At 39.5% G+C, this 288,358-nt stretch overlaps 9 protein-coding genes and 1 long non-coding RNA gene across 26 annotated transcripts in view; 4 read left to right on the top strand and 6 right to left on the bottom strand.

Annotated features, from left to right (window-relative positions):
- Positions 1 to 9,172, bottom strand: part of LOC109997666 (rho GDP-dissociation inhibitor 1) — a 10,846-nt gene extending 1,674 nt beyond the window's left edge. The window contains exons 1-4 of the mRNA XM_020652227.3: positions 9,035 to 9,172; positions 4,635 to 4,823; positions 3,286 to 3,369; positions 148 to 224 (exon numbers count right to left, since the gene is read on the bottom strand). Of these exons, the coding sequence (XP_020507883.1) occupies positions 148 to 224; positions 3,286 to 3,369; positions 4,635 to 4,821 (348 nt within the window). The 5' untranslated portion in view covers positions 4,822 to 4,823; positions 9,035 to 9,172. The remainder of the gene's footprint in view (positions 1 to 147; positions 225 to 3,285; positions 3,370 to 4,634; positions 4,824 to 9,034) is intronic.
- A 1,489-nt stretch (positions 9,173 to 10,661) lies between these two features.
- LOC110005683 (aly/REF export factor 2) lies at positions 10,662 to 14,534 on the bottom strand. 2 transcript variants are annotated; one of them, XM_020660965.2, is made up of 6 exons: positions 14,211 to 14,534; positions 13,013 to 13,168; positions 12,778 to 12,925; positions 12,608 to 12,677; positions 11,205 to 11,430; positions 10,662 to 11,104 (listed from the first exon to the last, which is right to left on the bottom strand). In XM_020660965.2, the coding sequence occupies exons 1-6, from the start codon at positions 14,397 to 14,399 to the stop codon at positions 11,090 to 11,092; spliced, it is 804 nt and encodes a 267-aa protein (XP_020516621.1). In that variant the 5' UTR covers positions 14,400 to 14,534; the 3' UTR covers positions 10,662 to 11,089. The 2 variants fall into 2 exon arrangements, with proteins under 2 accessions (XP_020516621.1, XP_020516620.1); XM_020660964.3 differs by having other exon boundaries at positions 11,205 to 11,433; positions 14,211 to 14,533.
- A 2,389-nt stretch (positions 14,535 to 16,923) lies between these two features.
- On the top strand, positions 16,924 to 19,403 carry LOC109997659 (uncharacterized). The gene is made up of 3 exons (XR_010665107.1): positions 16,924 to 17,175; positions 17,335 to 17,490; positions 19,266 to 19,403. It is a non-coding gene; the product is annotated as an uncharacterized lncRNA (long non-coding RNA).
- Positions 19,404 to 21,017: 1,614 nt separating this feature from the next.
- LOC110005682 (excitatory amino acid transporter 3-like) lies at positions 21,018 to 26,629 on the top strand. The gene is made up of 10 exons (XM_065950398.1): positions 21,018 to 21,215; positions 21,372 to 21,414; positions 21,500 to 21,562; positions 22,349 to 22,456; positions 23,366 to 23,488; positions 23,627 to 23,821; positions 23,998 to 24,132; positions 25,078 to 25,200; positions 25,410 to 25,534; positions 25,746 to 26,629. The coding sequence occupies exons 4-9, from the start codon at positions 22,374 to 22,376 to the stop codon at positions 25,531 to 25,533; spliced, it is 783 nt and encodes a 260-aa protein (XP_065806470.1). The 5' UTR covers positions 21,018 to 21,215; positions 21,372 to 21,414; positions 21,500 to 21,562; positions 22,349 to 22,373; the 3' UTR covers position 25,534; positions 25,746 to 26,629.
- Positions 26,630 to 27,040: 411 nt separating this feature from the next.
- On the top strand, positions 27,041 to 29,850 carry anapc11 (APC11 anaphase promoting complex subunit 11 homolog (yeast)). 2 transcript variants are annotated; one of them, XM_020652225.3, is made up of 3 exons: positions 27,041 to 27,200; positions 27,325 to 27,442; positions 29,498 to 29,850. In XM_020652225.3, the coding sequence occupies exons 2-3, from the start codon at positions 27,334 to 27,336 to the stop codon at positions 29,641 to 29,643; spliced, it is 255 nt and encodes an 84-aa protein (XP_020507881.1). In that variant the 5' UTR covers positions 27,041 to 27,200; positions 27,325 to 27,333; the 3' UTR covers positions 29,644 to 29,850. The 2 variants fall into 2 exon arrangements, with proteins under 2 accessions (XP_020507881.1, XP_020507880.1); XM_020652224.3 differs by having other exon boundaries at positions 27,053 to 27,211.
- Positions 29,851 to 31,646: 1,796 nt separating this feature from the next.
- Positions 31,647 to 33,990, bottom strand: ppp1r27b (protein phosphatase 1, regulatory subunit 27b). Its single transcript, XM_065963354.1, has 4 exons — positions 33,462 to 33,990; positions 33,212 to 33,362; positions 32,276 to 32,543; positions 31,647 to 32,240 (listed from the first exon to the last, which is right to left on the bottom strand). Exons 1-3 carry the CDS (start codon positions 33,688 to 33,690, stop codon positions 32,420 to 32,422), a joined length of 504 nt encoding a protein of 167 aa, XP_065819426.1. The 5' UTR covers positions 33,691 to 33,990; the 3' UTR covers positions 31,647 to 32,240; positions 32,276 to 32,419.
- Positions 33,991 to 35,306: 1,316 nt separating this feature from the next.
- Positions 35,307 to 51,612, bottom strand: p4hb (prolyl 4-hydroxylase, beta polypeptide). The gene is made up of 11 exons (XM_020652221.2): positions 51,293 to 51,612; positions 48,262 to 48,468; positions 46,266 to 46,399; positions 45,919 to 46,056; positions 42,086 to 42,190; positions 41,830 to 41,955; positions 41,135 to 41,335; positions 40,787 to 40,907; positions 39,350 to 39,531; positions 38,321 to 38,431; positions 35,307 to 36,899 (listed from the first exon to the last, which is right to left on the bottom strand). The coding sequence occupies exons 1-11, from the start codon at positions 51,429 to 51,431 to the stop codon at positions 36,825 to 36,827; spliced, it is 1,539 nt and encodes a 512-aa protein (XP_020507877.1). The 5' UTR covers positions 51,432 to 51,612; the 3' UTR covers positions 35,307 to 36,824.
- A 6,964-nt stretch (positions 51,613 to 58,576) lies between these two features.
- pecam1b (platelet and endothelial cell adhesion molecule 1b) lies at positions 58,577 to 83,121 on the bottom strand. 12 transcript variants are annotated; one of them, XM_065963130.1, is made up of 16 exons: positions 82,944 to 83,121; positions 82,786 to 82,827; positions 76,376 to 76,672; positions 74,945 to 75,226; positions 74,583 to 74,852; positions 74,098 to 74,370; positions 73,071 to 73,139; positions 70,261 to 70,539; positions 69,259 to 69,360; positions 69,109 to 69,139; positions 68,653 to 68,741; positions 65,931 to 65,984; positions 63,339 to 63,428; positions 62,796 to 62,852; positions 60,798 to 60,820; positions 58,577 to 58,862 (listed from the first exon to the last, which is right to left on the bottom strand). In XM_065963130.1, the coding sequence occupies exons 1-16, from the start codon at positions 82,984 to 82,986 to the stop codon at positions 58,758 to 58,760; spliced, it is 2,106 nt and encodes a 701-aa protein (XP_065819202.1). In that variant the 5' UTR covers positions 82,987 to 83,121; the 3' UTR covers positions 58,577 to 58,757. The 12 variants fall into 12 exon arrangements, 10 of the variants coding, with proteins under 10 accessions (XP_065819202.1, XP_065819025.1, XP_020507875.2 ...); XM_065962953.1 differs by having other exon boundaries at positions 72,861 to 73,139; positions 82,944 to 83,119; XM_020652219.3 differs by having other exon boundaries at positions 58,577 to 58,859; positions 72,861 to 73,139; positions 82,944 to 83,118.
- Positions 83,122 to 85,358: 2,237 nt separating this feature from the next.
- On the bottom strand, positions 85,359 to 260,007 carry rptor (regulatory associated protein of MTOR, complex 1). Of its 4 annotated transcripts, none has more exons than XM_065962827.1 (36): positions 259,456 to 260,006; positions 256,779 to 256,953; positions 241,473 to 241,575; positions 237,779 to 237,861; positions 200,535 to 200,693; positions 197,817 to 197,963; positions 188,156 to 188,331; positions 174,803 to 174,862; positions 163,013 to 163,113; positions 159,953 to 160,097; positions 152,870 to 152,945; positions 150,599 to 150,700; positions 146,412 to 146,495; positions 144,722 to 144,832; positions 143,724 to 143,798; positions 142,699 to 142,764; positions 139,984 to 140,175; positions 137,223 to 137,363; positions 136,094 to 136,214; positions 134,497 to 134,634; positions 131,959 to 132,114; positions 124,900 to 125,018; positions 117,599 to 117,702; positions 117,057 to 117,234; positions 116,860 to 116,970; positions 110,774 to 110,879; positions 106,632 to 106,746; positions 106,373 to 106,497; positions 105,200 to 105,301; positions 102,253 to 102,300; positions 94,434 to 94,540; positions 93,581 to 93,708; positions 89,926 to 90,012; positions 89,721 to 89,837; positions 89,089 to 89,218; positions 85,359 to 87,893 (listed from the first exon to the last, which is right to left on the bottom strand). In XM_065962827.1, the coding sequence occupies exons 2-36, from the start codon at positions 256,944 to 256,946 to the stop codon at positions 87,825 to 87,827; spliced, it is 4,050 nt and encodes a 1,349-aa protein (XP_065818899.1). In that variant the 5' UTR covers positions 256,947 to 256,953; positions 259,456 to 260,006; the 3' UTR covers positions 85,359 to 87,824. The 4 variants fall into 4 exon arrangements, with proteins under 4 accessions (XP_065818899.1, XP_020507878.2, XP_065818966.1 ...); XM_020652222.3 differs by having other exon boundaries at positions 105,176 to 105,301; positions 259,456 to 260,001; XM_065962894.1 differs by lacking the exon at positions 102,253 to 102,300 and having other exon boundaries at positions 259,456 to 260,007.
- A 21,121-nt stretch (positions 260,008 to 281,128) lies between these two features.
- On the top strand, positions 281,129 to 285,947 carry LOC109997657 (neuronal pentraxin-1). Its single transcript, XM_020652218.3, has 5 exons — positions 281,129 to 281,628; positions 281,997 to 282,204; positions 282,910 to 283,151; positions 283,530 to 283,709; positions 284,649 to 285,947. The coding sequence occupies exons 1-5, from the start codon at positions 281,212 to 281,214 to the stop codon at positions 284,868 to 284,870; spliced, it is 1,269 nt and encodes a 422-aa protein (XP_020507874.3). The 5' UTR covers positions 281,129 to 281,211; the 3' UTR covers positions 284,871 to 285,947.
- Positions 285,948 to 288,358: the final 2,411 nt, after the last annotated feature.

Below are 288,358 nucleotides of genomic sequence, written 5' to 3'. Positions count from 1 at the left end.
TTTACTACTACTGCCCTTATGTCCCATAGCTGGAAAAAAAGCACTATCATGACGTATGACTTTATGTATCCTGGTATTTGTACATGAAGGGTGAGTCGACTATGGCCTGTGTTTCCTGTACACAGCTGGAGCTACAGACGCTCTCACCTTAAAGCTGATCTTTATTTTGTATTCAACTCCCTCCTTCAGGATGAAGGCCTGCTTCTTAAAGGCTTCCAGGTCTCCTGTAGCAAACCAAAAGAGAGAAGCACAGACACTGATATTTAGTTGATCATAAGGTGAAATCAGGATCAAACAATAAGCAAACAACACAGAGTCAATATGTCATATTTGTGGAGAAAACCCTAGGAACCATCTAGAAGCTACATTGGCCCAAAACCTCCTGTGGAAGCCCAACAACTGAACTTGGACAGAGCGGATTTGTGGATGGCCCTATGCCCTTTATAAGGAAAGAAAGAGTTTTAGCCAAGAGCGGCAGATAAAATCTATGACTCAATTATGTATGGGACTGCTTTGCCCATTTCCACCAAGCGGTCCGCTTTGGTTCAGTACAGTTTGGTACAATGAAGCAGAGTTTGTATCACACAGGGCTAGATGTTCTTCTAGCATGAGTCTACTTTTTGTTTGACAAGCCGCTGCCACAGCAACCTTTAGATTTAATTGTTCTGTGGTCTAAATAGTAGTACCCTTTTCACTTCATAAGGATTGCATTTTGTTCAACGTCTGTTTAATAGACAAAATCAGAAACCTCATATCCTCATTTATTTTAAACTAACCATGAATAAGGATTGCACCTTGCTAACAATGCTAGTGGTAACTTTTTAGCTTTTTCAAACCCACTGCTCCCAGTAGCCTTTAATCTAGAAATTGTCCCTTGCCTTTACCTCAATCTGTACTGATTTGTGTTTTAGCTTCCAGGTAGTGATCCTTCTGTTACTACAGCCTGAGCTTGAAGGCTGGAGAACTGCAGCATCAGAAGCTGCTTCACTGGTAGTGATCTAACTCACTCACTGAGGCTGCATGACTCATCTTTAGCAGGATTTTACTATAACTCCACAAAATCATTCTCACAATTACAAAGTATTATCATTATTATTATTTTTTGTTAAGATTTATTTTTGGGCTTTATTGGAGAGATAGGACAGTGGATAGAGTTAGAAATCAGGGAGAGAGAGAGAGTGGGGAATGACATGCAGGAAAGGAGCCACAGGCTGGATTTGAGCCTGGGCCGCCCGCTTAGAGGATTACAGCCTCCATACATGGGGTGCGTGCACTAACCGCTGCACCACCAGCGCCCCCAAGTATTTTAAAGAAATTTAAATATACATGTATGTTTTCTTCTATTGTGTTGTATAGGGAGGGTTGCCAAAAGTGTTTCTCCAAAAAGGACATGCTATATACTGTCAATTCAACCTAACCTACAGTATATAATATACAACTACATCTGAGAACTATCAAGCATATCCTGAACAGAAAAACCAAAAGTAACTGCAAGGCAAGATTCTTTTCCATATATGCTAATAGCTGTTCTTTCCTTATAAGTGGAACTCAACCTTTAAACCTTTTAATGTTTATGATGTTTAAATGCCAGTTTTGTCCTGCAGCTAGCTTCCTAACTTCCCCAGAACATAAGGGAGAGTGGGTGTACAAAGGCAGAAAGAGAACCAGCAGGTCACTGATACTTTGAAGAGAGGCCTTTAACCTTTCTGGGGCATTTCCACCTCTGCAGCTCTCTTTTTTTCCAACATCAGTTTAAACATCAGTGAAAAAAATCGAGCACTTTTAATGACTGTTTCTAACTTGTCATATAATTTTGGATTTCAACTACGTGGCTTTAAAGAGACAAAATCTTTAAGAATTGTAAATCATCTTTTGTTCCTGGTGCTAGTAATGGGACATAGGTGACATTTTCATAAGAGGTATATCAGCTACCATCAAGAGAAAGCAGGGGAGTGGTGCAAAGGCCTTAGTTCAAAAGTATATTTTCAGCATCCCAATAAATAGTTTCTTTCAGGGTAATTTCTCCTTTAAAAAAAAAATCAATTTCAATAAAGAATTCATCTTAGAAAATGAATTTAATGCTTTAAAAGGCATCTACAGTTTGTGCTATCTGGGACTTTACTCTTAAATTAATATTAATATGAACCCACAATCAGACAAACTCTAAACTGATCTATTTCTATTGACAGTCTTTATTTAAGTCTTTACATTTACTGGAGAAGGTAGGAGACTCGAGGGGGGCAGGGAGAGGGAAGACACGGGACAGAATGTTCTGGATGGATTCAAATCTAGGCCATCTGGAGCGTGAGCAGCTTCAGAGGCAGAGGTCTAAACCACCAGACGGTCCAGAGTTCATTTTTAAAGTCATCAGCCAAACAGAAAAAAATTATCTTCCATCTCTTCCCCTGTGGAGAGAATCTGTGAGACCAATGTTCACGCTCAGTCAAAATGAAACCTGCACAGACTGATCACCTGCTTCTGTTAATCAGGGATACAAAAGCAGGAAAAAAGACCCCATGCCCCCAAACACAACAGTCATACAAAGTATTAGAACCCCTCAATAAATGTTTAACTGACACAAATACTGTGCATACAAGTTCATTTGATTTAAATCACAATCATGCCATGAGGTAGTTTAATATTTGTATAATATATATATTTACATAATATTGCATATGTGGCACCATCAGGTAAGGGAAGTCCTTTAAAGTTTTTATAACCAGACATTTCTTTTTCCTGCATTCTACATGTAGTTTTGTATGATAGTATTAAGTTTACCACTTGTAAGAAAGGCAAAAATATGCTAATTTAAGCATAATCCAGAACATGATCATGACCGAGAAGCCGATTTCTGGAATTATTCCGGAAGAACCACAACCCTTTTATATAACTTTTGATTTCAACTATTAAAGTTGGGGTAAAACAAAAGAGCTAGGGGAAGCAGGGACCTAGCAGTTAGTGAGTGCGCCCCATGTACGGAGGCTGTAGTCCTCTAAACAGGCAGTCTGGGATTGTATCTGACCTGTGGCTCCTTTCCCACGGGTCATTGTCCACTCTCTCTCTCTCTCCAAGATTTCTGACTATCTACTGTCCTATCTCTAAATGGAGGCATAAAAAGGCCCAAAATAAACCTAAGAAAACCTATTTTTATATGACCTGCCAACTCTGTCAAAATTATGTATTGAAATCCATATCACTTAAACAATATATCCTTTTAAGCAAATATGTTACATATACAGTACTAATGTAGTTTTAGCTTTTAAAGCCAGCCTGACAGAGACTCACCTTTCAAGTCCAGGATCAGGGGGTCCGGGGCCATTTCACAGACCAGACACATTTGGGTCACTTGGACATTCGGAATAGTGGGATCTGAAAAAGGATTTAAAAAAAAAAAAAAAAGGTTGGTACTCACTATTAACCAGTCCTTGAATCATTTATCTCCTCCCTGAATATTAATTATACAGCCATTTGTTGGATTTCTAATAACCAGAGAGATTGACAACAAATCAGAGTTTCAATTGGTTTTTTGTATATATTGACAACATGTGCACAGGTGCTTTTAATCTGCACATGATATGTGTCCCTTAACAAGCACCTATCTAAAGCTGTATTCAAACTGCCCGTTCAAGGTGCCATATTTACATCCCTGTGACATTTCGCCTTCAATATAAATGTCACATAGGCGTAATAATGGCAGAGCTTCATAAAGAAAAATGTCTCGGAATCGAACTCTGACAAAGGGTTTAAGTGAGTGGCTTTAGGGGGCTGAAATCAGGACAGCTCTGCCATAGTTGGAACAACCTCTGCATTAATTAAATTTCACCATCTTTAAAAGCAGCCTTTCTTCCCCACTTAGACAAGACACAAGCATCATCATCAGCAATCAACTTGATAGAAAATATATTTGGTCACTGGTTGCAATGAATAAATGCATATTAAATACCGGATAAAGGCACTAGTATTCCACATTTGCCCATTATACCACCTTCAGAGTCTAAAGGTGGTATAAATTAGATGCACCCCACTTAGCATTATTTGTTTACATTTGCAAGTATGTTTTTATGAAAGTAAATGTCATCATATTATATGTGTGTTTTTTTTTGTAGGGCTCCACTAGTCTAAGCATTCTATATATTTTTCAAACTAAGAAGTAGGTGGTGGCTTTTGGCTATTCACGAAATACAAACTGAATAGCAAGTCTGTCAATAACAACAATCCAGGTGATCACAGCAAGTCAGGTTTGTAGTCCTTGAATGTGCACATGACAGACCGCTCCTGACAGAGTTGCTGGAATCTCCAAGTTAAACTTGTTCTCAGCCAATTACATTAATGTTCAATGCTCTGAGTGTAGAAATTCAATATTTGTTAAGAAGGTGTGAAGCAGGATCACAGGTTCCATCTTTCCATACATAAGTTGTTGTAAACACAGATACAGAATGGAGAAGAATAATCAATCCAGCAGATCCACACAGGCTGGGTGAGTGCCAGCATTTTATTTGGAAAACTGTGCCTCTCCTGCATCGCACACACACACACGCACACGCGCACGCGCACGCGCACACGCACACGCACACGCACACGCACACGCACACGCACACGCACACGCACACGCACACGCACACACGCAGCATTACCAGCCTCAGTGGGTCCAGAGCCAAGTAGAGCTTCTTTATATTTGCGTAGACTCTCGTCATCTTTATCCAGATCCTGGATCTCTTTCACAGACTTCACGGCTGGTGCCTTGTAGTTCACCTGCTCTTGCTCCTCGTTTTCTGCGGCGATGGCTGCTAGCTGCTCCTCAGTCACCTCATCCTCAGCCATGTCTTGAGAGACAGCAGGGAGGAAGAATAGTGAAGGCAGAAGGGAAAGAAAAGATAAAGATTTGAACATCAAGCAGATAATTCTTCCTTTATTTCTAATGGACTCTTGTCTCTTTTGAAATAAGTTGTTATTTGTGGCACAAACAGATGTGTTAAAAATGAATCCAGCCTGCTGGATGTCGTGTCTGAGAGGTTGTGCTGTTAAGGCTGCAAGCTTTCTCTTAATACTGTTGATGACCTAACTGTGGCTGCTGTGTGATATCATCTTCACACATTTCTCTGAAGTAACATCTCCTCAAGGAGAGACAGGAGTGAGGCATTATGTATCACATGATACAGAATATCTTGCTGGAGGGACCCCTCACATGCTCAGACATTAGGTAGGCCATAGGAAAAGGACTTTGTTCCTTTGGCAAAACAACTATCTATCCCACTGTCTTTTCACCTCTATGTCTCTCACTGCTTTGTTGCATGTTGTATCCAACTCTTCTCCCCTTTGCTATTTGCATCTACCCTCCTATCAAATATAAGGGGAAAAAAACACAAAATGTCTTTAATTAAAACTTTTTTTTTATAAATATGGACACGCAGTGTGCTTCAGTTTGTTTTGTTGAAGGACCAAGCTGATTTTGTCTGCATCAAAAGCAGATAGATAACTTTATTGATAACTGTATTTTTATTTTTGACTTTTTGTGATAACAATCGATTCATTTTACAAGGATCTTGGTTTCAAGTTCCACTACAGTACATATCAGTGGGTGCAATCACTTTTGTTTTACCTTGTCATAATAGACGGCTATCTATCTAACAAACATTTATTGGACTAGTAATCTTAACATCTGTGCTCTTTGCTAGGGAGCTTAGTATTGGAGAAATTCTCTGTACTAAAACATAATGAGTAACAAAAGCAGGATGGGCTTTGTTTATACCAGAAGGGTTCATGTTCATGTTGAGGTCATCCCACCAGAAACACTATACATGCACAACAGGCCTCAAATCGCTTGTTACAGACTCCAGCAAGGCAGCAGAGACATTTTTACTGTTAGGATTTGTGTCCACTCATTACTGTCGGATTCTTTTACAAATCCTGAGTGAAACAATGTTTAATATTGTCAATAATTATGACAACAGTCGGCGGTTTGCTACACTGGGAGAAAGCTTACAGACGGTTCTGTGCACAAAACTCATTTGCAGTAATGTGGAAATCCCACTAAGTGAGTTAAAGATGTAAATTAAGATGTTTACTCTCTGTTTCCCTCCTGTGCAGCTTTTGAGCTGGCCTGAGCATAAAGGGTACTGAAGAGCTGTGTCAACCTGCAGAGAGCTGATACGCCATAATACAGCCAGCTGCAACTGAACTCATCTGCAGATCAATAGATAAGCAGATACGTCAGGAAAATGAAATAGGCTGCAACAGCAGTGATGATTGTTACATAATTAAAATGTTCTTTGGAACAAAAATCTGCGCTTTTATCTATGCTGTATAATCATACTCATAATATTTAGATTGTAGCCAACGCTGTTCAGAAAAAAGTGGACACCGTAAAACTAAAGTCACTCAGTAGTATGTTTATGTGCAAATAGCAAAAGCTGATTCATTCGGTTAATCTGACTAAAGCTGGACTTTTAAAGTGCGTATAAACATGTAAGTCAGGCTTAAATAGTACTAAATTGAATTTAGTAAAGTCGGACTAACACTAGATAATACGTGTGGAGATCAATTAACTCGTTAGTCTCAATCAGACCCAAAGTGGACTTAGAGTTTTGTGCATGCTCCACAGTTCCCCGATCACAAATGTGTTATAAGGATGATACTTAAGTCCTGATTATATTGAGTCACCATAACTATAACTCAGCGTTATCCTGTAAACATGTAAGGCAGTTGTGATAACACTATATAGATTCGACCTGAAGCAAAACAAATGTGAGCATTTTCCTGGTTCTGTCATCTGGCATGCCCAAACTAGCAGCCGCCAGAGGAATGTATGCAAGCACTAAAGGAGCAAACTCTTATATACTGTAGTCATAAATGTGCCTGAGCAGAGTCTACAATTTTTTTTTTTTTTTTTTTTAAATGTTCATTGATCTTCTTTACAATTTCACCAATATTCACACACACTCTCATTTTTAAAAGGAATCTGCAACAAATGTAAATGTTCACTTTCAATCTGGTTGCACTGGGATCAAACACCCCTCTTTAAGTCAACAAAAGAATAATATTCTTACATTGTTTCATTAAGGAAAAATTTCTCTTAATTGTACCTATTAAAATATTTAGTTTACATATCGTCCAACGTTTGAGGAAAAGACAGAGTAGACCCAGTTAGAAGATGGCTCATAAAACAAAAACACTGCAGTAAAGGAGGGCTGACTCAGTTTTTATTAAACATTCCTTTGAACACAAATACACTCTCCTGTACTGTATATCATTTATTTCTACGGGACACCACATTTGGAACAAGGGTGTTATTTTTTAAACAGGAGATGGCCTCCTATGGCGGAGGAGGGGGCTTCATTGTTAATGCATTACGTAACTGCTTCTTGTTCATAGCTTCAGAAGTTGTTCTTAAGGATGTACATGAGATGTACATGATTTGATTAATTTGGCATTTGCTGCTAAACTTGCTACTGCAAGTTCTCTTCTTCTATATATATCAAATGGGTTCAAAGTCAAAATTCTTAAACTGGAGCTTACGACAGGTAAAATATTAGGCTTTGTTCATTAAGTGTCGAGACATCTGGGGATTGCCCTATGTGAGACAAATGTGACAGACCCACCTCACCTGGTTGGAGGAGGAAGAATCAGAGTTTTGTTAGCACACTGCTCTGTGAACCAGAGAGAAGGAAAGAGAGCTCATTTTCCCATATACAGAGGAAATGCACAGAGGTCTGGTTGAATCCTGCCTCACAATGGTTTACCTCTTCTGCTGGCCTACGTTTCCTCTAAGTAAATCAATTTCTGTACAAACAATAAGAATTATTTATCCAGTTTGTTACAGTCTATGCTGGCCTGAAACAAATATTTAATGTCTAGGGAAACAAAATTGTAGGGAAATGATGTAGACGACCAACACGTTCACCCATTGTATTAAATGTGTAAATTAATTTTTTCATGATGGCACTGTCACGTTAAAATTCTCAGCTGTGTTGGCAGTGCTGTCTCTTTATGTAAATACTTTGCAGATAATATGTAATATTCACAGTGGAACACCTGTCTATGAGGGACAAAAAATGACTAAAGTATAAATAAATAAATGTTGGGAGAAATGCATACAATAACGTATAAATAAATAAATAATTAAATAAATGCATCAATACATATATAAATAAATATATTCATATTTTTATTTATGTATTTCTGTGTCCATGTTGTACAAGGAAAAGTAAATATGTAAATTAAGTGGCCCGTCCTAACATTACTGAAGTAGGATTGGTCAATTTTGAAAAACAGACAGAAGCAAATTTACAAATATACTTTTCCTCTTAGGACCTGGACACAGAAATAAATAGATGTGTAAATGTAAAAATACGGAAATAAATTAATAACTCAATTAATGTGGAAATGTATGCATTGATACATATATAACTGTAGAAATACGCTAATAAATGAATAAATACATGTAAAAATATATAAATAGCCTTTTCATTAACAAAGTGTATTTATTACTTATTTATTGATGTACTGTTTTCAGCATTTATATATTTATTGATGCATTTATTTAATCATTTATACATTATTGTATACATTTCTCCAAACATTTATTTATTTATACTTTAGTCATTTTTTGTCCCTCATACCTGTCAAGATGATAACCGCAGCTACAGTAACGTACAGGTGAGGACCGCTGGTTCCACTGGAGGCTGGCATCTATTCAAAGAGCCGGCTACATACCGCTTTTGACAGGACGCCTCGTTAGCGGAAGCACATATATCCAAAAACGTTTTGCCTGATTGATAATATTGATTTACAGTCAAAGCAAAGGGTCCAATTGTCCTGGCGCCGACCCTCTTATTAAGGGTGGGTCTAAGGAGACACAAGTGGCTAGCAGCTGTTAGCTCGTTGTGAACAATTCAACAGAGCTAACCAGAGCTAACATTAGCTTGACAGGTATCATCGGTTAACGGAGAACATGAGTGAAATACAAGTGTTAGTATCCGGTTAGCATCATCCTGGAACTCCCGTCATAGATACCTTTGACACTGAGAAAACTTACCGTTCTTTTGTATGCAGCTGTGATTTCAGGTGCCTTTACAGTAAGTGCGTTCGTCGCACCGCGCTCCAGTGGAAGTATGGCGAACAAGGGAACGGCGCCGCCCCGTGTGCGTCATCCGCGTCAACAAGGAAAAACGTGATGACGTGTTACGTGCTGCGTGACATCCAACAAAGAGGTTTTAATTGTTGAACTCAAGGTACTGCATCCATGTTCAAATTCCTCCTTTGACTGGTTTATAAAGGATTTCAAATATTTTTTCTTAGCTCTGAAAAAAATGAAATCTAGCAGGATTGCTAGAAAGATTAGTGCTGATTTATCGAAATTCTTGTTATTTTGATTTCTGGCCCTTGTTGAATTGTTTTGTCCTTGCTGCAGTTTGTTGTCTGCTTACGTTTGCCTGATATTTACTTTTGGAAAAGTTTGATTTTTATTTATTTATTTTAATATATAATCCCCCCTAGTCTTGATTTATGTTTGAATTAACTTGTTCCTGTGTATTTTGCTGTTTTATGTTCATCCTTTATAAGACTTTGTATAAACTTTTTTTTGTATATTTTAAATTTGTCAATAAAGACGGTTTAAAAAAAAAAAAATCATGTTCAAATATGTTCAAAGCAACAAAGACGTCTCGCATTTTTAAATAAATTAAACTTGAATGAACCAAATATTAGACATAGGATATATGGCCTGTTAAAATGTTTTGCTGTATCACTTAACATTTTATATTAAATGAATGAATTTCCCTCGGAATCAATAAAGTATCTAACTTCATGACTGTTTTTCATAACACTTTGGTGTAAATAAAACAGATTGTTGTACATGCATACGCATAGTTAACAGACAAATATTATATTGTAAACCCTTTTACAACTGGATTCAAAGAAAGATGTCCAGTAACTGGTTTCTTTCTCATCCTCAGTCACTTGCTCTCACCAACTCTTGACCTAATTAACAAGGACAAAGCATGTTCAGAGGATGAAAAGAAACCTTAGTCAGGAAATTAGAAAGACACTCAACCTTTACAAGCTACTTGGTTTTGAAGGACGAGTAAGAAGGACGGTAGCCGTTGTTGAACTTTCAATGGACTGTTTCATAACCAATATTACGCTACAGTATTTCTTACCTTAGACATTTGCTCAAACATGGGCAATGTCTGACACATTCCTGACTTTGAAGTGTTCAGCACTCTGATTTTTACACCTAAAGACAACCAAAAAATAAATGTACTGCATCTATATATTTCTTTAGTAGTTTTTGCCTGTAAAAGTATTGCTGTTTACTTTCATCCAATTACTCTATTGGTCATACACCAAAATACCAAAGAAACTACCAGCATGTGATTATCTACTTGGCCCGAAACCCTGCTCTTAATCCCATCACTATTCTCCGTTTGTGCCATTTTTTATTATCCCGTAACTGTCAATTGCAGCCACATTAATTTTACTCACACTTCAGAAGCTTATTCAGTTTACTACTTCAGATGCCTGAACAGCAAATGTTGGTTTAGCTGAATTAAAATGTGACATTACATGCTATTTAGTAACATAAGGATTCAAATACTTCTATTAAAACACAGATACTGTAACAGTGTAGAACAGTGTCACTTTTTAAATAAACAACAAAAAGATGACTCAATATAATCATTTATGTACAAAACTCTTTGAAATGTCCATATGCCAAGTTTACAGTTCCAAACAGCAGAACTATATACAACATTTAACATCTTCAACATTACATGTAATTGTCTGTCAAACCATTAAATCATGTTCCCATGGTTTTGAAAAAAAAAAGAAAAAGAAAAATCATATTGAATGTTCAAAGTGTCCATTTGGAGGACGCTGGAGCTGGTGACCAAAAAGAATAATCCTCAAATCATAAAACCAAGAGAACACAGCTACAAAAATATTTAATAAAAAAGTCTAAATCGACCATAATGGTCTGCACAGTAAAAATGGCTTCCAAACACAAGTATAACAAGATGTGATCCATCATAATCATTCATTCAGAAGTAAGAAAACAACGGTCTGAAATGAGCAGCATCCTCTCTGAGCACTTCTAACTGGTGTCCATCTGAAATGAAATATGAGACAAGAGATTATTAAATTATCACTAAGAGCTCAAAGTTTTGTCACTGTGTAATACTACATTTCAGTACTAGTTAAATACAAACCTTGGCATTGTAAGCATCCAACTGGGCATCAAGCTCCTCAGCAGTAAATTGGGGTCTGTTTCCTCTTCCCCTTCCTCCGCCGCCTCCTCCGCCGCCTCCTCCTCCTCCTCTGCCTCTACCTCTTCCTCTGAAACCTCCACTGCTGCCACCTTGCCTCCTTTCACCTCTGTCCCTCCTTTCACTCCTTTCAAACTTGGGCTGTCCAAGCCGGCTGCGATCAAACCCTCTGCTTTAACAGAGAAAGACAAAACCATATCATGCATTTGTAGAGACCACATTTTTATAGTAAAACAACCGCTTAACCAGTCACTGATTTGACTGCAAGATAAGCAAGCTTATTAGAAGTAAGTCAAGTTTTAAAAAAAATTCTGAATCAAAGAATTAGCAGAGCTGTCAAGTTCAATCATCAAAATCAAGAGGGTGGAAAACTCTCAGTATTTTCTGTCATTCCCTTCCTCCTTTTTAGAACAAATTGGAAGGTATAAAAAAATAGCATAGAAATCCCTTAGCCTGCAGCAACACAGCACAGAAAGACTTTAAAAGAACTGGAAATCTGCCTTCTGCCCGTAAGTCAGAGTTTTGGAGGCAGGTTCCTTCACTTTTAGTCTCAACAGTAACTGTATAACTATATTTATCTGAGCACAAATGTTCACGTTTTTATGTTGTAATTTCTGAAAACGAAAGAAAAAAGGCCATTAAGACTTCATTAAGTTACACTAATATTAAGCTGTGTAAACTGTGATGACCTCAGTGTTGCAAACTGTTTGCAGCCCGGTTCTGATAAACTTCACGAGACCACCCTCACTTGAGACACATATTTAAAACGGACTGTGAACAATTGTTCTTACATTTCTCCTAATGTTGTCTCTATTTTTAAAGCCTGTTTTTGAAATCAGTATCTTTACAGCTCACTTCTGTTCTGCTAACCTTCGTTGACTTTATCATGACGTTTGCTTTTAAATGTGTTTCTTGGTTGTGGATGGACTTTAGGCCTTCTGTCTAACGTAGGCACACTGACAGTAATGTCTTTACTTTGCACTGCAATTACAAAGAGTGAAGAAATTGAGTGCGTCAATGAATTCACTGTCAGTCTCTATTTTAAGATTTTCTGTAGGTTATCGGACCAGAATATGGTATCCAAGGTGTTGTGGTTTTTGTTTGTCGTCTGATCCCTATCTTAGCTCATGTAGTAAGTAGAACTTACAAGAAATATATTACAGTCTCTGAAAAGATCAGAAGTGGAAGTCAATCATAAATCTTAAAATCAATTGGGGAAATTGAATTGTGGACTTGGAGAATCAAGTCATTATTACTGTCTCTAAATAAATCTCTATTATCCACCATCACAAACTCAATGGCTCACATCTGCATTCAAAGTGCATGGCCACCATGTTGCAACTTACCTTTGTACAGTTTGTCTACTCGGTGTGTCGTCATCGTCTGAAGTCACTTGCTGGACTTTCATGGGGCGGCCTTAAGAATAAAAGGTTATAAAAAGAGTCAGAATCCTTTCCCTCCTCGAGACGCAACCCTAGGCAGAAATTTCATTTAGCACGGAAAAACAGATCTGTACCGTCAAGAGGGACGCCGTTATAGTGCTTCATGGCTTTGACGGCATCCGCCTTATTTTCAAAGTGAATGTCTGCAGTTCCTTTACTGCGACCTGAGCGGTCGTAGTGTACGGATGCTTTACTTAATTCGCCAAACTCTTCAAACAATTCCTGGAGATAAGAGAAGAAACATCAGTTTTATCCCCCCTACATGGTGACAGTACTGTGATTATGGCTGGATAAGGATTGGTAACATACCTTGATATCTGAGTCAGAAACGCCAAAGTCCAGATTGGAAACCAGGAGCTTGCCGCTACTTTCTACACTTCTTTCTGCCACTGCACTCGGTCCCCTGCGTCCGCCAACATGCTCCTCAAACATGTCGTGCTGCCATTTGTCTGGCAACTCTCTGGGCTGTGAAGAGAAGAGACGACAACACAATCTTCAGGTTCTGTGTGGTCTAATCAAGTTTACATTCTCAGTAGATCAAGTTTGATGTTGTTTGTTGTTCCATTATTCACCATGCACCTTAATAACTTATCATTTAGTATTTGCCTACTTGCACATAGCTCTGTGTGTGTGTATATATATATATATATATATTTATTTCTTGTTTACTGCACATAGTTTTGTTTACATCTGTTAGTCCGATCACTGTCCACTTATATCTACTCTTTTATATTTTGTATTTTGAAGTTAAGTTTAAGCTTTAAGTTGTATTTAAATTGACACTTTATATTTAGGTTAAAATGTTTCGTTTACTTGTACTGTTGTTAATTTACTGCTCTGTGAGACTTTGAATTGCACCCCGGTGACAAATAAAGTTTTTTTGAATTGAATTGATGAAGCAGGAAACTTTGTGCAAAGCACATGGCATGCGATTGTTGAGGTGTTCAGAACACGTCAAAATGCCTTACATTAAAAAAATAAAAGACAATCAGGTCAGTGATCTCGTCACATTTGGCTGTTTTGTAACCGCATTTTCACTCTGACCATTTTTTTGGGGGGATTCGAGTACGTTAACAGCTGCGACTCTAGTAAACACATTAATATAATATTTATATTAATATAATAATATAATATTTATATTAATGATGGGAAAACGATTCAGCTAATCCCCCTCACCTTACAAATAAAAGGACATCGTCTGACTCACAGCAGCCATCTTGGATCTCACATGGGGACCAGTATCCGACGCGCGGCTTTTATTAACATTTTTTTGTAAATGCTGTTAATTTCAGTGGGAAACGCGGCACATGATGTTAGAACATGTGCAGTCAGTCAGTCAGTCAGGCGGACATTTTCATTCAGGTGAACGGGGACTCTTTAGCTTCCCTGTTGTTGCTTAGCATATTATATGTTTATCAGGTGACGTCCATTATTACTGAACACCTACCACCAGGATTACATGTTATACCAGTCAACTATGTTCATTTCAGTAGCTTCTCGTTCATACCCTGGTGTACGGTGTGGCTCTGTTGTTTCTTTCACGGTTGAAGTTGTTCTGTCGACTCCGCGTTGGCCTCGATGATCCGCCGGTCCGTCCAGAATTTGCCGTCGACCTGAACGATCCTCCTCCACCGCCGCTTCCTTTCTTGTTCATCTTAATGATGTCGTCCAGGGACATACTCATCTTTTCGGACATGGTGGTGGTAGTGAAGCGTGTGGCTGAAGCTCAGATGGAACAAAGAACTTATGGTGTCGAGGTGTGATTGTTTATCTGCTGCTCTGGCGCGGTCCTAAAACTGGCGGAAAGCGGAAATGCGTAGTTGGCACATTGGCAAAAATGGCGATTACGTGCTCTTCTTCTTCTTCTGGTGATTTGATTGGCAGTTGGCAAACCAGCGTTAAGGATCTTTACCGCCACCTACTGGAATGAATTTTGTAGCACAATATATTGTCATTCTTTTTCTTGAAAATGACATTATCTTATGAGGGACAAAAAATGTATACAAAAAAGTATAAATAAATAAATGTTGGGAGAAATGCATACAATAATGTATAAATAAATAAATAATTAAATAAATGCATCAATAAATAAATAAATTCATATTTTTATTTATGTATTTCTGTGTCCATGTTCTATAAGGAAAAGTAAATATGTAAATTAAGTGGGCCGTCCTAACATTACTGAAGTAGGATTGGTTTTGATTCAATTTTGAAAAACAGACAGAAGCAAATTTACAAATATACTTTTCCTCTTAGGACCTGGACACAGAAATAAATAGATGTGTAAATGTAAAAATACGGAAATAAATCAATAACTCAATTAATGTGGAAATGTATGCATTGATACATATATAACTGTAGAAATACGCTAATAAATGAATAAATACATGTAAGAATATATAAATAGCCTTTTCATTAACAAAGTGTATTTATTATTTGTTCATTGATGTACTGTTTTCAGCATTTATACATGTATTTATATATTTATTGATGCATTTATTAAATTATTTATTTATTTATACATTATTGTATGCATTTCTCCCAACATTTATTTATGTCCCTCATACCATTTTTCCACAGAGAATTTAAATCCCCACTTTGATCCCCATGTCTCTGTCTCCCTTGAACACTCATTTCAGATTATGCCAATTATTTTTGATAGCCTCTCCCACAGTAAATGGGACACTCATCTCATTCTCAATATGATCCTCCATAATTTCAGATGTTTTTTTGTCCCTGTACCGTCTTGCCTCATCACTGAAATTAAAACTGTGCACAATAACAATGGTTTATAACTCTGCTTTTAATTTATTTATTAGTAACTGCATCATCCTTTCAATCATTTAAAACTAAGTTATTTCAGTCTCTTCTATCCCCTCTCATTGTTCGAATCATACCCCAATTTCTCATATTGGGGTCTAGTTCCTTAATCATAAAATTTCCTTTAGTAAGTTCTTCTTACGGTCCTCTAACCGCCGCCTAAGCTTTTTATACTATAACTAGTCTATATATATATGTTGGAAATTTAGAATATCTTTATTATTTTTAAATGCCCTGTTTCTGTTTTCACTCATCTCATTTCACCATTGAACCACTTTCTCCTTAGGATCTGATACTGTAGTGCAGTATTATCATTTTTTCTTTAATTATATTACATCTTCTATAATCTATATCCATATTGCTATCTATTTGTAGTAGCTTAAGTCCTCCTCTGCACTACACTCAATTAAAGCACCACAATATTTTTACTGGAGTAGCTCACAGTTGTTACTTTCTATCACTCAGATATAGAGAGAAATGTTGGATGGGCAGACAAACAGAAAAATAGACAGACAGATAGACAAGTGAGTCTGTTCTGTTGAATGAGCTAAGCTTATTTCATTTGGCTAGCTATGCTATTGAGAAACAGGCTTCCATTACACATTGCTAGACTAAAGTAAAGAGAGAAAAAAAAAGACCATTCTGTGACAGACTGAGGGGAAACAGGTTCACTCTCCAGTTCAAAATCACATTCAGTCTCTGGTGGGTCATTTATTTAGGGCTGGGTAGGTCTGATAGAGGAGCTGAGGCCTCCATAGTCAGGTCATTTACATTTTTGACAGTTGGGAAGGGAACGTCTCTCCGCGAGTGGGCGTGGCTTCGGCGCATTCTATGGACACGCCCACATCATCCCAGAGGAGAGAGAACAGCTACATTTCTCATGATTTTAAAGCCTAATTTTATAAATTTATAAGTTTTTTTCATTGCTGAAATTTGGCCTGCTGGTTAATAATACATTCTTCTTTTGTATGAAAAAAATAAAAAACATATATATTTTTTTGATTTACAGGACAGGTAGCAGAACCGAACTATTTTATGTTTGTGAAAAGAATAATAACACACAGAAACGTTTATTTAGTAGTTTTGAGAACTTTTGCATGTAATATAAGTTTTTTTCGTTGCTGAAATTTTTTTCGTTGCTGAATTTGGCCTGGTGGTTAATAATACATTCTTCTTTTGTATAAAAAACTAAAACAAAACATGGAAACAGACAGATGGTTTCCACGACAACAAGTGATGGAGGATGTTTAGATACAGGTTGGCATGGGAAAATGTCGTGATATCTTAATTTAATAAAAATATATAATGAAAAGGGGACGTATGTAAACATTATTTTGGTTGCAAAAACTGAAAGTAAATCACGGTTATGTCATTGGTGATGTGTGTGTCACTTTTTTGCTTTGGTCTGTCTTTTGGGTTTGTGTGTGTGGATTTTTTATTTTTATTTTATTTTTTATGTGGGTTTATGTGTTTTTTTGTTGTTATATTTCTCAAATAAATAAAAATTAATTAATGCAACAAAAAAAAAACTAAAAAAAAAACTAAAAAACATTTTTCTGTTTACAGGGACGCTCATATTCTCATAACGTTCAAACGTCCTTCAAAATCCCAACAGAAAATAACTGATACTCGGAGCTGTCTGTCTCGACTTGGTGAGTCATTTATTATTAAAAAACAAAGTGTGGATTTATTTATCATGTCCCCGAAAGATGTCCACTCAAAATAGCCAAGAAATAGTGAAGTGCGTTGTAACCTTACAGTCTATGGTTGTAACATTATTAGCCGGCTAATGTCAGTTTGATTCCTTTTAGCTCAGTATCTGTACATTGAAATGGAGCACAGTGAAAGCCTGGATGAAGAGACTACATTCCCTGCACCAAGCGCCTGTTGTGGTCGGATGGAAAAACTGTGTAATATCGCTAAACGGAATAAAGTTCTGATTGCTAATCTGTTAGCTGTTTTCCTGGGTAAGTAATGTCTAGTTTATAGCTACAAAACAACAGTGTGTCAAGCTAACGATGCTACTCGGAGACCAAAGTTAAGATAGCTAACTCTGCTCAGCCTTGGTTGTAAAATATCAAACTTTATTAGGGCAACTGTATTGGCAAATGATACGTAATATATTATTTATTTATAATTTTTATTAATTAGCGAAAGTAGCGGCATTAATTAATTAATTTTTAATTTAATTTAATTTAATTTAATTTAATTTAATTTAATTTAATTTAATTTAATTTAATTTATCTATTTTTAAATTTAGTGTATTATTAAATTATTAATTAATTAGTTATTTTAATTTAATTTACAGAAATACAAATAAAGAGATATTGAAATATATGTGAATGACAAAGCCACTGAGAAAACTGAAAACATTTTTTACTTTTTAAGATTGATTTTGAACAAATATGTGTATTGTGTATACAAGGATGTTTTGTCAGTCACGGTCACTTTCGTTGCTTTGATTCAGTTCACTTTTTCATACTTCTGTTGCCCTAGCAACAAGATCAGTTTTCTCAATCTGCAAAGGATTTGAAGAAGCCGGACATTGGTGGTGTGGCGCCAAATTCTGGGACTGACTGATCACATATCGTGCCCTAACCTTTTAAACAGACACTATTTAGTTTCTCAGTACCCCTAAAGCTAATAGTGTCATTTTATATTTGGCACAATTGACATTTTGCATACAGTGAGAGTCCTGAAGTATTTGTTTTAAGCGTACAATTCAAAAACAGGTTAAACAGCGTCATCTTGTGCACATTTAAAATCATTAGGCTTCAAGACCACGTAATATTAGCTACTATTTAGTGTCTGGTAAGAACCTCACCTAAAGAAAAATGTGGATTGTATGTATCTAAAGACACAATTTTCTACACGTGTGATGCAGGCTTGTCACGTTAGCTTAATTACGAATTCATGTTTTATTTTGAATTTGTAAACAACTGTTAAGGAATCATTTGCTGATTTTTCCTCCTCTTGCTTTACTAACCCTGTAGTCAGCAGCAAAAGTTTTCACTCGTTCCTCATTGCTTCTATTGACTTCTACAATTAAAGACAAAACTAAGGCCTGTAGTTCTAGCTCTTGTTTCTTCTAAGTGAGAAAAACACTGATACAGAATGGACCTACTAGCTGCTGTCATTGCTGCAATTTCAAAAGCTTCATCTGATTCATGAAAGGGTAATCAGAGGAACACTTAAGTATCTTTTTTGAATTCCAATGCTAGCTCTTTTGGCATACATGCAAGAAGGGGGAAGGGTACATTGCACTTTATATGTTATTAACAGAAACCATGAATACAATTATAATATTATGCAGGATTGAAAATGATCTTCCTGGCTGTAGAGTGACCAAAATTGTGTGTGGAGAGAGAGCAAGTGTGGGGAGGACGTGCACCAACAGTGTCAGGATTGTAGCCTCTGTACATTTGGTGCCTGCTCTACCAACTGAGCTAAACCAACTCAATCCATGCAGATTGGATCTTTGAAATTCAGATAACAAGAGTTGAATCCTCAAATGATACTATGTGCCCTCAGTTAAACATAACATGTTGTCATTGTAGTGCAACTTTTTTTGCCTTAATGTGACATTAAGCTGCGTTAGATATCGGTTAAGCTTTGCTCAAGAATGACATTTCTGATTTTGTGTTACCTCTATAACATTTATACATTCTCAGCTACTTCAGCTATTTTTTAACTGTTTTCAACATTTGCTTAATTTACTAACTTTCTTTGTTATTGTCCTCAGGTATTTCTGTTGGCTTAGTTCTCAAGTTCTATGCCAATTTGACTGAACTTGACCAAATTTACATCAGCTTTCCAGGAGAGATACTCATGCAGATGCTGCAGAGTATGACCGTTCCTCTCATTGTTACTAGTGTGATAACAGGTAAGCCACAGGGGTATTTTCTCATAATGTTAACTGTAACATTATGTTCATACAGATATTCACAACATCTTAAAGTTACATGCTTGTGACTTAATCAAGTTCCAAGTTTAAGGTAAATTATGTCGATCGTATTTTTCTTGTGCTAATTGCCACCTTGTCATATAATGTCCAAACTTCCACTTGAAAGTTTTCTTAAGAATATTTAAGAGTTTGTTAATTACTGGAAAACACAAAATGATGCTGACTCTTTCTTTACTCTGGGACTGAACTAGCATTTCTAGTCCCGAAGAATTGCTTTCTGGTTGAAAGACGAGCTTCCCTTCACTGAGCCACAGCTACACAGTAGCTTATGTTCATAAAGTTTGAACAGAGATACTTTTCATGGGAATTTAAATTAGATGGCATTTATTTTCCCAAAGTTTTACATTTCATTCAGTTAGGATCTCAGTAATGCTGCATCTTACATCCTACTACTGTGTAGAAGTACCGTCACACAGATTCTTCCTGAGATCATTGTTAGACTTACTTCCTAAATCTCATTCCCCTGATGTAACCCCATGCATTGTTCCAGTTATGTCTTTGCTTTTTAGGCTAAAGGTTATTATTTATTTTTCCCACAGGTGTTTCTGATCTAAGCATAGAAACTTCCAGAAGAATCACTTTGCGTACTATAGCATATTTTGTCTCAACAACTTCTGTGGCAGTTATCACAGGTAAGAACAGCATTGGACAACAACTTTATTAGTGTGGGCTCCATTTTCATTAATGAACATATCTGACCTTAAGCACTGCATTGTTTCTTTGTTACTTTTTGAGCATGTCAAGTTTTTTTCTTCCTGAAACTCACATAGTATCATTTGTCTCATTTCCAGCATAGTCAGCTCAAGTAGGTGGTAATCTTCATATATTTCCCCCTCTCTTCATGTTCACGTATATTTGACCCTTATTTTAGCATTGCATTTTGACTTGTCATGGGATTAAAAAGTTCAGATGTCATTAAAAAGGTGACTAGTATTATTACTGGGGGGGGATAATAGATAAAAATGTTTTGAAGTTCCCACTGCTGTAGGCAGGCTGTGATGGCTGCAGTGTAATCGTTCATCAGCGGCAACCTCCAGTGTTGAAAAAAGAAGTCGAAAAAGGAAGTGCAAAATCCTGCAGTTTGTCAAGTTTCCAATTGAGGCTGGCTCCAGGGGCCCCGGAAGTCACATACACACAACAGGCAAAAAAGACAATTTTACAGCAGAACATGCCTTTTTAAAACAGCTCCGTTATGATTTTATGAACGGTACGTGTTATCCATATTTATGCGCGTAGCTGACCTGATTGACAAGTGGGCGCGATGTAACGGTTTGTCAAGAGGCTTAAAGCCCACCTCAGCCTGTCGTGAGGTTGAGTGTAAGTTAGGCTGAGATTTCCAGCATGGCGACTGCTGCCAATGAGCCTCCTGTAGTAACAGGTGACTGACGTCACTCAGGTTTCTTACATTAATATTACAGTCTATGATTATTCCTGGCAAGTAATCCCATGTAAAGTATGTCCAACACTTAAAGTGCTTATTTTTTCAAATCCTTTTTCTTTTTCTGCCAAATGAAATGTAAAGACTTAAGACTGGATTGATCATGTTTAGTTTTATTGAAGACATTTAAAAAAAAAATGTTTTGCTGTTAATGTTAAACTTTGAATTTGTGTTGCAGGGTTAATGTTGGTGCTGCTGATCGAGCCAGGAGTCACTAATATTGTTAAAGAAGCTGACGAACTTGATGAGGAGTCCTTCTCCACTGTCGGCGCACTGTATGATCTACTACTGTGAGAGGAAAGCTTATACTTTGGCATCATTCTATCACTAACACTACATGATATCAGTTCTTAAAAAGTTAAACAAACATCACATCATAGCTGCACGTCTTGTTTAATAACTTCTAAAAGCTCACTGATGGTGTGACTTCTCTTTATCCTTTATAGAAACATATTCCCTGAAAACCTGTTTCGGACCACCTTCCATCAGGTATTAAGGCTTACTGGAGACTCAGACTTATTCATGTCATGTACTTTTTATAATTCACATATGAATGATTACTGTTTTTTTATAGTTCAAGACTGAATTGGTGGAGTTTGAGCTTGAAGAAGATGAGATGAACTCTAGCCTGGGAACAGTAAGTAATATGTCACTGTGATGATTTGTTTTCACATTCAAGTTGAATATCTTTGAAACATGAAGTTGGTCCCAGGCTGTGATAATTCACGAGTTACCCTGGCCTTGTTATAGAACGGGACACAAGAGCGAATAGTGGGTCTATATGTTGAGGGAACCAACACTTTGGGCCTGATCGCTTGGTCTCTTTTTGTGGGCTACACCCTGTCCAAGATGGGAGCATCAGGGAGCAAACTTGTAGAAGTCTTCACTGCCCTGAATGAGGCCAGCAAATATATATTCGGCCTGATACTGTGGTAAGCTTCAACAGCATACCGTAACATTTATGAGAGGAATACTATGATAGACATGTTTGAAGTTAAGGTAGGAGATTGATTTTGGATGCATTTATAGATATTTTTTAAATTTGAAAATAAAAATGTTTGAAGAATTCAAAAGGCAACACTTGTAGTATGCAGATCAACTTTATTAAGAAATTAGACCGAGACCGAGTAGCTGTTGTCTCCCCTACCCATCCAGTATTCTGTGTTATTCCTGCTCATCAGCATAGTCGTCCACAGGCTAGTACAGCTAGAGAGCTGGTTGCACAAAAGAGAGGTACTTTGATAAAGTTAGACTGGACAATGTTCTTCTTCTACCTCACATTTCAATTTGGAGTCTTCCTACATAGACATAGAGGCACAGCATGTTCTTGCTGATTCCTTTAAGCTGCATTCCCCAGCTGAAGTTTGCTCAGTTACTCTGTTTGTTCTTTTCCTAATTTGTCATTTCATGCTTTGTCTTCTAGCTACTTGCCATTTGGAGTCACGTTCATGATTATAGACCATGTTGTTGACGTTCACGATTGGGAAACCATCTTCAAACTCGCAAAGTTCATGGCAGTGGTTCTTCTCGGGTATGTGTTCCCTTTATTGTTGTAGCACTCACTTAGTAATGTAGTAGTCTAGTCTAAGTGCAGGTGCTTGTATTGATCTCTGAGCCTCCATAGCAGCAGTGCAGAAGGCGTATTATAAACAAAAAATGAACAAAGAATTCAGCTGATCACAAAGAGTAGGAGCTTTTTGCATTATAAGGTTATTAAACTTTGGTAAGTTATTTCTTTGTATTTTTACTGAAATGTCAGATAAACTCAGACATGTTAATTAAATAGTAATAGCTAGCCCTTTCCAACATTAAATATCATGATTAATTGCACCAAAAAATAATACTAACTGCTCAACCCTCCCAGTTCAATCTCACAATAAAAGTATATTTAGCTAATTAATCAACCCTCTTTTAATTATACCTTTGGTATTAATCATTTTTTAAATGATCTTATATCAGTGTTTCGCACAAATCTACAACATTGTTATATTATGTTAGGCAGCTGTGGCTCAGTTGGTAGAGTCTGTTGTCTCTCAACTGGAAGATCCCCACCTCCTGAAGCAACATGTCCGATGAGTCCTTGGTAAAGACACTTAACCCCAAATTGCTCCCGCTGCTTCGGCGGCAGCGTAGGCGTGTGTATGAATGGGATTAATTATTCTGAAGATCACTTTACATAACAGCCTCCGCCCTGTGTGAATGGGTAGGTGTGACATGCACTGTAGAAGTGCTTTGAGTAGTCAGGAGACTAGAAAACTGCTTATACAAGCTCAAGTCCGTTTACCATTTGCCATAATATTATCAATGTTAAAAAATAATAAAATGTCATCCAGGGTCCCACCCATCAGCTGAATTTTTAACCCGGGTTCAAACTCTTGCTTTTGTCAGTGATTGTATTTGATTTCATTCGTAATCACTTTGCAATCTCTTTGTGTTTCAGGCTTATAATCCACGGAGGAATACTTCTCCCTCTGATTTATGTTGTGTGTACCAGACGTAACCCCATGACTGTCGTCCGCGGGGTCACTCCTGCCTTACTGACCGCATTCCTCATCTCATCCAGGTAAGATGACATAACAGTGCAGCATCAGCTTATAACGCTCTTTATATTGGTACATGTGCAAGTCGGGTTGTTGTTTTTTGACAACCTTGTCGTGTTATAAATGGTCAGGTAAACTAACACACATCATGTCTTTCCAAGCTCTGCCACACTGCCTCACACCTTCCAATGCTGTGAAGAACGACTCAACTTAGACAAAAGAATCACTCGCCTGATACTGCCCATTGGCACAAACCTCAACAAGGATGGGACTGCCATTTATGAAGTGGTCGCAGCTGTTTTCATCGCCCAACTCACCAACATCAATCTCACCATAGGCCAATTAATCACCCTTATGTAAGCCACTCTTGTTCCTATTTGTTAGGATATTATTACAGCAAATATGAACCTTGACAAGGAACCTCTAAAAGGAAGTGATTACAAAAATGTTAAATGCAATTTCATATTACTGTCCTCCAAATCAGAAACCTGTTACTCAAACAAACTTAAGAGTGTCTGTGCTGGATGTACAGGTTGACATCAGCAGTGTCTAGCGTAGGTGCAGCAGGAATCCCAGCGACAGGAGCAGTGACCACTCTCTTTGTGCTGACAGCAATCGGTTTACCTTCAAAGGAAGCTGCCATTCTGGTGGTCATAGAATGGATCCTGTAAGTTGCATTTTCAAGTCAAACAAAATGTCGAATCATTATAGCTTCATTTGGATTGGTTTGCACCTAATAACAGCTGGAAGACATCCACATGTAAACTGAACAAACTTTAACATAACCTTTAGAGGGAACCGTTTTTAGGAGGCCATGCTGCTAACCCAGCATCATCTATTTGCATAGGGTTTTGTAATTTGAGTTATTTATGCTGTTATAAATCAGTTTGAATTATCAGATAGACCACGGAAAATGGATGGGGTGGACGGGAAAACAATTATTTAACTATTTAGAGCACCAAGACCACACACATATTTGTGTAACACAATAATGAAAGGAAAAAAATTGACGTATGAATGCAACATTAAACAGAAAACTACCGTGCTCTTTTTTTGTAAGGTTGATTTTGGGGCTTTTTATGCCTTATTTAAAGATAGAACAGTGGATAGAGTCGGAAATTGGGGACAGACATGCAGGAAAGGAGCCAAAGGTCGTATTCAAACCCGGGCCGTCTGCTTGGAGGACTTCAGCCTCTGTACATGGGGCGCACTCACTAACTACTAGGCTACCGACAACCCCCCTGTCCCCTTTTGTATAGGTGGCTTTTAGGTTTTTAAATAAAACATCTTACTCCCTAAAATAATCTTGCTCTGTCGGGATCTTTTCTTGGAATGTTGTTCTACCCTCACAAAAAATTCAACCTGTCAATGGAAAAAAAAAAAACTTTCAGTGGATTTCCCTTAATCAGGTAGATTTGACCCAACATGAAGTTGCAGCTAATACAGCCTTTTTTTTCCCAACTTCCAAAAGTCATTTTCGTCTCCAACATGTGTCAAATAGAGTCTAGGTTTAAAAAACAGTCATTTTTAAATCTAGATTTCTACTTTATTCTAACTGTACTCTCCACAAAAATATTGAAATCTGTATATTTTCCTTTGTTGTTCCTCCCAGAGACCGCTGCAACACCGTCCTAAATGTCTTTGGAGACTGCATTGGAGTGGCACTTGTGTACCAAGTTTCTAGATTAGAAATTGATGAAATGGACAGTGCGGCTCATGGAGAGGAAATGCCAAGGTAGGCCATAAACATTGTCTCAGTATTTGATCTTTTTATCCATAAACTCACTGTTATTAAATATGTTTGTTTATGGGTTCTTTTTTTCCCCAAAGTCTAATATTATTATCTCAGTAACATCTAGGTGGCAATCAGTGAAGGACACACAGTGGCCTTTTTCTTGTTTGTCTGATTCCATTGGTAAAGTTGTTTTACCTTTGCCTGGTTAGCACAAGTTACAGTGAAGCTGAAGGCCTCGAACTTGATGAGATCCAGGTTCAATTGGACTCTGATGACGTCTGCTGCACCATGCCAGAAGAACTTCATCAGATTGATGATGAGGAGAACAGCTAGGGTGAGCTCCAAATCGACCTCAAAGAATGTATGAATGCAGTGAGGGAGTTTAAAAGAACTGTTAAGAAGTTCACTACATTGATCCAGTTGTTTTTGTTTCGTTGGTGATTAAGTCTATTTTCATTTCATTCACCACAAAAAAAAAATCTTAAAAACAAAAGTGAGTATGAGGACTGTCAATCTGAAACGGGCCATTTTCTTTGCATCCGTAGGTTTCCAGTGTGCAGCAGCTGCAGGCTTCAGGAGGCTTACTCCGAGCTGCTGTGGAGTTCACCATTCAACTCTGCAATGTTGAATGTTTGCAATTTATGTTTAATAATTGTATTTTTAAGTTATTTTGTTCTCCAAAATGTTCAATTCTTTGGCATTGCATTTGTTTTGTGTGGTTTAAACCAACACATATTGAATCACTTAATAGTTTTTTTTAAGTGGATGGGTTTTGCCAATCTCAAAGTGTTCTCATTTGCCCTGTCCTCTTCTTTTAACATCTCTTCTTTTAACATGATTTCAATGCAGTATTTACCAAATACAGACATATCTTTATTATATACTAAATGTTCATTCTTATTGCTTGATGTTCAAAATGCCGAGTTTACCAATGATTTAATCTTCAACAGTGTGACATATTTAACAACTGATTGTTTTCAATAAAATGTGTATCTAAAAATGAACAATGTGTTTCGCTTGGAGTAGGAGTTAACAGAACCATCAAATGGAAAAGTACAAGTAAAGGTGAAATGTCCCCACAAGAATGACAAAATGTCTCTGACTTAAAAATAAAAAATCAATTTCATCTTTATTGTACTACTGTAAAGACAATGTTAGAAGATGCAGATTTAAATATAAAAGAAGGAAATATAACCAAATATCACAAATCACAAACAACACAGGGAATGAATGGTAGAAGAATTGGGACAGATGCACCAGTCAAAAGTGGTTACATTGAAGGAAACTAAAAGGAGCACATTATAACAAGGCTGATATACATATATATATATGTGTATATATATATGTATATATACATATATATATATTATTTTCCTATCTGAATTATTTCATAAAATATTGTATATAAATGTATTATTATGTGTGCAATAACTTTGTAATTCACTGCTTTATAATTGTCTATTTATTTACTCAGTCACTGCACTTTAACTTTAACTGTCTATTTATTTATTTACTCATCCAGTCACTGCAAAATAATAACTGTATATATTATTTCAGTCACCACAACTGTCTATTTATTTATTATTATTATCATTCATTCACTGAACAGCAATTGCTGTGGCCACTTTTTACATAGTTCTCTCTCATATCACCACAAATATATTTTTGTTGTTGTTTTTGTAAACGCTGCTGTTTAGGATTGCTGCTAACGAAGTTTCGTTGTGTCGTCGTATACAATGATAATAAAGATTCTATTCTATCTATCTTCTATCTATTCTTCTATCTATCTTCTATCCTTCTCATTGGTCCTTACTCCAACACATTAGGTGGCGGTAATGAGACTAAAAGCTGATCCGCCATTAAGCGGGAGAAAGAAGAAGAAGAAGAAGAAGTAGGACCAACATTAATGTGGCCATAACATGTTAATTTGTTTTCACCTCTGTTTCGCAAAAAAAGTATCTTAACTCCTGTATGGCATCGGAAGGAGACTCGGCCTAGAAGTAAGCTTAATGTACGCTAAAATGCATGTAGTCTAATAACATGTAGCCTATCTGTGAACATTAGCTCACATGCTAAGATTAGCTTGTTTGCTTGATGTGTCTCCTCTTGCTCTCTCCTCTGCAGACCGGGAGGATGAAGGTGAAGATCCGACAGTGGAACGGAGTCGCCTCTTGGCTTTGGGTTGCAAACGATGAAAACTGTGGGATCTGCAGGATGCCCTTTAATGGCTGCTGTCCAGACTGTGAGTAACCACACCAAATGTGTATTTAATGCAAACTTTAACCTGACTAATCACCTCATTTACTTAAATAGCACCTTTAATTTAATGTTTGCACTGCCTGTTATTTAATGTCTGTTTTTGATAACTCTGCACTATCTGCTTTTTTTAAACATTGCTGTACATATATAAACAACACAACTTCAGAAGGTCAACACTTTTTTTTATATTCAGGTCTAATTACAGAGCTTTTTCCTCAACTGTTTATAGTTTCTTGTTTAAATTTCACATATATTTTTATCCCTGCACGGGTTATGTACATTTCTTGTATAAGTCTATTTTTAATTGCATCTAGGGGTATTCTTTACATCTTTTGGGGAGGTTAAGATATATGTATGGGAGGGGGAGGTGTCGGTTTTGTGGTTTAACTTGTAACAAATGTTTCATGTCATGTACGTCTTTGTAACCTGCTACTGGATGCTTTGAATTTCCCTCGGGATCAATAAAGTATCGATCTATCTATCTATCTATCTAATACAAAACTATAAGAAGATTTTGTTTTTAAGCACTAACACAGCCCTCTTCTATCGTTCTGACCATAAAGCCCTGTGCAACAGCATGAACTCTCTCATCGAGGGTATAAATCTATATGGACACTTAAATTGTCTCTATTTGCATATGATGAATTATTATTATACATTTCCGATCGTACTGTTTCTCAAAGTGAGCTGACGCCACTCAATGAGATTGTATAACGTTTTCCTTTACTTGCTGTAGCTTGTCATTCAAAATGATCTGCAATATTTATTGCCATATTAAAAACAGAGAAAATCAGAACAGATAAATGAACTTTGTATTGTGTACAGATTAGGCCTGTATTTTGTGAACATTGTACTAATTAATATGGTAAATGGACTTGAGCTTATTAGCGCTTTTCTAGTCTTCAGACTGCTCAAAGCGCTTTTACACCACATGTCACACCTACACATTCACACACTGATGGTAGTGATCGCTATGTAGTATCATCCATCAGAAGTAACTAATGCCATTCATACACCACCACCAAAGCAGTGGGAGCAAGTCATATTGCCCAGCTGGGGATTGAACCCTTGACCTTCTGGTTAAGAGGCGACGACTCTACCAACTGAGCCACAGCCGTAATATTACTTTGTTCAATAACACAATAACAAAGGGAAGTAAATTATTTGTAAATAAACAAATAATTTACAGTGCATATTATCTACAACTCCATTTTTTTATATCTATCTTCTGTTCTTCTTGTTTAACACAAAACTTGCCTCCCAAAGTTAAAAAAACATAATTTTTTTAACCACTAAATGTGCACCAATTAATGTGATTGTAGCTGATAGTTCACTGGAGCTTTTATCTAACTGCATCAACATGTTGAAAGCATGGCCTTTATACCTGAGCCTCCATAAAACAGGTCAAATGTGCACATAATGGCGGTCAGTACAATGTCTGCCACCTGGGGAGAACTGGCATGTCAGTGTTGTTCATGGCATGGTGGTGTTGTTTGTGGCCCATGCCGCATGTCACTCGGGTCACTTCATAAAAATGTTTTTCACTTCTAATGTTACAGTATGTATCTGTAAGCTTTTAACATCCAACTGAATTTAACATGAAGTGAATAGAGCCTCAGCCACTTTGGCAGTATTTATAAAGAACAACGGAGTGATGCAGGGTGATACTTGGATGATATTCTGAGATCTTGACTGTAATTGAGTATTACCTCAATTTTTATTTGAGAAACAAAAAGTTATTTTTGGACTTAGCATTTAGAGTTTTTGTGAACATTGATGTTGAAACTGATTCACATCAGTTGTTTAGTTTAGCAGGTACTGCCTTTAGTTTCCCAGACAGTTCAGACAGATCTGAATTATAATGTGTTAAAGGTGCACACATTTTCTTTCCTGAAACAAAATGCATCAAAACTAAGTGTAGGTAGATACAGTCGGTGTAAATGATGCAGTTTGAAGAAGTTCAACTAAAGACTGAACATACATGTCATTTCCTTAACAGGCATGTAATCAATTATTATTAACCTTTTTTTTTTTCCAGGTAAAGTGCCTGGAGACGACTGCCCACTGGTCTGGGGTCAATGCTCCCATTGTTTCCACATGCACTGCATCTTGAAATGGCTGAACTCGCAGCAGGTCCAGCAGCAGTGCCCCATGTGCAGACAGGAGTGGAAGTTCAAAGAATGACGCTGTACAGGAGTGGCTGCTGGTCTTCCTGCAGAGACTCGGAGGGAAAGACCCCCCCCCCAGAGAGAGACCTGTTCATGCAGGTGATTTTTATACCAGCTGTAAATAAACATGTTTTTGTATCCTGGTTCTGATGTCACACCAAGGACATTTGGAGTGGTATTGTGTTGACAGATTTAGTATGTAGTAATAAATAAGTAAACATCACATGCACTGTATGCCTCTCTTGCTTTGGAAGTCCCATGTGACGGACGTGTTGTTTCATCAGTATGCTTGATTGCTCCTGAGGCCTCCAGCTGAGGCTTGGAAGAACATGACCTGAATTTCTGAGTCCTGCTGACTGTTTCTGATTCTAATCCTTTTTAATTAATTTTTAATATCCTTTAGTTGAACCACATGGTTGTGTGTTTCCAGTGATGAGCTTCAAGACACCATTTATAAGTAGTTTTTAAGAGAACTAGAAATATGGCTATATGGCTGATATTTCATATATGTTTCAAAGCTGCTCTAATGGTGCTTGGCACACAAGGGGAAAAACTGCTTTTTGTAAAGTGTCATGAGATAACACTTGTTATGAGTTGACGCTATACAAAATAAATTGAATTGAATAGTGGATGGACAGCCCTCTATGTATTTCCATAACCAGCAACTAGACCGCTTCATTGATTTGGAGTTTTAGCTACATAATAAATAGACATCGAAAATGTATTCTTAGTCATGCTCTTTTGTTGCATCCACTGAAATCTTGAAGCCGTATTTTTGTTTTTTCACTCAAATTTCTTTCCACTGCTGAAAACACATTTTCTAAGACTGAAGATGAAGGCAGGGAAAACAACAATAACAAAGTATCTTAAATAGTTAACGTGATCTTCAGAATTGTTGGACATTTTTGACACCAAGACCCATTCCACAATTACAGTGGAGGATTAGGGCCATGTAAAAAAAAAAAAAATCTTTTAATTTTGAGATTAAACTCATAGATTAACGAGATTAAATTTGTAGATTAACGAGTTTAATCTCATAAATGAATGAGTTTAATCTCATAAATGAATGAGTTTAATCTCGTAAATTTTGGAGTTTATTCTCGTAAATTTACGACTTTAATCTCGAAATGTATTATTATTATTTTTTTTACGTGGCTCTAATCCTCCGTTGTTCACAATAAACATTCTTTTTAGCTCAATTTTTTTTTTTTAAATAATCAATTTGATTTGGCCACCTTTAATATCCTCATTTTTGCTGGTTCAGTTCAGGAACAGTTTTTTTTTTTTTTAAACCAACATGCAAAAAATCAATAAACCCTAACTATGATTGTATCCTAAACCTGAACAGGTCGTTTTGGTGCCTAACAAAGTGTAACCTTGCAAATTGTTTAGTTTGGTTAGGTTGAGGAAAAGAACGCGCTTTGGGATGAAACTATGAGTCAAAATTGACTTTCATGTGAGAGACATTCTCTTGGGTTAAAATCATAGACTGTAAATATAAGCCTTTGGAAGTCCATTGAAGGCTGGCTCCATGTTGAAAATGCTGTCTCACCCTAGTCAGCCTAACGACAGGCTAAGAGCTGGAGCTCAGGCGGGGTTTAAACCTCTTGACAAGCTACACACCTTATTGTAAAAAAAAATGCTTATCCTGGATAAAAACAAAACAGATGAGTTATGAACAAATGTAGCCCCCATACAGTGTGTGCTGACATGAGCTAATCAGACCTATTTGGGGCCTTTATGAATCGGGTGTGTATATGACTTCTGGTGCTTCTGCTCGACAAACTGCAGTATTTTGCATTTCCACATTGGCTCACTTTTCAACAACACGAGGTTGCCACTTGGTTAAAATGATTCCTGTCAGCAATCCCTGAGGAGTAAACTTTTAGGCAATGAGTCACAGCCAATCCCAGCAGAGTAGTGCTACCAACCAACAGCACAGAATGGCTGCATTAGGCAAAACTCTAATGGAAAATAAACAACATGGTGGAATTTTTATTTGCATGGTCTGCAACTAAACATCTTTCATAGGAGGAGGCAAGGCCCGCCACTGTTAGATGCTGTGTACTCATTTCTAATCATACATTGCAGTTGAATTCATGTCAAGTCTAACAGTTCTGAGAAATGATTTGACAGAAAGAAACTGGCAGACAAATAAAAACAATGTTTGATAAAGTTTATTTAAAAAAGTATTTAAAAAAAAAAAACTCATCTCAACTTACACAGTTAACTAAGCTTACAAGGGATCAGAAAAAACCGTTGGGGGTTTAACTTCTAACTGACCACAAGCACATTCGCTTTAAAGGCAGTAAACACAAAGGTGTCTGGTTTTGCTAATTTTATCTTCAAGCGAGGCGCTAATGAGCTGAGCATCAACAACAGTTTCTGGTTTCAAAACATTCAGAAGCCCTCCTTATCCCAGCAACATGCCAAGAACAACCGACTTCTGATAATATTACTCATTCATTACACTACGGGATAAAAGATCTGAAACTCTGACAGGACAATGTAAATCTGTGCTGAAGGAGATCAGAGATCAGCCTCTACCAGAGTCCACTCTGTTCGGGAGGCAGCCTATGGGCCCTGAGAGCCCCTCCGCCTTCCGCCTTCCGCCTTCCGCCTTCCGCCTTCCGCCTTCCGCCTTCCACCTCACATCCACAGTCCTTGACCTCCGGAGAGCTGAAGCAGCTCACAAAATCAGGATGCTGGATTGACTTTCCTCTGTCCATCCCTGCAGAACTGACTGGGCAGTAGGATAAAGACAAGTGCTTGGTTCTCAAAATGACAGGTCCTCAGTCATTGACAGCCAGCCCGAAGAGCTCCAGCAGCTCCGTGTTGTCTGGCTCGATGAGGTCAGCCGGCTTCTCCCCGCACTCGTTCTCCAGCTCAGGGTCGGCACCCAGCGAGAGGAGGTAGCTGAAAGAAGCACAAAACAACTCTGCTTACTAAGAAGGATCGAATCTGGCTGGTTCGCTTACTTTGACAAACTCAATGCGAGTTTCAGTCATTCTTCAGTGTCAGCAAGGTCAGAGCAGTGCAGGAATGCAGCAGACCCTCCAGCTTCTCTTACCTCTGTGACGCAGGCAAGCTGTGGAGCAACTCTGCGCGTGTATATGTGCACAGGCTTTAAAGAAAATGTTCTCTCCAAAAATATAAAACACCAACTTAGACCTAGATTTGTTTTGGTAGCAACTTGTCCATCAGTTAGCCACGCCCCCAAAAAATACCTCAACGCATCATCTATTTTACTCTTATGGCATCATCACTCACTATACCATTAGGAGTTAGACTTGAAAGGAGCAATATGCTTACTTAGGCAATAAATGGATTAAAAAAAACAGGGTCATTTAGCCGACTCACTTGTTACCAGTGGAGATTCTGGACATTAGAAATACCTCCCCTGGTTTAAGGCAACTCCACGAGTTACTTTCTAGGTCTTGGATCTCCATAATCTTCTCATGTAGAGTCCATGACTGATCCTTTTACCTTAACTATCTTTTCTTTTGGTGTAATATATTTATGCATTCACCATTATCACAAAACTGTTACTCTGTAGCACAGCACTAAAAAGTGTTGATACTAACCGTGCGATGTCTGGGAAGCCATCGCTGCAGGCCATGTGCAGTGGGGTCCACTGCTCCTCGTCTCTCTGATGGATATCTGCTCCATTTTCGACCAACAGCTTCACGCACTCCAGGTTCCCTGACAGGACAGCTTCATGGATGGCGGCCATGCCTAGGTCAAAAAAAGGCAGAGAGATTTAGCCATTAATGTTGATTAATGAGCAAGATTTTTATCTGTAGAAGAATTTCCTAGATCAGGTGGTTGATGTACCAGATTGGTAGATGGTCTCCAGGTTGACTCTTCTGGCTCTGATGAAACGTCCAATCCTCTCGAGCTCACCGTGTCGCACATAGTCCTGGAACACGATGTCATTGGGGAAGTGCACAGTGCGCATCGGCTTCAGAGAAGCTGAGCTCTTGCAGCCGACAGGCAGTCCACAGTCTTCGTTGTAAGCATTGATTCTAATGTCCTGGGACACGGGGCACTGATAATACTTCATCTTGGTTTGAGTTGGATTTTCTTTAGCTCTTTAGCTCCAGCAAATCAAAGATTAGATTTCTTTAGGTCTTAAAAAATGTGTGTAGATTTCCTTTCTTCTGTTGTCCTGCTGCAGAAAGATAAGAACTTCTTGTGCAGTGTTCCTGTGTAGATATCAACTGTGGAGCTGTTCCTCTGAAGGCCCGTGCTCCCTGTGGGGATCTTTATACTCTCTGTCGGGCTATTTTTAGGAAGCTACACCTCACAGATCCAGGATCGAGATTTGGAAGATGAGTAGCTCTTGGGTCACAGCCTGTCACACGCATTTCATACAGCTCACATCTCCAGACATGACAGCCAGTAACCTTGGGCTATGTTGTCACTCCATTCCCAGATGCTGCACACTTCAAGATACTGGGGGGGGGGGGGGGGGGGTTAGGGTTAGGGTTTGTGTTTGGAGGCTTCTAGAAAGCAGCAGGCAGGATAAAAGTTGTTTGCTGTTGCCATGTGTTGGGGGCATGGAGTGGGTGAGGTGTCATATGTAGGCTGTTGACCATCAACTACACTGACATAAACAGTCAAAAAAGGCTCATAGTCATACTCTATCTTCATCTTGTGATGTGAGACATTGGGTGGATGATGATCATTTCCCAAAAAAGACAAGATAAGATCGTTTAAAATTTGTTCAGAAGATTTACTGGTAAGAGAATCTCAAATTAAATTGTCTGCCTACTTATTTTTATTTCATTTTAATAAAAGGAAAGAGAAATGGAGTTTATTTGGGTCAAGCATAAGGAAATATAACACTTATTTTGTAACAGTGGGAAATTTCAAAATATATAGTAAGTTTTGACTGAAAACATCAGCTGACTTACTCCTGAATTGCTCACCTCATCCCTGATTCTTCTTGTCAACTCAAGACATCTTTATCATCGAATTCAAGCAAAGACAATAACAGACCGTTTTTACGCTCTAACTGAGCTCAGTAAGGTTTTCTACTTGGTGTTTTCTGTTACGAGTGGAAAAAAAACTACAAGAATCTAGGCTTAGCTTTAAGCTAACTACTAATTTCATTAATTCATAAACTGTAAATAGTACACCTGGATGTAAAGGCTAGATCATCAAATACTCTTCCTCTGAACACTTTCAAGGCGTCTCAGTCAGTTGAAAGTCAGAACCACAGCTAGCTGTTGTGAACATTACTGCCTTTCTTTTCATGAAATGTTAGCTAACAAGACATCAGTGATGAACTGTAGATTGTCTTAATGGGGTCTGAGACGTTGTAATGTCTTTTCTTTATAGGCTACCTAGACGTGTTTAAAGCTCACAGGTGAGAGCATGTGTTTTAGCCACGTAGCTATGTAGGTCTTCAGATCTTTGTTTCCGATAGTCCACTTGATCTGTTTCAACATTGCAGTAAACATGATTTCTTGGCATCCTGTCTAAGAAATGGACATGGCCTCCTGGTTTCAAATCTCAAGCCAATGTGGAAGTACCTTGAAACTGTTGCTGGCAAGCAGCAGGCCCTTCACTGGGGGTTAGAAGATATCAATTGAGTGTTAAGGCCTTTTCACTTCCACGGTTCACATGTGTTCAATTTAAAATTGCACTTGAACATAAACCAAAAACAGGAGACAATTCATTTTTGTAATTTTTTTATTTTATTGGCCACCATTTCATGTTTTTTTTTCCACATCGATTTGGATATGATGGAATGCTTTTAGTCCCCCCCCACTGCTGTACAGCTGTCAAACCCATCCCCTTGCTCTACTCAAGCCTCCTCTTCCTGCCAAACACACAGCGCAATCAATCCCTTGTTCATGGACAACCTGAACATATTAACAAGTCATCCTTTTTCTTAATCAAACTGCTTTTACACCATTCACACAGCAAACACACACACACACATCGTACACACACAAACGCACACACTGCTGTGGCATCAAGTTTGCTAGGTAGAGCCTCATGGGATGAAGGAGGTACAGTATTGGTGAGGGGTGGGGCTGTGCAACGGTTCCCTCCCCGCTTTAGATATAATGGACACTTCTCTCAGACCAACCTGACCAGTAAACTCGACCAATCTCTGCCCGCTTTAGTAACCACAAGAAATCTCTGATTAGGCATGAATGCAGTGCGACCTATCAGAGCTGGCTCCAGAAAACAATCCCAGGTCTGAGAGTATGTCAAAGGGCCAACTCTGCCCCAGCAGGGCCAACTGGTTACAGCTGGGCACAATGGTACATTTGTTAAAAATGACAAATCCTACGATAAAAAAACAAAACAAGAAAACCTCATACTTAAAGCAATTAAATAAAATAGAATTTCCCCCTAAAAAAAAGTTAACTTTTGTTCCTTTTAGAAAATAGTCAGTAGCCGTGCCAAAATGAGGAGACTTAAATGAGAAATTATTTGGGAATGAAGAAACGATTACGACGTCGACTTTCCCCGGCCAAAAGAGAAAAAATAATTGGTCTCAGCTACAGATGGGGAAACCTTTGTGCTACACTGGAAAAGCTCTGTGGGGTTATTTTAGTGAAGCCAAATAAACACATCTATAAGATGGCACCCTTGACCCCTGAGAGATCAGTCCTTACAAAACCGCCACACTAAACTCTGGTCCTCTGGATTTCTATTAGAGGGAACGAACATTGGAAGCCCCCCCTTACCTACAAATACAGATTACAGCACTCAATTAACTTATACCCACACTGAACATTTGCAAGTCTTTTTCAAAAGGAACAAGCATTTTGAAAACTGGATATCAATGCCATCTTTACATTTGGTTTAAAATATACAAGGCAAACAGCTGATGTGGAGCTTTGTAGAAGGCATTGAGGTCTCCTAAAGAGGTGCTGCGCCGTTCCACAGAGTCCCCCCAGGTGGGACAGGACCTAGTCTGACCCGATGAGAAGTTGTGAAGTTGGGAGATGTGGCTGGTAAAATGGCCCCGTCTCTGATAGAAAGACTGACTAACTGGTGGGCTGGCTAGCAAGGCCGGCTGACTGACTGACTGAAAGGCAGTTAAAGGGGAAATGTTAATGTTCACAGGACAGGGAAGGTCCACAAGGAAGTGAAGATGGTGATGGTGACTTGTTGGAAGGGTTGGGGCGGGACTCGTCTCCTTTCTCTCTCTCTCTCTCTCTTCACGGCCAGCTCTTACAACTCGTCATGTTCATCGTAACCCTCGCCATCAGAGTCCTCGTCCTGTCCTTCATCCACATCGTCCAAATCCTGGAGACCATAAGAGGGAAGGGTTTTTCATTAAAACAGCTCCTGCATGCTCGAACCCTCCGATAAGCTTACAAAGAAGCCAAGCTGTTGCGACCGATTTCTATTCTGAAACTGCTTAATTCTGTTTAAAAACAAACCCAATCCGTACCAAAAAGAACAGTCTTGAAAATGTGATCCGAAGTGCATTTATACTAAGTACAGTCTAAGATTTAACTAATATGGATTCTGGTTTATTCAAGATTCCTTGAATTCCTATCATTATCAGATTCTGCTCAAACTGGCAGCAATATCACCTTTTATACAATAATATATTGTGTTAAGTATACCATACTTTTTGCCATTTTACTCAACCTTGTGAAGCAGTATCAAGTATGGCCACCGGGAGGCTGATGATGTATAGATGACATCTTTCTGCACAGCCATTTCTCACGTCTAGTCTAAGGACTGGCGGGGTTGAGAGGCCGTGCAAGACATTGGATGGCCCTAATGTCGACTGCAGAGCTGCACGTGCAGATTTGATCAGAGGCTCAGGTCTCCAGGCAAATGCCGGAAAATAGCTTCAACAGCTGCAGACGGCATTAGTGCACACCATTCAACTGGGCTGTAATTAGACTTTTGAGAAGGGGGTGTGGTGACAATGGTGGAGTGGGAAAGTGAAGTAAACAGGACCCCATCACCTCCCATACGAGCATGGATGTAGTTGTTGCACACATGAATGCATGAGAGAGCTAATCAATGCATCTTCTGTATCTTTGACTATGATACGGTCGAACGTTAATACATACCAATTTCACCAACTAACAACTTAACATAATGTTTACTAGACCATTTTGCAACAGTAGTTGGTTTAGGAAAAAGGTGTAATGTTACATCCATACATACTTTGTAAATAATATTATGGAAATGGTCTTGAGCTGCCAACCTAATCCCTTAAATCGTATTCCTCGCTGTGTATCAGTTGGCAACATCCACCTAGAAAGAAGTGGGTCAGTTCTAAGGTTGCAGTCTTAGATCCTAATGAGTTGGTCCCTTCAGTCTATTTTGGGAAGCTTCCGACATGATGCCACAATATGCCTTCAAAAGGAGGTTTCGTATACCAAAGAGTGCAATCTAGACTGGCTGTTTGTAAAAGTGTCTTCAGATAATATTTGTGAAATAACGAACGACTGATTCATGGATTTCACTGTGGGACACACAAGTCTGAGATCTTGACTTTATACAACACTGTGATTAAGGTAAAGACTCAACAATCAACCCTGAAATACACACAGGGCAGCTAATCTTTAAAAATAGTAGCTGCTACAATTGTTTTGGTTTCTGTCACATAATACATGGTCATGTATGTTCCTAGTCTCTTTACATCCTGAGTGTGATCTTGAATGTTTTTCTCTAAATGGAGTGTGACAATGCATCATCTTTACCTCTGCATCCAGATCATCATCATCTCCTGCAGGGGCACCGCCGTCCTTTCCACCACTCTCCAGGAACTTGGTGAAGCCTTCCAATGTTCTCTCGCCATTGTAATCAATAACCTGCCAATCAGACATTATTTCAGATTAACATACGGGATTGTGTTTCTTATTCTCACCACCCAAAACAAGCTTGTAAAGTGCAAAGCATGAACGCAAAACAAACATATCACAGAGCCCTCTACACCTGACGATGCCATTTATAAGCAGCCAATCAACTTTGTGCACTTGGTTTTCAAATGGTGCCAAGAAGTCGTCCAGAGGTGATGGGAGCATAAACAAGGCCACAAGCCAAAGGGATAATTGCTAAAATAAGGTGGTGCATGAAAAGGACAAAGGACTTCTGCTAAGCAACCAAAATAAAATATTTAATCCTGCTATAACAGCACCTCATAACTGCCACTTCACCCTTTCTTAACCTCCTCTTGGTTATTCTGCATGCTTCATCTAAGTGAGGTTTTAGGCTAATCCCTGGATTTACTACGGGGTAGCCCCAGAATATACCACTTATTTAAGATTACTAGACTGAAGGCTGGCACGTGAAGGTCTTTTCATTAAAAGAGCACTATGGAGAGAGGCAGGTGCAGGCTGAGCAGTGTTAGTGGGAGTGAAGTCATCCGGCAGAAATCTGTGAGAACCACACACAGCAACATTATTGTGCAGGAACCAACGAGGGCAGCAAGCTCGGGTTTCTTCTGCACGTGTTAACGTTGGTAAATCAAGAGTCACTAATGACACTTGGAAAGCCAAATTGGCAGTGGTTTTAGGTCCAAAAAGCTGCTGGATCACCATAACTCACAGCTGCAAAGGCAGGAAATGAATAAGAGGGTTGACCCAAGACAAGGGGCAATCTTACAGGTCACAAATGGAGAGGTTTGCAGATGATCCTGAGTATAAGAGGTGAACTCTGTCTATTCTGTGATTGCTTATGGAACAGATGTATCAGACAAAGAAAATATTCAGATAGTTCTGAGCACTCACCTTGCGCTCATCTCCTGCAGGGAAGAACTTAAGAGTGGGGAAGCTGTGGACTTTGACTGCCTCGATCTCATTGGCTGTGGAGTCCATCTTAGCCACAATGGTGTCAGCGCTGTCCTTGAACTTCTCTCCAAGCTTCTCCCAGATGGGAGTCAGCTGTTTGCAGTGTCCGCACCAAGGTGCATCTGGAATAAAAAGAATCAAAAAATAAAGTCAGTCAAGTGTTTTACCATGACAAAAACATAGACAGTATACTAAGATTGATCATTTAAAGTCTTTATATGTATCTTCACACTGCATGTAAATTGACCTGAAATGAGCGTGATCTAGAAACACAGTTAAGCAGTGAGTACAGTATGTTATTCTTCTTTTCTCTAGTCCCTCAATTAAACAACTTTTATACGTGAGGGGAGGGGCGATGTAAACAAACTGAAGATAGGATTCTGAAAACATCACAGACAGTGGGACTCGGGTGTTACACCCATTGTAGACAGTCATGACTCACAGAGTTATTTTCAGAGGATATACTTGATTTATATTACATTCAAGTGTGAAAAATTGCATAAAGCCTTTAAGGTTATAGCCTCTACATTTAAAAAGTAAAAGGCAATGCAGAGAGCTTCAAACCAGCATTCTATCTAATTTCCCACAGGGGGGACCCTCAATGGTTTAAAAAAAAAGTCTGATTGTTGAAATGTATAAGAAAAGTCTTTCATAACCTAGTAATTTTTTTTTTTTTTTAATAGGTTATAGTCTTCATTGTAATTTGCAACTCTCTTTCAATACAAAATATTGTTGATTTTGTTAATTATGGTTCCATGCAGAGTGAAATAGATTTTAGTGTATGGTATCCTTTTAGTTGACAAGTTGCCATCATGGTAACCTGTCATCCAGGGTAGAGGCATTGCAGTGTTTTCCACCCTCTCGTCCACTTATGGTTAACCAAAGGCCTAGAAAAAACCAACGGCCAAAATGCAACACTGAGGCTTCAGAAGCGATTGACAAATCCAGCAAGCAATGTCCCGGTGGCTTCCCCTCCCCCTTGTACGTATTTATACACAGTCTATGGCTAGCTGGAATCAGGCGAACACACAATGAGCATTGCACATGGCTTCATGGCCTCGCTCCCTTGTGACTGCCAAGGACTCTCCTCCTCCTATGACTGGCACAGTGTATTTAAACGTCAATAGTATTCAATAATACATGTCTATATTTAACAGGATATTTTCAACAACAGTATCTGGTGGCAAATTAATTTGCGGGGAGTGTGACCTTAGCACGGGCAAACAAAGGGAGGGCGAGATTCGAGTTTCAGACACCAAAGCTAGAAGCTTTGCCAAACCTCTCACCTACAACAGACTGCAAGAAAACTCCTCTATAAAAACTGTTGATCCTGTTTGTTTGTAAGGTGTGGAATTGAAATAAAGAGGAGGCTCTTACAGAATTCAATAAAGACATTCTTTGATGGATCGAAGGCGACCTCCTCAAAGTTCTTGCCGACCAAAACCCTGACTGGGGTTTTGTCCCAGTCTTCGGGGATGTCTTGACTCATGAGGTGGGGCTGTGGGGGAAAAAAGGAAAAATGTTAAATTGGACTTTAACAGAAAAAAATAAATTGCATTACATCAATAATGCTAATCTTTTTTTAACTAATGGTTATGTGTGTTAACAGCACATTCTTATGAGTAGCTCAAAATACAAGTTGTGACATTAAGAGGATTAAGGAATGACTTTCTTAAAAACAAATATTTTATTTTTTGCTGCTTTAACTAACGTCCTCTCTCTCACCTTGAGTTTACCCTCAGTAAAGAGTGTGCAGAACTTGATGATGCTCTCTGCTGTGATGGAGTCCATCTCTGGCTTATACTTGGTCATTTCGTCCTCCAGGGTGATGAGGCGGATGGCCGGGCACTCCTCTTTCTTCAGGCCAAAGAACTCCAGAATGCGCTGGTTGTCGTCCACGTCGCTGTCGATGAAAATAAACAGGATCTGGACAAAGAGAAAGGAAGAGGTCAGATTTTGGTAGTAACAGTTTATCGAAAAATCTGCGGGCTTCCCAACTCTTTGATTTAACGCTCAGGAGTTTTATGTTGCCCCTAATTTGAGCAAAAAGTTATGATAGTCATACTCCAGCTATTATGTTTTTTTTTTTTTATTGATTTGAAAAGGAGCAGTCGAACTATCTCCTGCATGAAAACAACTTTTGCTTTATGAATTCTGTCTGCAAATTGCATGCAAAAAGGAACATAATAACGCCATCACCAAATGCACAACCAGAAGACTCAAAAGATGAAGGACTTGACTTTCAGTTGCCAAAGGAATAAATGCTTAAGCTTGAAGTGTTTTGTTTTAAGATCAATTTAAAAAAGGGTTATGTGGAAAATCTCTTGTTATTGGTTTAATTGGGTTAAAGATAAGCGGGTAATGCGTTATACAAATGAAAACAGTTCTAAAGGATTTTAGAAAAGAGGTAGTTCACTCACCTGTCCCTTGAATCCCTCTGAAGCTTTCTTAAACTCAGCCATCTTGTCCTGGAAGTCGGAGGATGTTTTGGGCAGGAACATGAGGATGTGGGACTTGATTTCTCCACCAAAGATTTTCGGGGCGGTCTGCAGAAAGCAAAAACAATGAAATGTGGACATTACACCCGGGCTTTTAAGGTTTATTGATATGGACATTACTGTGCAAGAGGGACAAGAATACGTAACGGTGACACGAGTCAATATGCCCAGTCGTTACCTGCTCAGTGAACTCGATGACCAGAGGCAGCTGGTTGGACTTGACAAATGCCAGGAGGTTCTCTTTGGTCAGCTCTCCATCAAAGGTGTTGCGGCCTTCATCAAACTGTAAAGGAAACATGGAAACTTTTAGCAACAATTATTCCCCAACAATCTAATCTGCCTATAAAATCCAAACATATAATTACCAGAAAAAACCCTTTTAAATCCCCTGGAAACCCCAGCAGAGGAAAGAGCTGGAAGCCCAAGTGGACTTTAAGAATAGCTGTGGTACTGCTGTGCCAAGCAGCTCTTACTGGCACACAATAGGAGAGGGGTCTTTGGCTAGTGGCTAGCTGCCACACTCACCAAGGCTCTGAAATCTAAACCTCTGACTCTCATGTTGCAATAAACAAGTGCAAGATCCCCCTGGTGTTTATAAAAACAACACCTGCCATCAATGTTTGTATCGGGGGGGGGGGGGGGGGTTGTTTATAGACATGGATCTAAGAGCAGACAATGAGAGTGAGAGGACAGCCCTGCTCTGTGTGCCAAAATGAAAGAAGATTATCCATAGCTCAAGACCTGAGATATTTTAAGTTTGTTGTCTCGTGTTGAAAACACTGAGGCTGTTACTACAGATCAAAGGATTGTGTGAAATAATGGTAATGCCTACCATGAATTGTCATGAAAAAAACTCATCTTGGATATGACCGTTAGAAATACAATGAATACAGTGTTGAATTTAAATAAAAATAAAAAGTGAGTTTGGTTCAGTGTCTTGCCAGAGTCCTCATCACTGAGCCCATCATTTCTAGTTCTACATTACATTTTCATATTAATACAGTAACATTGGAAAAGTGTGGCCTTTTTCTTCCTTTTTTGCAAATGTATGATATTGTGATTGATTAGATGTTTATACGTTTCACAGCTGGAAATAGAATCATCTGTTAAGAGTGAAATGGAGAACTTGCTCATGTTCGTCTGTATCCCTGACCCGAACTGTTGAAGTCATTTTGGTGGTTACAAACCAATGTAAAGCTTGTGTTATTGGTCGTCATCAGTCCTCGATCAGTTCTTTAAATCTGAATATAAAAAGAGGTGCGACTATGGCTCATCTCCCTTTTTACATCATCTTCAGACCTTTTCTCTTTTATATGTCCCTAACAGTCCCGACTTTCCCTGAGAAAACAAGGCAAACCTTTTGGCTTCTTCTATGAACAAATCAAATGATATTGTCATAATGAAGTGAGCAGAGAATGGAAAAGGATTTCCTTTGTGATCACAGTCTTACAGGTTCTGGTAAAGGGAAGGGTTGCTGTTTTGAGTCACAGATTCAAAGGTGTAATGATATCACTGAATGAATCCCCACATGACCCGTTTGCTTAATATTTTTATTGACCAACATACTGGACCTCGACCCCATTAGCCAAATCCACAGGCTGGCTTGTGATACAGGTTTTCCTGATAAGACCGCTGAATGACCTATTCTAAGAGTAATGGTTGCAGTCAATAAACTGGATTGAAGACGAGCTTGAGCTTGCTTAAAAGAGATCCCACCTTTGCAGATTTCATTCGATTAGGAAACAGGGGACGCAGGAGAGATTTCCTGTTTATGGTAGTCTATGACAAAAGGAGCTATTGAAGACGTGTGAAGCCATACCTCACATACAGCTCATTAGCATTTATCAGCTTTAAGTCAACATGCTGAGGTCATTCACTGGGTAGATCAGAAAACACCCAAAGGCTGTCACACGTCAAGACTTGCTGAGTTTAGCATTTTTATTATTATAATTTTTTTAACTGGCATACTGAAAAGGCATCTGCAGAGCAGCCAACACTGGATTTGAACTCAAGTCTCCCTATTATTAACTCTTCTCCTGCTGGCTCTTCATTTCCTCTCACTGAGCTCGATTCAGTCTTTCTCTCTACCACTCTCTCTCTCTCTCTCTCTCTCTCGCTTTATCAATCACTCCATGACAGCAGGAGGAGAAGAGAGATGTCAGGGCATTCAGAGCCTTGCAGATAAAAACAACTCAGTCTCTGTTGATTGTTCCAGAACAGTAGTGAGGGTAAGAAGTTAGACCCCAATGTACAAAGAATGTTGTTTTGTAATGTTATTTCACAACAACAAAATTGTGGCTGGTGAAAATGCTATGTGTGGCAAGTTACTTTGAAAAACCACTAGCCACAGTGGCTGGTGAGCAAAAAAAAAAAAAAAGTATGTCAAGCACTAAATAAAAGTGTGTTTGAAGCCCCATGAAATGGAGGAACTTTGGAAACAGTGCTGACCCCATTTGAGTCTCACCACTCCAGGGTTGTGTTTCAGTTTGTGCAGGCAGAAACAGACCTGTGGAAAAACAGTGATGCAGACCCCGACCTTCTCTGCTCATAGGGTCATATTAGTTAGAATATGTCCGTCTCTGATTTATCTTTCCCTTTGGCTTAACGTTTTTGGAAGAAGGCATCGAGTAGCTGTAATAAACTATACAATGAATAACTTGTTTACAGTTGCAGCTGACCTTGTTGTCAAACTAACGGCAGTTGGGCAGTTACAATGCCCCGCAGAATTATGTTAACTATACTCAAGGGCGTAACTTTGAGTTGAACATTGGGGGGGGTTGAGATTTCCGCCTGTGAAGCAGGTCTGAGGACATGTCCCGCATGACAAAATCTTGGAAAGATTTATATATATATATATATATATATATATATATATAAATAAATATATAATATTTTGACATAAACTTCATATATTTGCTCAAGTAAATAAACATAAACACACACAGGCTGCATGAGCCGCTCAGGTAGAGAGACAGATCACAAGCATAGTGAAAATATAACGTAAATCACATTTACAACAATCAAAAGTTTAACCATAAAATTCAAAGCAACATATAAGACAACTTTCCAACACAACACACCTTACAATCAAACAGGACTGTATACTTGACTGAACTTTACATTGCAGCAAAACGTTGTCATTTTCTGAGGTTTCAGATGAGCAGGTAGGAATGGTATGCTCTTACAAGGCACAATTTAAATACAAAAAGTAAAAAAAGCAACATCGACATGATATCCTTATCATTATTTCACGGAACATTCATGTTCATGTATATAGACGATCTTTGGCTGATCAAGTGACCGCACAGAGCTCTCCTGGGCTCAATGATGACAAAGTCGAATAGCGAATCTGGCTAACTGGCTAAGACACAGCACAGCAGAAAGTAGGACCAACTTTTGTTCAGTTAACATTATTTGACTCGTGAGTGGTGGCACTGGAGCCCTAGCAGTAGCGTACCTCCTGTTGGGGGAGATATTTTTATTATTTTGCCCAACCAACAACTTAAAACTGTTGGTTGGGCTTTCTTTTTCTCTCGTACATACACGGGGAGAGACTTATAAAGAGAGAGGAGGGAGGGAAGCACAGGTCTGAGGTGGGCAAAACCAAATCTCAGAGTGGGAGGGGGGCATACAAACGTCACCATTTACTTCTAAATTGAGAAAATCTACCACATGGTCGTGTTTATAATACTTAACATTCATTATCAATAATTATGATATCATATTGGGTGGGTTGTGGTGGCTGGTTTGGATTATTGGGTGGGTTGCAACCCACCCATCCCCCCCCATAAATTACGCCTATACTACTGTTTGGGGTCAGACAAGTCCCAGTGTACCTGAATGGTTTTGGGCTACGTGTTTCAACGCATGTTAATAAAAGGCAGATTATTCATGAAACAGAAACTCTAAAAAATGGAATTCTAAACTTTTTTCTCTTCATTAAAACCTATTTTAAAATGAAAGTGTAGCATTGTGATGATTTTAGAAATGAACCTAAAAGTGCGAGCTCACCTTCTTGAAGAGGACAATGCTGTCCTTTGTCACCTCAAACTTTGAGTAAACAGCGTCATCAGAGGCCATGGCGAAGGGAATGTCGTCTACAGCTTCAGCTGCTTTTTCAAAGACCTTGGCATCGTCGGAGTTGGCATCCTGCGGACACATGAGACCTTTGATTTAGACGTGGCACTTGCGTGCGTGTGATCATCAAGGAATAAATATTCACTTTTAAACTTTAAAGCACAAAATTAGTTCTTAATTGTTTGGAAAACAACACAGTGTTTGATTAAAAGAAGCATAATAAATAGGAAGATGACTTGTAATTTAACCCAGTTTTGGACTTTGAAAGATGATAATCATACCTTGAAGAATCCAATGACTGCCACCTCATTGTCGGCAATCAGAGACTCTGCCTCAGTGACTCCAGCCAGGGTAGCCACAGCGGGGCCTGTGCGCTTCTTAAGCCAGTTGACGATGTCATCGGCCTGCCTACCAGCTGCAAGACAACAAAAAACATGAACTCAAGTACGTCTGTGTGGTCGGACATCAAAATGTATGCCTCAAACTTTTTAAGAACTTTCCCAGTTTCAATATCATTTAGAAAACGTACAGCTCTCATGCTTTATAGACAAGTGAGATACACCTTTCTCTGTGATCAGAGCCCAAGAGACATCATCTTGACCCAGAAACATAGGCCTAACCTCAGTTTAAATACTACAGTGCCTCAGGGGGGGCAGAAGTGTAACTGACTTTCTCTTTTTCTACTCCAGCAAACTAAAGCTGTGAATGAACAGAGAAACCGTTCATGCATTTTTTTTCTACCACTTCTGTTTTTCCTGAAACCTCTGGCTGACGAACCTTACAGTTTCACATGACAATAAAACAGAAGTGGCTCTTTAATTTTCAAATCTAAAAAAAAGGGACATGTCAAACAATAATTCAATTAAAAACCCAAAATATAAATCTTTATTCCCACTCTCTAATGCTGCAAAAATAACTGTTTTAACTCTTTTCTGAATATTAAGACGTGGCTGTTAGACTGGCCCAGCAATGCAAGATAGGAGAAATTTCACAGAGACACAAGTTGATGAAGCGATGCAGTATGTAATTTTGTGCTTTAACGTCTCAGTTAGTACGTGAGAGACGTTTCTAGAAGCTGGACGGAAGTCTGGATAGTCACTCACAGGCATAAAAAACACTTCCAAACCCACGCTCCTCGTCCCTGCCAAGACTAGCTTGGCCAGTGAAGAAGAAGCGACGTGAGGAACTGCACATGCCTCTGGCTTTCTCAGTCAGCATGGGAGAAGCGTGCAAGAAAGGCCCAGCCCACATTTTACTTTTCAGTCATGTTGCCAAAAGCTGATTGGCTGACTTACTGTCTTAGGCTGCTGTGCAGATCATATTCACAGTATAGTGAAAGTCAAACGCAGCTTGGCCAAGATGATCAGATCTAATATCTTAAACAACATATGAAGCAACTCATGACCTAATATGATCAAATACTATGCACCTTATTATTATTATGAGGTTTTTAATGGGGATATGACTAAATATAAAAACAGAAAGTGACATGATGGGATTTATTTTATTAAATTAAAGTTTTCACCCAAATCAGATATTTGCCGGTGAATCCATTTCAGCTTTTCATTAGGCAGCTTTGACTATTTGTTCAAAAATGTCAGTTCACTGAATGTCTTCCATATCTCCTGAAATTAATCATGTGTCCCCTTTTTTAAATGCAGGGTGGTTGTAGGCTTTATAACCACAACACAATTACACTCTTTTTGTCCCAATTTAGATCAGTGTTCACTCCTTTTGAGCTCAAGTCAATCAAGTGCTTTAATGAAGACCCATTGAATAAAGTCAGAGAGACACAAAACGGTTTTAATGACCTGGGTTGCTTGTTTTGGAGAGGAGACCCCCGCAAATCTACTGGCCACTAGTAAAAAGATAGTTAACAATAATCACTGAAGGAATCCTAACCATAAAACAAGCTGAGCACCTACACACATGCCCATGACAGCACGGCTCTCAGGCACAGCTGACTTCAGATGTCTGGCCATGAGGGTCAGAGTAAAACTACTTCTTCCCTTTGTTTAAAAAAAAACAAACAAAAAAAACATGATTCCATCTCTTTATGCTCCCACATTCAGTTGCTTCTGGGTCGCTCTCGGTACAATGCAGCTACAAAAAGAGGTGATTTTATTTGACCAAATACGAGCCGATTTAGGGTTTCTACAAGATTTGTGTCCTAGGATCTACGAGGACAGTCTTAATGAACAGGAAGGCACCACTGTTTGCACCTTCAGCATCTCATTTGGGTTTAACTGTACAAATGAAAATTATAGCAACACTCACCAGAGTACTCTTTGGGTGACTCTTTCTCTCCACCCTTAAAGAACTTGATGGTGGGGTATCCTCGGACACCGTACTCTTGGGCCAGTTCAGTCTCCTCTGTGGCGTCCACCTTTCCCAGGCGCACCTTTGAGTCCTCAGCCTTCAGCGTGCCAGCAGCCTTCGCAAACTCTGGGCCCAGGGCCTTGCAGTGACCACACCATGGGGCATCTGCAGGATTTTGAAGAACAGGTTAAGCAGGGCACAGCCAAATACAAAGATTTGCCTTGTCGTTGATAGTAACCCAAATCAAAAAGGGGCTAGAACAAATAAATCCTCGCCGATTAATTAAGAATTTCTGATTAGCTCATATTTAATTTACCCTGAGAGAATAGATAATCCCCGTCCCATTCTAGCAGATTCCCATCTGGTCTGATTCAGATAAATACGAATGACATGGATTCAGTAAAACAATTATAAAAATAATCCAGAGGGCATTCAAGAACAGTTTTCCGAACAGCAGAAAACCTCAGAAACTATTTGTTTGTTAAAGAGCCCATATTATGACCTTTTTGGGGTTCATATATTTAATCTATGTAACTACTTTTGTACATTCACAATAGCTAAAGTCTGAAAAAAGTGTCTGTTTTCATGTACTGCTCCTCCTTGCTCCCTCTCCGCTCTGAGTCCGTCAGCTACACTCTGCTGAGCCCACACTGTTAGACCCCACGTGGGCCAAGTCTGCTCTGATTGGTCTGCCAATCCGCTCTGTCGTTATTGGTCAGTTGCTCAGCACGCGTCACGGAAATTTCAACATGAGCTGCAGGGCTTGCCACAACGAGCCAATGGGCTTAGATCAGTGATCTCACACTGACAATGACGCCGCACTGACAATTTTTTTTATCGAGGAGGGCTAGAACCGAGCGTTACATGCAGCTAATGCTACAGCTAACAGGAGGACGTAGGAGAAGCTGTGTTTCTTGGAATTTTTTCACACAGATGTGCCTAAACATGCACAGGACACTTGGAAAACACACTAAAGAGCATATAAAACCAGAAAAAGCATAATATGGGACCTTTAACAAGATTTGTTTATTCTAGCAAATAAATGATCCTGGTTTTTATTTACAACATCATTGAAATGAATGTATTTCATGATCACCTGTACAAAAAACACCTGATCACAAGCATCAGAGTTGATTAAGAACCATTCAGTTAAAGGATTCATTGCTCTCCCATCACTACATTTTCTTGGGGTCATTTCTGCTTCATTACATTTTATCTTATATAAATGAAAACTCATTGAGTTTCCAAACAGAAAAAAAAAGATATTTTACAAACTGAACAAGATATTGCAATCACACAATTTTAAAAACCGATAATTGATGAGGTGAATTAGATAAGAGTTGCAGATCTATGTTAATATTTTCCATTTGAACTTTTAGATGATTCAATTCGGATTTGTTTAAGGATATTAGTTTAAAGTCTAATAAAGCACATATCCTGATTGGCCCCTCAGGCTGCTATAAAGCTACTGTTTACATAACCTGCTGCTATGAATCATACCAAGGGACTTTTAATTATCACCTGTCACTTTAATTTGCCAATCTTAATTATCCTGTAAAGTTCACTTCACTACTTTATATTCCAGTTGTATATACCTCCTAGGGCTGGGAAATATATATACCCTGCTCCTCCTCTCTCTCTCTCTCTCTCTCTCTCTTTGCATTGTATTTAAAGAACATTTTTATTTTATTACTATTTAAATTCACAAATAGGTAGTTTATTTTCCATGTGTTTTCACTGTTAATAAAATACATATTGATATGGCGATACTCAATATATATTGGGTTAAGAGGAACAGACAGTCAGTCATCATCAGTGAGATGAGAAAAAGGTGACCGTTATTTTAATGCAACATAAACTATATCCATATTAACGATGTTGTCTTACCCTATACCTTGTTTGAAAATATATCAATATATCTTAAAAACTCGATATATTTCCAGCCCTAGTGTCGCATGTTGATTCAGAAGCCATAGTGTCCAATTGTACATGTAAATGTTTGTTCACTAATGTCAAGCTGATAAATCCCTAATCAAAAGTGACACGTCGAATTATATGACCTGCATTGCATCAGTTTGAATTATTGACAAAGAACAAAACTTCCCTGTGCACACAGATGAACTTTTGTACACGTCAACCTAGCTCCACATCCCAGCTCAGATCCCGCCCTGCTAAGACATACGTGGGCATAGCCTAACACCCCTCCCATCCTGAGCTCATTGGAGAGTCTTCCCCACTCGGCTATCCCTGACTGGTCCACGGATTAGTCAAACAAATATGTGAGCAGGTCAACAATATGATAAAAGTGAAGCGGGATGGGCCTGCAGGCAAATCCCATTAAAGTCTGTGGTGAGCTATTACAGCAAGTAAACTGCTACAAAAAATTCAGTGGATTTGATCCTGGATTGCACGAAACCTGAGATTTAGCAGACTGAGACCACAAAAAGCAATCGAAACTAATAAACCCGAACTTATATGTTTCACTAACACGGCCTTAATAATGCTTTATTACACCATTAATAACATGAAGATGGAGGCACTTTGCATTCACTTAAACACACAATATCATGCGCTGTGCAAGCTTTTCATTGCTGGAGGAATAGTTAAGTAAACATATTGCATTGCACTTGTACACATGTTGACAATAAAACAAGTTACTACATTGTGCTAAGTTTCGTATTTTTACACACTCAAGGGCTAGCTTGTACAATTTTGTGGTGGGAAACTGACCGAGAAAAACGCTGTTTAATAAACAATTAGCCCATTTGTAACATAGTTTGCACTGCGATTAAATAGCTAGTTAGCAACAGGGTGGTGTAAAATTGCGGGGGTGCAGAATTCAACATAACACTAGTTAGTTAGTTAGTTAGCCACCAACAGCTGCAACTTGTGTCAAAGTTTAATGATAACATATCTACAAGCTTCATTTAGCTAGCTTAGCCGTTAGCTACATGTCAGCCGGTGAGATTGTGAAGCTTTAATTACTCACAGAATTCAACCAGGATGTCTGGGTGAGCTTTGAGAGCCTCCTCAAAGTTACTTTTCTTCAGCACCAGGACGTCTTCTTCCTCGGTGAGCTCAGCCCGGCTCGCCACAGCCAGCGTACAAACGAGTAAAAACTTCAACATAGTTGGTCGAGTTTTCTGTCTTCTTCCTGACAGAGAGAGACGAGTGGTGCAGACACGGTTTTCTACGACTTCTTAGCTTAGCTTTTGCCTGTTTTTCTTGTTTAAGGTTGGGAGAGTAGCTGTGTTTTTTGTGTCTACCGCTACTAACGTGGCACCGCACGCAGAAACCGGAGGGGTCAGCCGTACTGCGCATGCGTATTTATGAGGCTGAAAGCAGTTCGTGTTGAAATGTGACTGGACCGCAGCAGCCTGCACCTGGAAGTGAATGAGTGACGCTGAGCTTACACATCATCATGACTAATAAATAACACACAGAGAGCGAGGGAAACCACATTAAAAACTCAATTATGTAGCACGAATATCGTTTAAAAGCACATTTTTTTTAAATGAACAAAAATAGTGTCCGTCACATTGCCGCTAGATCGAGCAGAATCCTATTGTTGTTCATTTAAAAAACCTGTCAACAACTGGAACCAGGGTATATTCAGTATAAGGATTATGTTGTACTGTTTTTTTTGTTAATGATGCAAATACGGAGTGGTGCTTGGAAATATATATATTTTTTAATTTATTTCGAAAGGAATGGGGTAAAATATAGTTCTTATAATGGTCGGGTTATATATGTCTGTTGGGTATCGTGCACTATGGGTTAGGGTTAGGGTTCTATTATTTTTAGTATTTTGCATTTGTTATGTCCTTGCTGTTGTTTATGTTCTTCTGTGTTTGCTTTAGTTTCTTCTTGTTTTTGCTGTTTGTCAAAGTACTTTGTAAACCTGTGTTTTTAAAAGGTGCTATATAAATAAAGTTATTATTATTATTATTATTATTATTAAAGTCTGAATGAATTGCAGCAAAGGCTACACTATGCCTGTTTCACATATTTCTGAAGGTATAACGCTAAAGATGTGCACCGCAGATAATTTATAGATAGTTGTAAAGATAATTTTCAAAACTGTTATTGCACAGTGAATCATAGCATATTAATTTTGTTCTCGAAGAAAGTATCCAAATGTAAACAAAGAACTAAACAAATACTAATGTCACCCAAACAAATGTACACTATAGCCTACGTGTAATCTTTACAACACCCAACAGTTTGCCTAAGGTTTACCAAATATACTGAGGGACACCAGTGTCTCAATGGTTGCTAAACTGGCCTTGATGTAGGCCTATATCTAGACAAATTGATTTTGAATCTCACTGGTGTCATTTAAATTAGAGCAATGTTCATGTCCAGTAAAAACTCTCTAACACAAAACAAAAAAACTAACAATAAAGTTGTGAAATGTTACCTTATTATAGAGGTTTCAGTGGAAGTGTTTTGGAGAGGTGTTGGTGAATCTACAATGTGCTTACCTGGGTTTATACTTTTGTCAAACAGATTTTTTGGATCAACAAGGGTTGTCTAAATAACAAAAAATACTCTGAATACAATTCAGCGGCATCTCAAACTGAATCCTCCATGTGATTGATATCAGAAATTTAAGTGATTATAGATACCATATGGAATACATTAAATCTTTTTTGGACTAAATCTTCTTATAAGAAACCTTTTTGTGTACAGCAAAAAGAGGATAGATAGTGCCCAAAATGAGTTAGATAGTAAGATATTTGTTAAAATTGTAACACTGAGTTGTCAGTTTTCACTGCTGTGTTTCATTGACATGTAACATCAGCCTTAATATACAATACAGATAAGAAGTACGATTGTTTGGATTGTAAAAGTCAAACAGGACTGGGCGTATACAGTAATAATGCTTGTTTAGCAAAAAATTAAACATGCTGAAACCTGTGCAGTTTTCCGTTTGACAAAACAGCAAACCTTGCAAGTTTATTGGCTAAAGGAATTAGACAGTTAGACACTTGGTTTTGCACATCCTCCAAACTTCACAGAAGAGAAGTCAAAATGTGTTCCTGCTAAAATTCATCTTTTATCATTCATCCTTTTGAATAGTCATTGTGTATATTAAGTGACTAAAAGTGTAAAGTTTAAAGGAGAAAAGTACATGTTGGTTCACTTTGAATACAAAGTCTTACTGTCTCTCAATGTCCCTGTTCCTCGAGCGTCTTTTCACTGTGTTTGATCTTGGCACACCCTTTATACAGCTGCATCTTTTATGTTAGCTCTCATGGGCTGTGCCAGACATAGAACAATTAAAAATCACACGCATATGGATATTCAACTCTTGATTAAATCAACTGAAATTGACTTTGCAGAGTTGTGGTTCTCCGTGGCTAACTTTGGTGTAGAAGACTTATCATTAACATGTACAAACTGATTTAAACAGCGTTCCTTGTGGAAAGAATGTGATAATGTGCCTTATTGGGTGCCCTTTAATGTAGAAAAAAATTAAGAAGTGGTCCCTTGAGTTCCTTTTTATTGCATTAAATGAAATATTGGAACCCATCTGCTAATGTCTTGCAATGCTATAAAACCCAGGGAGTGATGGCCACATTTTCTAGGCTTCTGGTGTAGCCATAAGTCAGCAATAAATACAATACATCCTTTTCTGTGCTGTGCCACTGTGTCTGACTCGCAATTTGAGAAGCGAGAATAGAGTATGTGTAAACGACATTTGAGACATGTGCATGCTTATATTTGTTTAAAAAACATTAGTAAAAGTTAAATGGCTGTTGGATGACTGCTGATGGATGGATGGATGGATTCTGGCGTTGTATAAGAGAGGATTGCTTTCTGCCCCTTTTTCGCTCTACACTGACTGCTTTTCTGTGTCCAATGCCCACTGAAATGCAAGCTGATGTTACTACTCGTAAGAACCGAATATTTGTGATACCAAAATCTGGTCTGAGCACCTCCAGATTCCTTTTTTCTGAGCTGTAAATAGAGGATAGAGAAAGTGCTATTAAGTGCATTCTTGTCTGCCTTCAGGCGGAGAAAGTATGAAGTCTATACTTCTGGGCTCTTATAGTTTAGCAGTATCATCAGCAAATTGTACTTAAAGAGTACCAAAATAAGGAGCGCTGGTGGTGCAGTGGTTAGAGCATGCGCCCCATGTATCGAGGCTGTAGTCCTCCAGGCGGGAGGCCCAGGTTCAAATTCAACCTGTGGCTCATTTCCCAAATGTCATTCCCTGATCTCTTTCTCCCTGATTTCCAACTCTATCCACCATAAAGGCAAAAATGCCCAAAAATAAATCTTTAAAAAAAGGAGTACAGATATAAAAGTGACGTTGGGTAACTTAATTTGCAGCATAACAAGACCAAGAGGCTGAATTAAGCGCTCCAAACAGAATATAGAGCTACATTCTAACAGCAGCATACTTAAATTTTCAATGTATCAGGTCTTACGATTTAAGGTTATATATTTCTAGCATCTAGTTCAGGATGTTAATATGATAAAAATGGCTGATGAGTGCTGAGCAAAAAGTACTGATGAGATCAAACAATATGGCGTGCTCTAAAGCTGAAAATGTAACATGTTTAAAAACATGACCTTCCCTTTTTGCAATCAATCTTGATCTGAAAAGTAACAACAATTTGTAAAGTTACTAAAATGCAAAAACTAAGAATAGGCCTACCTCAAAAGTACAGTTCTGATGGTCAAAAGTACAGTTCTGATGGTCAAAAGTACAGTTCTGATGTAAACATTGTGCATTGTGTTACACACTAATGCTAAATTGTCCGGTGAGTAAGTGTGTCAAGGGATGCTAGTTTTGCTTGGTTGGTCGAGCAGGTGCCCAGTGTACAGAGCTAAAGTACTCCTCTTTGCACCAATTACACATTTTAGTGCCAATTCTGACGCTATTTAAATCATGTCCTAACTCTCTCTCACCATGTTTCCCGTCACTCAATAGCTTTTCCTCTTTAATAAAGGAAAACGACAAAAAATAAAAAATAATAGTTAAAGTGTCCATAAAAAAAAATAAATACATGAAACAATAGCAAATTTCTTTGGTTTCATCAGATTTGGCACGAAAAAGGGAGAAGAGGAAAACTAATCATATGGATGAGTGCAGGAAGTTCAGTAATAAGCAGGATAAATGAATAGCAGGAGGACAGAATGAGAGATGAGGACACACTGATTGGTGTACTCAGCATTAAAGCTATAACTTTGTGACCATTTAGATGAATTCAGGTCATTAAAGTGAAATGAGATTTTAATATGGATGCTGGCATAGACAGAAGGAAAGCATCGAGAGAGAGAGAGAGAGAGAGAGAGAGATAGTGGCCAAAATCCATTTTTAAGTGTATTTTAAAAAGGTCTAAGTGCAGTTGCCATAACAACACCACCAGTGTATGTCCCTGGAGTCCTTGAGGTGGGTAAAGGCAGGACATTCAATTACAACAAGCTCTGACTATGACGTGAGTCTATATTCAATGCCGGTGTGTTCTGTTCTTAATGAACACTGTATTAATGGATGCCATAACATTCAAGTGGCAAACAATGTGTCATATTTTACTGGGTGAGCTGTTTTCAGTGCACCAGTACATAACAGGTGTTTATCTGTGTCCCTCTTTGACTTTTCACTCTGCATTTGCTCAATGACTTGCATAAATAACTATGACAGGTCAACATTTCCTCTATTAGTGCCACATCGTCCTTCAGCTACGTTATCACCACACTTTCTTAGTTTGGTGAAAACAAAAACCAGCCTGAAAAATCTATACAAAAGACACACAAAAAGTCCATATGATAATAATAAATGATGGATTATCTAGTTCAAACATTAAACACATCAAATACAAACATGTATCTTAATGAATTTGGTTTCTTCTTTGAATAGTGTAACTCTAATGCTTTTTAAATTATGGAATTTGATCATATCACATTTCAAATGTTTTAAAAATGTTGTATTCATCTCGTCTAATTGTTATCTTGTCTCATGTTTGCAATATGATATCGTAAGAGTTGATACTCTGTGGCAAACTGTAACAAACGTTTCTGCCACATGGTGGATCCATGAGCCACAACTAAACGCTTTAAACAAATGTGAAGTGAGAGAAAATCTTTCAGCTGTATATTACTGGTTTAATGGCTCCCTCTAGTGGTGATACTTATAATACTAACATTATTCACAATACAGTGACTAATAATCATCAAACCTATAAAAATACCACCATAGGTTTGCAGAAAATGAACTTTGGTCAGCAGCTAGATTCAGTGACATATTCTCTCCAACACGTGACTTACTTAGACAGACAGACCATCACATCGCTGAGCAGTAAGTTCAGTGATATTTTAATCCACAGGTGAGTATTATCATGTGTGAGTCAACATTAGGATGTAAATTATGTGGGGTCTGACACGGTTACATACCAATCAAACTGCAGGCAGAACTGTGTCTGTGTTGGTTAAAAGAAAATGCAGCCATGAGTCACAGGTTAGCATCTGGATGTCATGTTATATATATATTCATGTTTATTTAATTTTATTTATATACTTTATTAATCCCTGAGGGAAATTCTGGTTTTACACTCTGTTATTAACATGCTTCCCACACACATAGGCATGAATCACACACATGCACAAACAGGACCTGTGGACATGCATTAGTGGAAAGATGTCAGAGTGGGAGTGCACCAGAGCAGTTGGGGGTTTGGTGTCTTGCTCAAGGACACCTGCTTGGGAAGTACCCTGGCACCTCTCCAGCTAGCAGACCAATTTCCATATTACAGTCTGCATCGAAACTTGAGCCGGCGACCCTCTGGTTCCCAACCCAAATCCCTGTGGACCGAGCTACTGCCGCCTCAAAGCTACACCCATGGTTAAGCATTTTCAATCTAATTTGACATTTTTAGATGTAGTTCGTTTTTTTCCATAGTCCCCAAAATGTCATTCAACACCCACAAATGATTCATCCAAAAAAAACATTTCCTTTGGTCTTCAGCCTATGTTATATAAGTTCTCAGCACACCAGCATGACATGCTGTGATAATGACTTACTAACCATGTGTAGTGTTAATCTACATGAACACATTACGTCTCTCAGCACTTGAATCAAGTTTCTTTCTCTAACACTAAAATATTACTATATGTATATGAATTGTATAGTGACTACAATTGTGCATAAAGTAAACTGTTTTTAAAGTACAAGCAAACATTTCTATTTTATTATTAAAACTCAGAAAACAGTGAAATTCATGTTGGGTCCAGTAGACCTGTGTACATATTCACTAAAGTAAACATAAAGTAAACATAAACACAAAAAGCATACCATATGTACCATACACAATGGTGTATTCATTTATATTTTCACAGTTTAATTGCCAAAATATAAATTAATTTAATTTGGCAGTTTAACCTTAATATAAAAAAAAACACTAACAATTCTGCTCATCTTTTTTTAACATGAGTGAATGGAGCATGGAATAAATCCATCATGTATGCACAGCAGTTTTTAGCTGGTTATGAAACAGACTGAAATGAATACTGATGACCTTAAACAGCAATGAGACCATCAGGGACAAGATCAGATCCTCAGATCCTCAGATCCTCTAACATGGGCCTCGCTTGTGGAACAGCCTTCCTCCCTCAGTTAGGTCTGCCCCCTCTGTGGAATCTTTTAAGTCCCGCCTCAAAACACACTTTTACACGTTGGCCTTTGAGTCCTAGTTAGGTTGCTTATACTTCTTTCCAATGTACTTCTATCAAATGTCTTATAATATTATTGTCTAATTATATTGTTAGTATTCTGTGTGCATGTGTGTAGGCAAACATGTATGTGTGAGTTTTGCCTTGTTATTTTTATTTTTTGTTTTGTTTTTTAATCTGTATTGCTCTCTTGTTTACAGCATTGTTGTACAGCATTTTGGTCAGCTGTTGCTGTTTTTAAATGTGCTTTATAAATAAATGTGATTGAGTGAAGATCAATTATTTCTGTAGTTTCTTGTAATGACTATTACTGCTGCCATTGTATGGTGTTATGAAGGGAGTTAACAGCAAAGATTAACAGTGATTAAAACACTGGACTGTTAAAAGACAGTTGGATGACATTGTTTCTGTTAACACACATAAAGGACAAGATCAGTAAAGCGATAAAGCTTCAAGTTAGGAAAGAAGCGCTTGTGGTTGACTTGAGGAAGTTGCTCTGAAAAGCTGTTAGCTGAATTATTTTCTGCTTATCGAAGTTACAACTACAACATCTTTGCACATTGTTACCCAAGAAAAAAAACACCACCTGGGATACTTGACATGCCTTTTATTAAGATACAAAAATATGTACAGGGTACTTAGCAGTCAATTCTTTAAAGCCTTTTTAAAATGAAAGTATGTAATTGTTAGAAGTGATAACAAAGTTTGGATTACTAAGAAAAGGAAACAAAGCATTGTGTGATTAAAAAAGAAGGTGGTAATCACTTAAATCCCTAATCCACCGGCTCAGGCAGGTCCTGATAGGTGTTGACTTCTGGATGGTGGTGATTAATCTCGGGTTGTTCACCGTTGAGCTCTGCGTACTCCACTGATCCCTGCTGACACACAGAGCAGATAATGAATCATTCATTATCCTGATCAATTAACACTGGCATAAAACATCAAGCAGTTCAAACTAAAGCACACTGTGAGCACAAAGACTGTGATACTGAAAAGTCTCAGATCATAGACTTATAAACAAAGTGAACGTTAGAGAACATACTAACTAGACTGTTTATACTGTAAGTTCACGTGTTGAAATTTCAGGATCTAGTTCACTTGAAAACATTATTAGTCATGTTTAAAGCTAGAAATAGATCATTACCCGAAAATGTACAGAAGTTGTTTGTGTTTACATCTAATGAGGAGGATCATAGACAGAGATTTAATTTTAAAAGTCCATTTGCACACACTACATTAAAACAAATGTGTATCTTAGTAAATGGAGTTAAATTATGGAATTCTCTCGATAATCATTTGAAATGCTGCTCAACTGTCATTCAATTTAAAAGAAAGTATAAAGAAAAGGTTCTGGGAAATTATGATCTAACTGATTGTATTTGATTGTTTCTATATTGTTGATGTATTTTTTGTTTTGTGAAAGAAAGAGAAAACAACAGGTTAGCCATCTTATTCAGTTAAACAGTATCTTATGTTATTAGGAAAGGGGGCATGTATTATAAGTTTTCTTCTTCCTGCTCCTGTTTGCTCATGAACAGTGTTTCAGTATTATGAGAAAATATTTTTTGTTGTGTATTATTGTGTTGAAACCATACACTGAAATGAGCAAATAAATCAAATATGAAATGAAATGAAAATATCATGCATTTGTGGCTGGTATATCGGTTCAAAAGAATTTTCCTTTATGAGTTCAATTAGGACGTTTAACTACTACTACTAACCAATTTACTAATTCTTATTTTAGAGCAAGGCTCAGTAACACTCTTCCAGAGGAGACTCATATATGCTGTAGTTTCCAAAGTATAATCTTACAATAGTCTACCAAATATGAGTTTCCTGAGGAGCAGACAAACTGTCAGAGTTATCAGTCCTTCAGAAGAAACACAGATGAAAGAAGCAGCTGTTTTTGGATGATGATGATGATGTGACTTCCTGAGTTTCTTCTTCTTATTATTTCTCCTCCGCTGCCTCGAAAACCATGTAGGGACAAACAGTGCGGTCATTAAGGCATGCCGGGGGACAGTATGCTGGCTGAGATGGGCTTGGAGGTAATTTGACTGAGCCACAGCGCTGATCTGAGCAGCGATAAGGAAGGAAGCCACAGCCCAAATGCTTTTGTCCTCGTCTGGAAACTCTGACGGCATTTTCCTCCCTCGCTCTGGATTATCTGCCTGCAGAGGGTCAGTATGACGATGGGTAGCCAGAGACACCAGGATGGCTTAAACAACTAACCGTTAAAGTTTGTTTTGCAAAAGCAGTTCAGTATAATTAATTAATTTGGCTTCCTCCAACAGTCCACATTTGTCTTGTTCTAAATGCCCTTAGATGCTTGTGTGGTGTGTTTTTTTTTATAGTAGTAATCATTTATTTCGGTCAGAAGAAAAAACAAAAACATTTTGACTGAAAAGGTGTAAAGACACTACTAGTTTGGTTACAAAAAATAAAACATATCAGAACAAAAATATTTTTAAACAAAAATGTAAATCTGGAAAGTGAACTACACATTCTTAATTCCATGGCATATGTATTCCACAAGTTAACCCCTTTTACCCAAATACACCTGTTCTTTATGTTTGTCCTTACCTTTGGTTTTTTATACACACCTATTCCCCTTAGTTCTGTGTGTGTGTGTGTGTGTGTGTGTGTGTGTGTGTGTGTGTGTGTGTGTGTCTGTCTGTCTAAGCAGAATACATAATTGATGGATATACAGCATTTGAATAATCTTTCAAGTGAATAGCAAGAGCAAGAAAAAGGAACAGAAGTATGAGGGTGAGAGCAGGAACACGACTTTGATTGTGCAGATAATTACTTACATAGTCATGATGGTCAGCAGCCCCTAAAGGAAGAAAAAAGCATCACAGGTTAAATGTGCTCCAAGTGAGTGCTGACTCATTGTGACAGAGTTATCGATTAGTCATTACACAGTTATCACAGCATGGCTGACCTTGCTTACTCACTTGTCCACCCCCCCCCCCCCCCCCCAGAGGCCTTTGTGTCTGTCATCTGATTTCATGGTAAAAATATTCCCTCTCGACCTTACAGATGCCTCTTCAACAACTTGGGAATCTTTTGTCTTGTTAAACAGGAAACATTAGGAATCTGATGGACTGCTTGATAGACAAATCCAGAGTCTGGCTGCTGTTTTAATAACAGGAAGTTCCTGCCAGTAGAAACAGGATAGTCACGGTTGTGAGGACTGGTCTGGGTAAACTGATTCCACAGTGATGTCATCTTCTTGCTTTTATGCACAAAGTCATGCCATCAGATTGTAGTTAAAGTATTTAAATACACATTTAGTGGTTCTACCCCCACTTGGGGCTAGTTCAACCTGCCCAACACACACCGATCTAAAATCATCTTAAAGGGTTGTTGAGGCAAACATTAGTGACCAATCAGCAACCTCCACTGCAGTGTCCATTTGAGGCCCCATTAGGGAACATGTGTACAGCCAGTAAATGGTTTTGGTGTCAATATCTTATTTATTTATTCCCAAAAACAGTGCAAGGATGGATCTATTTATCTATCTATTGGATGGTGGTATCTATCTATTTTTTTGCACATTTTTATTTAAATTGTACTGTGTTCACTTTTTGTTTGCAATCTTTGCTCTTTGCTGCTGTAACAATGTACATTTCCCCTTTGTGGGATAAATAAAGGATTATCTTATCTTATCTTTTTTTTTACTCATCTGTTTTGATTAAATTTAGGCTGAGAGTTATTCATAATGGTCAATGGTGAATGGACTTGAGCTTGTACAGCGCTTTTCTAGTCTTCTAAGTTCTGACTACTCAAAAAGCTTTTACATTGCAGGTCAGACCCACACATTCACACACTGCCGGCAGAGTCTGCCACATGTAAAGTCACCATTTGGATCACCATGAGGAGATAAGGCGAGCAGAGTCAGTGGCATCTTTTAAATCACTTCTTAAAACTCACTTTTATAGACTTGCTTTTATGTGATTTCTCCTTTAAATATCTATCCCTTCCTGTATTAATTTTATTAATTTTAACCTTTTTATCTTTCTCTTCTTTAAATGTTTTAGCCTTTAAATGTATCCCTTCCTGTATTAATTTTACTGCTCTTATTCTTTTTAAATTCCGTCTCCATTTATGGTTTTACTCTTCAGCTCTCTGTTGCTTTATTAATTTAACCAATGTCCCGTTTATCTCTTCTTTTTATCTTCATTCTGTGTTTACAGCCTGTGATGTGATGTCGTCCCACTCTCCCTCAATTTTTATTTTGTTCTCTCCTGGTTGATTTTAAACTAATTTTCCTTCACTGTGCTGAACTGCCTCTCCATACCTGCCTGTTAAATCTATATTATTCCTGTTATTTGCATTTTTACAATTTCTGTTGATCTCTGTTCTGTTGTCGTGTTGCTGTATTTGCTTTGTCTGTCACAGCACTTTGTAAACATTTGTTTTAAAGGTGCTATATAAATAAAGCTATTAACCATTAGCATAAACTAATCACATTCACACACCGCAGACGAAGCAGCGGGAGAAACTTGGGGTTTAGTATCTTGCCCAAGGACACATCAGACCAACCTCCCCCGTTGAGAAATGACCAACTCTACCACCGAGCCTTAGCCGCCCATCATTAAATATAATCAGAGGTGTGGCTGTTTGTTTGATAGGTGGGAGCTGTGTAGCTGTTTACAAGGCTAGTCTTCACTTAAGATAAATCTCTCGTGTTGTTTTGAGTCAGTCTGTAAGGTAAAGTATATCCCCTTTAAAATAAAATGAAAAACATGCAAACCTTTCCACTGCACAATGTGTTCATTCTGCAGCTTTGAGGTCGTTAAACTCACCATGTGGAGAGTTTTGGAGCTCGCTGTACACGGTGTCCGTGCCTTTTTTCAGTGGGGCTAGTAATGTAAAAAGCAACACATTAGCCTGCTTGAACATCAAAAGACAAAGTTTTAGAAGATACTGTCTATTTGATCTTTCAGGAACAGAGATCTATAAATAGGGCAACTGTGTCAGTCTTCTAACTGCCATCTCTGGTCCATTGGGAGCTTGAGCACAGCACCAGAACAAAGAAGGGGCCGGTATCAGAAAGAAGCTCTGCAATTAGCTCAACCCTTCCTGTTTATGAGGTCTGAAAGGTTCTGGAAATCCCTGCAGTCATCCCTAAGCTTACAGCAACTCTGAGATGTGTTAATTATGTGTAATTAGGCCACTCCCAGGAAGTGTTGTTGTATATTATCGCCTATGAAGGAATGTGGGCAAAGCAGAGAAACATTTATTTTGGCGAGGGGACACACCAGGAAGATGAGCAACCGACTCAAAATAATATTTGTGTATGTGTGTATGTGTGTGTGTGTGTGTGTAAGTGTGTTTAGAGTGTATACCTCTCTCAGGATCTGCTGGCTGTGGATGCACCACCTCAGTGTACTCCACATCGGGCTCGTTGGACTCGAGGCTGCTCTCCTCGTCATCGGCTGAATCCAAATACACCGATAGAAATCTTTGTTAAACAAACTGAGCTGTCTGAAAGCCACATGTCATTCAAATGAATTATTTTCAATGGCTTAAGAATATTAGTACTCTATATGCATTCATGATATCAAAGTTGAGAGCTTAGTTGATCATTAACAAAAATTAAATGTTGGACCTCTCAGAAGACCTATTTCAAAACATCTCATTTGGCCGTTTGAGAGCATTTCTCAAGACTAGGTCACGTGTCTGATTTTTTATATTAAGCCTTGCATAAAGCACTAAGTCATATTTGGCAGTCAGCATTGTAAAACTCTTTTTGTTTGAAAGCTCTGAGTGAGAGCAATAAGCCAAAGCTTTTCCATCTCCATAGATTTGTGAATCACTGAACGTTGAGTTACAAAGAGCTCTGCTATCCATACAATAGTGTGCAAACATGCAATGTTAACTAAGATGGCCTTATTTGTTCTTAAAGCTGTCAATGCAAATGTAAATGATGTTTGCTAAAGTGCTTTATTATCACAGAGCTTGATTACACCCACTGTCCCTCGCCCCATTTAAAAAAAACAAAAGATCACCAGCCTGCACTAAACTTCCTCGATCAATAGACAACTTGGACCATTAATGATAATTACCATATCAACAGGTGTGTGACAATTTATCAGATTTTCTTTCCTAATTTTCCTAATTAATATTACAGCATAACTGCTCCATTCAAACTCAATATCAGAAAAATTCACAAGCCTTACTTAGATTTTTAGATGATTACAAGGATGTATATTATATGCGAAATTACAGAGTAAATGAGCTTTTGCTTATTTTGGCATACAATTAAATGAATGACTTTAAAAACAGATGTTTCATGAACTTGAGGGTTTGTGCTTTGTGCCACAGTTAGACCTTTTTAAAACTTTTGAAAGAAGAAAAAATACATTCTTGGTCTAACAAATTGAGGGATGAATCCATTAGCTCTAATATCCCTCAACCTTGGTTGCTTTACAACTGAGATCACTGAATCAACTTGATAAAGCAGAAACATACTCTAATGCATTGGTTCTCAACCTGGGGTCCTACAAGGCTTTGTCTGCTCTGAGGTTGGTTCAAATGTATTTTGGTAAGAATACGTGTGTGCAGACCTATTCTGTTGGGAATTCATAATTGAAAACTATTATAATTGATGATCATTTTGTCAGCCATGTATCATATTTTCCTGATTGGGTCCTTGGGGGGTCCCAGCTTTTCTTAAATACAAGTAGGCAGAGGTGTGAAAAGTATTGACATTCATTACTCAGGTAGAAGTATAGATACTAGGGTTTAAAAAGACTTCTTTAGAAGTTGAAGTATCAACTCAAGTTTTTTACTCAAGTAAAAGTGTTAAAGTTCTGGTTTCAAAACTACTTAAAGTATAAAAGTAAAAGTAATGTAAGGGGAAAAAATGCCATTAAGGACACAAGCTTAGGCCGCGCTACAGCGTGTAGGAATGATATCTGTTTATACTTCTCATCCAACCACAATCAAATTCACTCTATCTGGATGGCGTAATTTATCTGGATAGGTTTTTGATTTTTTTTGTGTTTTTTTAAACGATGACAAGATGGAATGAAAACAAGCCGAAATGAAATAGGAGTAATGAGGCTATTTTTAAAATGTAAGGAGTAGAAAGTACAGATAATTGTGTGAAAATGTAAGAAGTAGAAGTAAAAAGTCGGCAGAAAAATAATTACTCCAGTAAAGTATAGATACCCAAAATTTCTACTTAAGTAAGGTAACAAAGTATTTGTACTTAGTTACTTGACACCTCTGCAAGTCGGGGGGGCTCCAAGGACAAAAGGCTGGCTAGGCTAGACCATTTCTTCACAACTAGCATGACACTATATAGCAAGCACACCACTGATACTACAAATCCCAGAATACATCGCAACAGCCGGCATGGCAGCCAAGACCTGAAAGCACCAGCTCTTCATCCTCTCTGCTGTGCCTGTGCAGCGTTATGGATTGTCTCAGTGCGCTCCACCTTCAGGGACGCTACCATCTGATCTCAGACTTGAATGATGCTCCAGCACCTGGGGGATTCAGCTAGGAACATTTGGTCACTTGTTTGTGTTGCCACAGTGACCAACAAGTCTCCATCACTGTGTTCCTAACTGCATCCTGTGGTGACAAACTGAGCACAATTGGCACTGAGTTTACACTAGGATATTCAGAATTGTTGCTCAGAATTGTATTTCTGCACTGCTCAATAATCCATTAGCCGTTTACATGGATTTGGTGCTACAAACATCCAAAGTAAACTGATGGAACTCTATGTAATGGCACCTTCAAGAGTTGCACCATTATTCCGTAACAATGCCAACTCCGCCTGCAAGATTCTTGAAGGCTCTGCATGTTTGGAAGTTGATATCTGTAAGCAACTTTTCTGAGTGATGAAGGTGAGGAGTCATCTCACTGATGCAAACCTTCACTCTAATGTAAGACATTTCCAGTGAATAATAAAGGGGTACTTTTACCTGATTCAGCTGGGCGCTTGCTCCACACACTAACTGCTGCTTTGTCGACCCTCACTGTGAAAGACAGAGAAACAGATGGAAGGTCATAACGGCTGCCAAAGACTGACTTTAATCAAGTTGTAAATATACACAGATTAGATTAAAAAAAAAACATACCTTAAAAATTATTAAACATATAAAAAACATCAACTGATTTAAAGTTCATCTTCAATAAATTATTCCCAAAAGATATTATCACTGTTCTCAACTATGTTTTTGTTCTTTTTTGCTTAAAATGTACAAGAATGATATTCTCTTAAGTCTGTAGTCCAAATATCGAGCTACATTCAGCAACAAGTTGACTAAGCTAGCATAAATACTTTAAACAGTGGGTAAAAGAAAGCTTATATTGTCATGTAACAATTTTCATAAAATAAACTTTACACATTCAATTACTTTGTCTGGTTGAATTACTATAAAAATCAAAAACATTTTCACACTTTTATTCGATTTTTTTAGATTGTGGATGGAGCCAGTTTTTCAAATGCCAGTCTTTGTGCTAAGCTAACTATCTCCAGCCTATAGCTGTATCTGTGTAGCTGTGTCTACTTTACTTTAAAAGTGAAAAATGTTAATTTCAACAAAGACTGACTAAAGTAAAAATAGAGGAATGGGAAACCCTGTTCCTGACAATTTGGCCTTCGTTGGAATATTTATGACTTTGTAAATAATTCCAGTAACAAAAGAGCAGATTTCAAGTCTTCAGCTGGTCCATACAAAAATCTTCCGCTGTATTGTGCACAATAGGCTGATCACTCAGAAGCAGCTGCACAGTAAGTTCTGGCAAAAACAACTTCCCATGTCAGCTTCCTTTTTGGTAATGTAATCTCACACACAGCACAACCAGACCTTGTGTGATTAATTTCCTCCAACTGCTTCATGCATTCAAACGTGCCCTCTTCTGAAACAAAATAAGACCCACCCTCCCCAAGCCACCAGTTTTATCAACACTGAGCCCCCGACCTGCTCCATGCCAACATAGGAAGTTTCTGGCAGACTCTATTGTTTTAACATTTCAAGGAAGTCTCTGTTAAGTGTTCCTTTTTTAGGAAATACATCAACTTTGAGTTATGTTGGGATATTCATGGACTTGTGCTGAGGAAGGTTGCACAAACGTAAAGGAAGACCCATGCAGGCATGACATTAAACATGTCTTAATCAAAGTATTTGTGGACTATAAACATGCTGAACATATGGATTTAGTCTGACCTTAAGCAAAATGAATGGTAAGGAGACAATTCTAAATAAATCAAATGTCTTTATTCTACAAGTGTCTCTTTAGAAGCCACGGATCAACCAAAAATATATACAGACATTTCCTGTCATAATGATCAAATGTATATACAAATCAGTTACCATGCCAATTTAAACATGCATCATAGAGCAGTCGCAACAATAATGAAGGACATAAAATCACAAAGAAATGAAAACATGAAGGAACAAAGGATAAAAAAACAAAGACAGTTATGGTTGAGCATCAAATTAAAAGCCATCTACTTGGCAAGAGGAAGGGAGAGGGAGCAGTGGGTGCTGGTGTATATATTTTTATAACACCCCTCCTTTTCACTGACTAAATTTACAAGTGAAAAAGTATCCAAATCCTTCAAAAAGTTCAGAAATCCTTCGAAAACTTTGCATTAGTTGCTCTCAAAGTCTCTTTTTATTGCATCATGTAAAAATTAAATTTAAGTCTCGACCATTGTTTGGCATCTCTATACTGTTGCTGGGATACTGTAGCTGCTCCTGTTGCTGATGTCAACGGGAAGCGACGCCGCACTATCTCGTGCCCCATTGGCCACTCTCCCCTCCGTGCCATTAAAGAGCGGCGCTGCGTCTGGAAGAAGACGGTAAAGGGCTCTCTAAGCAATATGGTTTTCTTTTTGTTTTTTTTACAATTGACAATCAATGCTAAGTACTATGATTAAACTACATAGCAGCATCCTCCTGTGAAAACCAAAGACTATGTATAGGAGAAGGACATCCTTTGGTTTATAATCTTGGAGTTGACTATTTAGGTGGTTGCCATCTTTTTTTTTGTGGCCAGAAATGACCATACTTGGATGAGAGGTTAGATGCCCATTTTTACGACTCTATTCTGATATGCATGTTGCGGTTCTGTGGTACCCATGTCCTTAAGCTTACCCTGCTTCATCATCTACTATACATGGATTGGGACCATAATTTACAAAATAAACAACATGTGAAAATCAAAGAGGACAAACTAGTGATGCAGACCAAAAAACTAGACCAGAGGCAACCAATAGGCTACATCCTCCTCTTATATACAGTCTATGACGTAAACATTACTTATACTTGGAGAGTTTATTTCCCACATTAATTGTATCATAAAAGTACCCAACTTTCCTGCCTCCATTACACATTCTTAGACAGAAACACATGCAAAAGAAAAAGACGATACGCTCAGACATATGCATGATGTGTGTGCACATAAAGTTAAAAACAACATCTACAAATGGAGAGCAACAAAGACATGAACAAAAGTAGCTGGGCCACCACAACATGAGCCCTGCATGCACATGAGACAATGGATGATGGGTTGAAAATGGTTTGCTGTGGCTGCAACATGACACATGCTATGACATTAATGGCATCACGATTAAGAAATGGCTGTTGTGACTTATGAGGACAGTTGGTGGAGCATAGAATAGCAAAACCAAGCTACCTGTGTCTGCATTAAAAACCTCTGTGTCGTGGGTTAGATTCACTGTTATGGGTGGATTAGAGTCATCTGATTTAGGGCTCGAAGGCTTTCTGAGAAATGGTGAAAATAAAGTCAACTAGGGAAGCAGCAAAATCAGATTCAAACTACTAAATTTAAATAGGACGCGATGCATAAAAACAACATGACAGCAATTTGAATAGGAGATAGGATGCTTGATGTTTTGCATGTAATTGCCTATGAAAATGGCGCCTTTCTCGTGTCTATCTGTTTGTCAGAGCAGTTTTGTTACAGGTACCAATAGAAAAAACTATTCTCATAAACAGTTCATTTAAGGATATAAGATAAGCATTACCCTCACAGACCCTCAGCAATATAAGTAGGCTAATTATATACACTGTCACTAACTTCTACATGGTCTCTTACATGTATAAAAAGCAAAAAGTCAAGCCAACTCACACTGACAATTCAGAGGCTGCTTCTCTTTTACCTACAATAAGAAAGGAGAGGTGAGAGGAGGAAAGGAGGAAGTGAGCTTAGGAAGGTTGGTTTTCATATGTAGTTAGACAAAAGAGGTCTGAGCTGTTGGAGGTCTGTAGGTCTCTCTACCTCTCTTGGATTTGAAGCACAGCACCAACACCACCACCAACACCGCCCCCGTCAGCAGACAGAATCCTCCGATCAGCACTTTCTTCCACAATGCCATGCGCACTGTGGAAGGAAAAGAGACAAAAAGAGGAGGAAAAGTCAGTAACAAACAAAACACAAGTAGGAGAGCGATAAGAATAGGACATCATTGTTGTTCAGGATGTTGAACAAAGGGAAAGCAAAATGAAGCATCTAAGTTAAGTGTATATGTGCAAAATGTAGCCGAGATATAAATCAAGTCACAGGTATGAAAGATATGTTATAAACTAATGTTGTCCTGAATAGGTCCTCTAGCTTTCAATAAAGAGAGGTGGACACTGTACACTGTTGAAATCTGGATTGTTATTCTTACTCGTGACATGGCTGTAGTTTATTTACTGAACTTGTAACATAATCTGGAGTAATATCAGATTTCTATTTCTATGACTGCATACATCCAGAAATAATGACATTAATCAACCACAGCTTGACTTTGTCTTTCATGCTAACTAGCAAACATTGGCATGCTAACAAGCTAAACTTAGATGTTGAACAGAATGTAAATAATAGTGAACAAAACTTGAGTGGTGTCAGCCATTGGTTACTGAAAGGGGCTTTTGAAGCCTGTCAATAGTGGTCACCATGCTAGAAATTCTTTCAGTTCATCTAATGACAGACAGAGAGAACAGGCTGAGGTGGGTCTTTATCTCCTGACAAAAGACCGCTCCTGCTGTCAGTCAGCTAAAACTCTGAAAACATCACAGACAGTGGGACTCGGGTGTTACACCCACTGTAGACAGTCATGACTCACAGAGTTATTTTCAGAGGAGATACTTGATTTATATTATATTTAAGTGTGAAAAATCACATATAGCCTTAAAGTAAAATTTCAGTCCGAGAAGGAACTGTATTTTTTTTGTTGCATTCCCCAGAAGTAAAACAGTGGTGTTTCAATTCAGTGACAGTCATTTTTATCAGTCTCACCCTCTATGATGACCGGGTCACTGCGGACAACATTGTTGGCATGGTTCACGGCCTCGCAGTAGTAGTTGTCAGCGTGCTCTTTAGACAACAAGGGAACCTGATAGTTTGAGTGGTTTGTGTTGGAGGTTGTGTTGTGCACGGGTTGTTGATTGCCAACTCGGTACCACGTAAATATGACTGGGGGTGTTCCGTCGACCCCACATATGAGGAAGAGATGATCTCCCTCAGAGATTTCTGCTATGTCAGGGATGACGGTCAAAGTTGGGTGTGTCAGAGGCACTGGGAAAGGAAAAGATGGAGAGAAAGGTTGGGGATAAGTTAACAGTCTCAATTATAAACTGATGTTCTTTTGTGTGACATGAAAAACATAAACTTAACCAGAAACCCCCCTTTTAGGGTTAGGGTTAGGGTTGCAAAAAGTCTATCTTAAAGGTATTTATAACTTTAGCCAGTGTTAGAAAGGAACACTCTTTAGTGTCTGTGATAAATATGAAGCTACTACTAACAATTAGTGGGATACTTTACAATAAAAACTGAAACAGCTGGGCTAATTCTGTCAAAATGAAAGAAAAACAAAAACAATGACCAGCCAACCAATAAAAACAGCAGTATAGAAATGACAGGTCGTTCTTTAAGGAGAGGTTTTGTTTTAGATTACTCTGCGGGAACTGTCTAACACTGAATAGTAGACATTTTGCTCTTCAGTTTTTTCTCTTTTTATTGGATTAGAACAGCATGTTACTCAGTGCATTTAGATAAGTTGATGGTAGTTTTTTTTTATGTTACCAGCAGAGAAAGAGGTGGGCAGGCTCCCCTTGTTTTTGCAGATTTAAGCTAACTACTTGCTTGCAATAGACAAGCCAAATACCTGCTTGAAAAAGCTCACATTTCAGAGTAGGAGAGCTGCAGCAGTAGTGATGAACTTGTGGGGAAAAAAAGTTCTTTACCAAATACTCAAGCAAGTTTTTTTATTAACTAACTGATAAAAATAGCACAATGAAATTATCAACTGAGGTTTTGTTTTCAATGCTAAATGACATTAGCATGCAATGATCATTGCAATGAGACTGTTTTATGTGATCTTGTGTCAAAGGCTTTGCATATTCATCTAAAAAAAAAAAACATTTTTTAAGTGCCCTGAAATTAGAGGTGAGCGATATGGGAAAAATATCATTTTTTTGGCAAAATCACGATCACGATTTTAAGTAACTTAACTCTTAAGTTACTTAACTCTTAAGTTACTGGTCAGTAACTTACAAATTTGTAAGTTACTGACCAGTTCAACCAAACTTATTTCCCTGCATAATGTTTTTAAATGCACAAAAACTGTGCTGACAAGTTTAATCTATTTGAAAAACATCTTTGTAGGAGGTCTGGAGGTCTCTCACCCAGAACATCTTTAGCAACAGAAATGTCTTTCCCTCAATTTGATCAATATTTATGCACAATTTGAAAGTTTTCCTCACCACTTTGAAATTATGATTTAGTTATGTGTCCTCTTTTTATGTTCACCAGAAACATTTTCACGCAGTGATGTATTCATTTAAAAACATGTAGACTTCAGGTTCTTGTGTTTCTGTTCTATTTTAGCCCTTCAGAGTTCCTACAGCTGGAGCTTCATACAGGCTCTGCAGCCTTTGTTGTTTTTTATGACATCATTTAGTTTGGTTTATATATAATCAAACAATACAGAATGTGTTCATTCTCTGACACATGATCAAAGTAAGTTTTACTGACAGAAGAGTTTAATTCTTAGAGGGGGCGGGACATCGTTGATTGACAGACAGATAGTCACCATGGTTACTCACTCTCACCTGCCTGCTGCACACAACGTGTAGCGTCGTTTAGTGTAATCCCTATACATTCGGTTATCACAGCAGGTGAGCTTCGGGTGGAGAGGCTTGATAAGTAACTTTTAAAAACTGAGAGAGAGCAGAAAACACTGACATCAACATTTTAAACACCGGGGTTATATCTCTCATCACTGTCTGTCTGAGCTCCTCTCTGTCTGTCTCTCTGCAGACTGTGAACGTCTCTCCAGCTCGTTAAACGGTTTCTTGTGTCGCTATCCGAGATGTAAACTTAACTGTGCAAACTATGCAGATAAGTTAACTGTTGCTCACAGCGTGTCGTTTTGGAAAAATATCAGAACAGTTGCATATAACCGGGATGGAGTTGTTTTTGCGGGCTTTACTTTTAAGTTTCGTTTTCGTTTTCACAGCTGCGGAGCAAAAAAGGAGGAGACGTGTCTGTGTCGGAGAATAAACTGCAGCATGATAAAATAAACACATTAGCCTGGTTCTACGATCTCTCTGCTTTGGCAGATCGTCAGCACGTTAAAATCCTTCACGATCTAAGATCGTTATATCGCCCACCACTACCTGAAATGGACAATTTGAGCTTTAACAATTACAAAGACTGGACAAGGTACATCTCATGATAATTGGGTTATATTATGGAAAATCTCTAGAACACAAGAGTGGTTTGCTTCTTGTCAAAAGTTAAGTTTATATGCTCTTTTATAAAGCCAATATGTCTCAGCAGATATTCATCTTTTTATTAAAAGGTGTTGATCAGGCAAATTAAAAAGGAATATATACCTATGACTGTAGCGTTGAGTCTTTTACTGAGTGGGGCTTTCTTGTGACTATTTTTCGCCTCACATATGAACTTGCTTATTTCAGCAGGGTGGGTAATGGTGACTGTGAAGAGAGCTTGTTGAAAGGGCAGCTTGATGCTGATCGTGCTCACTTCGGCAGAATCCTTCAGCAGGGTGTAGTTTATCGGCAGGCTGCCAATATCCGACTTACAGAGGATTTTGACAGACTGATGTAGGACAGCCTGGCCAACCACCGAGATGTTTGGAATGGAGACAGAAACTAAAAGAGGAGAAAGAGAAAACTAAATGAACTATCTATAGACAAAGAACTGCAGCTCCACACCACAGAGTATCTCATCAAACATATCAGTGTCATCATTCAAAGCATTTTGTACAGATATTTTTGTGCCTTTTTTGGAGAGGACGGCTGAAGAGAGACAGGAAATGCAGGGAGGAGACAGTGAGGGAAGACATGCAGCCAGAGGATGAGGTTGGACCCGAAACCCATGGCCTCTGCGACAAGGACCACTGCCTCTGCACATGGGACGTGTGAGATTAGAGCTCGGGTGATAACAGATTTTTCTTAGGCTACTTGGGTGCAGGGAGTTTGTTTTTGTTGTGGATGGACAACATTGTGAAGAAACAGAGGGGGGACAGTACAGTAGGATGGGTTGATGATGTAAAGTAAGAGCAGGAGGTGGAGCAGCTTTTGTTTTTACCACTATCCATATCCAACGACATCTCTCTGCCATTCTTGTGCAACTAACACCAGTAGCTTTAGCTTAGCATGTGCACAGGCAGACGCAGGTAGGCAGTTAAGAACGTAAACTGACATAAAATCACTGTTTGAAATGAAATGAATAGTCTTAAGCAACAGAAACGTGATATTATTTTTTTTCAGGAGCATTTACATTATAGATGAAGAGAATTCAAACAAATAATACAAAATGCTTCAAATATATGCCTCCCCACGCCTTAACTTGTTAAAGTCTCAAACTTTTAATGTAAGAGGTGCTGAGCAGGAGATGTACAACCTTTTCTTCTAAAAACAGCCGTATGCTAAAAACAAAACACGAATAGAGGTGTAATAGTGATCCAAAAGAGTAAAGTGCTTAAACAGCCCCAGAGAGATTAGGGGAGCTGCAGACTTGAGGCCAACATAAAATTTCAGATATCTTTGACTAATCTTGTGCAGTCCAACTCAAGCTATAATCTATTCTTCATCTGTGTAAGCTTACCTTTGGGACGTACAGTCAGGGTTCTGCTGTGTTTCACGATGCCCTTTGCTTGAGCCACACAGGTATAGTTGAAGTCAGACTTCAGGACCCTGCCATAAAACACTCCAGGGCCTTTGAGCATCAGGTGGCTTTGAGGTGGATCAAGGGCAAAAGTCAGCTCTTCTTTGCTGAGTCTTTCAGAGGCATAGCTCTCACTCCTGCATGTCAGTGTCATATTCTCCTTTTGAAAGACTTCAGCAGGAGACAATGTGAGAGTGGGCACTGAAAACAGCTCTGTGGAAAGAGTTGGAAAACACAGCATCTTACCATGTGCTTTGATGTCACCATGCAGTGACGATCATATCAGGCAAAAAGAAATAATACGATTTGGACATGCTTAAAGTAGAGGTTCAGTGTGTTCTGCGGCTCCGTATAAACAGAATTAAATGAATTGAATCATCATTGTAAAGACGACATACACAAGTACCTTTCTTCTGTCCACTCACCAGTCACTGAAACAGTCTTTGTTGCTGCTTTCGCAAACTTTCCCATTTCTAATCTGCACTCAAACTCCCCAGGGTCCTTTGCCAGAGCGACCATGCTGTGGTTGACTTTGGATTCCCCGAGGCTGAGGATATTGGTGCCCTGGCTCAGGAAGAGTTGAATATTTTCAGGCTTGTCCTGGAAGTTTGTGATTGAGCATGAGATTGTGAGTTGATCTCCTTCATAGATTTTGTACTGAGGAAAAATCTCCAAAACTGGTGTGATGGAGAGCTCTACAGAGACAAAGAAAATCAATGAATAAAACCCCCTGAGCTTTGTTCAATGCCTTGAAATATGCAGAAATTCTCATCCGAACACTTCCTACCTTTAACTGAAACTGTGGTGGGGTCGCTTCCATTGGACTTGAAGGAGTCCGGGAGTGCGAAGACAATGTAGTCACAGTGAATTTTGTGGCTGCCCACGTTGCTGAGGTGAAGTTTGGCCTCTGCCTGGTTGGAGCTGACCTGCCTCTCCAGGATCTCTTTGGAGTCCTTGTAGAAGTAAAAGAAAATGGATCCTGTCTCACCGGGGGCCGTACACCTGGCTGCTATCTCCTCCCCTTCTCTGACCACATCGTTGTTAAGGTGGAGAACAGGTTTTGACAAGCCTGGAGAACCCAAAATGACAATTACATCAGCTCTAATCCAAAATCATTCAAAAACAGACTCAATGCACCATGAAACAGCAACATCTCCTGCTGATGAAATTCTTGTTGATGTTGTTGTTGCATACAACAACACATTATGGAAGCGATTAGTGATCAGAATTCAAATGATGAAGCTAATTTGAAAATTCAAATGCATTAACAGAAATGCTTTTTAATTTTCAGAATATGGGTGTATTATTTGACTCAAAAATAAAATGATGATTAATTTATCTTATTAGAATTTTAGTTTTCAACTTCAAAAATGCACATTCTTTGACTGAATTAAAATGAAAAAAATTACATTTGCTTTTTCATTTTCAAAAAATGCCCCATAAAATTTGTGTCATAATTCAAATGAAAAAGCTAATTTTAAAATGAAAATACAGAAACAGAAACATGTTTTAACTTTCAGAATATAGGTGCATTATTTGACCTATATTTAAAATGAATATTCAGTCATCCAGTTTGCATTATACTTTTGCTCTGTATGCATACTGTATGACATAATTCAAATGAAAACTAAAAGGTCTTTGGCTTTTTGTTTTCAAACCTGCCGTGCTAAAAAGTGATCATAATTCAAACCAACTCGAAAATGAAATGGCAAAGTGGACGGCGCAGGAAAGTGACGAATAACTAGTCACTTCCATAACACATCAGCTCCATCACTTGATTTTGTGTTTTGTTGTCTTTAGTCTTTTTCTTCTATTACGTCTTTCTAATCTCAAAAACTTTTTGTGCATCCAAGACTGTAGGACATAAAGGAGGGATGCAAATTCCATCCACTGCTGAGACTCATAGTATGACATGCACTACGCTCAAAGTTACAATATAAATAACTGAGGTTATTGACTTTCAATTCATCAAAATAAGCTCAGGCCAGAGTTCATTTCAATCTCTCACTCATTGTCGTCAGCTGTTGTCTTCTTTGAAATCTTTATTTGAACCGCTGGTAAGTTAGTGATAAAACATCAAATACTTGCAATCAATCTGGATGTCAATAATTACTACTTGCAGCTTTTCCGTTTTAAATAAAATAAAAAAAATCACAATTCTTACAAACAAACTTTTTGTGAAGACAGTATAGTTAACTTCACAGACCACATCACCCACCTGTAACTGTGAGCTTCTGCACGCTGCTGGTCTCCTCTTTGCCCCCGATGTTGATTTTGCACTTATATTTGCCGCTGTTGGAGACTCTGGCTTGTGGCAGTGGATACAGAAGATCCTCAGAGCTGCTGGAGGTTTTGCTGTAGACTCTGTTTCCATCCTTGAATATGGTGTACTCTCTACTCAGAGCCTCCTCCCCCAAGCTGCTGACCACGGCCTGACACCTCAGAGTCACATTAGTGTCCCGGGTCACATCGTTGCTGGGCTCGATGGACAGGGTGATGCCTCTTATTGTAAATGCTGGGGAGTAAAAATAAGGACAAGCAGTTAAAACCATGAAAACTACCTGTCAACATGGGTTCCCACTGAATAAATACCAAAATGGTGAAAGTAAATACATGAAGTCTGATGTATCATTTTGTGTGTTTAAGGTATGCATTTATTCTTTATTATTGGGCATAGGTATGTGGGGAATGAATTTAACCTGAAGTGATTTAAGGGAGGCACAACAATGAATACAAAATAAACACAAATTTTCTTTCTTATAAGATAGGTATCCTCTTAGATTTTGCGTATGACCTTGTTGTAGTTGAAAGCTGATATGGTCCATAAATGGCCATTTAAAAGGTTGTTTTGCGGGTTGCTGGATTACGGTGGCAGGTAGGTGCATATAGGCTTGGCAACAGCTGAAAAGATGTCGGCCTACATTTAGAAAAACGGGCAGCATACTCAGAAACCCTACACTTTCAAAAGCAAATGCAACATTTTGTGTTGCAAAATGACACAAAGGAGCTGCAAAAAGGTCAAACAGCTGCATTATAATCAAGACGTGCAGCAAATACATTAACGAAACAACAGCGCTCAACTCAAACCCTCTGCACTTTGCCACATGTCATTCCTCTCTCTCATCCTGGTTTCCCATCTAATCACCTGTCCCTTCCTCTACAATAAAGGCAGAAAAGCCCAAAAAAATTTCTCTGGTTTTGCAACCAGAACAGCTCACATTATATATATATTTGTACACAATAATACGCATAGCTGCATTAAAGCAAATTACACAAAGCTGGCTGGATGATAAACCCCCATCTATTAATGCATGGAAGTTAACAGTGGAAGATATTATAGAAATGGAAAGAATTAAGTATAGGGTAAGAAACAGAAAAGATGAATTCATTTGTTACTGGAGTAAATGGATAAAGGAAACAGATAAAGTGGAATAATAACAGGTATGTAAATTAAATTATATTAAATTAAGAGAGTAGCGAAGGAACAAGAACAGCTCACATTGTTTCCTCTCGTGATACAAAGACTGCAGTACTCAAATGAAAAGCAGATGAAGAAAGTTACACTCTTACTCTTCTTAGTATACATTTATTGAAAATTCAACACACACATTGATATATAAAAAAAGAGGAAAAATTATCTATTATTAAAATGGTTTGAACATTTGGTAAAATGTCTAATGATTTCTTTTGGCTTGATGGTTTTAAGAAATCATATTGTAGAACCTCAGATCATTTACACGTTCACATGTTGTTAGAGATTTGTCATTTTCTCTTAATCACTTCCTCATATCAGCCACCCCTAACAGTCTTTACTCAAATATTTGAAATGACCAGAGCTGAAGTTTAAATTGTGTCTGTTATAATTCATGACGAGCTCTCAGGAAGCTGATGTGTTAAGAAGGAATTTCACTAAACTGGTGACAGCATCCTTTCTGGGTGTTTGACTCATGCAAGAAACAATAAGTGAACGCATGACTGTAGCATTCTTCAGTTGTGATCAAATGTGAAGAGGAAACAACAACAAACCAGAAAGGGGGAGGTTGCCCTTGCTTTAACTTGACCAAACCCTTTACTAAACATTTTCATTTTATTGCTTCAATAGCTTGTTTCAAGTCTTCTTCTACACGGGATGATAACCATTTAGTTAACTTTGGTACAGAACATAAAGCAGGGTATGCTTGAGAGCTTCGTAACCAATAGATGCATTTACGAAGCTCCTTTCCAGTCTTCTACTCATTCATCAAAGCACTTGAGACCACATGCCAACATTGACCCATTCACACACACATCCAAACACTTACTGCAGAGGCTGTTACGCAATGTGCTTTTTGCTTATTCCTCACGGGTTTAGGCACCGCCCTCTGGAGTTAAGACACATTTTTATTTGAAGGTTGGAGGAGCAGGAGTTTGATTTGTTGATCCTTTGATTGTTGGACGGCCGGCTCCTCCTCCTGAGCCACTACTGCCATTTATATCATGTTTAAAGTCTTTATATGCGATTTTTCACTCTTAAATGTAATAGAAATCAAGTATCTCCTCTGAAAAAAACTCTGTGAGTCATGACTGTCTACAATGGGTGTAACACCCGAGTCCCACTGTCTGTGATGTTTTCAGAGTTTTCAGAGTCCTATCTTCAGTTTGTTTACATCGTCGGGACGGCCGGCTGACTCCTCCTCTCGAGTATAAAAGTTGTTTAATTGAGGGACTAGAGAAAAGAAGAATAACATACTGTACTCACTGCTTAACTGTGTTTCTAGATCACGCTCATTTCAGGTAAATTTACATGCAGTGTGAAGATACAAGCATAATAAAGATCGCTAGCATTAGCATGCTAACACAACAATGCAGCGTGAGTTGTTTTGGTTTCATGCTGGTGCTCCAGGGCGACATCTGCTGGATCATAAAATCACATAAAGCCTTTAATATGTCTATCCCACAGTGACCTATAAATCAGTATAGTGGCCCAGCTAATAAAATAGCATTTGCTTTCCTCACACTCCAACCTTCTGACCAAATACTGTATGAAGCCATTTGGCGACCAAAAACCATGATGCCAATGGCCAAAGTGCCCGTCTCAAGGCTTCACAACGACTAACACAACCAATGAAATTATTGTGTACGATATGAATCTGGACCTGATAGATCCAGCTCTGGTGTTTTTATGGAGGAGAAGACTTAGTAAGTCACTGCTGCAAGTGTAAGTCAGACTTTGGCTTCAACCTCACTCGGTGTTTTCGGACCAAACAGTTCTGGGAACTTTTATGAAGAGGAACTATCCACTAGGGAGTTCCCTGAGAACTACACCCCACGGGGACTTTATTTGTCTGCATACACACCCCCATGTTACCTACTTTGAAGCAGGAGCTAAAAAGGTTCCTGTAAACGGGATTCTAGGAACTAAAATGGTTCATAGTTCCTGCGGGGGCGGAGTCAATAAAAAAGGGGGAGGGTCCCAACAGTTCCTAGAAGTATGAAAAAAGTTCCTGCGGCCTGTGAACACTTAGTAATACTACATGGCCTGTTGTCTTTTTACAAAACAAAAGCAGACATTCTGTTTTGTTCACACAATGTAAAGTTGTCCTTTTAAAAACGTGTGCTGAATAATGAGGGAAGCGTTTTCCTTTTTCTGACAAAACAGTCTCCACCCATTTATAGTCACACATTCTTTGATTTGTCAGCCTCATTGTTTTCTAGATTGGTGCAGCAGCAAACCTGCGTCATTCTCCTGTGAATGCTTTTATAATCACCTGAATGGATCCCAAAGCCATGAATCCGTTCACAGACAGGAACAGGTGGGAAACTAATGAAAGATTCATAGAGATGTTTGTTGTCATAAGGAAGTGATTGAAAGAGTCTTCAAGGAAACATGTTTTCTTTGCTGTACCCGCAGAGAGGGAGACTCTGCACATGAACATCAAACCTGCCCACAGCATCGCTCATATGGTGGAGTGTAAGAGACAACAGGCAGCTGCTGTGACTCAGGGTGTCCTGTTGTTGTGGGGCAGTAAACAAACCCCAGAAACAGGAAATGCAATTTGTGAGACTAACATGCCACTTGGGGGGTTATTCAGCGTATCAAAGACTGCTGAATCTGGCCAACACCCAGCATCACTCTGCAAGACCTGGCAGCCCTGATGATGGGAAGAATCAGGCGTAGAGGGCGGAGACTACTTGCTGTAAAACAGGGGTTATGATGTGTGAGTGATCGCCCAGGTACAGGCTAAGCCACGGCTGGAAAGTAACTAAATACTTTTGAACTTTGAACTTTTAAAGTACGGTAGCTTCATGTTTACTGTAGTGTTGTCCTTTCGTTTTTTTTTTTTTTTTCCTTTAAAGTATAATACATAAAGAAGGCATAATCAAAATCAGAAACCCCAAAAACAAACAACAACAAAGACACAGAATAAATACAATAAATTAAATAGAATATAAAAGGAAGGTACTACAGTTGAACTAAATCTGTCCGAGTTGTTAACCCTTTGACCAAATTGGGCATTAAATAGAACTAGGTCTATATCTTCAGGTGTGTCCATCATATATGTCAGATCTAATGTTTGAAAGGACCCCAGATGTTTTGGAAAAGTGTCTGTTTACCTCTGATAGTTTACGCAATTTTTTCCAAGGGCAGAGTTGTAGATGGTTCAGAAATCCATTTGCCTTTCCTCTGCCTCTGAGCAGCTTTCCATGAGAGAGAAGTTGCTCTTTTGGCCAACAGAAACTTATTGAAACGTATAGACTAGAAACATTTAGTGACTCTTTTTAATTAGACTGCCCGTTTGATATAATCCTAGAATCAAAAGCTTTGGGTCTAGCGGAATTTGTACAGATAATATGTCCAGGATACAAACCCTCACTATTATCCAAATCTGTTTATTTGATTGCACTGCTCTTTTTGCGTTGTGCATTTGGGCGCGTGTTGATTGTCTGTGATTGCGCTGCAGCACATGTATTCACCCTCTCATCAGCAGTCTTCATACAAGTCTTCCTTCCATGCTTCAAGTCTCTTTACGGATTACTCTGAGGACTCTGGGAAATGATCCCTCTGTCCCAACAGTCTATCACCATCATCTTTTCTATTGTTGACAAGCGGGGGACAGATAATGATTGATTTTGTTGTGTTTGAATAACATTTCTCAACTGTAACGTTTTTCTGCACTGGATTTCTGATAGAACGTGTAGTACATGATACTCCTCTACATTTTTTTTTTTTTTTTTACATTTTTTACGACAGGTCCTGTTCATTTTTTACTCAAAGACTTTAAATTCAAAATTATTTCAAAATGCAACAAAGTAAAAAAAAAAGAAAAAATGCTTTGCCCAACCTTTTGGTTTGAGGCTCCTTAATGTCAGCTATAATGACTTATCTTTATTTAATTTCTAAATGTCTTAGATTGTTTCTTTGAAGGCCAAATGAATTCAGATTATAACATATTTATTAAATAAAAAAGGAAAGATTAGATTAAGGAGTGAAAAAATAACAAATATTTGTTCATCAGAACTTTTCTTTTCTTCTACTACTCCTTTATTCTCTTCAGATTTAAAATGTGACCTTGAATTAAAACTAGCACATGACCAGAGACTACCATGAAATGCTTCCTATTCATTGATGCCCCATAATTAAAAACATAATAACACTGTGTTTCATGTTCTGTCAGCCACGAGAGTTTAAAGAATAATTGTGTCTTTATTGTGGCTAGTACATGATACTGCCTCTAATGGTAAACACTTGATATTTGAACCTTGAATTTAAGGATTGGTAAAAATCTCAAACTACTACAATAAGCCCTGACTACATCATTATGCCATGGCTTTTTCTTTTTAACAACTTGATCATGAAAATCCTGTGATGGGACTCTTGATTAAAACACAATTGTTGTTTTTATAGAATAAATATGATTAAATATGAATTTAATTACCATACGCCAATCAAGTTATTTGTCTTCAAATTGAAAGTCAATAAATCCTTAGTTTGAGTCCCTGCTTTTTGAAGGTTTAAGTTTATGTTACTCAAGTATGGACAATGCACATCAATTAACATGAGCAGTCAGGAACATGGTGTGAATATGGGATGTAGCTATACAGTCTAATTTTATTTTACAAGTGTTCAGCATATTAGGAGTCTTAGAAGAAATCATACTGATGCACATTAGTACAATCTAAAACGCAAGCGCACAGACAACTAATTGTAATATATTCAATTATTTACATTCAAGTGGAGCAATCTGACATGTACATATTTATCAAACCAGATCATCTAAGAAAGGAGACAGAAACATGGACATGTTCTTGGACAGTGCTTCATCACTTCTACAATGGACCTGGACTGAATCATGATTTTCCATCAGGGGGCAAACTTCAGAGCACAGGGAGGCGTGTGACACGGCTCACAACCGGGTTCTCAACGATTCCTGCCAAAGCTTTTCCATAATACCAGACACCAACCATCAGAAAGTTCTGATAACAAACCCTTTCCACTCACCGTGTGTTTTCTGCTGTTAAAGTTTTCCACACAGTAACTTTGTAAAATATGGGAAGTAGCAGTGATTCTACAAATGCCCTAAGTTATGACAAGTCTGTGCCAAGTCAAACCAAAACTCTAAATCCAAATATATCTCACATCATACTTACATCTCTGCAGCTGTGCGGTTACCACTCCCCCAGCTTGGAGGTCTTGAAAGAAGACAAGACAATATAAGCACCAGATTAGAGACACATTCATTAAACAGCTGGTCAACAGTAAATCCAAAGAGCTCCAACAGAGGAGGCTAAAAGCTCAGCAGGCTTACAGCAGGACAGGAGCGAGTAGGTGAGCAGGAGCAGGAGGCCCATCCTGTCAAGAGGGACTCGGAGGATCCTGGAGGGTAACAGGATTGTGACTAGCCTGGCTGACGGGTGGTGCTTTAGGGGGGCAGATGTGATTCTGGTGGGCGGGAGCGGACACTAAGGTGGTGCTCTACCTCAGCCGCTCAGTGGTTATCAACCCTAGCAGCCGTCGGCTTGGCTTAATTTGACAGGAAGTGAGTGTTGTTTCCTCAGGATGTTCGTGCCGCCAGGCTCTTTGCTGTTGTGGAATGTTCTCTTCAGGGTCTCCTTCATGTACGGGTGTATGTTTGTGTACATGTGTGTGAACTGGTAGTCACAATCATTCTGAGCATTTAGGGAACAGTAGCCAGGCCTTTGACCTCTGACCTTGACAGTGCTGGTGCAGGTAGAGAGAAGAAGATGACAGTAACACATTCTTTGTGTTACAGAGCCCACTTCCTGATCTGGGGGAAAACGTTTATCCTGGCTACTGAAACAGTTTTCACTGACATAAATCTCAGCCTGGACACAAGGAGGAGGAACTATTTTCACACTTTTGACTTACTGAGGCGCACCCCTACTGAATGTCTGAGGTCATTCATATTGTTTTTCAATCAATCAATCAAACTTTATTTATATAGCACCTTTCAGACAAATTAAATTGCAGTTCAAAGTGCTTTACAAGAGTGCAGAAAAGTTGTTGACGAAAAAGTAGTTTATAAAATCATTTATAAAATCATTGCAGAGACTAATGCACACCAATAAGAATTAAAAAATATATGTATAAAAATGAAAAAATAAAATGCGACACATTTAATAATTAATACATAGGAGAAGAATATTTAAAATTGTAGTAGGATAAAAAAAGACAATACAATAATGTTAAGATTTTAATTTATATGAATCACTATATAAAAGCCAGACTGAATAAATGAGTTTTAACTGCGTTTAAAGATCTCAATATTCTCTTCTCAGACCCTCAGGAAGGTTGTTCCACAGTCTCTGGGCGTAACAGCTGAAGGCAGCGTCACCAAATGTTTTTGTCCTGCTCAGTGAAACAACTAAGAGAGAGGAACTGGAGGATCTGAGGGGCCGTACTGGTTCATAAACTAAAATCATATCTGAGGTGCAAGGCCATGCAATGCTTTATAAACTAATAAAAGAAAACTAACAGGCAGCCAGTGTAAAGATTTTAAAACAGGTGTGATGTGTGCTCTCCTTCTGGTCTTAAGTCAGTACTCGTGCGGCAGAGTTTTGTAGTAGCTGAAGCCGATTTGTTGTGTTTTTAGGAAGACCAGAAAGGAGAGCGTTACAATAGTCCAGCCTGCTAGTAATAAAAGCGTGCATTAGTCTCTCTGTTTGGCTCATAGAGAGAAATGGCCTCACTTTAGCAATGTTTTTCAGGTGGTAAAATGCTGTTTTTGTGACACCCTTCACGTGGGCCTTAAAATTAAAATCTGAGTCAAAGATCACCCCAAGACTTGGGTTGAGTCCTATTTTTTGTAATTTGGGGGCCAGTTTCTCTCTCTGAGCCTTTGAACCTATGATTAAAACCTCTGTTTTGTTTTGTCCTGGTTGGTTTTGTTGGTCAATGACTTGATCCAATTCAATGTACAAATGGTAAAAATGATCCCTACCAGAAATGCAGACAAAACCTGAAAATATCAAAAATGATAGTATTTAAAAATAACTTATAATGGTGTTTTCCCTTGATTTGAGGGAAAAAAAATAGTGAAAAAGCAAAAAATTTATCTTGTGAAAGTCTTCTTCTACTGATTCTTTGTTATAGCTTGCTTTAATACTTGGGGTTCAACTTTATTCTCAACATGCTCAATGCTGATACCTCTACCATACTGTAGTTAAAAAACTGAACTGAACTTTTTTTTTTAATGTATAATGACAAGTAATGAGGAGTTAACTTCTAGAATTATGTGAACTAATTTAGAACTGACAGCAGAATCATTGCATTATTCATTCTCTTATTATTAAATACTAAAAGTCTTTCATGTAGGTTATAACACATAAAAGAAAATGTATTGTGGACATTTTCAGAATTACAGGTTCTAATATTGGCTGGTAAATTGAACTCAAACCTCAGGATGAAATGGTTTGTGTTGGAGCAGAGTACAGGTTTGACACTGGCAGGAATGTTCAAATACATTCACACTGTTGAGTTTAGTCTGTTCAGTAAAGGGCAGTAGATTTCATTGAACACTTGAAATGATTGAGTGCATGTCTGTACCAGATGACAATAAAGAATATGTGACCTAATTCAAAGAAAACATGACGTGCTACAGTGACAAGTTTAACTAAGCTTCAGTTATACAGACAAAGACAGAAGTCTGAGGCAGAATACGACTTTGAAGAATAAGTGGCAGAAAGATCAATCAAGTCAAGTCCGGTGTTGTATTTGGTTTATTTCATTGATTTCATCTCCTGTCTTATAAACCATAGTCAGCAGAGCAGTCTACAGTCACAGGGACAAACCTGATTGTTTTCAGTTTTCTTGTCTTACTACTTTGATAAAGTCTCTTCTTTTTCTTCTGTTCTAAAATCTTAAAACTCAAAGCAGGATTCTTAGAGATGAACGTGATTCTGGGAAAATGGCTCCAACACCAAACTCTTAGGAAGCAGTTGAATCCTGCTAAACCAAAGACCGCCCAAGAGCTCAGTGACGGGGTGATGGTGTGGAGTAATGTGGGGACTGCAACGGCAGCCACTTCTACAGACTGTATGGTGTTTTCCAGTTTCACTGTGAGCCAGTTGTTCCTTCTGCTGGGGGAGGGGGGGGGGGGGGGAAGCAAAGCACAGGATGACTGATGCAGATGGGTGAGGCAGCAGGGAAAAGAGGGCAGCGATGAAGGGATATGTTGGCAATGATAGGGGATCCAAAAGACCTAAGTGCAGTGAGTGTGTGTGAGAGTGTGTGAAGGTAAGGCTGTCCACACTTGTTCCCCCCCACTTCACTGAGGCTAAGGCAAAGGAAATGCCAGCACAATTAAAAACATAAAATTACAAAAAAGGAGAAAAAAGATTTAAAAAGCTAAATAAGCAAAGCTGCAGCCCCAGAGAAGAGGCACGGTGACGCACATTGACGGTGATAATACTTTGAAGAAAAAAAAAGAAGAAAAAAAAAAGAAGGCATTTTACCAAACAGCACCACAAATACACACACGTCAACATTTTCCATGATCTCTGCAGTGACATAACATTAGCTCATGTGGCTTACTGTCACCGGCACCGATACCAGGGAGGCTGGAAGTTGTTCCAAACTGTGCTCATGAGGTACCTGAGCGAGACTCACTGGACTGGGCACAGTGAGCACAAACAGCTGGAGAGTGAAAGAGAGCGCCACAGATTTGATCCTTTCATTAACATGAAACTTCTTGTAAAGCCTCCAACTTTGTTCAACAGAATCAAACCAAACAAATCTGAAAATAAAATCAAATTAAAAACTGAAAGACAAAAAAAAAGGGGAAACCTACAGAAAATGTGTCAAAATGAAAAAAAAAAATGGTAGAGAGAGTGGCATCTGATTATCTCTAAAACGTCTTTACACCTTCAGTGCCGTGTGCTCTAAGGGTGTCTTGAGAAGTTGATTGAGGAAAAAAAGGACACAAACATCAGAGGACAAATCAATTAGATTGATACTTTCCTGTCTCTGGTGTGAAAAAAACACACCCACCCAAACTCAAAAATCACACCACTATGGATGGAGAAGCGTGTGTTTGTATTGCTATAGTGTGGCACTTGGTACTGCAGGTCAAGCTCTGGGCAAATGTTACGGTGTTCAGCTGTCAACAGCACGATGTACTGCTACCTCAGTCAAACTGAGGAGGAGCTGTGTTCTACCTGAAGCGTCCACGAGGAGGCTTTAGACTAAAACAACAGAGGTTTTTATTGCTTTGCAGAGCAGGGAGGCAGGTACTTCAGATGCCCTGCAGAATACCCTGCTTAGCGTTAATGGGCCTACCCCTCCTCTCTCTAGTGATATTTTGGTGTATATCATTCCAGGGTTAAGGTTTTCCCTTTTTACAGGCTCTTAGTTAAAACAAAAAAGATAAGTTTGAATGATGATTATGTTTGGCACACTTCGGGCCGGGAAGCAAGGAGGAAATAGTGCTATCATGGGAGCAGGCATCTTTTTTTTGGGCATAAAGTCAAAGGCGGTGAGGTCCCACTGTGGGCACCTCTGTGCTATGATCCATTTGAACAAACACACACTCATACACACACACGCATGCATGAACGTACGCACAAACAAAACACCCTTCATGTCTGCCTGGTCAGCGTGTCAGGCAAGAACGAGCACAGTCCATCTTTCAGTCTGTCCTCAGGAACGTCTTTCCAACAATGCTGCAAAGCAACAAACTCAGAGTCCGTTATTAAAATAAATCCACAAACACACCCGGGTCCAGCAGAGGGCTAATCCATGTTTCTTGCACCAGTCAAAGTCTTTTAACAGTGTGTGTGTTGTCCACTTTTAGGCTCCCTGGGGTCACAGTTCATTCAGGTAGTGGATGCTCGCTGTGCGGCGAGGAGGAGGAGCCCCAGTGATTGGTGGGTACCACAACTTTAAAATAGAAACCTCTATTCTTCTGTATATGCTATTTAAATATACACACTCCTCAGCACAGCCAAGTCTACAATCATTAGCTTCATAATAAGAATATGAATAAAGAATGAGAATAACAATAATAATATATATCGTAGTTCCTAGTATGAGTTTGTCAGCAGCCATCACTAGAACATTCAGGTTGGTAATTGCATATGTACAATAAAAACGTCATTTACATCCCAGAGCTCGAGGCTCAGGGTCAGAAGTCATAGTGGAGGAGGGAGGGTGGGTGATGAATGCTGGTGTGTTATCTGAGCCTCTTCTCGGCTGAATAGATGGACATGTAGTAGTCGTTGCTGCCCACCGCCAAGTGGGGCTGCAGGGAGACAAAGAGGAAACAGAAGTTAGACAGTCCTGGTTTCATAGAAGTGCAATGATATGTGTGTGAATAGTGTTTAAATAAAGCTTGCTAATTTGCAACATAGAGACAGCTAGCACATATTACACTTTAACAGATATGTACAGGTTAAGTCATTGAACTACTTATAGAACCAAGGCCCCAAGCTATCATCAAACCAGCTCGGCCTGCTCCATCAATTTGAAGATTTTAAAAGTTTGGCTTCTATATTTACCACAATGAGTAAATTGAGCAGATACAGTATCTACGTACTTTTCTTTCAGGGTGTGCATTTAAGTGATGCCAATGTGTGCTCACAGCTCACTAAAGCCAGACGACTGTATGCTTGTGAATTTCATGTTAAGTATTTACAGATAACATGCTTTAAGTCAGATTCAAATTATTCTTATCACAAATGCACGTTTGAACTCGCCGATTTGGGCTTGACAGAAAATAGCAAAAATATTTGTCTTTGCAGCTTTGACGAGTAGAATCATGCATGGCCATCAGGATGAGTTTGTTCTGAGATTCACTCTTTACCTTCCCAAAGTCTTCAAACCGAATTTAAGCTTTCTTCCTTTTTTTCTCCTCTCTGACTGTTTCTCTGTTTTTTGTGTCTGAGCTCTGATTATTGTCTGATTATGTGTTACTGTCTTTACTGTCTCCCACACTATGTTTTCTATCCTTTGTATTTTTAGTCTATATATATAAAAAGATCAAAAACACTCTTTAATTATTAACTCCCTTACTTCTGATTGCACATGTTTTAATTGATTTAGTTTTTAATACTTTTTATTATCTGTTTGTTGGTTTTTAACAGATTTTGTTTATCTATGATGTGTATATATATATATATATATATATATATATATACATACACATATGCTTATGTGTGTATGGGTACATATATACGTATATGTATGTTTGTTATTTTTCATTGTTTATCCTGCTCGACGTCATTGTAAATGAGGGCTGTGCTCTCAATGATTTTCGAGTGTAAATAAAGACATAATAATAAAATTGCTTTAAAGGACCTTAAAACAGATTTAGCTGTTAAACGCTATCATTTTGTTTGGTGCTGGGCCAGTAGGGCACAGTAGTTTTTCTTTTTAGCTTATTAGATAACAGCTGGTCTGGAAACTGTTGTCATCAGTGGATGTAAATGTTCTCTTACCCAGAAAGGATGGAAGGCTAAACAGCTGATGGCCCCGATCCTTTGTCCCATGAAGCCGTCATAATACTTTATATTGCTGATCACATCGCCGTTAGAGTTGTAGACCGCTATGAATTGGTTCATTGATCCACTGGAGGGACGCAGACAAAGCAGAGACAGAGAGAGAAAACGTCAAATTTAAAATACCTTCTTTTTTTTGGAAGTGAGGAAGACAGAAATTAAAGCACATCTGTGTAGGGATCTGTCAACAATCTGTAAATAAGGGGTTGAATGAACATCTGGCTGATTAGCAGAGCCAACACACAAGTACCTGAAACCTGCAGTCTTAGTTCAGTCTGACCAGCAGGGGGCGACTCTGCTGACTGAAAAAGGCACCTGATTGTATCTAAACTTATGAGAAAAGAATCCTACTGTCCAGCTAATTTTAATCAGGCCAAAGCAAAAAGATGGTGACAGCCAAAAAAACAAACCCCAATGTGTCACACCAGTAGTCCACAAGGATGACATCATAGTTGAATGTTGTCCATTTCTTACATACCATACAGTCCATAAAGTCAAAGGTATTTGAAGTTAACGTTTCACTTTTTTGAAACTTAATGAATTTTTCTTTGAGCTGAAGTCATCAAGCTCACCAGGCGAACAGGTTGGCCTCTGGGTGGATGTCCAGCGCTGTTAGCCCCTTCACTGTCTGCAGCACGTTGATGGAGTCCGGCGTCCGTGGTTCAAAGAATCGAACGTCTCCATTAACACTGTTTGGGGAGCGTCAAAGTCAGGACAGGTAAACAAAAGTAAAAATGTTTGTTTGCATGAATCTTTAAGGACAAAGAAGCAGCGTACCTGACACTGATAATATGTCCGTCTGTCTCCTTCTGTAGATGAGCTTTGACCACCCAGGCTCCATGTTCTCTGTAGGTCATCACCCGACTACACAAACACAAGACACAGAAACATGTCAGCACATGTGCAGTGTCCAGTAATGATTCCCCTCTATTTACAAGCTGCACGGGACTTATCATGACATGTCAACTCAAAGAGCTTTGTTAGCATGTAGAATATAACCAAGGCCCTGCATGAACTCCTGCAGTTAATCCAAAGAGCATTCACATTAGTGTTATGAAAGAAAATAAAGAAATCCATCTGCAGCAGCAAAAAGTTGTGTTATTTGCTTCAGTCATTTCTCTTATAAGTCATATGATCAGTAATCAGCAGCACACCATGCTTACCTAATTCTTAATGCTGCAGCATGTAATACATGTGAAAAGCCACCAGGTGGCAGCGTGGAATCAGAGATGAAATGAGTAAAAAGTGATGTGTGATGGCATTGCAGCTAAAAAAGAAAACCCCACAACCACCTCCTCCTCTGCAATACTCTCAGATTGTTTAGTGCTGTTTGATCCTCGTTGATGGTTTAATTGTGATATTTAGCTTCAAGCTAACTCTGATAACAACACATCACATGGTAGCATTTAGCCTTACCATTGAGCATGATTCTTTTACAAATGACACATAAATAATGGTTTATTTACTGTTTAATACTGAATCAAATACATCTCCACAATACATTTAGACAGTCACAGAACATTTAATCCTCTTGTAGTGTTCGATTAAATCATGATGTATGATGTTATTTTCTCCTTGTGCTGTAAACAAGAAACAGAGGAGTTTTTTTCTCCAATTGACCACCATGTTTTAGAGCTCAAAATTACACATTTAAATTTTCTAAACATAAAAAGCTTTCAGAAATAATATAATAAATAATAAAATCCCTAGCCTGACCTGCACGCTGGGTTTACTGGTCCTGTATGAACCTCAGGGGGGGAGCAACATAGTGGCAGAGAGATGTAACTCCATGCCTGAGGGGAGCTATTAAATTAGCTTTACTTAAAGATTTATGGGCCACTTCATGGTTTAACTGCAATGTTTTTCCCCTTTGGGTCTGAAATTAAAATAATGTTTAACCAACTGAGGGGATTCAATACCACCAGGGTCCGTTAAAAGAGGTGGCAACCCCAGAGGGAGATTTACAGCACCATATATATAATAAATATAGATTATAGAGGTGAATAATGTAGGACTCTGTAGGAGTTAATGTCCACAGAAACTGCTGTGTATGTTCTTCAATGTATTTAAATAATGGTTCAACAGTCAAAGAAAATTAAACTGTAAATTAATAATCAATTCAACTAGAGCAGCCCTATAAAAGCCAATTTTTTAAATGTTCACTCTCCAAGTCAGCTTCTTTTGCTTAAGATTGTTAACAGAGCAATGAACTAAATAGCAGGCTTTAAAATGAACTAAACAAGTCAAAAAATACAGTGTCCTTAATTCCCCAACAAAGATTATTTTGGGGCCTTTAACACTTTTACTGATGGGACAGGCACAAGAGACAGGAGACGCAGGAAGGTAGACATGCATCAAAAGCCGAGTCAAACCTTTGGCTGATGCAGTGAGGACTGTAATCCTTTTTGATAAAAGGCACCTGCTCTATCAGCTGAGGTGAACCAGGGTCCAATCAGGTTTTTTATTAAATCAAAGAATTATCTGAGTCTCTTCCTCTCTCAAACAAAAAAAACACATGTACTATGAGAGGTACCATGTACTATCTCTCCTCTGGAATCATCTACCAGTAAAGGTCCGGGAGACAGACACCCTCTGTACTTTTACGAGCGGGGTAAAACTTTCCTGTTTGATAAAGCTTATAGTCAGGGCTGGCTCAGGTATGGACCAGCTCCTAGTTATGATGCTATAGTCTTAGACTGCTGCTATAGTCTTAGACTGCTGCTATAGTCTTAGACTGCTGCTATAGTCTTAGACTGCTGCTATAGTCTTAGACTGCTGCTATAGTCTTAGACTGCTGCTATAGTCTTAGACTGCCGCTATAGTCTTAGACTGCCGCTATAGTCTTAGACTGCTGCTATAGGCTTAGACTGCTGCTATAGGCTTAGACTGCTGCTATAGGCTTAGACTGCTGCTATAGTCTTAGACTGCTGCTATAGGCTTAGAATGCCGCTATAGGCTTAGACTGCTGCTATAGGCTTAGACTGCTGCTATAGGCTACTGCCGCTATAGTCTTAGACTGCTGCTATAGGCTACTGCCGCTATAGGCTTAGACTGCTGCTATAGTCTTAGACTGCTGCTATAGGCTACTGCCGCTATAGGCTTAGACTGCTGCTATAGGCTTAGACTGCTGCGGGACCTGGCACACTGAGCGCTCTCTCTCTCTGTACGCACACAAATCATATTACTGCATGTCACCATCTGTACATCTTGATGTACCATTTAAGTTACTAACTATACATCTTCCTGGGATATATATTATGTATATAATATCATTAACATAATCAGTCCTCCCTGTTTCATCATCAGTACAGTTGCTAATGTACACACACTTTTACATTTATTACTGACACTGCAGATATAAATCTATGTTATTCCTTGTTGCTCCGTCCCCAACACAGTTTCAGCAGATGCCTGTTCATCATGAGTCCTTTTCGCTCGAGGTTTCACCACCACCCTCATTCACCTCCACTGGCTCCTGATCAAGTCCTGCATCCAATACAAACTCCTCCTACTCACCTATAAATCTCTCCATGCTCTAGTACCTCCACTGTACCTCACCGACCTCCTCCTTCCCTACACCCCATCCCGACAGCTGCCCTAAGCCACAGGCCTGCTCTCCAACCCCCACCAACAAACTGCGATCCTTCGGTGACAGAGCCTTCAGTGCCCTAATACAGCTAATACCCCCCCCATTGAGTGTGTCTGTGTTTTTTGCTGTCTCCTTTTTACCACTGTAAAGCGTCCTTGGGTTCCTTGAAAGGCACTATATAAATCCAAGTTATTATTATTATTATTTAAAGAAAGTTTTTTCTTGCCACTAACTTTACTAAATGTTTGTTTAGTACTGTGCTCATAGTGGATTATAAATAATAAAACAAAGAGTAATGTCTAGACCTGCTCTTTTTGTAAAGTGTCTTGACATTAAATGTGTCTGATGCTCTTTGGTAGACACAGGATGTCAGGAGGGCCTGAACGCAGAACACTTTGTTTTTAGGAGTTTAACTTTTTTTTCTTCTGAGGATGAATTCTTTTAGTTGGAATTGTTAAAAGGTTTTTGAAAGAAAGCCAAATTACTGGAATAGGCATCTTTGTCTACAAAACAAACAGATCGGGTAATTAAAAATGAAAAAAGATTTTTTGAGACGGCACTAACTTAAGCTCATTAGAACCAAAACTCTTGTCTTAAATTAGATTTTTAAATATTTACTTGAACCACTTAGAACTAGTTGGCTTGAAAAGCTCAGTGTTTGTTTACAAAGCCAACAAAATAAGAGTTCAGTGTGGTGCTGAACTAAAGAAAGACACACTCGTAGTTAAAGCAAAATTAGAATAACAAAAACATGAGTCATGTGAAACCCGACATTCAACCCTCTGTGACCTCACAGTGTTGGGCTCTAACATGCAAGGTCAGAAAGAGGAAGTGTGTTTTTACCAATCATTCGGTCCCATCCTCCTGTCAAACACCCGTACAGATCCATCACCCAGACCCGCAACGATGAGCGAGCGCTGGGAATCACAGGACAGGCTGGTCACACAGCTGTCTGCACCAGTTGGGATATCCTGCAGAACACACACAAACACACACAAATACTGTACATTCATATCCTTGTCAAGAAGAATCGCCGAGCTATCACTTTCATTGCATCCCCTGTTTTTACACAAAAACCTTCATCAAACTCATGGATCATGTGCTCTCTTTGACTGTTGGCTCGGTGGAAGTTGGACCCAGCATCAATATGCAGCCAGAGGCGAGCCAGGGCCATATGTATTTGAATTAAGCTCATTAATCAAGATGGTGAATAGCACGCTGAGGAGCATAACGCTGAGAAACAAAGAAAAAAAATGAGCAAAGCGCACTAATGTAACTGGCTCTGTTTGCAGCTCTCATTAGATTACTCTAACCAGAAACAGCTGGAGTTTACTCTAAACTGTGCACATAACACAAACAGCTTCAAACAAGTCAAAGAGGATTTCTTCATGTTCTACCATCATAAAGGCTTTCAGCAGGAAACAAGGGGAAGAAAGCTAAAGAGAAAGAAGAAACCTAGACAAGCCTCTTTACGATTTGCTGATCGATTTCTTTTATTGGCTTGATTTAATAGCAGAAGGATGTTAACACAATGATCTTTAGTAACAAACCCAGAGACCTTAAAGCAAGTTTATCACCGGCTCGTAAATAGCTGCTGAATGTAATTCTTGAGCCAAGGGCTATCTGTGCGGAAAGTTTCATTTGTAATCATTTAGTAGTGAAACAGACACACAAACAGGTGCACTGGGTGTTATACCTGGACCTTCATCTCCCTGTCTGTGTCCCAGATCCTGATGACTCGGACATCTCCAGACGTCATGAGGAGGCCGGTCTCCTGCTCCCAGTCCACGACCATGCCTGCACCTACAGCACAGGACGACACAAAGACAAACAGAAGTGCTCTCATTAGAACATACAGAAGAGGGGCGCAACGCAAACTGACTGATGGGTTAGCAACATGTGTTACTATTAAGCCAGTGATTTGTAATGGTAGCTTAGACCAGGGATGCTCAAACTTTCTTAGCTTGTGTACCCCCTTTCAGATTTTTTTAGACAAGTCCCACCTTTTAGACAAGTCCCAAGAACATTTTTATTCTTCCACCTAATTTTTCCCAACTGATTCGTTACTTCGTTTCAACAACCTGTTCATTTTTAACTTCCTGGCTGCCCTCTTGTTAGCATGCAAATGTACATGCTTGGCTCACTGAACAATTCTCTGGGCTCTGCAAATAATGTAAGCTATATTATAAATGAATAACCTCAAGTTGGAAATAGTGCCCTTTAAGATGTTGCTTGGATAACATATGCTGTTAATTAAATTAGTGTATGGATTTTCCAATAAATCATTAATTTGGCTTGTTGTGATGCTACTTTTTTAAAATGACATTTGTCATGCACCCCTTGCAGTACTCCCACGTACCTCTAGGAGTACACGTACCCCGATTTGAGAAACACTGGCTTTGACTGAACACCTGGACTGCTCTGGAGGAGATTTTGTTCAGAGGTTGGGATCTAAAGGAGCGATGTGTAACTCTGACACCTAGCGTTTAAAATGGGTACTGCAGTGCAAATTCAAAACATTGGAGAGTGCCATTTCCCCCAGCCGCCTCCTCCCGAGAGCCGATGTGCACTTGTCATGATTGGACAATGAAGCTTCACTTTATCTCCTTTGTGTCTCTTAATCTTTTCTGGTCCTGATGCTTATTGGAAAATGCAGAGGCGCTTTAGGTTAGGTAGAATCAGTTAAATCTGAACCAGTTTGCTTGTCTGCCTCCATCGCTGCAACTCCTTTTGATTTATTGTTAGCCTGGCAAACAAAGAGGCAAAACGGCCGTGCGGGGGTACCTTCTTTGGTCAAAATAAATAAAGACCATTCCGCACCAGAATCGAAACTTAGGAGGACATACGGATTGCTGCATTGTTGTTATAGAAACCAGCACTTCAACATAGCACATTTCCTTAATGACTGATGATATAGTAAGGACATTTTATGATTTAATTACATATTGGACATTTAAAAAGGCTGTAAAAAGCACTGCCCTTCAATTTATTATTTCCCACACAACCATTTCTATGAATCATGAAGACATATAGTGGTGGTAACAGGTTACATATGAACTATAGCACATAGCACAGTACACGGATGTACACATACCCTGAAGAACTAAAACCAGAGTTTACAAAAGAAATATGATGACCAGCTTCTTTATACCCATCATATCTAACTGCGGCTTTGCATTGTTTAGGTCTGCTAGTTCATGCAAATACATTCTAATTTGATCAAACATACTGTGAAGTGCTGTAAGATGTTATTACACTTCTAACTGAATTTGACCCTCCAACACAATTATTACTACAAGAAAGCTTCAAAAAGCACAACTGTGTGAAATATTAAATGACTATGAAAAGTTTATGCACAATATCTGAACTTCTGTTTTTAATTCAAGGTTCTTAAACAGGGTGAGTTTAATTTGGTAGCTCAAATGAAGCCTCACACACAGCTGCAAATGTTGATCCCAAAACACCCAACACACAGTCTGCTTGAGGTTTCAGAAGGCTCCTGGAGCTGCATGTAGCAAGTTAAGTTACAGATTAGTTCAAAGGTTCACTGCACACACTACCAACAACTCTGACCAAGCAGAACTTTCTGCATAAGAAAATCAAAGAGTTATAGATATCAGGCATTGTAACGGAGTCTGTGTTTTTGATGAAAGTGTATTAACTTGCCTTTCATGCAGACAGAAGCATGGTTTAGCATTTTGCAACCTTCAAAACAAGACGACCACAGGGAGATACAAACAGTGACCCTGGAACTGAGCCTGTCAGCAGATTCTGGTTTAGATGAGTCAAACGGTACTCGAGTGAGAAAGTGAAGCGGGAGGAAGCTGATCTCAGAAAGACTCTTCATATGTTGGCAGTCACAGCATGAATCAAGTGAGCAGTGCCATGTCAGCCACACTTGTCTGGCTGGCTCAGGGATGCCTGGCAGAGGCTTGTGGCTTCAGCCTCAAGGCGTATGCTTCAAAAGAAGTGCTTGTAGGATCCCAGAACTGTCATCCAACTTCTCCAACCAGACCTTAACAAGTGACGGCTTTCTGTGTGTGTGTGTGTGTGTGTGTGTGTGTGTGTGTGTGTGTGTGTGTGTGTGTGTGTGTGTGTGTGTGTGTGTGTGTGTGTGTGTGTGTGGGGGGGGGGGGGTTCTTACCTTCGAAAGTGAATAATCGTAAAAGTAAGGGACACACCACGCTGCACTTGTCTTTGACATTAATAGGCCAGGTTATAAGCAATGTTTGAAATAGTCAATCATCATGCGATGATTCCTTCTGCACTCTATGCTTATTGTTGAAGGGTCTGTTTACACTCACAAGTTGGCAGGGAGTTGAGTTGTTTGCAAAAATAATGCATATAAGCCACACTGTCTGCTCTTTGCCAACTATCTCTATAACTTTTTTCTTTGCATCCATACATTGCAGAAAGGGATCTCAAACACTACATTAAAAATCCCTGTTGCATTAATGGAGTCACTTCATAGGAAATCTGAAAATATCCAACACTCGTTTTTGAACAAGTACCCAAGGTCGTCATCGGCGTATAAGCGTGTAAGTGCAGTCCATTTACTGTTGAAAAGGGTGAAGGGATAAAGGGGCCAGGAGGGTCCACAAAAAGCCAAGATGCACATGTAAACACTTGTGGAACTGTTTTTCTCTTACAGGATTGCTTTTACCAGAGATGCTTCAAAAACAGCATCCTTTTCTCTCCTCTTAAAACTCATCAGAACATGCTTCATTTCCTTTTGTCTCCTTCTCCCGTTTCTCTCTTAGTCACTTCCTCCTCCTGGTTTCTCACAATCAATAACTAGATAGTGTCTAGATATATGTCTCACCCACATATGTTATCACCTTGCCTTACACAATCCCTTCATTCTTTAATATGGCATGTTTCAACCTAATTGACTCCTCTTATTAGATATTGAGAGGAAGAAGAAGGATAAGAACTCATTTAATTTGCAGACCAATAAAGAACATGCGCATGGTTTGTGATCCGTCCCCCGCTTGAATCTCTTCTTTGTGCCTTTTGATGAGTCGTGACTCATATCATCCTTCTATCAAACCGTCTGCTTTCTACTCTTGTAGTGTAAAGAATACCCAGACCCCACGTGGCTTATCTTCATATGCGGCTCTATGACATCACCCAGCCCACTTATGCATCACAACGTCACACTGCTGGTAGCTTGGGAAAACATGTAGGGGGGGATTGCATGCAGGGGAAAACACACATCACAGGACCTAGGCTCAGTCAGTGACACGTTCACAAGCACGTGTGGAGACGCTTGATGCTGGCTCATTTGAGAGGCTGTGAAAAGAGACAAGGCATTCCCTTTGAAGCTGGCAGCGCTGCAATGAGCAAATCTGGGTTACAAGGAGAAGGGGTTGCACTTGCAGAAAATTCCCTGCTACACAAACGTGTGTGCCAGTATTTATTCAAAGACAGTGAGCACTCATGCCAAGTGTACCGAGGTTTAGATCCAGTTCTAACCGTATGATTGCATTATTAGCTACCTCTGTTGTCATGCAATGATGAGGATTCCACTGGGGATGAAACTGAATATGCAGAAGAGAATATTCCAACCAGTCTCAGACAGCTATGAGTTATTCTGCCTGTGTTTTGTTGCTGTGGTCCTATAAAACCCCCATTCCTTCCACCTGGTGCTTTTTTTTGTGTTTGAACATTACACAGCCTCAGGATGGACTAATGTACATCTGATTTAAAATCAGAGCAAAAATCATAGGAGTAGGTGAAAACCAGTGTTAATCTCGTCAACAAAATAAATAACGAAAATATTCGTTGACGAAGGTCTTTTTAAATTAGTCAACTATGACGATGACGAGACGAAACTCCGCTATTTGACGATTTGATAAATAACATTAGCCTACCGGTACTTCATCATCTAATTGACAAAAATGTGACGAAACGAAAACTACATTACAAGTGAGGATTATCACTTGATAAAGAAGTGTTAAACCCACTCAGCCGTTCTAAAATCATTGTAAACCATAGCAGACTTCATCAAAGGTGTGTGTGTGTGTGTGTGTGTGTGGTGAGTGCAACAATGTGCAGCCTGGAGCCTGCAGGTCTGTGAAGCCCCGCCCCCTGGAGCTTCTGATAATCAAAATAAAAGCTCATGTCTGATTTTGTTGACTAAAATATCTTCTATTTTCGTCAACTTAAATGATGTGCAATTTTAGTCAGTGACTAATTGACTAAATTAAATCAATAACAAATGACTACAATCTGACTAAATATAAAGGACATTTTCGTCAGGAGACTATGACTATGACTAAATTAGAAAATGGTGTGAAGATTAACACTGGTGAAAACAAAAAAAAAAAACGAAATCAACAACGGTCTTAAAATTAGACTTTGACAGACTGACCCTCAAGACAGCCTCAAACTTAAAGATAATGCTGGTATACTGTTAAGACATTTGGCCCTGAATTTTGTGGATTCTCTGGAGTCTGACCAAGGTCATTGCTCCCTTGTTGTTGCCATGGCGATATATTCCGAGGTGTCAGGTATTATTTTATTAAGTTAAATGTTATCATAATTAGTAGAAAGACTATAAAACTATGAAAAACATATCCAAGCTACACTTAAGACTGAATAACAAAGCATGGTTTCTATGAAGGATCCCTTAAATGAGCAGTAAACATTTGTCTGTACTTTCTGTACTGGTAGCCACATTCGCTCTCTTATTCTTCTGTACTTCAGGCCTCTTAGTCCTCACTGGTGTATAATCAAAGAAGTTAGCAGGGAGTTCAGGGGGTCAGAGCCGCATCCTAAAACCCCACTCTAAGTTTTTTTTCTATTGTGGTCCTCACTGAGCCGCTCAAAAGGGGTTAAAAATCTGCCTCAGAGAGGGAGCCTTTGTGAGCCTGAGCGGGTCTTAGTTACCCACACAGAAATCGATACAACATGGAGAACAGAGATGTGAGAAGGAAGAGCAGGAGCAAAGGAGTGTGGGCAATGTTCCCTCAGCTGTAAATCTTACCACTCTTCAGAGGTGGAGGTAAAGATAGCTTCTATGTACATTCTCTCCCTAAGCCTGGTCTCTTTACCTTCCTGTTTGAGATCAAAAGTACTCCCTCAATAAAGATATCAGAAACAGAAATGATACTGTAAAAAAGAAGACTTCTTTAAGTTGACTTAAAGCTGCGATGCCAGTAGACGTAGTAGATCATCTTGTTCCTGTGCCAGTGTGTCGATACAAACCCTAATTTGTGATATATTTATCTATTCCTTTTCAGAAATATTTTTGTTTTAACCCTCTGGGTGCTCTGTGGAGAAGATGCCATCCTCTGCATTCTTATTCTGCACCATTATCTCCTGTGATTGACTAGCTCTCCCACACACACTGCAACTCAATAAACTAGGGACGCAGCATTCCTGGTTCTTCTCTCCCTCAGAGTCCCACCCCCCTCTCTTTCCTTCATCCTGTTTGCTTTGAAAATGTCCTCTAAGACTCTGTTAATAAACCTCATCCAGGATTATTGGGACTTGACTAGCATGAGTGTGCCTCTCAAAATAGAAGAAGATATTATCTATGGGAACGCTCTGACTGGCAGGGACACTCCCCTGCTCTGACATTTGTCTAAACTTTGTCGGATGAGATCTGACATTTGGGGAGCAAAAAGGCTTTTGCCTGCTGGGTTGAGAAACATCTTGTAAACTGAGGCATAAAATGTCCTTCCAGAAATGAGCAAAACACTGACCTGTTTATTGTGCAGTTAAAGGCGATTTTTCACTCTTAAATGATATAGAAATCAAGTATATCCTCTGAAAATAACTCTGTGAGTCATGACTGTCTACAATGGGTGTAACACCCGAGTCCCACTGTCTGTGATGTTTTCAGAGTTTTCAGAGTCCTATCTTCACTTTGTTTACATCGCCAAGACGGCCGGCTGACTCCTCCCCTCACGTATAAAAGTTGTTTAATTGAGGGACTAGAGAAAAGAAGAATAACATACTGTACTCACTGCTTAACTGTGTTTCTGTAATTTCAGGTCAATTTACATGCAGTGTGAAGATACGAGCATAATAAAGATCACTAGCATTAGCAGTTTTTTTCAAAATAATTTCCATGTTTTAAAACAAGGAGGATCCCTTAAAGATTTGTTCTAGGCAAACTTTGATGACTCACTAAATGGGATTGTAGCTTTGTGATGTGAAGTCAAAGTTGAAGAAGAAGCTGAACTCTTGAGGGAATCATGGTTTTTAACTCCAGTGTTTAACGCTACAAATCAGAGGACACATATGTATTTGACATTTATTCAAACTAAATATGAAAGCTTTTCTGAACTCTAAACTGTAGTTTTAAAAAGATGATCCATGGAGTCAGATCTTCTGCATAATGCATAGACTCCATGTCTCCAAGATGTCAATGAGACACCAGGTAGAGCAGGACACAGCATGTGCCTCTCTACACAGAACTTAATTAGAAGGACTCTCTATCTGATTGGAGAACTGTGTACTGTGCCGTAGCCGCAGGGATAGTATCTGTGGTCTGTGCCTGCCATGGTCCCCTGATTTAAGTGGTTCCTCTGGAATATCACAGGCTAATCCCTTCGGCCACACACAATGGGTGGCTCTATGCTGTCAAAATCACACAGCGCCAACATGCTCCCAATTAAACGGTGACACCTTTGGGAGAAGCTAAAAAAGAGTAGTTTTTTTTTAATACAGGAACCTATTCTTTTTTCTTTCCAAGATTTATTTTGGGCTTTTTTCGTGCCTTTAATTCAGAGGGAGGACAGTGGATAGAGTCGGAAACCAGGGAGAGAGAGCGGGGAATGACATGTGGAAAGGGGCCACGGCTGGAGGCGAACCCGGGCCTACCGCTCAAGACGAGAGTCTCAACACATGGGATGCGCACCCTGCCACTGCGCCACCAGCGCGCCCCAAGGAGCCTATTCTGAGGTGAAAATGATTAATGTGCACAGTGCCCATTTGAAGAGAGAGCACAGTCAAACAAGAGATTCAAAAACAATTTAACATCTATGTAAGTACCTGAGACCACATCACCCCCGCTCTTCATGACCTCCTCTGGCTCCCCATCCCCCAGCTCCTTATCATCACCTACAAAGCCCTTCACAACCTGGCCCCTCCCCTCTACCTGTCTGACCTCCTCCACCAGCACACTCCCAACTGCACTCTCAGGTCTGCTGATGCAAACCTCCTGTCCCCCCTCACCTCTTCATCACTGCCTACAACCACTAACTCCCTTCCCCCTCTACATTACTTCTTCATTGTACTGTCCTCGTCGTTTTTTGTTTCGTTTTATTGTTTTATGTTTTTCTGCTTTTCTGAAAACTCAAAGCGTCTTTGAATTTTCAGAAAAGCGCTGTATAAAACTAATGTATTATTATTATTATTATGATTAAGTGGGATGTGAAAAGTATGAAGTGAATGAGCATCACAGGACAGATGAAGGGAATAAGACAGAACAGGCACACTGCTGGCTGTTTAGCGCAACACCTTTGTTTTCTGGGAATGAGGAAGACGAGAATTGAAACACTCACCTCCTTGCTTACTCCTGTCAAGATAGATGGAGACCCTTCTGGCAAGACCTGCGAGCAAGAGGGGGGCAGTGGAAGAGGGGAGGGAGGGAGAAGAGCAGGAATGCAACAAAGCAAGCAACAAATTAAGAAGGACCTCCTCATGCAAACAGACACACGCTGAAAAATACGACGTCATGAATACACTCTATATGCATTCAAACAGGAGAGAGATGATCAAGGCGGCTTTCTCCCAGTGTGCAGGGATCAAAGAGTGAAGGGAGAGGGACTGAGAGGGAAGCAGGAGCTGCACCTGCATTACAAACAGGGGCTGTGAAGCTGCACACGGTCCCCAGTCTACCAGCCTGAATCCCAAAAACTCGACATGGAGCCAAAGAGATGACAAGAGAGTAGAGCTACACCAGTGTAAGACTTTTGATAAATACTGATATGATGGCCAATAGAGCTCATTGTGAGCTCAAATAAAGAACTTATTTTTGGGAACTCTTCTCAGATTTTGCTCTAATATGACTAAGCTTGGACAAAAGAGGACTCTGGGTGTGTAATTGTCTGTATGGCTTACTTTCACTTTGTCAGATGAATAGATCCATTAGCTCAGACTCAATGACATGTGATAGGAAGATTTATTGTTGTGTAAGTGAGCTCTATCAGGAAAAAAAGTGCTTGCCGCCTTGTTCAGCCTCTCACGAGATGAGGCAAAACCGCAAAACAATATCCAAAAACCAGCAAAGTAACAAAGAGCCAGACAGACAGAGTCTGCAGAGATGGTTCACTGATGAAAAATAGCACAAAAACATGTTATTGGATGACTGGGAGGAGAGGAGTGAGGACAGGATGCGCAAGGTCTGGTGTGTGTGTGTGTGTGTGTGTGTGTGTGTGTGTGTGTGTGAAAAAGAGAGTTTTTGTCTGCAAGAATCTCCTAGAGAAATGCCCACAGTCTTGTAGAACTACCTACAGAGCTACAACAAAAAGACAGACTTGTGAAATATTTCATCCAGTTGTTCATTTATTAATGCGACAGAGGCAATGTTCTATAAACACGAGCATATCACGATTCTAACTGAGAAGTGCTCCACACGCTATAACTTTAACTATAAACCTTTAACTTTAAACTGATGTTTGGGACAGGAGGGGAGGTAGTGTGTGTCTGAAAGCGATGGAGAAACTGTGAAAGATTATGTTTTGAAGTTTAAAAAATTATCTCAGCACAACAAACTGAAGCTGGACACTTTAGTCAAACTTTCTTTCCCAGAAAAGTCGAGTGGCTGTTCATTTCAAAATTGATGCTTTAAGTCACTAGTCACTAACAACACATCCAGGATAACAAGCACACCATTAAATGTTAAAGTCTCAGTCAAAAACAATGCTCTGGCTCTCTGCAGGAGAGTCCTCCACAGGAGGAGAGACTCTCAGGGCCATTCTGTGTCGTGAGAGGCAGACAGGCAGTGATGCTAGTTAAGTGTGTCGCCTCTCTGCAGGTCCCCACAGAGCTCTGGTGACTCTATGGTTTTGTAATGATGGAGACACATATGTGTACGCAGCGTGCGGTCAACACCTCTGCACAGATTTCCAGTCTGCAAGTGAGTCAGTCAGACGCTCATCATGGCAGCCCTGCTCTCATTGTTACCAATTAGCAATAAATGTATCTTATTCTATGTTAAGATGTGCTTAAATAATGATATCAGAAAGCTATCCACCCACAGAAGACTGTCATCACAGGGGATAATGGTGGTACAACGGGTCACAGATCATTGAAAAACTTTTCTAAATAAGTCAAAAACTGTGAAAGCTAATTATCAGACTTATGCAACAGGTTGTCAGGTATTCAGAGAAGCATTAAAATCACTCCTACAGTTTTCATTAAAAACATCCATGACCCAGAATCGATGGCCTCCAAATGCTCGGGGCAAGAAGAGAGAGAGCGAGAGCGAGAGAGAGAGAGAGACAGCGAGAGCGAGAGAGAGAGAGAGAGAGAGAGAGAGAGAGAGAGAGAGAGTGAGAGTGAGAGCGAGAGGGGGAGAGAGAGAGAGAGAGAGAGAGAGAGAGAGAGAGAGAGAGAGAGAGAGAGAGAGAGAGAGAGGGTAACCTGATAAACAACAGAAGTGGGTGCATGTCTCTGACAAGTGTGTACTGTTGGTCATTGCCATTGTCATTGCCAACTGTTCCTTCCAACCATTTTTAAAGTTGTGAATCATCAACTATCTTCAGATAATAATAATCTTGCAGAAGACAGAATGAGTTATGGTTTTTGGATTAATAAAACTAACTTGTAATTTAATCTTTTCATATATGAACCCCTTCTGGTGGAATAAAACCCCTCTACCTGTCGGGGTACAGTTCAACCTGCTCACTTTACTAACGTGTGATATATTCTCCTTAATTTGGTTTAGCAGTTCGGTCTGTGTGTCCTCTCATAGTGACATCACCAGATTTGTTTCTATGGCAACCCTCTGTTCATACGTCACTTGAAATTGTCAAAGCAGGAATCAAAAACAGTCCTATAAAGGTAATTGTGTAAATTGTTGTTAAACTGATTTGACTGAGACAGCTCACTGACTTTATGACTCATCTGTACTTGTGCTAAGATCAGGATATGTAGTTGTAGTTGCTTCTTTGGGTAAAAGGGTCTAACTTTCAACTAACAGAGGTTCAAAGTCAGATATGAAATAATTCAAACACAACCCTAAGTAACTAATTTCTTTCTTTCTTTCTTTTTTTAAAACAAATAAAAAAAAAGAAAAAAAAAAAGCCATCGATTAAATAATTCACTGTCACTTTCCTACCTGGTGACTCAGTAGGTGTGAGAGGAATGGAGTAAACTGTGGGGCTGTGGTCATGTTACTAAAGGAGGTACAGTTAGTGTATGGGTGGGTAGGAGGGTGGGGGGATGGGGGGGAGGATAGTAAAATAGAGTGTTGATCTTTACTGTGAGTGCTGGCTGACGGCTGACCTCTGGTGGTTGGCAGCATGTCGGAGAGGCCCTGCCATGCTGTCACCATCTCGGGGTTCTTCTGGTCGGCAAAATTCTTCCAGATACGTAATGCTCCATCGTCTGGAGAGGGAGAAGTAAGGTGCGAGGAAAACAGGAATACAGTTAGAACGAGACAAAAAGCAGAAGAAGGTAAAAGTGGATTCTGGCGTGCATGCACGCACGCACGCACGCACACTCCAACACTTCTCAAAATAATCAATAAAGAGTGTTAAGCAACATTTTAAAAGGCTCTTTGCACTGAAAGCGTTCTGTGAGTAACAGAGTGCTGCACGAGTCACTTTAAAAAAAGCTCCTGAACACAGTTAAGACACCGAGCTCGGCATAAAACATGTCCGAGCGCTCTTATGAGAGAGCTATTACAGGCCGTAAAAAGTCTCCTCTTGATTTACATCCTGCATTTCACTTTTTTAATGCTGTATATTTTTTATAAGTAATGTCCTCCCTGATATCCCTCACAGCATGACTGATGGAGAAAAGCTGAATAAGTGCACATTACATTTTGATGAGATGGAACTTAAATTTATCAGTCCCTGCGCTCTTAACAAGGTCTCAGGAGGGATGCTCTGAAATACAGCGTTCACACTAAGTTTAATACTACACCGCTAAGACAAAACAAAACAAATGTGTGTCTCTGTATACACTTTTCTTTTTGCTACGGTTTCTTTGGGTTATGAAGATAAAGCCGTGGAGGGTAATTGCTTTGCTCTGATGATGAATGATGATGAATACACATGGGTGCGGTGTGTGCGTGTGTCTGTGTGTGTGTCTGTGTGTCTGTGTGTCTGTGTGTCTGTGTGTCTGTGTGTCTGTGTGTGTGTGTGTGTGTGTGTGTGTGTGTGTGTGTGTGTGTGTGTGTGTGTGTGTGTGTGTGTGTGTGTGTGTGTGTGTCTGTGTGTCTGTGTGTCTGTGTGTGTGTGTGTGTGTGTGGGGGGGGCTTAGAGTCAAGTGTTAAGGCTCGTTGCTGCTACAAATGAGTCTCGTTGCGATTTCCACTCTGCTGATGGGCGTGCACATCTGAACGGCTCACTCCAGAATAATCTCACAAATGTTTAACTGGAGTCTTTCCTCTGTGAAGTACTGTGTGTACTTCCTGTGTAGTTGTATCTGTGTACATGTGCAGGTGTGACGTACCTGTTGCAGTGAGTAGTAATGAACAGTCATGTCCGTTCAGGTACTCCATGGCTGTGATGCGAGTGTAACGAGGGTTCCCGTTGTAGAAGTAGTCCAGCCTCTCACCTTTCTCCCAGTCCCAGAAGCTGCAGCAGATATACACACACATACACACTCCTTAATTAACTATTTGACGTGTGTACATTTGAAGCCATCGAGTATCAAAGTGAATGATTTGCATAATGGTCTTAAAGCTGGGAGCGTGTTCTCTGTCTCTGACCAGATGCTGTCCTTGTCGGCCACGGCGATGCAGGTGTTGAAGGGATGGAACTTCACAACAGACGGGACTCCAGGGTTGCGGTTTATGAATATTTGATCATCCAGACGGGAAACACCTGCAAGAGGGGGGGACAAGCCAAGATGGGAACAAATGTAGATAAATTTGTCAAAATTGGAAAATCACAGATTTGCATCTTGCTTGGTGCCCTCATCCTGTCATCATAAACCTGTAAATGTTCAACCCTGAAGCAAGATGCAAAAGCTGAACAAATTAACTCAGCTCTTTTTAATGAGACTCTCAGGAAGGAGCACTAGAACTCAGACTTCAACAAACACACGGCCTCTTGTTATCATCTGCTTCCTCTGCCCATTGAAAACAAACCTGTGTTTAAAAATGTGTGACTGTTTAAGTTTCACTTTAGAAACCTGACACATGGGAGTTGTGATTGGGAAATAATGTTCATGGTGATGAAGGACCGTGTCAGGTTGTTTAATGTTCAGGCTCTGATCCCTGCTCAAGGACAACAATGCACTTTAAATAAAGAAGACATGTACAACACTTTCTGCACAATCCAAACATGAAATGTGAACCTTTTTATAGTTTTAAGAAATTGCCATTGAGAAACATTATACCTCCCAGTGATGATACAAATGCAGATGATTATTAAAGGAGGATGCTGGTATTTGTTAAACCTGGACCTATTGAAACTCACTTTAGGTCAGTGGAGTTTGGTGCCTTTAAAGATCAATGTAGCTACATGTTGGGTCAAAATCTGTAGCTAATCTTTTTGCCAATTTTTCAGGCCCTACAATAAAGACTTGACCCTATCATCTGCAGTAATATAATAATAATATCTTTTTTTATAGTGGACATACTTTCATCTTGGACATTTTCCTTGAAAGATTAAACACAACCGTTACATCCATTTGGCAGAGAACAGCTGAAGCAAACTTTGTTACCCATTAACATTTTTACCACAAGTTATGTAAAGAAAGGGCCCGGGTTTAACAATACTGAAATCACTTTAAAGGTGTACTAAATAAAAGTGATCAAAAGTGAGGTTTTAGACACAGTCACAGTCTGCACATGTATCCTACAGACTAGATAAAGAGAAACATTCTTAATAAAAGCGGCTGCAATCAAGCTATCTAATAGTTCTTTGAATGCACACTGCTAAATTAAGTTGGCAAAATAAAAAAATAAAAAACAAGTTATCTAAATTAGGATAAAATAATAACGCCTGAGGGACATTGTTAATTTGTAGCAGCAAATTTGGCTGAACAGAAAGAAATCAGTAGGAACTGTTATTTTTTTAAACAGAATTTCTTAGCGCACTGAATGTCTGAGTATAAGAACAGATAGAAGATAGGAGTGCACAATCCCAGTGGTAGAAACCAAAAGAAAAAAAAGAGTCTATGCTTAGAGATTTGGTAGAGAGAAATAGTCTTGTTGTGTACCCCTTTGGCAGATTTCATGGAGAATAAGACAGGACGAGCACGCAGGAAAAAAAAACTGCTAAGTTCACTGCCTGAGCATATGTTGTCATGGAAACAACACATATCCACTCGCCAGCCTGTCCTTGGCTACCTGAATGCACTCTCGAGACCGCCATAATGAAATAAAGAGTAATGAGGAAAAATCTATCATGAATTCAACACAGAAGCATCTTTGTCGGAAAACAATGCAATTAGAGAAAATATTATTTTTAAAAACAAAAGCCTGTGGTTAAAAGCTGGGCACACAATGAGCATCGATTTGCTTCTCTTTAAGCTGCTGATGTAAAAATTCAATATGGAATATACTGTTAAAGTTGAAAGTACCCTGAGGACCTTAGAACTGCACATGCTGGGTGTACATTTTGCATCACCAAAAAAGGCAAAAAGTCAATTCTGGGTTTACAGGCATAAATATTCGTCTTGTACATTTTTTCTTCTTCTTACTTTTAAGTATTTTTTTTGCCTTCTTCACTCACACCTCCTCCATCCTTCCTCTCCCTCCTCCTCTCCTCTCGTCTTGTTCCTCTCGGGAGGGAACAGACTGAATGAGGGCAGCCCTACTACTTCTCTCTTTCAAAAAAAGTGTGAGTTTTGAGGGGAATTCAATGATTTAGTACGGAGTCAGAGAGAGAGGATGAGACATGTGCATGAACTAAGGCTCTGACGTCAATCGCCTCGTGATAGCATGTGTGTGTGTGGAGGGGGCTACCAATGACGTGGGAGGGGGTGTTAGGTATTCTGTTTGAGAGAGCTCTGACATTACTGTGTGTATGCTTGCACCATGGGCTCTTTAATGTGTGGGTTTATGTGTCTCGGTGTGGGAAAGGGGAGTCCTGTGACTCACAAACGGGGTTGTTTCTGACCAATCAATGCTCTTCCATCACTGCAAATCACCTGCTCCCTCGCTCTAATGTCTGTAACCAAGCCTCACTTTTAACACCTGGTGTAGTCTGGATCAGTTCAGCCAGATTCGGCACCCAACCAAGGCTCCAGAACATTGAATGAAACATGATTCTGGCACACAAAAAAGACTCAGTGCTTACTTATGCTCCGTGATTCTACAGGGACTCAAACAGTGTATCGTCCATCACAGGGCCTTTTCTGTTCATTACAGTGTGTGTACATTCACTGACTGAACAGAAACTGTATGTTAAAAGTGGACACAGCCTAAGGGTATAAAAAGAGAAGTGAAAGAAGCTTCTGCATTCCTCCGTATGACCTGCAGAGGGTGTCTATACTGGTTGAAAATAAAAGTCTGTCTAGTGCACAAAGAAATGACGCCACTTCTCACTAGGTTTATTCCCTCAATAAACACATTCCTAATGAGTCTATAGTCTCAAAACAATCTCAGCTCTGAAGCTGAGACCTTGTGATTGACAAGCTGCTGTACCACAGAGATCTTAAAAAAGAAAAAATGACATTCTGACTGGCTGTTTATTTATTTTGCAGGAGATTCTGTTTAATCTGCACCTTATAAACATACAAACAAACAGCTGATAACTTGGTTCTTGACCTACATCTTTTAATACAAAAGTAAAAAGATTCCTTTATTCCGAAAAGACAGTTGCCCCTCTCAAAGCTTCAACTTCCTATTCTTAGAGCTGCACTGCGACATTTTCTAGGCCATGCTGGGGTGGAAGAACTCATCAACAAACCTTAAACATCTATGTTGAGCTGTCATGAAAAATATAACCAATCACAGCGCAGAGCGTCCATCACAGCAGCGTCCAAGCTCAGTTTGAGTTTAAAGAGAACGCACACATTGTAAATGTTAAATCGGCATGTTTTCTGAAGTTTCATAGTCAAAGACAAATCAGTATTTTGCACATTTTTTACTTTTTCATCTATATTAATTCAATTACCAGTAAACCTTTTCTTGAGTGATGTTTTGAAAGATCTTGTGTTTGAAACAGTGAAATCATGAAGAAATTGCCTATTTACTAAACCATGAGAGCGACATTCATTTGAGTTTTTCACTTAGACCAGTGCACTTCAGTAACTTGACTTTAAGCCTTTATGTATGTCAGAAGCTTGTGGTTTGTGTTTATAGTCTGAGTTTAATTATCAAACAGCATTTCAGTAAGCTTACTGTGTGCAGGAAAAAAGTTGTGTTGTCAGTAAATAAGGAGTAACACACTACAGGAAAACATCGGCTTTCATCTGACAACAATTTCATCCTTTTATGAAGGTGAGATCTCCAATCTATTGTCTAAAACGGCCGTGTGAGGGTCGCTTTAAAACCGCCTACCTTCTCTGGTCAGAACGAATACAGACGATTCAGGACCGGACTCAAAACTTAGACGTAGGACATACTGGCTGCTGCGCTGCTGTATGAGCAGCCTGCACTTCAGTATAGCATGTTTCCTTAATGTCTGAGGATATAGGAAGGTTACTTTAAAATGTACCTAAGTAGTCATTTTACACATTAATCCTTTCAGGATTAAATCCTATTTTTAGTGCGAGAGTGCCTTTTTGTTAAGATAAACAATAAACAGCTCTATGGATTTCCAAAAATAAAATCACTTAGGCTGTTATGTGCATTTGAGAATACACTGTGTGTGTGTGTGTGTGTGTGTGTGTGTGTGTGTGTGTGTGTGTGTGTGTGTGTGTGTGTGTGTGTGTGGTGTGTGTGTGCTTGTGTCTAACCTCTTTGCGTGATGCATCGGCTCTGCCTTCTCACTCGAGTGTTTCTCAGAAACCTCCACTGTCGCTCCATCCTCACTTGACTCTCCAGGTCATGCTCCTCCGGGATCTGAAAGAGTGGATCAAAAAAAAATAAAAAAAGAGTATAAAATATAGCATGTATCTAAATAAATAATGCACTAAGTTGAAAAGAATGAGTAAAGATTCAGATATTTCTACTGGTGCAGCATGTCAGCTTCAAAACTTTCTTAAAACCAAATTAAAATCTGAAATTAAATGTTTTTAGTGGAAAAGAAGACTTTGTTATAATAAAGAACACGGAAAGGGATAACATTTAATTCCTGCACAATCTGGGAAAAAACTGAAATTGAGAGCAGACCCTGGAGCTTTGATATTAAACTTCTTCTCACTGTTTCTCTATGGAAGGTGGCCTCTTGATGATGTTCAGTAAATCGACTGTTTTTGTCCCTGAGACAGATGACATGAGTAGAATGTACAAATCTAAACTCATAAAACTTCTGTAATGTTGATTTAGAAAACACTTTTAAGGGGCGTTGGTGACGTCCCATGTATGGGGGCTGTAGTCCTCCAAGCGGGCGGCCCAGTTTCGAATCCAACCTGTGGCTCCTTTCCCGCATGTCAATCCCCACTCTCTCTCTCTCCCTGATTTCCATCTCTATCCACTGTCCTATCTCTCCAAAAAAGCTATAAAAAAAAAAGTCTAAAAGAAAAAGAAAAGAAAACTAAAACACTTTGAAATCCCACCTTGTATTCCTTAAATACAATGACTTTGTGGTGCTTGTATTGCAAAGAGTACAATAAGCAGCTTGTCTCAAAAGGACTTAGACCCTGGTTGTGAGGTTACAGTATGATGTCAGACTGCACCGTTGTCCTCATTGAGTATATAAAGTTTTCCAATTTTCTCATCACATTAGAGGCCTGAAATTACTTTGCCGTTCACAATGTTAAGTGAGACTCATGCGGTTACTCAGCTAATGAGTCAAGGTGTCAAGTTCGCTTTATACAATCACATCTGTTCAGCAGAGGGACAATATGAAAAGGATTACCTTTATTAAATGTTACGTAACATAATCGGCCCCAACAGATTTTGTGTTGGCTTTATTTTAAGAGAACAGAATGACTCCCTTTTTAAACACGGCATTAAGGTATGCACAATGCAATATGAGGCTGATTAATGTCGATTTTCATTTGAAAGTATTAAAGTCATAAAGGAAAAACTTTGCAATTATTATGCATTTTAATGCACAAATAAATAAACAAAGGACTGTAAACAACTGTAATCGTGTGAGCCTTTCAGAGCTGGTTGCCACCACGTGCTTATTAAGCACATTTCTACAGCAAAGCCCCCATGCCCACTGAATGCTAAACAGCCTGACACACACACACACACACACACACACACACACACACACACACACACACACACACACACACACACACACACACACACACACACACACACACACACACACACACACACACACACACACACACACACACACACACACACACACACACACACACACACACACACACACACACACACACACACACACACACACACAGCTTGTGAATACAATGTACAAAAGTGTGTTTCTGGGAGAGTATGGTCAACTCAGACTTAGCTGTAAATCTCATACAGTGTCTCTTGGGTTTAAGGATCCTGACTGAGCCTGAGAGGAGGCACATTTAGTAGTCAGACTGAGGCTGACATATCCCCACAGCTAACAGAGAGATATAGTGTGCACTGTGTGTGCGTGTGCGTGTGCGTGCGCTAAGCCAGCTGATACTGCGCTTCCCTGACTTGTGGTCCTGCACAGTGTCAGCTGCTAATGTGCTGTATAATGAGGCCCTGAGGTTTAAAAAAAAAAAAAAAAAGTGTGCGAGACCCTTGCATACATTCTCCAAAGACGTCTACATGCTGTGGATTTACAGTTAAATCCCGAGTAAAACATAGAACATACAAATATGCACAAGTATTACACCCATGTCAATGTATATACAGTGGGTACGGAAAGTATTCAGACCCCTTCACTCTTTGTTTCATTGCAGCCATTTGCTAAAATCAAAAAAGTTCATTTTATTTCTCATTAATGTGCACTCAGCACCCCATCTTGACAGAAAAAAAACAGAAATGTAGACATTTTTGCAAATTTATTAAAAAAGAAAAACTGAAATATCACATGGTCATAAGTATTCAGACCCTTTGCTCAGTATTGAGTAGAAGCACCCTTTTGAGCTAGTACAGCCATGAGTCTTCTTGGGAATGATGCAACAAGTTTTTCACACCTGGATTTGGGGATCCTCTGCCATTCTTCCTTGCAGATCCTCTCCAGTTCTGTCAGGTTGGATGATAAACGTTGGTGGACAGCCATTTTCAGGTCTCTCCGGAGATGCTCAATTGGGTTTAGGTCAGGGCTCTGGCTGGGCCAGTCAAGAATGGTCACAGAGTTGTTCTGAAGCCACTCCTTTGTTATTTTAGCTGTGTGCTTAGGGTCATTGTCTTGTTGGAAGGTGAACCTTCGGCCCAGTCTGAGGTCCTGAGCACTCTGGAAGAGGTTTTCTTCCAGGATATCTCTGTACTTGGCCGCATTCATCTTTCCTTCAATTGCAACCAGTCGTCCTGTCCCTGCAGCTGAAAAACACCCCCATAGCATGATGCTGCCACCACCATGTTTCACTGTTGGGATTGTATTGGGCAGGTGATGAGCAGTGCCTGGTTTTCTCCACACATACCGCTTAGAATTAAAGCCAAAAAGTTCAATCTTGGTCTCATCAAACCAGAGAATCTTCTTTCTCATAGTCTGGGAGTCCTTCATGTGTTTTTTGGTAAACTCTATGCAGGCTTTCATATGTCTTGCACTGAGGAGAGGCTTCCGTCGGGCCACTCTGCCATAAAGCCCCGACTGGTGGAGGGCTGCAGTGATAGTTGACTTTGTGGAACTTTCTCCCATCTCCCTATTGCATCTCTGGAGCTCAGCCACAGTGATCTTTGGGTTCTTCTTTACCTCTCTCACCAAGGCTCTTCTCCCACGATTGCTCAGTTTGGCTGGACGGCCAGGTCTAGGAAGAGTTCTAGTCGTCCCAAACTTCTTCCATTTAAGGATTATGGAGGCCACTGTGCTCTTAGGAACCTTGAGTGCTGCAGAAATTCTTTTGTAACCTTGGCCAGATCTGTGCCTTGCCACAATTCTGTCTCTGAGCTCCTTGGGCAGTTCCTTCGACCTCATGATTATCATTTGCTCTGACATGCACTGTGAGCTGTAAGGTCTTATATAGACAGGTGTGTGCCTTTCCTAATCAAGTCCAATCAGTTTAATTAAACACAGCTGGACTCCAATGAAGGAGCAGAACCATCTCAAGGAGGATCAGAAGAAATGGACAGCATGTGAGTTAAATATGAGTGTCACAGCAAAGGGTCTGAATACTTATGACCATGTGATATTTCAGTTTTTCTTTTTTAATAAATTTGCAAAAATGTCTACATTTCTGTTTTTTTTTCTGTCAAGATGGGGTGCTGAGTGCACATTAATGAGAAATAAAATGAACTTTTTTGATTTTAGCAAATGGCTGCAATGAAACAAAGAGTGAAAAATGTGAAGGGGTCTGAATACTTTCCGTACCCACTGTATGTAATATGCTAACTAGAGGAATAGATTTGCAGCTTTACTGCCTCTGAATAGTTCAGCCTTCAGCCTGTGTACATGGGGCGTGCAACATAACTGTGAGGCTATCCAGCACCCGGAAGTGTTAAAGGTTTCAGGATTACGTTACTCTGTGAGCAAAGCCTTTTTAAAGTTCCTAGAGTCTGCTGTTAGTTTCACACTAGGGGTTAACCACATCAGTTGCAGAATCAAAGATTGAATCAGTACAAACATAACTATTGTGTGCTAAAGTATCAGTATTTTTAAAACTGGGGCCTATTCCTTTTAATATTTTTGTAACTTGAATGACTAACAGGGACAAACAGTGAAAGACCTGCTCCACTAGATTGCTTGATGAGAACATGTAACTAAACCTGTACCAACTGCAGCATTACGGAGTGTGTACCCTGGTTCAAATTGGCCCGTTGCCATCAAATAGCCTTACTGGCCACACAAATGCAGATGAAAGGTTTTGAAATCAAAGGAAAACGTGGTGAGCAGAGAGTGAGGGACAGGAGGAGTCAGAACAGGAGTCCAACATGAGGCCCATGAGTTGAGGACTGTAACCTCTGTATAGGGGGCACCTGCTCTACTGACCAAGCCAAAACCAGCATGGACTGTGCTTTTTCTTAAAAGGCATGTGTTAATAAATAATAATATCAATTAAAAAAAACACTGAAGTTGCAGTTAACCAGAAACTATTTTGTACTGCAAGGTTAGCTTTTTGTCAAAGGAGCCTGGAAGACATCGATGTAACAGGCAGATATTACTTAACAAAGAGAGTCTCACTATAACTGAAAGAGGAAGAGCAGCAGCAGTCCTTTGAGAAGCAGTAACTGTGGTGCAACCCATTTTACACTGTGTAAATAATCACTGTATGTTGTGACATTTAGATTTCCCTTCATTGGAACCCGAGAGTCAAACCCATTGTCTGTTAAACAGTAAACAGTGTGAGCTCTGCTTTAGCTCTTTCTCTCACTACCATTAACTTGTAACACATTTTTGGACAAGTCTTTATTATATATATAAAACATTCTCTCTCATGTGAATAAAGTCTTCAATGTCCTTGCCAAAACTGTTGGTATGGATACACTCTTTTTGTTCTCATGCTGCTGACACAGTGATATGATAACCTATGTGCAGACTTCGAAGCACACGCACACAGCTTTGTAACGAAGTGGAGTTTTATGACAGCACTCAAAATTTTGCTCACACAGCATTCTGATTTGCGATACGGCAAAAATTCCTCTCCCCCTCCCCCCCTTCACTGACTCTTCATCCAATCATTTCTCTATCTTTCATGGCCTTTTGTTGCTGCTTCTGGCTCCGTCTTCCTTTAGTCCTGATCGCTCTGTATATCATGCCCTTTGTAAAGAGTGAATCTCCTTCCACCTCCGTCTGTCTGCATGCTGTCTGTTCTCCTTTTTAAATATTTCATGTTCTTCATCTCTTAGTTTGACTTTGTTATGTGTGCTCTCTCTCCAGCTCTCCGACTCCTCTCTTTTGTCTCAAATGTCTTTGTGTTGATATTTTCTGATTATTTTCTCATTTTTAATCTTCTCTCCACTGCTTAAACTTTTTATCTTCTCCTCTATTTGACCCTCAAGTTTTACTCTTTTTCAAAAAAGAACCCTCCTCCTTTGTTTCACCTCGACAAAACACACTGAAACCATTTGCTTCAGCTTCATTTAATATAAGAATGGATGACATGTTCAGCATGCCCAAAGAGGGCGTAGCGTGATTTAATATTTAAGGAATTGACACCAACTCCTTTGCATAGTAAGAATCACTTCTTTTAATCTTTTCCCCACTGGAATCAGTCAGAGAGCTGGATTATTCAGTGAAACCATCTTGTTTTAGCAGCAGGTAGTTGCTAACCCTGGGATTGGTCCCGGCCCTGCTGTTCTCTGTTCAACGTATTATTATTTTCTAAAATGAATTCTGTAACACAGAGGCCGTGTCCTCAGATGACTAAGCCACTCCTGGGGCCATTAAATAAAACGGATGACAAACGAGCACCTGTGGCACCGCTTCACATAAATATTTATGTAAAAAGTGAGAATTACCTCTCATATCAGTACTACATTGTTGCTATGCAACCACTCTAAGCCGCTGTTCAAGAACTAGATTGCTTGGCAGAGGAATAGTAAAAAAAAAAAATGTTTTAATTATTGATTGAAAAAGGATGGATTTGCTCTTTTCCTCTTAAATTCAGTAATGTTGAACCTGCCTTTTATTGAAACAATTACTCAGCTGACATGTTGCTTTAAGGCGTCTCTATTATCACTGGGAAGCAAAAGCTTCTGGTTTATTACAGAACTATATTATATTATCACACATAAAAAGGTTGTCATGTAACTCTCACAGGCTGGGCTGAGTGAGAGGTGAGGACTTTGACGGGTTGATAAAGAGAAGTGACACTACCTTCATGACAGGCTGAGCAAAGTATTTGGCGCTCCAATCACAAAGGCCCGTCTGCAGCACGGCACTGATGTAGTTCCTGTGACCACAGGGCTCGTCTCCGTCTTCTCCCGCCTGAAGCAACACAAACCGTGATTCAACAAAGAACTTACTGTTAATGTGACCTACAAACTGTGTCATATAAAGAAGAGGATTTCTACCTGCTCAGGTCCTTTGTCAAACATCTTGCGAGTGCGAGGGAACTGGTGCGAGTGAGGCGCCTGTCCTCCGAGCGTGGGGGTGTAGGGAGGCCGTGTGGCCGGCTGATCCCGGGCAGGGGGTTTGGGCACCTCGTTGGTCAGACTGGAGCTGCTGGTGCTGGGCATGGGAGGAGAGCCACTGGAGGAACAGAGAAGTGATTGGAATGATGAGAAAGAAATTGGCAGAAAAACTGTAACAAAGATAAAGACTCTTGTACGTCTTTGTCCCCACTAGCTATCTGTCCATGGTTCATATCAAACCCTGCATTTTCTTTTCTAGCCTATTATCGTATGATATCTATGTGGCACAATCTACATTGTGGAGATTTTTTTTAAATGACTCCTTTTGAAGAAAGAGATGAGGCATTAAAGGGTTCTTTCTGCTGCAGAGTTCATCAAATGATATTCTGTCTTCTTGCTAATATGAACCCTGTTTGCATGATCCACATGTTTTGGGTTTTGGTATATCTTGGTGTTGATGTGTGTGAGAGATCTTCCCTCACCCAGCCTGGTGGATGTGCGTTCCCTTGCTGGTGGGGCTGGCTGGGGCTGACTGGGTGAGAGATCCAGAGTCCAGGATCCTCTGCGGTCGGGCGTTCATCGTTGCCTGTCAGAAAACAAAATTGTTTTTGAACTTTTATGACTTAAGTCTTGACTTGTGTTTGTGTGTGTGTGCTGGTGTATGTGTACATTTGATGTATTTTTTACATTTATATGCTGCAGCTGTATTGCTCCAACAGAGTTTTGTTGTATAACATGCAATGAGAATAAGGATCTATCTATCTACATGTTTCTGCAGGAGTTGGGGATCGAACCCCTCCCTGCATAAAATCTAAATACTCCACCTGCTTTAACAGAGCTGGAAAAGTGCAGCACTTTACAAAGTTTGCCTACATTTGCAGAACTTTATCTCATTAAGTGGAGAAGGTAATATAACCTCTTCATTGTGAGCTGTCTAATGGCTGTTCACGAGGGAGGGGTAAACTTAATAAAGACAATAGAGGCAAAGGATCACTGATGAATAGCAGAGTTGTTGTTTACACAAGGCGGGTGCAGAGCAAACCCTGCACAGTGTAAATCGAGTTAACACAGGCAAAGAAATTTTACTACCTAGGATTGCCTCAGATTTGATTTCTATGCTAATTACAGAATTGTGGCAAGTATATTTTGTTTGTGCAAATGTATGTATCTGTGTGTGTGTGTGAGTGTGTGTGTGTGTGTGTGTGCGTGTGTGTGTGTGCGTGTGTGCGTGTGCGTGTGCGTGTGCGCGTGTGCATGTGTGTCTTAAAAACAGAGATGGAGGAAAAAGTTTTGAACGCAGAGTTTACACACAAAGAAATACAATCCAAAGACATCAGTTAGCAGGCTAAGCTGTTAGCGCTTCATTAAGAGGCAATTGGAAATGAAAAAAGACAGCAGTAAAGCCAGCTGAAAGGGTTATTATGGAAATGGTTTGGTCACTAATATACAAGTACCTTTTCTACTCCAGCACAACAAGATCAATATGATGAGAAGCTCATCTGAGAGTTACAAACAGGCTGCAGCAAAGAGCGGCTCCACACTAGTGTCTGGTCCACACATAAACAATCTTAAAAACAACGATGCAGCAGGGTGGATGAGTGGTTATCAGGCCTGTCCTGCACTCAGAATGTATTACCTTGACATTCAATGGGTATCCACTGCTTTACTGTGTGTCAAACAAGAGTTCCAGTAAAAGTTTGTATAATGCACATAGACTGTAAATACTAATGGATGAAGCCTGAGTGACATCACCCATCTGTTACAGCAGGGGGCACTGGAGGCTCATCGGCAGCAGCCGCCATGTTGGAAATCCCGTCTCAGCTGAACTTTCAGTCAATCTAACGAGAGGCTGAGAGCTGGAGGTGAGGCGGGTTTTAAGCCTTATGACAAACCGTTCCCACAGGCCAACCTGTCAATCATGTCAGCTACTCGCCTACCAATGGATAACACGTATCTTTCATCAAATCTAAATGGAGCCATTTAAAAAAAATAATATTAATCACCCCCCGTACAGTGTCTGCCCATAATGACAAAACTAATCAGACCTATTTTGTTTTTGAACCAGGCTGTAAACATGTTTATTTATGCCTCAAGAGAACACCCGACAAACTGCAGGATTTTGCACTTCCGCATTGGCTCCATTTTTTAAGACTGGAGGTTGCCGCTAGTTATTGAGCTAACAGAGCCCACACTGCTCAGGCAGAAAAACCAAACAAACTTCCCTTTAAGGCAAGAGCACATGCATTTTACCAGTTGCTGTGCCATGTGCCATGTACTGTATGTAGATGCAAGCTCATCAGTTAAAATGACAATTATGCAACTTGTTCATGGATTATTCATGACAAATGTGCATGTCATCAACATGTGGTAAATAAACATCACATGAACACAGGAGGCCACACGACTAATTTGCTGACTAGCGCTCCAGAATATAAGATATGGAAAACTGGAGCATTAGCGGGAAAGAGGGTAATCGTCTCTACCAGCTGCTACACTCCATGCTGGGAAACAGCTTGTCTTCCTTTTTCAACCCGCTCCCCATCACTTCCTCAGTCAATAATTGGCTGTAAAGCGAGTCAACAAGGCAAACAAGTTAGTGTGTGTAAAAAGACTAAGCTATTAGCGCGGGCTGGGCTAGGATAGAGGTGTGGAAGGTGATGACAGCTCAGAAAAAAACCTCTTAATGTTCCTGTTTAATTATTAAAGGTGCTACTGAAAAGTTCAGCTGGTGGAGGAGATGACAAACACTTCAATTATGTTTCAACATCTAAATCTGTAATTTGTGCTTCAGACGTTGTCCCTTGTGATTCTTTGGGTGACGGATTCAGTAAACAAGATCTCTTCTCCAGGGGTTTCTTCCATCTGTACCCTGCTAATGTTTTCTCATTTGAATCAAGTCTCTCAGGGTAGAGGGCTCTTAAATGATAATAACAAAGAAATCACTTGGCTTGAACCCCACATTGATGCATGGTGGAAGGACTGACGGAGGGAAGATAAAGATGCTGCAGATGAGAGTCACAGGCTAAGGAACAGTTCAGACTACAGGCGTCTTATAACCGATTCAAACGTCCTCCTCATCTGAGGAGACATCTGGTCTGTATCTGGACTATCTGGTAATGTGAGCGCTTACCAGATAAGAAAGTTTTGAACTGCCCAATCGCCACATAGACTTACCTCGGCTAACTCAATTCAGACTTGTTTGAATTTAAAATCTAAGATCAGGTTATTTACATCAGCTCGTTCTGAAACTCCCAAATGGTGTTGTACAGAAAATGTCAGAGGCTAAGCTAGCTGTAGCATACTATTGTGTCTGGATATTATAACTGGCACTCAAAATATCGCCCCCAGTCATGGCTGTAGAACGGGCAACAGTTGTTGACCCAATCTCTCCAAAATGTATCTGCTTATGTATCTGTATTTTATGAATTGGAGTATTCTTAAACTGTTTTTTAAATGTGTAAATAATCACGTGTCACCACTGTTCTCTGAATTAGCCATTAGGCGCCAGAGCTCTCGTAGGGCAGTCACACGAGCCTCCATCAGCAGTGATTGTCTTGTCCCAATGTACAAGACATCTTTTGGCCAGTCTGCTTTCTCTGCAAAGGGGGCAAAACTTTGGAACTCTCTGCCCACTGGCATAAAACTAGAGAGCAACAGTAATGCTTTTAACAGAGGACTCAAACAATGGCTAAAATCAAAACAACAGTGCTCACATGAATAGCTTCTGACTGGGTTATTGTTTGATCATGCTGCCTTTGCTCTACACTTTATGTCTATCTATTTATTCTCTCCTTATTGTTTTCTCTGTTTTCTCACTTTTCTCTCTATCTCAATTGCTTTCCTTTCAAAAGCCTCCTGTGGACCGGTGTTGAGAACTAGCATGCTTGCTAAAACACTTAAACAATGCATCTGATTCGTCCAATGTATCTGTGATGTCCATGACAAATAAAGTCTATTATTATTTCCCCGTGACATAAACTAAGAGAGCTCTTTCTGGCACACACTTCTCTCTATATTATCATCATTACTCCCAAGTCTTAAAAAGTACATTAGTCTGCTAGTCTCCTGTAACTTTACTGCTCAAACTCGATCACTCAGTCAAAGAAACAGGTTAAAAAAAGGAAAGACCCCCATGACAATGAGCCCAGCAAGAGGGAGCTATTATAAGCATTTAATGATCTCCTCATCTGAGAGCAAATATATTTTAATTAGCTGCTGACCTTGATTTCAAATCAATAACATTTGACATTTTAAATCTTAATTAAAAGTACTGGATTCCCAGTTAAGCTGATGTTAGCACTTGTGAACTTGGAATGGATGTTGTCTGATTAAGTTATTGATGAGCTTTCTGCAAGAAAAGAAAAAAGAGTGGGCTTCATCTTTAACAGCTCATTAACTTTCAATAAGAAGACATTGAAGGGTGTAGACAGGCATTCCTTCTTAAATGTCAAACAGTTCCCTTTCAGACATTCAGGACTGCGTTTCCATCCTCATCTTTGTTTTGAATTTAGGATGATATATATGACAAATGAAACTTTCTTGGACTCGTCACACGCTGAAATGTGATACATCTCATCCCAGTCACCTTATTGTAAGCTCCTGTCAGGTGTTTTCATCTGTTAATGAGACAGAAGTGATGCCTCTCTGACCTAAACAAGAACAAGACATCTTTAGTGAGAAGACTTATTCTTTATTATGGTGATTTTAAAGGTTTGTAAACTCGGCCTACGGGTAGGTGTAAGACAAAGGAATTTACAGCATGCTGCTAAAACAGCCTCTTTGCCTTAAGGTGAGTTTGACTGTAAAAAGTTATCAGGATGAGATGTTCAATAAAAAAAACACTAGTAAGATTAAAATCATCTCAGAGATAAAAGGTTCCTCTTTGTCAAAATCAACAAAGCTTTAAAGGCTTTATATGTGATTTTTCACTCTTAAATATAATATAAATCAAGTATATCCTCTGAAAATAACTCTGTGAGTCATGACTGTCTACAATGGGTGTAACACCCGAGTCCCACTGTCTGTGATGTTTTCAGAGTTTTCAGAGTCCTATCTTCACTTTGTTTACATCGCCCGGACGGCCGGCTGACTCCTCCCCTCGTGTATAAAAGTTGTTTAATTGAGGGACTAGAGAAAAGAAGAATAACATACTGTACTCACTGCTTAACTGTGTTTCTAGATCACGCTCATTTCAGGTAAATTTACATGCAGTGTGAAGATACCAGCATAATAAAGATCACTAGCATTAGCATGCTAACACAACAATGCAGCGCGTCTTGTTTTGGTTTCATGTTGGTGCTCAAGGGCGACATCTACTGGATCAAAAAAATCACATATAAAGACTTTAACAGAGAACAAGGTAAAGTCACTTTCAACAGAAATGTGGAACAGAGCTGAAATAATAGAAACAGAATCAAGTTAGACTATCAAGTAGGGCTGCAGTAAACTATTTTATGAGTAATCAAATAATCTGTCGATTATTCCGCTGATGAATCGAGGAATTTGATAAGAAATAAAGTGTAGTTAGCCAACGTTTTCCATAAATCACTGGCTTTAATGGTCTCAACAACTTAGTTTCTCAGTTTGAAAAACATCACATTTTCATGCATTTTTTTCTTCTTCTATGAAACAGATAATAGGGAGGGTGGCAATGATGACGTAATCTAATTGGACGCAGTAATCGACCTGTCAGGTTAAATACAGATCTTTAGGTCAACTGGCCACACCGTTAGTTAGGCTGTTTACTTTCCTTAAAGCCTCCTACAATAACTGCTCCAAGCCAATCCTTGATTATTGGGTTTATTTTTTTTAATCTGAGGTTTAATCTGAAAAAATAAATAAAAATAAAATAAATATCTAAATAAACAGTTCCTTGGTACTTGCTTCTCAAGAGGGTAAATGAACTTAGTCTTCTGACTACTCAAAGTGCTTTTACACCACAGGTCACACCCAACCATTCACGCTCATTAACACACTGATGGTAGACACTGATATGTGAAGTGTCCATCAGTATTTGCTAATCCCATTCACAAACATTTACACATGTCCGACCAAGAAGGAGGCAACATGGGACATGTGCTGCAGGAGATGCTGGGGATGGGGACTTTGTAACCGGCTGAGCAGTTATCATTTCTTGACATGGCTTTTTGGTAGAGAAACCTGTAGACAAACATTCCCTATTGTATTCTAAGTAGAGATATCAAGGTAGGGGATAATGAAGGAAATGAGAAAAGAGAGAGAAATCCAGAAAGAGTGAATTTACTCCTTGGCAAGAGTGAAACTCTCTAAGGATCTTTCACTTCTTATACAGTGTTTGTTCGAATCAGTCATGTCTAAGTCAGTCTAAATATAAGACGGATTTATTGTCTGTTATTTTCCAAATCACTCAGGTCAGGTCAGGAATGCCGACTATTAAAATGACACAACCTTCTTATGTCACAATTTTTAAAACGTTGTTATTGTAGCTAAGACAACGTTTCTATTCAAAGAAGGGCATCATTATTTACTCAAACTGTTTCACAACAAAACGGTTACCCTGTTGCTTGTCGAAGTATGTTACCATATTCAACTGAATTAAAGGATTCTGCTTTTGAATGTTTAGTTTAGTCTTAAGGCACAGAAACCTCAACTTAGTCAGCTTGAATCTAAATCAACCAAGCTGTGATGGATTCAGACTGAAGATACCTTAACAGTGATGAGCAGGTGGAGCACTTGATTAAACAGTCTCATATCCATTTGACTGTGCAGTCTTGGGATTAAAGCACTGATAGAAATGGTTTTGTTCACCTAATTGTCTGTCAGATTGGAAATGTCTATAAATGCAACATCATATTTTTTTTGGGTTGGATTCAGTTCTATGCATTAGCAGGAAGTGATAATAAAGAATAGTGCTGCAGTGCCACACAGACAGTGCTGCACATTTGCTGGCACATAAAAAAATGTCTTTCGAGTTAAATTGTAAATCAAGCCCTGTTGTCTTTAACTGCAGTTAGAGGGGAGCGGCTGCTCTTCTGAAGAACTCTGCAATGTTTCATATGCAGTGTTTCATAGTGCACAGGGTGAACTCTGCAGTGTTTCATATGCAGTGTTTCATAGTGCACAGGGTGAACTCTGCAGTGTTTCATATGCAGTGTTTCATAGTGCACAGGGTGAACTCTGCAGTGTTTCATATGCAGTGTTTCATAGAGCACAGGGTGAACTCTGCAGTGTTTCATATGCAGTGTTTCATAGTGCACAGGGTGAACTCTGCAGTGTTTCATAGTGCACAAGGTGAGCTGGTGGTAGGAAACACCAGAAAAGTCTTCCTCCAGGTTAGGCTGGGTGGTGGGGACTACAGTGGTTATTATGGCTCCAGAAATTACGACAGCCTCTTCGCTCGGCTCGGCTCTGCCAAGCCTGGGGGACTCATTGCTCCTTAATTGCATTTGCACAAAAGTAATGGCGTTTTAGAGGAAAGAAAATGCCAGTAGGAGGGTGGGGGGTGTGTGTGCTTGAAACAGATCTTTTTTCACTGCATAATCACACGGTTTAAAAAAAGAACTGTGATATAGAGACAAGAAGTTAATTCTGACAGCCACCTTCATGTCGCACACAAAGATATATATGATATTTCTCCTCAGATGACTTCTAATGAGCACAATAGTTAAAAAAGAAAGTATTTTGAGCAAACACAAAAAGACTGAAACAAACTTCTACAACAGTCCCTTAATCATTGAGCATTTTATGTGTGAAGAGTTCAAGAGTGAAGGTCCAATCGCTTCATTGTCTTAAACTCATGAATTACCTTGTATGCTATGCTGTTGAGGACCTTCATAGCCAGATCCGATACTTCAGGAAAAGGGTCTGCGGCGAGATGTAGCAGCACTCTCCAGATCTGAGTATAAACACTGTTGAAGGACACACCTGGAAGAGACGCACACAAAGCAAACAGTTCAACATCTTGTAATGCTTAAGATGGCAATAACGATCATACATACATTTAATGAATACACCCAACATCACATACATCAGAGTGTCACTCTCATCACTCCCATCAGAGCTCATGAACACAGCAGAGCTTACAGCTGAGAGGTTGTGCACCTTGTCATGCTACTACACACTCAGGTCACTTTCTTCTGACGAGTTTAGGTAGCAGAGGGACAATGACCATCAATGTCAGGTAATGTATAATCATAATAATAATGTTAATAACTTTATTTATATAGCTCCTTTTAAAAACACAGGTTTACAAAGTGCTTTGACAAACAGCAAAAACAAGAAGAAACTAAACCAAACACAGAAGAACATAAACAACAGCAAGAACATAACAAATGCAAAATACTAAAAATAATTAAATACAATTTAACAGAAAAGAACCCAAAGTGCACGATACACAACCAGACATATATAACCTGACCATCACAAGAACCATCAGAAGAGCCCAGGCAACATGAGCTGAGACCAAGAGGAACAAAGATTTCAAAAGATGTAAGAAACTAAAAGAGCTCAAAGCAAGTCAAAAGAGAACAGCAATAAGAAGGTAAGAGCAGTAAAAGAAATAGAAACAAGTGGTTAAAGGATTAAAAAAAACCAAAAAAAAACCTATACTAATAAAAAGAAAAGGTATATCATTAATCAACACACATACACATCTTCATCCACCAATCTGTGGTGTTGTCTTTGCAAGGGACAACGCTACAGGTTTGTTTCTCAATTCATCTCCTCTGATTTCAGGAGAGCTGCTACCTGCCATCAGTTTGTTTTGCGACCTCAAACATTCAGTTATGATTCTCTTGGTGAAAGCAAACCTTCTTTATTTCGCTCTTGGTTATGCTCTTGACTTTAAAGTCTTTATATGTGATTTTTTGATCCAGCAGATGTCGCCCTTGAGCACCAGCATGAAACCAAAACAACTTGCGCTGCATTGTTGTGTTAGCATGCTAATGCTAGCGATCTTTATTCTGCTGGTATCTTCACACTGCATGTAAATTTACCTGAAATGAGCGTGATCTAGAAACACAGTTAAGCAGTGAGTACAGTATGTTATTCTTCTTTTCTCTAGTCCCTCAATTAAACAACTTTTATACACGAGGGGAGGAGCCAGCTGGCCGTCCCGGCGATGTAAACAAAGTGAAGATAGGACTCTGAAAACTCTGAAAACATCACAGACAGTGGGACTCGGGTGTTACACCCATTGTAGACAGTCATGACTCACAGAGTTATTTTCAGAGGATAACTTGCTTTAACACTTTGTCTCCACAATTTTCTGCTTTGTCCTCCTCTATATGTCCCGGCTCTGTCAGATACTAAATTTAGAAAGTCGTTTAGCTATCGTCCGAGAACGTTTTAGCAGAGCTGCAGCTAAGGCCAGTATCTCAGCTTCAATCAGATGTCTTTCACTCCTCCCTCAGGTTCAGCCAAGAGGAACCTAAGCAGTTGCCTCCAGCTGTCGTGTATTGAGATATAGTTCCCACTTTGCTGGTCCCTATACTTCTTTCTTCTCCTCATCAGATCTCACACCACCATGCAGAAGGTCTTGTAAACTTGACCTTTGAGAATGACCTCTCTTATTCCTTTCCTTTTTCATAATTCCATCTCTCTACTGCCCCCATGAGGCACACAGACAAAGACCTGGAGCGGCAAATCCCTAATGAATCTGTGGAGAGGTGGGAATGACTGAACCCTTGACCCTCTTCTATAAAGCTGAGATTTCTCTCCAGAGAGTGCCAAGATGGTTCAATGGTTCCTTGCTTCAAAGACAAGAAAGCAATGAGGGATGATTCCAAGAAAGGAGAGGAGGATAGAGAGCTACAACAAGGGAGGGGGAAGGAAGGATGAGACACAGAACAAGGAGGAATCTGGAAAAGGTGAGGCACAGAGAAGCCAGAGGGCGTAAAGATGGAGCAAAGAAAAAAGGGACTGGGACAAATGAGCTATTTGAGAAGCCTGTGTGCTGTAAAATATGGAAGAGATGAGTCAGAAAGGTAAATAGAGACGGAAAAGGGAAATGAGGAGGAAAAGGGGTAAAGAAATATAGAGGGCAAGAGTGAGAGAGGAGCAGCGAGTGAGGGAGGGAGTAGAGGAGGTGATTATGGAGTTGCCGGAGGGGCAGGATATGATTAGCAGTGGCTAGCCAGTGCGCTACCTGCTGCAGTAAACAGCCAGTTGATAAATGTGAAATATGGTTCCTCTCCTGTTTAACCGCAGAACTACATTTCAGTCACACAAATGACAGGCTGCACACCCTCTACAAAGTCCACATGAGAGAGGGCGACATGACTCACTGACTGCCGCAGCGACTCGTCCCGACGCAACACTTGACTTCTGCATATCAAAACGGATGTCCAGTAGTAGAGATGTTAATTATTGGCTAAATGAACCTCTGCTTCACAGTTTTTATGGCTTCATCCACATTTCTGGCAGACGACATAAAAAACTTTTAATACCAATGGAGCAGGTTTTTTGGGGAGCTGTAAATGTTTAAGTCATAAAAAATGCATCAGAACATTTGAAAGCAGAGAAGAAACTTCTCTGTGAGGGGTTTTTAAAATGTGTTTCACGGGGAGATGTACGCAGCGTAAGCAGCTCCAAATCATATCTGTGATGCTCGGTGAATGGTACAGCGCCTTAAAGGCACTGACACAGGTAGAAGTGAATGGAAGGCCTTGATGTGACAAAATATGTCAACGCAGTTTCAGCAAATGTTAGGCACACTTCTCCCCCCCACTGCATTTACATATTCCTTTTATCCAGAGGGTTTTAAAATGTTGCCTCTCATCTACCTCCTCTCTGACTCACAAACTCTCACATCACTGATGGCAGACATTCATGATTTTCACAAGATAAATCGACTGATTTTTGATGGAGTGAAAAAAAAAGAATTAATACATAAAATGTGAATCAATAAATCAGAACTGCAACCCTAGCCTGACTCCCACCAAGCTAAGTTATCATGTAGACTGGTCCCTGGCAGCTGCAGTGTTTAGCTTCTATGGTTCAACTTCACCGCTACCTTATAATAACTAAGGCCTTCAGTATTAGAAGCCTTCACTGTATCGCTGAACTTTTTATTCTTTGTAGAGGTAAAAAAAAAATGCTGTTGTAAAAAGAAAAAGAGGAACGAGTTCATGCATTTCCAGGCCAGATGACAAAACTAAGCCCAAAGGATTTTATAAGAACAACTTCAAACTAAGAAAAAGATACAAGCAAATGAGTGAGCAAAGAGAAGTGAAGTCTCAGCTGAGTTAGACAACCAAATATAAGTGACAACAAGATGTTTCATGCCTACATAATATTGAAATTGACAACGTGTACTGTAGTTTATATTTCTGCCTTTTCTTCATGCTCCTGAATTTTGCTCCCAACATCCGATGAACTAGACCGACCTGCTTGTTTATCCATGCAGTTGCTGCAAGCTGGGAGTTACAAACAAGCATGCTGTCTTTTAACCTGTTTCCACGGCGACCAAAAGCCAGCGTTAGGGGCCAACAATCAGCTTAAAAAAGGTTCAACTCAACATGGAGTGCTAAATTTGTGGGATAAAAGGGTAATGAGGGCAAGCGCTGTGTCAGGGTGCTATTACGTTGCATTTTTCATCAAATACTTATTTCACAGAGCTGCTTTTGCTTGGTAGCCATGCCCAGCTGGCTGAAATGAAGTGAATTCCTGTACTTTCACTGCTGTTTTAAACTTTTGGGGGTTAACGTAACCTCCAGTAGATCGCTCATGAAGCAGGCTGTAATGACTGCAACATGATTCCTTTTGGACAAATTTAACTGTACACAGCACGTCTGTCTGAAGTGCTTCTTTTTGTAATAGGTCAGTTATTAGTCGTTACAAATGTCTGACAGATATAGACTGGTGTTTTAGGAGCACATTGTTTTTTGTCATCTGAATTGTCCTTATATATTTCTTTTTAAAGCCAGTTTCTGGTAAAAAAAAAAAAAAAAAAGTCATATTATTCCTTAACAAAAAGGTCTATCTTTAAAGGGATGTCTTAGGTGATATTTCAGACACTGAGAATAAAAACTTTAGCCAATCAGTGGCAAACACAGGTTGTACTTTGATCAGGAACATTTGCTGCAGGATTTTGTTAAAGCCTCCAGTTTGTTTCGCAGCTGCCAGCAGAAGTAATCTACGGTGCACATATTGTTTTAAGAATCCGTCAACAAGGTTTTGAGTGAAACACAAAATTGGGCATTTATCTTTTTAAAAAAGTGTGCATGTGTACGAGTGCCACTAAATAAAGATACTAATTATTTTTGGTGTCTAGACAGCAGCTTGTGTTTGAGTTTAATCCAAGAGCAGAAGAAATTGGTCTGTTTTCTCAAAGGGCTGATGTGAAGCTGAGCTGAGCGTGAATGTCTCTCGTTCACCTAAAATAAGGTGGCATTCATTTAAAGAGCAAATCAAAGAAAACATGCTGAAAGGAAATTGCATTAAAGTACCTGAACCTACTTTCCTGCCAAGTTCAATTCACTGTTCTCCAGAGCTCAATTTACTTTTCCATTCGATTTTCCATTTTGACTCATTTTCCATTGAGCCTTGCAAAAAATCACACACTGGAACACGCCGGGGCAGCTGGGAGATTACAAAAGGGTGTGCAACTTAAAATGCAACAGTAAGGCACAAAGGCAGAGTGAGATAGTGAGATAGAGAGCGAAAGAGAGGGAGAATATTTCCGGGTTTTTTCTTTCCTCTTGTCCCAATGGGGTGGGAGTGAGTAAATGGTTTTCCTGCCTGCACACAAACCAGATGTCAGGACGCATGGTGGAGCCTGCCAATCACATGAGAAGAGGGGTAAGTGAGCAGGTTTGAGCTCAGCGTTTACCAGGAAAAGCACTTTAATGGTCTCAGGTGACTCATGCAGTCACCCCATCCTCTGCTGTCTTTTACACATCTGCAAAAGCTTTCTTTACACTTGTTCTAATCTTAGACTGGAAGCCTTCCCATCTGTCACTTCTTTTGTTTGCAGGGTTCTGCCCCGGTGAGGGAGGGCCTGAGCTTCGTCTTCCTAGTGTGCATTCTCCTGGTCATTGATTTTTTCACATTTATTCCTCTCATGCTTAGTCCTGGGAGATTTCTGCCATGGGATGGCAGATTCTCTGTGTTAAAACATGCAACAGTGTCACAGCCACTGACTCAGCAGAGTACATCCTCATCATTGATGCTGCTACCAGTCTTTGGATGCACATGTGGCATAATGCTCACCATGGAAAAACTGTATGCAAAGTTAATTTTTATAGCAGCCTTTCCAGAACTGAAGAATACCAAAACCCGATAAAATATTTAATAATATACAGCCCCGCCTTAAAAATATTTAATCACAGAACTCTGAACTGTCTATTTTCATAAACAAAATAATTTGATGTAAAAATGTAGGGTTAGTGCAATTACTGGTAAGTGGAAAAAAGTATTCCGGCCAAATACATGGATCACAATTTAGAGCAAGAAGGCAAGATTATAAAATGAAGTGTAAATTGAAACATTGAAACATGTTTTGTTTATTTGTTATCACTTATTTCCAACAGCAAACCTGCAAAACATTTAAGCCAATCAGTAGGTCACTGTCAACACTTTGGGATCCAGTAATCTGAATGTTGTAATAAAAAAAACGATTTTTTTTTTTTAAATTTAAATTAAAAAATAAAACAATACAGCCTCTGTTGGCTTGATTAACATTGCTGTCTTTGTTGATCTGCCATTTGGAGGCAAAACCAGAAACAATTCTGAAAGAGATTATGCACTGACGCTCACATCCTGTAAAAAATGTTACAATGGTTTCTGCATTGTTCTGCCCATGTAGGAGACAAGCAGCACATCCTGAGTCTATTCACTCTAATGGATAGTGATAGACAAAGTAATAATTGAATGAATTATTTACAAGCAATAAATATTTCCAACAATGTGCCATTAAATCAGCTTTTTTAACATCTCTCTCATTTCTCTGTTCAAGCTGAACCATCAGTGAGGCTGACGTTAGCTCAAAACAGACTGACAGACTTTTAAAGGGACCTGCACATACAAACCATGCCCACTAAGGAAACAGGAAGTGAAAACCATTAATTTTTTTAAAGGCTTTATTTTGGGGGCTTTTTATGCCTCCATTTAGAGACAGGACAGTGGACAGAGTCAGAAATCTGGTAAAGAGAGAGAGAGAGAGAGAGAGAGAGAGCGAGGGGAATGACATGTGGGAAAGGAGCCACAGGTCAGATTCTAACCCGGGTCAACCACCTGGACTAAAGCCTCCATACACGGGGTGTGCACACTAACCACTTGACCAGTGTAAACCATTTCTTATATTTGTGTGGCTTGAAATGCCTCAACTTTGTTCATGAGAATCTTAAATAAACTATTTAAAGTTGGAATGGATTTCAGAGTTGATAACTCTCTGATGGGAGAAGAAATGCAAAAAAAAAAATTAAACACCTACCCCATTGAGATGCTCTGATTTTTAAACTTTAGATTGGGTCTTTTAGAAAAGAAAAGAAAAAGTATCCTACGCTTCCCAGAATACAACTCAGTATCTCTTTGCAGAACCTCACTGCCTGGTTAATGCCCACCAACATCCTGCACCAAGTTTTGCATCATTGGCTTTGCATAAAAAATGTGTCATCTCCAAGCATTAGCTGAGATAACACAAAACCTGACAATGACATCATTACTGATGTTTTCTCTAAGCCCCAGCAGCACAAAAGACATAAAAGAACTGTCACAGGCGGATGGCAGTCACCACTACTTTTTCATGTACCTTTTTGTGCAGAACTGATGGAAAAGGATGAATGAACAACAATGAAGAGAGTGTTTTGAAATGAAACACACATGCAGGCCTGATAGAGCCGAAGGATGACGGACAAGCTGTTACCTATGAGGGAGTTGAGGGATGAATAGGAGGAAACCCGTCTCATTTTGTCAATGGTCTCGAAAGAGAGGATGTACTCGTCGTTATCTGGACTCCCCAGGGTGCTGCTGGCGCTGCTGCTGGTGCTCAGGTTACCAGGAGAGAAGGCTGGTGGTCCACCTTGATGAAGACAGACATGTACACACGAAGGCACTAAATTCAATCATCCACAAAAAATTCACAACACTCTTAAATCTTAAACAAGAAGGAGCTTTTCTTTGTAGAGACAAGCAGGTTTGCTGCTTTAAATGTGTTTTGTAAAAGATAAAATTATTAACGTTGTTGTAAAAGGACAAAATAATCAAATCAACTTCCTCAGCTGTAATATGAGTAACTGTGACAGAGGCCCAGAAGTCCACACAATACTGGAACTTTCTTGTGACTTAATTCCAGATGCCAGGCTCAGTCATCCTTTGCAGTAACTCTCCTGATCACCAAACATTACTCTGCCTCATACAAACCAAAGAGCCATGCATCTTGTGAACCGACTGCAGGCTGAAATGTGGAAATGGAGATTGGTAGAGAATGAAAATAGCTCTGTGCCTATTGATGATAAACACCGCTCCATATTGGAATAAGAACTGAGAATATGAATTAGAAGTGGGTGTCAGCAGTGGGTTACAGGCTTCACCAAGTGCCATTGATTTAGGTCCACTCAGGGCTTATGTGTTACTCCGTCTGGCAGAGATAGACAGAGGGCAGGCAGTTAGCTTTAGCTGTTTGAACCACAGCAAACAGGAGGCAAAAAGCTCAGAAGTGACAGCAGGTCATGAGTTCACATAGCTGCGGATGTTTGGGTGACATGACCGGGGGGCATTAAAGCTGAAATGGCCTTTTAAGGATATCCATCATTATCATGCTTCTATTTTTAGAAGCACTATTCTTTAAAGTCACAGTGAAACCTCACGTCTTTTCAAACCTTGAACTTTTAAAAGTGCAGATAGTCATCTCAAGAAAATCATGGACATTATCCACATGGAATGAGTAGGCCATCTCAAATTTAGAAGTAGTTACATCATCAAACATGCAAACACACCAAATGATGCATCCCGTTTGGTTGTAGGTTTTTAAAGCTCTTCCCCACAGCTACATCGATATAAAAGCAGTGTAACTGATAAATTCAATGCCTTTACCTGATGCCTATTCAAGGCCCTTAACAACCTTTCTATCGACTCCCTGAACTGTCCAAAAAGAACAACCCTCAGATGACTTGGCACTCAGACAAATATTCAAACCCACTGCTAAATTCTTCTACAATGATTATTCACAGAAAATGAAGTAAATGTAGGAAAAGTAAAAAGAGGGGAAGTACACTGTACACTCTAAGCAGATCAGCACCACGGACAGCTCCCAGCCACCAATGGTTTTCAGGCAGACAAAGTGAGGACTACACATCCATCAGACTTCTGTGAATTCAGCTGAACTGAACTTGGAGTTTGTTTTCTGCCCTCCAAGTCTCACAGACGCATTGTGTTAACATTTTTGGGCCAGAGCTTGTGGGACATAATGATGTCACACTGAAGTGGACAATTGAGGTTACTATGGTCACATCTCCTTTTTTTTTTAACCCGTCATAACAATCATGTCATTATTATGAGTTAAAGCCAAAAAACATTTAATAAGAGATCACTGTCATCCTTGAACACCAAACTCTAATCAGGACATCCTTGAGTGATACATCACAATATGTTCAAATGTTAAGATTTTCTCTCCAAGCATTTTTGAGAAACTACGGCATAAAAGACAAATACGCCAACAACAACAAACCTTAGGTTTAAAGCCATATGGCTGGTGAGAGAAATCTCTTCGGGGCAATTAGTCAATTTAAAAAAAAGGGGGTTTTCAAAGTCTCAAGAACAAATTGAAAAAAAAGAACCTTAATTTAATTCAAGATGACAAGTTTATCTACTTAAAGTCCTTTCGATGGGCACTAGTGCTCCAAAAATGGAGAGCCCTTCACAGCTGGAAGTGTTTTTTTTTTTTAATATTGAATAAAACTGCATACTGAAGGGATAGTGCTGAAGGGCCCAAAAGTTCACCAGTGAAGAGAGAGAATCCTTTTGAAAGGCTAAAACTTCACAATTATTGTTACACCACCCAAATGAACAGCATCAATTACCACTATGACAAGCATTTTCCAGTCACTTGTGTGTGTGAGAGCTGGATTAGAATAAACATCAGAACACTTCATTGTTGTCCGTTCTTAACAAACTGGTCACAGTTTCACTCCTTGTCGTGAAGCGTCATATAAATGCTGACTGAGGGAAATGTGAGCTGTTACAGATGAAGAGGAGGAAAATTCTATAAGATGTGCTTACATGCTTTCTTGGATACATTTTTTTTTCATTCAGTTGACGTAAATCTTTGTCTTCATTGAATCCTAATCCAAATGTTTATCTAAACGTCTGACCTCATCTTGTTTACTCATCTTCTCTTTACCTCATCTGTCTTTGTTTTATTGCTCCGTCTATTTCACTCCCTCTCTCTCTCTCTCTCTCTTACCCTCTTCATTGAGGTTGAGGTTCTGCAGGCTCTTGTTCAGGCGGGCAGTGGTGGCAGCTCGGATGTTGGTGTAGGAGTTGACCGATCGCAGGCGTGGGATGGCCGGGCTGTCCCTCACTGGCGTCAGGTTGCCGGGCTCTGGACATAAAAACACACGAGGACATACATCAGGTCAGAGGCTGGATAATCAACCGTCCCATGATAATTAATGATCTTCTAATGATTGGAGGTTTTAAGACAAAAGAAGATTTGAGACCAGACAAGTTGAAACTTCAAACTCAGTGCAATGTGCCCGCCTGCAATGTTTTGAAAAGCTACAGCTTTACACTCACACAGCTGGAACAGACAGTGGATCATCTGAATAGCAAAGACCTTCTGCCCTAGTGTTCTTACTGCTGGATATTCTTGCTTTTTACTGCAGCTTTTTAAATATTAATGAGCAAAGCAATAAAGAATGTTTCTGCAACAGTTGCATATCTGGTGTTAATGCAGAGAAGCAATAACTCAAAAAACACTGCAAGAGATCTCTCTTATAACAGCAGGTGAGCCACAGCCAACACCTGACAAAAACAAACACAGTATGACATTATTGTGTTGGGCATGTTTCATCACACACGGATGAAGAGATTGGGTTTGTTTGTTTGTTTGTTGACATGCATTTTAAGGCTTTGTCATACAAACATGGCTGTTGACTAAACAAAGTGATCCTCTCGTCATAACAGAGCCCCTCTAACATGACTTGGAGGCCCGGCTATCAGCAGGCATGACTGGAGCTGACTAAGTAGAAACCGCAGCACGTTATCCCCTACCAAGGCCAAAACCCACTTTGTGTCTGTGAAAGAAATAAGATCCCAATCTGAAATAAAACATGCATAGATTTATTCTTCTGTGAAACACAAATATAGATAAAGAGCACAAAACAAATAAAGAGAAATACTGTGTTTTATTGTTCTTGTGTACCTGCCCCGGGGACTGCAGATGGAAATGAGCTTGTAGCGAAATCCAGTTCATAATATCCTTGAGATTCATCTATGTGTCTTTCTCCATACTCGCTTATAAAAGTAATTTTATTTAAAAAAAATACTAATATAGCTGTAAGTGCTTTCTCATCGATTACAGAGAGAAGAGCCTGTATGAATTCCCTGATGAGGTGAAACATCAGTCTATGGAGGAATTGAAAACCCAGTAGGAACACGGTTGTTAATGTTACATGAATCCTCAACCTGAAGTGGAATAACTGAAGTAAATACATTTAAAAAAATATGTCAAAGATAAACTTAAATGAAGAACATTCTTGACAGACATCAATATTTTAAACAGCTTGTTTGACTAATTCAGGACTGGGATTCTCCTTCATTCATCTCCAGTCAGACAAACATCTGTCTCTTTAAGATGAACTCACTAAAGCTGAATGCCAAATATACAAACACATGGGAATGCTTGTATTGTGAAACAAAATTTTAGCTCTGCATGTGTGTGTGTGTGTGTGTGTGTGTGTGTGTGTGTGTGTGTGTGTGTGTGTGTGTGTGTGTGTGTGTGTGTGTGTGTGTGTGTGTGTGTGTGTGTGTGTGTGTGTGTGTGTGTGTGTCTACAGTACCTGCAGTGTTGGCTGGTGACGGCACTGAGTAGTTCTTTTCTTCCTCTATAAACTGAAGGGCAACTGTACAGAAGTTGCTCTCATACTGGACAACCAAGTGACTCAGTGCAACAACCAGCTCCTGTGAAACACACACAAAGGTTCAAGTAAGAGTTCTCCAGGTAGAACAGTGAGAATCAGTAAAAAGGTGCTTTCCAACATTGTGAAGATAAAGCTAAAAACACATGTTGTAATATTCACACTCCTTAAGCTATTTCTTTAATGAAATCCTGAAGTAATGATGATGGACATTTGGATATACTGTATGCTTGTGCGACTTTTTGCCAAGAGAGAGATGAGGAGATGGATTGATACCCGGTGACGTGTGTGTGTGTTGAGTATTAAGCAGGGAGGTGATGAGCTTAGAATAAGGACTAGAATCAAGCCCAACTGTTACAGAAAATGGCAAGGTGCAGTGACTTCTTGCTTTGGGGTACATGCTAAGCTTAATGAATGTGGCCTGCATGCATTAGTTGTTTGAGGTGAGCTTCAGGTATAGCTCACTCAATGTTTTCTCTGTGGCCTTGTGTTTATTGTATATAGTGTTACATGTTGTCTTGTTGTGTGCACGTTACATTTACTTTAGTTTTTTTTTTTGGTACATTGTTATGTCTGCTCAATGCTGCTCCATGTCTGTCCTGCATGATATACATTTTTTATATTAACCAAATGCTGCTTTATGTGTATCCAGCATGGTTTATGTATTTTCTCCTGTGGCTGCTCACCTGTCTGCTTAATCACTGTCATGATATTTCTATTTTTGTAGCTTTGAATTTGTTTTTTTTTAGGGAGCCTTTTATAAAATCTGGCCAGGGCCAACAGATGAAAATTAGCTAATAAACTCTTGGCCTGCAGCTCTGCAACCTCTCCTTACAACCGCCATCATTTTAACGATGTTTAATAAAGATACAAAATCTTCCACTTCCCAGTAAGTGAGTCATTCCACTCGTTAAATGATCTTGGTTGGACCAGAATGTCACAAGCTCAACCTCAAACCATGGCTGTGTCTATTCAATCTAGCACTTTATTTAGTGGCCTTACTAACATATGTATATGATAAGCCTGCACGGGTGTGTGTTGTTGTGTTGACCTTGCGGACTACAGGACTGCCGTCGTTGATGAGCTGGGCCAGCATCATGGCCACGTTATGGTCGATGGTGGTGGAGTGGTCCGTCCTCTCAGCGGAGTTCCCCACAAACGTCCCCAGAGCAAAAACAGCTGCACACCTCACCTGCAGCCACAAAAAACACAACACTTCTTAAAAAAGACAACGTTAACAGCTTTTTGTCCATTATAGACGAGCACATGTCTGTCATTTAGAGTTTGACCTTCTGCTCTGAAACTCAGATATTTGCTTGTCAGACACAAAAATGCTGACATGTTTTGAGAGACCAGTGGATGAAAGTTGTGGCATTAATTAAACCAGTTTAATGTTAAACTGGTTAAATGTGTCTCAACGGAATGCACTGGAGATGATCTGTGACGACACTCTCTCTGCATGCTCTGTTCCATGTTTATCTAAAGTCGCCGTAGCACAAAGCACATTTTCCATGAGGGATTAGTTCAGAAACCGAACCAAAACACAGAACAAGACTGAACATTTGTAAATAGCTTGTGGTGGAGAGGGAGACTTCACATTTAGCAGAGAACAGGATAAATGATCACAGCTACTGTTTAATCTTGTGATGCAGCTTAAGTGATGCTGCAGCAAACAGATGCTGCTCTGATGGGGTTTGCTTCTCTCTAATTGACATGATCAGTTGAAACATTTCAGGAACATATTGTGATTGCACTGTGACTTGAAAGCAAACTGAAACACAAGACTGTAACACTGGAATGTATTTTTAATCTGCCGTCTTCATTATTCATGAAACTTTCTGTACGTACTGAAAGTATTTACTGCAGTCTCATAGAATAGACCTTTATTTACCCTCTACTCAGATGTGTTGATTTCAATCTTTGGCATTTTTTGAGGCAATTGTTCATGCTTTTTTTTGGTACTGTATAGATATTCACAAACACAGCCAAAATCCATATCCAATGGATTCTTTTGGGCATCTGTTCTTATACCTGACACAATCAAAGATGGCTACACCAATCAATAAACACTGTAACAAAAGAAGATGTCGCCCTTAAGCACCAGCATGAAACCAAAACAACTCGCGCTGCATTGTTGTGTTAGCATGCTAATGCTAGCGATCTTTATTATGCTGGTATCTTCACACTGCATGTAAATTTACCTGAAATGAGCGTGATCTAGAAACACAGTTAAGCAGTGAGTACAGTATGTTATTCTTCTTTTCTCTAGTCCCTCAATTAAACAACTTTTATACGTGAGATGAGGAGTCAGCCGGCCGTCCCGGCGATGTAAACAAAGTGAAGATAGGACTCTGAAAACTCTGAAAACATCACAGACAGTGGGACTCGGGTGTTACACCCATTGTAGACAGTCATGACTCACAGAGTTATTTTCAGAGGATAGACTTGATTTATATTATATTTAAGTGTGAAAAATCACATAAAAAGCCTTTAAGTGAAATAAATGCACAAACATGAAGTAAAAAAGCGTAACTGTGATCTTGTGTCTGTATATGTATTGTGTGTATATGTATATGTGTGTGGGCACTGCCAGATGTGTCTGTAGACCTCCGTTTCAACCCCACAGCCAGAGCAGCTGAGCGTCCAGGAGAAGGGGGAGTTAATCATGAAAGCAGATGTTCCTGTTGTGTTTGTGTGTGAATGGATGCATATATTTGAGAGTGAGGGCATCGAGTGTCTGGGTGAACTTCAGGGTAACACTCTGTCTCACAGTCCCTCTGGTCCAAACAAGACAGAGTCAAATACAGACGATCGTGTTGAAACATAGCTAGTGAGAAATTGTTTCAATGCCTCTGTCTGTTTCCTCCAAGTGTGTTTGAGCATGTGTGTGTTTGTGAGCATTTTCTTTCACTAAACTGTCTCTTTTAGATCTTTTAGGAACATGCAGAAACACAAGAGGATAAACGTTTTTCTTCCATGGTTGAAGTGTTGATATTGATCAAGTGATAGAAAATAGTGAACTTTGAGACATAAGATGTCTGAGAGCCAACAGAATCATCTTAACAAAAAGAGCAAACTAAACACTTGGAGGAATGTGCAGCTTTAACAAAATGTTGCTGAAAACCTTAATCAAGGATTTTAATTAAAGACATTATAACGAGTGGATGAGTTAAGCTTTGAAAACATCAGATGTGTGTGTACTTAGAGCAGGAACATCTGTCTACATCCATCTCCAAATAAATACAAGTGATTCTTACAGTATTTATTGTAAAGCAGTCGATTCATCCTGTATAAAAAAAGTGTCATCTCTAGTTCTTTATATCTCTCCCTAAAATGGGACATTTTTTTTCATTGCTTCAGTGTGATGAGATGTAAGCGCACTTACAAAACATAGTTTTAATTATTTTATACAGGATAAAGCTTGTTCCTGGAACCAGTTCAGAAAACTACAATGCAAACATTTATCAAGTGATGTTTGTGTCTGCTCGTTTTTAAGATTTTCTGTTTCTGCAAATAAGAGAAGCAATGGATTTTTCACAGGAGAGATCGTTGTGACAAAAACACAGCTAGAGCTGGAAAACATGTTTTAAGTCTTACACAAAAAAAACTGTGTGTGTAATTGTGTGATGAAAAAGTGCTCGAGACAGTGACTGATCTTAACCAACTAGTGATGAATAAATCCTTAAATAAATGAAATCAGGGCTTCTTGGACTCACATTTGTGTATTGCAGGATTGAAAAAGTAACCAGAAACATAAGTATGTTTCTGGTTACTTTTTCAAACATAGTAGTACTCTAATATTAACCTCTCACCTCAGGAATGGGATCTGACAGCAGGGTGTAGAGCTTTTCGTGGGCACTGTCCCGAACTCCACACCAGCGCGCCGGGTCAAAGTTCTGCCAGATTCGGCCGAGGCAAATGGCCACCCACTGGCGGAGCAGGGGGTGAGGGTCCGACAGCTGCTCCAGGCAGTTGGCTATTAGATTGCCCTGCAGACAGGCCTCCTGGACGGTGAGAGGAGGGGTAGAGAGAGGCAGATGTTCAGATGTGCACTTTGCACTTTCAGATTTTAACAGGGGGATTATCTACAAAAGTGTACGTTCAAGAAATGTATCAAGACTTTGAGAAGGTCTAAAGTAGTGAAGAGGAGAGGCGATTTATGTAAGATATAATCTTCACTAAGTCCAGCTCCTTCAACCAATCAAAAGTGCACGCTGAACTTACATCTGATAAACCATTGTTTGTCTTTTTCATTCATTGAAGAAATGTACAGTATACATCAGTGTTAACCATCCTGTGCAGCAGAGAGGCTCCAGGCTGAGTGCAGACTTGTAGCTTATTAGTCAGTTCATCAGCACTAACCTGTAACCTCACACTGTGCAACGGACTACAAGATGATGAACCCTTCAGCCCTCTAACAGTCTTTCTTTGTGAGCTAACGGTAATTGTTCCATCAAGGTTTGAGCCAGTCTGAAATACGATGGAAAGACTGGTGGCAAAATAAATACAGTTAAAAAAAAAAAAATTTTCATTGATTGATTGAACACTCTCTTCTTCTTAACACGTTTTCTTCTTTTCATGAAGTAACACAAGAGAAATAAAGCTGAATTACAGCTAAGGACATTAACTAAATAAAAGATTGTCTTGAGCATTACAACAAGTACAGGCGAGAGTAAAAATCACCTGTTCACTGGCTCACACGCTGCATTGGGTCACAATGAACTTGATTTGAACATCAGTTTAGCGACAACGTACCACTGTGCTGCTCTGATTTCCTTTTTTATTAAAACGGATATTTTGTCCATTGCTATCACTTTTACCTCACCACTCTTCTGTTCAGTGTTAATCAACTGTGAATAAACGGAAGAACATTCTGCAAAAACTGTGATTCACAATTTAAGGTTAGCAGCTCTCTGAGACACTGAAAGACTTTTTTCAGTCTTTAGGCTTTTCTCGCTGATCTCTCTGTTCTCCTTCTACATATCTGATCGACATCCGTTTGAATGAATAGCCCTAAGAGAAGGTCTAGTGATCAGATGTAATAAAATCCCCTTTAACCCTATTGGAACATCTTGTAACCATGGTTTCATGTCACATAAAAAGTCTACATCAATGTGCGTTAAGGAGAATCATTAAGATTACTCTTTATATTAAATTTGGTGGCAGCTTGTTCTTTTTTTTTCATCTGATGTTTATAATTGAAAGTCCCCGTCAATATAAAACACTTTCATAAAACGTTCACAAAGTATAGCGGTACGTTTGTGTTCACACTGATGAAATGAACCAGAATTTTGGGGTCAAGCGTACTCGACTGGGCCAGGGTCCCCAGTGTGAAACCACCCTGTGTTTCAACAAGACATATGCTATAAAATCTGAAGATGAGACATGTGTTCTTCTTTGCTCTACAGTTGGGGTAGAAAAGGCGATTCATAATTTAGGGTAAATCTGTCACTCCAACAACACAACAGTCGTGTCAATGCGTGTCAATGCTCAGTACTCAGATTTCCATGTGAACAAAAATCCCTTCAACACAACGACTAATTCCCACATAAACCACTTCAAATATACCTTTACGTGTGCTGAAAATCCTTTAGTCTGCTACAGATTGAGACGTTTTAACAACACATCTTTTATCAACAGTGTCATATTGTTCGCCCATCTCTCCTCAACCCCTCCTCCTTCTACTTTCATAAAACCCCTCAGACTGCTGGTGCGTCGTTCCCTCAGCTCTGATTGAGTCCCCCAGCTGAAGCCTGAGAGCAGGAATATTAAGACGCCCGTGCTCGGTGACACGCTCGCAACAGCGATATAGCAGTAATGAGTGCTGTTGTTGAAGGTAAGGAGGATAAATAATGGAGATGTGGAGCGCGCACAGAGACTCTCTGTAATGTTGGTGGATAATCTATTATTTACAGACTGGGAGAGAGGTAGGAGCATTAAGGAACCTCGGTATGGAAGAAGAATGGCTCCTTCGGAGCTTGAGAGCACATACGGCTTTTCTGATTTGTCACGTTTATATAATGTTTAGTGGGAAGTACAGTAAGGAAGGGAAGAGGAAAATAATGAATCAAAAAGAGAGTTACAAGCAGACAGAAATATAACTGTGGAGAGCCCGAGAGAGACGCCAGGGGGAGTGATGGTGGAATATTTCTTTGTGTTTTGGTCGGTGAGATGACAAGCTACATCATCGCACCCTCGGACGTTTGATCAGCGTCAGACACAAAAGGCTTTTGGGCTTGAACACCGGGGGCCAAAGTGACACTTGTTGTGATAAAGTGTCAGCATGGAGGTGGCTGGGATGGAGACAGAGATTATAAAGGTGACTGTTGGTGACAAAACTGTCACATAACCAATATCTCCCGGAAATACACCGTGGGCGAGAGAGTCGTCTCTCACAGTGACGGCTGGCTGGCCCCAAAGCAACTCGCTGAGGTTCTTCTGATGAAGAAGGTGAAGGAGTTACAGAGAACATTCTTCCTTTGGGCTAGTAGCAAGCAAACAGACGGACAGCAGTACAGACTACATACCTGTCCTGTGGTGTAGCTGTTGACAATAACAGCTAATATGAAGACAGCCATGGTCCGATGCTCAGCCTGTAACAACATAAAAGAAACTCTGAAATATCATGTTAAAGCCCCTCTCCAGTTTAAATGGGACATGTTAATGGTATTACATCTGATTATTGAACACACAGGCCTTTTCTGTTGCACAAAGAACATCAACCCAGTCGGTCAGTCCGGCTGGACTTGTACTTAAGGTCAACACAGTAACTTTCATACTAGCCCTTGAAATCTTTCATTTAAAGAGATACTTCAAACCATTTGCATTAATCTTTGTATCATTAGAAACCTGGTAGTATTTTTGAATGGTCGTGCATCCCGCCCTCATTTTCCCCTGAGATGAGAAATCTTTGTATTTCTGAGTCTGAAAAGGAGCTTCCAGTGACGCAAAAATCATAATTTTGCGTCACTGGAAGCTGTTGCGGTTAGCGAGGTGAAACTACAATGCTAGTTCCTCATATTTTCGACCACTGAAGCTACAGACCAATCACAGATCAGTGGGTGGGAACTCACTGCCATGATCGAAACTTAACGTCCGCCATATTGCTTGGAAGCTATGCTAACAGGCTCTATGGAGAAAGCTGATAATGGTGAAAAAATATAAATATAGCGGCAAGACAACTGCTGCTGACAGGCCGGTCTTGTGTTTTGGCTCAAGTATTTCTGTTTCTGATTCTGAACTAGAGGACCTTAGTGGGAGTGGCCTGCGATGCTGTGCATTCTGGGATTTGTTGTCTTTCATCCACATGAGCCAAAAAGACACTTTCTGCCTTTTCTCGTCCAAGAAGGCACCAACTTCAAAATGTATTTCACATTTCTACTACATATATGACCCAATGTCAATACAGATTCATGTTTCAACGAGTGAAGTATCCCTTTAAGTGTTTAAGAAAACAGTGCGGAAAACATTTATCTTTAAATGATGGTCCATTAACACAATCCCAATAGTCACTTTGCCCTTAAATGCACAAACAGGATTTGTTGATACTCACTGGCATGTAACTGTCAGCCAACACCGACAGGAAGTACTTGTGTCCGTTGTCTTTAACCAGGTCAGCCTGGCATGACTGCAGAGAAAGAATTGTGTTAGTAGTAATTTTTTTTTAACTTTGTATAACAAAATGATGTTTAAAAAAAACATTGAAATGTTGAAATCTGTGTTCCGAGACAAGACCAAGAGATTTAGAGATTGAGACCCAGTCAAGGCCAAGGCCAAGGGACAAGGGACAGACTAAGACCAAGATCATAAACATCACAGAAAAATCATCATCTTGTGTGCAGTGGGCGTGTCACTCACTTAGACCGTAAAACACCACGCAATAAAAATCAAATTATGAATTAATTAATGTGAATTGTTCTTTTAGAAAGGGGTGATTTCCTTGAAACAAAGTAATGACATGGAAAAATAGCCTATCAGTGGTGGTCAACCCAGTCCGAGGCCAAGTCAAAATGCTTTCGATTCCGAGACAAGACTGAGACTTTCAAAAGTGGTCTCGAGACCAAGACCGATGTCGAGTATTACAACACTCTAGTTATCTGAATGTAGCAACAAATTAGAAATAAGAATGTTACAATATTAAAATAAAACATGTGTGAATAAGGATGAAATGTATTTCTCTGGGTTCTGCAGACATCACCGTCAGGACACACTGACTTTGATGAACGCATGCAGAGAAAGAAAAGTGTGTGACAGTGTGAACACAGTTTGTGCTCGAGCAGGGCTGTTCTTCTGTCGCGTCTTTGCAAAATCATCAGTGAAAATAAGTCTATAAAGTCATAAAGACCCTGAAAACTGTGCACATACACCCTAACATATTTGACTGATAGATCCTTTCTTATTCACACTCATTTTCTTCCATTGTTAGTCATTTTGTGCAGCAAACAGCATTCATACAATGTCAAGAGGCTGTAAATTAAGAAATAAGAAGTCTCAAGGGAAAAAGCATTTCAAATAGATTTCTTCTGTGTGTGAGTGCTTCACATAACGTACACTGTCCACAGCCAGGATTTTCGCCCAGATGAAGACCAGCAGTGGCCGCAGCTCTCTGGCTGAACTCTGGAGCAGCTTTAGGACGTAGGGGAAGATCCCCACCGACAGGGCCTGCAAACACAAACAGAGCACTGGTGTTTACAGAGAAGGTTGACACTGCAGCTGTAATCCAGATCCATGCTCCTAAATGTGTTTCAACAAGTTGGACCACCAGGACACACGGTGCGGTTGAAAATGTAAACATGGACAAAGGAGTCAAATTTATATGCACAGGAGCTAGCTGAAGTTTCTACTTTGTCTTCAGTTAAAAGGACTGACCACTGTTTCAGCTCAATACGAGTGAGAAACATTAGATTATTAGTTAATGTGAAAGTATATCAATAATATCAAGTCATCAGAGGTGTCAAGAAGTGCAAATACTTTGTTACCTTACTTAAGTAGAAATTTTGGGTATCTACACTTTACTGGAGTAATTATTTTTCAGCCGACTTTTTACTTCTACTTCTTAAATTTTCACACAATTATCTGTACTTTCTACTCCTTATATTTTAAAAATAGCCTTGTTACTCCTATTTCATTTATATATTTCATATAAAAAATTTTTGGGGAGGTGGGGTAGAGCACTATAGGCCCCTATGGCTCAGCCTAAGCTTGTGTCCTTAATGACATTTTTTCCCCTTACATTACTTTTACTTTTATACTTTAAGTAGTTTTGAAACCAGAACTTTAACACTTTTACTTGAGTAAAAAGCTTGAGTTGATACTTAAGTCTTTTTAAACCCTAGTATCTATACTTCTACCTGAGTAATGAATGTCAATACTTTTCACACCTCTGCAAGTCATAGATGATGATCACTTTATGATATAATTAAACTGATAACGTGGTGTCTTTGGATTAGAGATGAACTAACTCCAAACTTTATTTATCAACAACTACATCAACATTGATAAAGGTACCTTTGTGTTTGAATTTTGAACCTTTTTTTTCTATAACAAACACTACCACATGAGGAAGTGCTGATCTTTACATCTAAGACTAAAAATATGTCCTCAAAATTCTTCTTTAAGTTTTTCTTCAAAAGTCCTGTCTGCTCTAAAAGGAGGCCGATAAATCAGCTTTTAAAAATATAACTTTTTCTTTTCGGCATATTAAAAAAAAAAAAAAAGAAATTAAAGGACATTTGGAGCTTCCTGTCCTTTCATTTCGTGGCACTGCCTTGCAGCAGTAAAGGGTTGGTAGACCTAAATTACAAAACGGCATTTTCTCTGCTCACTGGTATGGACTCTAGGTTATTTACTTTATTCACTGAACAGATTTGGAAATGTGCACCTCTGATCTCCAACCCTACACTTAAAAAACAAGAGGGTAGAAGAATTGTGTTTGTGCTCCTAAGATGCTACGTCCTAAACGTGCTCTTCAGTCTGTTTCATTGAAAAAACAGAAACACAAGATGCTTAACTATGAGACGCACGGGGGAATTTTTCAAAGTGGTGGCTGTTGACCATCTAGAATAATATGGCACCCTCTGCCACACAAGATACCGTTCAACTTCACTGTTCTGGAGAGATTTCAACAAAAATACGTAAATATAACCCTGCTTTATTCTGTCAGCCAGCTGGGCAAAGTTTGTGTTTATAAGAATGTATTTTGTTCATGAAGAATTGTGAAGTGTACAAAACAGGAACGTACCAGACTGACGGCCCAAGGACCCAGATCCAGAAACCGTCCAAGCAGGTCTAGAGCGCGAAGCCGATGCACCTGACTAAGGAGGACCTGAAAGAGAGCAGACATCGTAATGTGTCAGTAAGACTTCCGCCTCCACGCTGAGAGGAAGAAAGAAGAGGGGGAGGAAGAACAGCAGGAAAAATGGCAGAGAGAGGGGTGGCAAGGTGGAATGGAACAGGTGGCCCTCCCACCACTATTGCTTAAACACCGGCACCACGTTGCACTTGTTTACTCACACACACACACACACACACACACACACACAGTGTATGTGTGAACACATGCATTGGTGTGTGGGCAGTTGGGTGTGTCCTTTTTGGTTCTGGCTTTTTTGGCCTCGCCAGAAGATAGAATTGTTACGACGATACCTTCAACACACACGCAATTTCACAGGAATTCAACAAAGCGTAATCATGCACAGGAGGCATATGGTGCGTGATAAAAAATATGCAACGTATGTGCACGAGTAGTGGGAAGTAGGTGTAGCATTGAGGCAAATGAGCCTGTGTGAGGGCTGGACACCGGTGCACCCCCATGTGACTGTCCCCACAGTGTGAGTGGGAACAAACATATGGAGGAATCTAAGTCCGTACACACACACACACACACACACACACACACACACACACACACACACACACACACACACACACACACACACACACACACACACACACACACACACACACACACACACACACACACACACACACACACACACACACACACACACACACACACACACACACACACACACGCACACACCCCACTCCCCCCCCCCCGGACACTTCCTCCAACACAGAATGTATTATTAGTGTCCTCCGTGACTTAAAGCTTGTGAGTGTGATCATGCTAACAGAAGGAGGCCGGGGGAAGACCGGCCCGGGGTTACCTCCTGCTCCAAGGAAGAGCGTGGGAACATGCACATTTGTGTGTGTATGTAGGTGTGTGCTTTATAAGAATGAGCCAACAAGCAAGAATACAATCTGAACATCCCCTAATCCAATATTTAAATAAAAATCCCTTTCTCTTGGTCACGATTCATCGTTTTATCCTGACTTGACAAAGATGTCAGTCAAGATTCTTCATGATGTCCCGCACACACATCAGCACATTTTATGCACATGATTCAAATGACACATTTGGCTTACATCTGTGATTTTATCATAACAGGGATAAAGCTGCTACATTTAAACATACAAAGATGTGTGAGTGTGTGTGTGTGTGTGCGGGTGTGCATGTTTGTCTACATTCCTTATTCACCTAAAACCTTGACTATAATCTCCTTCAATGAGTCAGCACTTCTGATCGATAGACACACAGTCATATGAATCACCTGCATGCTCTATCACTTCACCAACACCTGATGCACAAACGTGTTAAGTGTGACTGTAGGACCGCCACAACCTAGAGATGTTGTAATGGCTTTGCAAAAAATCTGTTAATCCTTCCTGGATGAAAAGGCTGTTGTCAAGACAACACAGCACCGTATCGCTCCATCCTGCTCTCTGTTGTCCTCCCTGCGCTCGTTTCACTAAAGAGCATTATTGATGGAGCACTCTCTATTGCCCATTACTTGTCTCATTTTGCATCTTTCAAATGAAGCCAGGTTTTTTTTTGGCATCAAACCCCAAATACTGCGAGAACTGGCCAGTATTTTAGTTTCATTCTTATGCAACTGAGTGTTTAAACTGGTATAAGACCTGTTTATGTGTCCATCCGTTACATCAGAGAGCAACGCCGTAGCCTTGAGATTACTTTGCCCTGTTGATGTGAAGCCGCATAACGTTGCGTAATCTTAAAGGCTATTGCTTCTACTTTACTTCCTCTCTCTCTCTCTTTAAGTCAAAAGCAAACACACATACATGAACTCATTCACACACCGTTCAGCTCCGCCCCAATCAGTCTGCCTTTCCCTGCTTTTAACAGCTCCCGACAGAACTGCTGTATGGACGTGCTGCGGCTTTCAGTGAGCTGAATCAGCAGGAAATTACCATTCACACGGACAGCAGCACTACTATGGCTGTGATATAATATAACACCACGCCTGTACAACCCCGCGGGATGTTGCTGGTAGTGGTGCTGGGAGAAGGAGGGGAGGAGAGAAACACCCTGCTGCTGTAACTCAACAGCTGAGCTGAGGCACACTGTGAGCTTCTAGCAAGATTTCACCCCAATTAAAGCATCACAGATAAATGTAACAGTACTACAGGGAACACAGCAGTCATTGTTCTTGTCACACACTTTTTGTTACAGAGGTTGTAATAAAGGAAATTGGCCTGCAAATACAGAGCTCAATTCACATGAACAAAAACTAAGAAGCGGCACAGTTGATTACACTTCTGCTGGAAGATCTGAAGTAGCAACCTGGAGGAAGAGGAAGGGGGGTTCGTATATGTAAGAGAGGGAGGGAGGTAAATAAAGATAAGAGGGGGTGATAGTGTTGCTCTAATAATAATATTCAAAGCTAATGGTGGACTCCCGGCAGGTGGTGTTTGCGAGCAATCTAGATGTACTTGTTTACTTTTTTATAAGGAAAGATAAGCAGTTTTTCTTTTTTTTTTTTTTTTACATTAAGCCTGCCATCTTGATTAAATGAAATCTGATCACGGCCAACTTCCACCACATGCGTAGCAGATACGCAAGACTATTATTATGAATCTATTTTATCTGTAATTTTACAGATTCTATTTTTTTAATCTGTAAAATTACCGCGGGAATTCTTTAATCTTGGCACTCCAGCTGACGGCTGTTTCTGCTCCGTGCTGCAGATGGAAGACGCAGACCGTGGGTGTTGACGGACAAAGGGTGCATGGAGCCGTAACGGACCGCAGCGGACACGCAATGCACTGTATAAGTGTTGGAAGTTTGGTGTGAGCTACCTGTATGCCTACACCAGGATTAGAGACGATATAAGGTCCAACATTGTAAAACTGAGGATGACCCAAAAATGAAACTAAAATAATGGATTTCCAACACTCCTTCATTTATGAAGTGGAGATCTGAAATGAAGATGTTTCATGTGCATGCTCTCTATACCTCCTCACTCCTTAATTTTGAAAACCTCTCACAACTCAGAGGATGAAATTAAGGGAAGAACATGCAACTTTTTGATCCAGTAGATGTCGCCCTTGAGCACCAGCATGAAACCAAAACAAACAACAAACGCAGCCATGCTAAAGGCTCGGCTGTCTTCCAGCACCACACCTCAAACACCTCTCCACTCGACTTCGCACGAAGGAGTTATGGATGAGGACGCACTAAAATTAAGCACCATTAAGCGCAAGCCGTCCTTGGCTCTAGCTGCATTTGTCTGTGTCCTTCATTGTTGTGTTATCATGAGCGTGATCTAAAACGCTGACATAACATTCAAATAAACAGTGAGTAGGCTGTGTTATTCTTCTTTCCTCTAGTCCTTGACTTAAACAGCGTCCATGTAAACATGATTTAAACACGGCTAAGACAACAACACAGTCATTTTCTCACTCATTGTAGACAGTCATGACTCAGAGAGACATTTACATACTGTAGAATATATTTGATTTCTGCTGTATTTATGTGTAAAATGTCACACATTCATCCTTTAAGCACATTTATCAACAGCGAGCTTTCTGCTCAATCCGTCAATGAAGAGAATAAAGTGAGACTACTGGTGGTGAGTGTTGATACTGTTGTCTGGACTGACTTAATGATGCAGAAAAAGAGTAAAGAAAGTCAAACAGTCCTTTTCTGTTTTTGTTCTGTTTGATTCACAAATGGTGCAGGACACACAGCTTATATTTCTTTTTGCTGCCACAATACATGAAAAAAAAAGTGAAATGACCTTTAAACCACCATCTCACTCTAGTTATTGATTTATCTGTTAATTATATCTACAGTGATAAGTCGGTACCTTATGAACATCAAACCTGATCACATGAGAAAGGATGAAATATTTAATTATGGTGAGTTTCTTTAACATTCACTGTTTACAGTTCTGGCAAAGAGCAGTATTTACTTTCATAAGATAACATTTGTTTTGCTTGATTTGTACTTTCTTCCCCTTGAGACAAAATGTATTTCCAAATTGTGCTAATGAGGCAAACTGAAGCTGAAAATGGAAATCATAAGGCAGATGTGTGGATGTTTGTGTAAGTCTTTTTTTTTTTTACCTGTAGGACTATAGGGAGCTGCTCAGGAGGGTTTCTGTTTTCTACACCCATCGTCAACCACACCTGAAACGCTGTCAGCTGCTCCGCAAAGAAAGGACTGTGCTGTGGACAAAAAAAAAAACAAGAACATGTACTGGTATGAGTTTTATCAGGATACTACAGAGTTGATTGAAAGAATGATTCACTCTCACATCCATTCACTCTCTCTCTCTCACATACACTCACACGGTAATGAGCCAGTGTGCAGTGTCTAGCTTATCATTTCATAAAAAGCCCTGACATAATGAGCTAAGAACTGACACCGCACTGCAGCAGCAACATAAATCCCGATCTCTCATGATCACCTTCGCTCTCTCTCCCGTCAGGGTAGTTTGCCTGATTGATTGGCTGCTGGCCGCAAAGTTTTTGATCCTGAGTGTTAATATCACAGCGGGAATTATGTAAACTGTTGATGGATGTAGAGACGGGAAATATTGATGCTTCCTGGCTGGATGGTTCAATTAATTTGTGCATAATCAAAGTTTAATGACTTTTCTCAAATCACTTTTAATGTGAAGAAAAAGCGGTAAAAGGCAAAACTGAAAATATCTGAAACACCTCAAAATGTTGGTCAAATGTTCTATTGTGTGGAAATAATTTATTGTAGCATCAAAGTAAAATCATGTTAAATTAAATTCTGGCGACCCTCTTCACTGTATTGAAGAAAGAAGACGATAATGATCACCGTGTTATGCAGGAAAAAATAAGCAACATATTTCCCTTAAAGACTAATTCTAATACAGGTGCATGTATAAATCATTACATCAGCCATTGTTTGAAGCCGCATGGTTCACAGTTCTGCAGTTCATCCTGGTTGACAAGTTGCCATGGCAGCTTGTTAATCACAGGTTTCCATTCCCCAAAGCAGAGCGTGCTTTATTGTTAACTATGCTAGGCTATAGTCCTCCAAGATGGGCAGCCTGGGTTCAAATCCAACCTGTGGCTCCTTTCACGCATGTCATTCCAAAAAAACTCTCGCTCTCCCTAGATTCTGTCTCTATCGAAATAAAAGGCATAAAAATCCCCAAAATAAATCTTATAACAAAGAGAAAAATGTAACCACAGTATGCACAGTGACTTGTTGATAAAGAGTGTGAGGGCGGAACAGGAGGGAAGAGAATATTTAGATAGATATGATGGTGACTTAACTTAAAAAAAATATTACCACTTCTATATTAAGAAACAAGGATTACTTCTATTTTATGTTTTTTTCTGAAGCATTTTTATAAACCATTCAGCGACCTAAAAAACCACAACAAATTGTCAATAACTGAAACTGACTATGCACTATAATGTTTCTGCATGGACAAATCCAGTTGAGACACAGTGTGAGAATGTAAGGTAAACAGTTGTAGCACATAAAGGAGGATTTAAAGGCTCCTGAAAGAGGGGAGCAAGACAGAGAGGGAAGATCTCCTTTAGTAGTCCTCAGAGGCTCAATTACGCTGCTGGTAAGTGTTTCTTCGGCCCGAGTGAAGGAGAAAGCAGAGGTGGATCATGGATGGAAAACTTCTCCCGGGGGAACAATGGTGAAGACGCCCACCAGGTGGAGGAGAAAATGGAGGAGAAAATATAGCCCAGAGAGAGAGAAGTGCTAGCATTGGGGAAAGCTAAATTGGTGCCAATATCTGATTAGTTTGTCAGGATGTCCAGCAGCCTGCTCCGTCACACAAACACTGATACAATAGCGATATTTTGTTGACCCAGATAACTTCATTTATCATCAGTTCAATCATTCTCGAGCAGCGTGTTTCCATTACACTCAGCTTCTCCATCACAGTCCCCTGCCATGTCAATAAATATCAAAAGAAACTGGCTGAAAGTGCAGGGCAGTGGTTTCCACAGCTCACTTTTATTCAACACTCACACTTGAATTATTGGACTTGACATTTTACAATGTTCTCCACTGGGACTGAGCCTGAGTCTGTGTGTGTGTGTGTGTGTGTGTGTGTGTGTGTGTGTGTGTGTGTGTGTGTGTGTGTGTGTGTGTGTGTTGAAAGATTAATAGAGATGCTGTAGACGCTGGTGGCTGGGAACTTACAGTGCAAACAAGCGCCGCTGATGTTTACAGGCGTCAGTGGTGGACAGATCTGAGATAAGAGCCATCCATCACTGCTAGACAAACACTAAACGCTAAACTTGCAAAAAAAAAAAAAAACACTCTGATTGAGCTCTCCTTTCAAGTGATGCTGAATAGGTTTCAGTGTTTGTTGTCCTGTCACATAGACTTACTCTGAAGGCAGTGCCCTCTTCAATGATGGTGGGCAGCTGAGAGAGGCAGATGTCCACAGCCAGGTCCCACGCTTGCCTGTAGAGAGGTGACACACATGAACCACTTCATTAATCTCTTTGTGAACTAAAGAAACAGAAACAAGAGCATTTCTGCTTTTGTCTTCGTAACCCGTTACTGACACTTTTCTCCTCAGCTCATGTTTTCTCCAGAGCACATACACCTCTTTAAATTCTCAGCACGAGGTCCTGGAGAGGGCAGCAAGGAGCCTTTAATCCCTCTCTAAACACCAGCGTTCTCTCATGGTCATCATATCTAATTCATGGGGTTATGTAACTTGCATCAAACCGGATAACGGCTTCTCTGCTCTTCTCCGTCTGTCTCTCTTTCCTTCCACTGAGCTCAGGCAGGGTCTCACCTCTCAGTTAGCATGAGTTAGGGGGTTGAGGCATGTTCCCAGTAGATTCACAGCAATGTAATGTGATGCTGAATGAGTGACATACATCACACACGTTAAGATTTTTTCTCATTGTTCACTGCACAGCTCCTACATTACACCTTTTGTACATTTTGTGTTTTTTATATTTTATATTTTACATTTTTAAATTCTATTTTATATATTGTAATATCTTCTTATTCTGTATTATTTAAGTTGTTGCTAGTTCTGCTTTATTTCCTTGTTAATTGTTTAGCACCGATACACCAAGTCAAATTCCTTGTATGTGTAAATGTACTTGGCAATTTCATTATTTTCAACAACAACAAAAATGTGTGCACAGCAGATGGGAAAGACTTTAACACTGTAAATGTACTCCAGAAAGAATATCTAACTGTGATCAAATTAGGATATTAAGACAGGGAGAGATCATATAATTACTGATCATATAATTACTAAACATATGAGGTGCTTTGCTCAAGGGCACCTCGCCAGTGCTCAGAAAGTAAACTGGCAAATTTCTAGTTACCAGATTAATTTCCTAATTTGGTCCACACCTGGACTTGAACAGACGACCCTCGGGTTAGGGTTAGGGATTCACAAAATAGAAGATGTATCACTTTAGTAGTTTTACTGTTTGGCAGCACACATTGAATAAATGTGGTTATGGTGTTTATATTGGTCCACCATCTACTCAAGGTTTCTCATGAACCTTAGACACAAGTTGGAATTTGTAGTTGGGATCGCTGAGATGAAAATGCAGAACCGTACTGGGAAGGTATCTGATTCTTTTGTCTCAGAAGAATGGCTTCAGATTGTGACACTGTTCTGTCCTACTCACATAAAAATGAGACAACTGTATCCCCACTTTTATAAAAAGACCATATTCAGCTGGTGTGTGTATAAACCTTTGGCCAATCTGGCACCGTAAAGAGTTTGCAGAAGTAGCTTTAAGCAATTCAAGTTTACAATGTTACTGTGGATGTAAAGCCAACAATCACAGCAGTACTTCAAAACTGACCCAAAAAAACCTTTAAAACTGCTGCGGTCAGCATCTTTTTTAGCGTCACTTACTAAGAGCTCTCTACATAAGGAAGCTATGGTGCTTCTGATTGGACTATCAAAACTTATGGGAGCTCATTTAATGCCCTGTTATAGGTAGATATAATGCTGTATCATCTAAACTGTAAATGATTTAGTTTAGTTTACAATTATAGTTCCATTCTTCAAGTTTGGAGCCAAAATTATTTTGTGCATTTGCTTTGAGTTATTATCTGTTTATACTATTTTTGACAGTGTGTTTTTGAGTGAATTTATAAAGGCTTTGTATTGAGGAATGGTAGGTATCAACATAATAGATAATAAAAGTATAAATATATATTTAAATTGGGGCTTTTAGATTATTAAAACATTAGGCTACCATAATTCTGCACAATGGATACTTTTACACACTGAATGTTAATCACATATCTTAGATATCTTTTGTTAATGAAACTCTGATTTTTGATGTGTTGTTTAAGGTGTCTTAATGTTCTTATGTTGTGTCTTGACTGTGATCGCAGCTTCTAGAACAATGTTATTCCCTGCAAAGGATTAACAAAGTATTCATCCATCCATCCATATCGTACAATAAATGATGTTTTCTGTAATCTATGGATATTTTGCAGATCTTTTTTAGGTTTCATAACTAATTACTTGGCCTGGAGTCTGTGTAGAAATGCTGCCAACGAATATGTTTCCCTGCTGGTGTTTATGTAATCTAACGGTGAGGAAACACACTCAGGGAGGAATCTGCCGCAGTGTTTTGAGTTGACAGAATTAACTTGCATGATGCTGCCAATACATGCGAGTAAACCATCATCATAGGCTGTCTATGTGCGTCTCTATTTTGTGAGGGATGGGGACAGCCAAGTGAAGAGTGTAGGGGTATGTACCGGTAGGCGGCTGACTAAGCTCTTTTTCTGTGTACCTGCAGAGAATGGTGCAGAGACGTACACACATATAAAAGAAGAAGCACACACTCCTACTCTGAAACAACCCACGAGGGAGTTATCAGCCTTGGGTTTATCTGCTCCTCACTATTCTGCTCCATTTGAATAACAATTGCTGTTTGTGTTTGGGTACCATCATCGATCAACAAGCACCTAAACTGCTTAATTCCTCCTCTCCATCGTCCTTCCCCCAGTCTTTTTTAATCCAACCTTTTTATTTTTGTACTTGCCATTTATCTCTGGCACTTCTATTTTTTATCACTCCCTCAGTCTTGTGTCTTACAGTCTTAAAGTACCTCTTTGTTGTTATTCTGTCCACTATAATACTGCATGTGCTGCTGTGGAACAAAGTGCAACTTCCAATTTCTTTGGCGGTAAACACTGCAATACACCCCCGATCCAAACTAATGGGCTTGCACAAGTGAGTAAGAAAGGCTATTGCTTGCTCAAGGAGCAAGAAGTAGTGTGCTCTACAATAAGCGATGGCAGAGTGCTGCACAACAAGTTGCTCCTTGGGGCAGAAAGAGGGAGAGACGAGTTTTTATTTTTTTCCAACATGAGCCAGATAATGAGTGGGAGAGATGGAGGGAGGCATTTGTGGAACATTGAGGATAAAAACAATAGAAAGTGGGAGAAGTGTTTGCATAAGTAAAGGATGGAGATGATGGTATTTGTTTCTCATGCAGGAGAATGTCAAATTAGCTGACATCAGACATTTCTGCATCTCTTAAGTAAGGTGTTTTACCTGCTTTTTGGAAAGTGTCTCGAGATAACACTTGTTATGAGTTGATGCTATACAAATAAAAATTGATTGATTGATTGATTGATTGATCTCTGTGGGTCTGTATTGATGTATTGATCAATGCAGTTAGGGCTGGGGATAGGGGTTTATGATTAAATGTATGTTTATAAGGATGGTAGTATTAAATGGACTTGAGCTTGTATAATGCTTTTCTAGTCTTCTGACTACTCAAAACGCATTTTACACCACGTCACACCTACCCATTCACACCCTGATGGTAGAGGCTGCTATGTAACGTAACCATCAGAAGTAACTAACCTCACTCATACGCCGCCGACTTAGCAGCAATGATGACAACCTCTGGACATTCTTTCTAGAATGGAGAGATCTAATAACCTCAGTCCTCATGTCCTTCATTCTTCTAGTTTCAAGTCACTCAAGTCACTCACTCGAGGCTCTAAAACACTAATAAAACCAATCCTAAGACATCTGTTAGTCAAAAGGGAAACAAATTGAACAAATGAAAGCAAAAGCTTGCAGCTCAGGGACACTGTTTTTCTAAATAAGACATATTTTGTTTCTTTTTCTTTTCTTTTTTTTGTACAGGTTTTGGTCACTGGTCTGTTGTATGGGAGGGGATGGAAACGTTTGTTAATTATTTGGCTTCCGTTAAAACTTTGTTTACTATGAATACTGATGGAGTCTAATCCCTAAAGAAGCTGAGATTGTTAGTGCCAGCTCAGCTCACAGCTCCTCCTACATTAGAGGGACACTAGTATCTGACCATGATTACGCTTTTTTCATATATTTTTTTTTAGGATTGGAGTTAAAAATAAGAACCAGCATAAATAATTGTGTGATAAAAATGTATGTTCATACTAATAATCTTTATTCTTAAGCTTACAAAATCAACCGTCAGGGTCAAGTAACCCTCTTCTTGCTAAATATAAATCAATATGAAGAAAAAAACATTTGGAGCTCTTTTTGTTTTTTTACCAATCAGCCCAGCACTAATTCTGGTAATTATATACATAGACGTTGTTTCAGGAAAAAATCTAAAACACAGCAAGAATTCCTCTCTCAGGTCTCAGGCGGTGTTAGTAAAAGGGACAACAATCTAAACTCTGAGATAGTGGTGGGCGATCGTGAAGGATTTTAACGTGCTGACGATCTGCCAAAGCAGAGAGATCGTAGAACCAGGCTAATGTGTTTATTTTATCATGCTGCAGTTTATTCTCTGACACAGATACGTCTCCTCCTCTTTTGCTCCGCAGCGGTGAAAATTAAAACGGAACTTAAAAGTAAAGCCCGCAAAAACAACTCCATCCCGGTTATATGCAACTGTTCTGATATTTTTCCAAAACGACACGCTGTGAGCAACAGTTAACTTATCTGCCTAGTTTGCACAGTTAAGTTTACATCTCGGATAGCGACACAAGAAACCGTTTAACGAGCTGGAGAGACGTTCACAGTCTGCAGAGAGACAGACAGAGAGGAGCTCAGACAGACAGTGATGAGAGATATAACCCCGGTGTTTAAAATGTTGATGTCAGTGTTTTCTGCTCTCTCTCAGTTTTTAAAAGTTACTTATCAAGCCTCTCCACCCGAAGCTCACCTGCTGTGATAACCGAATGTATAGGGATTACACTAAACGACGCTACAAAGCAGCGGGCAGGTGAGAGTGAGAATTAAATTTTATGAATTAAACTCTTCTGTCAGTAAAACTTACTTTGATCATGTGTCAGAGAATGAACACATTCTGTATTATGTTTGATTATATATAAACTAAACTAAAGTTAGTCCAATGATGTCATAAAAACAACAAAGGCTGCAGAGCCTGTATGAAGCTCCAGCTGTAGGAACTCGAACTTGAAGTCTACATGTTTTTAAATGAATACATCACTGCGTGAAAATGTTTCTGGTGAACATAAAAAGAGGACACATAACTAAATCATAATTTCAAAGTGGTGAGGAAAACTTTCAAATAAATATTGATCAAATTGAGGGAAAGACATTTCTGTTGCTAAAGATGTTCTGGGTGAGACCTCCAGACCTCCTACAAAGATGTTTTTCAAATAGATTGTCAGCACAGTTTTTGTGCATTTAAAAACATTATGCAGGGAAATAAGTTTGGTTGAACTGGTCAGTAACTTACACATTTGTCTAAAGATCAGTATGAAAAAAATCGTGATCGGGATTTTGCCAAAGAAAAAATCGTGATATGATATTTTTCCCATATCGCCCACCTCTACTCTGATATGTTGGAATGAATTATTCCAAGAAAGTTTTGTCGTCTGGTATAGTTATATTTTTCTGTTCTCCTGCAGTACCAGTACTTTTAACCTAAATCTGTCATGTCCAACACAGAGAGGGGTTTTTGGAGATGTCCCAAAGTGTCTTAATATCCCCCAGAGAACAGGTGTTATCTTGCTGCTTTCAATCAAAGTGATGGGTGGTTGTAGTAACAGCCGTGCCCTTACTCATCATACTACTTGTTTTTAGTCTGTGTGCATTTATGGCATTCAGGTCAGTGAAGGCTCTCTGACAGTACAAACTGTCTCTGCCACAAGACACAGAGCAACACATAGGCATACAGCAACACTGGTAGTCCTCGGCCTACACAAATAACTGAGAATCTCAGTTATGGAAAGCATACCAAGTATGGGAGAGGTAGCTGCATATGCTAGAGCTGAAGCAAATAAAACCACCTCCATGTTTTGGCTCACACTCCCTCGACAGCACAAGTTATAAGAGTAATTAAAGCATTTCATTTTCTGTTTCTCATGATGCAGTTTGAGACATGGCAAGAAATGTAACTGAATTCACTGACTTGCTTTTTGAAATGATTGATGGACCATTTGTGTCCCCTTAGTAAGCATTTTGAAATGAGAAATCATGTTCTTCATCCAAGAACAGATACTGGTGTTTCAGGAGAAGAAGTTACAATTTTGTCAAAACAATAATACATTTGTCAAAACTTATTTTGCTGCACTAAAGCTAAATCCCTGCTAGCAGCAACATATAGCATCCGTGCAAATTTATGGAGCAGTACCACAGCTTGGTCAACCAACTTCTTTGTTTCTGATACTAAACAATCTTCTTTAATGTGCAAATAGTGTGAAGTCATCTACCAACCACCAACAAAACTACTTCTGCTAAAGATGCATTGTTTACGGTATACAAAAAAACATCCATTAAATACAAATAAAACAATATAATACAAAATTAAAATGGAATGCATTTTGTTCGCACAAGCTAGCTGGTACTTTATATCAAATAAACTAGCTGTGAGCCCCCGTCACTGTGCCGAGCATGCCTAAACATGTGACGTCTAAGCTTAATAGGTTAATATTTAGGTTATCTAAATATTTCAATCAAACTGTTGAGTTTGGCTCTAAAAGAACAGAGTGGACTGTCTGCTGTGTGTCTGTGTGGCCAATCACATTAAAAAACTACTTTAAGAAAATGTCTTAAAAAAACAAACACACTCATCAAAAAAAAAAAAAACCCTAGCTTACTTTATCATTGAACAACTGTTTAAGAGAGGAGTTTCTATTGAATAAAGATAAACAGAACTTAAGAGAAATTAAGCCAGAGGCTAATTTTTCCACTGAGCAGAGACCAAGTTGATAGCATCTTGTGATGTCTTCAAAACTTTAAGGGGAATACATGATATGATCATTAAATAAAGCTACCATGCCTTTAACAACATTGTCTTTTATTTCACATAACCAAACAGTTCTTCTGTTAGAAAGTCTGTTCTTTCATTTAGTGTGTGTGTGAAGAAATAGCAAAGACTGTCCCTTCTGCTCTGGAAAGCAAAAGACATCTGTGTATGTAAATGTGTGTGTGTGTGTGTGTGTGTGTGTGTGTGTGTGTGGCAGCAAGCAAGGTGTCCTGTTTGTGTGTGTCTTACCACATGGCGTGCATATATGTCGGGGGTAGACGGGGACTGCTGACCGGTGTACAGTTGTAGGACCTCATTATCCTCTCTGCTAGAAGGAAATTGCGGAACAAGCTGGCCACCAGCAGGTCCTGACGAAATAACTTCTGGAACAAATCTGTAGAGAGAGAGAGAGAGAGAGAGGAATGGAAGCAACCGTCACATGACAAACAGAAGAATAGAGAAAAACGTGGTGATGAATGAAGGACAGAAAATAAACTCATTAAGAGAAAATGTCATTCGATTAAAGTTGGTCCTTTTCAGAAAAATTTTCAGTCTGTGTTCAGGTTTTACAGAGCATGCAGGTTAAAAATCACAAGTTGTAGCTCCATTTTTTTTATCAGCTAATAAATGTAATCACCAATACACCTTCTCATGGCCATGCCCATCTTTGGTTTAAGTTTGTGATTCCCTTGTTTGTAGGACAGAGCTAATGTTTGTTTGGGTGATATTATATGAGAAACTCTGAGGCCTGCTGTCAGTGTTCCGCTGTTTTGATACTGAAGTGCTTGTGATACTGTGTGTGAGACAACAGAGTGTGTCAGTTTGTGTGTGTGTGTGTGTGTGTGTGTGTGTGTGTGTGTGTGTGTGTGTGTGTGTGTGTGTGTGTGTGTGTGTGTGTAATTTGGATTAGGTGTGCAGTGCCTTCATTACAGGGATCCTCTCTGATGTGGGCTGCTTCATTAACAGCAGAGTCCCGAGGGTTTAAAAGGCTTTGGCAGCCATCAGCATTGTCACATTGCTATTCTAGCTGGGATACAGTTTGTCTCAAGGGAGTCTGAGTGTGTCTGAGAGTGCTAATGGTAGTGTGTGCGTGTGTGTGTGTGTGTGTGTGTGTGTGTGTGTGTGTGTGTGTGTGTGTGTGTGTGTGTGTGTGTGTGTGTGTGTGTGTGTGTGTGTGTGTGTGTGTGTGTGTGTGTGTGTGTGTGTGTGTGTGTGTGTGTGTGTGTAGATGTGTGTTGCATACAAGAGACAGCTATGAAGAGTAAATAAGCTGTAAAGTAAATGTCAAAAAAGAGGAGTGGAGATGTATTTCCACTGGGTCAGGCTAAGCCTCTGGGTTTGCTTGTGTTGTCATTGAAAGGAGTTTTGCATGTGTGTGTGTTTACACGTATTCTTGCTTTTAAAGCTTTATCCCCAATCTCCAATTATTGTGCTCGACACACTAACGACAATTAATCTCAATTTGAGGAGCCAACCTGCACTTACCGCACTTTTGCCACTTAATGTCAACATCTTCACTTTTTTCAACCACCGGGGATGTCCTTAATGTTTTAGTATTGCTGAGACATGACTACTGTTTTTATTAGTAGTTGTTATTTTGGCTCCCTGTGAGCTGAAACATGGGTCATTTCATTTTTCATCATTGGTAAGACATGTTCAAATAAAGAGTAAACTTTATTTCCTCCCTCAACTTTAACAACTTTGAGTTAGCTGTTGTTTGCAGGTTCGTCCTCACACCACCTCCAACTAGAAGAGGACTTTGTTTGTTTTCTCTTCTGCTTTGGGTCTTGTTATAGTTGTGGCCAGCATCAGTCATGATAACAATGTGCAAGACCTAAAAATACTAAGCAACTCCAAACAGAAACACACCCACATGTTAAGAGTGACTGTTGCTACACTGGTCAAGTAGGAGTTACACGGTTTGAAAAGACGGATCCACCTCCATTTTTTTTTACATGATGATTTTTAAGAGAAATTATGGGCAACACATTTCTAGCGTACTATCCTTCATTTTGCCAGCTAAAATTAAAGTTTTCAATGTTGAATTTGTCATCTTGAACTATCACATATCAAGTTTATGTTAGCTCAGGAGATTGATTGAAAAAGTTGTAAACTGCTGACTGTAATAGAGACTGAACACAACATGCGACACTTTGAAAATCTATGAGGGGAAAAACAATCTTCAACCAAGTATAAATCCAAGATTCCTGAGATCTGAGCAGTTTGAATTATTAGATAATCCTCAGAGAGCTCAAGGTGTATTTTATGACTTGTTGGTCAATTTCAGTGTTTCTTTTGTAGAAAAGATCCCACATTCCACTAGAAGGTTAATACTTTGAAAAGTGGAACCATTTTTTGGAATCATCATTAGTTTGCACACCCCATGTACAGAGTCCTCCAGGCAGGCGGCCTGTGGCTCCTTTCCGGCATGCAATTCCCCACTCTCTCTTTCTCTTCCCCCGATTTCTGCTGTACTTCAACCTCAGTTTGTCTGGATAAATGAGTCTGGATGCTAACATTGTACTGCCTTTATTCACCTTTGTAAAGACTCAGTTTTTTTTTTTTGCTGAGGTACTTAAAGAAAAATAGTTCTGGTTCTCACCCAGTAAGAAGTGCAACTGAGAAATGAACTGAAGGTATTCACAGGTCTCTGGAGATGACGATGGGCTTTGCTTCTATGTTATAGGATTTAAAAAAAAATTCTAAACAAACACCATGTTTTGTTGAAAAGCTTATTTAATTGCACAAGCATCACCAAGGGTAATTTTTATATTTGATGGCGCATATATTTAACAGAACTAGCGGAGCAAGGGCTATTAGCATTTGGGGGCTGGGATGGTCGGCAATCTTGAGTAAAGTTTGCCAATGTTGCTGGTGACAAGAAAAGAGAACAGAGTCGCTAACTTTAGCGCACACTGTCATGTTGTCACATTTTTGTAACTCATCTAATGTGCTGAGCTTTGATTTGACATTCGCCTTCAAGGAAACCATTTAGCAAACGGTGATTTGGCTCACACTTTCTTGCCCTTTTTGATATATATTTTTTTTTTGCAGTGTTACTATCAATTACTTTGATAAGTGGGATAATATTAAAATGTAAGGAATTCATCTCCAACATCACAAAATAAAACCCAAGTTATAATGAACTGGAATAATTATGCAAGGTTGGGAAATTCGGAGGAATTCATTTATATTTGATTAAAAAAGCTTAACCAAGCATTTCAAGTGTGTGTGTGTGTGTGTGCGTGTGCGTGTGCGTGTGCGTGTGTGTGTGTGTGTGTGTGTGTGTGTGTGTGTGTGTAGCCTCACCTCTAGGCAGCACATTCCAGGCGATCGTGTCTGTGATGGCTGTGAAGATCCAGTTGAGCTCTCCGAGGGGGGTGCGTCTGTCGTTGAGCCTTCCAGGGATCCTGCACCACACACACAACACAACGCAGATGGCACTGTGTCAGCCACACTCACTGCATGTCACATAGTTGACTCAGAACAACAAAGCGGCAACTGCAGTGGTATTATCACAACCAGCTGAAGACATTTACATCTACAGGCACTTAGGCCCTTACACCGAGTGACTAACAATGACTGAAAGCTTGAATATTCATGTGTGCACACAAGACACTGTGGTGGGCAAAGAGCCGAGACACAGAGCAACATCAGACGATTGTACACAAAGAATTTAGCATTTAGTTAGAGAGTTAGAGTTTAAAGATCCCATATTATACTCATTTTAACCTTTCATGCTGTCTGGGAAATCTGAAGAGTAGCTTTGTATGATAAGAAGCTCAAAAAACTCTTATTTATCTTAAACTGGTGTCAGTAAAAACCAAAACGGCTAGTCTCATTAAGGACCCCCTCTCTTATTGGCCAGACCTAGGCCGGGGGGCGGCAGAATGCTTCTGCCCCCCCCCCTGCTTATCTCATATAAAGATACTGAATTTTAAGGATATGGCCCTGGCCTGTTGAAGAGGAAATTGGATCTGTCTTTGTTTACAAATATATTTTATGAGAGAATATCTTAAGAAATAGGAAAAAGGTATGTATCGTTTTGTTAGCCAACTAAATAAGTCCAGAGTCCGGACAGCTCGCCCTTCTTTTTTCTGTAAGACGATGTTTGCAGAACCTCCTCAAATGCCTCCAAATCTTAATTGCTTTTTTTGTTGATGTTTGTGGTTTAAGCTTGGAGAAGAAGTCAGGAGAAGACTGTTGGATAAAGACAACACTCCTGTAGCACCACCAAAAGAACGACTGATGAAACGCCTGCTTATGTTAAGCTGAGCAAAGCTACAGTGGGAATTAAAATGATGCTATTGTGAGTGTTCCTGTCCTGGTAGGTGCAAAGAAGCTGAGGGCAAGAATGAAAAAATCAATCATACACACTTTGTTTAAGAGTCAAGAGAAGAGGTCTAGGGAGAAATGAGCAATGTGAGTGGAATAAAGGGATAGGGATATTTGTTGTATTAAAGAAAGCGATAATGATCGTGTATTTTCTGCACCTGTTCATTTATCCAATCCAGTATGAGCCTGTATATTAAATGTGTCACCACACCTACATGTAGAGAAAAAAAATCTTCTTATTGTTACTCTACTGTAATGAAGGAACTTTAGTAATTGGTATCATAACAATCACAAACTACCTCATGCTCAGTTTGCACATATTACACTCATTTATTTTGCAGTTAAAATTTTCTATTTGCACTCTACTGCCTTCAAATTGCCTTATATTTTTGTATATTATTATTGTTTTTATTATAATATTTTATTGTTGGCATTCCTTGTGGACAGCCAAGAAAGAATTTCATTGTACAGGGAAACATGTTTCCTACTGTGCACTTGACAATACACATTTTGAATCTTTGAATCTTGAATCATATTTCTGACATGTAACATTCAGAAAACATCCTAAGCATTCAAACAGCTTCCCCATGTCTTAAGATAGCGTGGCAGCAGTATTCTATCCACACAGCTGTGTGTACTATCATGCATGTTAGAGGAATATTAGATGTGTAAATTTGTGTGCTAAGTCTGGCACTAAAAATGATGCTAAGTTATTCCATGCTGAGCAGTGTGAGCGCCGTGGAAATGAGATCAGGGAAATCTCTTTCAGACAGTCCCCAGAACGCTGTGACAGTAATCACTGTAGCTAAACTGAGGAAATGAGCTTTACCACACAGAGGCGCCTGCCTTCTAATGAACACTATGTAAAGCAGAGAGAGAGGACAGGAGGTGATGGGGAAAAAAAAGTATCTGGCACATAGATATACAGTAAAAGAGTTAGAATATGAGTCATTGTGTCTGAGAAAAGTTAAAGAGAAGAATATGCCTTTAATAAATAAAAAGTGAGGGGGAAAGTGAGGACAAGTGACAGAAAGCACTTTAAGCACTTTTGCAAGCCTGCACATTTCTGCTGTCATATTACAAACAGATAGGAACGTCTGTGTATATGACAGAAACTGCAACATTTTTGTAGGAAGAAAAGGTAATTGATCTCTGTCTGGGAGGAGGAACAACCTGAGGCACGTACTATAAAGCAAGTTCAACACACTGAGGATATCTTCATTATCCAGCGTCACTTCACAGAACACAAATCATGTCATCAAGTTGTGACAATTTTTTATTTCTATTTGACATACTTTATGATTCCCTGAGGGAAGTTCTAGTTTACGCTCTGCTTGTCACATGGCGGCTGTTGCTCTGTAGAACCGGGGTTTTGATCCCCAGATGCAGCCACATGTCCGATGTGTCTTTTGGGGAACTTTACACTTAACCCCAAGTTGCTTGTAAGTTACATAGCAGCCTCTGCCATCAGTGTGTGACCTGTGGTGTAAAAGCACTTTTTAGCAGGCAGAAGACTAGAAAAGCGCTTTACAAGCTCAAGAACATTTTCAATTTCAAGTCCATGTACACATAAAGTTGAATCACGCACATGCACAAACATGACCTGTGGATATGCATTAGTGGTGAGATGTGGGGTTGCTACACACTGCTACACAGGGAGCGTACCAGAGCTGTTGGGGGTTCGGATGCCTTGCTCCAGGGCACCTCAGCAGTAGTCGAGAAGTGCCCTAGCACCTCTCCAGCTACCAGACCAACTTCCATATTTTGGTCCGCATGGGGACTTGAACCAGGGTCCGACCCAAGACTGTACAGACTAAGCTACTGCCCCCCCAGGATTGGCCCTGGCTTTCCCTTTCCAGCCATGTTCGTGTACAGATGAACAAGTGACAGACAGCAAACATAAGCCCTATAAAGACTGCTACTACAAGGTCGTAACAGAAGCGTTACAGGGGCGTCGCAGGGTCAGTGGAGTACAGTGCTGTGTGTGTGTCTGAGTGTGTGTGTGTGTGTATGTGGAGCTCCTGTTGTTTGTTAACACACATTGCTTCCTCCATGACAGAACACAAAGTTAATTCACAGACTGGGACACCTCTATCATGGCATTGTTGAAATAATATGATGACAGCAGAGCTTCATTACAGCGCTGTTCCTGAAGAAGGCTCCTGACAAGTTACAGTAAGTTGCAGTTATCCACATATTAAACAAACAAAGAGCAAACTGTGACTATAATTACATCATAAAATGTAGAAAGGAGCGCTTCCTGTACTGGAAAAAGTGCAGGTTTGAGCTTCTCTATGGATAGAGACGCAGTCATAGAGCATTGAAAGCAAAAAAGTTAAGTTTTTTTAGGTCCACATAATAATAATAATAATAACTTTATTTATAAAACACAGGTTTACAAAGTGCTTTGACAAACAGCAAAAACAAGAAGAAACTAAACCAAACACAGAAGAACATAAACAACAGCAAGAACATAACAAATGCAAAATACTAAAAATAATTAAATACAATTTAACAGAAAAGAACCCAAAGTGCACGATACCCAACAGACATATATAACCTGACCATCACAAGAACCATCAGAAGAACCATCAGAAGAACCATCAGAAGAACCATCAGAAGAACCATCAGAAGAGCCCAGGCAACACAAGAACCATCAGAAGAACCCAGGCAACACAAGAACCATCAGAAGAACCCAGGCAACACAAGAACCATCAGAAGAACCCAGGCAACACAAGAACCCAACAACACGAGCTGAGACCAAGAGGACCAAAGATTTAAAAAGATGTAAGAAACTAAAAGAGCTCAAAGCAAGTCAAAAGAGAACAGCAATAAGAAGGTAAGAGCAGTAAAAGAAATAGAAACAAGTGAATAAATGATTCTTGTTTTGTTTTTTCTATTATAAAATCATATTCTATTGAACTAATGACTCTTAGTTGTAGCTGTGTGGTGTTTATAACAATTTGAGCCCAAATTATTTTAGCCATTATCCTGTTTGAGTCAAGCAGATGTGGAGGAACATGAAAAATAAATAAAAAAACATAATTTTTTATAAACACTATAAATATCACACCAAATCAAGGGTGTTTGACGAACTCTGTTAACTCTATTTTTTTTAAAGATAACAATTGTTATAGGCAACTATTAACTATTACCCATAGATTCCAATCACGGTTCCACTACTACGGTCCGATTTTCTCCCCCGTATCTTAAGATCAACTTAATCAAAACCTCAGACTGAACGCTGGCATATCAAGCCGATAAGCTGCCAAACAAATGACATATAACTACACATTACACAGAGAGTATGTGAACCTTCCCTAACCCCCCCACCTCCCATTTCCACCTCTAAGTGACAAATAATAGTAACTGTGAAGCTCCTGGCAGATACAAGCCTTGTGTATAACCATAAGGGCCGGCCAGCTCCAGAGCACTTTGAAAGCTTGCCAAAGGTGTTCAGCAAGTCAGCACTCAGGATGAACACTCAGCAACTCATATCCTCGCTCAGGATCCAGTGTAATATATTTGAGAGTAGTGATTTAGTGAACGGATGGACTGATAGATGAATGAATAGTTGAACAGACAGGAAAAGACGTGTTCAGGCTTGTCATATCGATCAAAAAATACTTGAAATGTGTTGCCATTTCTTGTCCGACTCATTATTGGGTTGGACTTTAAACCTTTTAGTATTTCTAATGCTCCTGAGTAACTTTCAGTTTTCATCATTGTTAGCGACCCCGCTCTTATCTCTTTGCTGAAGTTCTTATCCTACTTTTATCTAACACAGCCTTTCCCAAACGTAAAACTGCCGCGGCCCACTTTGATATACAAAATTACTCCTGGGCCCGTTATAAAATAAAAAATATGACTACAGCTATCACTTTCAGTAAGGGTAAACTATTGTCACATGACAACATGATATTATGGCAAGATAGACACAAAAGTGTACTAAACATTATGTCCATGAATAGTCATGACACACCTTACTAATCACTTAAAGGGTTCACTCATGGTAAATCATCATTATTGTGATATTTATTTTATTTTTAAAATTGGTGGAGGGCTTTTCACGGCCCACCTGCAGTACCCACACAGTCCACCAGGGGGTCGCGGCCCACACTTTGGGAAGCACTGATCTAACAGTCAAATGTACCCCTGATTGAGAATCTAATAGAACAAAATAATATAAAAGCGAGTCTGTTTGGGTTATTTTTTTCACTATTCATTATCAATACTTATGACCATCTATTAGCAATATAACACTTTTTCATGTTAAGTGTGCTACAGACGATAAGAAACTCGCGTCTGTGAAGTTTCTTGTTAAAAATCAACTCTGATCCTGTATTTGATCTTAGGTTAGAGAGGTTAGGGACACATGTTAGTGTAAGAAAAACATGGTAAAGTGTATTTTGCATAATTTGTGACCTTTAATATGTTGTGTTTTGAACCAGATTGGGATGTCAAAAAGTCACATAAGATTGACCAATAAAGATAATAAACCGGGCCATCCTCAAGTGGACGCTTGAGGGACTGCGGTTTTTTAACACTTTCATGTTTTGCTTAATTTTTTTTTCTCACAATTTAACACTGGAGGTTGCAGCTTGGTAGCTCAACATTACCACCTTCTCATTACAGAAGATATGGTAAAAAAAAAAAAAAAAACCCTTCCAATCATAGCTCAGTATGTAAGTAACATGCATAACACTGTAAGAGGCCAGCATGAACCTATGACGTCATTCCCTGTGGGAGAATCTCTGCTTTCTATACACTTATGTATATATTCTGTGAGATGTAAAGCTATTTTTCACCAACAAAAACAGCATACTAGATAAGTTACATGATGAAAGGTTATACAGTGTTTTGCTCCTAACCTAAAGCAAACAGCTCCATCTCTAGCAGCTGCAGTGTTGCTGCTGTAAAGCGTTCCCTTCTCTCTGACAGCTCTGTGGAAAGAGGGCATAACGTATTTCCCTGCAGGATCAATAACATATCTCCTTGGTATTATTAATGCTGACATGCCTTCACAGTGATACGATTCCTTCAATAATACAGTGTAACTCTAGAGACCCCTGCTGAGCTGAGCAAAGTCGGGATTCAGTCTCTGGTAGACACAAGAGGGCGGGTCAGACCTGCCCACCCGGGGGGGGGGGACTGAGTGTGAGAGAGGGAGGCTGTGGAAAACACGACACATGTGTCATGAGCACTTAAAGAGACGCGTGTGTGAAAAAGAGACAGGAGAGAGACATTGTAGTCTAGGGTAAATCGAGTAATCAGAAGGTAAAAATCCACATGCGCACTGCGTCGTGACTCTCGATTCTAAAAGGCTTTTGTGATTGGACACAGCCAGAATGTGAGTTGGATGTATGTGGGAAGTGGAGACAGAAGGGTGCACAGATGGAGAACAGACAGAGTAATGATCAAATAAATAAACAAATCAAAAAGCACACAGCAACTCAAGGCTGACATTATGTTGAATACACTTTCCAACAAATGGTTGTAATATTTCGAGGCCGATGAGTGTTCTCTGCGTGCTCTCTAACCGTGTGTGACATTTAAAGGTGTGAATACATGCCAAACGAATGGACGGTGAGTGTAATGCCCGATAGCCTGCATGCTCCTGCCCACGTGTGAAATTTGGACAAAAGCAAAGTGGTGATGAAGGAACAGCGATGCTCTGATTACTGAGACCAATCGGCATGAACTCAATTCAGAGGCTGAACAATAACAGGCTGCCATGCTCTCTCTGCTGAGGCCTCCAAAAAGAAGAGCAACTTTGAATGATGCTGTTGCTGGGATACCACAAACTCAGCTCGGTCATCGCTTCTGTAGTCGTGCTTCAGCAGCTTCAGTTAATTTAGCATGTCAAAATGGGAGATTGGTAGGTGGTTGATTTGTATAAATTGTTACAAGAAGCTTTTGTTTAGTTCTGTATGGACAACTGGCTCGACTAAATATTCCACTTCAATAACCAGCTAGTTGCTAACTTTTTTTTTTTGTGCCATTATGAGCAAAAGCAGAGAAACACTATCCCTAAACACCTAAGAACAAGAATAAGTGCCCATGCAGTAGAATATATAAAGAGTGATATATCCTGCAGACTTGCACCCTTAATGAGTGAATTACCCAACACAGGAGATTCACCAAGAGGAACCATGTTACAAGTCCTGTTGCAAGACTTTTCCAATGAAAAGCAATATCACATTTCATCACTATTTTTTAAAGGCACAGAAGCAATTAATCCCACAAGAGGTGGTAACTTCAAAAACGAGTGCTCTGAGGTATCTTTTAGCCATTTATCATTGATGTTGTTTTATAGCGGTTTCTGTGATGATTTTTAAGATCTTGTCTCTCATCACACTCTTCAAAACAGTGAGGGGAAGTCTTAAAAAAAGCGTTACTAATCAATGTCACTCTATGACCTGTGGTGGTATACCAGTTGCATGTCTCCAGTTTATGTATCAAACATGGTTCATGTTTCTCTCTGCTCAATGTGAGCCTCATCTCCCCGACACACTTATAATAATACATATTTTTTCATCAGAGAGTTGTTAATATAACGTCTCATCCATTAAGAAGCGTTTGATTTTTTAGTACTTGATTTCAGATAGAATGCTTGCCCAGCTTGAAAGAACAGAAAGTGACACGGCAAAAAGAGGTTTAGTTCCATTTTTGTTTTATGAGGTCTGGGACCATCCATTATTTAAGTCTGAGGGACAACAGCTGAGTCAACTTTTTTAGCCCTCTGAACAGCATGTTGGACATGCAATGAGCAAAAACCGCAACTTAAGCATCAGGGATACCAACAACCCCAACTGATTAAAAAAACAAAAAGCCTGTCTCGAGTCCTGTCCAGGACTGCTGAAACATCAAGAACAAGTAAGAATGCCTTTTCCTCTCAGCACAAGTCAGCAGTGAAGAGAAAAGATTTTCTTTATTGCTTTTTTACTTTAGACTATTTGACTATGTGCTTTGAAGATAAATAATCTTATTTTTTAGGACATACTTGGACATACTTAATTCCACCTTGACTACATCCATGCTCCAAGGTCACGTATCTCATGAATCTGATATTTATTTGTTTACATTTTTTGAAATTTAGAATCAATATCCACTCAAATTCATTTTCAGGGGAGCAAACAAAGGTCAGCACTTTGCTGCTGCTGTATAATCAGAATCCTTCTTCTCTGTACATTTGAAACTGTTTTCTCTTCCGGGGCTCTTCTTCTGTTAGGTAGTAATCAGACCTAATATAAAGTTAGATTGGGTTACTTAAGAAGGAACTTCACTTCAGCTAGGAATATCAACGTCACTGACAGCAGCATTGAATTATTATAATTGGTCGTATGTCTTTGACAGAATTGTTTTATTAGCTGTAACTGCAATCAAGACAGAGTCATACAAGCGCCATAAAAAGATGACATGTTACAAACAGTGATAAAATAAATGTGGACATATATTTATACACTATTTAACTAAATAAAATGTAAAACTACAAACATTTTCATGTTTTTTCACACTTATATTCATTTATTTATGCACACATTTGTTAACATAATTTTGAATATCTATATTTATTTATCTCAGGCTGACAAATACATAATTTTTCTCTGTTATTATTTCTTAATTTACATATAATGATATGAAATGCCTTGGCATGAAGATCCTTAAAGGGTTTGTATATGCAAGGGGGAACAAATGAAAAAAGTACAGGTATAAAAATAGATTAATCTAATTACATACATTTAAAAAATCTAATATCACCAACAAAGAAAAAAAGCACATTTCTGAATGATATATATAAAAATAAAGAAATCAAAACAATGAGATTGAAGATAAATGCAATGGTCAATATTTTTTGTTGTTGTTATCTCTATATTTCTTTCATTTGTATTCACTTCTGAGTTCTTTCATTTTTATTCTGCATGTGTTTCTATAAAACATGCGATGACATTTACATATGTATTCTTTTTATGTCACTCCTATGACTACATAGAGTGACTCCATGCCCTTTAATAATCAGCCCCTCTTAAGTGAAGAATGACGTCACTGAAAAGGTCAACTAGTGGCAGTCTGTGGGTGCTGAAACTCTGCATACAGCGAGAGGGTCATAACTAACTTTTTTTCCAACAGTCCACAGAAGTTTGTTTTTCATCTGGTGGGCAACTAATATAAAAGATGAAGAGGACATGGGAGCCTGCGAGTGACTGCAAAGCATCGACATTGTCAAACCCGCTAAGTGATGTTGGAGTGGTTGAAAGACAGAAAGTAATATTAAAGTGAAAGACAAATAAAAAAAAGGGCTTATTTCTTCAAAGGTGTGCGTCATTGCTCAAGTAGATTCCCATCGTAAATTGGGATTCACTGGGCAGCAGCTATATGTGCAGGACTATAGGGCATATCCATAAAAATACTAATCCACTGGAGAGAAGTGGTGCTTGACAGAGAGAAGGAGAAGGTAAAGGAAGATCAAAGAAAAAATGAAAGAAAATAAAAAAGATGAAGTGCTGAAGATAATTAAATGGCACAAGAAGACAAAGATACAGTGAGGTAAATTAATCATATTCCTATTGATCGTGTAGAAACACAGGAAACATAGGAAACATGATCCACTTAAGCCCTGTTTCAACCAAGCAGTCCAGTTTGGTTCAATAAAGTTTGGTACAATTTGTACGTTAAACCCTGAACTTGCTTGCGTTTCCACAGCCAACCGTACCTTTATTTGTTAAACGCAGTGTAAGCCAGGTGGAGATAGTTGCATCAGCTATGAAATAGTGTGACATCATAGCAGCCCAACACAGTGTAGCCCGATATTAATTAAGTTCAACGGAAAGAAGAACGGGACACAGCAAACAAAAGGGACTGTTTAGGGTCCGACCTTACCCCAACAGAAGGGTACCAAAAAAGTAGGATGGTTTGGATCCCTGGAACGGGGCTTTACTGACCTGACCAATTGAAAGGATTCTGGCTTGGTAAGAGGAGGAAATGAAAAGATACATGTCTTCTTATAAGTCTTCTTATATCTTAGTTCTAACGTCTTATAATGCACGGAACAACAGAAAGTGTGAGTTATATCAAACCTTAAATGTTCAATATGTAGATTTTTATGACAATGTTTACATTAAAATGTCTAAATTCATAAAAAAATGTACTATACTCATGTTATACAGTATATATATATTTTGTTGAGTACTTACATTAACTCAAATATTTCCAACAGTCATCAAAGCCAGATAAATTCTTAATTTTATAGTTGTGTCTTGTCAAGGCGGTCGCCATAATAGACCAAATGTTTATCGTTGCCGCGGAAACACCGGATGTTACCTCAAAGGCCGTTACATGAGGAAGCGGGAATTGCTGTTGAAAGCTGCTGTACTGCTGCTGGATGTGCTGCTTTGATAAAAAAAATAAAAAAAACATCAAGTAAATAATACTTGGATACATCTTCTGTAAATGATTCTCTTCCTCAGGTCTGTTTCACCTGTTCGCCTTTACTACGTCTGATGGCAGTGCAGAGTAGGGATGCGATGGTCCCCCATTACACCTCCGTGACATTTCAATTGAAGTTAAGATGCTACAGGGGCATAAATATCCCACCATGAACTGGCAATTAAAAAGGGGTGTGAGAAACATGGGGAGGTGGAGAAGAGGGGACGGCCATGTTACTTGTTCTCTTTAAGGGAGGAGTCTCTGCAGACATACAGTAGTCACCTAAACGCACTAGTCAAGTCATAAGGTACACATCATTGTAAAATGTTCCTTCATAAGTAATTCACATGTGACCTTCAACATGTGGGGAATGAACATGGCAAACAAACAAAATAGAATGAGACAGCTGAAGGACATGCATAAAGAAAGCAGCTGATTCACAGCACTACACAAACTCATTTTGCTTAGCTGACTGAGGTGAGGGACTCGAGGTACTCTCTTCAAAGTAGAGCAAGTAAAACATTGAGTTGGGACAGGAAAGTAAAGTGCGTCATTGTATGACAGCTCCTGCTATATAATTGTTTGGTCTAAACAATCGTACACACATGCACACGTAAACAAACACACTAAAACAAGCTCTTGAGAGGACAGTGGACAGGAAAGAGAAGGTCATTGTCTCAGAACAAAGAAACAACACTCTGCCATAAACTATTCACTCAAAATACAGAATTATGGTTTGAGCACATGAAGAAAACAATTATTTACCTTTTGCAAATATTATTTACTGCTGCTGAGACACTTTAGCACCTTGCGGTGCTTTCAAACTAGATTTGCTTATTTCTGCTCAGATGTGACAGTCTTTTTAAAGTTACTTACTACTTCTTAGTTTATGGGTGTCATTTAACTCTCCCCCACAAAGCCACCCCCAATGGTTCAGTAAAACTATTAAAACTTTGGATATGACAGCCATATTGAGAGCTGAGATTGTGTGCCTAAGAGCAAGAGATGTTCCCTGCTCCGTTGCTTGGCACCTGGAGGTTTATTGAAGAAATGTGAAGCCTTAAATCTGCCAAACTAGTGCTGCAATGACTGTAAGGGGGAAAGCAAAGGCTGAGAATTATACCCGCAGGATAGAAAAACAACAGAGGGAGGGCTGACAACAAGGAGTGGAGAGCAGAAGAGAGACGGAGATAGACTGTAAGAGACAGACACCAGAAAAACAGGATAATGATGGCTCTAGCCTGCACACACCTGAGAGGAAGAGACAGTGAGAGGAAGAGAGTTGTGACTGAGATTTCTTTTCTTGTGTTTTTAGGATATTGGTGGAGTGCCACTTACTTCTCGATGAGGTCTAACGTCACCCCTGGCACCAACTTTGCACTCTTCTGCATACAAAACCTGGAGAAAAAAAAAAGACAAAAAAAGCTGCTGAGAAGGGCTGGAAAGCACAAAAAACCCACCAATGAGACGAGGCAATAAAAGAGTTTGGCCTCTACAGCACTGTTTTTACGACCTACAAGACACAATCAACAGATAAAACACTCAAATGAAAAATGAGAACTTTAAATGTTACAACCTCTGGGCACTTTGATAAGTGTATTTTGGCTGGGTTACAGTCAGAGGGGAGTGGGCAGGCCAGGGTAAACACAGTCTTACAGTATTTCATAAACGTCTGGCATGGTGGTTATTGTTTACAGTGTGTGGCGAGCCCTGACAGGTCGGCCAGCTGTAAGTCACAGCAGGTTGGTGTTCAGAGTCTCCAAAGACTAACAGCTCTTCACTGGAGCTCACTGCAAGTCATCACTCATCTTGAGCAGAGCGGCAGCTAAGTGTGTGTGTTTGTGTATACACATACACAAACATCGGACACAAATAAACAGCAGGGAGATCTACTTAAAAAAAAAACCCACATGATATTATGATATGTAATGTATAATACAAATCTGCTGCCTTATTAAACTTAACTATCTTGAACTGATAATCTGTTCAAAACTTCCCAACTAAACAATAATATGTGTAAAGCTGCAGTTATCTGCAAGGATGCACCGATGCATCCCTTTAACATCGGTATCCGACGATATCGGGCCCTGCTGAGAGACATCGGACATCGGCAAAGACTGTAGCATGAACTGATGTCAGCAGTCGATGTTTACGGAACAATATACCACTGTTTTCTGTAAATGCATGATTAGGACCTCGTGAGGGAGAAAAGATGTGGAAAAAGTTGTGCAGCCAGACTGGTCTGTGTCGCCGTCTTTCCCAGCATAGTTTGCACTCAGCTTTCAATACACAATGAATGGGGATGGGTTTTTAATCACGTCAGGTCACAGTGATAGGGGCTGCTGCCCTGCGGTAATGACGGCGCGTGTATAAGACGCAGCCAACTTTTAAGACGAAAAAATAGGTATTAAAAGCGTGTCTTATTCACCAAATTTTACGGTAACTACTGATTGAGGTTTCTAAATTGGCAGAGGAAGTCACTTGTTGGACAAAGATTTCATGGTCGAGAGAAAATGTTGGCATTGTGGGAGTCCTTTACCAGAAGAAGTCATGAGATAATCCTTAATTGATCCCCAGTGGGGAAATTCAAGTGCTGCAGCAGTAAAAGACAACAGGCAGAACATGCAAATGAATTAATAATACTATATAGAATAGTATATGACAACCAGTGATACCATTTAGAAATAAATAACTCAAGAACATTATCATTTGACCCCATTTTCATCAGCTGGTAAGGGAAACTTTAAGATTTAAAGTTGACACTTCTTCTGCCACAGCTTCAACACTCAGTCAGATTTGGTGATGCTGATTATGTTTTCTACAATAACAGCCAATGCAGCCGTGATGCCTGGAAGCAATTTAATGTTCCAAAAGGATAGAAGTCATGCATGGATTGGGATTTTGCATCCCAGGACTGATCCAGCCCGACTGTGACGTATGTCATGGCATATTCAAAGGTTCCCCCAGATGCTGGAGAATAATGAGATCCCACATGACACCAGCGTGACTTACTGTCTCTTTAAAGAAAAGCACAGGTCCTGAGTGGGTCCTAACAAAAGAGGAAGGATGGAACCAAGACAGCTCATTCGAAAAGTCTTCAGCAACTTCTTCAATGCCGGCCCCTTCGTGCACTGATTAGTTGCAAACCAAAAGTTTTTTTTTTTGCATTTACTTATGAACATCATTTGGACCACAGATTAAACATTTTGATTATGTTTTTGTCTGATTTGTTGCAATATGGATATGGTGAATCCCAAGACATAACAGAGATGATTAACTAAAAATGGAGTCTGGCAGAAACAGACAAACAGGCCAAAGTAAACAGAGCACAGACCAGGCAGGAGGTTGCATCAGGGACTGCGTGTTTCCACTAAAACCTCTGTGCAGGGAGATGTACAATCCCTCAGGCGTGGAGGATAGTAGAGGAGAGAGAAGCATTTGGCAACATTTGATCACAACAGTATCTAGACATTTTTATCCACAACACGTCTTAGAAAAGCCGTTATTGTGCTCTTAAATGATCACAAAGACAATGACATTCTGATCAGGCACTCTTACTAATGCAGTATTTTTGTAAGTGCGTAAGATTTCAGTACATTAACTTGCACAATTAATCTTTTTATGAACATTAATAATGAATCTTTTTTCCTGGCTTGGTTTACATTTTCAAATACCAAAACCATATATTCCCCACACTGCTAATCTGCTTAGCAGTGAGACAAAAGGTTAAAGTATTACGAGGGAAACAGGTTTCTTTATATGATACAGCTGTATCAAGATCAGAAAGACTTTAAATATGGGTGTCAGTCAGTGAAGAGAAGAAACTAGATGCAAAAATTCATCCCTTTGACCAACTCAAGTTAGGAATCAAACAGAGATAAAAGATGTGTGCATATTTCAATCCATAGAACAAAATGTAAAAAGTGAGCCTCCATGCTACAGAGCAAATATGGATCAAAAACTGCAATCTTAACCAATATTATTCACTACTCTGACACTGGCTGTTTTGAAGTAGAGGAGAGGTCAGTAGAGAGAGATTTAACCAAAGTCTGTGCAATAACCTCTTAGCTCTGTCAGCACTCTGGTCTCATCTCAAAATCACTCACTAGATCTAATACCGCACAAGAGGTATTTTGAATGAAAACTTCCAAGAAGGAATGCACAGATAAAAATAAAGATCTGGCTGGCCATCATTCATTTGAGGCATTTTAAGTCAATATACATTTGGACTACTTGGAACAGATGATTTCTAAGATATTTAGAAATGTATTTATTGCAGTAAGTAGTTAGATCTGTCTCAGCGATTAGCTTTCCAATCAAAACAGTCCAAATATTACCAACATGAATTGATGGTTTGATCGCGGATAGGTGCAGCTTCAGTATTGCAGGCACTGCTTTGGACTGTCGTGGTAAAGAGGGAGCTGAGCCAGAAGGCAAAGCCCTCGGTTTACCAGCCAATCTACATTCAAACCCTCACCTATAGTCATGAGCTGTGGGTATTGACTGAACAAGCAACCTAGATGAGTTTCCTCCAAAGGGTGGCCAGGATAAGCCTTAGAGACATCCAGAGTAGAGCCGCTGCTCCTTCACATCGAAAGGAGCTAGCTGAGGTGCTTCAGGCACCTGATCAGGATGCCTCCTGGTCACCTCCCTCAGGAGGTCTGCCAGTCATGCTCCAACTGGGAGGAGACCAAGGGGTAGACCCAGAGCTCGCTGGAGGGATTATATATCCCTTCTGGTTTAGGAGCTGGAAAACATTGCTAGGGAGAAGGACGTATGGGGCAACTTGCTTAGCCTGCTGCCACCACAACCCAGCTCCCGATAAGCAAAAGATGGATGAATGGATGGAAATGATAGTTACTCTACTCATGGTGAATTAATGTTGGGTCTCTGTACATTTTATTGCTAAAGTACAGTCTAGATCTGCCCTTTTTGTGAACCAAAATCTAACTGGATTGACTGACTGATTGATATTAACCCACATGATAATTTTTTCCCTAAAATTGACAACGGCACAACAAATGGATGCTTCTTTATGAAAACATGTTGTCGTTGCTGTTGTTAATGGTAACATTCACTTGTAAAGTATGACAAAGAAGCATTTGCATTTAGTCATTGAGCTGCTGTAACCACACAGTGCTCCAACATAAACAACCCAAGTGTTGGTGAGGCTCTTAACCAATCAGATGGGACAGGTTTCTCAACGTACAGTTTCTGTCCTGTTCCCTGAGAAGGCTGCAGAGATTCAATTGAGTTAAAAAAGAAAAAGGAACTTTTCATGCAGAGTAAATCGGCTGTGGTCAAATACATGTAGGTCACTCAATTCTTGGATTAAACTCAAGATTTTGCCATTATTTCAAAATTCAAAAAATTATGGCGGACTTCCTTTTGGGTTCGGTAAGGGAACAGCTTTTGGCGCAGGCCTTTGAGCTTCAAAAGGTCGTATGGCCAAGGTCTTCGAACTGTCAACAGTGATTTTGAGGGAGATATGAGCAACTGTGTAGCAATGGCTAATGCAAATAAAATAGTGATCAGAAGTAGTAACTTCCTGTTGTCAACAGGTGGCGCTGTGACTAATTAAAAACTTTAAATCATGGACGTGTTCAGGGGGGCTCCTTGTCATGCAAGAATATTTTGGTGATGATTGAACACTGCATAGTACATATATAAGCATTTACTGTTTTTGGCACGATGCCAAAACCAACATCAAACTTTGACATCACGCCACGGCCACGCTTTATTATGAAACCTCGTGATTTGAGCACACCTTTTATTCTTCAACTTGTCTACTTTCATTTGACACCAAACTTGAATTGATCAGATAAACGCTCTTGGGCAGATGCTTTCAAACAGGTACCCCTTAAACGGGAAAAATATGGTGTTTTTTGACATTCAAAAAATCATAGCGGACTTCCTGTTGACACAAACACACGGACATATACAGCAAATCTCAAGGTCAGGAAAAGACACATGGCTTTTTTTTTTGCTTTTCATATTACCCTTCGTTATTTAAGTTTACTTAACTTTGTTTCATGATGGTAAAGCTTTTAGTCTGGTTGATAATTTGTATTGAGATTTACAATGGTTTGAAATACTTCAATGTTCCATGTGATGCTCACACCTTGAGGAAACAGCAGCACCCTACTCTGCACTGTTGGTAAGTGCAGAGCTGGTTGAATTGTTGCACTCTTGAAAAGACTGAAACAGACACTTGCTGAGGAGTTGGCTCAGCCTGCTTTACATTCCACAGAGCTTCATCCCTGCTGCCTGATTCCTCCCTAAAGGGCTCAGTTGCAAAATTACTTTTAAATCTGCCTGGCATTAACTGTACAGTTTCCTCCTATATTATTTTTATAGCCTGCACCAACAGCCACATTTGGCTCTTAAACAACGCTAAGGCTGGAAATGATAACCAACCCTCCTCTAGTTCAGAACTTACTCCAACTAAGTTAATAATACCCTTAATAATTCTGATCATTTAATTGCAATTTCAGACACTTGACCCTGCCATGCATTGCCCAACTTTCTTTTCTATAAAATGCCATGAGGATGACATGGCTGTGTGAGGGAACTTAGAACAGAAAGTGAATACTGTATGGCTCATATATAACCTTCCAGTCATCCCAAAAGCATGTAAGTTAAAGACATCTGGACAGAAGAAAAATGTGTCATTGGGAATAAAGTGAATTATTTACTCTGCAGCAAATAGGGATGGTGTCGGTGTCTACGGATTTACAGAAAGGGTATCATCTAAAGGAAAACAATAGAATAATAAAAAAAGCACAGATTTAACTGTTGACATAATAATGTGAAGCAGGTATTAATGTCAACACTATCTTTTTACAGTCCATGCACTTGATAATTATTTTATATTTGGCACTGAACACAAAGCACCGCTGAGGTGGATGGGAAAGCCAGTAAGCCATTGGTCTCTATACTAATTGTTAAACCATATTTGTCCCAATAATGGAACTAGATTAAAAATTTGTAATGAAAAAAAGTATTATCTATCATCATGAAAATGCTGCCAGTTTTCAAAAACTTTTTTAGAAGATGATTGAGATATTTCTCCAAGTAGCTGAGTTATTCTGAATCTCTAGAGAGCATGAACGTCTGTACCAGATTTTGTGCCAATACATTTTAGAGATTTTAGCACAAAGGGGAAAACGTCAACATTTGGTATACTTTAAGATTTAACATTGGAAGAAAACATTGTAAACTGCAAGTTTGAATGAGACAAGGTCTTTGCAGGTTTTAAAAAAAGTTAAACTTTTGAGTAATGGAATAAAAAGAATAAATAGAAGATACTCAGTAACTGTACAGTAAAGATGAAACATACTAAGACTTAAAATCTGGATCATCTCAACTATTTTTTGACAGCAAACTATTTCAAACAAAGCTTTTAGGTGGAGAAGTGGAAGTTTCCTGACCGAAGAGAACACAGATGGGTAAAGTTGACAGAAGTCCAGGAGAACTGGAGGGCAGAGAAGAAAGGGAAATTGAAGGATTATGACAAACAGAGAGCAGAGGTGGCCAAAGTCTAATTGGATCAGTGAATAAGCGAGTGTCTGACTGCTGGGAGGAGAGTGTAGGAGTGGGCATGTACATATTAGACTTTGAGGAGGGAAATGAAGAGGATCTAGAGTGAGGAAAACTACGATACTGCTCCCAGGGTGGGTGGGGGAGGAGGAACGAGGGGAGCAGAGTGTCTCCTAAGGTCCCCATGGAGACGGCTGTCTTCAACAGCTCATTACTTCTTCAATCAGCCTTCCTGTCCCCAGTCTCCATCTCTATCAGACAGATGCAGGAGGGACTGCTGGGCGATATCAAATCTAATCTGGCCTAACCTACAACATGTATGAGATATATCACACTTAGTATGTTCTATGATATCATATTCAAAGTTCATATACAAACACAGCTATACATTTCAGTTAGAATAAAAGGAAAGGGGATATTTATAATTTTTAGAATATTCCAAATCTGTTGTTCTGTAAGTATTGTAATACTTAAAACATGTTTATGGCAATTAGCTTCATTATCAATATATTAATATATAAATATTGTGTGTTAATAATAGTGATTCATCCTGACAATTATTTTTACGCTGAATGTTTTCCAGTTATCTTTTTTCGAATTAGTTTATCTTGTTGTGTATCGAACACTAAAAAACCCTTATTGGACTTTTCCTTTAATGCTGCATGGCAAACCTCCTGCACATACAGTAATGAGCACAATATAACATCTTCAATTAAAAACTATATATCCTGCTATATGCTGAATGCACTTTGCATAGGGTATATGTATGAAGACAAATAGAACAAGGCAATATTTGCATTTCAATAGCTTTGCACCAAATTTTTCATTGTTACATAAGACTATAAAAAAGCAGCTCATTAAGTGTGAGCAAGCTCCTCAGCTTCAGCACAACTGCTCTTGTTTCAAGCAACATTTGAAATGGTACATCAAGATGAATGTCTTCTTCTTGATCATTTAAAAGAGAAATATGAAGATGGAGAGTGCCCTGCCTGATCAGCAGAGAAGCATGCTTCATTTCTCTACTGATTTTAAATTAACATCATGGTGGATATACTGGAAATATTATACTAATTAAAGGACATTTCCTGTACATACAGGGGCACTGACCTTGCCTCCAGGACAATTCAGTTAACGGGAATGAAAATTAAATCTGAAGAAATTCACACGTGTTACTTCTTGTTACATAACACAGCTGAATAATAATTTGTGAATTTTAACACGTTTCCTGCTGAACAGCAAAGAGACAGACTGATGATGTCACCCCTGAGACAAATCCTGGAGCAGCTCTGACAGTGAATAATGGGACACCTGTTGAGACGTTTTCTGACTCACAGCTGCAAACCTGACATTCAAATTCATCTTCTTTGAAATATCGAGTGATGAGCAGATGTCACCTTATGACAATATTAGATTTAACTGGGTTCGGTTTTCTGTTGGTACCAAATCCACACTCTAAAACAACATGACTGTCTGCAGGTGACTTCATTAATGAGGGGTCAGATGGGTGACCTATTAAGAGGAAGCTGAAAATACAACACTAAATGTATTTGCACATATTTGGACAGGGTTGTCTCTAAAAACTGAATTGTCCTCTGAAAATGGACAAAGCTTTATTGCCAATATTTGACAGCACTTGTCACTTCACTGATTTTTTTTTTCAAACAAGTCAACATTTTTCCAAGAGGTTTAAATTTTAGTTATTTAAGTACGTAAATAAGTAAGCAAGTAAATGCTGCAGGAGAAAGTAAGAATTGTGAGAATGGCAACCCAAAACTTTTTAGTGAGGGTAAATGTGAACTTTTCCCGCAATAGGAGCTGGAAATAGGAGAATAGAGATGCAGCAATGTTTGCTCTGAATGAACATAACGAAGCTGTGCGGAGTGTTTGTGTTTGTGTGGGTGGATGTGTGTGATTGTCAGGGGAGCACCCACAGAATAAAAGGAATACAAGATGTGGTCATGTGAGCACTTGCATTAAAATCTCATCAGTGTTTCTGCCCTTGAAGGCTCACTCACTGTTTACAGCACATACATGAAGATAATGAGATGCTAATGTGCTTTGTCTCCATCATACCTGTCAAATGTGAGCTGGGAGGACGAAATGACTGACTTGTGCTCAATCAGCAGCAGCAGCATTAAAAGCATGTTTATGCTGCCAGTGTGTTAGCTCGTGTGATTATCAAACTACATGCATCACACCCCTTGTCGAAGGTTTAGCAGGTGTAGAGCAGTCGGTGTGGGTGTGACTCTGGAGGGGCTGATTCCTCCTGAACCATAGTTAAAAAAACAACAACAGGAATACTGTGCAAGACACCTTCCACATCTATGTAAATGACTTGTCCAAAGACCCATAAAGGTTGTTTCCAATGTCGGTCAATCCAAAAAAGTAATGTTTAAACAGAAACAACAAAAACGATTAATGTTCAAATTGATTTTGAAGAGAGAAGTAAGTTTATCAATCCGGCTTGAGAAACTCTTGGACATTTTTACTGGGTTATTTGGAACTATGGTCTGCTGATGGTGCTGGACAAAAAGTTAGAAGATCTCATGTTTTATACATCAGGGTCTTCTGAGGATATCAATTTATGCAACATTTCACATCATCAAAGTGTTTGTCATTCTCCATTTTTGAACCAATATTTAGCCCACTGATGAACAAAGTGAAGTATCGCAATCACTGACACCTTCGACCCTGGAGCTACCTTCTAGCCTTGCTTCAGATATGGACCCTGAGTTTTTATGGTTTCATCTGGTGTGTCTTTTTTTTCTTGTCGCTGTGTAAACCCTGCTGTCATTCCATTGCCTCCCTTTCTATTTTCAGAACCTCGCCTCCTCCATCCCTCCCCATCAATCGCGACAGTGGGGAAATCCCTTGAAGATGGCGCTCGATCAGTAATGATTTTCTGCTCAGCTGAGCAATGAAAAGTGCACATGCACTCGCTCTCCCTCGCTCACCCTAACTCTCTCTCTCTCTTTCACTCTGTAAACCACATCATCCATCCCCCAATGCATCTTATTAAAGTTTTAAAGCCAAGGTAAGCCGGCACATAAGTGAATCCCTCCATGCGCCCAGCCAGACTCCACCCCACCCCTCCTTCTTTTTCTCACCGTCTCTCACTCTGAGGCAGCTTAAAATTAAAGAGAGGACAGCTTGGCATTTCTTTCTTTAGAAAATGATAAACCAACAGGGCAGACATCAAAATCCTACAGTGCATGAGGATCAGTAGACGAGAAGAAGGGGTGAGAGGGGTCTGCAGCGTCTTTTGAGACTTGTGAAAAGTTCCAGGTCAGAGCAAACATTTAAGGCAGCTTGATGCCCGAGGAAATAGCTGGGAGTATTGTCAATCAAAGTGTTACTCTCTGCTGAATCTGACAGGAGGACACTGAACATCAGCTGTCTACTCTGATAGAATAAGTAATATCCATCCCAGAAGCACACACTGTAGCCTTCTTCCACACTGTGAGGGTTCAGCAAGTTTGTGTAACTCTGGCTGATGGCCCACTGCCGCAAGAAGTGACAATCATGGTTTCATCAAAAAGTCAGTTACATATCCATCATATCCTTTTTTTTAAGGTTTGCTGATATTGCTACCATTAGCCACCAGAAGCTGTAAATCACACCAGAACATGAAATGAAAAAAAAAAGAAGCAGAAACTCTCACCATATTGCTCTCTCAAAGAGACACTCTGGAACAGCTCTGTGTCTCATAAAGATGCAAGAGGTTCCCTTTTGCATCTTTTTCTTCACTTCTTAATACATGCCCACCGAAAAGTGTGTTTGGTTAGGTTCGGGCACAAAAATGACATGATGAAGAATTGGGAAATAATCCTGCTGTTGGTCACGGAGAGTTTTTGGTGAAGGGTTAAAGAATTTGAGGTCTTGGTCATTTAAAGCCTGATTCAAAAACCCAACTGTCTGAATGGAAATCCTTGAAGTTGTTTTACTTCTCTTCAGAAGGGCTTCTTCTATTATCCACTGACTGCTTGAGGGAGCTGGAATATATAACTCTCTGTCTTTGGCAGGCTGATACAAATTGTGTTAATAAAACTGTTAGTGAGCTTTTGTGTGTGCTGTCTTTTGGACTGTTCTGTGAGTGCCTGATTATGATCAACTCTTGTGTGTTTTTGTAAGTACCTGCCTTAGAGCTCCGGATTAAATGTAACTCTTGTACTAATTCTGTTATATTTACTATGATGCGTACTGCTGATATGTTGATAAATGTGCACTGTCCTAATTCAATACATAAATAAATAAAACACAGTAAGTAATGGTTGTGAAGTCAGATGAGAGTCTTTAACTGGTTTGTTGCCCGAGCTCCATCAAGAGTTGTAAAAACCTCTGACGGTCATACAGGTCACATGATCCAAGAGGTGAAGTAAGCTTTAACGGTTAAGACATTCAAAACTGCATTATATGTTGGTGATACATTTTGGATCAAGCTTTGAACCAAGGTGACTTTTATGTTGTACCAGGGACTTGAATGTTAGACTCCCTCATAAGACTGCTTATCATTTCAACTTACTCTTATTAGAAAGAATGGGATATTCCCTCTTATTAAAGAGTCAAATGCAGCAGACTTATTGTGAAATACACTTAAATTGAAACTAAATAGGGAATACTACATATTAATTATTTGGCTTATGGCATGCATCTTTTAAAGAAATATAACATAAGCACAGATCTTTATTTTTTCATATTGCCATGTAGTGTTCTTTCAATGTTTAATCAGAGATAATAAAAGACTAACATGTTTCAATAGTATGCAACATTAGCTTATAAACGCAACTGAGATAAGTGAGGAAATATTGCATGTTAGTCTTTCATATATGGATACTTAAATTACCAACAGCATCATTTTATTTATTTATTTAACTAGTCGAGCCTGATTCTACAAAGTAATTCATAGGAAGTATCAGTCACAATTTGCCTCTGCACACAACAACATCCATTTTGTGAGGAAGAGGGTATTAAGAAATAGTTCAGACAATATCTCCCAGTTTGCATTTAGAAACTTCTTCTCTGAAAGGGAATGTTGGTGAGGTATATCAATATTAATGGTATAACACTGAGACCTCATTATCCTGAAGGTCATGGCGGGATGAGGATTCAGAGAGAGGAAGAGAAATGAAAGTCTTCAATATTTCTGGCAGAAACATTGGGCTGGCAGTAGGACACGTCCTGAAGGCAACCTGTCATTCTCAAATACACAATTACTCATCACTGCTTTCTTTTTTTTTGTATGTTAAATCATCCCTTTGATCTTTAGTGTGTGCAAAGTCAATTCAATCATTAAAATGAGAAGAAAAAAGTGTGGGTAAGAAGTGATTTATGGCATCAAAGGATATATCTTAGTTAGAACTTTCCATATGAAGATAGTCGAAAAACTAACAGTAAAATTTTTTATAAAAGAATTAGTTGATACTAAAAGTCTGACAAAGTCTTCCTAGCTATTTTCTGATGCTCTGTCCTACAAAAGAGGTTTGATTACCACATCTCTCTACTTGTCTCGACCTGATTTACTCTAATCAACTCTCAGTCCAATCAGAATAAGACTGCATATAGGAAGGAGAGAGAGTATATGTTTATGTAGGGCATCCATGATGGGTGTGTATGTGTCACGTCTTCATGCAATAGGAGGTGATGCAATCACCTTTGCCTGGGTGTGCAAGCCCTCATACCCTCAGTGTGCCCTGCACACAGCTGACTTGCTGATGCAACCTGTGAGCTCCTGTGGTGCAGCTTGTGGCTCCAGCAGTCCTCTGAATGATGCATCACGCTGCATTTACATCAAGCCACTGTATCAGCCCAGTCTCCCAAATTGCCTGAATATCTTGCGCCTCTTTTACTCAAGTTGCCCTCTGCAGGGATCATCAACCTCACATCGCTGTGGATGATGTCGGTTTACATTTTTCATCATAGCTGAATATTTCTCATCAGAGTTGAATACTGAGCAGGGTTGGAGCTCAGAGGAATGCTTGCTCTCTGCACAGGGCACATCATCCTGTTCTCAGAGTGTCCAAGCAGTGATCCAACGTGCCGGTAACAGGCTTTACAAATGGATGACTGACACTCTGTCTCCTGCACAGTTAAAGCCTCCTGGCTCACACTGCAGGATAATCGGGCCGATTTGAGCTCCGATTCTTCCTTCCCGACAATCTCAGAGTCTCTCCCGACTCAAGGCTGCTCGGACCTGATTATCTGCTCAGATTATCTTGTAGTGTGAGCGGTACAAAGATCCAATCTTAACGTCCCCGATCTGCCCAGCGATTGTCGGGGACGCCCCGATTTATTTCAAACATGTTTGATATTTATAATTTAAAATCTCATGAAAGGGTCCGGCAGAAGTTGTGTGTGACTACAATATAATCACGAGACAAGGGGGGACTGTAGTCATGGCAACCAGCGGCAGGACGCAACCCAGCGTATTTTTTTATTTTACGGTACAGATCATCAGTGAAGCACTTTTCTGAAACTTGTTTCCATATAATTGTTTCAACTTTTCTATATCCTACAACAACTTCCACTTCCTTCTCTTTCACCAACCGCCGTCCTTTGTTTTTGTCAAATTAAACTTTATTAACAATTGTCAATGCTCCGTCCCGATTTCACTCGTACAGTGTGAGCTCTCCGGCCGTGCCCGACAATCGAGTCGTACAGTGTGAGCTCGTCAATCGCAAGGTCTGGTTGGTCGTCGTAAAAGATTCAGTCGTACAGTGTGAGCTGACATGCCACCCCGACTTTTATACATTCGGGGAAAAAAATCGCACAGTGTGAGCCAGGCTTAAGGGATAAAGTGGGATCCTTAATATGATTTGAAATGCAAAAATAAAATTACCCAACCAAATATAATTCCACAGCTTTGACCAAAAAAACGTCTAGACACTTGAGGCATTCATACAGGAGAGGTGGGACTCAGCAAGACTAAACTATCAGGAGCACAAGAGTCCTTCACATTCTGGAAAAGAAGAAAACTTCCTACCCTTTTTCTGACCTACAGAGAAAAACCACAATCTATCAACTCCAGTGCTGTTTTAAACCAGTTTAGAAAACAGTAGATGTCACAGTTTGGTGACTAATCTCAGATTGAAATGCGTACTATGGCACTGTGTAGTTCTTGAAAGAAACGACAGAAACGTGTGGTTGAAACATTACCATCTAAGGGCGATCTTGATGGGTGTGGTGAGGCAGGAGGTGAAGAGGTCAGCAGGGAGGTCAGGGTTCATGGGCAGCAGCTCGCTGGCTTCGCAGGCCGCAAGCTGGATGCAGTTCTTCATGGATGGCGGCAGGGGCATCTGGGCGAGCGGGTGGCTGGGGTTGATAGCTGCCACCTGAACAAATCAGACATGAAGGGTTTCTTTTAATTAAATTAGCTCTAATGACCACCTTCATCAGATTTGAAGATGAACAAACACAGCTCAAATTTGGCTACAAATCAATAGAAAATGGAGAAATTTAAAACAGCACCCACCACAGAAAGTGATCTCAGTACTAATCTGTGTTTCAGACTCAAAACACTAAATTATTGAACTGCTCTGCACCCTGACCCACTGTCAGAGGAAATGAATGACAGAGAGACATAAAGAGAAAGGGAGCTGGGTGACTGACAACCTGACTTTAAAGAGGAGAAACTTGTTTTTGTGTCTTTCACAGCAGACACACAATTTGAGAAGGTTACAGTTCAATGCAATAACTTCTTTATAGTTTTTCTAGAGTGCTCTTGTAAAGTTGTAGCATGGAATTAAAATGAGCATTGTCAGAATCCTGTGATGAGTTAGAATTAGACACAGAATCAGAAGCAATGTGGAAGACAACAGAAGCAGACAGGAGGACGACGACGAAGTGAAGATGTGAAATAAAAGTTTAAACACATCTTAAAGCTCACATATTATGCAAAATGCACTTTCCCATTGTTTTCGAACAATAATATGTGTACATAGCACGATAAAGAAACTTCACAGACATGTTTTGGGGAGCTCTGAGTCGTAGTTTAACTTGTTGAAAAGAAGTATAATGTGTGACCTTTTAAGAGAACCATCTACAGAATGATATAGAAAATCTAGAAGAGAAGAGACAGGGGACTTCAAAGAGATTAGAAAAGAAGCAGTCCTTTTTGACATGTCAATAGTTAACACAAGTTAGAAAACTAATCCAAAGTGCAAGTGTGAGTTTGAACAAATGTCCACAAAGGCAACAGGTGAAGGCATTAGCACCCTGTTACCACCTACACAAGCCTGCTCCGACTGTTGTCATTGTTGTTGCAAGCTGTCTGCACCCGACAGATTTGGCATCTTTTCATGAGTCCCAAACAACTTTTATACCAAGAAAATCAGCCACTCATTTGAGCACGTGTCAAGATTTTACTTAGAGCAGAAATGTCTAATTTATTTATCAACATTAAAAGCTCTAAATCACATGGAAGTTTCATGGAAGAGCTGGTTGAACAAATACAAAATGAAAGTTATGAACTATGACTCCCAAACGTAGACAGCAAGGGATGAGCAGTAAATGTATTTTGGTTTCGTTTTCCCCTCTGCTGCATATAAACCAGAGGAAACTTTAATTTGCAAACAAGACAAATTAGTGCTTTTCTGCAGATTTGCCTCTTTGTGCTTTCTGCAGAAACATTGGAGTTGGCACACTGCATGAAACATTTTTAGAACTTAATGATAATGTGATAGGTTATTGATCCCAGGGAGGAGATTTCCTTCTAGCTTGCCCTCTTAGAAGATGGTCTTTAGTGTTAAACAATCCTCTTGTCTATTCTACTGAACAGGATTAGCGTGGTATTTCTACACTGTGGGACTGCTCCATCGATACTGGCCTGAAAAACAGAAGGGGCTTTGCATATGATGTAAAACTTTAATTATATTTTGAGCTCTTGACTATTTATGTGCTCATTGTGTTGTTGTTTGCTTGATTTCTTTGCAGGGAGTTCAATATGGTTTCTGTCTTTAGCTGAGTAGACTTTAATGAGCTGTGGGTCTTAATGAAGGCGGAAAACCAACACTTCCCTTTATCACCGCTGACTGCTATGGTTAATGCTTTCACCTTTCAGCTCTGCCTAATTTTAGAAAGAAATTAGAGATGGAGATTGTTATGATTATAATAATCATCATTATTGCCTCTTTTCTGCAAAACACTAATGTCTATTGTTCCAGGAAACATCGAATCATGTTGTTTGTGCATTTTTTATTGACTGAAAATCTTTTTTCAGCTGCAGACACAGAAACCATCCAGGAAAATCTACTGTTTTGAACAATTCAAAAGTTTTTTTTATCACTGTATGGTCATAGTACATAAAACATATGACAGTCATCTCTTGCTTGAGTATACGAGTTTAATAAAACTGAAACCTATTCCAATGCAAAACCAGTTTTCATCACTTACTGCCACCAATAATCCTCTTTCTAAAGTTTGCAACAATGTGCCAATTTCAGTTTGATCTACAAACACTTGTGTGGGATGCATAAATCAGCTGTGACCATATATTAAACCCCAGCATGGCTCACTGTGGGTAAGCACAGTGGTGTAAATTACAAAGCTCTTACTGTATGACCTCTTGAAGCCTTGTAGAACAGCTGTTTACTGCAGCGGAAAATGCGGCTTCGAGCACTAAAACTCTTTCTGTGTTTGCAAACACTTGAGGGGCTAAAAGGCACAAAGGCAGAGAGCGTGGGAAGAGTGGGAGATGTCCTCAAACAATTTGGTTACAAGTTAGTTAGTAGACACTAAAAGCCCAGGTAATAAAGTCACACTGTGACTAACTCTTTAGACCGTCTAAAAACAGCCTCCAATCTCAGGGTGCTATCACAGTGGAACTATGGACAGGAACACAAGCCCTGCTACAGTCCTCATCATTCAAAGTTCAAAGTATGAAACTGACTGCATCTAACAAAAAAGCTTATATTGAAGTTTAATGCCAGCATGTGATGTGATTAGCTTTAGCAGCCACCAGCTTCAGTAGTCCATATGCTGTGGCACTGCCCACATACATTTAAAGGCTTTATATGTGATTTTTTGATCCAGCAGATGTCGCCCTTGAGCACCAGCATGAAACCAAAACAACTCGCGCTGCATTGTTGTGTTAGCATGCTAATGCTAGCGATCTTTATTATGCTGGTATCTTCACACTGCATGTAAATTTACCTGAAATGAGCGTGATCTAGAAACACAGTTAAGCAGTGAGTACAGTATGTTATTCTTCTTTTCTCTAGTCCCTCAATTAAACAACTTTTATACTCGAGGGGAGGAGTCAGCCGCCATCTCGGCGATGTAAACAAAGTGAAGATAGGACTCTGAAAACTCTGAAAACATCACAGACAGTGGGACTCGGGTGTTACACCCATTGTAGACAGTCATGACTCACAGAGTTATTTTCAGAGGAGATACTTGATTTATATTATATTTAAGAGTGAAAAATCACATATTAGCATTAGCATGCTAACACAACAATGCAGCACGAGTTGTTTTGGTTTCATGTTGGTGCACAAGGGCGACAGAACGGGACGAGTCCGAGGAATGGGACTTTGGGGGTCAAACGTGTTTGGGGCGAGGTACGGATTGCCGAGTGTGAGTGTGCCCTAAAGCACAAACAAGTGCAGTAACACACCAAAGGTCCTGAGGGGAAACTACTCCGTGGACCTCACAGCTTCATCTCAGCATCTGATGCAAGTTTGGGAAAACCCACATAACCTGAGGCGAGCATGTGTTACTCATTCTGTGCCTAGAGGGTCAGTCAACTACAGGATTAGACAAGAAAACAAACAAAACTAATGATTCAGCAGGAAGGAATTTAACTGTTACAATTCAATTTCTCCTGAAAATCCACTCTGGAAAAACTGCCTTGAACTTTTTCAAATGTTCGGTCTGGGTTTGAGTTAAGTTTATCAAACTGCATTATAAAAAGGTGATGAGCTACTGTAGATTTACGTAATTTCTCCCTGCTCCTGTATATACTGCAGCGCTGTCCTGTTCTCTGCTAGTCTAATAACTCATTAGCTGACTCTATAAGTGAGGGGGGGGGGGAGACAGCAGCTGAGTCTTAGATCTCAGTGTGAGACACTATGTATTTACAGACCTGCTCTATAAGGAGCTCTGCACACACATGAATAAATCATGATATTAGAAATACAGAAGAATATTCTAAATGAATGGAGGGGGAAGTGTGCTAACGTTTGTAGAGTTGCATGTGTCTTTTCCCTCTATCAACATGCATATTTAAGTGAAATGTTTGCAGGCGGGGAGTGGGAGCACGCCTGTTGCTGTTGGATCTGTGCCAATCTTCTTGTAACGCAATTCTTCTTCTCTCTGTGTAATGAGGAAACTGTTGACTCAATGCCAGAGACAGACATCTCAGACGCATGAGGAGTGCGCGTTGAAAAGCCTCTCAACGTGTCAACCTCAAGAAGAACGGTTTCTGCGGTAATCCGTACTGTAAACATAACAACATCTCCAGCAGAAGTTGATTAATGCCATGCATCCACTGTAATTATCACATTAGCATACTGTAATCTCGCAAATTACCATGAAAATCACTATGACAGCTTTCTTTTCTCTCTTTTCCTCTGGGGATATCAGGGTACAATTTAATTGCTGTGAATTCCTCTTTTTTGAAAATGTGACACTAATTTATGAGACTAATCCTACAAGAAAAGAGGGGAGGGGAGGGGAGGGGAGGGGGGATTTCAGATCTTAAAAACACAATCCCTGCATGCATCCATACCAAAATGCAACCCTAGTCAAGCAATCATTTCTACAGTGGTGCATTAATTATTCATTAAAATAATAGAAGGAGCTAGAAGACTTAATGTGAGCATCCTGGAAATGCTGGAAAAAAAAACCCACCTTACCCACAACATACACACAAGCTCTCATAGACCAGCATGTTCTATATGTGAGTGCTGCAGGGAACACACACACACACACCTTACCTTTCACCCTGCAGCTAATGCAGTGAGTATGTTCGCTGAGTGCACGCAGGAAGTGATGAGATATTTAAAAGGAAGCAGGTGGCCCTATAATAGAGCACTCAGAGCAGACACCCACATAAAACACACACATACCCACACACAACTGACACACACAGACCTACTGAATGGAGTGCAGGAGGAGGTTTGGTAAGGTGCTACGGAGGAGTGTCAAAACACCTCCTCCTCCTCCCCCTCATCCTCAGCCATATCTTTTCCTCAGTCATCCTCCATGCTCATGTCTTCATCTGCATCTCTAAATCATAACGTCCCTGGTGAGATCCGGCCTGTCGTGCAATATGAAGCAGGTGCACTATGCACAACTAATTAAAAATGGCGGACGATGTGGGTGTACCTCCATCCCTCTGTGCTCTTCATAAGCGCACGGATGGATGTGTGTGCAGGTGTGTGTGGCTGAGGAGGGGGGACTCCCCGTTTGGATCATCTCCTGCATGATTTATAAGTCTCTGCGAGTCATCAGGCTCTCTCTCTCTTTATCTTCCATTACCCCTCCCCAGTATACACTTCCTGTGTGAGTGGGTGAGAAGGGCGAGCACTCAGGTGGAAAAGTGAAATTGCTTATGGATGTTATGTAACTTCCCCTGCATCCAACCAGGGGACTACCTCTGGTTATTTCCCTATAACTAGAAACTGTAGTTACACCCAAGAGCACCCCCTGTGAATAAATGACCTTTGTGTGCATGGACTCAGCCAACACCTTTGGATACACAGTCTGCCCTGCTAAGAAAAAGAAAAATCTAAAACTGATCATGTGTTTGTGTATCCTTGCATCAGCCTCACATTATCTCTCAGAGCATCATCACAAGGTGCACATTCAGACTTTATGGGGAAGGTTTGAACTAGAGTCACACTTAATGGACAACAGACAATGGTAGCTAAAACTTCTGACTTGGCAATAGACTAGCAAGAACCCAAAATGGCCCATTATTTAGAAACCTTAGTCCTAACTTCCTACAAAAATGAGAAGGTTTGAGTTCCATTCATAGACTGTACATATTAATGGATGAAGCCTGAATGATGTAAGCCTTCTGTTCCTGCCAGGGGCTCCGAAAGCTCATCGGCAGCAGCTGCCATGCTGGAAATCCTGTCTCAGTCGAACTTTCAGTCAACCTAACGACAAGCTGAGAGCTGGAGCTGAAGCGGGTTTTAAACCTACTGATGAACCGTTACATCACGCCCACCTGTCAATCATGTCAGCTACACGCCTAACTATGCATAACACATATCGTTTTCAGAATCAAAACAGAGCTGTTTCACCCCGTACAGTGTGTGCCCACAACTAATCAGAACTATTTCCTTTTTTGTACCAGGCTGTTAACATGTTTATTCATGCAGTAAAAACAGCTTTTTTGCCTGTGTATGTGACTTCCAGTGCTCCTAAAGCCAGATTCAAGCGGACGCCTGACAAACTACAGGATTTCGCAATTGGTTTAATTTTTTAAGTCGGAAGTTGCCGCTTGGCTCCAACCTACTAATCTGCTCTGGAAACTCCCAGCTTTTGAAGTAAAGTGTTCCAATTTCAGGAAAAAAGTAAGTTGGTCATATTATATTAAATTATGCAGCACATCAGGAATAAAACAGGGGGAAAAGTCAGTCCAAGTTGATTGAATTGCAGCCCAAACTTTGTTTTGACAGAACTGTAAAAGCAAAGAAGGGTACAGCCAAACATCTGGATTACCTATGGTGAAGAAGGGCGGCGGTCCACATTCAGATTTAGATATGCTGATGTGCTGTCTGCAAGCAAAGAAATAAAAATGCTCCTTCAATTTTTACTTGACAAGAAAAAAAAACACATTACTTCTATAAGTAGTGATATACAGTATATCTACATATCTATATATAGATTTATTTTCTGTTATAGCTGCTGTTTGTGTGTTTGAATGACAAGTTATGAGGAAAGCTAACAGAAAACAAAATTAAGGATGACCGAGCTCTGTCTCAGACCTGAATGTTTTATGAAGCTAAAACCTTCAAATCTTCAAACGACAGGTTTATTTAACATATTTATTACATATTGAGTAATGAGCTTCTACCAGACTGCAACAGACAATGAACTCCATTTTGCAATTTTACAGACCGGGTTCTTTCTTCTTTCTTTGACTGGGTTAGAATCACTACAAAATTCTGTGATGTGTTCTGAAATGCTGTCAACAAAGTAGTCAAAGGAGTGATACTAACACTCTAGACATGCATACAAAGAAAACAGAAAATTTCATTTGGTTTGCCATCTGATGCTCACAAAGCCCCTATTTTTATTCATAATTCAAAAAAAAAAATATCAAGCAGGTGTCTTCTTATAAATATTTCAGTGTAATGATCAACCATCTGTTGTCCTGGAAAGACCACATAGAATTTATCTGCACAAAGAGAAAACAATTAAACAAAGAATTTATTTCCTCCACAGACAGAGATCTTTTGGGGTGAACAGACTAATTATTGTTTCTTGTTTTACCTCTGTGATGCTCAGAGTCCTACAGTACCGCAACACCACAGAGTACATGTGTCTGTCCACTACTTTAAAGTCTACACGGCTCCACCAATAAAAAATCTGTCCCAGTTAAGTAGACAGTAGACACTTTAGGTGAACTGTGTCTGCACTTTTCTATTTATCCTCTGATATGCAACATGTAATAACCTTTCCTCCTAGTGACCCTTAGATATGTTCTTCATGAGAATGGGACTAACAGACGAGTGCTATGACTTACGACAAAGAGAAAATAAATGTCTTCAAATTAATTATGGATCATGGTAAGCATAAAAATATTAGGAAAGTAAGGAAATAAAAATTATGCAGCGGTTCTACTTTGACTAATGACTACACTGAACAAACTAAAAAAATGGGGCAAATAATTAATTACTTCTTCTCCCTGGAACCAGATTTTTTTTTTTTTCAAGAATTGCAATTTGCAAGAGGCAAAAGAAAAGTATTGACCCTCATGCTGGCCCTGCAGCAATGCCATGACCTCTGCATGAAAGAGTGAAGAGCAGGAGATGCTGAGGATGCGGAGACGTTTGTGACAGTTCCTGTCAAACATTGCAGCAACTCAGCAGTTTATCTGCTGCTGCCTTCCCCATTCACAGAAGCTCTTCCCTTTTTCCTCCCGTCTCTCTGCTCAGTACTGCTCATCCTGTACCTTTCTCCCTCTGCTTTCTGACTAATCTATAGTCTGCCTGAAACTTTGCAATGAATAATTGAGATGAATGACAGCACCATCTCATTAGGGATTCACATAACATGCCATAGCCGGGAGAGTGAAAACGTAATAAAAAGATGAAGCGGTAAAAGAGCTGGAAATGGTGTCTGTATGAGTGTGTGTGTGGAAGGGGGGGAGGGCTGTGTACTCCCATGAATGGAGCAGAACTCAATGATTTAAAGCATGCTGCCTGTTTGATTGACTAGATCACAGAACTGAGAACATCCAGGGTTTTTCAGAGAGAGGTCTCACGCTGAGAGTCATGACTCAACACTCACTGACAACCCCTTTAGAAATACAGTATATATGGGTGTGAATGAGAGTGGGTTTATCTGTGAATGATTTGAAGGATTCCTTCCTACACATGAGGAACTTTTCCAGACCAAGTTTCCAAGATTTGTATTTACTTTTTAGGTGCGCGTGCCCAAGCACAACCCTAAAGTCCAATTGGTTTGGTCAGTGTGACCACTCTGTATCGTGCTCAGGCACGGTTCACTTCCTTGGCTTTGGCACACTTTGGAGAGGTGTGCATCGGCACAGTACACTTCATGCACGAGCACAAGCACACAAATGCTGACAGCCTTCATCCAGAGTTTCATGTGTGTATCTGACTAAAATGAGTCAATATAAGACACAAAGTAGCTGTCATGTTATCTGTGTTGTTCTCCGATGTGCGGGCGCGCGTCTATTTTATTTATTTATTTATTTATTTATTTATTAATTAATTTATTTATGACTGTGTCTGATAAAAATGGCTTAAATTAAGCCTCAAAGTCAGTAAAGTAGCTGTCATGCTCTCGGTGTTGTTCTCTGATGTGCAGATGCGGACTCGACTGCGTGTCCCTTTTTTTTCTCTCTCTCTCTCTCTCTCTCTCTCTCTCTCTCTCTCCCTCGTCCGCCTGTTTGTAAACTGAGCACGCTTCATAATAACATAAAGCGTGCATGTGTTGTATTATGACGTTATGTACAAGAGGTAATCATGCTTAAGCACCGATAGTCCTGTGTAGTGTGACCGCGGGCCGTGCCGAAATGGCGCAGGGGTGGGGCCAATCGTGCTTGAGTACGGCACGGTACAGATGACCAGTGTGACCGCGCCCTAGGACTACATTTGACTTCCGAATACAAATACCTTTATATTTAATTGTCAAATATGCATGTTTTACCTTTTTAATCCTGAACAAATCAGGTTTTAATAAGAAGAATAGTCTGGTGAGGTCGCCATCTAACACTGGCTTTTTGGGCATTCAGTCCATACTTGGAAGTAGAAATTTTGATGATGTCAACTATCTCAAATCTTAAAAGAGGTAATACCTTAACCACTATTGAGTTATTCAAATGATTTCCCTCCAACTGCTGACTGAATACAAGCGTTTTGCTGTAAACCTAACCCCCAATGTTGAATCTTTCAAAAATGAAAACTGGGAGCACCAGTTTGGCTCAGTTGGTAGAGTATGCACCCTCATTATAGAGGCTACAGTCCTCAATGCATCAGCAGGTACCACTCCTGTCCAATTTGCATATCCTGGATCCTGTGTAAATCTCCTCCAATTTGTCCCTCTACTAATTCCAGACTGCAGTGTTGTGACATGCCACAAACAACAAGAGTGTGTGTTGTCTGTTCAGCAGCCTCACCTCCAGCTCCTGCTCTCTCTGCAGGGCAAACTGTTTAAAAGACTTGACGATGATTCCCGCGTTGGAGCAGTCATAGACAAAGATGGACGGGCTACCCATCCACGTCTGCAGGTCATAGATGGACAGCGGGATGTACTGGGTGTAGTTCTGCGAGAGAGAGAAACACCATGTTAATACTGATAACTCACTTTTAAAGTTAGTGTGTAACTGTTTTCTGAGACTTATGATACAGCACAGCAGAGGGAGATAGAAAGAGTTAAAAAGAGGAAATTAAGACTGTGAGATAGAAAAATTTGGTTGATGGGAACACAGAAAGAGACGATGATTAACAAATGTAATAACTTCAGTATGATGAAAGGTATTATATCCTGTACTTTTAGGAAAATGTTGCTCCACACCCTTTACCCAGGATTGTTTGCACATGCACACTCATCTCCTGTTTCAGCTGCCTGTGACATAGCAGTTTAATGTTACAGAAAGTACGAGGAGTTAAATGTGCAGGAAGAGGAAGGAGAGTTGAGTAGGGGAGAAGGACATAAGGCCCGAGGGTACAGTTGGGATGTGGAAGAAACAGCTAAGCCCAGACAGGAGTGGTGCATCATTGTGAGTGGGTGCTTACTTATGGAATAAGGGGAAAAACTGAAGATTTAAAGCACAATTGGTACGTTGCTAAGTCTTGATGAATGCAGGTAAGTTCATTTGCATGTTTTGGCTGTTAAGCAAGCAACATGCTCAGAGAGTTCAAACTGAAGGCAACAAGTAAGATTCAGAAACTCCAGTTCCTCAAGTGTCCACTTGAGCCTGGGCGTGAAAGGAGAGTTAATCCCCATAGTGATCCGTATAAAAGTACCCAACTTTACATCGGAAATAAACTGAGCAGTCAGGTTTCAGAACAGGGCATAGCACAATCACAGCAGCAACACTTGTAATAAACAATATTGTTAATCATCTTCATAACCATCAACATTGTGCTGCTTTCTTTATTGATTTATCCAAAGCCTTTGATACTGTCGACCACAGCATTTTAATAAAAAAGCTATCCTCAATAGGAGTTGATGAGCTCTCTGTTAACTGGTTTTATGATAATCTCTCAGGGAGAACTCAAGCTGTTGTTGCAGAGGTGTCCCACAAGGGTCTATTTTAGGTCCACTTTTATTTTCTTTGTATATAAATAACATGGTGCTCTGTTCCCCACATTGTGATGTACATTTTTATGCAGACGACACAATCCTGTACGCCAACAGCGCCTCTAGTGAATTAGCTATCAAAACTTTGCAATCAGCTTTTGATGCCTTTCAGATAGCTCCCATTAATCACACGCTTGTCTTAAATTCTGATAAAACAAAATGTGTTTTAAAAGGTCCTATGTGAACAATGTTCCTATTGGTATTCACACACTTCAGGGTTCCCAAATTGAGACGGTAGAATCCTATAAATACTAGGGATTTGGCTGGACAATAGGCTCTCTTTCCGCACCCATGTGGAACAACTGTCTAAAAATATTAGAATAAAAATAGAATTCTTATACAGAAACAAATCCTGCTTCTCCACTGCCCGTAGGAAAACCATTGTGCAATCTACAATTATGCCTGTTTATGATTACAGTGACATTGTATACATGCATGCCTCTCCCACAACCTTGAAAACCCTTGATGCTTTGTATCATTGCGTTGAGGTTCATGACTGGCTGAAAAGTTCTGACACATCACTGTACCTTGTACACCAAGGCTGGTTGGCCCTCTCATCGGCTCACATTTATTTATAAGTCCATTCTTGGTCTACTCCCCTCCTATCTATCCACTCTAATTTCACACAACATCGGTAGCTATAGCCTACGCTCGTCTGACCTGTTATTGCTATCTGTACCTAAGGTCCGCACAGAATTAGTTAAGATGGCCTTTAGGTACTCCGCCCCCTCTTTTTGGAACACACTACAGGCTGACTTGCGTCTGAGTGATCTGGTCACTCTAGTGGAATTTAAAGGAATGCTGAAAGAGCACAAATTAAAATCAATTGGGAGTTGTCTATGTTAATAGTCCTGCATTGGACACCTGCCTTGACTTTTAATGTGTTTGTATGATGTTTTTGTGTGTATTGGCCATGCATCTACTTTGTGTTTTTGATGTCTGTTACTTCAATGTTTTTTTATTATTTTATTTGCCACTGATGTACCCAGGTCTCGCTTGAAAAAGAGATTACAAAATCTCAATGAGACTACCTGGTAAAATAAAAGTAAAAAAAAATATATATATATATATATCGCTCAGTGTTTAAGAACAACTCAGGTTAACTCTGGAAAAATCATATTTTGTGGGAACCGTCATGGATAAAAATCTTTCTTTGGAGTAAAAAATATGGTCAGGTCTTGCTCCAAAATACTTAAATAGTTAGGTCATGATGCAAAACTCTAGAGTCCATATGACATCCTAAGTTTAAGTAATGCAACCAACAGATCACAACAGTTTTTTTTATTATGTGAAAGGACTGGAACTGGACTACTGCAATGATAATGCTCATAAAGGTTTTACTGAATTGATCTTATACAAGTATGATGTTTAACTTAGCTTTATTTGCTTTAGTTAATTCCCTTCATCAGATTATATATTTGTGTTTTGATGCATAAACACAACTTTGGACACCTTGCAAAACATAACCAAGAGAATCCAATGTTACAGCACGTACATTTGAGAGGTTATCACTTATTTTTAAGAGTAATACCTTATTAAAGACCCAGATCTCTCCATTGACAGTGGGCCGTGGTACCCCGTGGCCGTTGTAGTGGAAGAGGACGCGCTCCTCTTTGGCGTTCCGTCTCAGTGACGTGCACAGCTTCTTCACCTCGTCTACTGTGGGGTCCAGACTCTGTTTGTAACGCGCCTGAAAAACAGGAACAAGGAGAGAAGAAAGGTGTGATTGATTTGCATCTGAATATCAGCTTTTTGTAATTTCCTAGAAACCAAGAAAGAAGTGTAAACTATGCAACACATGCCAATTAACATAGACATCATAATAACAAATGATGAAGTTTAATGAAAAAGAAATGACACAACACATTAACATAATCACCACTCATCCTGCCTGAAGATGATATACACCAGGGGAACAAGAGACGCATATAAGAACACACTAACACGCACATCTAAGAGACAGTAGGTGGGATGGCCATAAGCGGGATCATCTTGCTTTGCTTGATGTTGTGTGCGTCACAAGGCCATACATGGCAGAATAACTGAGGGTACAGGGTCAGGGTGACCCAACAGTGATTTACGGTAAATAAGACTGTTTTTTTTTTTTTTTCCTTCCGTTTATTGAAACTTCTAAGGCTGACAACAACAAAACAGGCAGAAAATCACATTTTCTCTGAGGACAATGAATTACTCGGATGCTTGGCATGTTATGGCCATGGCTCATACTTTAAGTAGAAGTTTAAAATAGACCGAAGATAAATAGGGTTTTTATGTTGAAAACATTTTTTTAAATATATTTTCAAGTTGAAAGGTGCAGCTTGACATCAATTGTCCGTAAAGTGATGGAAACACCTTGACATGTCAGTCTGACTTGCATTCAGCTGAGAGGCAAAATAACAATGTTCAAAAACAGGAAGTTCAAGGAAAAAAACTAAACTAGGAGAGAAACAAAAACGGTACTGACCGAAGAGGTAACTACATGTGGCAGATTTACTCCTGAAGAAATACAATCGACCGTTCAACGTACAGTTACTTTGGACCACTTTTTGTGGTTACAAAATTGTAACCAATCACAACTATTATTTCACTGTATTATTACATTAATATTTGGTATTTTATGTCAGAACTTTTACTACAGGGTAAAATGTGTGATTCATTAAAAAACGGTTCTACTAGACATTGCTCCAAATGGAGTTGGGCAACATGACAAGGGACGATATTTTAAAATTAACATAGGTTTTTACTTTTACACGCTTTATGAAGGTACAGAACACTTGAACATTGAGCTTTAATATTTCTTTCAAATGTACATATTTCATTCAGAGTGTCAACATGGCTGCAAGCACTAGCTCTTAAGACCATTTTGGTCTACGCACAGTGATGATGCGCTTTGTGAGTCCAAATGGTTGCAGATATTTAGCGTGCAGTAGCTTTGCGGTCAATTCACAACAGAAAGTTACGGACTATTTGGATTCTCCAATCATTTCATTGTTTAGCAGCAGAAAGCAAGTTGTCTTAATCTTTCCGATGGAGAGGGTTCTGGACTCGTTCTGACTGACTCACCGAAGGGTCAGAACGGAAGTTTTGCCTTGTCAGCCTCAAAAACATAAAACGTAGCATTACCAGACACAGACACTTGTTTTACCGTCTTAGTATTAACTCTTTGTTAATTATGTAATTAATTGTTTAAGGTATGTTAGACCAATGTTTATTACTTTAACTACAGTTTCTCTGTAATTCTCTCTGCTTGCTTTCCCTGCTGTTGTTTTTTTTCCACCACAATGGACGCACAGCTGCTGTGACGTAATCGTGACGTCCACACTCCAAATTGATCTATAGAGGAGGGGAGCTTGTTTCCTAAAGGCTCGGCAGTTGTCACAAAGTGGTTTTGTGTTGTATGCGTGTCCTTGAGCAAACCACTGTAGGGCATACCGGTACATTTTGTATAAAGTTCAGGGCAACTAAATCCAGAAAACCAATTCACCAACACAATCCAGGAGAAGCACAACAACTGGAAGTTATTCCAGCAGATGAAGAGTCAGAATCAGTTGGACAGTATAGAGGCAGCCAACCTTCTTTGGAAATCCACAAAGCATTGGGAAAACAGGATATCAGGTCTATTAAAATAAAAAATAAACCTGTTGTGGAGTAAAATCTGATATTTAATGTAAGGGAAACAAAGCCAAGCCCTAACTTAAAAAAAAAATCTAACTTAAGAGAAAAGGTTTCTTTTGTAATGTGAGAAATGCCATACAGGGGGAGATATCTTTTGAAAATTCTGGTTTTGGCATCCCAACATTAAGAGTCTGAATCAGGAAAGAAATGACTAAGGGGCTGGCAGATCACATAAGAGACATTTTGTTTGCAAAGATTCCAATATTAGACTGACTCAAAGAAAGATATTGTTCTTTCAAAGATGTTAAGCTAACTCTTCCAAAAGCCATTTTACACTCACAAAAACAGTGGATAAAAAACTCTACATGTCAAACCACAATGACAGATATGTCAAAGGATGTGGTCTTGATTCAGAGATGGTAAATGTTACAGCAGTACCTAGAGTGTTATTTTGGGGTAAAAAAAAAGCAAATAAAGGTTGTTTGGGGTTTGCAGAACTGTTAAGTGACATATTTTATACCCTTCCTACTGTCAACAGCGTGTTCAGTGTTGTTGAACAAATCAGCCACAGCAGTGTTTTTTGAGTGCAGGCTCACAGAGAAACACTAGAAGTAGATATTTTACACATAAACAAACCCAACAACACAGAACGCTCAGCTTGAGGTGCAGCTACTTTTGTTTTTACTCCTAGAAACTTGTTTTCTCTGCCACCTGCTGCGAAGTTTTGATCATACTTCGGCAATCTGAGGGATTTTACAAGAGTGAAGTCAGCGTGAAACTCGTGTCTGTACCCGTGTGGATGTGCAGAGTGGAAAAGCTCCTTGAGAAAGTTTACAGTCAGAGATGGAGGACACTGCATTGTTTGAGCTCCTTCAGTTCATTAGATTAAGTGTTTGTGTGGATGGAAGGGACACAGAGGTGTCAACTAGTTATGCAACAGAAAAGCACCCGGTTAGACCAGTCTGAATCATAATCACACTCGCCAAGGCCCTTCTGTTATATAAGTAACATGCCTTTATCAAACAGCCTGCCTCTTGTCCAATGGCTTTGAATCAAAGGAGAAGCAACATTTCTGCCTCAACTTCTCAATACCTCAAACGGACCAAAATAAACCACAAGACATTCTGCCAGACTACAGAGATACTGTGGAGTTGATCAAATTAACCACCCAATCTAAATGTGATGGTAAGAGTGAAAAGCATGGAAACTATTCTGAGATAGAAAATTAGCATTATCACAGGACTCCCTCTGCCTTGACAGGGATGTGACTCTTTTAAAAATGTTTTATTGATGGGTATGGAACAAGAAAAAACGTATTATCAAAAGAATGAAAAACAGACACATCATTACGCTTTGTAAACTAGTTGCATGAACTCGTTTTGGTTATTTCACCGGATATGACAATATAACTTTTGTTTCATCAACTCAATGTATTTAAACTTTTCCCCTAGTGTAGTCCTTTTGACAGGTAAATGGTAAACGGACTTGTAAAGCACTTTACTCTTTTGACTATAAAGCAAATACTGATGGCAGAGGCTGCTATGTAAAGTGGACATTAGTATTAGCCAATCCCGTTCATACACATTCATAAACCGAAGAAGCATTGGGAGCAACTTGGGGTTAAGTGTCTTGCCCAAAGACTCATCGGACATGTGGATGCAGGAATTGGGGATTGAACTCCCAACCTTCCAGTTGAGAGTCGACCAACTTTACCACTGTGCCACAGCTGCCCCAAGACATATCATATTCAGGAAACTGCAAGTGGATGCTGTAAGCACTTTTGTGACCTTGAAATATGAAAAAGGGATTTTTTTAATTAACTTTTGTCAAAGTCTTTGAATAAATCTGAGCTAGTGTGTTTGTTATAGAATTACAAATCAGATTTAAATTGCATACATGAAATATTTAGAGTTGCTTCTTTTTGTTAATTTATTTTAACTGCTGATAAGAAATCTTCAATAACATTTAAAAACTTCACAAGTGTGTGAAAATAAAAGCCTTGAAGGATTCCTTTCTATCTTTTTTATGTTGTTCATTTTCTCTTTACTCCCACACAAAGTTCACCAAAGCAAAACAAACAACTAATACAGTTTGATTCATCATCACTCTATGTCTCTACTAAACCTTGTGGCATGTATTGAGATCAAAGGTAAAAGAAAGAAAAATAAGTTAATCAATGCTGGACCAGAAACACCTGCTGAAAAACTAATCCGGACACCTTCCGAGGGCGCGGTCACACTGGTCATCTGTACTGTGCCGTACTCAAGCACGATTGGCCCCCTGCTGCGCCATTCCCACGCTGGCCGGCACGGCCCGCGGTCACACGGAGAGAGAGAGAGAGAGAGAGAGAGAGAGGGGGGGGGGGGGGGGGGGGGACGCTCAGTTGAGTCCACGTCATAATACAACACATGCACGCTTTATGTTATTATGAAGCGTGCTCAGTTTACAAACAGGCGGACGAGGGAGAGAGAGAGAGAGAGAGAGAGAGAGAGAGAGAGAGAGAAAAAAAAGGGACACGCAGTCGAGTCCGCATCTGCACATCAGAGAACAATACCGAGAGCATGACAGCTACTTTACTGACTTTGAGGCTTAATTTAAGCCATTTTAATCAGACACAGTCATAAATAAATTAATTAATAAATAAAATAGACGCGCGCCCGCACATCGGAGAACAACACAGATAACATGACAGCTACTTTACTGACTTTGAGGCTTAATTTAAGCCATTTTAATCAGACACAGTCATAAATAAATTAATTAATAAATAAAATAGACGCACGGACGAGTCCGCGGCCGCAAATCGGAGAACAACACAGAGAACCTGACAGCTACTTTGTGTCTTATATTGATTCATTTTAGTCAGATACAGACATGAAACTCTGGATTTCTCCATAATGAAGGCTGTCAGCGTTGTGTACCCGCGTGCTTGTGCTCGTGCGCGAAGTGTGCCAAAGACAAGGAAGTGTACCGTGCCTGAGCACGATACGGAGCGGTCACACTTGTCAAACGAACTAGACTTTAGGGTTGAAGCGTGCTTGGGCACGGTACGGATGGCCAGTGTGACCGCACCCTGAAATCCTTAAATCCTAACTGTAAAACATGCTTGAGATTATTTGGGGTTCCAAAGAGTCTTCAAGTTGTTCTTGAGAGAGGATCTGTTAACACCTCAAATAAGAAAATACTCTGGAACAGACATCAGTACTACAGGTGGGGAAAAAATTAAGATTCTTATCTTCTGAGATTTTAAATAAATTCATAACTTCCAAAAATCTTTGTTTTTTTGGCTAATCAGTCACTCCCTGCTAAATGCTAAGACTAGCTCTTTAACTCAGTGGAATGCCAAATGGACCAGCAAGAAATTCAGCCAGTCTCACAGATGAATCGAATCGTGACCTCAAGAATCAAAATCGAATTGTGAGACACCCACAATTCCCAGGCCTAGACCTCAGCACTGACAAAGATCCCAGATCTCTACTCAAAATGTCAGAAGGGCCCGCAGCACCTGCAGACTGAGCCCAATTGAAGATTTAATACTGTAATATGTCCATTTTCTTTTTATGGAATCTTCAAAAGAACCACACAGTGATTTATGATCCGGCTGCTCACCATTTCCAGCAGTATAATTGTCATTTAATTGAGTCTGGAAGCTTCAATCCTTATTATAAATAATTGGATTTGTAGTCCTTAATTGTGGAATGATATAATCACTTGCTCGTTGGTTGTCGCTCACACATCCTAGAAGCTAAGCTGAGGAGACCTTTATCAAGGTTTTCACATTTCAGCTTCCTGCATCAGGATGAGTTTAAATTTCCATGTGAGTGGAGCTGGAACGCTGATTTGATTTGAGTATAATCTCATAAGATTGTCTGAATGCCGAGAGACGCAGTGCTTATCGTGATGATATCAGGTGCTATCTAAATGCAATAATCGTGTTAGCGAGGAACCTGCAGTGATGGAGGTATAGTGTCTGAAACCAGAGAGAAGCGGGGTGGGGGGGGGGGGGGTGTATCACTTTGAGAAAAGAGAGAAGGAGAGACGGGTGGGGAAAGTGCTTGTAGCTGTTATTTTAAATGATTCCCAACTGTATTTAGATGCTTAAGCAAAGCTGATGATTTACATTCATGCAAGCTTGTCATATTGTCATATTCAATTCCAGGGAAATGGAGAGATTAAGACAGATTCACCTAAGAGAATACACTAGAAAAAAAACAATCACAACTTCCTGGGAGAAGAAGGCATGAGTGTGTATTTATGTGAGCAAGAAGCCTTTATCTCCTTACATTAACCACTTTGACCTGAAGGTGGAGCTGCAGCCTCCTGTGGGGCCCGATTCTCACCAGAGGTGGATTCAAACATCAGCTGTCTGCCTTTCTCCTCTTTACCTCACAGAACCTCAACACACCAAAAACACCTCCATTACATCCATCAAGGCCACAGGAAACTAACTCTTTTCAAAGGTGTGTTCTGTGCTGGCTTCCGCGCCATTCATCATCATGTCACTTTGTGAGAACAGGCGACCTTTTCAAAGTACCCTAAGCAATTAAAATACTGACTGTTTAGCTGTAAGATGCAGTAGGAGCAACTGTGGCTGTCGTGAACATCAGGACGACAAAAAGGGGACATCTGCGGTGCCGGCAAATAACTGGATTCAAGTTAGAAATTCAAGTAACATTTTTCTTTTACAATCATGATAAAGCTCTTGTGTCAGCCTGCGTCACTACGTTATACTCCCATGGAGAACTATTCCTCCATAGATACATGGCGTACAATGAATGACAAACAAGGGGTCAACATTTTATGGAATGCATGCCCATTATGACTCATGTGGAAAAGGGTAATCTTTCAAAGTTGAAGGATTTAAAAAAAATTAAACTCAAAGGACATGTTAAATGGCTGACAGTGACAACAGCAGCCACTTGTTGTCAGCAAGAGGAAATGAGTAAAGTCAACCTCTGTCCTCTCAAGTACCAATCAACACATGGTGTGACACTCGGCTTGTTTTCATGTGAAGGGAAACAAAGGCACAGAGAGTAAAATGAAGCACGTTTACTATGCTCCTGCTGCTTTTACCTGACTGAATCACCAAGGTAGAAAACTAACAAACTCAGAGATGTTTATGTCTTTGTTCCATTGTTTTCCCCTGTTTCTCATTAATGACAACATGTTGATGGTATAAAATAAAGATGACCAAGTCATGAGAGCACAGTGGTACAGGTGCACAGCATGCATATAGCAAACATACTTTCCAGTTCACCTTTAAAAGAATGCAAACTTATTTTGAAAAAAACAAATAATGACAGGAAAATGGTAAAACATTTGTGAGACGCCTTAGAGGATTCAGCTCCCAGTCAAATCCTGATGGAAAGACAAAGAAAGACAAGTTTGAGACTCCTGCATTAGATTGTGTTAACTGATGCAACCGAGTAAGTGCTGAGATTCAGCTGACAGAATGCGAGTTGACAAGGCGTCTTCTTGAGTGGTGATTTGGATTCGGCCCCTTTAAAAACCTCACACTGTATGAAGCCAGCCATGAAAGAAAGGGGCAAGCACAAAGAAAATGTTCAAGCAGGGCTTCATAAAGTCTACTTATTCAATTTAGCTGAGAAAGAACAGCCATTTTTGGTAAACAGCAGCGAACGCTCTGGTGAGCAGACCCGCACAGCGACAGTCTTTTCTCCAGTGACAGCAGTCCTGCTGGGGCCAGCGTGTCGAGTCTGAGTAAGTTCACAGCAGGTCGCACGTAGCAGAGGGAGAGATGACACGTCTCCCTCCTTCTGCCAGCACACACCTCCTGTCGGGACTCTGTTACTAACGCAGCCATTTCTCAGTCCTGAAACTACAGCTTTAGAGGTGTGGGTGATTGCATTGCTCAGTTCAGGAGGTTTATTCAAGAACACCACCACCATTAAGTCAAATAATCACTGAAATTGTAGCATCCTACCAAGAAAGGAACACATTTACTACCTACAAATTAAACTTGGCAAAGCTGAAAGTGTTCCAAATGCAGACGTCTAATGGTACACTAAAACTATTGATTTCTTTCTTTCTTCTGTGCTTGTGTTCTGAGAAGATGCTGGAATAGAGCAGCAGGAGTCAGAGCACTGCTGCTGCAGCTGACTAAGTGACATGGCTTATGTAACTGGCAGAAGGGCCAAATGAACCGAGTGTTAGTGGACTGTACATTTACCAAGAAAATATTTCAAATGCTGAAGATGAAAAGGAAAACTTTACACTTTGTTTTGACTTTTGGAAACTTTCTGAAACACATCATCCTCAGTGTTTGGACTTTAACATCTGAATGGAAGGTGAGCTAGGAAATCAATGAGGCTTCTTCTCCTCTTACAATAACAAACCTCACATCCTGAAACCTTTTATTACTTAGATGCCTTCACACAGACTTCCCCTTCCTCTATTGACATTTTGTGTACTCATCCAAACATACCTTGATTCATCTCCCTTATACTCCTTTACTCAAAGATGCTTTGGATGCTTTCCAGATCAGATTCAGAAGAGGATACTCTCAACCTAAACGCATCACTATTACTTTGCAATCAATGGATTGTACTAATCAACCAGACTTTATGGTTAAAGATCATGTTTAATAACAGTTTCAAAGGTTCAATGTAGATCCTTGAAGTTATCCTTATTTGGTCTGTATATAATACACATACCTGCACAACTGCAGCGCACCTTTTGTACATGTTGTGTTTTTATATTTTTATATTCTATTCAATGTATTTTAAATTTGCTTCTTTCCTATTTTGCTTTACTGCCTTGCTCGTTGTTTTACACCAATACACCATGCCATGTGTAAATGTACTTGGAAATAAAAAACAATTCTGATTCTGATGTTGGCTATGTAAAATATAACTAAGGTGGAATAAAGGTAACCTAATAAAAGTAAGAAGTGTGTTCCCAATGCGTCTAGAAGTGCTTTTCATTTGCAGCACCCACACTTGAAAAGACCATTGTCTGCTCTTCTCTACAGTTGGCATAAAGTCTGAGGCAACAAAAGGCGCTGCACAAATGATTTATAACAGAATCTCAGTCATGTGGCTGAATTAGATAATTGAATGGCGCGTTGCAAAAGATATCAAGAGCCTTAAAAAGCTGCTAAAAGTAGCAAACAGTGGCCGAGGAATTACAGATGCGGTTAAGAAGCTTCATATTTTCAAGCATAAAGTCCCTCTAGACAAAGAGGCGCTGTAGGATCATAGCTAAATACTGTAGTAGTACTATCTGTAGGTTCCATTGAGCAGACATATGCAAGCTATTTTGCAAGAGTAAGCATGAAAAAGAGATTATACATATGTCTGATATGTCATCGTAGGGGGGGGGGAAGCTTTGTTCACTAATGCTTATATTGTTTTTGAGTTCCCTTCATCTGAGGAGGAGAAAAGATGAAATGTTCATGTATGATCAGGGAACACATTCTGCTCTTAGAGATAAAGGACACCTTATGTAATTGTTCATAATAAGCATGTGTACCCATTCAGTAATGGTTTCAGGAACCTTTGATGTGCTGTATTAGATCAAAACCTCTGTGAACATGTGATATGTGTTAGTTTGGTTGTGTGTATTCAGTGCGTGTGTATGTGTGTGTGTGTGTGTGTGTGCGTATATCATAGAGTAAGCACAGAGACCTCTAAAGCACCAATCCAATTAAAAGCTGAGTTCTGAGCTGCTCTCAGAAGTCTTTGTGTTGTTTGTGTCCCTCTGTGTGTGTAACACAGTGATTTGTGGAGGCAGATGCTGATGAAAACCGAAACCTGAGAATTTTAGAGAAAAACCATTTAGAATAACACTCGCAGAGCAGCCAATGTGTCTTTTGAAGCACAACTCATTTTCTTTTGTTTTGGCTAGAACATGTTAGATTAAAAATACAACAATAGCTGTGGGGATGAGAATGTTGCTAAATTTTCACAGAATTTCAGAAAATCTGCCAAAGAAAGATTGCACTACAGTTAAAGTGAATACACCGGGAGATCAGTACACAAAGATGAACAGCTGGCAGCTCTCATGTTTCAGTCAGCTGTCATCAAACAGTGCAGTAGAACAGAACGAGATGATGAAATTATAGAGAACCAGTCAAGCCTCAAACATACAACAACACTGAGCGAGGGCAGAGGGGCGTCTGCTTGGATTTCTTTAATAGACAGCAGGTATCTTCATTCCATCCAGCTGTGAGCACCTGCCTATCTGTCTCTGTTGAGTAGCAGTTTTACTGTACCCACTAGGGGTGGAACGGTACAAACATTTCGGTTCTCAGTTTTGAAGCTTCGGTTCGGTACATTTTCAGTACAGTAAAGGGACCTGATGCAACGCTTTTTTTTCTTTATTAGGAACATTTAGAATTTCCCTTTTACACATTGGGCTAAGTGCAGCATTGACAGTTCAGACTTGTACACCTGCTCAGGTTACTTTTTAAGAACATTTTAAATTAAACATTGTAAAAAATAAATAAATAAATAAATAAACTTATGCTGTTTTTTTTCTCTGATTTCACTGAAAGGCTTGCAATGGTGCTCAAGATATCTATCCCTGAGAACAACTGCTATAGAGAATCAAAACACACTTCCTGTTTTCTCACAACACGAATGCAGTGAGCAGTGGTGTTTTGAAGAGGTTCTGTACTGGGAGCATTATTTGATAGGGGCAGATGGCCTCACTTGGAAAGGTACACTACATCTTGATTCTGATTTTTTTTTTTTTTTTAAGATTAAATGCAGGGCAGCTGGGCAGGCCATGTCAATTTATACAAATATACGCAAGCAAGCGAGCAAACAGTAACTCAGACTCTAAGGACTTCGGTTGGGAACCGGAGGGTCACCGGTTAAAGTCCCGATGTGATCCAGTCCAGAAATTGGTCTGGTAGCTGGAGAGGTGCCACTTGAGCAAGGCGCCGAATTTCCCGAATATCCCCTTGTAGGATTAATAAAGTATATCCTCTTTTTGAACAACTTTCAAATTTACAAATATTCTCTGAAGCAGTTCTGATCCACCACTTCTGATTTGACTTCAGGATGATAGCAGAATTATTTAATGCTGATTGGCTTCAGTGGTTAAGAGTCTGTAGAGTGAATCTTTTGAACTATATTACAATTCTACAATTCACTTAGCAGACGTTTTTATCCAAAGCGACGAACATCAGAGAGTAAGTATAACACGTATCATCTCATACACCGCCACCGAAGCAGCTGAAGCAATGCAGGGTTAAGTGTCTTGCCTAAGGACACATTGGACATGTTGCTCAGCTGGGGATCGAACCCCCTGAGCTTCCATTTGAAAGGCAACGACTCTACCAACTGAGCAACAGAAGCCTCAATTAACGAGGTCAATTGCTTCTATTGACAATATTTTCTGTTCTAAGAGTCCTTTAGCAACACACGAGGAAAGCGTCACAACAAACATTTATCTGTAACAGATCTGTAAGTCACATTGACCTGTGGTCCCTCAGATGCATTGAAGCAGCTATTCTTAACCCGAGCAGCCAGCTGCCCATTACAGCACTCTGTTCTGCTCCGCTCCGCTCTAATCAACGGCTGCCCTCATTTCCAGCACCCTGCAGGGAGAGTCACACAAGTTGGTGATTGAGGAGAGATTGAAGCGGGAAAGAGTGACACAAACCATTAGTCCAGAGAGAGCACATAGGGACTGCTCCTGTCTCCAACTCTGTGTGCATTGTGACTGCACCAAAAGTCAAATAGAAGTTCTAAAGGGCTCATGCTTGCCTGCCCCCCCCCCCACCCCTTACAAAAAGTGTTATGAGTAATAATGATTTCATATAAGTCTGGTGACTAGCTAAAACTTCATAATAAAAGCTGCAAAAACATATTGACTAATAGGTTTTATTTGTGAGTATTTGTGGCTCAGATATCATTTGTATTGTGACGCTAGATTCCTGTTCTGACACATCATGGCAGAAATAGCATCACCAGGTAGAGTAATGACTTATTGATATTGATCAGGAGCCAAAACAAACCCACACAGACATATTACAGTCATTAGAGCTGTGGGACATTCAGAGTCATGCTTAAAGCCTCTTAAACAAAGACAAGAAGAAAAACACTTCATTTCCTCTCACAGGCAGTCAATTACATTTTCTAGGTTTGTGTAGTGGAAACTGCAATTCCGGTGAAGCTAATGGTTAGCGTTTAAAAAAAAAATTCCAGGTAATACTTCCTTTCCATGCAGCTTTTACATGTGCAATGTGGACACCTTTTACTGTATGGTAAAAGGACTTCAGTTTTTAAAGTGCTTTTCTAGTCTTCTGACTACTCGAAGCATGTTTACATCATAGTTCACACCTACCCATTCAGACACTGATGGCTGCTATGTAAAGTGACCATTAGAAGTTACTTATCCCATTCATACACACTCATATGCTGCCAAAAAAGCAGCAGGGTTTAAGCTTCTTGAACAAGGACAGATAGGGCATTTTGCTGCAGGAGCTGGAGATCGAACACCAAACCTTCCGGGTGAGAGACGACTGACTCTACCAATTATTACCAAGCATAACGCCTGTATATCTGCTGAACCTGAGTTCAACACCTGAATACAAGTCATACAGCGGTTTCACTCTGGATCACTTCAGCTGTATGAGTCTGAAAAATAAACTCATATTGTTGTGATTTACTCGTGATTAACAGGAATCACATTTGCAGGAGATAACACCATCATGATGCAGATTTGTAAAACGTCAAGTTTTGTCCTCGAGAGGAGAAGAAAAAACGTTTTAAATGATTTGTTGAATGGAGGTTGGATGGATCACTTTTGATGCATTTGAGGTAGTCAGGGAATCTAAAGCCTGATTTGTTTTTGTTACACAGTATCTAGCAGATTTGTGGCTCTAAGGGAAATGTTTGATCTGTAATTGATTGCTAGCATCACTTTTATGCAGATGTCAGTTTATACGAGAGATGGGAGGTGATATTTCATTAGGGCTGATGACGTTTCCACCTGCGTTTTGCTCTCGGCAAGGACATTCTTTCCTGCACACACCAAAGTCTGCTGATATGTCAATGTCATGATCAATACAGCTCGGACTACAAATGTACTTCAAACAGAAACAAGAACACTTCACATGCTGAAAATCCAGACCCCTGTGTACACAGAGTCTACATTTCTAGAAAGTGTAAATAGAGATTAGCCTGTAACTAATCAATTAATCTTGTGCTCCAGCATCACCTCAGCCACCAGTCAGCCAACTTCAACTCTCTGTAAGCCAGGTCAAATACTTTTTGTTTCGGGGATGGTTGGAGACAGTACTAATGAAATGGTTTAAGAATGGCAAAAGCAAATAAGACAAAGTAAGGGAGGAGGATTTGGGTTACAGGGTTATATTTTTAATGTTGAACAGTGGGGCAATAAGAGCACCGTCACAGAAACAGAGCTATAGATAGCGTCTAATCAATCCACCTTTCTTCAGAGACACACACACACACACACACACACACACACACACACACACACACACACACACACACACACACACACACACACACACACACACACACACACACACACACACACACACACACACACACACACACACACACACACACACACACACACACACACACACACACACACACACACACACACACACACACACACACACACACACACACACACACACACACAGGATGTTGGGTCCTCCCTTCCCTCTCTCTCCTCATTTCCTGTATCTATTGACCACATCAGTGTCTTATTATAATTCAACAGCAGCGCCGTGGGGTTTCTTCAAGACATATTTATAACTGAATCAATGAATCAATATCCGCACCAGAGCTGGAGATCACTTCTTTGTGAATCCAAAGGTGCTGTGTTTGTTAGCATTTATTTATATTTAGGATATGGCTTCTATTTTATTTATTTTTTAACCAATACAGGGGCTTATGTCCTTTGTGCCTAACTCGTGTGTCAATATTTCAGCATTAATCATGACCTGAGGAAAAAGACTTGGACACTGGCCAATAAGCTGACTTACCTTCTGTTTATATTATCCCACATTCAGTCTGAATATCAAACATGTTTGAAATAAATCGGGGCGTCCCCGACGATCGCTGGGCAGATCGGGGACGTTAAGATTGGATCTTTGTACCGCTCACACTACAAGATAATCTGAGCAGATAATCAGGTCCGAGCAGCCTTGAGTCGGGAGCGACTCTGAAATTGTCGGGAAGGAAGAATCGGAGCTCAAATCGGCCCGATTATCCTGCAGTGTGAGCCAGGCTTAAGTTTATATTCAAACAAAGCAACACTCCACAGAGACAGTATATTACTGTTTTCTTGGTGTAGAAGTAAAAAGGTGCACATGGTGGCTGGCACTCCAGTGTGTGTGTGTGCAGCAATGTACTGTATGTTGATGTAGCTCAGCAGGCCCCGCGATGTTCACAGTCATGACAGCAGAGAGAGGAGCAGGGAAAAGAAGCTGCAGCTACATCTAACAAGTCTCTCTCTCTCTCTCTCTCTCTCTCTCTCTCTCTCTCTCTCTCTCTCTCTCTCTCTCTCTCTCTCTCTCTCTCTCTCTCTCTCTCTCTCTCTCTCTCTCTCTCTCTCTCTCTCTCTCTCTCTCTCTCTCTCTCTCTCTCTCTCTCTCTCTCTCTCTCTCTCTCTCTCTCTCTCTACACAATGAACAAGGGCAAATTAACTCAGATTTTTGAGCAACTTAATGCTAAATCTGGCACTTTCCATTTTGCGTCAACAAACAAAGACATACATCTGTGGTTTACATTAATGCAGCAGATAACGTTTCAACTTGTGTAGTCTTTTCATTTGTACCTAAAAAAAGCTCCCACATCATCTAATAGGCTTTCTGAATATGGCTGTAGTGTTCTAGCAATGACTAAGAGAGCACCTCTTTCCATTGAAAGGAGTAATGGAAGCACATGCGGCTCCATTCATATTGCATTAAACCTAATGACGTTGAGCAAGAAGCTCAAGATGGCTTTATTGGATTGGCTCTGTGTTATGTCAGGAAAGTTAAAGACGAGGTAAGCCTAAAAGCATTCACAGGATATTTGTGACATCACTCTGGATGAAATTTTCCGTTTCCCATATTTGCAGAGTTGTTATGTTGCACTTACAAGAAATCTGGTAGGCAAACTTGTGTGGCTTTATATATTAACCAGTGCCAGGAAAACAGACGTACTAATGGGAGAAAGAGAGCATCAATAACAACGGAGGCAGAGCAGCTGCATTAAAAATCACTCAATGAACATATTATTTGTGTTTGATACTTCTCCAGAATATCACTGCCAATCTTTTATTATTCAAGATTCGCCACTACCTACAGGAAAACAACCTCCTTCCCCAGCCCAATAAAAAGAGAAACACAAAGAAGCAGACAAAATAAGGAAGTGAAGCTGGAAAACCAGTTTGTACAGTAAGAATCGTTGTGTCTGTTCCCAGTTGGTAAGTAGTAGTAGTTTCCCTCTCGTAAGTACTTCATATATATCAGTGAAATATGGACACAAATTTGACCATAGATTTTGAAGCATTGAACAGAAATAAATTCAGGTACACTTACAGTAACTTAGTCCCTTTATATAAATAAGTTTATCAACCTGTTAAATTGTGCCAAAAAAAAGATAAGGGCTCACAAATGTATGTAGTAAGAAGAATCAAGCAGCAAACTCCAGAGTTAAAAAATAATCCAAAGTGAAGATGGAAAAACAATGCAGTTCCTGGACTATCCAATCTGGGCTGGCTCCAAAAGCAAAAAACCTCCCAGGAGCAGAAATACAAATTTTGAGAGACTTAAATATTAGTCAACGGAACACCGGAACATACAGCCTTAAAGTTATGGGATGTGGTCACTTTGAAAGACAGAAGGATCCTACTGTCTTTCTGCTCACTGAACTCCACCTCTCAGCTGAGATTGTGTTGTTTGTGGGATATTTTATTCAAAACCTGGACTAATAATATGGCTGCTGATATAGTTTATGGCACCAACTATCTGTCCAAGAAGTCTGGGCTCAAGCCTTCAGTGAGTGAAATTAGGTCATTATTGTTTTAATATTTTTTGCACCAAGTTGCAGGAATGCTGCACTCATAGTATGATAACATGACATCATATATAAAAAATAAGCGGTGTGAAATCTTCTCAGTGCTAAAAAAATCATCCCTATGTACAAAAAAAAAACTTTGGCATGCTGCCTGCCAAATAATCTTCTTATTAATATTAAAACGTGGTGCGCAAGTCAATGCTGTGTCTGATCCTAAAGGATACAAGAGATGGATCAACAGCACTATTTATCTAGAAAGCTGGGTCAACTTCCTTCTTTCTGATCCATCTCATTTCACTAAGACAGATTTGTGTGTTTGAGGGTGTGTATTCCAGGCAAACACAACTTAGCAGATAGAAAGACGAAATGGTATAAGTGAAGGAAGGGAAAGTTCAGAAAGACTCGAACAAGATTCCATGGAGAAGATGAAAACGAAGGGGTGGAAATAGGGAATGGAAGAACTAATATTCATCATCCTCAGCTTCCAACATCCTGAAAGAGAAAGCTGATAGTCCTTAGGATGAGCTGATTCATTTAAGAGGTGGGAGAGCAGAGAAGGAGGGGGATGAAGAAGAGGCAGAACCATATTATATAACAATAGGTCATTACACAGCAATGTCCAGTTACTGTATTACTTCTCATTGAGTGTGACCATCGCTACACACTTTAAAGACAGATTTGTACTGAATGAAAGACATTTACACAGATATTTCAGACTGGAACAAAGAAACATGCATGACTTTGGGTAATGTGGTTGGGTCTTAAACACCAAGGTAAGACGTGACGTAAATAAACAATGTGGAAGTAGCAGCCGTAGCAACAGAGTCCACTACACAACGTTATAATGAGAATATTTGTCTTTATATCAATGCTATGTGTAATCCAATGGAATGACAACATCCACAAAAGAGAGGAGAACAACATACTGAGGAACAGAAAACAGAATGCAGACGTTTAATTAGAGCACGGAGATCGTAGAGGTCGCGTGCAGACACTTTAAACAGTCACTATATATAAACGTCATTCTCTTTCTATTGGCTCGAGTTGAAATCTCCAGAGTATATGCTGCCACGTTCAGACATCAAGTCACTCGGACTTTCTGCAGATAAAATACTAGAAGTCTGGAGGAGAAACTCCGGGTAAAGTCCGCACGAAAAATGCTGCTCTTTGCGTTCACACATAGCTTAAAGAACCTCCGGGTAGACTAATCTCCAGAGTTTTTCAGGAGATTTCTGTATGTGTGAAAAGGGTTTAAAATAATTTCAGACGACTTGTCTAGGCTAAATTCAAGAGAACATTCAGAAAATAGTCAAAATAGAGCAGATTTTATCAACCAACTAACACGGATCACACTGTCTGTGGGTAAATGTTGGCAGTTTAAGCTGTTGAGTGATGCTAGCATTTCCAGTGCTAGCCATGCAAGCATTCTGTCCTCCTTGCCTGTGAAATACCATATGTCTTTTCTGGTTATGCATTGTTCAGGTTGAGATCAAAATGCCGCCAAACAGCACTGCTTCTGAAAGATGTTATCTGTTTACAAAGCTTGTTTACATCAGAGTAGTAGGGCATTGATGCAAGATGGCAGTAGCCATTAATGGGGGCTACAGCAGCCACTGCTAGAGGTGGGCAGCTACGTCACTGTTTAGATAGCATTTTACTGGCATTGCATTATTTTAACAAACTAGTAATTCTGGTAGCGACTAACCAAGGTGTCTACTTTAGACTTGTTTACTAAGCTTTTTGTGGACATGACTAATGCACACAGACTGAATCCTGGATTTAAATAACATGGTGTCACATTCTCAGTGAACAGCAAATAGACTCTGGCCTTTCCAGAGAATTACAATAAGGTTCAAATATTGTATCCTAAACAACAGTGGATAAGACTTATTTTCCTGGCTCCCGCTCTGCAGAAAGGTCTGAGCAGAGGGTCACCACAGTGCATCTCCTTCAGCTGGTGAGAAACTGTTTGGCCGAGATGAACATAGAGAAGATTAATTCCTACAAGCTCAGGAGACACTACTGTGTACCTGACCCTGACCTCTGATCTCTCTGTGAAAGGCTAAAATAGCATGTCTATCAATACGGTATCATATAACACAAGGACAGTTAGACATTAGAAAACCCGTCCTGTAAGTTGTCCTCTATGAACCTTTATAATATCGCTCTCTTTTGGCGAGGCTGCTGCCCTTCATGTTGTGATGGTTTGAGGACTCCAGGACTGAAGACTAATAGACTGTTGTAAGTATGAAGGTAAAACTCTTGCACTGGAAATTACAAAACGTAATGTCATGTTTTTGATCTTAGTGTATTTTAAATTATTATTTTAACTGGAACATTTAACTCTGGATCTATAAGAGTTTTACATATTATAAATATGGGGTGTGTCTGGTTGTTGTTTTTCAAGTGTAGGACCTATGTAGATAATTCAACAACTGGAAAACCATGGGTGTACCTCTCAGTCAGTGTCTTCTTCACTCTTTAATTGGCTGATCATGTTGTTTACTTTGAAAAGAAACCAGCATTAAAAAGGTCTGATATCTTTGGTATTGTTTCAGAGCAGAGGCATCCTCTCTTAAAACTTCACCTGAAGAGTCAAAGGCTTTTTGGACAAACATTTGACATTTCACAAAACTCCAATTAGATTTGAAAGTAAAAAATAAACAGATGTCTTTGAGCTTGTCCTGTCATTGTCCTGTCCTGTGGTATTTTGATAGCAAGACATCATTTCCAAAATATCCTAATTTTTCCTCCATAATATTACATGTTAGATAACTTTTCGGTTGCATTTATTTTTGTTTACTTCAGAAACATTCAAGGAAGGAATATTTAAGTAGGGTGACAACAATAACATGTTGAACTTATGTTCATTTTAGGCTCCCTGAAATGTTTTTTTTCCAGATTGTTCTGGGCCTGTTGTGAAAAAAAAAAAGTCTGGAGCCATGAAGGCTGCTGTATTCACCCAGACATTCCCAGTGATACTTAGAATAAACCAATCAGTGACACGGACTGCTATTGGTTTTCTATGGATAATAACATGACCTCAAACATTATCCAGTAGAAACAATTTGCTGAGAGTAATAAAATAAGAGGAAGTGGAGAAGAGTCTGTCTTGAAATCTGAGTTACTGCAGGAGAAAAGGGACTATTTCTGCTCATTATGACCTCAGTGACAAGGTCATCAGACCACTGGGAGAGTAGAGGGAGAATAAGGCGGGACCTGCATGGTGTCAAACTTCAGCCTAATTATGGTGTTCAGCCAGTTGTGTAATGCTCCAGATCAATGTCTTAACATGTGGCAAGCGTGTTCCAAATGGTGACACTTCCTAATACAGAGATAAGCTTCTCGTGTTGACAGGAGAAGCTGCAATCCATCTTCATTATGCTGCCTGCACTTCTGGATTGGCTCTGATAAATGGCTTCTTTTGTACTCCTTTCTATTCTCTTTTTTTTTTTAAAGTACCTCCCCCTTATTATCCTCTCTTTTGTTTTTGTGAATAATATCCCACTGCCTTGATGACTGTCAGACTGGTGGTGATGATACATGTTCTTACACAGACTAGTATCAGGGGTCTTTCACTCACTTTGCAAACAGATGGATTCAATGGGCTTAGTATGCCAAAAGCATATTCTGAGGTTTATTCTACAAATCCACCATGTGTTTGCAGGGTCATGCTTTCTGATGCGCCTGAAATTTCACACATGCACTGGTGTTGATTAATTCAAACACTCGTTAAAGCTGGCAGAAAGATTTTACTTTTCTTTGTAAAATGTATATTTCACCTGGCATATTGGTTTTGAAACCTTCCTGGCTTGAAGGTCAAACCACCACCATAAAATGTTTTTTTAATCTGAAGCTCTGCTCGATTTCCTGAGTGCAATTCACACCTTGAAGCCAGAGCAGCAGTGACACAGGAAGAGAGCCCAGGTTCAAATCTTTGGAGTTAGGGAGTTAGTAATGAGAAAATGAAAATGTATTGTTCTTGCTTTTTGGAGTTATTATTTGACTTCTGCTCAGAGTCATTGCAAAATTCATCCAAAATTCATGAAGCATGTCTGACACTCGCAAGATGTCTTCCTTTTGGATTATAACAAACAGAACTCGCTCTAGTCATGAACCTTTTTCACACATACAGAAATCTCCTGAAAAACTCTGGAGGTTAGTCTACCCGGAGGTCTTTAAGCTATGTGTGAACGCAAACAGACGCATTTTTCGCCCAATCATTACCTGGAGTTTCTCCTCCAGACCTCTAGTATTTTATCTGCAGAAAGTCAGAGTGAGCTGATGTCTGAACGTGGCAGAATATACTCTTTACTTTTCACAGAAGCATAGAAAGAAGACTCTGTCAAATATGTATTCTGACAGTAGGACTGTGAAATCCGACACAGTTAGTGCAGACTGTAAATGATCATTTGTCTCTACACTCTTACTGGTTTAGCTCAGTTGGTATGCCCATGTGCTGAGGCTATAGTCCTTCTCACACTGTTTGCAGGTTGGACTCCCAATCTTGGTGGTATTTGGTGAATATCACACCCCACTCTCTCTCCCCACATTTCCCTCTCATGCTGTCTTATCAATAAAGGGAAAACGCCCAAATACAAATCTTGACATTTTTAAGGGTAACATACAAATTCTAACAGAAGGAATAGAAATAGAAGAAAGCGTGACAGTACAATGCTGAACAACTCCACAGATGAAGAGTTGAAATACTCCTCTTCTCTGAAGCACTTCTGATAGACTTCTTCTCAAGTGGTAACACCAGCCAACGCTCACTGATAACATGACAGGGCCCTCTCAACATCACTTCTCACATAAGATTAAATCATTAAAACAGATGCTCATGACATGAACTTGTGGGTGGGTAAACTTTTTGAACAGTTCTTTGTTAAGTTACAGTGAGGATATTTCTGGTAGATATACTTATCATGAGAACATAGAATTGGGAAAAACAACAACCAGCAGCTCCACCTGCTCAACTCATAACTCTTTTAAATATCTAAAAGTCTCTGAACAACAGACTTGTTGTTTTACTCTTTGAAAGGAAGCAGAAAGTTCACTTGATTTTGAGTTTTTACCGTTAGACATTTGTGATTTTTCACTATGTACTTTAATGGTGGGCAGCAAAGGTTTGAATGTATGCTCAACATTTTGAGAAGCACAAAGGCAGAAAGTTATTGTTTGTGATGAGGCAGTGATTGTAGTGTGATATAATCCATATCATTTATTTACAGAGAAAAACTGTAGGTTATGTGTAGTTTAAACAGTGTCTATTGAATTATAGGTGTACCAGAAATTATTCTAGCTGATTGAAAATGTTGTTTGGGTTATTCACACATTTTATTTATACAGTTTTAAGTTACAGGGACAATGCACATTCATCAATTGTCAGCTTTAGTGCCTGGGCAGGAGAATGACAGTATATATACAGTATAAGGCACGCTAAGACAGAGCAGCAATACTGTACACTTAGCATTTTTGTAGGCCAACCCGGAAGTATCATCACCATGGGGTCTAACGAGAATTCACCTATGGGATATTTTCATTGGATTTTGGATCATTGCAGAAAATAATCTGTGTCAAACACACATTTCTGAAGTTTAGCCGTTTTTTTCAGCCAGATAATCTTCACAGATGAACACCATTTTTATGATGTTTGAAGTGTTAATGCGGCCGACAGAAGTAAAAAGCTAACGTTATGCTAAAGCTAACTACACCACGGTCGGAATATTGTGACGTCACTAGCGTTATGCTTCAGACGATCTCTGATAAACTAATCCACGTAGCTTAATAAATAGTTTACTAACATAATATTCACCTTAACCTAAAGATTAAACCTACAGGAGACATCTCCGACTAGTGAGAGAGTTCCCGCCCTCTGTGTCCGGCGTGATGACCTTTAATGTCCCCGACAACCACTGTAGTCACATTTAGCCACTTGTTAGCAACCGCCTTTTTAAAGATGCGTAAAAACTTCACAATTCACAAGTGGGGGTATTACCTAACGTAGTTTATGTGGTCTAACAAAACACCAAAATCTCTTCAGCTTGTGTTAACCACAGACCTTATTTCAGGCGTCTAACCACAAACCCATTCAAAATCCCCGTTGACTTTTAGACGTTAGACCCCATGGCGCTCAAATGCTAACTTACTTCAGGGTTTTAGGACTCATTCCTGTGGCGCTCTAAAGGGCCCTTAAAGGACAGCAATACGTAAAACCAGACTACAACAGTACATCTAGAAGCATATTAGTACCGTAATATTGTTTCTCTTCACCTTTGTCTTTTATAAAGTTGCAGGACAGCAAAGGAGATGTATAATGATCATTCATCCACAAGGACTCCACAGCCTGTGGCAGTCTTACAAACCCCATTAGTCGGAGAAGACCCTCCCTTTCTTTAGATTACACCCGGAGTAATTGAAGAAGAAAGACATGCAGTAACACTCTTCATGGCTTGGTTTTATTTTATGAAGACCTTCCTGACTGTAATGTCAAAGAAGGTCCTCACAGACTGGGTCTTTTAGCTTTGGGTTTCTTTACTATCTCTCTTGTACCAACGTTATGTCCAAAAAAAAGCCCAACTTGGAAGCAATAATAGTGGAGACTGCAGAGGTGGAGGCTTTATTTAGTTAAGCTAATTCAGCTTCAGAATCAAGGCTGCATCACAGTATGACAAGAAGGACATAACCCCAGAATAAGGCTTGTCTAGATTATTTTGTTGACTCAGAAAAGACCAGTGAGTCAGAGGCTATTCAAAAATGTCAACATTTCATTGTAAGCTGTTATTCTATTATATTCTCCTAAATTAAAATATGGGTGCTTTGTTCAAAAAGAGAGATAAACAGAAAAACTTGGACATCAGGCAGTAGGAACTATGGCTTTTTATTAAGGTTAGAACAGTGACTCAAATGTGAAGGACATAATTATATTCAACTTTAATCACAAGTTTGAATACAAAGTTTTAAATCAACATGAGCAACCGACTTTTCTTTTTTCTACAGTACAAACATCTTGTTGACTAACTTTTTCCTTTTGTATGGTGTTTCTAAGCCCACTATTACCTCTCTTTCTTAGAGCCTTTTCATTTTGTTTTATTCACCAAGTTTGAAAGGAGTTAAGAAGTAACCCTCCTGCAATGACAGATATAAAGCTCCCCTACTTAAAGAACACAATTGTATCAAATCATTCATATCAGTGTGGTGTTGGTCGAAATCAAAAATAAAAATTGCACATTTTAGAGCATCAGCATTCCACAAGCTGACTGGTCATTGTAATCTACAATTCCCAGATGTGTGTTTGATTACCCTGAAGGAAAATGTCATGAAATCTGCCACACATCATTTTAGGGTCCTCCTAACAAGCATCCCTGCCATTTCTTATATCAGGGCTAAGAGTGATTGCATTTAAAGATGGACAGCGAGGCAAAAGTTGCCTATTACAAGGTGACCACTGGTTTGATATCCTACACTGCCTTGAGACATTGAGAAGCTGTAGGAGAAGAGCCAGCCATTAAAGAAAGAAAGGGGGGGGGGGGGGGGAGAGAGACATGGGGACCATTAGCTGAAGACTGACGGGGTGGAAAGGGACACTAATGATCCAAATAGACAGCTGTCCTACTAATTAGCACAGAGTGAGGGGTTCAGGTCTACACATTCACTTACAATCAGCACCAAAGTAAAGGACAGTGGAGATGACTGACAGTAGGGGAGAATCTGGAGTGAGGGATGCTGGTTAGCAGCTTACTCAGCGGCCATGTCTTGTGACAATAATTCTATTCTGCATTAATGAGAGCAGAGACGTGAAGACTGATATCACAATCTGCAGCGTGCGTAATTGGAAGAACTGACTCTTAAATTGAAGCCAATTTAGGGGGGAAAATGACTTAATCATTATTTGGCAGTTCAGCGTAGCCTGATTATTTTATCTGCTTTTTAAAAAAACAAGGAGCCCTCTGAACATTCTCTGTATCGATGTCATTTATCGTTTACATCACGTCTCCATCGAGCTCACAGACAAACAGCTCATTACAGTTCATTAGTCAAAGCTGCTTCATCATTCTGTCTCATATCCATATGTTTCCATATACAAGAATGGAAAATTAGATTTTTTTAAAACAAGAGAAACTGTGACAAACAATGCTCTGTGTAATACTGAATACATAAAATAAACTCAGTGCTTCAACTTATCATCATTAATTACAACATGATGATCAGTGCAAGTGCAGAAAGAGGAAATAAATCCCTATAATTATTGTTTGTTATAAAAGGCTTGTGATGCAGAAAAAAGGGAGCAAAGGGAAATATAATACTTTTAGAAAAACTATGAGAAGAAACTCCTCCAAGTCCTGTTTTGTAAAGTTCAGGCTGATGATAAAAGGAAGCAAGAAACAGAAAACTAACCGTTAAAAAAATGCTCACAACAAACTTCAAGCAATCTGAAAACCTTTCAGAGTACAGCAGAACAGATTCATGTGTCAAGGCCCCTCTCTCTTTTGAATCAGAGATGAACCTGACTCAACTGTATTGACTTTAAAGTCTGCAAGTTATAGCTTTTCCTTTTACAGTAATTTGTTTTAAGGCTGCATCCTCGAATGACTTTCATTTCTAATTCATCTTTGATGTCTATAAAACAGTAGAAGATGATGAACTGTTTTTACATGCATTTAATATCTGAATATTTCCACATTTAATCTGTGATTGTTAATGGTTTGTTTGAGTGATTTTAAATCTTCTGTTTCATCCATTTCTTTTCCCTATGTCATGATGCTTTTCATGTCTTGTGTGCTGGAAGTACTTTGTATCACCATGTTGCTGAAATGAGCTGAAACCTGCCTTTCCTTAACAGTTAAACCGGACTGTTGTGAAGTATCCACCATGACATTGCACAAGGTTTGTTAACTCGTTTTCAAAATGTGCGTTCATAAACCCATGTGTGGTGTAGGGATGCAACCATTCTCAATATAATATTGAACCATTCAGGACTGCATCCATGGTCCAATACCCTCTTGTGAGTTGCGACATTTTCAGTTTTGCGTAGCTGTCAGGTACTCCGAGAATGACTGTCAATGAAGAGGGATAAACCAATTTAATGTTACATTTCAACCTGCTCTGCTGCTGCCTAAGACACCATGGTGTGCTGGGATTTTTTAACTTAATATTAATATTCAATATATCACTTTATGCCTTAAATGTTCTTTTAGTTTATCACCAAAGATGGGGGGGGGGTTAATTCCTCATGGGGCTGTACAATTGGGTGAGATATTTGAGCCAACAGCACAGAAGACAAGGGCTGCTGAATTAAATATAACAGCTTAGTCTGGCTGTGTGGAGAGGTATTAAAATAAAGAACAGAACATGGACACTGTTCTCTGATTGAACAGTGAATAGAGGATAAGGCAGGGTGACAGTCAGTGCAGAGAACTTGAAAAGACTCAAAAATGTCTTCAAGGATGGCAGATTCTTCGTCATCTACTACAGTCTTTTCCACCAAAGTTTACATTTATAAAGTCAGAGTCCTGTTGGATGTACCCCCCCCCCAATTTTTCCATTGTTCCTAAACGCATCAATGCACCAGTGCTCACTCTGTGCTCAACTGGAAGATCACTGGATCATTCACAGCCCCACATTTTACACTCCTACATTAGCATAAGAAGCTAGGTACTTGAAAGGGTGGGTGGTCAATCTGAGTCAAATCCTGGCCTCCTATGTTGTCCCTTCCTGCTCTGCATATTCTCCAGAAGGTTCATGCTAAGACAAGCTCTATTCACACTGCTGCTTCAAGCCGCTATGTTAAAGCCCATGGGACATTTCGCCTTCACTCTGAACGTTGTGGAGGCGTAATGTGGGGGACAAAGTGATCCCCCCTCTGTACCGTCCTCTGAGGTAGTGACATGGGCGAGATGGGATCGGGGGGGGGTGGAGTGCAGCACTGTAAGTGCAGGCATGTCTGATTGTGTTGTTTATGTGGAGCACCCGCTGTGCCATGCTTTCTCAACGCTGAAACGCAATGGGAATTCACAGACTTGGGCACCAACATTATGATGTTACCAGGCACGGAGCCTATGGCTCATTGCAGAGGGGGCGGGGACCAATAGTGGGCCCTTAAACTGTCTATAGGCTATATAGCATATGTTGTAGCCTATAGTATAGCATTTATGGTTTAATATCGGCTGTATGGAGATACAAGACGGGGCGGGACGAAGAGAAATGCCGCTGCAGATTACAAAGGGTGTTATTACAGTGACAGGGACTTATCAGTGAGTGACCTGCTGATATTTAAGCAGAACAAGTGCTGATATGTCTGTGTGCATGTTCCACCGATTAAACAAGTAAAGCAGACTTCATTAGCCGGACAGGAAACCAAAGATAGAAGGCAACTACAGTTTAACATTCAGTGAAGTTGGACGCTCATCCAGCCACACAGCCACACTGACAGTACAATAAAACCACACATTATCAACCCACACACCACAACAAACTTTGTTAACAGTGTGACAGCAATGGCCTGCCGTTCATACAGTACGATAACCAGCAGACACGGCGGTCTACAACACATGCACCCACAAACAAAAGACCAGCATCTAAGTGTAATCTCTAATCATGATGAAACAATTTACCAATTAAGTTTTCATCAGCACTGTTGCTTTCCTGCAGCTAGCTAGGTGCTCCTCCTAACATGTTTATTTGCTTGGCTAGTAGCGTTTACGTTAGTGGAGCTAGCAATGGGAGGAGACTTGCCAGGTTGAGTTGTTGAGTTGTCAATGAGAAAACATTTTTTATTTGTTTTTTACACTTTTAATGTTACAAAAAACTGTGAGGTAAACAGAAATAAAGCAGACAGATGACTAGGTTTTTAAAACTCCAGACAGCAGCGGGGGCCCAGCAAAGGGGGTGCTAAGAGGTGGAATCAATGACATTACAAACAGGCCACAGCACCCCGCTGGTGCTGTTTGCTGCCGAAGTTGAGAACCCCCTTGGCAGTGGGGTTCTCAACAAAATAAATTGTGTGTCTTGATTGCGGCAAAAGAAAAGAGAGACTCAGACCTGGTCAAACTAACTTCATTTGAAAATTCAACTAAATAAAAAAAATACATGTTAAATTTGGCTCAAAGTGGGCCCCTTAAGACAACAGTGGGCCCGGGGCGGCCGCACCTTCTGCCCCCACACTCGCTCCGCTACTGGATGTTACAAAATCAATATTAATGTACAAAGTCGTAGTGATGACTGAGCTTAGTTCCAGCGCTTTTGCGGAAAAAATAAACAGTCTGAAAATGGCTACATGCACTCACATATAACAATGTCTGGCACACACATACATAATCACACAAAGTTTCAGACAGTAATGATAGAATGGACCCTCTCATCAGAGTAAAGCACACAGTTGAGCTCGATGACATGAGGTGAGTCACGGTGGACATAGTCTATACTGCTTCAGGGCCACACAGGTACTGTACATCATTTACCAGCCTGCTCTACAAACACACAGCATTACAACTTAACCTACAGTCTAATCTTTTTTACTGAGGGATCATTCTAGACTCACCTACGATTCGAAAAACACATACAATACACCAGCAAAAAAGCTAGATCTAACCTAAACTGCTTCAGAATCATTAGAAAATACCTCTCATTTAGTGCAGCTCAGCTATATATGCATGCTATGATATTATCACATCTATCATACTGCATCAGTTCTTGGTCTCAAGCCTCACAAACAACTTTAAAGCCAACCATATCCCTATATAACCAATCATTAAAAATCATGGACAAAAAACCGATAAGATGGCATCATTAGAGAAACACAATATGTTTAGCTTTGAAAGCTTCATTAGCTACTGCAATCTCAAATTAATGTTTAAATGTCTGCATGGTCTGGCACCTTCTCTGTTTGATGAATCTGTAACAAGACGTCAGGATTCAAGTCGAATCAACACATGCGCTTCAGTAAGCGGTAACTGTTGCATTCCAATGCGAAAAACTTCATTTGGACAATCAGCCTTCTCTGTTATTGGAGCTATTCTCTAGAATGGTCTACCCACTGAACTGAAAATGCTACACAGTTTGAATGTTTTTAACAAAGGTATTAAATCAAGGCTGAAGGAGAAACAACATTGTTCCCACACCTGAACGCACATGAGCTCACAAATGTCTGTCGTATATTTTTCTCTCTGTAACTGTATTTTATCCCTGCTACATTCATAACTGCGATGTATTTATAACTGAACTGTTTTCTTTTTCTTACCCTTTTTTATCTTTATCTCTGTTGTTTCTAAAATCCTCCCGTGGACAGGTGTTGCAAATAAGCATTTTGCTATAAACACTAAGAGCAGTGCATCTGGAACTTGTGCATGGTTAAATGTTACAGCACCAATGTTACTGTATATCCATGTTAAATAAACAAACAAATAAATAATAATTTGACTCTTTTTTTTTAGACAATAAAGGTTCCTTGATTTAACAGAAATGATTCTATGCCTAATGGTTAAAGGAGAAGAACATTTTGACATTTTAACAAGATTACTACACTGGATGAAACCTTCTGTCTGCACACAAGGTGAAAATAGGATTGTTAACAGTGGCCGGGCTCCATCAACTGTTCCATTAAGACGTGCCAGTAACAGCATGTTCAGTAGCAGGGACCTGGACCTCTTTCACCAAGACTGAATACAGTCATTATCAATGCCTTGTTAAGTATATCGAATTCTTTCAAGATTGGAAACAACTACATAATATTTGCTATGGACAAGGCCATCAGTATGTTTTGTGAATGAATTAGAAGACTTTGTATGAAGAGAAAAATGTTCAAATCCAGACATGCTCAATTATCATTCAACTCTTCCCTTCAGCTGTTTTTGTAACAGAATTAATAGTCTGTAGTGCTGGGAGTAATAATCAATGAAACACAATACTGATTCACTCATATGAGGTTGTGAAACTGCAGCTCAATCTGACTCCCAGCCCCAACTAAATAAATCACATTCAGCACCTCTACTTAAAAAAATAAAATAAAATTTGCAAGACCATATTCTGGAGTTAATGTCCATCTAAGCATCAACATGAGATGGATGGTGGTCTCTAAACTGTCGTTTAGTGAGATATTTACAAGGTGATCAGCAGCAATGAGAGAAGTGATCAATAGGTCTCCTCCCATAAGGATGGTGAAGCTGTGACCTGTAGATTTCCTCATGAGCATGATGCTTACATTCCTGGAGGCCAGGGAAACAAATTTCCTCTTACAAAGAACAATAAATTAACTATCTTTATTGATGTATTGGTGGGATGTCCATAAGTCTTCCTGTGGGCTAATGGTTTTCACTGCAGCTCCCTTTAGACTGAGTGCATGAGGAGACACGGAGGGAGATCATTAAGATGGTTTCTGCATCGTGTTATTCACTCTGCAGCTTCCCGCGCACACACATTGTCAATAGAACTCAAATTGGATTCAACTGATTTGGTAGCTGGGAGAAGTCCTCTGAGAGAGTAATGGAGCTGGAATTCAAAGGTGTAATAAGAATCCACATCTATTTGGCAATCTTTTGCAAATTAAAAAATAGTTTAATCTGACCTTACTGTGCACAAATCAGTGTTTCATTAAACCTTTCCATTTTCAATTGAGAATCAATAATCAGAATATCAAAAAAAATATGTTGTTTCTTTTTTTAAACGGATATCATTTCAATATTGTCTTTTGTTGTTGTGTGCATCACTCTCCTGGATTTGGGGTTGCCTCTTGTCACATGAGTTCATTACTGCTTGAAATCCCTCACAAAGTCAACATGCTTCTGATCTCTTGTGGTGGGTTTTTTGCAGATTGTCATCCTGGAAGCAAAAAATCAGCATAATGCGAATATTTTGTCCATCTCAGTGTTGCTTGTAGTGACACCATGACACTGCCTAACCCTCTCCCTTTGTGAAAAGTTTGGCTTTATTATGAGGCCCTTTAGGCAATCAAAGCCTGTGAAGCTGGTTTAAGAATGCTCTGCCAATTATTATAAAGGTTCTTTTTAACTGTAACCATGTTAATAATGTCCATGGATACCTCTGGGCTTTTCCTGTTATAACATATCAAATGTGTGAAAAGGTTCATCGTTCTCATCATAGAGACATATACTATGAATGCGTAGACCTTTACAATTTCAAGGCTCATTGCTGACTAGCTTGTTATAATCTGTTAAATGTAACCTAGCCTAGTTAATGGCAAACATGTACACTTTAAAGATAGCCTCATGAACAGACACACTTCTAAATATTCTCAGCAAAGTCTCTAACATATATTGACTGGGAATATTTTGGCTTAATTTTTTGAGAAATTGAACTAGAATATAAATTAAATTATTAGAATTGTGGAGGGGCATTTGATCCTCTTTTGAGTTTGACATCAAACTGAACTCCTGTATTAGCCTTGAAGCTTCTCATATTTCACCTCCATGACTCACGTTTTATTGCCTTGCTTTGTCATCTATGATTTGAAAATATCAGATTAGCACAGAGTCAGTGTAGGTGAAGGTATGCATACTGCTCAGATTCAGCAGTGCAGAGGATCTTTCATGTTGAGCTTCAGACAGAGCTGTCAGCCAAAAGAATCGGCTATCTTGGAAAGTAGTAATGGAGGTTGAACCTATACGTTTGTTTCTAATGTGGTTAAGCATATTTCATTGACAGTAATGACCAGAGCAGAGTGTTGTAGCATCCAGCAGACTGGAGTCATGCAGCGTGGCGTCATGTTGGACTCATTTCCTATCACTCTTCTTTATGTCACAGGTAGTTTAGTGTTCCATGTGAGTCTGTTTTTTAAAGTTCACTTTCAGTTGCAGCTTAATATCGACCTTAAATCTATCAAATCAAAACACTGCATCTCTTAGTTATATTTTCTATTCCATACAAAAAGTGTGTTGTGTCGTTGAGTGTGTCAACTGTAAGGTCAGGCTCAGACTTGAGGCATTTCAGGCTAATTTAAACCTAATTCTGCCCTCTTGATGACAGAGGGGGGGATTCTGGTTTGGGCTCTGGTCACCAATGTTCGGCAGGTTATCTGGTAGTGTGAGAGAATGATGTGCTTTACAGATTAGAGAGCCAACCTGTCAAACATACTCATTGGGATGACACCGACTAAATTAAACATGTTTGAATATGTTTTCACATAGACACCTGAAAATATCTAGATCATTTCAGGAGGACTGCTGCAGAGGGGAGGGGCGGAAGTAGTGGACGAAGAAACAGGGTCCGCTATACGACGCTATAATGAGAATATTTGCCTTTATATCAAGGCTTTGTGTAGTGGACTGAATCCCACCTGTGGCTCCTTTCCCGCACGTCATTCCCCACTCTCTCTCTGATTTACAACTCTATCCACTGTCCTATCTCTCCATTAAAAGGCACAAAAAGCCCAAAAATGAAAAGAAAAGTGGCTGTTTTCCTTCACACATTATTCCTGGAAATACCAGGAGTTCTTCAGGAGTTTTCTGCAAGTGTGAAATACCTAATATTTTGGATCTAGAATCTGGATGATTACATCAGAGCTTTAAGAGCAGGACCACAATAGACAGAGAAGGTAAAAAATTAGATGGAGCCGCTGATTATGTTTCCAAGCAATGGTAAACATTCTTACTCTAGCATGTTAATGTTGACAATCTCATGTACCTGTTGAACACCTGGGTTGATTTTTTTTCTCTATACACAAAGCAATACTGCAGCAGGTTGTAGACAGTGCCGGGCCCATCTGTTGACACATTTGACACATCAGTTCCCCCTGCAACTCATCATGTCATTATTGAGCTACAGTGAAAAGTGTTGCATCCTTGGGTTTGACAAAATGTTGAAGTATAAAGCAAGGATTGCATCACTAAGGGATAAGCAGAACCAGACCTTCACTTGTACTCATCCTCTGCTTTGAAATTTGGCGTTTCCACGGTGATAAGAGAAAAGCTTAAAGTTCATCAGTAGACAAGTGTTTTAGCTGTAACTCTCTGATACTTCATGCAAAGATAGTTGGCTGAGTGGATACTTAGCAGCCGTTTGCAGGCTGCAGTACGGCCAGAGAGAAAAATAAAGAGACAAAGGTTTGACGACAAATCGATTCAGACAGTGACAGACCAAAGGTAAAACTGATGAGAGATCTACTTTAAACATGTTTGGCAGATGCAACATGTTCAGCGAATACTGTACAGTATGTCTTTTGACAATCCAAGCATGACTCTTTTCATCTCAACAACTAGTAAACATCTGGCAGGTCAAGAGGGGAGAATTTCAAACTAGATTGCTAAACATAAACCAGAGGTCACAGAGAGAAAGAGAACTTAAAAAAGGTGACATGAAGAGATAAAATGAAAGCGAACAAGTGTAGCTTGAAAGAGAATGTGGAAACAGAGGAGGCACGTCGAGACTGAGAAAGTGAAAGCTAAGAGAGGTAGCTTTCTTTTTGTGATGAAGTGAAACAAAAGCAGTCATCAGTTGAGTCTAGTCTGGGCTGTTATATAACAAAACACATTCAAATGAAACAAAAGCACAGACAGTGGAGAAGAGACAGTCTTTGGGTCACACTGCACAACAAAGATGGCGAGGAATATTTATATACTCTGAATGTATTGAACTTATTCAGTTTATTTTTTTAAGAAAGGAATGGGCTCTTAATTTAAAAAATGTGTTGAACCAGTTTTAACTGCCTTTTTAAAGAGGTACTGAACCTCACAATGCTTGAGCCATCACATGACCATATTATGTCACATAGCTAGGGCTGGACGATATGACAAATTCATGTTAACACAATAAAAAATGTCATATCAGTCGATATCGATAATTATCACGATAAACGTCAAATGATTATTTCTTTCAAATTGAAAGTCTGATTTTTGCTCCTCAGTGAAAGCTGAATACAGAAGATGGTTAATTGTGGTTTAATTATTCTATATTGTTTGAACATGTCAAACTATACCTGAACAGAGGAATATTTCACCATCATAGTGTGCAGTTCAGGAAAATGCTGAGATGACAGTTTGCTGCTGCTGGGGAGTAACACTTACTGGCCCGGTGCTTGCTGAGGGTCCACACTGACACTCCATTAGGACGTTTGGCATTTCTTTCCATCGGTGTGCTAATGAGTAATATTGTTTAAAATGGTGGAAAAGGTTTGTGGTGCCCGTTTTAGCCTCATTGTCTTCTGGTGTAATTACAAGTTTAAATCAATCAAATAATTGTTATATTTATATATTGAGAAAAATTATATGGCGATAATTAATGATGTAACGATAAGTATCGTTATCGTTTTATCGCCCAGGCCTATTTGTAACCACATCTTGCAAATGCAAATGCAAATGAATACAGAACATCATTACCTCTAAAATGAAATATAATGCCCAGGAACAATTCATCAATGAGACACGGGATACATTAGGAGGCAATTAAGAAGCATAATGACTCCCATACTAGAATACAAAACCCTCTCCTGCTTTAAACTGAACCACAAGGAGACAACAAACACTATAAACTAAACCCTCAGGCATCTGGGAATAAATGGGATAAAGAGAGTGGAATAAAACAAACAAAGGAAATAAAAACTACTCCTTAAATGTTTGCAGTTTAGTATCTCTGGGATCCTAATGCAGAATATTGTGCTTCTATTCTGCAAAGATTTCCTCAAGACCCTCTAGCTGATGAATGAGAAACTAACCATGTGGCGCACGGCTAATAATACTAATAACTTTATTTATATAGCACCTTTTAAAAACACAGGTTTACAAAGTGCTTTGACAAACAGCAAAAACAAGAAGAAACTAAACCAAACACAGAAGAACATAAACAACAGCAAGAACATAACAAATGCAAAATACTAAAAATAATAGAACCCTAACCCTAACCCATAGTGCACGATACCCAACAGATATATATAACCCGACCATTGTAAGAACTCAATCCTAACTCATCAGATATGTATTTAATGAAAACAAAACAATGAAACATTCATGAAGACTTCATGTTTTCAAAAGCTGTTGTCAAGCTGGTGTTTTCCCACCAGATTATAAAAAAGTTTGTTGAATTGCACACCCCAACTATATTTGAGGAGCTAATTGATGTTTCAGTGGTTTAATGAATAAAAAAAGTCAAACTTTTAAAAGTTAAATATTTCAGTGTTTACACTATATGACATATCTTACAATATGGTACACATGGTAGACACTTTCCATCATTTTTTATTTTATTTATATTTCTTGATCAAAAGCACAACATATGAGATATATATGATATATATATATATATGAATATATGAGAGTTAGATTGACAGAAATATGACTTTAAATGGTGCAGAAAGCAAGGATGAAACATGGTTGTAGAAAGAAAGAAAGAAAGAAAGAGAGAAAGACAGCATATTTTTTTAGACATAGAGTTGGTAGAGAGAGTGAGTGGGCAGCAGCTAAGTCCATATTTGCCTTTCTCTCTTTGTTTTGTGGCCAGGAGGGTTTACTGTAAGAGTACAGAAGCAAACTGAGAAAGTGATTCGTGACAGCAGGCTGGCACAGCTCAACTCTCTGGGCAGCTCCCCTCGTGCAAACACACTAACTGTTTCTTTGCCCACGTCTTGCAGGTGGTGTCGGTATGTAACAATCAGGCTTTCTTGATGTCAGTTGGGGTCTCATGTTTCACATTTAAACTTCTTCCAAGATTTTGTGACAAAGCTGCTGCGTAATTGATTTTTATTTTGTCCAAAGTTTTTGGAAGTTGTGTTGGCGAACGCTGCTGTGGTGAGCTAAGAGTCCTCGGGCTGAACAGCTTTCTCACCCTCCCACTCCTCCTCCTGCTCTCCTACCACCATTCGCTGCTGACCTCCGGGGGTCAACCAAGCCCGGCCTACATTTTAGCTGCTCTCTCCTGGGAAGTCTCTTCTCCCGCCTCCTCTTACCTCCCAATTCTGCACTATTTACCAAAACAGATACACATGCTTTTTTATTTTACTTTGATCTTCTAAGCATGCAATATTTTTGGCGGGAACTCAATCAGATACAGGCTCCAAGAGTCTATTGTTTAACCAAACAGACATTTTGCTTGTTCATTGGTCTGTTAAAAAAACAGCATGGTCATTTTTCCCCAGTGGATTTAAAATATACTCACACGGCACAGGTGGTTTGAAATGTATCTCAAATCCAATATTCTAAATTCAAACTCAGCTGTGAGGTTCAGATCAGATTTCAAGCATTGCACAACAGTTACATCGCGCCCGCCTGTCAATCATGTCAGCTACATGCCTAACTATGAATAAAAGGTATCGCTCAATAAATCAAAACGAAGCCATTTTTTTAAATTCACCCCCCTACAGTGTGTGCTTATGAGGACAATAACGAAGCTGTATAAACAGGCTTTTTTGGCTGTGGTGTGTATGTGACTTCTGGGGCTCTTGGAGACAGCCTCATGCGGTCACTTGAGAAACTGCAAAGTTTTGCACTTCCGCATTGGCTTTATTTTTCAAGACCAGAGGTTGCCGCTTGTTTCTAACCCAGCAGATGAAGCTGGTGATAATTTAGTGATAAAACTAGAAGGCCTAATGGATTGAATGTGTATTTAAGAGGGACATGATGAAGATACACAGTGACAACAAACTGTGGTTTAATACATGTATGCATGCTTTCATTATGTTTTTTAATCACATTTTATATTGAACAAAGTAACTTCTACAATACTAAGTAGCATCTGTTCTGACTTCTACATTTTCTTAAGGATCTCTGACATTCAGTGAAATGTGGGAGGTTTGTCTGCTGCTTTTGACAGTAATCCCTGTTACGTTAGTAACGGCAGAGATACACAAATGTTTGTATTCAAGAAATGCATTGAAATCAGAGTGGATTGATTATATTAGCATCGAGAATGAAGGAATGGAGAAGTTTAAAGTTAAACAATCTTTGAACTCTTGGTGACTTTTCAGTGCTCGGGGCTTGAAGAAAGAGGTCCAGACGGATGAAATCAGAAGAAGAAAAAATCTCACTGAATGTTGTAACTCACTCTGAAGATCAGAACAACTCTGTTGCCTAGAAACGGAATAGTGCAGGCTCTCTATCTTTTTTAATGTGTGTTTTTTTGTGAACTGTAGTTGCTGTCTAGTTTATAATGTACATACATCTTCGTGTATGATGCTTTATTATGTTGTTAAAGTGGCAGCTTATTTAATTTATGTAGCATAATAATGTGTCTTGCACCTGCCATGGTGCAGGAAGCATCAACCGTCCTGCTCTTAATGGTGCAACAACAGGAATGAATAATGAAGGATACGGATGCATGTACACACACACACGTACACACACACACAGGCACACTTGTAAAAGCTGAATTTATGGGAACTCATGATGCATCTGTTTATAAAAAAAACTATGAATCTCAGTCAAAAGCATGAAAAGCTTGTGGGTGTTATGTTGCTACAGCTCTATTTACAGGAAGAGCAATGGAGCTGACACAGTGGGATTTCTGAAATTAACCCACTCATCATTTTACACGCCGATATGGTCACTCAACATAATCACAGTAAATTAGGAGCCACACAGTAAATGGTAAATGGATTTGAGCTTATATAGTGCTTTTCTAGTCTTCCAACTACTCAAAGCGCTTTTACACCACATGTCACACCTACACATTCACACCCTTTCACACACTGATGGTAGTGATGATCGCTATGTAGTATCATCCATCAGAAGTAACTAATGCCATTCATACACCGCCACCGAATCAGCGGGAGCAATTCAGGGTTAAGTGAGAGGCGACGACTCTACCAACTGAGCCACAGCCGCCCCAAAGTAACCATGACAGCTGCAGGTACAGCCTTTATTCTCACACACATCAGGCTTATTGATGCCCTCGTGTCATCTGTTAGAAACAAACAGAGCTGACAATACAATAAAAGACGGCCGTGATACCCTGAATAGTCGGCCAAAATATCTGAAACCAAAAACAAAATATCCTTGAAGAAGGAGTATGACTTATAAATCGATTCGATAAAATTTGATATGAGACCGAGATTAAGTCTTAGAGTGATTCATTTTGTTTCAAATCAGGTGTTTTAACTAAAGCGTTCATTGACTCATCAGGGTTTGTGTTTGAGTACATGTGTGTTGTCACCGTGTCATTATGAGAACATGCAACAAGAAGGAGGAAGACTGGTTCTTGTGAACCCACTCACCCTGGGTTGCCAATTTTCATATTGCTTCTGCAGATTGGCCCCGATGGTCTCCAGGGCTTTCTGTGGACTCATCGACAGAGGATCTGGCATGAAGACAAAGTGCAAAGACACTGCATTCACATATGAAGCACACAACAGTTAGAAACACACACAATCTAGGGCTGACAAACCAACTGCTATTAGACTGTCCACCACACACATTTTCATCACTAATTGAAAAATGAAAACATTCAGGTGAAAATAAGTAAATACGTTAGAGCTTATCTTTCAAGGATCAAAGAAATACTTGAAGCAAGGGTTGGAAAAATAGTAGCAGGCCCTCGAGATGAAATATTGATGAGAGTGAATCAATATGGCATGGAGAATAGCAGAATATAGGTTGAGGACGGATCCAATTGCGTTCAACAGTGTTTTATGCTGAAAAGTTAAACCACTTGCTTTATGATGAATACGGACAGAAACAACAACAAAAAGTTAATTTGTTAAGATCTATTACTTCTTAATATCTTTGGGGGCTGTTCTCAACAGCTTTAAAACAAAAAACAAGACTTTTTATTAAGGAAGAAGGAGAATGGTCTCTTATTTCTGCATGAAAGAAAACATACAGTATCGCCCTATGAGTCGCCCATAGCAGTAGAAGTGCAACAGTAAGGCCTGCACTCATATATTCTCATGATAGGCTTTTACATTTTACAATGTCCTGCTGTGATGGAAACTTTAAAAGCTTGTGTCTGTTAATCAAACCTTCAGGTGCATTTTCGGCCTCAGTGTTTGTATCAACCCTCCATATTCCCACAGTATGTCTCAATAACAAAATGACAGGTCTGCACACAGTGAGTGTCCTTAGAGGCGGCTGAGAGACTTTAAGAAACTTTGAGACCAGTGTTCTCGCTTTAATGTGCTTACAAAACTCCTGAGAGTGAAGCAGTCTCAGGGGACCTGAACAATGTTTTTAAGGCTCTTATTCAATGAAGATGGTTCCTTTGTTTATGTTCTGTGTCAAGCCAAGGGGTTCTAGTGGGGGGCAAGACTGGCTTATACTTAGATGACAAAGACCTTATAAACTCCTTTAGGGATGGCAGAGTTTGTCTCTAAATGCTACAGTGAAAACCCAAACTTTTAATAGAAAGTAAAATTTGGCAGTAGTGTTTAATGGCTACCAGCACTAAAGAGCATTGAACCAAAGGATTTTTGCTAACTTTCACAGCTGTTAAAGTGACAATGAAACGCAACTTTGAGAGTATTTAACTGTCGTGTCATGACATATTTTTCTGAAACCGGATAGAACCAATCACAAGATCGCGGGACATAACATTGGGATGAATTTGATTGGATCTAAAGGCTTTTTAATTGGTAGAAAATTAGTAAATGCCCCTGAGTGCAGGAGAAGTCCTCAAGTCAAGTCTAGTATGAAGCACATTTAAAATAACTCAATTAAATTTGGAATAAATCTCAATGAAAGAAAACAAAGATACTACATAAAATAAAATATGAGAATAAAATAAATAACAGAATAGAATAAAAGCAAATATCCAACATTTAGAACATTTTACAGGAAGAGAAAATAGTTCTTTTGATGTTAAAATACTTAGATAATGCTTTTTTGAAATATATTTGGCAGATATATGAACATTAAACATAGGACAGCTGGATAAAACCTAGAAAATGTATTTTTCCTTTCACAGGGACGTTAAAAACAGGTTTAGCAAAGATACTAATCAGAATCATAAATACTTTATTAATCCCAGAGGGAAATTCGGTAGATGTCCTGACTTGTAAAGAATATAAAAAATTGTAAAAATATAATAACAAGCTTGAGTGTTTGGCTCATAGCTGCTAACCAGTTAACTAACTAGCTAGTGAAGAATGGTTTTCTGACGTTGTGTTAACATTGCACAGGTGCTCTATTCACTCAGCGCAGTAAACACAAAACATTTCCTGCTATGGAATGTAACTTAACAACTCACTCCCACTTCTCTGTACTCATGAGGGTTAAACTTCTCGTAAAAACGCACACCAAACAAATTCATTTGAAAATGTTACCTATAAGGCCTCCTTTATAGGGGAAGGTGTAGCTGCTATCACTACAGATGGTTCAGGCTCAGCAGACAACAAAGTGCAGTCTCTGTTGATTTTTTTCCCGACCAAGAAAAAAATGGGACGTATGCTTGACTGTTATGTTAATTATAACACCGAACTTGCACCAGATACGTGTGCATTGCATGTCCGCTCCGGTCCGTTTCGGCTCAGTGCACCCTCGTCCGTCAACACCCGTCCTCCGTCCGCAGCACGGAGAGCACAACCATCAGCTGGAGTGCAGAGACAAAGGAATTCCCGCAGTAAACCAACTCGTGACAGTGCGAGAGAATACGATGTATGTGGTATAAAACTCTATATAAACTCTATAAACACATAAACAAACTCACAAACGGTAATTTTTCTGAAACGGATTGTTTTATTGTGAAAATTAACCGGATGTTTTAATGTTGTTTTGGTGTCTGACTTCCCGTCCCGCTTGCTCTTTTCTGTGCTAAATTGATGCGTCGGGCTCCGGCATCTGGCAAAAATAGAAGCCTTGCGTATCTGCTGCGGAGGGCACCGGACTGCCGGAGCTGAGACAGAGCCGAGACGCAGCGCTGCGGACCCAGTGGAAGTACACACATTGAATAAAATGAAAACCTATCACCTCTGCTGCCGGAACGGAGCGGAGACGGACTGGACACGCATCTGGTGGAAGTTGGCCGTAAGAACGCAGCCCTAATGTTAAAGCAGCTTAGTGAAGTCTAATTATCTTCACATCATGACTGCCTTTTCCAGTCCTCTTAAGTTGTCCTTTCAATTTGACCTTGAAACACTTTTCGTTGAAGTCAAGTAAAAGTGTTGAGGAAAAGACAAAGAAGTCTTTTTTTTTTAAAGGAGCACTATGTAAGATATCTACTGAATTAAATCATAAAATGACCTTACTATATCATCAGACATTAAGGAAACATGCTATATTGAAGTGCTGGCTTCTCTGTTAACAATGCAGCAGCCAGTATGTCCTCCATCTAAGTTTCAATTCCGGTCTGGAGTGGTCTGTATTTGTTTTGAACAGAGAAGGGAGGCCGTTTTAGGCACCCCATATGAGACAAGTTATCACTGCAAACCAACAGGTGATGCAGCGATGGAAGGAAAACTAGGATAAATATTGGAGGTGTATTTGAAAAAAGAGGGGGGGGGTTAGAGCGCGGAAAGGTTTAAAGACCAATGTACAGCTGGCTAAACACTAAAGCTTTCGTGTCTGTGACATGGCAACCTGCCTGCAAATCTAACTCTGGGAAGGAGGGGGCTGGGGGAAGACAGCTCTCTCAACTGTTTTGAATTTGGATCGCAGTACCCATTTTAAACGCTACGTGTCAGAGTTATATATTGCTCCTTTAACTATTCAAATGCAGCTACTATAGTCATTGACTCATGGTGTGTTATCACTATGTCTGTTGGTTCAGGTATGAGTCTGACAAGAAGAGTTGCCATGTTTGGTATGTACTGGGTTTCTTCATGTGTCTTATGAACAATTTGCATAGTTAAGTCATAACTAAAACATACTGTATGCATCATATTTCTGAAGAGTGGCTTTTCCCAACACTAAATGTTGTTTTAGAGTGCATGTATCTCTGACATTCATCTTTATGTTAATCTGGGTAAACTCACTCACCTATCCAGCACTCCAGTCTGGCACAGGGGGAAGTCTTGACGACATCAGGAGGGTCCACTCCCACATTGAGACACAACACCAGTGCAACACTGACGGTCTTCATCTGGGAAAGAAGACATAGAACACATAATTATCCACAGATCGCTCATCAATGTTAAAATCAGAACAGACGGGTTAATTCATTTTTAATGCTTTTTTAAAAACATAACGCTTTCACTCTTCCAGGAAACCTGAAAGATTGCATGCTTGTATTCAGGTGTCTCCTGGGAGGTTTCCAGTAAATCACAGCCTAATGCTGCTTCTAGTTTCTGAAGCTTCAGTAAAGGGGTGAAGGTTAAAGGGATACTTCACCCATTTGCATTCATATTTTTGAATGGTCGTGCATCCCGTCCTCATTTTCCCCTGAGATGGGAAATCTTTGTATTTCTGAAGTCTGAAAAGGAGCTTCCGATGACGCAAAAATTGTCATTTAGCGTCATCGGAAGCTGTAGCGATTAGCGGGGTGAAACTACAACGCTAGTTCCCCGAAGCAATGTTCAGGCTCTATGGAGAAAGCTGCTCATGGTGAAAAAATATAGATATAGCGGCGAGATGGCTGCTGCTGACAGGTCGGTCTTGTGTTTTGGCTTCTGCTGCCGCGGGCCGCCACTGGTCGCTGACCGCCGACACAAGACCGGCCTGTCGGCAGCATTCGTCTCGCGGCTATATTGCTGGCCACCGCCGACCACTGCCAGCTCAGCAGTCGGCAGAGACATAAGGCCTGCCTGTCGGCGGTGGTGAGGACGAGGAGCCGGGGCCGGCTCGAGCTGGGGGGGACTGGTAGTGTCAGTGCTCTCACTGTTTGTCTATGGACACAGGCATAGATTTCCAAGATCAATTCTGGAAGAAATCTCTGAATCAGTTGAGGAAACGGCCTTATGTGTTGAAGTAAATATGTCTGTAAATGTTTTTATTTCTATATTTCTACTGCTATACTGTATATTTTGGAGAAACTGTAACGATCGAATTTCCCTCTGGGATTAATCAAGTATTTCTGATTCTGATTCTGAACTAGAGGACCTTAGTGGGAGTGGCCTGTGGTGCTGTGCATTCTGGGATTTGGTGTCTTTCATCTACATGAGCCAAAAAGACACTTTCTGCCTTTTCTCGTCCAAGAAGGCACCAACTTCAAAATGTATTTCACATTTCTACTACATATATGACCCAATGTCAATACAGATTCATGTTTCAACAGGTGAAGTATCCCTTTCAGTGTCTCGCGCAGGGGAAACTAAACTCAACGGCAGATATGGAGGAAGGAGTTATTCACTTCCCTTTGACATTTTTCTCATTGGTCCAGAGAACACATTTGAACACTGGGGCTAGTGTCCCTCAGGTGTCAAATATACTACCCAGACCAGTTTTCAAGCATGAATTTGTGGAATTTCTGCACCTGGCCTGTCTTCAGATACATAAATTTAGGTCTTGGAGAGTAGAATAATTAGGACAAAACACATGGTACTGAAACATGAAACACACGACTGTAGCAGGAAGTGAGCATAAAGAGACACAGGCCATCTGAAAAGGAAGAGCCATTGATCCATGGATTAGATGGTGAGTACTCACACACACAGGTTTCTACAGTAAAAATCACAAATTGCAGCTCCCTTGGAAACCTTTTTCTTTTCACATCACAGCAGACGTCACATGTCATGTCGGTGTCGCCCCACATGTGGCTTCACTGAGTGACGACACTGAGTGTGACAAAGGATTTACGCAAGCAAAAACAGACTGCTGTGCCTTAAATCTTCTGTTTCAAGTTGCACACACATCAGCAGGATAACACCTGAGAGTTTTCTGATCACACTGACATTCATATATTTTGCAGTTAAGTAAGGGAGAACAACTGGACAGAACTCATCTTAAAATAATATACCGACAAATTGAAGATGAATAAGAGGATGACTTTAATGCCATTTCCACACAACTGTTAAACTAAAATCATCTAATTTCATACAAAACAATACTGAAAATGCTAAAAGGTGCATTTTCTTTGCATGCGGAATATGTGGAAAACGAAGAGACAATAGATTGAATGAAAAGGATGAAATTGAAGATATTATGGATTAAACTCTGCAACCTTCACACCAAAGATCAAACAAATGCCATTTCCATCTTGCGTCACTTGTACAACTGCAATAGTTGTGCAGTCATTTTTGATTTGATAAGCCTTCAAACTCATGGATCTATCACTCACACTGAAATTCCTTAATCCTGTTGCATTTCTCTAAAGTAACACACCGACAATTTACCAATACCCAACAAGGGTTAAAGAAGAAGGGGTTACTGTACCTTGATGTCCTTGATCCCCAATTTTATTGGTCATCCCAAACTGCGATACCTTTTAAAAAATAAGTTACCACTGCTGAACTTTCTGCCAGGATTCTATTTTTTCTTGCTTCAAACAAATATAGACAAACTTCAGAACAAAACCTTACAATGTTCTTTTTCTTTTTATTAAATCGACAGAGAGCTGATGTTCACCACACATTTACAAACATTAAAGACTTTGACATGTCTAGGGCCAGTCTGTCATAATTCTGAGGTTAAAAAAAAATTTGTTTTTATAAATAGTGAGGTACTCTAGCTTACTTCTTGGTTAGACCGGCAATTCAAAAAAATCGAGGAACATGTTTGTTTGCTTCTTTTTTTCCAAAGCTAACATATGACATTTTTTTTACCGCTGTAAGACTAATAATTCTTTTCCATTTTTTTTTCAAGTTTACTTTTTCTTTAAATTTTATTTATTTACCATTTTGTTTTGTACCTTTTGCACTATTTAGAATTTATTACTGTAAATATTATTTATCTTATTTTACCTTATTTTATTTGATCTATTTTACGTTATTTTATTTTATCTTATTTTATCTTATTTTGGTTGTATTGCACTGTGGGACGGAGACAAACGCAATTTCGACTCCACTGTATGTCTGGCATATTTTGAAATAAATTGACAATAAAGTTGACTTTGACTTTGAAATATTATTTGAAGCTGATAAATTAGCTTCCCAAACTCTAACCCCTATCCCAAGGCTGAATAATCTCAGTACTGAGGAAATGGCTACAAGTAAACATACAGTATATAAAGAGCTATAGAATCTACGTGCACACCGCCATGTAGGTCAACTCTTTTGTGCCAAGTGACCTATTACAGGTAGTTTAAGATTGCCTGTGTGTGAGTGTAATGTAGACCTATAGAGCACACATTGTGTGTTCAGTGGGTTGTGTGACATCCTGTGGCTGGCCGGGTTTTAGGAGAGCTGTTTTTGGGAAGGTAATTAATACACCCTCTGCTTCCACCCACACAGTAAAAGGTCAGTGAGCTAGTGGGACTCGGCAGGACAAGGCTCAACATGTACAGGCATCCACACAGGAGCACTGCTTCGTATGGCTTCATACATCAACACCTGACCTCCTCACCTCCTTCCCTTTTCCTTACTGCATGGAGTATGTCATGAACCTATCCTTATGAACAAATGGTTGCAAGAGTTTACCACACAGCTACATGTAAAGGTTACTCTGATTACAGCAGTAAATGAAACCAAGACTACAGCTACATAACAGAATTTACAATCTTACACAATGGTGACATTTCCAAACAAGACTAAGTCTAAAGTGATGATAGCACCATAATAAGGGTGCACTCACACTATAGGCAATCAGTGCCAACCCAAAACAAAGACCCACGGATCAAATTACTGCGATCGAATGCAGCTGTTGTTTTACAGTATTTCCTTAAAAAAAAAAACTAAATGTCCATTACGTGAGATCATAAGCTAGTTAAAAAGCTGTCCTAATTGTTCACTGATGTGAGTCAGTTCGGATGGAACAACAGATGGAACATTTCCCCTTTAATAAAACAAAGCGTTATAGCTTTATTGATAACCTGAAAGACTCAGGGCTATAGAAAAACAAGGCGTTCTTTTTCTCCCAGCTCTACTTTATAACATGATATAGTCAAGTATGGAAATGTGCAATGTGTATCACTATCAATCAACAGGCAGCTGTCAGCTTCCAAAAGAAACTATTCACATCAGAGGTGGAAGAGCCCACAGAAAATGTACAAAGCTGGTCCAACAACCATTCTAAAGATGCCAGATGGCAAAATGAGAAATGTGACCCTCACATCAAGGTTTACATATGTCTGGGAGAAGGCAGAGGATGCCTCAGACACACATTTGTCTGTTGCCAACTTATCATGTGATGATATAAACCCAATGGTGGCTTCAGAGTCATTTGAACGCTAAGAAAAGAGACTTATTCATCACAGCATCCCAAGTCACCACATCTTAATCTCAATGAGGTTTCATGGGAGATACTGTTAAGATTTCCTCTTTCATCCTTCGAAGAACTCGACTCTCTCTTCCTAGAATGATTGTACGTCCCCTGACACACCACTCAGGATGTCTGTGACAGAAAATTCAATGAAGACATCAAATGTTTGGAAAGCAGAGGATAGCACTGCTTCTTGTTAATTATTCTATGAGGCATCAAGAAAAGGCTTGATGTAGATAGATCCTTAAAAGCTGAAAGAAAGAACAGCATATTACAAGTTATACAATTGTATGAATTCAAATAGGTTGTTCTAAAAAATAAGGTTTATAAAATTGGAAAAATGGGTCTTAATGGCAAACTACAAAATATAAGTATGTACCTCAGTGTGCCTATAATCCGCAGGGGCAACAAAATATTTACACCCATATCTCGGGGGAGAATAGACATTTACATCTAAAAGTGAGGTAAGAATGACACAGACCCAACGGGAAAGAATTGGCAGGTTTGCCCTTTAAAATACAACAGCTAAAATGACAGCACACTTTGGAGACAGATTAACACACAGTCCAGAGAGGGAGAAAAGATGTTACTGTCACGGTGGGTAAAATGTCAATGAAAGCTGTTGACCCTAGAGAGGAGATGGTAAGCTATCATTTCAATTTTTTAAGTTGACAAAGAGCAATATTTTTTTAACTCAAGATAGAGAAAAGCAACAGAAAGAAGTACTGAAGAACAGTCGATAACTTGGCACCACAGTGATGATATGTTGGGGCTCATCACGATTACAATTAAGAGGCTCAAAGACGGGAAGATAATCAACATCCTAACATGAAGCACCCTGATTAAATTATTTGTTTCCGTCCAGCACGCAACACAGGATATTTATAATACATCAGAAATTAATTTCCATAAGAATAATACAGATAAATGGTTGGTAGTGGTTTTTTTGTTCGAGCTCATCATCTCAGTACAACGTTGCATTTGAGTGTAACAGTGCACAGATGTGGTCCACGTCATTCTCAATGAATTATCTGCTCGTTTATTTCCCATATTACCTCATGCACATTTTAAACAAAAGCAGTAAAAACAAAAACAAGAAGCAAGTTCATTAATCAACAGTTTTAGAAATTACTGGCAGGTAAGTCCACTGGGAAGGAAATATTAATTAGTTCCTACACTGAGGGAAGCGTCAGACCTCGGACCTTGTTCATATGGCTGTGGCGATCAATATAAATGGGTTTTCAACTGTGAAATAACTTGCTGTTCAAACCAAACTGCAACCTTCTAGGCTTAAAAAGGGATCCAGGTTAAAGTGGGAAAAACTGCAGTTCCTAAAACGGGCCACTGAGGGCTGGGTTCAAAAGAGGGTCAATCGATCACTATTAGGCCCAATATTAAAATGCCAAAGTTTCAACAGAAATAAACATTTATCAATTTCTCTCAAAGTTATACATAAATGAGGGCGTGGTTGTTTTGATTGTAAGGTGGATATCTATGGGATCCACCTTCATGTTATGTTCACTTCAGACTCCAAAAAGACAATGGCCTTAAATTGGACTTTTTTAGGAAATGGCCAAAGATATAATTTAAGGCATTAAAACAATGCTCCACAAACCAATGAGTAACACGCTGGTTTTTATAAACCTATTTTATAAGAGTTAGGGGGGAAAATATGATTGAAATGAGAAAATATTTAATAAAGCCATGAAGGCCAAGACAAGCTTTTACTTTGGCTTTTAAACTTCTTCCAGCCTTCATCACCAGAAGACTTTTCTTGTTGTTTTTACATCATTTATGACATCCTTGACATAACTACATCAGCTCATGAAGATCATGGAATAGTTGAAAGAAACTAGCAAGTCGATCTTCTATTTATTTTTAGTTTTTCCTTTCTTACTCAAATGAATAAATTGGATCACAACTGATTATCTATATTTTAAATCAGATATTTTTCAAGCAATGGAGTATGTCATAATACTTAAGAGATAAACCAACAATAGGGCACTGAGCGAGCGGTAGAGCAGGTCCCCCAGAGGCAAAGTCATCAACCATCTTCAGCATTCCAATTTAATAGCAGCTTAAGGCCGAACAATAATCTTTGAGAAAAACAAACAGCTAAGTAATGCTAATTTCAGAGAAGAAGACCGTTACAAGCAGAAGTAAAAGGTAAAAAGAGCAAAGTATGGCAAATAGAGGGGTTCTCGTTTTGAGCTCTTGAGAGGAGTGCCTTAAAACACTCTTGAACAGGTATCCTGAACCATACTGATTATCCAATAATCAATCAATGAGTGCGGAGAAAGGAGGAGGACAGTGAAAAGAGACAGATTGTCAAACGGCATTGGCTAAAATGAGCATGTGTTTGTACAACAATTTGCTTTTCAGAACATGAAGTCCGACCCTTTGCAAAAGTGATACTCAGTGTAAGAAAGTGATGGCTCTGAAAGAGAATGAGACCCATGGGCGAGAAAAGGCAGGTTAGAGAAAGAGATTCATTATATGAGTGTGATCATGTGTGCATGTCGTCCTGTATGAGCGTGGCTGTATAATTGGTTGCCATCCAGCTCTCATTAATAACCGCATGGGACTCCAGGGGACTTCCCAGCCTATTCCCTCCACCCTCTTAACAATCTCATGCAGCCTCCAGCACCGCTTGCTGCGTCGATCAATGGCCCCTGATTATCCCATTTGTTAGGCTCCCAATAAATGAAGGTTATTACAATGGCATGGGCATCGATCTCCTCTAGGTGTGCCGTTACTAGCTGGCAGGGACAAGTCAAATAGAAGACATTTCTGCCTAAAATCCAGAGAAAAGCTAACAACATGTTCATTGGAACTACTCTACAAATATGTAAAAAGAGCTTTATAGAAAAAAGGGAGAGTCCAGAGTGCGCTGAAGTTCATAAAGTGTGATGAACAAAGAAATTCATTAGGGAAGGAAAACAAAGGCACCAACCAAGGAAGAAAAAAAAGAAATAAAAGACTTTATTTGACCAGATATTTCATAGTGAAAATGTGAAAAATAAAGACGAGTCATGTCCAAAAAGTCAAGTTGAGAAACAACCCAAGTTTGGCAACAAAAACTGCCTTTATAGACAGATCTTATTGGGGGGTTCTGAAATTGTATATGACATCTAAGCAGGGGAATCCGGGCTTCAGCTGACAAACATTGCAAACCAGTGCGTCTCAGAACAGGGGTATTTAATCACAGCATGAAGGAAAACTCCGAAAGCACGCTTTCAATTCAGCAATTTTAAAACGGCGCAAACACACTGGAGACAGCAGGTGTCTTCCTCAGAGTCAACAGAAAAGCTCTCTGTTGACTCTGAGAAAGACACCTGCGGTGTCCAAACATCAGTGTGTTTTTTTGACACCATATTAAAATTTTCTGAATTGACCGTGTGCTCCAGGAGTGTTCCTTCATGATTTATATGACAACTATTTTGCCAAAAGCATGAAGTCAGATTCCTGTATCAGCAGCAGGTGCATGCTTGAAACAAACACTGAAAGGAATACTTCACCCATTTGCATTAATCTTTGTATCATTAGAAACCTGGTAGTATTTTTGAATGGTCATGCATCCCGCCCTCATTTTCCCCTGAGATGAGAAATCTTTGTATTTCTGAGTCTGAAAAGGGGCTTCCAGTGATGCTAAATGACAATTTTTGTGTCACTGGAAGCTGTTGCGGTTAGCGGGGTGAAACTACAACGCTGGTTCCTCATATTTTCAACCACTGAAGCTACAGACCAATCACAGATCAGTGGGTGGGAACTCACGCCCAGAATCCAAACTTAACGTCCGCCATATTGCTTGGAAGCTATGCTAACAGGCTCTATGGAGAAATCTGATAATGGTGAAAAAATATAAATATAGTGGCGAGACGGCTGCTGCTGACAGGCCGGTCTTGTGTTTTGGCCGATGTAAACAAACTGAAGATAGGACTCTCAAAACTCTGAAAACATCACAGACAGTGGGACTCGGGTGTTACACCCATTGTAGACAGTCATGACTCACAGAGTTATTTTCAGAGGATACACTTGATTTATATTATATTTAAGAGTGAAAAATCACATAGAAAGCCTTTAAAGTTTGAGCTGAAAGTCTGATATTATAGTCTCCTCCTGGTTTGATCACACTTTCTCCATGGTCTCTAGCAATCCTGAATCACAGCTATTCTTGTACGGTAAAACATTCAATAAATGGTGATCCTCTCAAAAAGTCCAATATTGGTTAATTTTTTTAATTTCATTATTGAAAATGTTGGTGGAGTGCACAAATACATCAGTGGATTTCAGTAAGGTTACAGTATCATCTCAGACAGTGCCGTGGCTGTTTGTAAGAGACATACTGGTAAACAGCTTTGTGAGTTGCAAGTAGGTTTACAGTATTATACATATATAATATATAATAAAGTATATACATGAGAACTTGCGGCCCTGTGAAGTTAAATGGACTGAAACTGCTCTCTCAAGCTTGCAGCATCTTTGGATTTAAAAAATAAAGATTGTATAATTTTAAACACATGGTATTAAAAGTATTGAAGTATAGTGAATCTTATCAATTAAATGGAAACCATACATTAAAGGTGTAAGACTCTGATTTATGTCAGAGGTGGTCTGACTGATGACAACATCAGACGGTTCTGAGAACTTCCTCTGAGCCAAACAAATATCCATGGTGGTTTTCTCCATGACACAGTTCTCTTAGCAAAGTGCCCACATCTATTTGTACTGGAAGGAAGAGAGTGTTACTGTATTAATTTGTATTCCCAATGAAAGACATCAGCATTTTCCTTTCCCTAATTACAATGGTACAAAGAGGAAATGAGAGATGAGATCATTTTCATGAAACTAATGGGCAACCCTAAAACCACACATTGTCACAGGATAAATGAAGGTCTTGGAAATCGAGAACTGACACAGGTGTTGTAAGAGAAGAGGAGAAAACAGAGCCTGTTCTTTTCAGAAAGGGAGGTCAGAAGTCAAGTCAAGTCCAGTTCAGTAAGCTGGGAGCTTGCTAACGAATAGGCTTTAATCAGGCTGATTCCCACATAGTCACTACAGCGTTCCTGCTGTTATAATTGAATAACAATGTAAAAAAACACTCCCAGTGTTTTTTCACTCCCAGTGTTTTTTCTCTTATTACCTTGTAAATAAATTTAGTTTTCATGTCTCGATGGCTGAAAGTCTATATGCACTGCCTAATGAGCTGTGTACATTGATTGTATTCACTAATGATGCAGAAGATAAAGCGGCACAGACCGCCTGTCTCGTTTTCACATTATTACAATGGGCTTGGATATTGATGACGTATTGATTTCATTATTCCTAAATCGAAAAAGACAGTAAGCAATATATGTGTGAAAACCAGCAGGCAGAGAATTGTAAATGAATCATGTGTGTTTGCACACGTTTGTTAGTCAATGACCACCAGTTTTCCACAGTGGTGCAAGTAAGAGATCATCTGGCAAACTGAAAAATAAATCATCACATTCATACAACAGCTCTCATACTCTTAGGTCACAGTCTGCCTTGTCACTAAGTTCAAAGGCTGTTATCAAAACTTTTAAACCGTACATGCAGGCCAATGCTAGCTGTTGCTTATATATAGTAAATAGGGATTTTAATATTCAGTTTTTGTCTTGAAAAAAGGAATCCTCTGGTCAGTTGTTGGTTATTCAGGAAGAGGTTATCAGATTGCCTGCATTTGTACAAAATCCTGGGACCCAGCAGGAAAACATTGAAAACACCTTTTAAGCTCCACACCCCAGAGTGGGATGTACATTAAAACTGGGTCCAATACAGTAAAGTTAATAAAGTAAAATATTGTAAATAAACTATAGTTTTGATGATTTTCTCCTTTGGAATTTCACCATAAACGCTACAAAGTGAGTGTTTAACAAGGTCAATGCCAGTTTACAGTGAAGTTTAAGTTACTACTTTGTAACTGTTCTGCTGATGTTGCTCATAGGGTACATTCTTCTATTCATCCTACTCTAATGTCTTGCTTGCCCTTCTGCCTCTTTCCACAAAACTGCCACTAAGACATTTTCCCATTTGTTTTTTGGCAAGAAGAATCGGATCTGATCCACCTTCACGCTCAAAGAGCTGGACAGTTCCCACACGCACACTGTCCTAAAAATAAGCCTCAGCTACACCTTTTCTGTGTCTGACAGCACAGTGGACTGGGACAAATGGACAAAGGGAGGGGGTTTGAGGTAAAGTTTGTTTCAAGTTTATGTCACACAACTCTCTTGACGTCATGTATCTTACAGCTCTGCAGGGGACTGAGACAAAAAACAGGTGGGGACAGAAAAGTTTGAATGTATGCCAGCAGGTAGGGCTGTTTACATCTAGCTTAGAGGCAGTGCAAGGCTTTTTTTTTAAACCCCCCCCCCCTAGGACCACTTGCATAAAACTCAAATGTAGAACTCTGCATTAACTCAAAGCCTGAAATATGTACGGATTCATTTTGTCAGTAGGAAGCCACAGGTAACCTAAGGTTCTGTTTAAACCATGATTACTGTTGAACTGAGGGTACTCACACAGTCCTCATAGAAACACCTTTAAACTTCTGTCTGCATATCAATATGTGTTTCTAATCCGCTCCATTCAGACCTTTCAATAGCCAGAAGGGCAAAGAAGAGGGGCACTTTTCTTTCAACTGTGTTGCATCAGTGAAGTTCTCCAACTCCAGAACAGCTGTGATCAGGCACAGCTTGTATAAGGAGCACACATCCTCATCACATATTCTTCTTATTATACCAGCATTAAGTTTGTGAGACAGGGCATGAATGGTTTCTGGGTTTGCTTGCCTCAGAACTCTGTCTCGTGGCGTTTTGAATAAAATGAGATCTTACACAACATATAATATTCAAGGTCAATACTGTAACTTTTTCTTAAACTATAATTAGATACCCTGTTCTCTGGCTTAGGACATGTCCTCACTGTCAAGCTCCTTCTCTACATCTACTTTAAGATTCTGATTCTCTCCCTGATTTTTGATACAACTCTCTCAGATCCCCCTCCTGATGGAATGCAATATGTATTGATGAGCAGGGAAACTGTTAATCAAAGCGCAAGCAGGGGCTATTTGTGCACTGTTTCCAAGTTAAAGTATTCCAAAATATAAACGGAAATAATCAACAAATTATGTTCTGAAATGAAAATGCCAAGCTTTTATTACAACTTACAGTTTCAGAAAAAGTGTTTAAGGCAACATGTTAAGAACAAAAGCAACTTCTGGGTCAATAATGGTCAAAACCTGAACAAGCATGACTTATCTGAACAGGTCGAGGTCCATGTTTGTTGATCACAACATACAGGTGTCGTGTTCTAAGTTGACCCATTTATGTGAGAGTAAAAAAATAAGTCTAAAGCAACTAATTAAAGCAACTCCTGCCTGATTTCATTTTTTTAACCATTTCTTTAAATAAGAGATAATTAAATTCATTCCATATAATTGCAAACCTTTCCCCACTGATTCACTTCTTGTCAAGCTCACTGCTTTAATTTCACACTTCTAGTCTGACAGCTCAATAAAAGGAAAAGTGATCTGAGATTCTTTGAATGCTTGTGACATTACCATCAATAATAATCCTGTATTTTTTTCTTGAGAGATTTCTGATCAACACGGCACCTTTTTATTCCTTAAAAGAACAACCTGTCATCTGTTGGCCCTGACCCTGAACTTTATACAGCACCACACTGATAGGTATTCATTGAGGATAAGTATTTGAAAACTGTTATCATGGATCCACTTGGCAGGTGCAGCGCACACACACACACACGTATATGTCTCTCCAATAGCAAGACCTCTGATTTCCCACAGTGCAGAACATAATTTACAGCCTTCATTTAAGCCTCACACTGCACACCTCTCGCTTAACTGTTCTCATACCAACTCGCTCCATATTCTAACAGCGAAAACAAGCAGCCAGTCAGTTCGATTCACAAAAAGCAGTAAAAAGTCAGCTACTGTATATAATCACCCTGAAAAAAAGGCCTACCCTTCTGGGGAGCCATCTGACTGTTATAAACCAGATTTTGAGATTTGTCTTTGATTCATAATAACAAAAGCAGCACAGCAAAACGGAAAAATGCTAACGTCTTCAGAGAGTAATGTGTTTGTATTATGATGAATCACGTTTAACCAGGTGACCTGTTGATAAGTTGCTTTATAAATATGATTAAATCAGATTATAGGAGCAAGTCTAAATGGTAAATGGACATGAGGGAGCTTTTATAACACTTTTCTAGTCTTCTGACCACTCAAAGCGTTTTTACACCGCAGGTCACACCTACACATTCAAACACTGAGGGCAGAGGTTCTTAAGTTGTCCACTTTCATACGCCACCAACAAAGCAGCGTTACAGAAATTTGGGGTTAAGTGTCTTGCCCAAAGACACATCGTACATCTGGCTGCAGGAGCTGGGGATCTAACCCCCGACCTTCTGGTTGAGAGACGGCTGACTGAGCCATGCATCTTTAGATGAATAAGAGCAAATTCTTATCTGTAATCGCCTTTCTATTTTCTACTTTCTATAAAATGGGTACAGCAGTCCTAATCTAGAGTCGATGTGCTTGCAGGTTTCTATGTGGCACGGAAGCTTCAGTGTTTAGCCAGCTCTGCACCGGTCTTGAAATCTTTCTGCGTTCTTCTTTTTTCAAAAGCATCTCAAATATTTACCTTTCTGGCCTACTTCTCTGGTCAAAACAAATCCAAAACCATTCCGCACCGGAATCAAAACTTAGACATACTGGCTGCTGTGTTGTTGCCATAGAAACCATCACTTCAACATAGCCCTTATCCCTAATGTCTGATGATATAGTAAGGTCATTTTATGATTTAATTCAGTAGATAGCTTACATCTTGGGTCATTAAAATGCTGCAAGATTCAACATGTGCAACTTTTTTTTGCAATGAGCAAAATTAATAATAATTTGCCTGTATTAGAAATGAATCACATTTATATAAACTATTTAATTTGAAGTATTTGAATCATAACATCCAAAACTCCAGTCTAAAACTTCTCCTCTTTCACCCCTATTCATCTCTTAACCATTTTACTCGAGAAAGGATTACTTTTGAAAAGAGTTTTAAAAAACGTCTTTGTGGAAGATCTGCCCCCTTAAAAGATGGATGTAACCCCAGGGCAGAGTTCAAAGCCAAATTCTTCCTGCAAGAAACACAAAACACGCTCTGTCTTTGCAGTTCTCTGAGCACAGAGATGTGAAGGGACACTTCCTTCTTACGCAATTACAAGTGAGGGATTCTAGCCTGAAAAGACTTGGAGCAATGATAAATGTTACACAGTTGATTTAGCATGACTTTCTGATGGGAATTCCCATTTCCAGCCTGCCTCCATTACCTCTTTCAAATAAATAGTCACACTCAATGATGCCGTCTCATTCAACACTTCCCTGAAGCTTGACACTTAAGTGGGCACTGTACAGTAATTCTACTGATGTGCTAACAGCATAGAGGTGTTACATTTCCATCTGGGTGAATTTCTACAACAGGTGCAGCTTTTCTTCATGTTATGTATAAAATCATTATATATGTAGCCCTCTGTAACAATTAGGCAATCAAAGAATCAGGTTGTAGGCCTGCAGCAGATCAAACAGCTGCTTTGTAAGAGCCTGCAACACTTTCATGAGGACAAGCTTTAGGATCTTCTGTCAGAGCGTAGCAAGGGAAGCCTTGAGCAGAATAAAAGAATTGGCAGGACAAAAAAGAGGAGGGTAGCCGATGATTTGTCAATGTGTCCTTAATGTATGAAGAGTGACGTCCTCTCAGTGCACACCAAAGCATCTGTTGATCTGACAGATCTGTTTCCTAATGCACAAGTTTTTGAGGTTCTCTGTCTTTTTCCACAATGAAGCCTCAGATGCCAAGGGGCTACATAATCCTTATATCCCACCAAGACCATTTTTGATTTCCTTTCTCTGTACCAGGCAGGCATCACAGAATGGCCAACACCAGTTCAGATCCAGATTTAGGTCCAATCCTATCTGCACCCAGGTTTAATTTGAAGAGTGTTTCTTTCTTTTTTTAAACAGTGCAGCTTTTTCTCGCCTTACAAGGTGGAGGTTTTTCAGTGGAAAGGAAGTCACAGATGAATGCATATGTTTGAAATCGACACACGCGTCGCTACACAGTCGATCAAAGTATTTGCTGAGACAAGGCACTGGGAGTTCAAATGGCTGTTGTGAGAATACAGATACACACAGAGGAGTCAGCAGAGACAGGTGTCTCTCTGTGACTATGCTGAAGTCTGATTTTTATATGACTTGATAGTCGGGACTGCCTACAGACGTTGATACAACTACAAGGCTCCTTCAAAATATAAAGCACTGGATCATATCACAAGTGAGACATTTGGCTGTTCCAGACCTCCGCTTTAGGAACATCTTTGAATCAGACCTTGTTGAATTGCAGTTGAAGACCCCTGTTCTACACTTTTTTTTTTTACAATTCTGTTGTATTTTAATATGTAGTGGACACTGGACCAATATTACTGATGTTACTTAGCTCATTTAACTTGCAAAAAGTAAAAACAATTTTAAAAAGTCCACCAATTCCTTTCAGCTTTGGAGCTTTACATCCTTTAACTACAGAGACAAAATGATTTTGCCCCATTTTTTGCATATATGTATATGAAGGCAGCTGTCTGACAGTGGGGAGTAAAGTTATGTGAAAGTTTTATGTTGATATGTACAGTAGCGTGCGCTGCATTTTAGAGCCTACTTTTTCCAAATTTGTAGTTTAAAGAGCCCCTGAATAGACCAAGAACAATGTGTTGACCTGTTCACTGTTTGACTCTGCAGCTTGTCTAAGATACTCTGACAAAACCTATCATCATTTCCAACTCAGATGTAATGTAGTTCCCTCTGTAACTCTGCGACAGAGCTCCTACAAACTCAAACCACAGTACAGGGAGCATCCTAAACCCGCTGTATCCCTTTCACACATAGATAAGCAGAAAAATTACCCTGTCCTTCATCCTCCAGCTCTGTGCCAAGGCCTTGGAGCCCTCAATCTTCTCTGAGTGCCGTTTCTTCATGAAGGCCAGGGGTAGTTTCCAGTCATTCATGTCAGCCTCTTCTTCCTCTGCCAGGCCCACGGCCGGCGAGTGAAGCAAGTCTGAGTCCATTTTCATCAGGGCCCTGCAGGGGAAAGCTCATTTTAGTACCACAGATTATCAGCCTCTTACTATAGTGAGAAACTTGCATTCACTAAAAATTAAATGGGGGAAAAAAGGCATGAAAAAGAATATTTAAACTTTCACAACGTTCCACTACCACTTTGCTCTTTGTCAGGAGACTATGAATTTATGAATACTGACTGAAGTGCCTTTAAATTGCCTTGTTGGATATTGTTGTTGCTTGGAACGATGCGTGTTCTAGGAGCTGGGCCAGTAGTGCCTACAAGTATATGTTCAATCACAGCCCCCAATCTCGCTCTGCTGCTCTTCAGCTGTATACTTGGCTTGTATAAATATGCCTGAAAATCGGAGTTAGCCAAAACACTGTGTCATGTATCCTCCTCCATAATTCTGGAATCAAATATTTGTTCTTCATAGAGTAACTTAACCGACAGTTTGTCATGTAAGTGAAGGAGGGGGACTACGAATCCAAGATGACACAGCCTGTAGTTCCATCTTCTGACAGAGCTAGTGGCCAGAAGGACAGATTTTGTGGCTGCACAACAGTGTTGACTATGTGAACAACTGCAGGTGTATTGGATGTGCATTGGATGTGCATACCCAACCACAATACAAATAAATAAATAAAATCAAAACATTAAGACATCAGTTCTAGCCATCACACACATTATGCAACAACCAACATACCTCCATATTGACTTTTTTAATAAATCACGTTCTTCCAGCACCTCTACTATAACTTACTTGTATTTTCTAGTTCTTGTTTTAAATCAAGATTGGACCTGTATTCTACTAGACAAGCGTGAGAATATGGCTTCTGCAGACTTCAGGAAAAATGTTTTGCAAAGAAATATTTCTATTGCTCAAAATCAAACTTTAGGCATTGAAATCCTCACGCAACAGAGGATTGGACTCTGTGAACTTTTGTGAAGTAATGACTTTAACTCTTTCTCAAAGAAGAGTGAGTTTTGCTGCCACAGAAATCCATAGATTAATATTTCTTAACTAATGATTATGGTTAGAAGTCATATTTAGTGCGCAGTTGTGAAGGAACTGGTTGAATACAAAACAAAACTGAAACCTATGGGGCGCTGGTGGGATCGAATCTCACCTGTGGCTCCTTTCCCGTATGTCAATCCCCACTCTCTCTCTCTCCCTGATTTCAGACTCTTTCCACTGTCCTATCTCTCCATTAAAGGCCCAAAAAGGCCAAAAATAAATCTGAAAACTGAAACCTAACAGACTTCCATCTGCATTTATTCAGTACAATACTGAACTTTAACTTTAAACACATGACTTGCATCAGCATCGACTTGGGGATCATTACTTGCACATAGCTCTGTATATATATATTTATTTCTTGTTTACTGCACATAGTTCTGTTTACATCTGGTCACTACTGCACATAGTTCTGTTTACATCTGTTTACATCTGTTAGTCCGATCACTGTCCACTTATATCTACTCTTTTATATTTTGTATTTTGAAGTTAAGTTTAAGCTTTAAGTTGTATTTAAATTGACACTTTATATTTAGGTTAAAATGTTTTGTTTACTTGTACTGTTGTTAATTTAATGCTCTGTGAGACTTTGACTTGCCCCCCGGGGACAAATAAAGTTTTTTGAATTGAATTGAATTAAGCACCTGTACAACTCTGAAGTATAACATCCGGGTTACTATCACACTCCCACTGAGAGCATCACTTTAATCATGTCATGTAGGGCTCAAATTAGCCTTGTGAACAATACTCAAGCAGCATATGAAGAGCCAGCTGTGCATTTGTTAGGCAAGTGCGCCTTAAAATAATGTTAATACGGCAAGGCTAAATTAAACTTTACTTCACATATTGAGCTCTTGTGCAATTATATAATGTGAAAAATATGTGTGCAATAACCTCAGGTGCAATAAGAGATAATAAGTGCAATAAGAAAACATATGTATATTTTAATTTCATTGTGCACTGTTCCCCTTTGTTATTTTTTTGTATTATATCTTTGATTTAATACAGTGTATAGCTTCTGTACAGTTTATACAGAATCACTTAGCTGTTACTACAACTTATTTACTTTTTTTTGTACTTCTTCTCTTTTATTTTTTCTTATAATGCTATTCTATTTTATATATCATTTTAACTTTTTTGTAGAAGTCAGGGAGAAACGCACAAGAATTCCAGTGTACCTGTACTGTCCTGTACCTGTACTGTCCTGTACCTGTGCAAATGGCAATAAACATCTCTTCTGTTCAGTAACGAGCAGCTGGTGGGACAGTTAGCATAATAACCCGGTTAGCTAGCTAAGTGCTAGCTTGACTAGCGCGGCTAATGTGACAGCTCTCTCCCTGAGGCTGCCTCTGAGTTTCTCTGTCAGCTGTCAAAGTGCATGAGAGGCTAGTGCTATTTAAAACTTTTTCCGGGTTGCTAGTGAAACAACGTGAGTAGGGGGGCTAGGTGAAAGTGAGCAGATGTGTAGAAATGGCGCTAGTTGTGTGGAGAGAGGCATGCAGACCTTGGTGCGGTGGGATTATCGACCCCGGCTGAGGAACCTCTCCGTCTCCGGACGATGACAGATACGGTCGCACAAACAATCCTAGTTAGAAAATTGTAGGGCAGCGTCCACAGCCTGTAAAGTATGTCAAACCCGTCAAATCCGAGCTGGACGGGTGCGTGTTTGCATGGGAATCTGCGGCTCCTCTCCCCACGGCTCGTCGCTATGGGAAGGGGCTGGAGACGAGGCCCATCTTCACACGGACAGTCTGCCACAGCCACACGAAGCACCGACCACAATTGTCGATGAACTGGGGTCGTATGGTCTTTTTTTTTTTTTTTTTTACAAACCAGCGACCCTGGTAGCTTATTTGGGGCAACGGTTTCTGCTGAAATCTGACACAATTCCGAGAATGGCTCCGGAGAGGCACTTCTTCAGCACTTCTGCAAGGGCGCAGCCATCTTGGGTTGGACCCAGAATGCACTGTTGGGGCGGCGAGGCTGTCATGACGTCACCGCTGTTGTTACTATCGCACACCAAAATATAAACACATACCAAGGCCATGTAAAAACCCATAGCATGTGGATTCAGGCAATTATCGTATCTACAAGATTAGAGTTCGAGACCAGCCTGCGCGAAAATGACGAAAGTAGAACTCTTAAAGTCTTATAGAATAAAATAATAAAGTGGTTATTTTAGTCTTTATCAGATTAGCAGCAGCATCCTGTTCTCAAATGACAAACATGGAGCGTCTTGTCCTAAAGGTTTCACTAATAAGGAAATAGTCTACTTCCTTGTGTAGTCGGTAAAAACAGTTCAAGAGAAGTTTTCACTTCAACTTGTAAGACCTTGTTTATCTGTAAAATGATGAACAGGACACAAACTGTCTGTGCACACGAGACACTTTAACAAGGCAGACCGATAACAGACACAAATAGTTGTGTTGGAGCTTTACTTATGCAGATATGAAACTACACATGCTTTTGGCACATCATCCTCTTCACATTGTCATAAAATATCAGCACCCTGAAAAGATACTGCAATAAACTGAAGAAAGAACCACACTGAGTTGGAGGAAGCTGTCTGCAGAGGAAAATACTTTAACAGTTCTACTTTCATCATTTTGCGCAGGCTGGTCTCGAATTCGTAAATTTACGAGAATAAAGGCGTAAATTTACGACTTTAAATTAAATTCTCGAAATTTAAAAAATAATTTACGTGGCCCTAATCCTCCATCATATAATAAAATTAAACTACAGCATATGTGAGTTATGTGAATGTTTTTGTGAATTGTTTCTGTGTTTTACCACACTTTCACTATATGTCCTTACATATATGCGTTAAAAATGTAGGCCCTTTGTATATAATGTGAATAATGTATACTATATATATATTTATATAGATGCATATATTTATATATATATATATATATATATATATATATATATATATAGGCTATACCAACACAGCCCATGATACAAGTCGCAGGCGCAGTACACAAATACAAATTAATCTTTGTTCATTAGTTCCAGTTTACATCTGATCCAGTAAATAAACCAATTAATTATATTAAATAAAGGCTGAGAAATGTATCTGTTATAAGTTACTTTTCTCCTCATTTCCCATACTTTAAAAAGATATTCAGACAAAGCAAAAACACTATCAATCAAAGGACCTTTCTCCATATTAATGGAGTCTAAGTACGGAACATGAACTTTTTTATACAACAGTTCTCATAAATCATTACAGGGGGAACAATATGAAATGAAATTAATTTCATTTTCCTCTTCATTCAGCTTTCAGTATTCACACATTATGTCATCCTCTGACACATCTAGATCTCCCTGTTTCAATATGTACCACATCTCCTTTCAGTTCTCCAGTTCCTTTATGAGGAGAAGTCAGTGGTCTATCAGCCTCCCATTTGAGGATCACACGATTACAAAGCTTCCTCTTTTGAAACACTCACTTCCACGATTTCATCCATCCATCAGGCTCTGTTTCTCTCTTGCTCTTTCTTTAACCTTGTTGCAATCAATCTTTGGAAACAGGATTTTCCAGCATCTGTCTGATTTCACTCTTGGAGCAGCTCCAGGTTCCAGCCCAAAGTCATCCCATTTTCTACAAGAAGGAGGAAAACGAGGACAAATCTCCTCTGTCTTGTTCTCTCTCTGTTCGCTATCAGCTATCCTAGGGTCCCCACCTCTATCACACCTAGGAGATTGAATTGTCCCCCTCCACCTTGAGTGGACACTGGGACTGGGAGGAAAGACGAACACATTTGGGAGGATGTACCTATGTGTTTCTTGCACACCAGATTTCCCCTTTGCTGTTTGTGTGGCAAGCCAAGAGGCAGCAGCAATGATTGCTGCGCTGGCAAACACACTGAGGGGGATATTTCCATGCTCCATCCATCTGGCGTGGCATTTTCATGTTTTCTGATGAGCAGACAGCCCAAAGAAAAGCTGTTAGTCATCTCAGCATCGCATTGTTATTCGTGTCCAACACAGACTATGTCCTGTTTGATTCGAGTCATTAAGGCCACAGAGCAAACCTTTTTGTTGACCGAGAGCAAACTGGGAAACATGTTGATTATGCAATTAAAGAGCTCCAAGAAATGTCACGACCGACTAATTGAGAACATGCAGACTCGTGTTTGATTTTTTTACTCGGGCACAGATGGGACAGCTTATTTCTGTCCATGACTCTTCTTTAAAAAACAAATAAACCTTTAGCTCCTGCTGTTTGTCAAATGAGAGTGACTCCTGAAAGCAAAAGATGTTGAGGACGAATAACATGTTAGTACACTTGAATCATGTAGGTGCTGTGAAGGCTGGACAAACACAATGTTCAACAAGACAAATAAAACAAAGAGACATTTTCAAAATGTGTCCATCTGTCAATAAAAAAGTTTTTTACTTAGAAATATGTGATGAAGTTATGAATAGGTCATATAAAATCATTCATCGTACAATAACAAAATCGAGTGACAAGAGAAAACGATGCTATAAACCTCAATCAATAAGTCCTCAGAGAATCATCACCTGAAGCTGTAGTGCGTTCCAGCTCATTGCTGGACTGACCAGCAGTTTTCAGTTTAGGTTCACTGTGTATAATAATGTTTTCCTGGGTTGCTGCTGAATATATGTGGATGAATGAATAAGAGACCACATCTAGATGTGGCCTAACTGTGTCTTAATGCATCCTCAATCTGTAATGAATGTATTTGGATCCTTACTTTAGGATCGATGGGATGAATATTAAACCTGGTGTATAGTAAGGTCGTAATTGAGTATTTAGCAGCTATGTAAACTTCATAAAAGTTTAAACAAAGGACTTAAATTAACATTTCATTATTTGAAGATGTCTAAATTACTATAATTTGAGCCAACATGTACCTATGTAACCTACACAGCTCCTTGCGGTGCATCCCAGTCATCATTGAGAGGTTCATCTAAGACTTAGATACAACTCAAGCTACTTTGAAACACTCCTACATGCAGAGAGGGATTTGAGTAGAGCAGCTGCCATGTTTTTTTAATTTTTTTTTGTTGCAGAGGTTGGCTGAACTGGCTCAGGTTTTCTCACATCATATAGAGGTAGAGATGTGATGCATGTCTTCACTGGACTTTTAACTCAGCTTAACTTCTCTATGATCTCCTTGAGTCATTTTGAAATATATTTTTTAGCACTCTAAATAAATCAATCAATCATATCAATTTATATGTGGATCTCCTGTCTCACCTCAGGATATAATCACTGCAAAACACACACACACACACACACACACACACACGCGCACATTTAAACTGAATTTTCTTTCAAAAAACACATTTTTTTCTCTATGTGATTTGAGTACATTACACTCCCTCAAGTTATTTCCATTTCAGATCATTGTTTTGATTGTAAGGTAGCTGTTTGGATGTCATTGCTTTTGATATTGATGTTTCCAGCCACATGCCGTAGATATTCTGATCTGTGACAGAACTCTTAAAAATTTGGCATCTATAGCTTGTGTAAGCAGTCTGTGCATACATCGCATTACGGAGGCCACATCTATTCAGTCATTGATAAATATAATCTGAACCTCCTTCATACTCTTGTTTCCTGAATTCAGCAGTGTCTTTAGAATCTTTTTTCCACTCACATTTCTTTCCACTCCCAATTACCATCTTCCACTGTTGTTTTCAAGCAATGTTTACTAACGCAGAGATTTTTCTCCATTGTATACTGATGATCACTATTTACTCTCTGAGCAGCTCCAGTAAAATACTCAGTCTTCATAAATGTCTCTCAAGGTTGACTGAGAATATAAATTGTAAATCTATCAAGTCCCAACTGGAATTTGTGAGTCAATTATTACTGCAGTGCAGGACTTAAAATGATAACAACAAGAGGTTGACATTAACATCAAATGTAATTCTTGGCTGTCAAAGCTGCAACGAGAGGCTGAAGCTGCAGCTGATTGACAACAAATTGGTGGTTTGAGCTGAGGCTAAAGCTTCTGACTGTTGCTGGATACCAGAAGCTGCAGTTTTGGTTATACTTGACTTTTCACAGCAGGTTAAGAATGATGGAAATGGCTAACAATATATAGTAGAAGGCAAAGGAAGTTGCAGTTCTAGTAAGTTGAAGTCAGTGAAACCCTAACCCTTCTTCTTGTCATTCAGTGTGTCAAAAGACCAAAACTGAGAAAAGCTAGTAAAACTTTTGGAAGCAGTGGAATTTCATGTTGCTTTAGGGGCAGGAAAGGAAATCATGCGTGAGACACATCTGGGTTTTTTCATGAAGGCGTCTCGGGGAAAGAATTTAAAGGCAGCGAATAACAGGTTAAGACACGTTGGATCACTAATGTCACTCCAAAAAGGAAACCCATTGCTTTTCAAAACAGAATAACTGTTCCAATGATAGTGTCACCTGTGAATAATGGGGTGGAGGGCTCAGAGGAAGTGTCATAGTATGTCATAGTAAGTCATAGTATGTTCATATTCTTTAAATTATCTGTAAACTTGTATAACATGCTCACTGCATCTTATTCTGTATATTATTAGTATAGCATGCTCACTGCATCTTAATCTGTATATTATTAGTATAGCATGCTCACTGCATCTTAATCTGTATATTATTAGTATAGCATGCTCACTGCATCTTAATCTGTATATTATTAGTATAGCATGCTCACTGCACCTTAATCTGTATATTATTAGTATAGCATGCTCACTGCATCTTAATCTGTATATTATTAGTATAGCATGCTCACTGCATCTTATTCTGTATATTATTAGTATAGCATGCTCACTGCATCTTATTCTGTATATTATTAGTATAGCATGCTCACTGCATCTTAATCTGTATATTATTAGTATAGCATGCTCACTGCATCTTATTCTGTATATTATTAGTATAGCATGCTCACTGCATCTTATTCTGTATATTATTAGTATAGCATGCTCACTGCATCTTAATCTGTATATTATAATCCTAAAAACACACTTATTTTGTAGCATTACTTATTTATAGCATTTATTTATATTTATTGCATCCCATTAATCCAGCCATCCATATATATCTAATAATTCACTTTTTTGTCTACATCTGTAAATTTTGCAATTACTGTACATAGCACAGACTCTTGCACTTTCTGCTTATTTGCACTTCTGGTGAGATGCCAAACCTCATTTCGTTACTCTATACTTGTATATGTGTAATGACAAGAAAGTTGAATCTCATCTCATCTCATCTCAAGTGGAACTTATTGATTGATGCTTAATTTCAGTGTCATCTCAAGGAGGAAACCCAGTGTTCGGAGTAAAAAGGGGGCAGAGCAGTTGACATGTTTAAAATGCCTGCACTAAGCTAATCACTATCTCTTATAGTGTGGAGAGATTCTGGGCTTTTCTCTGGCTTATGTTTACCTAATGGCATATTAGCACAGCCTATGCAGCATAAATATACAAAAGAAACTATCAAACATTTCAGGAAACATTCATTGAAGAACCATAAAAAAACAAGGCTTATTGTCTCAGAGGATCAACAAAAAATTAAGATGAAAGCACTTTTCTCATTAAATCCATATTTGTGCAATTAGCCATGTCATGCTTTACAATGCACACTATTAGGATTTACTGATTGACTGTACAGGTACTGTATTATGTGCTAGTTTACATATTGTATCATGTATAACGTAGTAAACTACAATAATGCATTAATATGAGTACTTATTTAAACCAAACAATGATCCTTTTATTCTAAATCTAATCAGATTCCGATTCAGATTCAGATTTTTTATTGTCCCACAAGGGGAAATTTGCATTGCAACAGGAGCACACAGAAGACAAGAAACACAAGGACAACATCACCATAACATCAGACAACACAGCAAAATATAAAACCAAATAAAAACAGCGCAATAAAATCAGTCAAGAGACCATACCAGAATGGAAATTCAAGTTATTAAAGTGCAAAGTGGAGGTGTGCTAATAAGGTGGTATTGGTGTGTCAACATGTCCAGACTGCATTTTACGAAGTTCATTTTGTGTCAGAATGAGTGATGTACTTTTAGATGTTAGGGTTGAATAAAATGTGGTTACAAAAGTCTTAAATGTGGTGCTCTTCCTAAAAAGAGAAGAATCCCCAAAAAAGGATGCTATGCTGACAGAAGTCTATAGAGCCCAAAGGAGCTTCATAAGATGCATCAATTGGACAAAAAGTTGATAGGTAATCTTCATTTATTAAGTAACACAATAAAGAAAGTCTCCCTTGTTAAATAACTGTACCGGTAAATTGTTGGGAATGCCTAGTGAATGTTTAAATCATAATTGTATCTGACAAGCACATTCTAGTAGAAACCCACCAAACAAATTTTCCAATAATGAACAATGAGAGATATGTAGATTACCTCTTTGTTCACGCAATTCTTCTGTAATCGCCAGCAGCTTTTCCTGACAAGATAATCGATAGCCACTTATGCAGGTATCTATTCATCCATGACCATGCAGGCATCATGGAGCACACATCCTGCAGACATGTCTCCATTTACCCCTGATCAATGAGTTCATATTAGACCAGACAACACCCAGTCAATTGAATGAATATGGGTGTCTACTTTGTGAGCCTCCCTTCCAGTAAAATGAATGTGCATAACGCTGACTGAGAGATTACCTTTCACAGCGTCAGCAGGTCAGGAACACAAGATGTTACTCAGGGATTCAGATTCCTTCCTATCTTACACAGCTTGTTCTTATTCTCAAGTTGTCAAATACAGCTGTTTACATGTAAACACATGACACTGTCGGTAACTCTCTAGTCGTCATTTTTGGATGCTGTCCACTATTGTTTTAAGGTAACATTGAAGTCATGTGACTCAGTTTAAAACCAAAGGGGGGTAAATTACAAAGCAGGATTTTTGCTTAGCAGAGTTAATTCTTAAAGATTGTTCACTCCTTAATGGGGTAGATCACCATGGTGACTGATACTGAACACCTAAACTGATCCGGAGCAGGTGAGGGGGGGAGAAGTAAGAGAGCAACCGGAAAACACTTTGACTTTCCATTATGATTTTTCAAATAGAATACATTAACGAAAGTTATCTATTGTGCTTTACTGATATCACCCTTCATCTCCAGGATTAAAGCCTTTGTACATGTGGCCCAGCATAGAACCGCCATAGGCTATCTGGTGCCCTGTTACGCTGGGTATATTGAACTCACTTCTTAATATGGGGGTGATAAGTGGGACAAAACACAGGACCTTCAGCGAGACAACAGGATTCAATTCCCATGAAAAAACAAATATTGTATCATATGCTATGATGCAGATGTACATATTAGACATTAATTACAGCTAAATCTAAGTTATAGACTGTGAATGGCTTTCAGGATTACTTTGCGCCCTTTTTTCTCTCGACATAGAGAAAAAAGTTCATAAATAAAATCGCGATGATGAGATTAATTCGCCATAACTGGCTGGAATTGCTGGTTAGAATACTGCATGTTGCTCAGACTGAAGTTTAGGCCATCCATAAAGGTCTTGTCGTTGAGGCTTTCGTAGGCCGCAAACGTTTTTCTGTATGCCGTTGATGACCTCAGGAACGCTGATGGACAATATCACCTGCACTACAGACAAAAATCAGAACACCTCCGACACCAAAATCTGGTCCCGTGCCTACTGTGTGCTTCCCAACAGTATTGAGAGGTTTGTTTTAAACTCGAGAGAGCCGGTATGAACTAACAGGAATAGGTGTGTATAAAAAACCAAAGGTAAGGACAAACATAAAGAACAGGTGTATTTGGGTAAAAGGGGTTAACTTGTGGAATACATATGCCATGGAATTAAGAATGTGTAGTTCACTTTCCAGATTTACATTTTTGTTTAAATTTTTTTTTGTTCTGTTTTATTTGTTGTAACCAAACTAGTAGTGTCTTAAATAATGAGATTTGTAACAAGGGTAGGTGTAATAAGATAAAGCTTCAGCCTACACCTTTTCAGTCAAAATGTTTTTGTTTTTTCTTCTGACCGAAATAAATGATTATTACTACTACTACTACTACTGTGTCTGGTTTGTATGTATTTTGAAAGTCTAACTGGATGTTACACATCTACAGCAGCTTACCTGTCCACAGAGCCCTGCACGTTCCAAATGATCCCTGTGAGTGTTACCTACAGTTTAGGTCATCAAATATGCTTAGGGTTACAGACCAAGCCACCATATGGGATGAGTTGTGAAAGAGACTTAAGTCTGCTCTTGTTACCAACCAAAAGGAGAAAAGGTCAAGACTGACTCTGACCTTCAGTTTTAAAGTAATATATTTAATCATGGCGATGTCACCGTGTATTTGAGGAGCCCGACACTTAATGGATTTGTGACTTTGCAGGCTAAGCTCTTGTCCCTAACCTAAAAAAGGCTCAGGCTGAAGCCACGTGTCCTAACTCAGTTACTGAACAAGCCCACACACAAGCATGAAGAGCATTGTCCATAACACTAAACAACAGCTGCTGCTCACCTCCAGAACACTGAGAGGTGTGGGCGCTGTGCCATACCCGGGTCAAAGAGCAAACCAGTGCAGACCACTCCAGCTGACTGAAATGAAGTTGTTGTTTTTTTTTGTATGAAAGGGCAGGGAGAATCGAATCATTGTCTGAACAAAATGAATCCTATAGAACTCCCCGAGTGGTGATCACAGCTGAATGAGAGTAATAACACTCTCACACACACACACTGTTTAGGTGACTTTTGTCTTTTGCAAAGACTGGGTAGCTTTCAGGGTCACTGTGTGCAAAACTAAAGCTGGACATCTGTTGAAATAATTTCCCTTCATTCCCTCCTGCTGGAAATGTATAAGAAGAAAAAACAAACATTGGAGCAGAAACAGAATCAGCTTTTTGTCCACAGCTGCCGTTGTGTCTGCAGTAATTGTCATAAACTGTAGAAGTGGAGGAACATTAGCTGGGTTAAAAACACTAACTGTCACAGTGCTCTCAGTGTCCTAACAACAGGCTTATTAAAACACCATGTTCACTTTACTGAACTACTGAAAAGCAGCTCTTATGTCTGCAGGGACTTGCACCCTTTATGTTTCTGGTTTGCTGCGTCTTGTTTGGTGCCGTGAAGAATGTAACTATTCATAGTTGAAAATGTTCACATCATTAAACTTCGATACTAGCAAAGACTTACATCTCTGGATAGTATTAAACAATCCTGATTATATCTTAATGTATAAAAAAAGAGAGGAAAAAAGACTTACTTATTACAACTCAATCTACGTTATGACTGCCTAAAGATGAAAGGAGTGCAACCCAAGAGCAGGAAATCTCTCTCTCTCTTTCTCTCGCTCTCTCTCGCTTTCTCTCTCTCTCTCACCCCTCCCTCTCTCTCTTTCTCTCTCTCTCCGTCTCTCTCTCTCTCTTTCTCTCGCTCTCTCTCCCTCTCTCTCTCTTTCTCTCTCTCTCTCTTTCTCTCTCTCCCTCTCTCTCTCTCTCCTTCTCTCTCTCTCTCTCTCTCTTTCTCTCTCTATCTCTCCCTCTCCCTCTCTCCCTCTCTCTCTCTGTCTCTCTGTCTCTCTCTCCCCCTCTCTCTCTCTCTCTCCCCCTCTCTTTCTCTCTCTCTCTCTCTCTCTCTCTCTCTGTCTCTCTCTCTCCCTCTCTCTCTCTTTCTCTCTCTCCCTCTCTCTCTCTCTCTCCCCCTCTCTCTCTCTCTCTGTCTCTCTCTCTCTCTCTCTCTCCCCTCTCTCTCTCTCCCTCTCTCTCCCTCTCTCTCTCTGTCTCTCTCTGTCTCTCTCTCTCTCTCTCTCTCTCTCCCTCTCTCTCTCTCTCTCTCTCTCGCTCTCTCTGTCTCTCTCTGTCTCTCTCTGTCTCTCTGTCTCTCTCTCTCCCTCTCTCCCTCTCTCTCTCTCTCTCTCTCTCTCGCTCTCTCTGTCTCTCTCTCTCCCTCTCCCTCTCCTTGATATAGTAGGAATCTTCACTTGTGGTAACAGAGTTCGCTGTTAGCAAATGTTTTGTAGGTTTTCATAGAGACAGTATTTGAAGTCAAAAACAGAGGTGCAAGAAAAACAAAAAGGAAGTGAGTGGGAGGCACTGTACACTTAGCTGTATTATAAGCTTTATCATAATGAAACAACATATATTATCATAACGGTGTCTTCCTTCAAAAAGACAAAGCCTAAATAACGAATAAATTGATTTTCAATTGACAGGAAATACTGTAAATTCATGGATTTTCTGGAGTTACATAAAACATTATCGTGTTATCCTCGGCTCTTTTAAACCCCAAGGAAGCTGCACTTTCTAGACTTGTAATTACTGCCATGATTACGTTTGAAGGCAACATTTTTTTTGAATGAAAAAGGTCTTATTATTGCTTCAGATTTAAAGGTCCCATATTCTGCTTTTTCTGGTTTTATATGCTCTTTAGTGTGTTTTCCAAGTGTCCTGTGCATGTTTAGGCACATCTATGTGAAAAAATTCAAAGTCCGCGGAAACGCAGCTTCTCCTACGTCCTCCTGTTAGCTGCAGCATTAGCTGCATGTAACGCTCCGTTGCACGCCCGTTAACTTCTGTAGCACGCCCACGATATGCTGTAGCCTGTGGTAGCACAGTAGTACTAAGGTGCTAATGTTTTTACTCCCCTCAGAGCCAGAGTGGCTGCATTCCCAATATGTGACATTTCCGAGAATCGTGCTGAGCGACTGACCAATTACGGCAGAGCCGACAGGCCGACCAATCAGATCAGACTTGGCAAACATGGGGACTCTGAACGTGGGCACTTCAGAGCCTTAGAGAGAGAGTCAGAAGAGAGCCGGTGCATGGAGCGGCAGTACATGAAAACAGAGACTTTTTTTAAACTTTAGCTATTGTGAACATACTTTAGAAGTTCATAGATTAAATATATGAACCCCAAAAAGGGCAGAATATGACCTCTTTAAAGGTTATATTCTGGTTGAATGGGGTTAGGATGAAGAACCGGCTGAAAAACTTTGTTCTCTAGTAAGTAGTGTTCACATCCTAACTAAGGACAGGGAACATATGAACATAGAAAAATGATGAAATGTGCTGTAGAGATTATAAACAGTTATTGTTTCCTTCAAAGACATTATTGAAGCTGTAAATCAGTTTTATACAAATGTGATTTCTATTTTAGAGGGTTTTCATATGTTGTGGCCAGGGTTGAGGGTTTTCATATGTTGTGGCCAGCTAAAACCTCCTTACAGTGGCTTCAAACTGTGAGAGGTAGCTTGCCGTAGATACAGTATCTATAAATATGTCAGTGTCATGAAGTTAGCTAGCTAGCAAAGGCAAGAAGAGCAACTCCAACATAGCTGAGTGAAATTAATTTTGGGGTTACAAGATTCTGTGTGACTATGGTAAAGATGAATGAGACCTGAGAGTTACAAAGCTGCTGGAGTCAGCTGTACCGGACTTCAGAGGGAGCGAGTGTCAAGTGGCCTTGTGCACAACATCAGATGAACATGATAAAATCAATATTTCAGTCTGATTTAAAAGAGTTGATTCTGAAATTCAGATTACACTCGCTCACTTGAAAGCACTCAAGGTATTAAATGCTCACACATGCAGAAAATGTATCCGAGAGAGACCTAGCATGCAGGGCATTCTGCATTTCAAGTGTAAAATGTGAGAAAAGTTCAAGTTCAATCATACCGGGAGAAGATGATTGTTAAATCAGGCAAACCCTGATGGTGTTATTCCAATGACAGTGTCTGGAGATCTCAATGTAATATAACTGAGAATAAAATTACATTGTTGACTTAGTGAACCCAAATTTACCAACAAATGACACCGGCTCGCACAAAGAGATCCTTTGTATCTGTATTATTGATGTGCAGTTCATGGCCGCTCCTCATGTGTTGTATAAATTAACTGTGTGATAAAACATTGAGGTCTCTAAGCTCTGCTCTAACATTATAAATAATGGAGACCGTTTTAAAAATGCAAACAAAGCAAATGTGAACAATGATGACACTGTGCTTTAATTAACTGTGTGGGTAATGTGACATCTCGCACATGTCTTCCTTCTTAAGACAGATGAAAAAGAGACACATTGACAGAAATACATTAATAATAAGCCAGAGGGGAGAAAAACAAGTCTAGAGTGCTGTCATACAGTATATGGTTCCTTTCTTTTTATGTTTTATTTTATTTTATTTCCTTTAAAGTACAGTTCCTTTCTTACGCTGTTCTAACTTTTTTTGAAACATGATGTTATTTTTTAATTAATCTTTTTTGTTTCTCTTCTTCTGTGGAGCAATAAGCAACTTGCTTCTTTTTTTCTTTTGCATAATGCTCTACAATTGTGTTTATTATTACATATTTGTTATTTTAAAAAATTCACAAGAAAACAATATCAGGCATTCAATATATTTCCCCCCGTGCATGTTCAGATCACTTGAAAATAAAGAAACTTGGTGTGTTAATAAAATGTCCTCAGCTCTTTCCCCTCTCTATAAAATAAGTTCGCCTCCCCCTCAGTCAAAATGTAATCTCCTTTTGGGAGAAATAACCGAGCGCAAAGGAGGGCCACGGCAGAGAGAGTTGTATTTTACAAGGACGCTCTGGTCACTTGATGTAATTGAGAGGGGGATGTGAAGAGAGCTCACTCTATCTATTACTCTCTTCCACTCCAGACCCCTCTGCTTTTACAGGGTTTCATCTTCACAACATTATTGAGTCCTAAAACACACCTGCTCCCACGGTGCCATGGCCTCACTCCGCCACTAAACGCAAAGTGCTTCAGCTTGTCTTTAAGACCGCCGGGCTCTGAGGGAACTGCTGCTCCATTAGAGCGCTGCCTAAAATGTAAGAAGGCTAAATGTTTATTTCTGTCTGAATGGTGTTGCATGGTGAACAACTCAAAACAGGTCAGGTTGTGTGGTTTTCCAGCCCACTAATAGTTGAATTTGACATTTTCAAGAGCGGGGAAAAAGTGAAAAAGTGTTGCGATAATGTTATAGGTCTGCCTCACACAAACACAAGGGCTGCTGTAAACTATTTACTAATTTACCTAACCTGAAAAATCCATCTTAGTAATAAAATAAAACACTCAACTGGGTTCTGTAAACCCTATCCTACCACGTGTGGATGTGAACAGAGAATTAAATAGATCAAAACCAAAGGGAGTTTATCTGTAGTAATAAAAGTGAACGGTCCGTAAGCAATCACAGAGGGCCTCATTATTTTAGATATCAGCTGCTTGTTGGATTGTCCTACAGTGTCTGAAACCCAAACCCCCTGTTTGAAAGTGGTCTGTCACTTTTCCATCAGGCCGACTTTAGTGACTCACAAATTGTGAAAAAGTATTAAATCACAAAACTAGACAGGAGAGTCTGTCCAATGAAGATTGTTTTGTTAAATGTCTTTCTGTGTCAAGACAAAGATAAAAAGACAGCAAATTCTTAGAGACGGGTCAGGGAGGCAATCGAATGAAGTCATTCTGAACTCCTAAATCACTCGTGCCTCCCTCGCTCAGAAATCAGGCAGCAGGTAACTGTGGAGAACACCACTATTTAAAATGACTTAAATCTGATTTTAAATCCAGCAGGCAGAGCCGGCCCGTGGCATAGGCAGTATAGGTGAATGCTAGGGGGCGCCCTGGCACCTGAAATGAGTGAGAAAGAAAAGTTGAAGATAATAAGAAGAAAAAGAAGGAAAATGGTTTCACACTTAATGTTATTAATTTTCTTGCTTTTAATAAGTAATATACAATTGAAGCCAAGAATACTTAACTCGTCACCTATTAAAATGCCAGTTTTCCTTAAGTGAAGGAATATTGCAATTAATGTTAGAATTGGTTGCAATACAACAGGCTCCAGATAAAGTCTAGCCTATGGCACCAAGTGTGTAAGGGTCGACTCTGCCAGCAGGTCACTAATCAAATGTTCGCTATATTACCCTGACCTATTTTTTTTAGAGAGGCGTGTCTTAATTAACCTGTCGTTTCAGCTTTTGTAAAATATTAGAATGTGAATCCTTATGTGTGATATTTACCAACGAGGTTATGTGTAGGCCTATAGGTCAGAGAAATATGTCAAAGTCTGCTTTCAATTCAGTTTCAATACTCCCCTACATCACCCAATTATTGAACAATCTGATGCTCTTATACAAGAGCCATCAAAGCCATAACGTCAAACTGACTGCTAAAAACCAACTGTGGTCGCTAGTGTTAACCTAGTCAGATCTGAATTAATTGGTAATTTTACAAGGGATTACAGGAAATGAATTTACTGTTACTTATTAGTACTCTGGTATTTTTAGGATCAGCTGTTTGCTGCAGGTTGAGAGCGGGTTGGGATCATTGGTGGTGCAGAGTAGTGCATGTAGTTAAGTGATAGGAGCTAACATTTACCAAAAGAGAAGAAATCGCTTGCTCTAACTCATAAGCATTGTGTCTATTACTAGCTGGTTTGCAGATCATAGCCAGTGGTTAATTCAGTTTCAGGAATCAGTTGGTTCTGTTTGGAGTTGGCTGGTCTGTGAACCCCACACCTGTGCAATCACAGTTGAGCTAGCTTAAAAACATCAGAATCATAACTGCCTGTTTTAAAACTACATTTTTTTTTAGTGGAAGTTCATGAATCTGGGCTGGCAATGATATACTGTTTTCCAACAAATCTACAAGGGCAAATATTCATGGGTTTTATTTAACCAATGTATTTATTTATGTATATATTTAATGTTTGTTTAATATGAAGGAAGATAACTGTTGCCAAACAATACCGCATTTATGACCTAAACTTATAGGGATGCCTGTCCTTAGATGGGCCTTTAAAATACATAAAACTCAACAAGAAATACACAAGAAACAGTACCAAACAAGCTCAAAAATAATACAGACAGAACCACACAGGATCCAAACTATCATTCAATATAACAAAGTAAAACAGTAAGTACAAGATACAACATGACTGCAAGACTGAGTCCTCTTTAAAAACACTTTCAGCTTGAGTTTAAATGAGCCCAGTCTGGATCCAGTTAAAGTTCTGCAGGTAAAGCATTCCACCACATGTTGATCCCCTGAACGGAATTCAGCTGTTTTTCCAGATGAAAACTTACCAAATGGCACCTTTACAGTCTCCATCCGATTAGCCACTTGGAAATGTGAGGTCAGAGAGCACATGACGAGCCTGATGATTTAAATATTTGTGGATGAGTTTAAGATTGATAAATTTGATAAAATTATCAAAACGTAACATATTTCACTTTTTTTCATGTCACAATAATGAGAGCCTTAAAACACAAATGATCTTGCAATCCAACTCTTGCGCATAACACAAGGCAAAAACATCCTTTCCTCAAAGTTCACTTTGTGAAAAACAAAAAACTCTTTCTGAAAGACAGAATCATTATAACCATAATTTCTGATGATATAAAGTGAACCCACTTCCTCTTCTGGGCACATTTTGGCCAGAACTTGTTGTGGCAAAGGCCGAATGGGTAGAATGGTGTTTCTGGAGGGAGTCCAACAAGGCCGACACAAGCAGCTTGATGAACTGCTCTGTCGAAGCAAAGCACTAATGTGCAGGCTTTGGAGAATTATGATGAGGTTAGCTTTGCGCCCGGTGGAACGCATAATGCCACCAGTATTTGTTTATGCCACTTTGAGTTTTAATAAGAGGGGAATAAGTTAGTGAACGACTATGTGGTGTCGCTGGAAATCAATAAAATAATGTCCAAGTCGGGAAAGTTATGAACAATTGATCACAAAGTTAAAGGTCAAACTTTCAGTGTATTTACGACTTGTGACTACTACTCATAAAACTGAATAAACTCCTTCATCTTTCCTGCCTTTCTTCTTTTCTCCATTCGTTTCCGTACTTTGGAAAAAAACATGCATAGCAGAACACTGCTCCAGAGTGCATTGGACAACTCCCTCCTGACTCCCCCTTCATCTCCTTCTCTGTGGGAAAGCTGAAATGGAGACGTCAGTGCAGCAGAGACGGGGGGGAGCTGCTGTGCTGAGGCTTCACTTACCTGGCAGCACATCTTTATTCTCAGCAGACAGAAGTGAAGCAGTGAGGGGTGTACAGAGGGAAAGTTAAGCAAAACCTAGACAGTGCAAACAAAGACAGAAAGTCAATAGGTTTTACAATTAAAACGGCAAGTTCCCTCGAGCTGTAAAAAAAAGAAGAAAAGAATAACAAAGGATTCTGATCAAAGACAAGCAGGATAGACTCTTTTTTATTGTGGTACAATGATGAATATAAAAAAGTATTCCCCTATTCAGCCTCTGCCTCTCCATTTCTGTATTGCTTTGTTTTTGTTTGTGCAGCTCTGTGAACCCCCCCCCCCCTCCCCCCCTCCCCCCCTCCTCATTTCTCTCTGCTGTTGCAGATGCTGGAAAAATAAGCAAGCAGTTTTCTGCCAGTGTGTGAAATTGTTCTTATCTATCTCTGCCATTAGAGAGTGGGTTCTATTATAAAGCTTTGCATTATTCAGTGAGCCTGAGAGACTGATCATTATAGATTTCAGCCCTTTACCTCACCAGCCCCCTGGAGTCCAGCTCAGGCATGTGTAGATCTGACCCTGTGCTCCGAACACTGGAGGAAAACTGTGAGTGGCTCAGCTTTAGACTCTATGTTATACTGTATAGTCAAGTAGAGTTTTCATTTAACTGTGCGTCGCTCAAGAACTATTTTCTGACAACTTTTTTACTTTTACTCCCTGGGTTTAAACAAAACAAAAAAAATCCTCTACTTCCTACAATTTCAATAAATGGCTCGTTATCTTAGCTTTGATTGTTTTGCGATGATTTACTAATTCTTGCATTACTCTGCTGTTTTTCAAAAATGGGACAGAATCTCATTAAAACGATGGTTTCAGGAGTATAAATAAGTGCATGTCATGGATCAGAGATGTAAAAGACTAAACAGATAAGAGAAGGCAACTGTTTCATAGAGAAGAGGAGTCCAGAGGATGTGATGTTCATGACCAACAGGGAATCAACCAACACTGCTGTTATCTCTGTAAATAAATATTATCATACAAATGTGGAATCAGCAGGTGAGGGACGAGATCTATCGTGTATCAAGCCTCTGCTTTCTGATTGTTGTCTGAGTAGAATTAATCAATTGCCTGTCAGAGGGCTTTCCTTATACACATGGCGGAGAGAAAAAAAAAGGCAAACCACTTAGCCCTCATCAGTCACTACAAACAAGCATTTGTGTATAAGTGCAGATAACACTTCAGTTATAGATAATGTCTCACAACTCCAACTCAATTTTTGGGACTTAATGTTGTAACAAACACAAAATAATCAACCCCAAAGTCAATATTTTATCATCTTAGGTAAATTGTTTTTTAAGCATTTGAATCAATATGTCACTGGAACATCCTGTAGAAATGTCCTTCAGAGGGCGACTTTTTGATTTTATGTTGTGAGTACATGAATGAGCCAATACTTTTCAAATTTTACTTCAGTAAAGAATCTGGATGAGATGATGAGATGAGATGAGATTCAACTTTATTGTCATTACACATATACAAGTATAGAGTAACGAAATGAGGTTTGGCATCTCACCAGAAGTGCAAATAAGCAGAAAGTGCAAGAGTCTGTGCTATGTACAGTAATTACAAAATTTACAGATGTAGACAGAAAATGTGAATTATTGGGTATATGTGGATGGATTAATGGGATGCTATAAATATAAATATATTCTTCAGATTATAATATACAGATTAAGGTGCAGTGAGCATGCTATACTAGATTACAGATAATATACAGAATATGGACATATTGTACAGGTCAATAACTTATTCAATTCAATTCAATTTATTTGTATAGCGTCAACTCATAACAAGTGTTATCTCAAGACACTTAACAAAAAGCAGGTAAAAGACCTTACTCTTTGTCTGTTAACATTACAAAAGAGCAGGAAAAAAGACCTTACTCTTTGTTATGTTACAAAAGAGCAGGAAAAAAGACCTTACTTATTACTATATTACAAAGACCTGGCCTATCCATCATGAGCAGTTTAGCAAAGCAGCAAAAGTTACAGTGGTAAGAAAAAACTGCCTTATTAAAAGGCAGAAATAGGAATAGAAAAAAGCAGCCAGGCAGCTGATTGACTTTCAAAGTAGTGTTTCTCAGTGTTAAAGCAGAATAAGTGGCAGGCACATGGTGAGAACTAGAGGAAACATGGCTGACCGTAATGCTGCTGCAGCACTTTTTAATAGGAGGGGTAGGAGATGAATACTGAATAGATGTACAGTCGTGTATGAGGCCAGCTGCACACGCTGATTCTGACTTGACTGTATCAGAGGTGGACTGTGTCCCCGTGGGAATCACTGCTCAGCATGATCATCAATATGAAATCATGCACATGAAATGCTTCTTCATTTGCTCCCATTTGTTTAACGAGTTTTGTACTGCTGATGATTATGAATGAAGCATTGCTTGTTCATCTGCAGCTGTCAGACTATGAGCGTTAATGGCGTTAAAGTATTGTTCCGTCTTTCATGTGCATGTGCTGAGATAAGGATTTGTTTCATGTCCGTCTTGGACCCTGGCAATTAGACCTTGCCATTAACCATTTGTTATATCTGCTGCTTATCGCCTTCAGCTTGGCACCTTGCTGATTACAACGTGCTGGATCGATAATTAAACAAATGGAGGAAGACTGCTGGGTCAATTTCCATCCCGTCTTAGCCAGTGGCTCAAGCCAAATCATGCACAACTCTAAAAAAAAAAGAAAACGTTCCTGAAATTCAACTGAGCTAAATTAAAGAACTTGTTAAAAATGTTCAGCTGTGCATTTGTTTCCTGTGTTCTGTTTGATGGCTCCGCTTGAAGCTGCGCTCTGCCAAATTGATTTGACAACGAGGTTGAAGTCATTTGTCTCAGATCAGGCGGAAGCTCTTCAGTTGGCGGGAAACCTGTGACTTTTATAAAACGACTTCATTGTGGGACTAGTGGTGCAATGTTCGATGACTGTGAATATACACTGATACAGGTAGAGGGTAGAATTATGCTGGACATTCAAGTATGTGACAGATTGAATCTTACAGAGAAGCACTTCAAATGAACATATAAGAAGGCACAGGAAGATTAATTATTTTAACTCCTTAAATATTAACACTAACATAGTTTATATAATAATCTGCTACGTTTACTTACAGTCAAGGGGATATTTCATGTATTTTTTATTGTAAACAATTTGGTTAATTTTCCTTTTTTCGTACTTGGTTAAAGTATTTAAGACTTTAAGACTAGAAGGATTTCTACTTTTTGTAAATTGACTAAATAGAAAACAGCTCAACTGTACAATTTTAGAAAAACTGAGCTTGGTTGAAATCAAAAAGAAGCCAAAAATCTTCCTTGTAAAAACCCACCAAGTGGATGTTAAAACATTTTAGGCTTTTCACCTTCTCAACATTCTCTAGTCACGTAGAGATACAGTATGTAAAGTGAACTGATGACTGATACAAATACTGCTTGTTTGAACAGTTTCAAAGGCTTAGAGGAATAAAATAAAATGCCCGGTATTGTTATTAAAGGTCACATATTATACTCCTTTTCAACAAGTTCAATTAATTCTCAGATTTTCCCAAAACACGTCTGTGAAGTTTCTTGCCAAAAGATTTACTCTGATCCTGTATGTTATCATGTCTATAAACCCCTCTATTTCAGGATAAGAGCATAAACAGGAAAGATTTAGTATTACACTGGGTGCACCCTAAAATGTAATGATGATTAAAAAATTATTTTTGAAACTCCAGAAACACTTTACATTTGTTTATTTTACCTCTTTTCCCTTCTTGATGCACCCTGAAAGTAGGTAAAGTTATGATAGAAAAAAACCCTTCTGCTTTTACAGAGTCTGGATAATTTCTGTTTTATTGCCTCTTACTGCATCTTATATCAAATCTAGCTTTAGTTCATTTGAAGTTTAAGTTTGTGTCAAGCTGTTCCCTTACAGCAGTGTGCCATCACTCATCATTTGTTGATCTATGGCAGAGAGCTGGAGAATTTCACTCTCACTGTATCTTATTCATCAAAGTCAGAGCCAGAGGATAGTGATGTTTAATAACCAGCACATTCCTCCCTGTTATCAACACATCACGCTCAGAGCATCTCCATAAGGGTTGTGTGTTTCCTCAGAAATATGGTCTGTACATTACAACAGGTATAAAAACAACGTATAGGATTAACCTGTTGTGCCTTTATTGGAAAGCAACGCTCTGAATCACATGATCTGATGTGATTCACGACTTCGCGCAGGAGAGAGGGAAAGCAGACATGAGGAAGAAGAGGGGGAGGCTGTGTTGGTGGCGGGGAGTGGGGGACTCCGACCGTGGGACACTCTCCTCTGTATGGATGAGTTGGGAAACGACTTATCATTTAAGGTGGAGCGATAATTACGCCACGCTTTGCTGCTGCCACGCACCTATGAAGGGTTTAAAACAAACCCAATTAGTCACAGGTCTATTACAAGAGGATGGTGAAATGTAGTTTATCAGTGGCACGATCCATGACGCAATAGAACAGACCCAACACAGTTATTAAGTATTTGCTGATATTAGTTTACATGAACAATTAGTCATCACTAGCATTTTACCAGATATTTAAAGACAGTGACCCTTGTGGAGTAGGATCTATTTGACTTTATGTGGCCTTATATAAGAGGCTGAAATGATTTGACAAGATTAGATAAGATAAGATAATCCTTTATTTATCCCACAACGGGGAAATTTACATTGTTACAGCAGCAAAGAGCAAAGATTGCAAAAAAAGTGAACACAGTACAATTTAAATAAAATAATAAAAATAGATAATGTACAAAAAATAGATAGATACAACAATATAAACAAAAAAAATAGATTTTTAAAAATAGATCAGCTGAGCTGCAGTTTTGACAAAAATGTAGTCAAAGTCAAAAATGTAATCAAAACTGCAAACTAACATTTTTAACACTTTTTCTTGTTTTACGGTGTGAATACTCTTAAGTCGTGACAGTTTCTTCCTCTGTTGCGTGGTCAAGTATTACCTTCGTCTGTTACTACTTTAGACAGTGTAGGCGCGCTTTACTGTTGTAGAAGACGATCTGTGTAGGTAGTTGTCTTTCCAAACAGCGAGGACGACCTTAAATAAGGGGCAGGACTCAGTACAGCAGAGCCCGCTGCCTCCCCTCAGTGATGCGGTGAATCTGCGCTGCGTTATGTCCGCTATATAAAGTGCTCACAGACGGCAGAGCTCACAGCTTCAGTGGACAGCTCCGTGGTGCTGAAACCTCTCACACTCCACTCTCTGAGCCGCGCTGCACGACTGGAAACATGGAGGGATCCTCGCGGAAACTTTTTCTACTTTCTTGCCTGGTTGTTGTGGGGAGCTCTGCGCAAGACTTCGGACAGACGCAGTTTATTTGCACGTCGGTGCCCAAGGATATGGACTTGTGCACGGCCACAATGCAGAACAGCGGGCCGGCGGAGGACCTGAAGACCACGGTGATGCAGCTGCGAGAGACCGTGCTGCAGCAAAAGGAAACAATAATGAACCAAAAGGAGACAATCAGGGAACTTACGTCCAAGTTGAGCCGCTGCGAGAGCCAGAGCCTCCCGGCGACGGGACCCGGGGGGAGACGGCCGGGGTCAAAGAACACGATGGGGGATGTATCCCGGGGCACAACAGACACTCTGGCCCAGCTGGGTCAGACTTTACAGACCCTGAAACAGAGACTGGAGAATCTAGAGGTAGGCAAGTAGAGAAGGACAGCGGTACGGATCAGTTCAAAAGTTCATTAAATTAGCCTTCCGGGTTATTAAATATAAATTAGGCATAAGCCTCTTATTCACTGCTGAGTATTGGTCTGCTTTTCGCAGCCTCTTCTATTGAGCTTCATGTGTTTAGTTTAAATTCAATTTGTTACTGAAACTAAATCGTAACGACCAATTGTGTTACTGCTGTTAGAATAATGTGACGCGGAGAAAACAAACAGCACGGGTACTTAGGAAGATGCTGGAAGCTTCACACAGAGCAAAGGGAACATGTGTCAGAGAGTTTATCCTCACTCAGAGTGTCCTGCTTTAACCCACTGTCTGTGTCCCTCTGTCCGCTGCAGCAGTACAGCCGAGGAAACAACACCGTGCAGGCGAACAGCCTGAAAGACCTGCTGCAGAACAAGATAGACGACATGGAGAAGCAGGTCCTATCCCGGGTTAACACGTTAGAGGAGACCAAGCCGGGCGCAAGGAACGACACCGACCAGCGGAACAGAGTGGAGTCCACGCTCACCTCTCTGCACCACCGCATCACAGACCTGGAGAAAGGTGCGTTTGGATTTTTAAGCCAAATGAAAAGAGGCTCTACGTGAAGTCTAAACAAGATTAGGAGTTCACTGAATTGTTTTTTGAGCTTTAATGCATTTCAGTCTTGCATTTCAAAAAAACAGAAATATTCAGCAGCTCTCACTTGGAAGGTTTTGGAATGCCGCAACCATCACGTTGCGCACAGATATGAATGAGGGAGGAGAGGAAAGCTGCATTGCTTTGCATATCTCAAGACCTGTTTGCACTTTTCCTCGCTCAGTTATTGTTTTTTTTTATGAGCGAAAACCCTGACTGTTTAACGTGCACACGAGTACCAAAACAGAGGGAAATATGTCCGTAGAGGAACTTTGCAGGTTGCGCCTCGCACCGGCTGCTTTCAAAGGCATTTGCAGCTTTTTTTTACGTGTGCAAATGTGTTGTTTTTAAGAGGGAGAGAAATGGAGGATACGGAGCCACAGACAACAGAGAAAAAAACACTCGCAAAAAAACTAGAGCAGAATCTCCAGCAATGCATTTTTTATATTAATTTAAGAAGACGCATATATAAATCACAAATCTTATTTATGGGTCAATGTATGTTAAAGTATACTTGAGTTATGAGGGTAGACATTAAAGTTATTCTCCTAAAACTTGAGGAAAATTCTATAAGTATAATCTATGTATGAAAAATGTCTCAATTTCAATATATCTTACATTCTTGTTTAGGTAAGGAAACCAGGCCGACAGACAAATTCCAGCTCACCTTCCCCCTGAGAACCAACTACATGTATGCCAAAGCCAAGAGGAGCCTTCCTGAGATGTACTCCTTCAGCGTGTGTCTGTGGATCAAGTCCAACGCCTCTCCTGGGGTGGGGACGCCCTTCTCCTATGCTGTCCCAGGTCAGGCCAACGAGCTGGTGCTGATCGAGTGGGGCAACAACCCCATGGAGATTCTCATCAATGACAAGGTAACTTCAAACTGTTAACACACAAGTCTTACCTTTTGCATGGCTTTTACAAAAGTACTGCAATTACTGAGTACTTTTTTTAATATTCAGAATGTAATTGCACCTTAGAAAGGGTGCAAGAAAAGGAAAACGTTAATGTAGTCATCTTTGTGCTTGGATGAGTCACCTGACATTTTTTTAGTTCCAAACCTGGAATTTGGAAAGAAAAACATGTTTTTATAGAAGGACAGATATGTGATAGAGGGGAAGTTATTTTACTAGAGAAAGGGAAAAATAAGGTGTGGAAGTTTACTGACTCCTCCTCCTGAAGTGTGAAAGAAAGATTGTTCACCAGAGAGAGAGAGAGAGACGTGTCTAATTTAAAATCTCTTCCACAAGGTGGCAAAGCTGCCGTTCCTCATCAATGACGGGAAATGGCATCACTTATGCATCACATGGACCACCCGTGACGGGATGTGGGAAGCCTTCCAGGACGGAGTGATGCGGGGCAGCGGGGAGAATCTGGCACCCTACCACCCCATCAAACCAGACGGAGTGCTGGTCCTGGGACAAGAGCAGGTGGAGATTTTTTCATTTTCAGATCAGTGATTTTTTAAATTCGGCATGTGTGAGGCTTTAATTGCCTCACACATTTTGGAAATAATCCCGACACAGTTATGCATTTCATTTTGGTCAAAGATTAAAGGCTTGAATATTTATGAAATGAGATTGTAGAAACATTTTGAAGAGGTAGATAATTAATACTTTCAGCTCACATTAGTGTGTAATGTATCATCCCTTCACTGGGATAACAGTCCTTTATTAAACTGGCCTGAATCATTTCATTGTATTAACAGAGAAAATGAGTTCTCTCACAGACAAAGATGTGCCCATTATGAAGTTTACTTGCAACAATTATAGGATGAAATGACTAACCTATGAAAACATAGTCAATGAAAACTTTCTTTCAAACATTTTTAGTCAGTTTTATTAAAGGAAATGATCATACTCATGGTGGTTCCATCTTATAAACCAAGAAGATTTGCTGCTTGTTTTAGTCATTTTTTGAAAAAAGCAGACAAGTTTGGTAATTTGAATAAATCACGTTGGAAAATTTGTCTGAAAATGGATTTGCACATTTGCCTATAATCATTAGTTGCAGCCTCACTATTGAACAACTGTTTCATACTCATACATACATGTAAAATAAATCCTGATGTTTACACTAAGTGAATGACCTACAGACTGGAGTTAATCAAAAGAAAGGAAACTTTAAATCCAAGGTTAATGTGTAAATTTGAACAAAGGCAGGTAAACAGGTTCAGACCTAAAGCCATAAATGAGGTCAAACGTCATTTTACTGGATGTGCCTTACAACATAATCCTGTCATGTATGTCCTTGTACATAAATCCATAACAATTGACAAACCCTGGTTATTTGAGCCTTCTCTTATTCTGCTGACAATGTATGCTCTGAAATACTTTGAGAACTCATGGTTACATCTGTCTGCTCCCCAGGACTCGTTGGGAGGAGGCTTCGACGCGACACAAGCATATGTTGGAGAGTTAGCAAACTTAAATATCTGGAGTAAGAAACTTTCCATTGCAGAGATCTACAACTTGGCGACCTGCAACAGCAAAGCACCGGCTGGCAACGTCTTCTCCTGGACGGAGAGCAACATTGAAATATTTGGCGGAGCGACCAAATGGACATTTGAGCCCTGCCGTTCCCACAACTGAACTGCATAAAAGAGAGGCCTCTCTGTATTTCTGAGCTTTTGTCGTTCTTGTCTTCATTTGACGTTCGTTAGAGACTATTTGAGTTATTGGTAAGCTTCAATCTGGGGATTTCTATCATTCTTAGGTATTTCTGTGCAAAACAACACTTTCCATCTTGAGGAGAAAAAAAAATTGTCTTGGAAAACCTCAGTGAGAAAGTATTGGGTATCCGGTTCTCCTTCTATTTTTTTCTTGGATGTTCAGTTGAAAGCACACCAAAGCTTTCGTTTGGCTTTCCTTGTCTTGGACTGGCAACTGGCAATCTGCGCCTTATGTTCGGACAATTCACAATCCAAGGGAGGAATTACATAACCATTCCCACACCCCTTCCCCTTCCGGAGTGGGAGATTATGCTGTCCATCCAATTCTTGTCAGTGTTTGGCTCTGTGAAATGATGTCTGACGTGGTACAGCTCCCTGCCACCACCCTCCTGCCTCCCCACCAACACAAACAAACACACACACACACATCACCCCCCCCCCCCCAACCCCCCCACCCCACCCCTCCGGAACTTGCACTGTGACTGACAAAGAGATCGCCAGGAGAGGAGGGTACATTGAAGGACACTGCAAAGTCAGACTGTGGTACAAGTCAATTTGTAATCGTCGTTTGCTTCAAGTGTTTTCTGTAAGAATGTCGTTAACTTGCCAACATTGCTACAAAGCCTGGGTGCCTTGGGCTGGTACAAACATTCAGCACATTCAGTATGTTATAAGTTGCAATTTCAATGTTTCTTGGGTTTCTTGTTTTCTTTCCTGAGCTGGGTTGAGTTTCTTGTTTCTCTGGTAAATGTACTTTAATTCCAGTTTGTTATCTGACATGATGTGTTTCGGCAGGTGTTTGTACTACTCTGTATTAGGAATGTTACAGTATTTGTATAGTAACAGCATGAATGACAGAGTGCTGTGGAAGCATTGTTGAAATCTGCTTTAATATCTTCTCTGGGTCCGGGTTTTTTACTGTATTGTTATATGCTCCAAGCATGGCAAAACTGAGAGATGAAGAATTTAATTTTTGTAATAAAATTGTGATACTTAATGTCACAGTGCATTCTTGCTTTCGGCTATGTGCAAGGTGGGAAGAGTGAACGTTGTCTGCAGGAGAAAACACCTCTGGTCATATGGGACATTTTTCACCTTGAGAGGAAGCAAACTGACAGATATGTCAAAGTTACAAAGTCAGTGAAGGTCACACAGAGAGACAAAGTGAAACTGTGACCTTGGTTGTGACTGACTGCAGCCATAACCCACTCATGGTTCTGTTGTTGCTGCTGTGAGATGCCATGCTTGCACTAAAGACAGCCAGGCTGTTCAGGGAGAAAAGTGCACCGTCATATAAGCGGCCTGGTTTAAGTGAGTGCAGCCGGACCTACAAACGAAGGCACTTATCATCGATGTACTCAGAAGACCTGTTGCTGTAGCATCAAACATTTGCATAAAAGAGATGTGACTGTGTACACTTCCTGCATCTAAATCAGACACTTAACCGTGTACTTGAACATTAAGTGGGGAAAGCACTGCATCAGAATAATAGGATTTGTTAGATGACACATTTGGGAAAAGCTCACAGTGTCAAAATATTGTTTTCAACAATAAGTCAACTTTTTGATCCTAAATTCAGTTTTGTTACATAATAATATTTTATCTAAAAATAGAGTTCTTAATGTCCTGCACATTAACTAGGGGCTCACAGAACTATTATTACAAACTTTTCCTGCCCTTCAACTTCAGCTGACACTGAGGAGTTTGGTTTAAATTGATTTACATCAATTAAAATCTGACATTTAAAATGCTAGCGCTGACATTTCAACTTCTATCAGCGTATAGAACAAATCATGTTAGTTTTCAATTTCTTCCAAAGTAGATACAGTGAGTACATCAGGATTGGAAGGTAACAAAGGTCCATAAATTGTGTTTAAATGCTTATATTGAACCTTACACTAACAAGTGAAAATGTCAACAAACATGTTATTGGAATTATAGCATTATCTCCCATGAAGATCTATTTTTACCTCCAGCAGTTATCCATCCAAAAGCTCCTTTTGTTGTTGTTGTTGTTGTTGTTTAACTACCAGTTACCACTACAGCTGTCACTGTAACAAACAAACAAACAAACAAACAAACAGACAATCAAACACATACAGGCGATTAAAGTGCACACCCATCAATACACTTTAGTGAACTTCAGCAGAATTGTCAAATTATCAAAATGTTTGTGTTTTAACGACTTCTGTATTTTACTCATGAAATCGCTTCAACTGCTTTGACGACTTAAACTTCAACCATTCCAACGTTTTCAGCCTCGACACCTGACTAAATACTGGATGTTTTTAGAAAAAGTTATGCCATCTACCAAACACGTTGCATTAAGTATTAGGTCCTTGCAGAGGACTATGTCCTGTTCTTAAGCCTGATGTGGAAGCGGATATCATTTGGCTAAGAGAGAATCTGCGTCACCTTAATCTCCTAAGATGCACAGCAGAAAGCAGCCAGGGTCAAGAGTCTTTGACATGAATGACAACAAACAAACACACACAGGGCTGATTATTCTGTCCCATAGCCATGTTAGCAGATTGATCCTAAAACAGAGAGGTTTATCAGCCAATTACATTTACAGAAAATATCAATTGTAGAAGAACTCCCAACCATATTTAGGACATCAACAAGTGCACGCTGAAATCGTTTAAATTAAAAGGAGGGTCATGTTTCTGAAGCTATAATAACAAACTCAACTGTTTCAATCCAAACTATTTTGAATAAGCACAAAGTAAAGAAAACGTAAAAAAACTACCAGAGCAGCAGGTTGTGTTATAAGATGAGTGAAAACTGTCTTAGGTTTTAGGGGGTCATATGACGCCACACACATCGCCCATCAATGGGCCCACAGTCATAATCACCAGGTCTGCTTACTACCCTCATCTGATACTCCGTCAGGATAATGCTGCTAAGCCCTGGCTGACAGATTGCTACAACATGATTGCATTTGAGCTCCAGACACTATTTGTGCAGAATCTAACATGCACAAAAATAGATCCAGGAGGCCTAAAGGATGATCGTAAGCCTTGATTGTGTAAGACACATAGATCAGGTCCACTCTTAAAAACCAACAGTACCAGCAGTGACACCTGCTTTGAAGAATAAAACATGGTTTCTTAATGCAGATATAAGAGCTAAGAAAAGAACATGGAGAGAAACTTCTGAAAGCTTGTTAGGTGCACAGTACATTTATATAATGTTTGCTGGGAGAGCATAATATTGTAGGACATCTCCTCACCTGGCAATGTAAACAGATGCTATATTCATGTTGTAGACAAAGAGGAGGTGTCCTACTTTATTTATTTTTTTAGACCTCATCTAATTTATTCTGGGAAAGTAAAAAAAAAAATAACAGTCTGCAGCCCGCTCTGTGAGAATGTACTTCTGCAAAGTCATGCTTGAAGCCAAATCCTA

This window comes from Labrus bergylta, chromosome 1 (assembly GCF_963930695.1).
Source record: "Labrus bergylta chromosome 1, fLabBer1.1, whole genome shotgun sequence".
Lineage (NCBI taxonomy): Eukaryota > Metazoa > Chordata > Actinopteri > Labriformes > Labridae > Labrus > Labrus bergylta.
The sequence above is the reverse complement of the archived record's forward strand: the minus strand, read 5'-3'. Positions and strand labels throughout refer to the sequence as shown.

Bases quoted from the DNA above. Each gene is read 5' to 3' on its own strand.
- LOC110005683 (XM_020660964.3), bottom strand. From the start codon at position 14,399: ATGTCCGAAAAGATGAGTATGTCCCTGGACGACATCATTAAGATGAAC. The intron at 12,926-13,012 runs GTATGTTACCAA...TCTTATCTCCAG, and splicing joins TTTCTGACTCAGATATCAAG to GAATTGTTTGAAGAGTTTGG. The intron at 11,434-12,607 runs GTAAGTTGCAAC...TCTCTGTTAAAG, and splicing joins AGTAGACAAACTGTACAAAG to CAGAGGGTTTGATCGCAGCC.
- LOC110005682 (XM_065950398.1), top strand. From the start codon at position 22,374: ATGATTATAGACCATGTTGTTGACGTTCACGATTGGGAAACCATCTTC. The intron at 24,133-25,077 runs GTAAGTTGCATT...TGTTCCTCCCAG, and splicing joins GTGGTCATAGAATGGATCCT to AGACCGCTGCAACACCGTCC. The intron at 25,201-25,409 runs GTAGGCCATAAA...TTGCCTGGTTAG, and splicing joins CATGGAGAGGAAATGCCAAG to CACAAGTTACAGTGAAGCTG.
- anapc11 (XM_020652225.3), top strand. From the start codon at position 27,334: ATGAAGGTGAAGATCCGACAGTGGAACGGAGTCGCCTCTTGGCTTTGG. The intron at 27,443-29,497 runs GTGAGTAACCAC...TTTTTTTTCCAG, and splicing joins TAATGGCTGCTGTCCAGACT to GTAAAGTGCCTGGAGACGAC.
- ppp1r27b (XM_065963354.1), bottom strand. From the start codon at position 33,690: ATGAAGTATTATCAGTGCCCCGTGTCCCAGGACATTAGAATCAATGCT. The intron at 33,363-33,461 runs GTACATCAACCA...TTTTTGACCTAG, and splicing joins GGAGACCATCTACCAATCTG to GCATGGCCGCCATCCATGAA. The intron at 32,544-33,211 runs GTTAGTATCAAC...TGCTTCTTTCAG, and splicing joins GGCTTCCCAGACATCGCACG to CTACCTCCTCTCGCTGGGTG.
- p4hb (XM_020652221.2), bottom strand. From the start codon at position 51,431: ATGTTGAAGTTTTTACTCGTTTGTACGCTGGCTGTGGCGAGCCGGGCT. The intron at 46,400-48,261 runs GTGAGTGTTGCT...GTTGTCTTGCAG, and splicing joins GTCACCCAAAGAGTACTCTG to CTGGTAGGCAGGCCGATGAC. The intron at 40,908-41,134 runs GTGAGAGAGAGG...TTTCCCCCACAG, and splicing joins TTACTGAGGGTAAACTCAAG to CCCCACCTCATGAGTCAAGA.
- pecam1b (XM_065962953.1), bottom strand. From the start codon at position 82,986: ATGGGCCTCCTGCTCCTGCTCACCTACTCGCTCCTGTCCTGCT. The intron at 68,742-69,108 runs GTGAGTTGGCTT...ACCATTTCTCAG, and splicing joins GCAGCCTCTGAATTGTCAGT to AAAGCCTTCGAGCCCTAAAT. The intron at 65,985-68,652 runs GTAGCTTGGTTT...TGTCTTTCACAG, and splicing joins GGTTTTTAATGCAGACACAG to TGAGGGTCGACAAAGCAGCA.
- rptor (XM_020652222.3), bottom strand. From the start codon at position 256,946: ATGAAAATGGACTCAGACTTGCTTCACTCGCCGGCCGTGGGCCTGGCA. The intron at 150,701-152,869 runs GTAAGTCTATGT...TTTTGTCCACAG, and splicing joins AAGAGGGCACTGCCTTCAGA to CACAGTCCTTTCTTTGCGGA. The intron at 93,709-94,433 runs GTATAACACCCA...TGTGTTCTGCAG, and splicing joins ACAGGGAGATGAAGGTCCAG to GATATCCCAACTGGTGCAGA.
- LOC109997657 (XM_020652218.3), top strand. From the start codon at position 281,212: ATGGAGGGATCCTCGCGGAAACTTTTTCTACTTTCTTGCCTGGTTGTT. The intron at 281,629-281,996 runs GTAGGCAAGTAG...TGTCCGCTGCAG, and splicing joins AGAGACTGGAGAATCTAGAG to CAGTACAGCCGAGGAAACAA. The intron at 282,205-282,909 runs GTGCGTTTGGAT...ATTCTTGTTTAG, and splicing joins CATCACAGACCTGGAGAAAG to GTAAGGAAACCAGGCCGACA.